Source organism: Saccopteryx bilineata, chromosome 3 (assembly GCF_036850765.1).
Source record: "Saccopteryx bilineata isolate mSacBil1 chromosome 3, mSacBil1_pri_phased_curated, whole genome shotgun sequence".
NCBI classification, from domain to species: Eukaryota; Metazoa; Chordata; class Mammalia; order Chiroptera; family Emballonuridae; genus Saccopteryx; species Saccopteryx bilineata.
Window position 1 is genome coordinate 195255589 of NC_089492.1, and position 262373 is coordinate 195517961.

General features: G+C 40.8%; 3 protein-coding genes, 1 long non-coding RNA gene and 1 pseudogene across 11 annotated transcripts; 4 read left to right on the top strand and 1 right to left on the bottom strand.

The window, feature by feature from the left end:
* Nucleotides 1-1809: 1809 nt before the first annotated feature.
* Nucleotides 1810-7389, top strand: LOC136328959 (uncharacterized). Its single transcript, XR_010730119.1, has 3 exons — nucleotides 1810-2005; nucleotides 2104-2210; nucleotides 7183-7389. It is a non-coding gene; the product is annotated as an uncharacterized lncRNA (long non-coding RNA).
* Nucleotides 7390-32261: 24872 nt separating this feature from the next.
* Nucleotides 32262-172207, top strand: GCNT2 (glucosaminyl (N-acetyl) transferase 2 (I blood group)). Of its 6 annotated transcripts, none has more exons than XM_066268471.1 (3): nucleotides 32262-33611; nucleotides 157016-157108; nucleotides 171871-172207. In XM_066268471.1, the coding sequence occupies exons 1-3, from the start codon at nucleotides 32690-32692 to the stop codon at nucleotides 172059-172061; spliced, it is 1206 nt and encodes a 401-aa protein (XP_066124568.1). In that variant the 5' UTR covers nucleotides 32262-32689; the 3' UTR covers nucleotides 172062-172207. The 6 variants fall into 6 exon arrangements, with proteins under 6 accessions (XP_066124568.1, XP_066124573.1, XP_066124574.1 ...); XM_066268476.1 differs by having other exon boundaries at nucleotides 157016-157164; nucleotides 171871-172063; XM_066268474.1 differs by lacking the exon at nucleotides 32262-33611 and adding an exon at nucleotides 82771-84057.
* LOC136328690 (kelch-like protein 5 pseudogene) lies at nucleotides 146357-148110 on the bottom strand (annotated as a pseudogene).
* Nucleotides 172208-226530: 54323 nt separating the features above from the next.
* PAK1IP1 (PAK1 interacting protein 1) lies at nucleotides 226531-240379 on the top strand. Of its 2 annotated transcripts, XM_066268479.1 has the most exons (11): nucleotides 226531-226653; nucleotides 226729-226935; nucleotides 229795-229960; nucleotides 233677-233797; nucleotides 233873-233947; nucleotides 234768-234820; nucleotides 235641-235786; nucleotides 235880-235977; nucleotides 237825-237924; nucleotides 238634-238757; nucleotides 238898-240379. In XM_066268479.1, exons 2-11 carry the CDS (start codon nucleotides 226852-226854, stop codon nucleotides 239095-239097), a joined length of 1167 nt encoding a protein of 388 aa, XP_066124576.1. In that variant the 5' UTR covers nucleotides 226531-226653; nucleotides 226729-226851; the 3' UTR covers nucleotides 239098-240379. The 2 variants fall into 2 exon arrangements, with proteins under 2 accessions (XP_066124576.1, XP_066124577.1); XM_066268480.1 differs by lacking the exon at nucleotides 226531-226653 and having other exon boundaries at nucleotides 226732-226935; nucleotides 229798-229960.
* A 12126-nt stretch (nucleotides 240380-252505) lies between these two features.
* LOC136330904 (transmembrane protein 14C) lies at nucleotides 252506-260580 on the top strand. Of its 2 annotated transcripts, none has more exons than XM_066268481.1 (6): nucleotides 252506-252633; nucleotides 253584-253667; nucleotides 253977-254053; nucleotides 255219-255320; nucleotides 259077-259164; nucleotides 260071-260580. In XM_066268481.1, the coding sequence occupies exons 2-6, from the start codon at nucleotides 253645-253647 to the stop codon at nucleotides 260126-260128; spliced, it is 348 nt and encodes a 115-aa protein (XP_066124578.1). In that variant the 5' UTR covers nucleotides 252506-252633; nucleotides 253584-253644; the 3' UTR covers nucleotides 260129-260580. The 2 variants fall into 2 exon arrangements, with proteins under 2 accessions (XP_066124578.1, XP_066124579.1); XM_066268482.1 differs by having other exon boundaries at nucleotides 252520-252633; nucleotides 253598-253667.
* Nucleotides 260581-262373: the final 1793 nt, after the last annotated feature.

The window sequence follows — 262373 nt, forward strand, 5'->3', positions numbered from 1 at the left end:
TAACACATTGGATAGAGTGTCAGACTGGGATGAGGAGGACCCAGGTTCGAGTCCCCAAGGACTCGAGTCCCCGCCAGCTTGAGTGCAGGCTCATCTGGTTTGAGCAACGCTCACCAGCTTGAGCCCAAGGTCGTTGGTTGAGCAAGGTGTCACTTGGTCTGCTGTAGCCTGCCGGTCAAGGCACATTTGAAAAAGCAATCAATGAACAACTAAGGTGCCGCAATGAAGAATTGATGCTTCTCATCTCTTTGCCTTCCTGTCTGTCCCTGTCTGTCCCTCTCTCTGTCTCTGTCACAAAAAAAAATGTCCTTGACCCTGGTCAGATGTTTCAGTTGATAGAGAGTCATCCAGCTTGCCAAGGTTGTGGGTTCAATCCCCAGTCAATGAGTGCTCAACTAAATGGAATGAGTTCATGTTTCTTGTTAATCTTAATCCAGAAGGACCCAAAACATTGAAGACATGAACAAAGTCCGTCAATTACACATCAAAGCTTTATTGTCTAGCTTGGCCAAGTGGCGGCAACTCCGTCTGAGGGAGCGTGTGCTGGCCCTTTGTTTTACTCAGTTTTTACAGTTTTGTAAGTGGGAAGTACAGAAGCAAAAATTGTAATTAGGAGCCCTTTACCACTATTGGTTATAGTCATATGTCCTTTAACATGATAGGACCATCCTCAATTTGCAAGCCACACATCATCTTGGAGAAAACAAAATTTACAAATCAACACAATGGTAGAAAGATGTCTCTTTACATATTAAAAGGCATTCCTATATTTTCTAGTGTTCATCCGCCATCTCTCTCTGTCCAGAGTCACACGTGTTAACCACACGCACTTACATAGAAGAGGTAGTTTCTGTGGAGACAAATGCCTGCAAATGGCTCATTGCTATGAGAAAAGGTTTATTTTGGCTTTTCTCTCCCTGTACCTGGCTAGCAATTCACTCCTTTCCCCACAGGTGTGGTGGAATGTCTGAGAATCCATGTCTTTCTCCCCTTTGCATTTATAATACAATGCCAAGGGCCATCCTGGTTATGCCAATCACACAGTATAGAGACTATTTCTCACAATTTCTCTGCACACCTTAACCCAAGTTAATAAAATGTTCTTCAAGCCTCCCAAAATATTAATATTAATTCTGTAGCTTTTGGTACTTTACAACACCTATGGGTGAGGTGGCGCAGTGGCTCCTCACTTCTCTTGCTTTCTCTCCCTTCCCTCTTCTCTCTCTGTCCCCTCCCAACTCTTTCTTTCCATCCCCCTTCCTTTCTCTTTCAAATTATTGAAAAAAAGAAAAATGTTCTTAGTAGTATTATGTATACTGACCTATGTTTCTAGATTTTATGGACATCCTGTAGACTGTTTTGTGTGTCTGCATCAATGGAATTTTTATAAATTATCCTTCTTACATATTAGTAAATACTTTATACTATTTGCTTGTAGAACATGTTTCTTAAATTTTTACTCATTGTATGTCACAAATATTTGAAATGACACATGAAACTTTTTTAAAGCAATTATATATAGTATGTTGTTCAGGAATTCAATTATTTTCTACATGGATTATTGATTATGGTCTCAGTTTATGTGAATTTGAATTGTGCAAGTCTAAAAAGTTTGAAATTTGTAAAATGTAAATAAAACTTCTATTAGAACATTTTGAAATGATGCAAATGTCTCCAAATTAAATTTTGTCTCAGAAAGTCAAGAATTTCACAAATTCAGCCGTGTCAGCCAGGTGAACTATGGACTATGTCCGGGCCCAGCCACATGGCAGCCTCACTGTGGCGACTCGAAACCTGGGCTTGCAAGACTTGTACTCTAGCTTGCATGACTCTTCAGGAACTCACCTTGCATGTAACATTTGAAAACTCTGTACTAGTTATCATTGATGGGAAGAAAATCAAAAAACCTTTTTTCGTATTATATAATAGTCTTGTTATAGAAAGTCTGGGAAGTAAAGAAAAGTATAAAGTAAAATTAATAAGTAGAAATTGTACGACAGTAAAAGTAAGAAAGCAAATATACATGATACAAATTGAGATGTAATTGCTGTGGATATATTTGCATTATTATTTTTTTAAAGATTTTGTTTATTGACTTTACAGTTGAAGAAGGGTAACGAGAAGTGTATGTGCCCTGACAGGGCAAGCCCAGAGTTTTGAACCGGCGACCTCAGCACTCCAGGTTGACGCCATCCACTGCACCACCACAGGTCAGGCTATATTTGTGTTATTTATCTCCTTCTCCATGTATTGCATTATGTAGTTAGGTTATATTTATTTACATAATTCTGTATCCTGCTACTTTTACTTAACTATGCCTCAGAATAATTTTATTATTTCTTGAAAATATAAAATAACTGCATTCGTTTTCATAGTGTGGATGAGCCATAATTTGCTTAGCAATTCCTCAGTTGTTGAGCATTTGTTTCCAGTTTTTTATGTGTAAAATGCTGTTGCAATCAATGCTGAATTGGAAAAAACACCTTCTCAAAAGCAACCTTTTCACATAAAGCTTAGTCACATTTCACTGTTACTGCCTTAGGGTTGAAAACTCAATGTATTGAAAGATAGGAATATTTTAAGGTTTTCACACATATTGCAGAATTGTCTAGGAAAGGAAAAAGAAAACTTTTTCCTCTATCCTCTTAGGTTCTTCAGCTGGGCTTCTGGAAATTAAATTGTCAAAAGACAAAATGACAAGAGAAAAGCAGTTTATTAACACATGCAGGGCACACACTCATAGGAGAAACTCAGTGATGAGTAAATAACTCAAAGGAGTGGTTAAAACTTGGGGCTTTCACAGCATCTTAGCAAAGAACAAAAAAACTATAGAGAAATGACAAGACAAAGGAAGAGTATAAATTTTAAGGAGTAGCAAATTGCAGGAAGGTAAATCTGTGGGGAAACTTAACAGAAGATAAGGGCTAGTTAGTAAGGTTTGTTATGTAGATTCCTCCGGTGCTTCGTCTACTTAAGGACCTAGAGTTGCCTCCCGTGATTAGAAATCACTCTGCCTTGGCTGGTAGAGAGGGGGAGGGTAGAAGAGTTTTCTTGTGGGTGCTTCTTCTCAATTGTCTTTAGCTCAAAAATAATCCTATGTCCAAGTGGCATGTTTGGGATGGCATACTCTGTACTCTTTTGATTGCTTTCCACAATATGTTCTGCCTGAGCAGTGGGTGGAGCAGTGGATAAAGTGTTGACCAGGAACATGAGGTCCCCGGGTGGAAGCCTGAAGGTCCCTGGCTCTGAGCCCCGACTTGTCAGCATGGGATCCCTGGCTTGAGCAGGAGATTGTCCACACAATTTCAAAAGCTCTCCAGCTTAAGCCCAAAGGTCATTTTTAATCAATGCACAACAAAAGTGAAAGCAACTGTGAGTTGATGCTTTATATTCTCTCTTTCTTCCTCTCTCTCTTTCTCTCTCAAAATAAACCCCTTTTCTTTAATGTTCTAATTTTCAGTCAGTCCACTAGTATACAATAGGGCTTATTTCATCACACCTCTGCTAACAGCGAGGTTATATCCTGATATACAGCAGGTCCTCAAATAACATCATTTTGTTCAACATTGTTTTCGTACAACATTGATAAGATGCCATAGGAACCTCACTTGTTTATATCAATTAGCCTGCAGTAAAATTGCTTTCATTACAGTTTGTTTTGCCAATGTTCCGAGAATCATTCACGACATTGAGGACTTACTGTATTTTTTAAAATTATTTTTTGTATTTTTCTGAAGTGAGAAACAGGGAGGCAGAGACAGACTCTCGCATGCACCTGATTGGGATCCACCCTGCATGCCCACCAAGGGGCAATGCTCTGCCCATCTGGGGCATTACTCTGTTGTAACTGGAGCCATTCTAGCATCTGAGGCAGAGGCCACGGAGCCATCCTCAGCCCCAGACCCACTTTGCTCCAATGAGACCTTGGCTGTGGGAGAGGAAGAGAGAGACAGAGAGGAAGGAGAGGGGGAGGGGTGGAGAAGCAGATGGGTGCCTCTCCTGTGTGCCTTGGCTGGGAATCAAACCCAGAACTTTCACATGCTGGGCTGACGCTCTACCACTAAGCCAACCGGCCAGGGCCAGGACTTACTATATTTTTAAAGGCTACTTGAACTAAAGAGAAAAAAAGAATTGTGTAAGGTCAGCCGAAGGAGGACACCCAAGTTCAGGCAAGAAAAGTTTATTAGGGGGTCATCTGCCCAGCTGACTTCTAAGGCAGAGGTCAGCAACTGGTTCTCTAACAGGTAGGGTGAAATAGGAGATTTGAGGGTGGGGGCTGGTAGTCGTTATGGGGCGGGGGGAGGCAGAATTAACTGTAAGTAAGCTAGGGGAACTTCCACACCCCGGTGAATCAATCTGGATGTCTGGAGGTGATCTGGAATGTCCAGTTTTTTTATGTCCCTTCACCTACTTAAGGAAGGGTGGGGTCATGGTCCCTACTGCAACCCTATCAAATTGCATTATTTCCTTTATTTGCAATTCATTGAAGGTACATACTTTTAAATTGTATGTTAGCCATTTTTCTTTGTCTTTGTGGTTGCCAGTTTTCTCCATGGTAGGTATGGAACTTAAATGCTTTACTGTTAATTATAGAGAAAAGCAGATTGGGTGGGTCAGTAGAAGAAAAGGTTAGGGTATCTAGAGAAAGAATAGAACCTGCCCATAAGGAGCAGGGATGAACTGGGGTCATTTGAATGAGCACTTTCCATTAAGAAGTACAGTGAAATATTAGGTAATTGCCAAGGAAAGGAAAATCGGCTCTAGCTGAGGTGATACGGCTTGACTTGCTTTTCCAAATGAAAGGACCCAATGCTTAATCTTCAAAACAGCTGCTTCTTCTTTCCTACCTCCATCTTCAAACTCTGGAATGGTTTGTAAATGCTAGTGTATGCAAATACAGATACTCAATGATTTTATTCCTTTGTTGGTGTAAAGCCAGTAGCCACAGCCACCACCACAGCAGCCTGGCCCATGCAGGTTTGCATTGGATTCAGATGGTCGGTAAAGAAACAATGGAGCCAAAAACTGGTGGACCATCATCTTTAATCCTAGCTTGCACCCGGCGGGCAAGTAAAAACACACACTGGGCTCCAAAACCCACTCACATTCAGTGCTCACAAAGCTACTGACTTATCCAAGTTTCCTAGAATCAAAGGTTTCTAGCTCACCAGACTTACTCACCTCTGTTCCCCATCTCCTTCCTTCTCCCTGCACAAACTCCGCACAAACTGGCTTCTCACTCAACACTCCGCCATCTTGGCTGCTTCTGGCCTCCTCCACGTGGCCTTTCTTTGCTCTGCTCTCTGCTCTCTCCTCTAATATTAATCTCAGGAACCAAAAGTGCAAGCTTCCGTTCTGCCTCCATTTTATAGTGTAGAAATCCAAACCTTTAATCCAATATACAAAATAGGGAAGTCTCTAATACAAAGTCACTTATCTGGGACATGATGGGATTGTACCACCCCACATCAAAAAGAGTGGGAAAGGCTTAGTCCCCAAACCAAGCCCCAGGCTACAAGGATCCTGCTTGCCCACAGCCCGCCCCCAATACACATTAATATCACCTGGGTGACAGCTTCCATGTGGGCAGCACCATCTTTAACAAAGTGAGCATAATATATTTTATCTGCCCAACAGTTGGTAAAAGATGTAAAATCATATAAAGTATTTTATTCACCTCTTTAGCAAAATTTCTATCAGTTGGTGTCTATTTTTTAAACTTTTGCAAATGGTAGAGAACACCAGGCCATGCAGGAATTAATAAGGAAGTAGAATTGTAGATCTAGGCCTAACACAGGCAGCAAGCATAGCATAGGATGAGGGAAAAGACAACTGATAGGGCAAACAAAAGAGTTAAAATTTTAGCTTGAGTAATGGTGGCTTTGGTTTGGTCAGTGGGTATTTATAGTTAATGCAAGTAAAAGCTTTGTTCCAAGAACTGGGATGCTTGAACAGGCCTACATGGTCTGCAGGCAATATACTTTTTTGTGCTCCAAGAGATCTGTGAGTGATTCACATTTGTGTCCCAGGGGACTGCAAGCAAAGCCTTTGTGCTCCAAGGATAGGCCACCCACTGAGTATGATCAGATTAACTTTGGCTATGATCTGATGAGCTCTCCCTTGAAATTCCAAAACTATTACCTACCCTTTTCTTCCCCTTATAAACAGGTTGGCTGGGGAAAGGGAATCTCCGCAGATTACTGGCCCTCTGAATAAGGTGCCATAAAAATTCAATCCCTGCTTCTATTTTTGGCTGAATTGGTGACAGCATGAACTACGATATTCCTAGTTTTACAACCAGTCAAGGCCATTATAAAGCCAGTATCCAGGGCCACCTGGCCCATGCAGGTTCACATTAGATTCGGACAGATGGTACTGAAACAACAGAGCCACGAACTGGTGGGCCATTATCTTTAATCCTAGCTTGCACCAGGTGGGCAAGTAAAAACACACACTGGGCTCCAAAACCCACTCATTCAGTGCTCACAAAGCTATTGACTTATCCGAGTTTCCTAGAATCAAAGGTTTCTAGCTCATCAGACTTATTCACCTGTATTTCCCATCTCCTTCCTTCTCCCTGCACAAACTGCCTTTTTACTCAGCACTCCACCATCTTGGCTGTTTCCCCTGGTCTCCTTCACGTGACCCTGCTCTGCTCTCTTCTCTAAAGCTAATCTCAGGAACTGAGAGAGCAAGGTCCCAGTCTGCCCCCATTTTATAGTGTGGAAATCAAAACCTTTAATCCAATATACAAACAAGAAAGTCTCTGATACAAAGTCACTTATCGGAGGCATGATGGGATTGCACCACCCCACATCAAAAAGGGTGGGAAAGGCTTAGTCCTAAAACCAAGCCTAAGGCTACAAGGATCCTGCTTGCCCACAGCACACCCCCAACACACATTAATATCAACTGGGTGAGGAGCTTCCAAGTGGGCAGCACCATCTTTAACAAAGTGAGCATAATATATTTTATCTGCCCAACAGGCATTAAAATGTTCTTTTCCAATTAGAAAAATAACTTATGTGCATTTAAAAAATACAGAAAATGGAAAAATATATAAAAAACAGTAATCTCATAATCCCAGCACTCAAAAGAAAACTCTTATGGATGAAAAAGGGGTTCTTACATTGATACGTAAAGACACATGCAGCCCCATGTTTATTGCAGCATTGTTCACAGTGGCCAGGACATGGAAACAACCAAAAATCCCATCAATAGATGACTGGATAAAGAAGATGTGGCACATATACACTATGAAATACTACTCAGCCATAAGAAATGATGACATCGGAACATTTACAGCAAAATGGTGGGATCTTGATAACATGATACGAAGCGAAATAAGTAAATCAGAAAAAAATAGGAACTGCATTATTCCATACGTAGGTGGGACATAAAAGTGAAACTAAGAAACATTGATAAGAGTGTGGTGGTTACAGGGGGGAGGGGGGAAAGGGAAAGGGAAAGGGGGTGGGGAGGGGCACAAAGAAAACAAGATAGAAGGTGACAGAGGACAATCTGACTTTGGGTGGTGGGTATGCAACATAATTGAACGACAAGATAACCTGGACTTGTTATCTTTGAATATATGTATCCTGATTTATTGATGTCACCCCATTAAAAAAATAAAATTATTAAAAAAAAAAAAAGAAAGAAAAAGGGGTTCTTAATTAAACTGACAAGTTCTAGTAATGGGAAGTATATGACTAAACTGGTCAGCTCCTGGTGAGTAGTCATATCCCAGGCCTGTGACTTTTTTAGTAATCTTTGCCTTAAGCAAGCCTTGTCCATTGTTCCTGTGCATCTAGGTTTACGAGTCTTTGAAATGCTAGCTTAAACCTCTATTTCAGACCTCTGAGGCTAACTATCCTCTTATAAACTATCCTATAATCTAATTCCCACCTTGATTTCTCCCACCTTTATTTACTCTCCCCTCCTTAACTTCAAATGCATCAAAGAAATTGCAACCTGTCAATCTGTGAAACACCCCCCCCCACCCCCGTCTGTTGAAATCTTGCTTCCAGGTCTATCCTCTGTTTGCCTCAAATAAACTGTAATAAATTCATTAAAAATTTCCTACAGTTTGGATGTTCTTATATTTGCACTCTGTTAAACTAGTGGGGCTTCTTTTAGTCTTTTTAGCAATAAGTAATTTTAAGAATTGTTGATTTGCTGTTCTTTTGGCTTCTCTTAGCTCTACTTCTACAAAAAAATCTTTTTAACTCCATTGAATTTTGTAAATTGCTTCAAACTGTCTATGGAAAGTGTTAGATTCAAGGAGTACTGACATGCTGGGGCTGCCAAGAGTGTACAAGGTCCCTGTGACGCTGAGAACAAAGAGTTCAGCAACATCCTGCATTGAGTCAGAGACCCTTATCAGAAGTTTATGTTTGAAATTCTCCACTGAGTAATACCCCCCCATAACTGCGCACGACCTCCCTAGCAAATGACTAACAGCCACATCAGCTTCTGTATGATGCTTGCTCATCCTAGATAGCCACCCTATAAAAAGGAGCCATTTTAGAAGCTCGAGGCTGCAGTGCTCCAGTCTCTTCGGAGGCGTGGGTTGCCTGCAGTCCCTGCGCAGGTTTGGGGGCTGCAGTGCTCCAGTCTCTTCGGAGGCATGGGCTGCCTGCAGTCCCTGCGCAGGTTTGGGGGGCTGCAGTGCTCCAGTCTCTTTGGAGGCGTGGGTTGCCTGCAGTCCCTGCGCAGGTTTGGGGGGCTGCAGTGCTCCAGTCTCTTCGGAGGTGTGGGTTGCCTGCAGTCCCTGCGCAGGTTTGGGGGGCTGCAGTGTTCCCCTGTGTGGGTTACCTGCATCCCTGTGCAGGTTTGGGGGGCTGCAGGTTTGGGGGGCTGCAGTGTTCCCCTGTGTGGATTACCTGCAGTCCCTGCGCAGGTTTGGGGGGCTGCAGTGCTCCCTTGCATGGGTTGCCTGCAGTCCCTGTGCAGGTCTGCAATAAAACTGATTCAAATTTACTTTGTGTCTGCTGTGGCCTATCTCGCCGGGATGTAACAGAAAGAGGAACCTAGAGAAATATGTGGGGGAGGGAGAAACTTCCCTTTACCTCCAAGACTCTTTTGGCTGTTCTGATACTCAAATAGACATGAAACATATTAGCAAGAGAAGATAACCAAACTTAATACATACATACGTTTGGGAACCTCACATATGTGAGAAAGTCAGAGGTCAACATTCACGAAAGGTTCAGAGACAGAAAGGGAACATGGTTATATCAGACACCTCGAGCTATGGATGAGGTAAGATGTCCTGATGCTTCAAAAAGTCACTGCAGAATAAGAAGAGCAAATGTTCAGTAAATAGAAGTTTGCCCTGCCACACAGGTGGGTCAAAAGGAGATTATTGCTCATCTTTTAGGTTGAGTAGCTCTGAACTCCCACAAACATATAATAGCCTCTAGCTTCTTCCCTGGAACAGGACTCATAATTCATTTCTGGAAGAGCATGTGAACAACACAGGGGCGTCCTGTTCTCCTGGCCTAAGAGGGACTAAAGTTCAAGGGGAAGTTGTCAGACTGAAAAATCAACAGAGTTTTTATTTTTATTTTTATTTTATTTATTTTTTATTTTTATTTTTTTGTATTTTTCTGAGGCTGGAAACGGGGAGAGACAGTCAGACAGACTCCCGCATGCACCCGACCGGGATCCACCCGGCACGCCCACCAGGGGCTACGCTCTGCCCACCAGGGGGGGATGCTCTGCCCCTCTGGGGCGTGGCTCTGCCACAACCAGAGCCACTCTAGTGCCTGGGGGCAGAGGCCAAGGAGCCATCCCCAGTGCCTGGGCCATCTTTGCTCCAATGGAGCCTTGGCTGCGGGAGGGGAAGAGAGAGACAGAGAGGAAGGGGGGGGGGGTGGAGAAGCAAATGGGCGCTTCTCCTATGTGCCTTGGCCGGGAATCGAACCCGGGTCCCCCGCACGCCAGGCCGATGCTCTACCACTGAGCCAACCGGCCAGGGCCAACAGAGTTTTTAGAGTTTGGATTTCTGGGGGACAGAGGTGTGGGGAACTGGCTTAAGCTGACAGTCTGCCCAACCCCCCAACGCTTGCCTGATTAAATTGCAAAAGACTAAGCCCTTCCTCACACCTCCATGTATTTGCTCATCCTATCTACCCCCCCCCCCCCCTTGAGAGACTGGAGGCAAGTTTCTTCTTTGTGTAAAGTTGGGATGTTAATGTACGGTGGTGGTTTTCTACACCTGGGAGAATTCTTGGGTTGCCTTTGAAACTGTAATCAGAAAAGTCATTGATTTGCTAATAGCCCACTTTGCCCTATAAATAGAGAAAGATGTGGTTTTTGAGTGCAGCCATGTTTTCTGCTAGGGCTATATGCTTCTGCTAGCAGTAATTGCAGAGCCTCCCGAACCCCATTTTTTATTCTTTAATTCTTTAAGTGTATTTTTTCTTAATTCCACACTGTTCTCGCTCAGGACCTGAATATACTAGTCGTGCAGGTTCACAACAGGAAGTGACTTGCTCAAAATATAGAACCTGCATGGAGAAGACTAGAAACTAGTCTTCTAACTCCCAGCCTAGGGCATTTCCACCTGGGATTTCCCTTCCTTTGCAGGCAGATCTAAATCCATTAAAGGTCACTCTGGATCTGGGGCTAACTCACTGGTTTGCATTATATTCCTCCATTCCCTTCAGGCAAAGAGAAAATGTTTCCAGAGTTTAACAAAGTACCTGGCCCTGTCTGGTGTTTAAAACATACTTTATTTTACTAGTCACCTTCTACAACATTCCTGTGACTTAGGAACTTCTTTCAATAATAGATAAAGCTGAAAATGAAGTCTTGGACTACCTAAAAAAGAAATGAACCAGTTTTGCAGTTCTAGTAAAATCCATCTTCCACAATGAAGGACAAATTTACCAAGTAAATTCAGGTTTTGCCAAACACAGAGCTACTTTTTCTAGTATCCCTATTTTTTTTCAATTTGGCCCTTCCCCATTATAAAGCCAGTAGCCATGGCCACCATAACAGCCACCTGGCCCATACAGGTTCGCATTTGATTCGAACAGACAGTAATGAAACAACAGAGCCAAGAACTGGTGGCCATTAGCTTTAATCCTAGCATGCACCTGGCAGGCAAGAAATACACACAGTGGGAAAACACTTTCCTTTCCATTCAGGGCTCCCAAAGCCACTGACTTACCTGAGTTTCCTAGAATCAAAGGTTTCTACCTCACCAGCCTTATTCACCTCAGTTCCCCATCTCCTCTCTGCACAAACTGCACAAATTGGCTTCTCCTTCAACACTCAGCCATTTTTGGCTGCTTCTCCTCTTCTCCAAATGGCCTTTCTCTGCTCTCCTCCAGCATGGGCTCCTCTTTCCCATTTTATAGTGTAGAAATCAAAACCTCTAATCCAATATACAAACAAGGAAGTCTCTGATACAAAGTCACTTTTCTGAGGCATAATGGGATTCCTCATGAGAGTGCACCACCTCACATCATGCAATAGTCAAGGGTGTGGGGAAAAGCTTAGTTTTGAAAGATCTTATTATCAAAAGGGAAAGGTTTAGTCATAAAACTAAGCCTTAGGCTATAAGGATCCTGCCTGCTTAATGCCTGTCCCCCACACCCAATGCAAACTATAAGCGAGCAAACATATACATCATATTTACAAACTTATTTGACCAACACCCATCCAGTGGTAGATTGGCCAAGCTAAGAAGAAGTATCAGTGAGGTCTCTTTAGACTGTAGGCTTTGGGAAGAAATGGGGACACTGCAATTCCATGGCCACGGGGCCCTTAAGACAAGGGGTTCCATTTCTCCACACTCAGTGCCGACTGAACCACATAGTGCAGCTGAAAGAAGAAAGGCTACATCCTTTCAGCATGTTCTTCTCCATGATCAGAAGCTCCAGGTCTCCCTCATAGAGCAAACACTCACTGCAGCAGTGACCTTAAACTCCTATAACTTGGCCCTGACCAGTTGGCTTAGTGATAGAAAGTCAACCTGGCATGTAGATGTCCTGGGTTAAGTTCCAGTCAGGGCACACAGGAAAAGTGACCATCTGTTTCTCTATCCCACCCCCTTCTCTCTCTCTGTCTTCCCTTCCCATAGCCATGGCTTGATTGGTTCAAGCATTGGGGCCCCAGGCGCTGAGTGCTCTGCCCAGGCACTAAAAATAGCTCAGTTGCAAGTATGGCCCCAGATGGGCAGAGCATTGGCCCCAGACAGGAGTTGCTGGGTGGATCCTGGTTGGGGCACATGCAGGAGTCTGTCTCTCTATCTCCCCTCCTCTCACTTGGAAAAGAAGAAAAAAAAAGTCCTTTAACTTTACAATCAAATTGAGGACTTTTTGAGGAAGGAAAGAACAGAAATCTAAAAAGGTAGAAAAACCAAACTGGGACTGAATCCCTCTTTTCTACTTTCTTCCTGGAACAACCAACATGTAAAACCAAGACAAAGCTCTACCTTGAGGGCTTTCTGAGCAGGGAGAGGTTCAGACTTACAATATCTGAGGTCTCTGGGCTGGACTATTCTTTTCACCTGTGGTCAGGTACCTTTCTGCTACAAACACAGCCGGAACATGTGCCTTCTGGTCACAGACTCTCCAGTCTCGAGCGGCATCCACCTTTCAGCTCTCGGCCTGTTTCACATTGCCCCAACAATACTTAATTGACTGCTTGTAAAGAACCAGCCTTTTCGTACTTTCTCCAGCTACCCTTTTTCTAGTTGTTTTCTGTGAAACTGTCACAGCCTTCTCCATTTACTTCTGGTGCTCTTTCTTTCCCCGTGGCTTTACAGTAAGGTTCTAGAATTCTGTACCTGTATGTGATTTGTACTGCTCCCAGCTCCACCATGAGATTGCCGGAAAAACCAAAACCCAGAGGTGTGGGTTGACCTGGCTAGGAAGGGAGACACCATTGGGGGCTAGAGGCCCCCAAATACCGGGGTTGTTTCCTCAAATTTACATAAGAGGAAGCTGCAAGGTTTGAGATTAAATGACTTGTTCAGAGGTTCCAAGATGTCAAGAATGGCCATGGTCTAACTGGAGACTTTCTGAGCTCTTTTGCCACATGTTTCTGTCAATTTGTGCTTCTTTATTCCTTCTACCCTTTTTCACTCACCCCCAAACTCCCTCCCATCTGGCAACCATATCAGTTTGTTCTCTGTATATATGCGGTTGTCTATTTTGCTTGTTCATCTAACTTGTTTTGTTTTAGATACCATATATAATTGAAATCATATGGCATTTTCCTTTATCTGTCTGACTTATTTTATTTAGCATAACATCCTCTAGGTCCATCCATGTTGTTGAAAATAGTAAGATTTCCTTCCTTTTTTTTTTATGGCCCAGTAATATCCCATTATATATCTATATTCCACATCTTCTTTATCCAGTTGTCTACCAATGGGCATTTAAGTTGCTTCCATGTCTTGGCTATTGATTGTAAATAATGCTACAAGAAACATAGGGATGTAGATATCTTTTCAAATTGGTGTTTTAATCATTATGTAAGGTCGGTGGATAATGAGAAAGGTCAGACCCGCGAACTTTGGCTAGGACAGCCCACAACTAAGTGTGCCAAAAGAAACTTCCCAGGAGTCCTTTGGAAAAAAACGACCGTCTGCCAGTCAGTGAGATTTCACCACGTCGTATTAACGCAATCACCCTAGGGATCCTTTAAATATCTCACACACAGGTCACTCCTTGCGACTTCCCTGGCCTCCATCTTTCCTCAGGGCCAGGTAACCTCGCTGGGTGGGATGCGCTCTGTACTCAATAAAGCCTTTTGTTATTCCACACTTTGTGGCTCCGGCCCCTTCCTTCCTTCTCGGGGGGGAAAAATACCTTACAATTATCATCTGAAAAAGGTTGCTCTAGCCCTGGCTGGTTGGCTCAGTGGTAGAGTGTCAGCCTGGCGTGCAGGAGTCCCGAGTTTGATTCCCGGCCAGGGCACACAGGAGAAGCGCCCATATGGTTCTCCACCCCTCCCTCTCTCCTTCCTCTCTGTCTCTCTCTTCCCCTCCCGCAGCCAAGGCTCCATTGGAGCAAGGTTGGCCCGGGCGCTGAGGATGGCTCTATGGCCTCTGCTTCAGGCACTAGAATGGCTCTGGTTGCAACAGAGCAATGCCCCAGATGGGCAGAGCATCGCCCCCTGATGGGCATGTTGGGTGGATCCCAGTCGGGCACATGCGGGAGTCTGTCTGACTGCCTCCCCGTTTCCAACTTCAAAAAAATACAAAAAAAAAAAAAAAAAGATTGCTCTTATATGACTATAGTAGTGGAGAAATTATTTGTTCAAGAGAATTCTAGATAGAGACATGAAAGATAGCTATATGACTATTTGGGTTGACTGAGTTACATTTTAGGTCCTATAGATAAGACTATGCACCTGAATCATGATGTAGATCCTGTTTCCTAAAACAAATGAAGACTGACTCACTTAGTTTGGGAGAATTTCCCTAGGTCCCTTCTTACGATTATTTCCTCTGCTCCTGATGTTACTGAACTCAAAGTGTTTGAGCATGAGATGTTTCACTCAGAAAACAGGAGGTGGTTATTACACTACAGTTTTATCACTTGGAGCAAGTAAAGGAGATAGGAGATTCATATCCAAACCTCTGTCTCCTCAAAAGGAAGCTTAGCTATGGCTTATATATTTATACTTTCTTTGGTCAATTGCATGTTGATTTCTTCCTGGCCATTGGTTACTTTCATTCCTTGAGTTCTTGTCAACTCATCCTGTTTTCTGCTGCCTGGCAAAATACTGTGCTACATTTTAACATTTTGCAAGAAAGAACATTTAGAACTGCCAGACCTTGAGACCCTTGGAACACTGGTGCTTACCAAACAGAGTTGGCAACCATTTCATGAATGCATTAACTTTCAGTTGGGGTGGGGAACAGCAACAAATAATAACTTCAGTCTTATGTTCCAAAGTAATGATTGTGAAGACCATGTCCAATCAAGACTGAATAACACTACAGTAAAATTATGCTATAATGTAGATTGCAAAACACATGATGTAAACTTGCATGTCCCCTGCGTTCTTGGGAAAATCAAAATGTGTATGTGTCTGCTCTGGAGGTAAACAAGAACACAGGACACAAAAACATTGTGTTTACAACTCGGTAATATTATGTTGTCTTTATAATTAAGATGCATTGGGAAAAATAGGTAGTTGAATGCACCCATATCCACAGATATAAATATAGATTATTAATTGTTGATTCTTGGACTCACACTAATGTGATCAGGGAAACACGGAAATGAAAATGTGAGCACCCAATCAATAAATATTTGGTTGTCTAGCATGCACAGTCAATTGTGGGAGCAAGAAACAGATGAGGAACAGTAAGCTCAGAACTAATGTTCCCCTTCTGGAGGCGTGCACAGCAGTCTTTCACACTCCATTGCAACTGACTTCCAAATAACACAAAACTGATCACTGCTATTCTAGATGTATAATCTCATTGGCATGGGCTCACAGAGGACCACGTAAGAGAGGAGGAAGATTTCAAAGGAGAGGTGGTAATTGTATCATTTTCTTGATATGCAGGTGTGGGGGTGAGGTTTATGTTTACCTTTCTCTGGCTGCCCCATTTATTGTTGGGTGTGGCTATGAATTCTATATATGTAATCTCATTTTTATTTATTTATTTTTTCAGAACTCCAGATGGAATCAAATTTTGGTAAACAATTATTTAAAGATAAATTGAAACTATCATCCATCAAATAAACGCATTTCTGCTGCATACAAAAACACTCCTTCTGTGGCTCCATGGCCACAACATTTCTAAATGTGTGGAAAAAACTGGAAACAAAAAATTCATATGTGAGCCTGACCTGTGGTGGCACAGTGGATAAAGCGTCGACCTGGAAATGCTGAGGTCGCCGGTTCAAAACCCTGGGCTTGCCTGGTCAAGGCACATATGGGAGTTGATGCTTCCAGCTCCTCTCCCCTTCTCTCTCACTGTCTCTCTCTCTCCTCTCTCTCTCTCCTCTCTCTCTCTCTCTCTCTCTCTCCTCTCCAAAAATGAATAAGGAGAGAGAAGATGTCAGCGGAGTAGACGGATGCACAGACACCCAGCTCTCAACACCAAACTGGAATACAAATCAATTTAGAAAAAATCAGCATGAAAAACCAACACTGAACTGCAAGAACAGCTCTCAAAAACCAAGGAGCAAAGAGGAAGCCACAATAATCCTGGTAAGGAGTGCCTGAATCTCCTCTGCTTACAGGAAGGGAAGGAGGGGGGTGAGGCTGAGAGCCCAGAGAGGATTTCACAGAGGAAAAAGAGCAGAAACTACTGCTCACAGCCACTTACCTGGCGACCAGGGAGCAAGGTGGGTTGAAAAGACCAGCTTATCTCCCAAGTGGAAAAGACAGGGAGAGGGACAGACTGTGAGGGGCTAAGGTATGCAAGAAACAAAATAAAAAAGCTGACTCATTCGTGCTGGAGGCGGCCATAGCTGGGGGAGGGACTGAACCTTTCACAAAACAGAGCTGAAGTGCTTCCGGATCAGAGATCTCCGGACAGCTATCCAGCTCCAATCAGCACAACAAGACACAGCTGAAAACAAGAAGTGGGGAGGAGGGGCAGTAACTCAGGTCTCCATGGAGATCTGAGATACACCTCCCCCTACTGAAGCTGAGAGAAAAAACCCTGCCCCCAGTGAGGTTAGTTGGAGGAAGAGACCTTCAGCGTCTCAGGTTACACCCACAGCATTCCTGGATACAGTTTCAAGGAAGCCCCCTGCTGAGATCAGTTAACAAGACTATCACCTGTTAAGAAAACAAACAAATCAAGACTTCAAAGCTGCCCAAATCCAAAAGTGGATTACAAATAATAGCTGATACCAACCCACGAAGACCTAAAAATAACACAACTGAAAACTGGAGGCAGACAACACCAAGCCTAGACTCAATCAACTCTACAAATAAAAAAAAAAGAAGAAGAAGATGAGAAAACAAAGGAGTGCAATCCAAATGAAACCACAAGAGACACTTTCGAGAGATGAACTGAGTGATATGGAAATAATCAAACTTCCAGATGCGGAGTTCAAAATAATGATTGTAAGGATGCTTAGGGATCTTAGAACAACAATGGAGGGGGAGTTTGAAAACCTAAATAAAGAAATAGCAAGTATAAAAAAGAATCAGTTGGAGACGACAAATACAATATCAGAAATAAAGACCACAATGGAAGGAATTAAAAACAGGATAGATAGAGCAGAGGATCGAATCAGCAAGTTAGAAGACAACTGGAATGAAGGCATGAAAGCAAAGAAGAAAAGAGAAAAAAGACTCAAAAAGTCAGAGGAAACTCTTAGAGAGCTCTGTGACAACATGAAGAGAAATAACATCCGCATCATAGGGGTTCCTGAAGAAGAAGAAAAAGAACAAGGGATAGAGACTTTGTTCAATCATATCATACCTGAAAACTTCCCTAAATTAATGCAAGAGAAACTCTCACAAATCCAAGAAGCACAGAGGACTCCATTAAAGAGAAACCCAAAGAAACCTACACCAAGACACATCATAATTAAAATACCAAAGCTAAGCGATAAAGAGAAAATATTAAAAGCTGCAAGAAAAAAAAAAGTTATCACCTACAAAGGAGCCCCCATAAGGATGACATCTGACTTCTCAACAGAAACACTTGAGGCCAGAAGGGAATGGCAAGAAATATTCAAAGTAATGCAGAACAAGAACCTACAACCAAGACTACTTTATCCAGCAAGGCTATCATTTAAAATTGAAGGAGAAATAAAAAGCTTCCCAGACAAAAAACAACTCAAGGAATTCATTACAACCAAACCAATGCTGCAGGAAATATTAAGGGGCCTGGTGTAAACAGATAAAGTGGGAAAAGAATACAGAAAAAAAAAAAAAGAAAAAGGAATACACCTTTAAAGAAGAAAATGGCAATAAACAACTACATATCAATAATAACCTTAAATGTAAATGGATTAAATGATCCAATCAAAAGACATAGGGTAGCTGCGTGGATAAGAAAACAGGACCCATACATATGTTGTCTACAAGAGACACACCTTAGAACAAAAGACACACACAGATTGAAGGTAAAAGGATGGAAAAAAATGTTTCATGCAAACGGAAATGAAAAAAAAGCTGGGGTAGCAATACTTATATCAGACAAATTGGACTTTAAAACAAAGGATATAGTAAGAGATAAAGAAGGCCACTACATAATGATAAAGGGATTAATCCAACAGGAAGATATAACTATTATAAATATCTATGCACCTAATATAGGAGCACCCAAATATATAAAACAGACTTTGGTGGATTTAAAGGGCGAGATCAACAGCAATACTATAATAGTAGGGGATTTCAATACCCCACTAACATCACTAGATAGATCCTCAAGAAAGAAAATTAACAAAGAAACAGCAGACTTATTGGAAACACTAGATCAACTCGATTTAATAGATATCTTCAGAACCTTTCACCCTAAAGCAGCAGAATATACATTCTTTTCAAGTGCTCATGGTACATTCTCTAGGATAGACCACATGTTAGGGCACAAAAGTGCTCTCAACAAATTTAAGAAGACTGAAATCATATCAAGCACTTTCTCCGATCACAACGGCATGAAACTAGAAATGAATCACAGCAGAAAAGCTCAAAAATTCTCAAACACATGGAAACTAAATAGCAGGGTGCTAAATAATGAATGGATTAAGAATGAGATCAAAGAAGAAATAAAGAAATTCCTAGAAACGAATGACAATGAGCATACAACAACTCAAAATTTATGGGACACAGCGAAAGCAGTGCTGAGAGGGAAGTTCATAGCACTACAGGCACACTTTCAGAAGCTAGAAAAAGCTCAAATAAACAACTTAACCCTGCATCTAAAAGAATTAGAAAAAGAACAGCAAGTAAAGCCCAAATGTAGTAGAAGGAAGGAAATAATAAAGATCAGAGCAGAAATAAATGACATAGAGGCTAAAGAAACAATACAGAGGATCAATGAAACTAGGAGCTGGTTCTTTGAAAAGGTAAACAAGATTGATGCACCTTTAAGTAGACTCACCAAGAAAAAGAGAGAGAGGACTCAAATAAATAAAATTAGAAATGAGAGAGGAGAAATAACAACTGACACAACAGAAATACAAAATATTGTAAGAAAATACTATGAAGAACTGTATGCCAAAAAACTAAACAACCTAGATGAAATGGACAAATTCCTTGAAATGTACAATCTTCCAAAAATCAATCTGGAAGAATCAGAAAACTTAAACAGACCAATTACACCAAAGGAGATCGAAACAGTTATCAAAAAACTCCCAACAAAGAAAAGTCCGGGGCCCGATGGCTTCACAACGGAATTCTACCAAATATTCAAAGAAGAACTAACTCCTATCCTTCTCAAACTATTTCAAAAAATTCAAGAGGAAGGAAGACTTCCAAACTCCTTTTATGAGGCGAGCATAATTCTGATTCCAAAACCAGGCAAAGACCACACAAAGAAAGAAAATTATAGGCCAATATCTCTGATGAATATAGATGCTAAAATCCTCAACAAAATATTAGCAAACCGGATCCAACAATATATGGAAAAAATCATACACCATGATCAAGTGGGATTTATTCTGGGGAGGCAAGGCTGGTACAATATTCGTAAATCAATCAATGTGATTCATCACATAAACAAAAAGAAGGAGAAAAACCATATGATAATTTCAATAGATGCAGAAAAAGCATTTGATAAAATCCAGCACCCATTCATGATCAAAACTCTCAGCAAAGTGGGAATACAGGGAACATACCTCAACATGATAAAAGCCATCTATGAGAAACCCACAGCCAACATCATACTCAATGGGCAAAAATTAAAAGCAATACCCTTAAGATCAGGAACAAGGCAGGGTTGCCCCCTTTCACCACTCTTATTTAACATAGTCCTGGAAGTCCTAGCCACAGCAATCAGACAAGAAGAAGAAATAAAAGGCATTCAAGTTGGAAAAGAAGAAGTAAAACTATCATTATTTGCAGATGATATGATATTGTATATAGAAAACCCTAAAGTCTCAGTCAAAAAACTACTGGACCTGATAAATAAATTCAGCAAAGTGGCAGGATATAAAATCAATACTCAGAAATCAGAAGCATTTTTATACACCAACAATGAACAGTCAGAAAGAGAAATTAAGGAAACAATCCCCTTCACAATTACAACCAAAAAAATAAAGTACCTAGGAGTAAACTTAACCAAGGAAACTAAAGACTTGTACTCGGAAAATTACAAAACATTGATAAAAGAAATCAAGGAAGATACTAACAAGTGGAAGCATATACCGTGCTCATGGTTAGGAAGAATAAACATCATTAAAATGTCTATATTACCCAAAGCAATTTATAAATTCAATGCAATACCAATTAAAATACCAATGACATACTTCAAAGATATAGAACACATATTCCAAAAATTTATATGGAACCAAAAAAGGACACGAATAGCCTCAGCAATCTTAAAAAAGAAGAATAAAGTGGGAGGTATCACACTTCCTGATATCAAGTTATACTACAAGGCCATTGTACTCAAAACAGCCTGGTACTGGCATAAGAACAGGCATATAGATCAATGGAATAGAACAGAGAACCCAGAAATAAACCCACAGTTCTATGGACAACTGATATTTGACAAAGGAGGTAAGGAAATACAATGGAGTAAAGACAGCCTCTTTAACAAATGGTGTTGGGAAAATTGGACAGCTACCTGCAAAAAAATGAAACTAGATCACCAGCTTACACCACTCACAAAAATAAACTCAAAATGGATAAAAGACTTGAATGTAGGCCATGAAACCATAAGCATCTTAGAAGAAAACATAGGCAGTAAGCTCTCCGACATCTCTCGGAGCAATATATTTGCTGATTTATCTCCACGGGGAAGTGAAATAAAAGACAGGATAAACAAATGGGACTATATCAAACTAAAAAGCTTTTGCACAGCTAAAGACAACAAGAACAGAATAAAAAGACAAACTACACAATGGGAGAACATATTTGACAATACGTCTGATAAGGGGTTAATAACCAAAATTTATAAAGAACTTGTAAAACTCAACACCAGGAAGACAAACAACCCAATCCAAAAATGGGCAAAAGAGATGAATAGACACTTCTCCAAAGAGGACATACAGATGGCCAATAGGCATATGAAAAAATGCTCAACATCACTAATCATTAGAGAAATGCAAATTAAAACCACAATGAGATATCACCTTACACCAGTCAGAATGGCGCTTATCAACAAAACAACACAGAATAAGTGCTGGCGAGGATGTGGAGAAAAGGGGACCCTCCTGCACTGCTGGTGGGAATGCAGACTGGTGCAGCCACTGTGGAAAACAGTATGGAGATTCCTCAAAAAACTGAAAATCGAACCGCCTTTTGACCCAGCTATCCCACTTTTAGGAATATACCCCAAGGACACCATAGAACGGCTCCAAAAGGAGAAATGCACCCGCATGTTTGTGGCAGCATTGTTCACAATAGCAAAGATCTGGAAACAGCCCAAGTGTCCGTCAGAGGACGAGTGGATTAAAAAACTTTGGTACATATATACTATGGAATACTACTCAGCCATAAGAAATGATGACATCGGATCATTTACAATAACATGGATGGACCTTGATAACATTATACGGAGTGAAATAAGTAAATCAGAAAAAAAACTGAGATGAATCCATACATAGAAGGGACATAAAAATGAGACTCAGAGACATGAACAAGAATGTGATGGCAACAGGGGCGGGGGGTTGGGGGAGGGGGGAGGGGGTGAAGAAGGAGAGAGGGGTTAGGGGAGGGGAGGGGCACAAAGAAAACCAGATAAAAGGTGACAGAAGACAATTTAACTTTGCGGGAGGGGTATACAGCACAATCAAATGTCAAAATAATCTAGAGATATTTTCTCTCAACATATGTACCCTGATTTATCAATGTCACTGCATTAAATTTAATAAAAAAATATTAATATTAAAAAAATGAATAAAAAAAATTAAAAATTCATATGTGAAATAATGTATCTTTGAAAGTCTCTTTCAACTTTTTCACAAGAATGAATTTTTTACTATTAATTATTATTCAATTTTTGTTAATGTGTGCAGTCTTTTCGCATATATTTAAAGTATATTAAAAGTTTACATTTTGAATTATTTTTGATAAACAAGCATGTTTTCTTTATTCAAGGACTCAAATGTTTCTACCATTTGGATGTATCTTACAATCTGAATGGACACGTAATGTAAGAGTTGTTTATGAATTGATGGTGTCTTGTTCAAATGATGGAATATCGGAATGGAAGATATGTAAAATAAGATTCTCTTTAGTCTTCCGAATACATTTCTCAGAGATGGATGATTTTAATTGACATTTTACAGCTTCTAAGTTCTCTATCCACTTTCATTTTTCTTGTCTTCTATTGGAGCTGTGGACAAGTCCTGCGGGGGGTGAGGATGACGGAGACACAAAGACCCGACTCCGGGGACCAGGTTCAGTGACACAGATTCACTTTATCCAGGAAGTAAGATAGCTTATATACATGGGTTCAGCCTATAGGGTGTTACAGCATGTTCCTCAAAGCCAACAGCTGTAAAGATCAGGGAGCTGCATGGTTGGCTCTAAGTCACTTCCTTATAGTGGGTGAGCTCCCTTCCTGGGTGTGCCCAGGAGGGTTCTGGGAGCTGGAGTATTCTCACAGTGTTGCATCAGCCACAGTTGCTAGGAATGTGCTCTGTGCTCCACCCACAGGAGCAAAATTGTTCAGGGAACAAGTAGGCAAGGCATTCTGAGAATGGGTGAGCCATGAGATATATTTGGCTTTCTGATCCTGTAAGGGGTATCCATGCATTATCCGCAAAGCAGAAACAGGAGATGTTCATTTGTCATTGATTCACCAATCCGTTTTAGGAAACTACCTTCACACCTGGCAATGTTTCCATAAGAAGTCAGACTGAAGCATTCAAACAAAACTTTTGAACAATATCAACACCAAAAAAGCTTTCTTTTGGTACCTGGCCTCACTCCCTCTCCCCAAATACAAATCTATTTGTATTAGAATCTGCCAAAGGGTTTGTCTCATTAAACTATATTCAACTGAAAGTATTTTATCAGTGATGAAAAACAGAATGTTATGTCAAAGTTACTTAAAAGGTGATGGGGGAATGAAAGTCATTTTGTGAAACAATGTGAAGAATAAAAAATCTCTCTTTGATTTTAGTTTGTAATTAAAGGTTATTTCCATTTTCTAGGTAGTTATTTTGGCAATTAAATCTACTCAAAGGATTTAATCTCTAAAAAAATTAATTGTATGTTGAAAAAGTGAATTAAGACAATGTACTCTGTAAAGGTTAAAAGAGGTTTTTGCAAATGTTATTTCAGTAACATTAGATCTGTTATATGCAGAAACGTTTAAGATATTAAAAAAGTATAAGCTGCTAAAAATGTTCTCTGTGTGGAAAATATTATTCAGTTATTTTATCAGAAATTGTTACAGGTATATGTATTTTTCAACCCTTTTTCATCTCATGACATACATAAACTAATTACTAAAATTCTGTGGCATACCAAAAATAATGTTATATTTTTTGTCAATCTTACAAAAAATAAATAGATATAGTTTTGACTTATTTACACCAGAAGGCTATTGTTGTGTTGGCTATTGTCATTTTTAAAATTTGACAAATGTAAAATTTGACAGTAAAAGGGAATAAAGATCAGTGCCTTTGACTAAATTATCAGGTATTGCATGTTTTAAAAATTTTTGCATCACCCCAGTTGAAAATCACTGCTTTAAACTGCTAATTTAAATTGATGTTTGTAAGGGTAATACCAGTCTATACTGTTATATATCATGATGTTTATAAAACTACCTTGATAGTATGACTAGATTATAAATTCTTGAGAATATTGATCATATTTCCTATTCTTAAACAGCTTTATTGAAGTATAACTGACATACAATAAATTACATATATTTTTTAATATTTTATTTATTCATTTTATTTTTTTATTGATTTTCATTTACTGAATTTACATAGATTCTAGTGTTGCCCCAAATGCATCCTCCTCCCCCATATTCTCCTCAACATCTCCCTTGCCCCCCTCCCCAATAGTGCCCTCCCCTCTTCCCTTCAGGTTTATCCCCTCTTCCCTTCAGGTTTATCCCCTCCTATCATCCCCTTTCCTCTGTTCTCTTTTCCTCTGGTCCCTTTCATCCCTCCTCTGTCTCAATTCCATTCCTCGGTTCACATTGTTCATTGGATTCCTCAAATGAGTGAGGTCATATTTTTTTTTCTGTCTGGCTTATTTCACTTAACATAATAGTTTCCATGTCCATCCATGTTGTCGCAAAAGGTAAGATTTCCTTCTTTTTCATGGCCCCATAGTATTCCATTGTATATATGTACCACTGCTTTTTAATCCACTCGTCCACTGACGGACACTTGGGCTGTTTCCAGATCTTTGCTATTGTGAACAATGCTGACATAAACATGGGGGTGCATTTTTCCTTTTGAAACAGTGCTATGGTGTTTTGGGGGTATATTCCTAAGAGTTAGATAGCTGGGTCAAAAGGCAGTTCGATTTTTAATTTTTTGAGGAACATTCATACTGTTTTCCACAGTTGCTGCACCAGTCTGCATTCCCACCAGCAGTGTAGGAGGGTTCCCTTTTCTCCACATCCTTGCCAGCACTTATTCTGTGTTGTTTTGTTGATGAGCACCATTCTGACTGGTGTGAGGTGATATAACATTGTGGTTTTAATTTGCATTTCTTTAATGATTACTGATGATACACATTTTTTCATATGCCTATTGGCCATCTGTATGTCCTCTTTGGAGAAGTGTCTATTCATTTGTTTTGCCAATTTTTTTATTGTATTGCTTATCTCCCTGATGTTGAATTTTACAAGTTTTTTATAAATTTTGGTTATTAACCCCTTATCAGACATATTATTGACTATGTTTTCTCATGGTGTAGTTTGTCCTTTTATTCAGTTCTTATTGTCATTAGCTGTGCAAAAGCTTTTTAGTTTGATATACGGTAGTCCCATTTATTTATCTTGTCTTTTATTTCCCTTGCCTGGGGAGATAAATCAGCAAATATATTGCTGTGTCAGATGTCAGAGAGCTTACTGTCTATGTTTTCTTCTAAGATGCTTATGGTTTCACGATTACATTTAAATCTTTTATCCTTTTTGAGTTTATTTTTGTGAATGGTGTAAGCTGGTGGTCTAGTTTCAGTTTTTTAAAGGTGGATGTCCAATTTTCCCAACATCACTTGTTAAAGAGGCTGTCTTTACTCCATTGTATGCTCTAACCTCCTTTGTCAAATATCAGTTGTTCATAAAGGTGTGGGTTTATTTCTGGGTTCTCTATTTTGTTCCATTGATCTATATGTCTGTTCTTATGCCAGTACCAGGCTGTTTTGAGTACAATGGCCTTGTAGTATAACTTGATATCAAGAAGTGTGATACTTCCCACTTTATTCTTCTTTTTCAAGTTTGCTCAGGCTATTCGTGTTCTTTTTTGGTTCCATACAAATTTTTGGAATATGAGTTCTATATCTTTGAAGTATGTAATTGGCATTTTAATTGCTATTGCATTGAATTTATAAATTGCTTTGGGTAATATAGACATTTTCTTTTTTCTTTTTTTTTTTTTTTTTTGCATTTTTCCGAAGCTGGAAACGAGGAAGCAGTCAGACAGACTCCCGCATGCGCCTGACCGGGATCCACCCGGAATGCCCACAAGGGGGTGATGCTCTGCCCCTCTGGGGCATCACTCTATTGCATCCAGAGCCATCCTAGCACCTGAGGCAGAAGCCACAGAGCCATCCTCAGCGCCCGGGCCATCTTTGCTCCAATGGAGCCTCGGCTGCAGGAGGGGGAGAGAGAGATAGAGAGGAAGGAGAGGGGGAGGGGTGGAGAAGCAAATGGGTGCTTCTCCTGTGTGCCCTGGCCAGGAATCAAACCTGGGACTCCTGCACGCCAGGCCGACGCTCTACCACTGAGCCAACAGGCCAGGGCCAATATAGACATTTTAATGATGTTTATTCTTCCTAACTATGAGCACAGTATATGCTCCACTTGTTTGCATCTTCCTTGATTTCTTTTATCAATGTTTTATAATTTTCCGAGTAGAAGTCTTTAGTCTCCTTGGTTAAATGTACTCCTAGGTACTTTACTTTTTTGGTTGTAATAGTGAAGGGGATTGTTTTCTTAATTTCTTTTTCTGACAGTTCATTGTTGATGTATAAAAATGCCTTTAATTTCTGAGTATTAATTTTATATCTTGCCACCTTGCTGAATTCATTTATCAGGTTCAGTAGTTTTTTGACTGAGACTTTAGGGTTTTCTATATACAATATCATATCATCTGCAAATAATGATAATTTTACTTCTTTTCCAATTTGGATGCCTTTTATTTCTTCTTCTTGGCTGATTGCTGTGGCCAGGACATTCAAGACTATGTTGAATAAGAGTGGTGAAGGGGGCACCCCTGACTTGTTCCTGATCTTAAGGAAATTGCTTTTAATTTTTGCCCATTGAGTATGATGTTCGCTGTGGGTTTGTCATAGATAGCCTTTATCATGTTGAGGTATGTTCCCTGTATTCTTACTTTGCTGAGAGTTTTGATCATGAATGGGTGCTGGATTTTATCAAATGCTTTTTCTGCATCTATTGAAATTATCATGTGGTTTTTGTTCTTCCTTTTGTTTAGTGATGAATCACGTTGATTGATTTGCAAATATAGTACCAGCCTTGCCTCCATAGAATAAATCCTACTTGATCATGGTGTAGGATTTTTTTCATATATTGCTGGATCCGGTTTGCTAATATTTTGTGGAGGATTTTAGCATCTAAGTTCATCAGGGATATTGGCCTATAATTTTCTTTCTTTGTGTTGTCTTTGTCTGATTTTGGAATCAGAATTATGCTTGCCTCATAAAAGGAGCTTGAAAGTCTTCCTTTCTCCTGAATTTTTTGAAATAGCTTGAGAATGATAGGAGTTAGTTCTTCTTTGAATATTTGGTAGAATTCACTTGTGAAGCCATCAGGCCCAGGACTTGTTTGTTGGGACTTTTTGATAACTGTTTCAATCTCATTTGTTGTAATCGGTCTGTTTAGGTTTTCTGATTTTTTAGACTGAGTTTTAAAAGATTGTGTATTTCAAGGAATTTGTCCATTTCATCTAGGTTGTCTAATTTTTTGGCATACAATTCTTCATAGTATTTTCTTACAATCCTTTGTATTTCTGTTGTGTCAGTTGTTATTTCTCCACTCTCGTTTCTAATTTTATTTATTTGAGTCCTCTCTTTTTTTCTTGGTGAGTCTGGTTAAAGGTTCACCAATCTTATTTACCTTTTCAAAGAACCAGCTCTTGGTTTCATTGATCCTCTGTATTGTTTTTTGCCTCTATGTCATTTATTTCTGCTCTGATTTTTATTATTTCCTCCCTTCTACTACCTCTGGGCTTTACTTGCTGTTCTTTTTCTAGTTCTTTTAGATGCAAGGTTAAGTGTTTATTTGAGCTTTTTCTAGCTTCTTAAGGTATGCCAGAAATGCTATGAACTTCCCTCTCAGGACTGCTTTTGCTATGTCCCATAAATTTTGAGTTGTTGTATGCTCATTTTCATTTGTTTCTAAAAATTTTTATTTCTTCTTTGATCTCATTGTTAACCCATTGATTATTTAATAACATGCTATTTAGTTCCCAAGTGTTTGAGTATTTTTCAGTTTTTCTGTAGTGGTTGATTTCTAGTTTCATGCCGTTCTGATCAGAAAACATGCTTGATATGATTTCAATCTTCTTAAATTTCTTGAGACTGCTTTTTTGCCCTAACATGTGGTCTATCCTAGAGAATGTACCATGAGAACTTGAAAAGAATGTATATTCTGCTGCTTTTGGGTGAAAGGTTCTGAAGATATCTGTTAAATCGAGTTGATCTAGTGTGTCCTTTAAGTCTGCTGTTTCTTTTTTAATTTTCTTTCTTGAGGATCTATCCATTGTGTTAGTGGGGTATTGAGATCCTGTACTATTATAGTATTGCTGTTGATCTCGCCCTTTTTTTTTTTTTTTTTACAGGGACAGAGAGAGAGAGAGTCAGAGAGAGGGATAGACAGGGACAGAGAAAGATGAGAAGCATCAGTCATCAGTTTTTTGTTGCGAGACCTTAGTTGTTCATTCACTGCTTTCTTATATGTGCCTTGACCACAGGCCTTCAGCAGATGGAGTAACCCCTTGCTCCAGCCAGCGACCTTGGGTCCAAGCTGGTGAGCTTTTGCTCAAACTAGATGAGCCTGCGCTCAAGCTGGTGACCTCAGGGTCTCGAACCTGAGTCCTCTGCATCCCAGTCTGATGCTCTATCCACTGTGCCACCGCCTGGTCAGGCTGATCTCACCCTTTATATTCATCAAAGTCTGCTTTATATATTGGGTTGGGGAATAAGTTTATAGCGTTTTACCGAAGACTTTTATTTAAACAAAAAACAATAATTATATCAATAAGACTTTTATTAATATAGTCAATTATATATTCGCCGTTGCTGTTTACAACCTCTTCCCACCTCTCGACCAATTTGTTGATGCCGTTTCGCCAAAAATCACCTGGTCTGGTGTCAAAGAAGTTGTTGAGCCAGTTTTTAAGGACCTCTTTGTTATCAAAGGTAACGCCCTTCATATGGTTTGACAGGGAGCGGAAAAGATGGTAATCGGTCGGTGCAAGGTCCGGAGAATACGGCGATGCTGAAGGACCTCCCATTCGAGCTCTTGGAGTGCGGCTTTGACGACTTGTGCAACATGGGGCCTGGCGTTGTCGTGAAGGAGTATGGTTTGACCATGTCAATCAGGTCTTTTCAGTCGAATAGCCTCATTCACATGGTGTAGCTGGGCAATGTAGAGCTCCTTTTTGACCATGGCATTCTTTTCGAGCATTTCCCAGTGCACCATGCCCTCCCAGTCTCACCAAACACATATCATGATCTTCTTTGGATGAAGGTCTGGCTTGACTCTCGGCTTTGGCATATCTCCTGGAGCCACCCACTCCTTTCTTTGCTTCATATTGATGTATAGGCACCATTTCTCATCTCCTGTGACGATTTGGTACAAAAAGCGTTGTTTATGACCGCGTGTTGCTCGATGGCAGGCGAGATGCTGAGAAGCAATTTGAAGGCGACTTTCTTTGTTTTTTTTGTTGAGCTCGTGAGGCACCCAGGCTCCCAATTTTTCGGTAAATCCCATTGAATGAAGGTGATTGAGAATTGTTTTATGATCGCAGTTCATTTTTTCTGCCAATTCATGACTGGTTTGGTGACCGTTCTCCTTCAAAAGTAATTTGAGATGTTCTTCATCGAATTCAGAAGGCTTTCCACTGTGGGACGTGTCATCGACGTCAAAGTCGCCATTTTTGAACTTTGCAAACCATTTCCGTGCTGTAGACTCACCTATGACACCTTCTCCATACACGTCTCAAATGTCCCAGGCTGCTTCGGCAGCTTTTTGACCTCGATGAAAAGCAAAGAAGAGCAGGTATCAAAAATGTTGATTTTTGCCTCCTGGGTATTCCATTTCTAAGCCTCAAAACTAATAAAAAATTAAATAACTCAAAAATACAATTAACATAGTTTTGTAGAGCAGAAAGAGTTTTATCGAATGAATACTTACCCATTGCCAAACAGCAAACAAATCGTTGTAAAATAAAAGAAAATATAAAAACGCTACAAACTTATTCCCCAACCAGGTGCATAGATATTTATAATGGTTATATCATCCTGTTGGATTGCTTCCTTTATCATTATGTACTGACCTTCTTTATCTCTTACTATAGTCTTTGTTTTAAAGTCCGTTTTGTCTGATATAAGTATTGCTACCCTTGCTTTTTTTTCATTTTCATTTGTCTGAAATAATTTTTTTCCATCCTTTTATCTTCAGTCTATGTACATCTTTTGTTTTAAGGTGTGCCTCTTGTAGACAGCATATGTATGGATCCTGTTTTATTATCCATCCAGCTACCCTGTGTCTTTTGATTGGATCATTTAATCCATTTATTTTTAAGGTTATTATTGATATATAGTTGTTTCTTGCTATTTTATTTTTTAAAGTTGTATTCCTCTTTTGCTATATTCTTTTTCCCCTCTTATCTGTTTACAACTAGCCCCTTAACATTTCTTGCAGCATTGGTTTGGTTGTAATGAATTCCTTGAGTTTGTTGTTTTTTTTTTGTCTGGGAAGCTTTTTATATTTTTCCTTCAATTTTTTTTTCTTTTCTTTTTTTGGGGGGGATTTTTTTTTTCTGAAGCTGGAAATGGGGAGAGACAGTCAGACAGACTCCTGTATGCACCCGACCAGGATCCACCTGGCATGCCCACCAGGGGGCGACGCTCTGCCCACCAGGGGGCGATGCTCTGCCCCTCCGGGGCGTCGCTCTGCTGCGACCAGAGCCACTCTAGCACCTGGGGCAGAGGCCAAGGAGCCATCCCCAGCGCCCAGGCCATCTCTGCTCCAATGGAGCCTCGCTGCGGGAGGGGAAGAGAGAGACAGAGAGGAAGGAGAGGGAGAGGGGTGGAGAAGCAGATGGGCACCTCTCCTGTGTGCCTTGGCCGGGAATCGAACCCGGGACTTCTGCACACCAGGCCGACACTCTACCACTGAGCCAACTGGCCAGGGCCTTTCCTTCAATTTTAAACAATAGCCTTGCTGGATAAAGAAGTCTTGGTTGTAGGTTCTTGTTCTGCATTACTTTGAATATTTCTTGCCATTCCCTCTGGCCTCAAGTGTTTCTGTTGAGATGTTGAATGTCATCCTTTTGGGGGCTCCTTTGTAGGTGATAGTCTTTTTTTCTCTAGCAGCTTTTAATATTTTTTCTTTAGCTTTGGTATTTTAATTATGATGTGTCTTGGTATAGATTTCTTTGGGTTTCTCTTTAATGGAGTTCTCTGTGTTTCTTGAACTTATGTGACTTTTTCATATATCAATTCAGGGAAGTTTTCAGCTATGATATGATTGAACAAAATCTCGATCCCTTGTTCTTTCTCTTCTTCAGGAACCCTTATGATGCGGATGTTATTTCTCTTCATGTTGTCACAGAGCTCACTTAGAGTTTCCTCAGACTTTTTGAGTCTCTTTTCTTTTTGCTGCTCTGCTTCTGTGGTTTCATTTATCTTGTCCTCTAACTTGCTGATTTGATCCTCAGCTTCATCCATCTTGCTTTTAATTTCTTCCATTGTGGTCTTCATTTCTAATATTGTATTTGTCATTTCTGATTGATTCTTTTTTATTATTTCAATGTCCTTTTTTATACTTATTATCTCTTTACTTAGATGTTTGTTATGTCCATCTATTATTGTTCTCTGATCTTTGAGCATCCTAACAATCAGTATTTTAAACTCTGCATCTGGTAATTTGGTTATATCTGACTCATTCAAGTCCTTCTCTGGGGATTTATCTTGATTCAATTGGGTTGCATTTCTCTGCCTTCCCATTTTGTCTGTGTATAAGAAGGGTGTGGCCTCTGGAGTCCAATGGCTGTTCCGTAAGTTTAGTCCTCTGGTCTCATTTTTAGTTTCATGACTGACTTGTAAATGTAATAAAATGACCTATTCTCTCTCTCTCTCTCTCTCTCTCTCTTTTTTAGTTAATGTAACTCCTTTGAAGGGGTTTATACATCTAAATTTAAGGACCTTCTCTCCTTCAATTCTCAGTGGTCCCAAACTGAGATGGCTCCTCTCCCCCTCTTCTGCTGGCATCAGCCATTTCCCCTGTATTCTACTTGGTCTAGAGTGAAAATAAACTTGACATTTAGCTTTATCCTCTACAAAATTTTTAGATGATAACTGGCTGTTCTGTTTTTTTGTTTTGTTTTGTTTTGCTAAGAAAAGTTAGCCTTTATTCATCAGAATGCCCCAGTCACTTTGTGGAATAAGTTAGGTGATGAGGTAAGCTTGCTAATGAGTGTTGTAATAGTCCTTACCTAAGAGCAGGGAAAATTAAGTGCTGGAAAGAATTTGGCCAAACAGCCAGTCATGTGCTTGCTTTATAGCATACCCAATCAATATGAAGACAGGTGTGTGTGTGGAAAAAGACAGAGTTAAGCATTTTATTTTTAAGTGTTAAATATTTATTGACAGAATATCTCTCCAGGCGGTGTTCACATGGTTAGAACTGACGCTTTTAACTTGGCAGTGCCGTTTAAGCAAACAAACTCAGTCAGGTGAGTGTGAGTATTACAGGAAGTTGGGGAGTTGACACAGTTGACAACCTTTGGCCAAGAGAGAGGCTTGTTGTGAAGTCTTGTCGCGATGACTTGCAGAATGGTCACCTCACCCCTTAGTGATTTTACTGTGAGGTTAGGTGGACACATTGGAAACACAACTTCCCTGGCAATTTATTTTTGTGTCGTAACAGGTTGCACATTATTGGGAGACTGAGCAAAGGAAATCCAAAGGAATTACTTCAGAAATGTGTCAAAGAAAGGTGGACATGCAACACAGTGGTAAATGAGGAGGGAAGGAAGAAAGAAAAAGGACAAGAATGGTCAACTGGAAGGGCATGAAACAACCAGTCAGAACCACACATACCAAAAGGATGATTCTGGATTCTGGAGAGAGTGTAAGTTAATTATATCTCTACTCTGATCAAATCTGAATAGACATTTTACTCATTTCCTGGTTTTGAAAAATGGGCTCTTGGAAGCACTGTGTTTTTAGTGTGTCTCTTATCACTGCCCTGATTTTTGTATTTGTTTACAATAATAAGTTATGGGAGGAGAAACGTTTTTTGAAGGCATCTCTTTACAATGCTTCACTCTTAGCAGAAACCTGTCATCAGATTGTTAAGGGGAAGGTTTTTTACTCAACAGACAATGCACTGAAAACTAGCCTCAGTGAATCTGCCTGTTATGAATACATGGTTCAAAGTCACTATATAACAGAAACACTCTCTAAAGAAGAGGCTGAGTTCCCTTTGGCTTACACAGTGACCATCCACAAAGACTTTGGCACTTTTGAGAGACTCTTCAGGGCAATTTACATGCCTCAGAATGTCTACTGTATTCATGTGGATAAAAAGGCAACAGCTGAATTTAAAGATGCAGTAGAGCAATTACTGAGCTGCTTCCCAAATGCCTTTCTGGCTTCCAAGATGGAGCCAGTTGTCTATGGTGGGATTTCCAGGCTCCAGGCTGACCTGAACTGCATCAAAGATCTTGTGGCCACAGCGATCCCATGGAAGTATGCCATCAACACCTGTGGGCAAGATTTCCCCCTGAAAACCAACAAGGAAATAGTTCAGTATCTGAAAGAATTTAAAGGGAAAAACATTACCCCAGGGGTGCTGCCTCCTGATCATGCTATTGGACGAACTAAATATGTCCACCAAGAAATATTGCACAAACAAAATTCCTATATGCTTAAAACAACACAATTGAAAACTTCGCCTCCTCACAATATGACCATTTACTTTGGCACTGCCTATGTGGCCCTCACAAGGGAATTCGCTAACTTTGTCTTCCAAGACCAGCAGGCACTTGACTTACTGTCCTGGTCCAAGGACACCTACAGTCCTGATGAACATTTCTGGGTGACACTCAATAGGATTCCTGGTAAGTATGTCTTATTTTTCTTTTTTGTTTTTATTTTAATTTATTTTAGAGAGAGAGAGTAAGGGAGAGAGAGAAAAACGTCAAATTTGTTGTTCCATTTATTCTTGCATTTGTTGGTTAATTCTTGTATGTGCCCTGACTGGGGCTTAAATCCACAACTCTGGTGTATCTGGACAGCACTCTAACCAACTGAACCACCCAGCCCAGGCCAGGTCAGTATGTTTCTTAACTTTTGTTTTTATGACTATACATTGCATGATCAATATTGAATAAAGAGCTTAAAATATAGTAAAAGAATTAATATTTCAAAGATCTTTACAGTGTCAAATGTGAATTTAAAAAATTTTTTATAGCAGCTCTGCTCATAGAACAGTTTGATATAACTCACCTCTGTTTTACAGATGAGGGAATAAGGCATAGTGATTAGGGGGGCAGTGGTAGAGTTCTACTCTCTGGTTTGATTTTCCCTTTATCCCAGGCTGCCTTTCTGAGTCCAGAGACCTACTTCAAATATGTGTTTCAGCCTTGCCCTGGCCAGATAGCTCAGTTGGTTAGAGTATCGTCCCAAAGTGTAGAGGTTCGATCCTCGGTCAGGGCACAAACAGGAACAGATCTATGTTCCTGTATGTGTGTCTCTCTTCCTCCCCTCCTCTCTCATTAAAATCAGTAAATAAAAATTTTTTTAAATATATATGTGCTTCAACCTTGAGACAGGGCAGGGGATGGAGGGAACACAAGATTAAACCCAGTCCTGCTTTAAGTGTGATGGCATTTATAATCAGAAATAAATATTATAAATTAAATTTGAATATTTTAAATGTATTTTTTTCCCCTACTGAAGCTCCTCTAGCTAAATTCACATCCTTTCAAATTAGAGCAGGGTACAATTTAAAATTTTTCATTTGCAAGTTCTTTCCTGAAATCAAATCAGAATTTAGAACACCTTAAGGATTTCTAGACCAGTGCCTTCATTTTATATACAAAGAAACTTCAGTGTGGTCACATGGTGTGCTCAAATTACCCAGCTAGAAAATGAATGTGCCAATTATAAACCAGGTCTCCTAAACCTGATGTTCTTTTTAACTTGATTTTCAATGAGTTCTCAGTTGTTACTAAATTAACTCCTTTTGGCCCAAGTTCCAAATGATTTGAACGACCTCAGGTTGTTTACAGTGAACCAATTCATTTCTGCTAGTTCAAGTCAAAATAAAAATTCAGTAACAGTTCAAGGGAAAAGTAATTTGAATCAATATGAGGATCAGGTTCATGGTTTCTTGAGATTAATGGTTCAAGCCTGGATGCATATCACAGTGACCTGGAGCTTTTAAAAATACTTCAAGCCAGGCCCCATTTTCCAGGGGGCCTGACTTCCCAGGTGGATTGGCCAGGAGAGTCTCAGGAATAACCAGGGCTATGAACCATTCATTATATCTGTTAGTTTTAGATATTAGTATACAAAACTTCAGGGACGTACCATGTGTTTTTTTCTCCCAACCACTAGAAAATAGTTTTCTTTTTTTTCCTTCCTTTCTTTTTTCTTTTTCTTTCTTTCCTTCCTCTTAATTGAAATACAATTGATGTAACATTATATTAGTTTCAGGTGTACAACATAATGATTCAATATTAGTACATAGGACAAAATGATCACCACAATAAATCTAGTTAACATCCATCACCCCACAGGGTTAGAAATATTCTTTCTTGTGATAAGAACTTGAACAAACTATTCTCTTAGCAGCTTGTAAATATACAATATAGTATTATCAACTAGGTGCACCATGCTGTACCTTACATCTCCAGGACTTATTTAGAATTGGATGTTTGTATCTTTTGACCATCTTCACCCATTTTTCCCACTCCACCCTCACTATCTAATGCCCCCATTCACCCCCCACTCTGGCAACCTCCAATATGTTCTCTGTTTCTATGAGTTCAGTTTTTGGTTTCTTTTTCTTTTTCCTAGATTCCACACTGAAGTGAGATTATACGGTATTTGTCTTTCTCTCATTTATGTCTCGTAGCATAATGGCCTAAATCCTATCATTTTGTTGTAAACGGCAAGATTTCTTTTTTATGGCTGAATAATAATCCACTGTGTGTATGTGAGTGTGTATGTGTGTGTGTGTGTATTCATATACCACATTTTCCTTTATCTATTCGTCCATGACACATAGGTAGGTTCCATATCTTGGCTATTGTAAATGCTGCTGCAGTAAACATGGAGTGAGTATATCTCCCCAAATTAGTGTTTTTGTTTTCTTTTAAATCTGTTGCTTTCACAGAGTTGGAAGGGTTAATGTTATAGCAATAAAAGAATTCAGGGCTAAAGAAAGTGAGGTGGGGGGGTTGACAGTATAGCCATTCGTAGGAAATAGCAGGGTCAAGAAAAGGGAAGTAAAAGCTCCACTTCTCTCTTATGTGTTACTTGTACCAAGAATGATGGATGCTGTTCAGGTCTGGGCACCATGCTTTCAGGGGAGACACTGACAAAGCAGGTTCCAAAAAGAGCAGCCAAGGAGGATGAAAGGCCAACCCCCACCTTTATTATTCTTTTTAAATTATCAATGACAAAAAGGATATTTAATCTGAAAAAGGCTTTACATCAAGATTGGCTTGTGAGAGAAATATTGAACCAACTTTAGTTTTGAAAGAAGCAGCTAGGAGATGAAAGAAGCCATCGACCTGGGATGAAAATGGATAGCCTGCTCCGTGGCAAACAAGCCCAAGGAATATGTGGCAGCAGAAGCTGGAGAAAGGCTGGGATAGAAAGTCCTTTATTCAGTGTTGGACATAATGGGTTATGAGTCTCTTCCTCTCCAAGGGTCCATGATCCCCAATCTCATCAGTTTTCTGAACAGAAATTTAGGAGTAACAGCCTGACTCCTCAACATTATTTATCTACTGAAACTGGATTTTTACACCCATGTTTAGCAGTTACAGGTTAGCAAAGCAATGAAAAACAAATGCATTGCTCCATGCATTTCAGACATTTAGAAGAGCAAGCCCTTGGAATACTCTTGGTGTTACACACATGAAGGACACTTGCTGGAAGCTGTGGTCCTGACTGGTGCAGCTAACTCAAGTGGGATCTGGGGTGGCCAGAGTGCAAGACTTGGTCATGAGGAGATGAGAAAATGGGAACTTAGAATGCCATCTTGTTTAACATTCCTGCTATGTGGAAATCTAGGCTATTTCTGTTTGGAGGGCCCTTCTAGTCAATATATGAGTTGTTTGTTTGGGCTGTTTTTAAGATTGTTCTAGTCAACTGCAATGAGTGGGGCTAATTAGCATTCTCAAACAAGTAATTGGCCAGGAAAAAAAAACACTTCACAATAGAAATGTAATGTGAGCCACGTATGTAATTTTAGATATTTTAGTAGTCACATTAAAAGGAACAAAAGTCAATAGGCAAAATTAATTTAAATAACGTATTGTATCTAACACAATATAGAGTAACATTTATATGTGTGTCTGGTGGCTGCTGTGATGCTCAGGCCAGTGATTAGACATTAGCAGTGCTGTCCCAGCAGTTTGAGACGTCAGCCATGCTCATGGGTCAGCATTTTCGCCTCTGCTGCTTTTGCTCTGCCTGCTGCTTTTTCCTTATCTGAAATCTCTACCTCAGCTTCACAGCTGCCACTTGCTTATGGGCCCATGAGTTCTGTGGCTTCTACTTTATATGTTTTTCCCTGTATCACAAGATTCTGTGCTGCTCTGGATGGCAGTTTCTCTCTGTATCTTCTTCAGAGAGTCTTGCTTTGGGCCATGTTGTCCCTGTTCAGTGAGTATCCTTGTTTTCAGTTCACACTATATCATAGACTGCTGCTGACCTCTCTGTAGATGACTGTCTTCCACTTAGGCCTCAAATTATTCCTGCTGGGGTGGCAAAGGTAGCAGGGTCCTATGGTTTAAAGTGCAAAGCAAAACATGGTCACCTAGGCACAGTAAGTGGCAGGTCCTCAGGAAGCCTCTCAGAAGGAAGAACTCCTGCATGGTCTACTGCAGTGAAGGCTCCCATGGGGACACACATGTTATGGAAAGGGACCTCAGATACAGCTTTAAAGAGGTTGCCATATAAACTTTATTACCTATTGTAAAATTAGGGATTTCCAGCCTCCCTTCTGCCTCCTCCCACCCATCTTTCCTCCGTTGGCCTCCAAACTCTTTCCCACTTCTTTTCCCTGATCTAGCGCACAACAAGACAGCAGCCTTGGCCCTGGCCAGTTGGCTCAGTGGTAGAGCGTCAGCCTGGCATGCGGAAGTCCCGGATTCAATCCCCGGGCAGGGCACACAGGAGAGGTGCCCATCTGCTTCTCCACCCCTCCCCCTCTCCTTCCTCTCTGTCTCTCTCTTCCCCTCCCACAGCCAAGGCTCCATTGGAGCAAAAGATGGCCCGGGCGCTGGGGATGGCTCCTTGGCCTCTGCCCCAGGCGCTAGAGTGGCTCTGGTTGCGACAGAGCGATGCCCCGGATGGGCAGAGCATCACCCCCTGGTGGGCGTGCTGGGTGGATCCCGGTCGGGTGCATGCGGGAGTCTGTCTGACCGCCTCCCCTTTTTTACAGGCTGCAGGTGCAACTACTACTTTCCTTCTGAGTTACTGGTTGCGTGCTTCTCTGGGTTCTGCTTGTAATAAGGGCTTTCAGTGGTTTTGTTTCATTGGTCTGTGTTTCTTTGAATTTAAAGATTTAAAAACTGACCCAGTGATTTCCACCTCACTTGGTACAAAGAAGTATTTCTAATATGATTCTGTGGAAGTTTACTTCTAATGTATATTAAAATGTGAATGGATGAGATATGAGCCTTTCCTGAGAGCAGGTTGTGTTGCAGATGAGAGGAAAGAGGGATTCCAAAGTGCTGAAGGGGAAGGATTAGAGAAAGGAAGAACATTGGCGATCGTGAGCCTGGAAGTCAGATTCTTTCCACTTCTCATTTTCCTTCCGGTGGAGCCAGCCTCTGTCTGGACCTGCCCTGTTAGTATTCTGTGTCACATACACACCCTTGTGCCCTTGACAGAGGAGCCTGTCTCTTTTCCATTGGCTATAGAGCCCATATTGCCATGACCTTTTGTCATGATTTGAGACTGGCTAATCACTTTAGCCTCTTTCTACATAACAATACAAAGCTGGGTGCCAAGGGCTGAAATCTTGAGAGAAGTGACTGTAGGAGGCAGGGAAGAGAAGGTCTGAATCAGGCTAGTCCTGGGAACTCATCCTCAGGGACCCAGGAATTTGGCTGGAATATCAAGTCCAGAGGGAATTTATGTTCCTCAAACACCTGCTCACAAAGCTTCCAAGGTCACTGGGCATATGGGCAGATTTGCAGGGGAGAGAATGGGGGGCGGGGTATGTTTTACTATTACCTTCACCTTTTACATAGATAGATTATCAAGGAAACAGTGGCATGAGTTTTGTAGCTTGTCCAGAAGAAATAGGTGGGAGTATAACTGTGGATGAGCGGATCTTTGCTATTCCTCTCTCTGCCTGCCTTCACGGTCAGAGTTTATTCTCTGGGCTTCCTGGGGCTCATTCTCTGTGCTTAGCTTCCTTGTTCTCCTGCCCTAGCTAAGTTAGACTATTTTTCCTGGCTCTTTTTCCTCAAGAGGATAATGCATAGCTGTGTTGTCTTGGAAGTTAAACTCTGATAGAACTCAAGGCACCTAGACATTCAGTATCTTCTGTTTTAAGTTGTAGAATAACGAGCTTAATTTCTTAGTTATGAGTCAGCCAAAAAGAGGACCATCAGAGATTTTGATACTTTTCTGAGTTTAAAAAAAGATTATAATTTCTCAAAATCAGAAATTCCCCTAAAATGTAGGTTAGTTGGTTTGTATGCTTCTTACATGTCTACATATGTTATCATCAAAAATTATTTGCATAATAATGATGATATGTATGAACATATTTGCTTTGTTAATTATACAAGCTTCTGGGATTTCTAAGGAATGAGCCGTGACCCTGTTTCAATATTATTATCAAGTTCATTAAATGAAGATATAATTAATTAATTTAATTTAATGAAGCTATTATTAATACTTAATATTTAGAAATAACATTTTTTGTTGTTGAGGTTATGGAGAAAAAGGAACCCTTGTGTATTGTTGATGGGATTGCAAATTGGTTCAGCCACTATGGAAAACAGTATGGAGGTTTCTCAAAAAATTAAAAATAGAACTACCTGATCACCCAACAATTCTACTTCTGGAATCCAAAACACTAATTTGAAAAGATATATGCATCTCTATGTTCATTATAGCATTATTTACAATAGCGTAGATATGGAAGCAGCCCATCAATAGATGATTGGATAAAGAAGTGGTGGTACATATATACAATGGAATATTACTCGGCCATAAAAAATAATGAAATCTTGCCATTTGTATCAACATGGATGGATGTTGAGGACTAAATAAAGTAAGTCAGACAAAGAAAGACAATTACCATATGATTTCATTTATATGTGCAATCTAAAAAGCAAAATAAACAGACACACAAAACAGAAACAGACTCATGGATACAGAGATCAGACTGGTGGTTACCAGATGTGGTGGGGGGGAGGCTGGATAGAGGAAGTGGGGGAAATTGAACAGTATAACTTGGCAGTCACAGAGTGGTCATGGAGAATATGAAAAATAAGGGTTAATCTCAGCTGAACTGGAGTCATCAATTATGCAACTGTGGTCATCAATTAGAATGCATTTTAGACTTTTGCAGTATGTTGAACAAAGGATATAAAGATGTGTTTACACTGTAGAGTCCGATGGTCACTCCCATTCACTAGTGGGATTTAAAACCAGGAAGTCCTGGCCCTGCTATATACAGTCTGTGTAACTTTGGGCAAGACACCTAATTTCTCTGAGCCTGATTCTGCAACTATATATTGACGATAAACTGTCTCCTTGTCAGACTGTTAGAAGGATTAGAGTATACAAATTGTACCTGGCGCATTGTAGGAACTTTCGAAATGTTCAAAGGAGAAACAGACAAACTTGTTAGACATTGATTTTTGAGGTTTTAGTGTTGTTTTAAAACTTCTGTGTGTAACTTGAAAAACTCCATGAACGTTTGGTTTTGAAGGGGCAAAGATAATTTTTTGCTAGAAGTCAAGTATGTAGCCTACAGAGGTTACCCCTCAGTTGTAGCTTTACTTAGCAATGTGATGTGTGTAAGAGTTTTAAGTAGTTGGTTTCTCTTTCCTCTTATTAGGAAGCAGCATTCTGTGACTAGTCGATTGTTTCACACACTGTCACTGTAGACTGGTTTGAAAATAAATGGTCCCCCATCCTTGCTTATGTTGTTCTAGAATACTCTTTACTTTTGCTGCTCATACTAGTCATTTCTCAAGATTCACTAGCAGAAATCACTTCCTCAGAGAAGCTTTTGTTGCCCTTTTCCTCTCCTACAGAAGCAGCCAGCCGTCCCCACCCACTTTACTCCTCCTTGGGTAATAGCATCTCCTCCATTGCATCTTAACTATTTGTGTAGGTCTTGATCCCCCTGTACCCTTCATCTCTGCCCCTCCTCCCCCACCCCACCCCCAAATGTGATCATGTGAACCAGATATTGCCTAGCCCCATCATTGTGTGTGGTTCCAATACAATGTTGAAGGAGAAGCAAATAAACAGGAAAGAAGAGTATCACTCTGCTCGTCTAATACAGTATTTTCTACAAATGCAGAAAATTCTCCTGCAGCTTTGCAGAAAGTTTATTTTCCTCTTTCTAAATTCCAGTTCAGCTTTTACATAGTGGACAGGGCAGGAGTCCTGCCCCACACCCCTACCTACTTTTCTAAAGGGCAGGGAGGATCCTCCCCTGGCTGATAGCTCAGTTGGTTAGAGCATTGTCCTGATATGCCAAGGTTGTGGGTTTGATCCCTGGTCAGGGCACATACAAGAATCAACCTATGACTGCATGAATAAGTAAAACAACAAATTGACATATATCTCTCTCTCCCTCTCTCTCTCTCTCTCTCTCTCTCTCTCTCTTTCTCTCTCTAAAGTCAATCAATAAATAAAACTAAAGGGCAAACTCCTTTGCCACCTATGCTGAATACATTAGAAAACACTTTGGGCCTGACTGATGGTGGAGCAGTGGTTAGAACATCTGTCTATCTGGGATGCTGAGGTCCCAGGTTCCAAACTCCAAGGTCACTGGCTTGAGCATGGGCTCATCATCATGATCTCATGGTCACTGGCTTGAGCCCAAAAGTTGCTAGCTTAAAGCCCAAGCTTGTTTGCTGGAGCCTAAGGTCTCTGGTTTGAGCAAAGGGTCAGTGGCTCAGCTGGAGCACCACTCCCACCCCACCCTCTGTCAAGGCACATATAAGAAGCAATCAATGAACAACTAAAGCGCCACAACTAGTATGAGTTCATGCTTCTCCTCTCCCTCCCTCTCTCCCTCTCTCCCTCTCTCTCTCTCTCTCTCTTTCTCTCTCTCTTTTTCTCTCTGTCTCATAAAAAACAAACAAAAAAAAAACACTTTGGGAATGGTGTTGGCCTGAGAGTTATTAGTCATCTGATTGCTATAATGGCATTTATGCATTTTGAAGATTGAAATTGTGCATTTTAGTTCCAGTCTAGAAAAGTAAAGTCAACAGTTAAGGAAATTCACCACTCATTTTAGCCACGAGAGGCTTTGATTTGACTATATCCAGAAAATGTTGGTTTATTTGACCTCAACTTGAAATCTCTTTAAAATTGCTAACCTCCAAACAGACTTCTTGATCTTTATGCCAGATTTCCCTGTAGGCCCCTTTTTGCCTGGAGAAATCCTGATTATCTTTAAGAAACTGTTCCCCGCCCCCTCCCCCCACCATACCATTCCCTATGAGTTGTTGGGTCAGCCCACCCAACACCCCAACACCACCACCCAGGCAGAGTTGACCTTTGTCCTCCCTGCCCCAGGTGCTCTGTTTTTACCTCACAGATGGTCCTTATCTTCTTGTTAGGGTTTGCTGTTTGGGCATCTGGGCACTGACAGAATGCAGAGACCTAGATGGTCCCATGAGCTTTATGTCTTCTCCAGCCTCAAGCAGCACTGTGATTTGCTTGACTTCAGATTGAATTGGATTCACCTTAAGCTGCTAGTATAAAATAAATATGATGTTGCTTTCATACAAATCCAGAAGTTTTCTACTGTCCAAGTCACTGACAGCTTAAAACAGACCAACAGAATTACCAGCTACTTTCAGTTGAGCCTCTAGTTTAGGTGCTACAAAGCCTTTCTAGAAGACATGTAAACCACCATCATCATCATCAATATCCAGCACTGGATGAATTGTGGCTTTTTCATCTAACTTAATAGCTTTATTGAAGTATTATTTACATACCAAAAATGTGAGGTAGGTAATTCAGGTATATCATTCAAACACTGTAAATTCACCAGATTTACCCATATCAAGTGTACAATTCAATAACTATTAGTATATTTACAGAGTCATGCAACTAAGGTCCCAATCTAATATAGAATATTTTTATTACCTCCAAAAGAAACCTTCTGTTCATCTATAGCCACTTTCCATTTCTATATCCAAACCTTACTTTCTTTTTTTTTTAATTTTATTGATTTTAATTTATTGTGTTTACATAGATTCAAGTGTCCCACCCAATATATCTCTTCCCCCACTGCCATGTTCCCCTTGATACCCCCTTTGCCCCCTCCACCAATGCCTTCCCCCTTTCCCTCCAGGATTTGCTGTCCTGCTCTCTATACCACTGTGTTATGTATATATAATTTCACCAATCTCTTTCCTTCTCTGATCCCATCCTCTCATCCCCTTTCCCTCTGTCCTCTTTTCCTCTGGTCCCTTTGATCCCTCCTCTGTCTCAATTTCGTTCCTCAGTTCTCATTATTCTTTGGATTCTTTGAATGAGTGAGGTCATATGATATTTTTCTTTCTCTGCCTGGCTTATTTCTCTCAACATAATAGTTTCCAGGTCCCTCCATATTGTTGCAAAAGGTAGTATTTCCATCTTTTTCATAGCCCCATAATATTCCATTGTATATATGTACCACTGCTTTTTAATCCACTCATCCACTGACGGACACTTGGGCTGTTTCCAGATCTTCGCCATTGTGAACAATGCTGCCATAAACATGGGGGTGCATTTCTTTTTTTCAGTCAGTGATATGGTGTCCTTGGGATATATTCCTATAAGTTGGATTGCTGGGTCCAAGGGAAGTTCCATTTCTAATTTTTTGAGGAATCTCCATACTGTTTTCCACAGTGGCTGCACCAGTCTGCATTCCCACCAGCAGCTCAGAAGGATTCCCTTTTCTTCACATCTTCGCCAGCACCTATCGTGTGTTTTGTCAATGAGTGCCATTCTGACTGGTGTGAGGTGGTATCTTATTGTGGTTTTAATTTGCATTTTCTAATGATTAGTGATGTTGAACATTTTTTCATCTGCCTATTGGCCATCTGTATGTCCTCTTTGGAGAAGTGTCTATTCATTTATTTTCCCATTTTTAATTGGATTGTTTATCTTCCTGATGCTGAGTTTTACAAGTTCTTTATAAATTTTGGTTATTAACCCCTTATCAGACATATTTTCGAATATGTTCTCCCATTGTGTGATTTGCCCTTTTATTTTGTTCATATTGTTTTTAGCTGTGCAAAAACTTTCTAGTTAGATATAGTCCCATTTATTCATCCTGTCCTTTATTTCACTTGCACATGGAGATAAATCAGCAAATATATTGCTGCGAAAGATGTTGGAGAGCTTACTGCCTATGTTTTCTTCCAAGATGATTATGGTTTCACAACTTACATTTATGTGTTTTATCCATTTGGAGTTCATGTCTATGAATGGTGTAAGTTGGTGGTCTAGTTTCATTTTTTTTGCAGGTAGCTGCCCAGTTGTTCCAAAACTATTTGTTGAAGAAGCTGTCTTTACTCCATTGTATGTTCTTACTTCCTTTGTCAAATATCAACTGTCCATAAAGGTGGGTTTATTTCTGGGTTCTCAGTTCTGTTCCATTGATCTATATTCCTGTTCTTATGCCAGTACCAAGCTGTTTTGAGTACAATGGCCTTGTAGTATAACTTGATATACGGTGCCAGGGTCCAGCCCTGGGGGGAAAGCAGGGATCCCACAGGAAGAGACAGCGTCGGCATGAATCGAGTGAGAGAGCCGAATTCTTTTCTTTCTCTTTATTCTCTAGTTAGCATTTACTGCCAGGCATCTCTCTCAAATGCTAGTACAGCTCCCTTTTTATACACACACACTGAGTTACAATTACATGGTGTTAATCATTGCTTCTGTTTCACTATGTTTACATGTTTCCAGATAACAGTTAATTTATATCTATAAATTACAAACCAGGTAGCAAATCATTCAAAGTACAACTACAAAATAACTTGAATAGCGATAACAACATTGGTAAAAGCTTTTAAAGGATTAGTACTAATAGTTAACTCAACTTTACTGCTGTTGTGAGTCAAGGGGCTGAGAGAGATTAGCAGATGAAATCATTAAGGACTAACAAAGGACTACCGCTTGCTCAGGTAAATGCAGTGTCCTACTTTTTCTCACAAGATTCTAAAAGGCTTGCCCATAAGGAAATTGACATAACATTAAGAGTAGCTTTCACCCAAAGATATACAGAGTGCACTTGCAAGATAGCCTAGTAGCAACATAATTTCAGAAGACATTAACTGTTATTACTTCTATGGATTCCCCTACATTCCTCTCATTATCAAAAAATCTTGGAAAGTACATAAATCTCATGAGTACATCTCACTGAGAAAGCCCAGCAACTGCCTTCAGTCAAAAAACAATTCTCTTAGCAAAACATTCTTTTCTTGCCGACTGCGCTCTCATCCTAGGCCACACAATGGGCCATTCTACTATACCTTACCTAAGATTCTATTGTCTAGTCAAATATTATCTATTTACTATATTTATACACTAGTTAAGTTCTAACTCTATTCTCAGAGTGTACCACTATCTGCAGATCAAATAAGCAAGAAGAAAGGAATGTTTCTCTACTCTATCACATGAAAAGGCTAAGGAGGAAAAATGTTGAATTAAGTGAAGGCCGAAAGGTGCTCTGTGCACAGCCACTGCCTCCTACCCATTCACAAGTCACAATCTATTCTTTCTAACATGATTAAGAGGAAGAAATTCTCCTACAAACTTAACCCTTTACGAGGGATATCATAGCCAGTCTCTTATGTTTATGAGCCCAGTTCAAGGGGCTTACGGCTTTTCTGTGGAACTCACACCCTCTGTCTCATTTCCAAAGAAATCACTACGAATCTACAGGGAAAGCACGGTACTATTATCCCTGTGCCACAAATAATAGCACACGCCCAGAAAAGGGAGGATATAAGGCCAGATTAATTCAAAAAGTCAAAGAGGGAAGTATCATTGTGTCTCTCCTTTGGGTGACTTTGTCAACCCGCAGCCGTTGGTCTTCTCTGCTGTGACTTTGTCAATCAGCAGTTTTTGATCTTCTTCTGCTGTGACCTTGTCAGCCAGCAGTTGTGGGTCTTCTTCTGCTGTGACCTTGTCAGCCAGCAGTTGTTAATCGGCTCTCGACAATACGGAAGTGTGATATCTCCCACTTTATTCTTCTTTTTCAAGATTGCTAAGGCTATTTGTGTTCTTTTTTGGTTCCGTATAAATTTTTGGAATATTTGTTCTATATCTTTGAAGTACATCATTGGTATTTTAATGGAATTGCATTGAATTTATAAATTGCTTTGGGTAATATAGACATTTTTTAAAATTTATTCAGTTTTAGGGGGGGGAGAGATAGAGAGAACAGAGGGAGGAGCAGGAAGCATCAACTCTTATATGTGCCTTGACCAGGCAAGCCTGGGGTTTCAAACTGGCAACCACAGCATTCCAGGTCGACGCTTTATCCACTACGCCACCACAGGTCAGGCTAATATAGACATTTTAATGATGTTTATTCTTCTTATCCATGAACACAGTACATGTTTTCACTTGTTTGTATCTTCCTTAATTTTTTTTATCAATGTTTTATAATTTTCTGAGTACAAGTATTTAACCTCTTTGGTTAAATTTTATCTCCTAGTACTTTATCTTTTTTGTTGCAATAGTGAAGGGGATTATTTTCTTAATTTCTCTTTCAGAGAGTACATTGTTGGTATATAAAAATGCCTCTGATTTCTGAATATTAATTTTATATCCTGCCACCTTGCTGAATTCATTTATCAGGTCACGTGGTTTCTTGACTGAGACTTTAGGGTTTTCTATGTACAGTATTATATCATCAGCAAATAATGATAGTTTTACTTCTTTTCCAATTTGGATGCCTTTTATTTCTTCTTCTTGTCTGATTGCTGTGGCTAAGACTTCCAGAACTATGCTGAATAAGAGTGGTGAAAGGGTATACCCATGCCTTGTTCCTGATCTTAAGGGGATTGGTTTTAATTTTTGCCCCTTGAGTATGATGTTGGCTGTGGGTTTGTCATAGATGGCCTTTATCATTTTGAGGTATGTTCTCTGTATTCCCACTTTGCTGAGAGTTTTGATCATGAATGAGTGCTGGATTTTATCAAATGCTTTTTCTGCATCTATTGATATTAATTATCATGTGATTTTTCTTCTTCCTTTTGTTATATGATGAAACACATTGATTGATTTGAGAATATTGTACCAGCTTTGGCTCCCCAGAATAAGTCCCACTTGATCATGATTTATGATTTTTTTTTTTTATGTATTGCTGGATCCAGTTGGCTAATATTTTGTTGAGAATTTTAGCATCTAAATTTATCAGGGATATTGGCCTACAGTTTTCTTTCTTTGTATTTGTTGTCTTTGCCTGGTTTTGAAATGAGGATTATGCACGCCTCATAAAAGGAGCTCGGAAGTCTTCCCTCCTCTTGAATTTTTTGAAATAGCTTAGAAGAATAGAAGTTAGTTCTTCTTTGAATATTTGGTAGAATTTGCCTGTGAAGCCATCTGGCCCAGGACTTTTGTTTGTTGGGAGGTTTTTGATAACTGTTTCAATTTCATTTGTTGTAATCAGTCTGTTTAGGTTTTCTGATTCTTCCAGATTGATTTTTGAAAGATTATATGTTTCAAAGAATTTGTCTATTTCACCTAGGTTGTCTAATTTTTTTGGCATACAGTTCTTTTTTTTAAATATTTTTTATATTTTATTTATTCATTTCTAGAAAGAGAGGAGAGAGAGAGAGAGAGAGAAGGGGGGAGGATCAGGAAGCATCAACTCCCCTATGTGCCTTGACCAGGCAAGCCCAGGGATTTGAACCGGCAACCTCAGTGTCCTAGGTTGACACTTTATCCAATGTGCCATCAGAGGTCAGGCCGGCATACAGTTCTTCATAGTATTTTCTTACAATCCTTTGTATCTCTGCTGTATCAGTTGTTACTTTTTCACTCTCATTTCTAATTTTATTTATTTGAGTCATCTCTCTTCTTTTCTTGGTGAGTCTGGTTAAAGGTTCATTGATCTTGTTTACCTTTTCAAAGAACCAGATCTTGGTATCATTGATACTCTGTATTGTTTTTCTAGCTTCTATGTCATTTACTTCTGCTCTGATCTTTATTATTTCCTTTCTTCTACTTACTCTGGGCTTTCCTTGCTGTTCTTTTTCTAGTTCTTTTATATGCAGGGTTAAGTTTTTTATTTGAGCTTTTTCTTGCTTCTTAAAGTATGCCTGTAATGTTATGGACTTCCCTCTCAGGACTGCTTTTGCTGTGTCTCATAAATTTTGAGTTGTTGTGTGTTCATTTTTATTTGTTTCAAGGAAATTTTTAATTTCATCCTTGATCTCATTGTTAACCTACTCATTATTTAATAACATGCTATTTGGTTTCCAAGTGTTTGAATGTTATTCAGTTTTTCTGTTGTAGTTGATTTCTAGTTTCATGCCATTGTGATTAGAGAAGCTGCTTGATATGATTTCAATCTTCTTGAATTTATTGAGACTCATTTTGTGTCCTAACATATAGTCTATCCTAGAGAGTGTACCATAAGCACTTGAAAAGAATGTATATTCTGCTGCTTTACAGTGAAAGGTTCTGAAGATACCTATTAAATTCAGTTGATCAAGTGTGTCCTTTAGGTCTGCTGTTTCTTTGTTAATTTTCTTTCTAGAGGATCTATCCATTGATGTTAGTGGGGTATTAAAATCCCCTACTATTATAGTATTGCTGTTGATCTCGCCCTTCATATCCATCAAAGTCTGCTTTATATATTTAGGTGCTCCTTTATTAGGTGCATAGATATTTATTATGGTTATATCTTGCTGTTGGATTGCTCCCTTTATCATTATGTAATGACCTTCTTTTTCCCTTACTATAGCCTTTGTTTTAAAGTCTAATTTGTCAGCTATAAGTATTGCTACCCCAGCTCTTTTTTCATTTCCATTTTCATGAAATATTTTTTTCCATCCTTTACTTTCAGTCTATGTGTATCTTTTGTTTTGAGGTGGGTCTCCTGTAGACAGCACATGTACAGGTCCTGTTTTCTTATCCATGCAGCTATTCTATGTCTTTTTATTTGAGCATTTAATCCATTTACATTTAAGGTTATTATTGATATGTAGTTGTTTATTGACATTTTATTCTTTAAATCTACATTCCTCTTTATTAGATAATTCTTTTCCCTTTGTTCTGTTTACAGCAGGCCCCTTAACATTTCTTGCACCATTGGTTTGGTTGTAATGAATTCCTTGAGGGGTTTTTTGTTGTTGTTGTTGTTTTGTCTGAGAAGCTTTTTATTTCTCCTTCAATTTTCACCGATATCCTTGCTGGATAAAGAAGTCTTGGTTGTAGGCTCTTGTTTTGCATTACTTTGAATATTTCTTGCCATTTCCTTCTGGCTTCAAGTGTTTCTGTTGAAAAGTTGGATGTCATCCTTATGGGAGCTCCGTTGTAAGTGATTGACTGCTTTTTTCTTGCAGCTTTTAGTAATCTTTTTTTTTATCTCTTATTTTTGGTGTTTTAATTATGATGTGTCATAGTGTAGGTGTTTTTGGGTTCCTCTTTAATGGAATTCTCTGTGCTTCTTGAACTTGTATGACTCTTTTCTTCATCAATTTATGGAAGTTTTTGGCTATTATTCCTTCAATCAGATTCTCTATTCCTTGTTCTTTCTCTTCTCCTTCAGGAATCCCTATGATGCGGATTTTGTTTCTCTTCATGTTGTCACAGAGTTCTATTAGAGTTTCCTCAGACTTTTTGATACTCTTTTCTTTTGCTGTTCTGCTTCCATGCTTTCACTTATCTTGTCCTCTCAACCTTTTTTATTTTCATGGCACAAACACACACTAATTACTAAGGTTAGTGCCCCTGACTAAATACAACCATTTTCATCTCATGGCACAAATAAATTAGTTACTAAGGAAGAAGAGGTCAGGGCCTCTTTTTATTTAGTAATTAGTTTATGAGTGTGTGAGAAATAAAGGTTGAAAATCACTGCTCTAAATTGTTTATTCAATCCTCTGCTTCATCCAGCCTGCTTTTAATTTCTTCTAATGTATGCTTTATTTCTGATATTGTTTTTTGTCATTTCTGTCTGATTCCTTTTTATGATTTCAATGTTGTTTTTGATGCTTGCTATCTCTTTATTTAGGTACTCATTTTGTTTGTCTATTGTTGCTCTAAGATACTTGAGCATCCTAACAATCATTATTCTAAACCCTGCATCTGGTATCTTGGTTATTTCCATCTCATTCAGTTTTTTTCTCGGGATTTTTCTTGTTGATTCATTTGGATTCCATTTCTCTGTCTTCCCATTTTAGCTCTGTATAGATTGCTTCTTTGGATTTGCTGTTTGTGTAGCTAGCTGAGTCTAGGGTTGGTGTTGTCTGCCTCCAGCTTTCAGTTGTGTTGTTTCTAGATCTTTTTAGGTTGGCCTCCACTGTTGTTTGTAATCCACTGTGGGCTACTTGTCTGCTGCTACTACTCTTTTTCTATTTCTGTCAGCATTTTCTATGCCTTAACTGGGTCAGGTATGATGAGCCCTTCCTTAAGATACCACTCTAACTAGGGTTGTTAGGTCCTGAGGTGATGTTCTTTATATCTGGCTGCCGGATATGACAGCCCTGGACCTCCCTGGCAGGAACCTGGAGCAGACCAGTGGGGGTCACTGCTTATGACTGGCCCTTAGCAACCTTCTGGAGCTACAGGTGATCCACAATTTGTGGCTGCCTCTGCTAGGCCCAGATGCCATTGTAAATATCAGCTGCACTCCTAGGCTGGCTTTTATCAACTCTTGGCCAGTGTGTATGGCCTCTCTATTCCTGAGGTGTGGTCTATCTGCTGGCCCCCTACTGCCACCTCATCCTTGGGTACTCAGGCACCGGCACTGCTGGAAGTATGGGCTTGTGGGCTGCAGCTCGGGCTGTGCCATGGGCATGTGGGCCGCTTCACCTGGCCCACCCCCCATGGGCATGGGGTATGCCTTGCTTTGCCAGACTCTGCCTCCCAATAGGGGCACGGGATCCCCCACCGGGCCCCACCCCCTACAGGCACATTGGACACACTGCTGAGCTCTGCCTCCTGTCACAGCACAGGCTGAACACCATGGCCACTGCCTTAGCTGGGCCCTTCAGATGGTACTCAGCCATCTGGGGGGGGAGGTGTAGCCCAGACCTCAGCACTCAAAACCTGTATCCCTGATGCGTGCCCTGCTTCTAAGTGACTCTTTGCACTGACTGGATCAGGAGAGCCTCTGGTGGGTGGGCAATTGCTTCCCTTTGCTTGAACTGTTTTTCCCGGGAAAAATGGCCACTTTAGGTTTGGGGAGTGACCCAGTACAGGGGTCAGGGTGGCTGTTCCCCAAAATCTCTCCCTGTGCCCCTGAGACTACACTCTCTTCTCACAACTCCAGTCCTCTCAGCACTCCCCATTCCCAGAGCCCCGGGTAAGTGGGTGTGAACAAGGTTTTCTGTGCAGGTCCTTTAAGACAAAGCCTGGGTCTGAGAGTTCTGTCTCCCTCTTGCAAACAGTAACCTGGCTCTTCTTTAAGCTATATACTGTCAGTAAGCCTACTCTAGTCTCTGGGGCTCCAGGCTGGGGCTCCGGTCCTGGGGCTGAGGACTCACAACTCTCCAGGCAACCTACCCTGCCATGAGAGACCCTCTGGGCCACCTCTCACTCCTGGTAGCGAGGCAGCCCTTTCCATGTCTCCGCTCTTCCACCAGTCTCAGTGTGGTTTCTTCGGTAGTGCTTGGCTATAGATTCCTCTTAGTTCAGTCCAAAGTTGGTTTTTCAAGATGATTGTTCCTAAGTTAAGTTGTAATCCACTTTGGTTCTGGAAAGTGGAAATTGTAATGTCCGCCTACTCTGTCACCATTTTCTCTCTCTCAACCTTTACTTTCTTATATAGATTTGCCCTTTCTAGACATTTCATATAATTAGAATCATATGTTTTTTCCAATTAGTGTAATATTTTTGAGTTTCATCAACAATGTAGCATCAGTATACACTCCTCTATGTGGATGACTACTATTCTATTTTATGCTTAAACATTTTTTTTTCTTCCCAATCTTCCATTGATAGACATTTGGGTTGTTTCTACTTTTTGGCCATTATGAATTATGCTGCTCTGTACAGTCCTCAAACAATCTTTCTGTAGGCAAATTTTCATTTCTCCTGAGTAGAACCCAGAAGTGAAATTGCTGGTTCATATAATAACTCTGTATTTAACATTTTAAGAAATTGCCAAGTTTGTTTCCAAAGTGAAAGTACCATTTTACATTTCCCCAGCAGTATATGAGTGTTTCAATTACACCTCATCCTCACCAACACTTGTTATTACCTTCTTTTTACTTAAGCCATTCTAATGGGTTTGAAATAATATCTCACTGTGATTTTGATTTGCATTTCTCTAATGACCAATGATGTTGAACATCTTTTCATGTGCTTGTTGGTCTTTGGTATATCTTTTTACGAGAGGATTAAGTACCTTTTAGAGGATTAGATGAAATTTTTCAACATAACGAATGAAGGACACACTGCATGGCCAAAATGTTAATTTAAGTTTCTACCTCCTGAATCCTCTAAGTTCTCAAACTTTTTGACGTCTGGCGCATTTAAAATTCTACAAATAATTGTAGGTGAACTAGATACAAATTTCTGAGAAATATGTTATAATAATTAAGTCAAATATTAAAGAAAAAAATAAAGTTCAAGCATGCTTTTATGGTAATTAAAGGAAATAAATATGACAAAATTAAATTTATTCTGACATTAAAAAACACTTTTATGTTACATTTTTTGTTATGCTTTTTAGAATTTGTAAAAAAGAGGAGTTAAAAAATAAAAAAATGACAGAAAAGTTATCTTTTTTATATAAATAGATACATTCTTAGTAAGATTTAGTAAATTCGGCAGGTCCTGGTGCAAATGTGTTAAGTTTTTTCATTCTTGTGTTTATGAGAAACATGAGCCTGATATGTCCTAGTGATTTCTTCAATGTTTGAACATATATTTGAAAGGCAAACTCTCATTTCCATGTCAATACCTGGTAAAAAGAGAAGAATTCCTCTCTTTTTACTCTTAATTGTGTTGAGGGTAGAAAATCCTAATTAACATAAATAGGGTGTTGACAATTGTAGTAAAATGTTCAAAGCTTTTTTAGATATTGCCACATATTCTTTTATAGAAAGCCAAAAGACTTCAAGAGACAATTCATTATGTTTAATCATCAATTCATAATCAGTGGATATAGCTTCCAGTTCTTCTTCTTCTGTTAATGTAAAACCAAAATCACTTGAAGTTTCCATGAATGGGTTTCTAATCCAATCGTATTGTTCAGTGTTAAATGATGAAAAATGCTATAAATTAAATTCTACCCGTCATCCTTCAAGTCCTATTTTATTTACACTTAACTTTTGCTTACTTCCAGAATCAAATTCTTTAATATCGCGCTTCCTTTTGAGAAATCTATCCATTTTATTTGGGTGTATTTATCTAAAAATAATATAATGATGTTAATAATAAATAATAATAATATTTATATTAATAATAAATATAATAATGATGTGTTAACAAAAAAGAGCAGTATTTCCATAATGAAAAGGTATAATAGAGTAACCATACAAATATTGATTGACTTACGACCTATGCAACATTACTACCATTTGACTTTACAACCACAATTGCTAGCCATGACTGCTCCGCATCTGGAGCACAAGCGTTGCCCAGCTGGATGTACGACAGTGCGGACCAGCTTCTGGAAACACTACCATCTCTGTGTGCACCATTTCAACTGTTATCCCACACTCGGTACAGCAATTTGTGTTTTGTGTCTCAGATATTTTTCATCAAACCCCTCCCAAGATGTCTACCAAGAGGAAATTGTCTTTGCAAATATTAAACCAGTTTTACTAGTAATGCAGTGTTTTACTTAAACCTGACAAATGTAAAAATAAGAAACAAAATGATGTAGAGATGATACAAATGGCATAAAATGAACAAAGAAAATTATGATATATAACAATAATGAAAGAAAATTATGATAAAATATGACTTAAAAAATTTTATAACATCATTTCACAGTACTGTACATATAGCCTACTCAACTTATGACCAAATCATGTTACGACCGGTCTGTCAGAACCAATCATGGTCGTAAGTCGAGCCCTAGCTGTATTTATTTTTATATCTGGGCATATGCCATGAACTAGTGCAGCTAGTTATTCCAGGTCCCGAGTGGGAACAGTGCGGAATTAAAAAAATATGTGAAATGAAGAAAATATGGTGTCGCACCTGACCAGGCAGTGGCAGTGTGGATAGAGCATCAGACTGGGATGTAGAGGACCCAAGTTTGAGACCCCGAGGTCATCAGTTTGAGCACCAGCTCCTCTGGTTTGAGCAAGGCTCACCAGCTTGAGCCCAAGGTCGCTGGCTCGAGCAAGGGGTCACTCGGTCTGCTGTAGCCCCCCGGTCAAGGCACATATGAAAATCAATTAACAAACAACTAAGGAGCTGCAATGAAGAATTGATGTTTCTCATCTCTCTCCCTTCCTGTCTATCTGTCCCTATCTGTCCCTCTCTCTGACTCTCTCTGTCTCTACCACACACAAAAAAAGAAAATACGGGGTCAGGAGGGCCCTGTAATTGCTGCTGGCAAGACCAAAATGTGCCCCAAAACTGCCTCTTGCTTTATTTATCGGGCAAAGTGAGGTCATTAGCAAATCAGTGGTCTCTGATCACGTTTCCAAGGCAACCCAAGAATTTTACCAAGTGCAGAAAACCCCCACCATACATATCATCTTAACTTTACACCAAATAAGGGATGGAAGAAACTTGCCTTTAGTCCAGGCATCCCCAAACTATGGTCCGCGGGCCACATGCGGCCCCCTGAGGCCATTTATCCGACCCCCCGCCATACTTCTGGAAGGGGCACATCTTTCATTGGTGGTCAGTGAGAGGAGCACTGTATGTGACGGCCCTCCAATGGTCTGAGGGACAGTGAACTGGCCCCCTGTGTAAAAAGATTGGGGACCCCTGCCGGGGAACAGAGGGGGCAGTGTAAACAATCCAGCACCACAGCTTAACAGCCTTTTGCAACCTAATCAGGCAAGTGAGGTGGGGGGTTAGGCAGACTGTCAGCTTATAGCCCATTCCCCATACCTCTGTGCCCAAAAAAATCTAAGCTCCAAAAACCCTGTAGGTTTTTTGGTCCCCAACAGGCACATATTTCTCTGCAATACCATAAGGAGCACCTGGAAATCTAAGGCACACCAGTGCACCCTGGCACACACTTTGAGAACCACTGCTCTAAGCAATTACCTAAGCTTCATTCAAAAAGTAAATAAAGTGGTCTGACCAGGTGGTGGCACTGTGGATTAGAGCATCAGACTGGGACTTAGAGCACCCAGGTTCAAAACCCGGAAGTCACTGGCTTGAGTGTGGGTTCATCCGGCTTGAGCATAGGCTCATCAGCTTGAGCATTGGATCATAGACATGACCCCATGGTTGCTAGCTTGAGCCCAAGGTCACTGACTTGAGCAAGGGGTCACTCGCTCTGCTGTAGCCCCACATCAAGTCACATATGAGAAAGCAAGCAATGAACAACTAAGAAGCCACAACAAAGAATTGATACTTCTCATTTCTCTCCCTTCCTTGCTGTCTGTCCTTATCTATCCTTCTCTCTGTCTCTCTCTCTATCTCTGTTACAAGGAATAAAACAAAAACCACAAATAAAGTCGCCCTGGCCGTTTGGCTCAGCAGTAGAGTGTCGGCCCACCATGTGAAAGTCCCAGGTTTGATTACCAGTCAGGGCACACAGGAGAAGTGATCCTTATGTAGCAATGGCTCAAATAGTTTGATCAAGGCCTAGCCGGTTGGCTCAGTGGTAGAGCGTCGGCCTGGCGTGCAGGAGTCCCGGGTTCGATTCCCAGCCAGGGCACACAGGAGAAGAGCCCATCTGCTTCTCCACCCCTCCCCCTCTCCTTCCTCTCTGTCTCTCTCTTCCCCTCCCGCAGCTGAGGCTCCATTGGAGCAAAGATGGCCCGGGTGCTGAGGATGGCTCTGTGGCCTCTGCCTCAGGTGCTAGGATGCCTCTGGATGCAACAGAGTGATGCCCCAGAGGGGCAGAGCATCGCCCCCTGGTGGGCATGCCAGGTGGATCCCGGTTGGGCTCATGAGGGAGTCTGTCTGACTGCCTCCCCCTTTCCAGCTTCGGAGAAATGCAAAAATAAAATTAAAAAAAATAGTTTGATCAAGTAGGCCCTGGGCACTGAGGATGGCTCCATGGCCTTGCCTCGGGTGCTAAAATAGCTCAGTTGCTGAGCAACGGCATTACTTTGTAGGAGACTTGATGGGTGGATTCCAGTTGGGGCACATGCAGTAGTCTGTGTCTGCCTCCCTGCCTCTCACTTAATTAAAAAAAAAAAAAAAAAAAAGTAAATAAAGCAACCCATGTAATCAAGATACTTTCCTAACATGTAGTTACTATAATCTGACCCCTTTTCTGTGGTTTTATGCAAACTGTAAGACCTGCTTTTATGAAGCAAATGGCTGCAATTGCCATTTTTCTAATAAAACTACATCAACTAATGTATCTTTAGTCAATATTCTGTAAACATGAGAAAGGTTTAAACCTGTAGAAAATTTTTGTAAGAATTTATTTGAGAAAACTGACAATTTCTGAGAGGCAAGATCTCAGATGCTCCAGGAGAATGACAGTTTACCATTTCTTTTATGTGTCTGGACTTAAGGCAGGAATGGAAAGGTTACATGAAGATAGGAAAAAGCTAGGCAGGAATTGGATTACAACAGTGGTTTTCAACCACGGGGGTGCCAGAAAATTCGTGCGGGTTTGTGAAAGAGTTAACCACTCTGATGTTGTATGAAGATTACCCAATGATCTTAGTCGAATTTGCTTACACTTGGGGTGATTGCCACTTATCAGCCTGTATCATCCATGAAAATACTACTGAGATTCTCTTAGATATCTTTGGAACTTGAAGGTTCATTCAAACAACCTTTTGCACCGTGCAGAGCATTTACAAATCATGCACTGTAGACTAAAAGCATTTTGAAAAACTTACACAGTATTCAATGCGTAGCACATGTGGAGCTCAGAAATCAAGCACCAGCTGGCATCATGTTACACTGTTATGTGCAGTAAGATAAAACTTCATCTGTTCCATGTTTCTGTTTACAGCTAGCTAGGTAACCAATCCTCAAGTGTAGAAAGGTTGAAAACTGAATTACAGGATAGTCAATAAGATTATATGCTCTCTCAGGGTGGTCACGCTTCCTAGGGATCTGATAAAGAGGCATTTTAAAGGTACGCTAACTCATGGACATGGACAACAGTGAAGTGATTGATGGTGGTGGGGGGAGGAAGGGGCATGGGCAGGTGGGGGGTCAGTGGAGGATATAAGGGGCATAAATGGTGGTGGGAAGACATTTGACTTGTGTCGCAAACCAGTGCAACTAGTAATTCCAGGTCCTGAGTGGGAACGGTGCGAAATTAAGAAAATAGGCTTAAAGAATTAAAAAGAATGGGTTCAGGAGGGCTCTACAAAGCTGATAGCTGAAACAAAGGGCCCCTTGCAAAGCCTCACCTTGCTTTATTTATAGGGTAAAGTGGGCCATTAGCAAATCAATGAGATCTTTGATTATACACTGGGGAACAAAATTTTTGTTGCATCCACAAAAACACTTGTTCTTACCTAATTCTAATGTGCTGATCTCAAATCTGACATTAGTTTTTCTCTGTAAGCTACAGTTTTTTGCAATGCAAGATTTTAGGTTTTCATCTTATTGTAAAATTTTTTTTTTCTCCTTGCTGTCCCTCTGCCAGCATTCATGCTTGTGGGCAGATGTGTTATCTCCTCCATCCTATAAACATGCTCCTTGTCATCTGACCCTCTGTGCTGTGCCTGTTGACTGTGTGTATCCTTTGACTGCTGCACTCATTACATTGTACTGTACTCTCCACCTGGTGGCTTTGAACTTGAGCTCCTTGAAAGCACAGGGACTGTGGTGTATTCCCTTTTATACTCCCAGCTCCTGCTGTAGAGCCTCACACATAGTAAGCAGTCACTGAACATTTGATGAACTGGATTTCTTGGTGTGAAATTAAAAAAAAAAAAAAAAAGGAAGAGAGAAAGAATGATAAGCAGGAATATTGAAGGGCAATTTTGAAAGTGCATCATTATGAAAAGTCAAGGGAGGGGACTGATTGGAGAAGAATGAAGGGATTAACAGTGTCTAATGTTTGTTTAAAGATCAAGCAGGGGAGGAACCAAAAAAGGGTAACAAACAGTCCTCGGTTATTCCTGTCAACTTCCCTCTAGGGGTTGCCACACAAGGGCAAGCTCTTTCATGCTGGTGGGAGAGAACTTTATGATACAAACTTTCTACAGCACAGAAATGCACGGGCCCCCTAATTAATCACCAAGCTGGGCTTCATTTGCTTTAAAGGGACCCTTAGGCTTTTAAAAGAGCTCTCCTGTGTCTACTCTTCTTCCTGATTCACTCTCAAGCTAAAGCCTTCTCTCCATGCCATTTCTGCCTAGTTTGTCCAAGTTCTGTCTGGACTTTATGTCAGACAAACCAGGCTATTTACCTATCTCCTCTCATCACAGAAATTTCTCCATGGGCTCGATTGCTTCTCTCAACAGCTTCTCACATGCAAATCCATTCTAATCTCCCATTCCTGCAACCTCCAACAAAATCACCCTATCTTCTGAGCATCGACATCCCAGCCAGCTTCTTTAACATTCATAGGCTGGCTGTATTTTTTTTTTTTTTTTTTTAACAATAACCCCTTTCTGCTGAATGCCATTCTGGCCTCTCTTTGCCTTTCTTGGATCCCTGTTCATGCCTGATCATTTCTCTTCTAGCAGTTGAAGCAGAAAATGAGTGATGTTTCCCACCCCCCTGATTTTGCCAGTGTAATTTCTCCAGGACTTCCACTTGCACGGAAGACTCCCTTCATCCTGCCAAGCTCACTCTCCTCTCTGCCCTGGAAGCCACAGCTCCAGTTGTCACCTCAATGGAATGCGATGTTTTCTCTGCCACATCCTTGTCAGTGTAATACCCTCTCCCTAAAGCTTTTAGTTAAGGGTTCCTGTAGTTATTGAATGCCAGTCTATTTTATTTTTATTTTTTTTAGCATTGGGTTTTTTTTAAACCTCTTTTTTTTTTAAGATTTTATTTATTCATTTTTTTAGAGAAGGGGGGAGAGAGAAGAAGGGGAGGAGCAGGAAGCATCAACTCCCATATGTGCCTTGACTGGGCAAGCCCAGGGTTTCAAACAGGTGACCTCAGCATTCCAGGTCGACGCTTTATCCACTGCGCCACCACAGTCAGGCCAGTCTATATTTAAAATGTATCATTTAAGCCAATCAAATGTTTAACGCAGAAATATGAAGTAATTTCTTAGGACTGACTAAAACAAACAGGTCTGTATTATGACTTATTAAGACACAGAATCATTTTTGTAAAAAAAAAAAAAAAGGAAAGGAGAGAGAGGAGAAATAACGTGTGGTAGAGATAGGGAGAAATAGAGAAAAAGAAAATGAGAGATACATTGTCAAAAAGAGATGTAAACAGACACAAGGAGGGAGAGACCAAAAGAGAAGTGTGATCTTGAAAGACAGATCCGGAAAAGTGAACCGCCTCCCCTCCCAGGCACACCCTTTAAAGACAAAACCACAGGATCCAGTGACTCAGAAATAAGGACCAGGCAGGAAAACAAGGGCAACACACACCAAGTCCAAATAAGAGACAAGCTGCAGAGATCGTACTGCGAACACTTTGAGATCCATACCGACATGCACACCTGAGAAGACCCACCCCGAAGAGAAAGATCTCCACCCTGTGGTTTGGAAAATACCGTGGTGGTGTGCATTGTCACAAAGTGCGGGCATAAATGAAAAAGAGACCCTCTGTCACTTGTCCTGTAAGTAATGTGAAACTTGAACTTGAAAACTCCTCCATGTTTACTCTACCACGCCCTGAGAAGGATACGACTGGTGCTGTTTCATAGAAAGGCGTATTAAGAAGAGGTAACTGGCATAGATGGTTATTAAATCCTTCCCAGTTCCTTTGCCTCTGTTACTGAAGCTAAAAGTTTTTTGGCAGCCTAGAGTTCCATGTTGTGCAAAAGATCAAATTCATTAAATGAGTTAGTATTTGTAAACTCAAAACACTAAGTGCTAATGGGTGTATTAAATAAATAATATGCAATGCATACTATCTCCAGCCAGTGTGACAGCTCCTGGACCCATTTCAGGGTCCCACTCGTGTGACTTCGGTCGTACTCTCTCTACCTGGAATACTCTCTAGTGCCCTCTTCTGGCACCTCCCTCACCCTGCTCACCTTCCTCACCCTCCTCACCCTTCTTCCCATCCACCTGTCAAACATTACACGTTCTTTTCAGGCTGAATTGAGGAACCCTACGTGTCACCCACATCACTCATGTTGCTCAGTCCAGAGAATGCCTCTCCACTGGATTTATCTGATGTGACCGCCCATTAGCTGCAGCACTGCTCACCACGCCTCGCTTCCCAGTTGTCTTTGCCCTGCTATGTCCAGGTACCATCCTGTCCAAATTGTCCTCCTCCTTCCCGTCCTGTCCTCCACAGGAAGTCCTTTTTCTTCTTCCCATAGATTAAGTACTGGTGCTCTTCGGGTCTCTGCCCCAGACCCCGCTCTACCTTTCCCGCTCTCACGATCTCCTTCAGTGGCATTTCACTGTTAGGTTTATAGCCTGCTCCCCCTTGACTTCAGTCACTGGAGAGAAGACAGATAGGTGTGCTCAATCTGCCAATTCATGACAAAAAAACACCCAAAAACCCATAAAAAAAACCCAAAACCCACAAAAAACCCTAAATTTATTTAAATAACACTTTCCATCTATGTGATGCCAAATATGCTAGCTCGACTGAATGTTTTCTATTGTAATGGTGCATCACACAGGTAAAACTTGAGTCACCATGGGCTGAAGAGGAGGTAGGGAAATCCTCTGGCGCCATCTTGGTTTCCTTCCATGGGACTCATCTCCATGCCCAAGGTGGTTTGTTCCTCAAGGGAAGGAGGAATGTATTCCAATGTGTTTTCAATTCACACAGTGATCTTTCTTCATTTTAATTCACCTTCCTCTGGGACGTATTAGTCTGCTGGGGCTGCCATAGCATGACAGGCTGGGTGGCTTTAACAACCGAAATTTATTTGCTCACAATTCTGGAAGCTCGGAGTCTAAGATCAGAGCGTTGGCAGAGTTGGTTTCTTCTGAAGCCTCTCCCCTTGGCTTGCAGATGGCTGTCCTCACCCTGGTTCTTCACATGGTCTCTCCTCTTATTATTGTAAAATTTTTAACATTTAGTTTAACATAATGAAGTAGAATGTCTTTTTGGGCATCATCTTTGTGAAAATATAATAATTTATATAATGCAGTAAATACACTAATACACTAAAAGATATGATTGCATCAGAATTTGTCTACAATTTTGAAATAGAACATATTAAAACACTTATTTTAATCATAAAATTTGCGCAAAACTTATTTAGATTCTATACAGGCAAAAATTTGCATTTGTAGCTCTTGCATTTGTGTACTTGTTGAGGACAATCTCATTTGATGCTCCAGCAGTAGTCTGCTCATCTCTAACAGCTCCAAGATTTTCGGGAAACTTATCAAGGTGACTGTTCAGGAAGTGAATCTTTTTTTTTTTTTTTAATTCATCCTTTTATTTATTTTATTTTTTTACAGGGACAGAGAGAGAGTCAGAGAGAGGTTATAGATAGGGACAGACAGACAGGTATGGAAAGAGATGAGAAGCATCAATCATGTTTTTCGTTGCGACACCTTAGTTGTTCATTGATTGATTTCTCATATGTGCCTTGACCATGGGCCTTTGGCAGACTGAGTAACCCCTTACTCCAGCCAGTGACCTTGGGTCCAAGCTGGTGAGCTTTTTGCTCAAGTTAGATGAGCCCATGCTCAAGCTGGCGACCTTGAGGTCTCGAACCTGAGTCCTCCACATCTCAGTCCGATGCTCTATCCACTGCACCACTGCCTGGTCAGGCCAGGAAGTGAATCTTAACACTCATGTTACATCCAATGTCGTGGAAAACCAACAGCATCCTTTGAACCAGAAGTTCATAGTTTTCTGCTTTTTGTTGCCAAGGAAGTTCTTTATAACTGCCACAAAAGACTGCCATGCTTCTTTCTTCTCCTTATTCATCTTCCTGGCAAATTCTTCGTCACGTATGAGGGTTTGAATTTGAGGTCCATCGAATACACCTGCTTTTATCTTCTTGAAAGACAAGGCAGGAAAAGCGGAAATAATATGTGAAAGCATTCACTTTCTCTATTCAAAGCCTGAACAAACTGCTTCATTAAGCCAAGTTTGATGTGAAGTGGGGGAAAAATGATCCTGTCTCGATTAACTACAGGTTCATTCACAATATTTTGCATCCCTACTTTCAGAGCTTCACGTTTCGGCCAATCCTCTGTGTCCAGTGTTTCTCCTGAACTCGGCTGTCCCACAAACACAGAAAGCAAGGATACTTCATGAAACTTCTCTGTTGCCTGAACAGGAAATTTACCATTTAAAGATCCACACAAATGATCCAGTCATGCTCCTCATACTTCAGAAAGTCGAGAACAATTTTTATGTCATTATAATCTTCTCACAGATGAGTTGAATAACCAATTGGAACCGCTGCATAAACATTACTGTTGTGTAGGAGAACAGATTTCAGACTTTGTTTAGAGCTGTTAAGAAATAGCCGCCATTCTGTTGGACTGTAAGTAGTAACATCTAGCTGACTGAGAAGACTACTGATATCATGACAATAAACAAAGTATTTGTCTTCGGAAAAAATGTCCACAAAAATTTGTTCACTTCCTGAAATGGAATACTTTAGCTGACCGGTGAAGTACATTCTTTTCTTGAAGCCTGGAAGCTAATAATTCAGCTGCTTTCTTTGATAGGACCAAATCTTTTACTAAGTCATTCAATTCGGGTTGGCTAAACTGTTGAGGGGTTAATGAGTGCTTGGCATCAGAAGAAGACCCTTCAGATTCTACAACCATTTCCTCATGCATCTTATCAAAATACACTTGATCACCATGTTCACTTTCTTTGTCCTTAGAAGAAATAAAACCATTGAAAACTGGAACTGGGAGTGTTTTAGAGTGTGGGACAGGTCGTATTGCTGAAGGAATATTAGGATATGCGATCATATGCCATTTTTTCTTGCTGATGCCCTTTGTATGGATCAGACAGAAATAACAGTCACTGCTGTGGTCCTTAGGTTCACGCCAAACTATGGGAATACCAAAAGGCATTTCTTTGCATTTTCCTTTCGTCCAGTCACAAAGCATTTCCTCACAATTATGACACACAATATGAGGAGCCCAATTCTTGTCTTGATCACCAAGGGGAACTTGAAAATAGGCAATACATGCACGTGTCACAAATGATGAAATATTGCGCCTTTGACGTTAAAGTGTGTAACAGCCACATATATAACAGAAGGTGTCAGGACTATTCTTACATTTACGCCTACTCGAAGAAGCCATGATTCAATCTTAAAACAAAATAAGAGGGTATTTTTATCAGATAATAATTTTTTACATTTAAAAACTACAATTATGTAAAAATGATGTTTGTAAAACATTAATTGCCTTGTGGTTATGTTCAGTCCAAGAGTCGTTGCCTTTTAACTCCAATTTAAAAACCAATGCATGCCATTAACCGTAACAAAAAGAAATTAAAATTGCATAAAAACTAGAGCATACATTAAAAAACGGATTTCAGGCCCTGGCCAGTTGGCTCAGCGGTAGAGCGTCGGCCTGGCGTGTGGGGGACCCGGGTTCGATTCCCAGCCAGGGCACATAGGAGAAGCACCCATTTGCTTCTCCACCCCCCCTTCCTCTCTCTCTCTCTCTCTCTCTCTCTCTCTCTCTCTCTCTCTCTCTCTTCCCCTCCCGCAGCCAAGGCTCCATTGGAGCAAAGATGGCCCGGGCGCTGGGGATGGCTCCTTGGCCTCTGTCCCAGGCGCTAGAGTGGTTCTGGTTGCGGCAGAGCGACGCCCCGGAGGGGCAGAGCATCGCCCCCTGGTGGGCAGAGCGTCAGCCCCTGGTGGGCGTGCAGGGTGGATCCTCGTCGGGCGCATGCAGGAGTCTGTCTGACTGTCTCCCCGTTTCCAGCTTCAGAAAAATACAAAAAAAAAAAATGGATTTCAGATTTGGAATCAGCAATGCAGAGATATATAGAAACAGTCCTAAAACCTCATGCAACAGAAAATGAAGAAAAAAAATTTGTTCCCCGGTGTTATGTTTCCAAGGCAACCCAAGAACACCCCCACCATACTTAACATCCTAACTTTACACAGAGAAGAAACTTGCCTCCAGTCTTTCCAGGGAACATAGGGAGTAGGATGAGCATCACAGCCAACATGGAGGTGTGGGGAAGGGCTTAGCCTTTTGCACCTTCACAGAACAAGTGAGGTGGGGGGTTGGGCAGACTGTCCGCTTACAGCCTATTCCCCAAATCTCTGTCGCCCAAAAATCCAAACTGCAAAAACTCTGTTGGTTTTTTGGTCCCCAACAGATTTGGGGTGGTGAACACACAATGCAGTGAATAGATGATGTGTTGTGGAATTGTGCACATGAAACCTGTATAATTTTATTGACTAAGTGGCACCCTAATAAAAATTTTAAAATACAATCATGTGATTGTATAAGTCCCCAAAAGTCACAAAGGTGATCTAGTTGTTATTATCTACATTAAGAAATTAATAAAAATTTAATTTTGGGAAAAAAAAAAGATGTGTTTACCTACCTGCACAAAAGCAATGGACAGGGAACATTTTACTAAAGATAAATCTTATACTAAAAATGCTATATGTCTGGGATGTGACTTACCATGACCTGTCCAGTTAAAGTATATGATGAGATCACCCTCAGAGGTTATTTTTGGTGAGATTTATTGCAGAGCCCCTTTTCTGTCCACAGCCATTGTCTCCCAGCTCTTTAGCAGTAGATAAAAGGTTCATGCTAGAGTCCTAGTTAGTATATTTATGGCTTTTACTTTTTGTTCCTTCCATTTCACAATATTTGCTCCTTGTCTGTGGCCTCTATTTGCACATGTACATTAATTGGTCTGTGCTAGCTAGGTTTGACCATCTAGAAAGGTAGGAGGGGGCTTGTTTAAATCCACATCAGTTTGTTGCTTCAGATTCTAGTTTTTGTGTTACTGAGCTTGACAGATTTAGACAATGTCTGACAGGGTTTTGCAATCATTTGTTTTTATGTCAGAAGATTAAAAAATGTGTCCTTATTTGGAGTGAACTCCAAATTCCTATCATCTTTGCAATACTAACTAACCTCTGTCTAGCTTTGGTGAAAAATCAGAACTAGCCTGACCAGGTGGTGGCGCAGTGGATAAAGCGTCAGACTGGGATGCAGAAGGACCCAGGTTCGAGACCCCGAGGTCACCAGCTTGAGCTCAGGCTCATCTGGTTTGAGCAAAGCTCACCAGCTTGGACCCAAGGTCGCTGGCTCTAGCAAGGAGTTACTCGGTCTGCTGAAGGCCCGTGGTCAAGGCACATATGAGAAAGCAATCAATGAACAACTAAGGAGTCACAACGAAAAACTGATGATTGATGCTTCTCATCTCTCTTCGTTCCTGTCTGTTGTCTGTCCCTATCTATCCCTCTCTCTGACTCTCTCTGTCCCTGTAAAAACAAACAAACAAAACAAAACAAAAATCAGAACTTTTTTTTTTAATGGAAAGTAAATCAGCCACCCTTGTAGAATTTTCCATTCAAATGCTGAAGCGTGTGCAGCTGTTTTTGAGACTTTACAGAGCTAAGTCCTGCTCTGTGAGACTCCAGCATCTTCAGTCTCATGAATCAGGCAACGGCTCAGCAAGGGACAGGGTTTGAGGCACTTTTCTTGCTTTCCAGTTTCAAAGCCATACAAGGGAAAATTTAGATAGGAGGGGAACTGTACTCAAGGACAAGGCAGGATTGAGAAGGAAGTTGATTGCAATGATAAGGCAATACTGATAAGAATGGGACCTTGGCCTGATCTGTGGTGGTGCAGTGGATAAAGCCTTGACCTGGAATGCTGAGGTTGCCGGTTCAAAACCCTGGGCTTGCCCAGTCAAAGCATATATGGGAGTTGAGGCTTCCTGCTCCTCCCCCCTTTGCTCTCTCTCTCCTCTAAAATGAATAAATAAATAAAAATAATTAAAATAAATAAATAAATGGGACCTGAGAATAGAAACCTGGGCTTGTTCTAAAGGTTGCAGGGCCCAGCACATCTACATTCATTCATAGTGGAATTACAAAGAGCTCTGTCTTTTTCCAAAGTGTATGGAGTGCTTTTAGCTAATTCCCCAGCTGTTTCCTGTAATGGAAGCTCTTTCTTTGTTATACTTTGGACTCGCTATTGACCTTCTCAGCTGTGGCTGTGCATGCTGCAGTGCTAGCAATGGCTGCAGACTGGCTACATATTGACCCCAACTGTATGTATGGCACACAAGGCTCAAAGGAGTTAGGACCCTTTGAACAGACACCTCTGCTGAAAGAGATTTGTCCATTTTTTTATATAGGTACCAGACAAATTATTGTTTTCAATATGTGCCATGGTGAGAAAACTGTTGAAAAGTACTTCTTTAATATACCATCCCAAAATGAAAACTAGATTTCAATATCTCAGAGAGGCAATGTTTCCACTTGGTCATAAAAGGCACAGAAAAGATGAATCTGGGTAGTACAGCATCTATCTTCAGGTAGAATCATATTTTAATGAATGGTTTATGTTAATTCTATAGAATGGCACTACTTCCACATCCTGGATGGCTCCAATACTGGCACTGTTGCAGAAATCCTATAACACAAGTGTTTTTTCAGGGAGATGTAAGGCCAGGAGCTGCCATCTTGGCCATTCACATGCAGGTTCCCATTGGATTCAGGCAGTTGGTAAAGAAATGGTGGAGTTAGAGGATGATGGGCCATTCTGTTTATTGGTGTCTCACCAAGACAGGCAAGCTACAAGAGAAGACAAGGGAAAAGCAGGGATCAGGAAGGCCCCTGCAATGGTGATAGCAGGAACCAAGAAAGAGCAAGCTCCCGGTCTGCCCCACTTTATAGTAATGAAATCAAAACCTTTAATCCAATATACAAACAAGGAAGTCTCTGATACAAAGTCACTTATCTGAGGCATAATGGGATTCCTCATGAGAGTGCACCACCCCATATCATGCAATCAGTCAAGAGTGTGGGGAAAGGCTTAGCCTTAGGCTATAACGACCTGGCCTGCTTACAGCCTGTCCCCCACACCCAATGCAAACTATAAGCGAGTGTTAGGTTCAAGGAAGTGTGCTGTGGCTGCCAGAGTCTATCTCTTAGAAAAACAGGAACAGGGAAGTGCTGACAAGGTCCCTGTGAGGCCAAGAACAAAGAGTTTAGCACAAAGTTGGGCGAACATCCTGCATCCTATGAGTCAGAGACCCTTATCAGAAGTTTATGTTTGAAATTCTCCACTGAGCTATACCCTTCCCCTGTTGCTATGCTGTGCGTGACCTCCCTAGCAAATAGCTAACTGCCACATCTGCTTCTATATAATGCTTGCTCACTTAGGATATATAAGGACCTAATTGTAAGCGCCAGACACGACTCTCGTTTGCAGCCCCTTGTGAGTATGGTGTCTCCAGACACCTTGAGAGTTTGTCCCTGCGCAGGTTAAACTTGGCCAATTAAGTAAGATCTAAACCCCTGAAAGTCTCTGACGTTTGTTCTCACGCTTGGTGGATGCAACAGCGAGCAAACATATATATCATATTTACAAACTTATTTGACCAACAGGAGAGAACAGACTTAACATGATGCTTCATTTGATTAAGTTATTTAAGCTTCACAGAAATCCTATGAGCAAGGTAGATGTTAACCATCTCCAATTCATAGATGAGGAAACCGGGGCCCCAGAAGGTAGAATGACTTAATATAGGTTTGCCTGACCCTTAAATTATGATCAGTTTAATCTACCGTGCTTCTTTTCAGAAGTTCCTGTGACTGAAGCAACATATTTAATAAAAGCATTACTCTTTGACTATCTTAAAAATGTTTAAAGATCTTAATGAGTTTTCAACATTCTATTTTAAAGAAATTTCAAAATTACTACACTTATAAGAAATGTATAAAGAGCTCTCCTATACCCTTTGCCCACATTTCCCAACCCATAACATTTTCCCACATTTACTTTATCTTCTTCCTGTCTCTCTCATGTCTATATTTCTCCTAAACCATTTTCCAATTACTCTTTACTATTCACAGTATATTTCCTAAGACCAGCAACAGAAATACTTTTTAAAATAATCATAGTACAATCATCAAGTGACACAGCATTTCTCTTCAGTCCACACCCCCTACTTTAGTATCAACGGTTGTACTAATTAATGTCTTTCATAAAATTAGGATCTCATTAACGATCTCAAGCTATACTCAGATGCCATATCTCTTTAGTCTCCTCTAATTTGGAACAATATCTCAGTCTATTTGTGCCTTTCAAAGTCTCATAGTTTTTGAAGAGTGATCTGATGTTTCCTCATGATCAGATTCAAGTTATGCCTTTTAGGCAAAGATGCCAGAGAAATAATGGTGTAGAAGCACATCATATTGATTTGTCCCAATAGTGGTGATGTTGACTTTTGTTAATTAGCTTAAATGGTACCTGACAAATTTGCATTTTGTAATTACCAATATTTTGTGGGGAGATAGTTTGAGATCATTACATATCCTGTTCTTCATCAAATGTTCACTCTCCAGTTCTACCATCCACTGACCTAATTATCACTGTGTGATTGCCAAATTGTGATTTTTTTTCTAACTCCATTCCTCTGCGTTTGTTAGTTAACACAGAAGGCTCTCTAAGGTAGAGCCTTCTCTTCTCCCAGGTGCTTACTTCTTTTCTTGTTTTGTTTATTTATATTTATCTCTATGGATGTGGATTCCCATTTTACTCAATGGATCACAATCCATTACTATTTATACTTATTTAGCTGCTCAAATGTTCCAGACCTGGCTGGTGGGGTGCCCTTTAAGCTGACTCCTGTGTCTTTTCAATTGCCTCCATTATTCTTTGAGTACTCCTTACTTTCTGGCATAGGAGGTTTTCTGTTAATCTTGTACTTAACCTGTCCTGGGCTGGGAGTCAATCATTTTCTTTAAGAAATCCTTTGTTCCATTTAGTAGAGAATAATATTTAGAAACCAAGGTCTGGGTATTCAAGGGTATTATTACTCCTATGACCTTTCAGGCATCAGAGCTAGAAAGAAAAATTTGTATGTGTATACATAATGTCTGCATACACAATGACACACCCTCACACATGCATCTCAAACATATACCAACTCACATATTGTTTAATCTTACACATTCACTCATGCATAGCCATCTATATTTTATGAAAACCACAATTTCACACCATCTCCAGTTCTCCAACAACACGGTGCTTGTTCCCTCTACCTCCTCCAGCAGTGAGGAAACTGGCTCCCCTTAACCTCAGTGCATTCACTTATTTTCTAAGTCCCACTGTATAACGAGTTCTTCCCATGATGCTTAGCTAAAGACATGGACCCAAGACATGCAGATCTACTTCTCAACAGCTTGGTCCCTGGGGAGAAAGAAGCTCTGGACAAATTCTGATACCTTTATAAATCTATTTGTATTAGGAGGCAGTTAAGTATATAAATATACTTAGTTCAAAGTCCTGCTCCTAGGCTGCCTGAGTTCATGACCTTGGGTAGTGAAGTCTCCCTTGCTTATCTGTAAAATAGGGATAATAATTGTGCCTATTACTTTGCAGGATTGTTGTAAGCATGAAATGGTAATCTACATGAACTGTTGACCAAATACCTGGTACCTGATAAGTATTATCTCAGTGTTGTCCGTTATTATTGTATCAGTAGGGCCCCAACAAGGATACAGATAGTGCAGGGATCGGGAACATTTTTGGCTGAGAGAGCCATGAATGCCACATATTTTTAATTTTATTTATTTATTTTTTTACAGAGACAGAGAGTGAGTCAGAGAGAGGGATAGACAGGGACAGACAGACAGGAACGGAGAGAGATGAGAAGCATCAATCATTAGTTTTTCATTGCGTGTTGCAACACCTTAGTTGTTCATTGATTGCTTTCTCACATGTGCCTTGACTGCGGGCCTTCAGCAGACCGAGCGACCCCTTGCTGGAGCCAGCAACCTTGGGTCCAAGCTGGTGAGCCTCGCTCAAACCAGATGAGCCCTCACTCCAGCTGGCGACCTCGGGGTCTCGAACCTGGGTCCTTCCGCATCCCAGTCCGACGCTCTATCTACTGCGCCAACACCAGGTCAGGCTTCACATATTTTAAAATGTAATTCTGTGAGAGCCATACAACGACCCGTGTACATTAAGCATTATACAATAAAAATTTGGTGTTGTCCCGGAGGACAGCTGTGATTGGCTCCAGCCATCCACAACCATGAACATGAGCGGTAGGAAATGAATGGATTGTAATACATGAGAACGTTTTATATTTTTAACGTTATTATTATTTTTATTAAAGATTTGTCTGCGAGCCAGATGCAGTCATCAAAAGAGCTACATCTGGCACATGAGCCATAGGTTCCCGACCCCTGAAGTGTGTCCAAATTAGGCTAATCAAGAAGGGCTTATAAAAAAGACTGTGGATGAGCCCCTTTGGAAACAACTGCAGTGAAAGGAGACAGCAATCCTGTTGTACATGGCAAGAAAGGAGCCAGGAAGTAAATGCCTTGATCCCTCTTTCTCCCCCTTCACTAACAAATCCAACCAGAGCCAGAGTCCAATGATACATTTATATAGGTCAGCTCTCCTGCAAGGGAAGCAGATGGGGAATGGATCTAAAGGGCCAAATGGAAGCTATTCAACTCAACTTTTGAACTTTTTTTGGTGGTATGTTATTGTAAAACAGGTAACCAATTCTTATGGAATTCTTGTAATAATGTAGCCAACTCTCCATATATCAGTCATCTCCATAGTCTCAGACCTAGTCTTCACAAGAAAGCACATCCTAAAAACAAACTTAGCAAAAGTGATCAGAAGAACAGGTGTTCTGAGAATTACAAAAAGCTGAGAGTATGAGGGTGGAGGCTGAGCAACTGGAATCCTGAGTCAGAACAGAAGAAGTACTTTGCTCTTGGTGAGTTAATCTCTGCAGAAAGAAAGAGATAGGATAACTCTATCTCTAGAGATTATTACTAGGTGCCTGGTTAATTAGTTCAAGGGCCAGGCCTTCTGGTGCCTGGGCCAGGTAGTCCCTGGATCACGCCTCCTGCTTGTGACAACTGGTCAGACCATACCAAAATGTGATCACATGCAGTTGGGTTTGGAGAGATGATAGTTGGAAGTCAATCACACTATGAATGGGAAGGAAAAAATGTGTTCAGTTAGTTTTCTGACCAATAAAGAAAAGATGTTGGAAGGAAAGGAAAAGGGATGTCACAGTTTTTTTTTCAGGTTTAGGTGCTTTTTCAACACACACTGGATTGGATGAAAAAGAAAGGAAGAAAGGAAGGAAGGAAAGAAGGAAGGAAGGAAGGAAGGAAGGAAGGAAGGAAGGAAGGAAGGAAGGAAGGAAGGAAGGAAGGAAGGAAGGGAGGGAAAGAAAAGAGAGAGAAAGAAAGAAAGAAAGAAAGAAAGAAAGAAAGAAAGAAAGAAAGAAAGAAAGAAAGAGGAAGGAAGGAAGGAAGGAAGGAAGGAAGGAAGGAAGGAAGGAAGGAAGGAAGGAAGGAAGGAAGGAAGGAAGGAAGGAAGGAAGGAAGGAATATGTCTTACTGAAAGTCAACACAGCTCTCCTGATTTCTCACTATCTCTCTATGAAGCAGTTCCAGGTGCTGAGACCACCACATTCCTGGGCCTGCCTGAAAGGGCATATGTTGGTCAAATAAGTTTGTAAATATGATATATATCTTTGCTTGCTTATAGTTTGCATTGGGTGTGGGGGACAGGCTGTAAGCAAGCAGGGTTGTTATAGCCTTAAGGCTTAGTTTTAAAACTAAGCTTTCTCCCACACCCTTGACTATTGCTTGATAGGGGGTGGTGCACTCTCATGAGGAATCCCATTAGGCCTCAGATAAGTGACTTTGTATCAGAGACTTTCTTGTTTGTATATTGGATTAAAGGTTTTGATTTCTACATCATAAAGTGGGGCAGACCGGGAGCTTGCTCTCTCTCGGTTTCTGAAATTAGCATTAGACGAGAGAGAAGAGAAAGGCCACGTGGGGGAGAGAAATAGCCAAGATGGCAGAGTGCTGAGGGAGAAGCCAGTTTGTGCAGAGTTTGTGTAGAGAGAAGGAGATGGGGAACAGAGGTGAATAAGGCTGGTGAGGTAGAAACTTTTGATTCTAGGAAACTCAGATAAGTCAGTGGCTTTGGGAGCCCTGAATGGAAAGGGAAGTGTTTTCTCACTGTGTGTATTTCTTGCCCGCCAGGTGCAAGCTAGGATTAAAGCTGATGACCCACCAGTTCTTGGCTCTGTTGTTTCATTACCATCTGTCTGAATCAAATGCGAACCTGCACGGGTCAGGTGGCTGTGATGGTGGCTGTAGCTACTGGCTTTACAGCATAGGACAGCATTGTGATTAAGAGCAGGGCTTCTGTAGTAAAGCTGCTCACATTCAAGTCCCAGGTCAGCCAAGTGACCCTGGCCTGGGTGGGAGGTTCCCTGGGAGACCAGTGACCTGAGTTTCAGTTTCCTCATTAGACAAATCAGGGTGACAGCACCTACTGCCAGCTCTCAGCTTTGTCATTCATCCTTCTTGGTACCCTGTTATAACACACATTCTGATTGTTAGTGCAAGTGCCTCCTCTGTCCTGATCTGATCTAGATGACAGGTCCCTTAAGGGCTGGCTCAGTTCTGTATTGATGAGCACAGAGGGTTTGGAATTAAGTGTTAATGTCCTGTTCTGTTTCCTCTTGGTTCTTTTTCTTCCCGACATTGCTCACTGGTAGGAGGGGTGGTTGTTGGGTCGGGGCTGAGGGTGGCTGGTATCATAAACCATAGTAGAAACATCCTTAGCAGTCAAGTCTGCTTACTGAAGTGATGTGGGCTTCGGTATATGGTCCTGCAGATTATCTGCTCATACATGATACCCACAAATATCACTTATTCAAGAAGGATTCCTGATCATAGCAAATTTTATAAGGAAACTCCTGGAAGAGTTTTCCTGGGAGGACCATGACTTATTCATTAATTTTGTTCGTTCATTTTGGTGAAACACTGTATAACATAGAAAAGTGCACATATCATTAGTATTCAGCTTGATGCAGTTTCATAAATGAATACACCATGTGACCCATATCTAACATAGAACATGACCAGCATCCCAGTAAATAATCCTATTACACATTTTGTGAAAGACTGGGATTATGCACAGGAGTGCTTGCTGTGTGCAGTAAATCAGAGACTGCAGGCTTGACCTCTTGTGGCACAGTGGATAAAGTGTCAACCTGGAATGCTGAGGTTGCCAGTTCAAAACCCTGGGCTTGCCTGGTGGAGGCACATATGACAGTTGAAGCTTCCTGCTCTTTCCCACTTCTCTCTCTCCTCTCTCTCCAAAAATGAATTTAAAATTTTTTAAAAAATAATAAGTAAATAAAAATAAAATTTAGAGACCACATTTGGGGCAGGGCAACTTGCAGTTACGAATTCTCTCAAATAAGGACACTAGCTCTAGCCTGGCCTGTGGTGGTGCAGTGGATAAAGCATTGACCTAGAACACTGAGGTCACCATTTTGAATCCCTGGGCTTGCACATATAAGAAGCAACTACTACGAGTAGATGCTTCCTGCTTCTCCCCTCTCTTTCTCACTTTCTCTCTCTTTCTCTCTCTCTCCCCTCTCTCCAAAAATAAATAAATAGTACTAAAAAAAAAAAAAAAGAGCACTAGCTCCTTTTGTATATTCATTTCCTTTCATTCTTCCTAGGAGTACTGACTGCTTTCCATAGTAAATTTTATAAGGAATCAGATCACCCACGATTCGAGTTTGGGTGCATTAAGCATTTCCAAATTATACAGTGTGGTTTATCCTAAAACATTAGTTGTTTTGTTTTGTTTTATTTTACAGTAAACTGTCTAGTCGTAGGAAAATAAATCAGGTGTCGTCACTGAGGAAAAAAAAGTCAAAGAATTTTGGTTTCTGATCCATTGGTTCTCAAACTTTGGTCACAATACCTTGTTAGTAAAGCACATTATTGCTTGAGCAGGTGGTGGTGCTGTGGATACAGTATCAGCCTGGGACACTGAGGACCCAGATTCAAAACCACAAGGTCGCCAGTTTGCGTGTGAGGTCTCTGGCTTGAGCATGGGATCACAGATATTACCCCGTGGTCACTGGCTTGAGCCCAAAGGTTACTGTCTTCAGCCCAAGGTTGCTGGCTTGAGCAAGGGGTTACTGGCTCTGCTGGAGCCTCCCTGGTCAAGGCACATATGAGAAGCAATCAAGGAAAAACTAAGGTGCTGCAACTATGAGTTGATGCTTCTCATCTCTCTCCCTTCCTGTCTGTCTGTCCCTGTCTCTCTCTCTCTCTCTCTCTCTTGCTCACTAAATAAATAAATAAATGAATAAATAAATAAATAAATAAATAAATAAATAAATAAATAAAATAAAGCAAATTATTAAGTTCTATCTGAAACTTACTGACCTATTGGGATCAGGGTCTGTAACCTGTATTTCTAACAACCCCTTCTGGTGATGTTAAACAGAAGTTTGCAAATTTTTAATCTAAACTATCGTTATCTCCAGCCATAGACACCCTTGGTTTGGCTGAATACTTTTGAAAACAAATGTTTTGGTAAAACAGTTGAGTCAGTTATTCCGCTAGGGTTAAGCAATTAACTTCCACATGTAAATTTAGTGGCAAGTTTCATCTTGAAATGTTCATTGGATGTGACTTATTTTGAGTAATTTATTTTTCATTTTCTAAGCCCCTAAATTTCAGGCTCTTCATTTTTCTAACTGCCACATTATGCTCCCTTTTTGTGCATGCTTTAATTTGAATCTGTGTATATTGTCTTTTGCAAGTATTTGCTTAACATCTTTTAGCATCCAGGAAGTGTTTCTATGATCCCTTTGCTACATCAAAATCAGGTGCAGATAACGTCAGCTCACATTACCATGATATGATCTAGCATGACCACCTTCAGGACCTGCTGCCTAGGCCTTTAAAATTCTACATATTAAACTTCTTCCTTTTCTCTAAGATGAGAATTTGAAATAATGCTTTGGGTTTCATAATCTGTTCTATTCAACAACTTCTTCTGTTGCTAATGAGATGAATGTGTATAGAAAGTAAAATGATTGGGCCCCAGGAGAAGGTAGATTTTCCCCAGTGGACCCCACTGGAGGGCTCTAAGTTATGGGAGAACTGTCATTGTAGTTAAAGATGTGCTTGGAAATGACTACTTTCTTTTCCTCTTCAATATCATGATCATCATCATTTAAAAAAAATATTTGAAAAGACTTCATTTACAAACTACCTGGCCAACCAGAACAGAATTACTTAGCTGTCCCAAGTGAACCAGAGGGTCACCATTCTCTCCATTCTGGTGAATTATTCTTAGTTCAAAGGGGACAAAAAATTAATCCTGATATTTTATAATTAAGAATGACTCCCTGAGCAAACCACACAGGAATGACCTTTCAAAAACCAGCCATCAGTGAGCCCAAGAATCAGTACAACCTCACCTCATTTACCTACCTTTTCTGCAAATATAACTTAGGCTCTAAATCAGGGGTCTCAAACTCGCGGCCCGTGGGCCGCATGCGGCCAGCCAAACAATTTTGTGTGGCCCGCAGACTAATCCATGAAGTTCAAAATATTTTGGATAAAATTAAGTAAGCCTAGGGGCCTACTTGTATTTTTCATTTCTCTAGCATCCTAGCTAGATATTAGCTTAGTTAACAGCAGTTGTGGTGCGAACTACAGTTTCTGGTCGTTTTGTGACACTGAATAAACTGCATGTATGATTGTGCTTGTGATTTTTTTTTTGTTTTCAACTGCAGTGAGAAAAGTGTTGCGTAACAGTTGCCTTTTGTAGACCTAGTGCGGCCCGCCAAACGCCTGTGATCTTGCTCTGCGGCCCACATGCTGAGTTGAGTTTGAGACCCCTGCTCTAAATGCTACTTCAACAAACTTTATCAGAGCCCATCCTTTATGTGCCCTTTTTGCTATTACTTACCATTCTAAATCTAGTGTTTCTGCTCAAGCCTGTGTCCCTCAATTTCCTTCCCAACTAAAGAATAGCAGTTAATTGAGAATGGAAAAACCAGTCCCAGAACAATTACGAAAGTGTAATAAAGTTTGAATTAGTATATGCAATGAAACAAGGTGAGCTGCACCGGAAGGTGTGGCTAGAATTCAGCACTGTTGTGCATTTACAGTTAGGTCTCTGTGGCCAGTGCTGAAAGAGAAGAGAGGAAAAATCCCTCCTTATACGGCAAACCCAAACCTTTGGATAACTAGAAACCAGCTTAAACAAAACAATCAGGGAGGGCTCTGCTAGCCCATGCTATTCTACTATAGAAATGAAAGCATTGTGTAAACATGCTTTACCCATGTTGAAAGAAGGGTTTCAACACTGCTTTTTTTTTTCTCTCATAGCTGAAAATTGCACTTTTCAAATGCCCAGATAATTCTGACTCAGTGTGTGCCAGGCCCTTATCTAGTTGCTGGGCTAAAATAGAAAGAGGAGACAAAAGTTCTGACTTTCCTAGAGTTTACCTTGTCACCCTGATGGGTCCTTTGAGATGATGGTTTACTGATTTGAATATTTTTCTCAGCTATCATGAAAGAGAAGTTCTAGGTTCACCACTCTTCCTAGAAGTTTCTTGCCAATGGCTTTCCCTTTTTGTGTGTGCTCTTGCTCTCATTTATAACTTCTCCAACTGGAATGCCTCCTCCATGCTCAAAAGGTCAGAATCAAACCACTGGAAGCCGTTTCTAACCATTCAAGTTCCAAGGGAATATTTTTGTCCTCTGAGCTCCCATGACATTTAGTAGATAACTAACTTCTGATCAGCCATAGTCTTCCCTGTTTCCTGGGTTATATTTTGTGTGGTGTGTATTTTAAATCCTATATAATTTCCTACAGGACAGGGACCATACTCACACTTGAACTCTGTCACTGTGCTCAGAGGATTCACCTCACATGCACTGAATTATAGCTTATTTAAGCTAGAAGGGACCACAGAGAACATCCAGTTTAAAGACAAAGTGCAGAGCATAGTCCTGAAGCGCAAAGGTTGCCAGTTTGATCCCCAGGCAGGGCACATACAGGAACACACTCTCTCGCTTGCTCTTTCTCACACACTCACATTTTCTCTTTCACTAAAATCAATAAATTAAAAAAAATGAAACAAGTGGGGATCTTAGATCACACAACCAGTCAGAAGTAGAAGAGTGATTTGCACCCTTCCCTGTGAGTAATACTGTACAGTAATGGACCACCCTTTCTTGACACAAAAGAAGAAACATATTTTTCAGGGTTCCCACAGAAATTTGATTAAAAGTTGTGGTGTTTTTCATGTACCATATTTTTTGCTCCATAAAACACACTTTTCCCCCCTAAAAGTGGAGGGGGAAACGCCCATGCATCTTATGGAGTGAAAAATACAGTATTTTATTAAATATTTTAACACACCATTTGGTTCAGAATAATTTTTTTTCTTAAAACCCTAGGTGTGTCTTATGGTCAGGTGCATATTACGGAGCGAAAAATACAGTAATCTATATGGTTAGTCTGGTCAAAGGTTTTGTTTATCAAAATGAAAGATACCAGGCCCTGGCCGGTTGGCTCAGTGGTAGAGTGTCAGCCTGGCGTGCGGGGGACCCGGGTTCAATTCCCGGCCAGGGCACATAGGAGAAGCGCCCATTTGCTTCTCCACCCACCCACCCCCCTTCCTCTCTGTCTCTCTCTTCCCCTCCCGCAGCCAAGGCTCCATTGGAGCAAAGATGGCCCGGGCGCTGGGGATAGCTCCTTGGCCTCTGCCCCAGGCGCTAGAGTGACTCTGGTCGCGACAGAGTGACGCCCTGGAGGGGCAGAGCATCGCCCCTGGCGGGCATGCCAGGTGGATCCTGGTTGGGCGCATGCAGGAGTCTGTCTGACTGTCTCTCCCCGTTTCCAGCTTCGGAAAAATACAAAAAAAAAAAAAAAAAAAAAGAAAAAGAAAAAGAAAAAAAAAATGAAAGATACCAGTTGCTCTGTTTTTAATTCTAATTAAGAATGCATTTACCCATGGTCCTTTGAACCATAGAGGATGTGGACTCTAGTCAGTCATTCACTCATTCATTCAGCACATATAAACAGGTATGTATATAGCATAAATAAGATACTGTGCACACTTCTACATGACAAGGTTGAGGAGATGAAAAAACAAGTCTGGACTTCCCTCTAGTTACCAATCATGAATTCATTAGTGACCCTGGGACTTTAAATCCTTCTCCTATCTTCACTTATTTAAGAAAATCCTCTAACCATCTATAGTAGCTGATGTTCTGTGAGTAGCTACGGACCTAAATGCCTGTGAGAGCCTTGGAATTGTTTCTAGGAAATACTCTTATTGAGGAGTAGTTAGCACTTCTACATCATAGCTTAAGAGGCTGTACTTATGTATAATCCTTTTATTATTATGAATGTGTGCATTATGCGTCTATTGGCTGATGTATACTTTCCTCTATGATTTGTTTGGCTCCTGTTTCTTCTCTAGCTGGCATACATTGCCTGGGAGCACCCCTCCACCTAAAGTCCTTGGTGGTGCTCCTTTGGCAGCAAGATGAAGCCCAAGTTTTCCAGCATAGCAGGTAAGGTGTTGTTTTTTTTTTACAGGGACAGAAAGAGAATCAGGGAGAGGGATAGACAGGGACAGACAGACAGGAACAGAGAGAGATGAGAAGCATCAATAATCAGTTTTTCACTGCGACACCTTAGTTGTTCAATGATTGCTTTCTCATATGTGCCTTGACCATGGGCCTTCAGCAGATTGAGAAACCCCTTGCTCGAGCCAGCGACCTTGGGTCCAAGCTGGTGAGCTTTTGCTCAAACCAGATGAGCCCGCGCTCAAGCTGGCTACCTCAGGGTCTTGATCCTGCATCCTCCGCATCCCAGTCCAACGCTCTATCCACTGCGCCACCACCTGGTCAGGCCAGGTAAGGTCTTTTACCACCGCCTGCCACTTCCATCACAGATGTGAGAGCCTAGCAAGCAGCAAACTCTGTGGTACAGCTCCCTTTATCTCCTTCTTCTCTAGGTCTTGCAACAACAGGCAAGTTTCCCTTTGACCCTTCCCACTCAAAGCCTAACGTACCAAGGTGTCCAAGGACATTCTTTCTCCCTTTGATTATCTCTTTACTTCAGAGATTCTGAGTCTCCTATCATTTCAAAGAAAGGATACCCTCTTCATTTGGGAGCTGTGCTCTAGATAGTATCACAACTGGAAAAATATTTTTAAATGTGTAAAAAATAAAGACTTCTAAATGGAATAGAGGGGAAGCTTCTAAGGTGGCCCTAAGGGAGGATAAACATGTCTAGCCAGAATAATTGGCTAGTTTGGGAGTAATTGCTTACAAAGTGAGCCACAGACATGGTTACTAAGGCTACAAGAATCAACTTTGTCTTTGTCTGCAGCCGGAGGCAGGTCAGGAAGGCTGAGCTGTTCAGTCTCCATAAAAAAAATGCATGGGGCCCTGGCCGGTTGGCTCAGTGGTAGAGCGTCGGCCTGGTGTGCAGGAGTCCCAGGTTCGATTCCTGGCCAGGGCACACAGGGGAGGCGCCCATCTGCTTCTCCACCCCTCCCCCTCTCCTTCCTCTCTGTCTCTCTCTTCCCCTCCCGCAGCCGAGGCTCCACTGGAGCAAAGTTTGCCCAGGCGCTGAGGATGGCTCTGTGGCCTCTGCCTCAGGTGCTAGAATGGCTCTGATTGCGGCAGAGCGACGCCCCAGATGGGCAGAGCATCGCCCCCTGGTGGGCATGCCAGGTGGATCCCGGTTGGGCGCATGCGGGAGTCTGTCTGACTGCCTCCCCGTTTCCAACTTTGGAAAAATACAAAAAAAAATAAATGCATGGTATCTGTTCTGGATAAGCAGGTCAGATGCTTATGAGGAAGGAAAGGTAACAGGCAACAGCCTTGCTCTATTGCAACAGGGGTTTTTAGAAAAGTTCTCCCAATGGGATTTCTTAAAAATAAAACCCAAGAGTAGGGAAGGTTGGCCTAAAGACAGCCAAAAGGGCAGAGAGGAAAAACAGCTATATTTTCAGTACACAAACAATGCCACTTGAAGTAATGGATTAAATACAAAGGTATTATGAAAGTTCTCAATTTAGCTAGTGTAAGGCCAGTAGCCACGGCCACCATCACAGCCGCCTGGCCAATCGATGCAGGTTCGCATTTGATTCGGACAGTTGGTAATGAAACAACAGAGCCAAGAACTGGTGGGCCATTAGCTTTAATTCTAGCTTGCACCTGGCAGGCAAGAAATACACACAGTGAGAAAACACTTCCCTTTCCATTCAGGTCTCCCAAAGCCACTGACTTACCTGAGTTTCCTAGAATCAAAAGTTTCTACCTCACCAGCCTTATTCACCTCTGTTCCCCATCTGCTTCTCTCTGCACAAACTCTGCACAAACTGGCTTCTCCTTCAGCACTCCTTCATGTTGACTGCTTCTTCTCTCCTCCACGTGCCCTTTCTCTGCTCTCCTCCAGCATGGGTTCCTCTGCCCCATTTTTATAGTGTAGAAATCAAAACCTTTAATCCAATACACAAACCGGGAAGTCTCTGATACAAAGTCACTTAGGGTGGGAAAGGCTTAGTCTTAAAACTAAGCCTTAGGCTATAACAACCCTGCCTGCTTACAGCCTGTCCCCCAAACCCAATGCAAACTATAAGCGAGCAAATATATACACTGTATATCATATTTACAAACTTATTTAATCAACAGCTAATGTCTCTATTTCTTAATATAGAAACATTATTAATGCCTGTCCCCTAAGCCTGTGTATACTGAACCTCTGTGTCATTGGCCAGTTGGAAATAATAATGTAAACAGCCTGGTTGGCCTAATTAACTTAGGTACCTATATACTGAACACTTGGTCAAACCGTACATATTTTAACATTCTTCCTAAGTCAACAGGCTTTGAAATTACTGTCTGTTGTTTTGAAATAAAATATACAATAACCAAATATTTAAAGATAGTATTTAGAAAAAGAAAAACTTGGGACTGAATTTTCCATTATCACAAACTTTCAGTAATTTCCTTTGCTTTACTCCATAGAAACACTAAGAATGAAATTGATCTGCTTTACCCATGTAATGACTGCATTTTCTTTTGCCTACACATCCGAAGGTGGCACTTATGTAGAGTTTATTTGTGATGAGTCTTAAAGAATGAGAATTTAGTAAGGCAGAGAGGAAAACAATGTCCAAGCTGGAAGAGTGAGCAATGGGAACAATGACAGTGAGAGGAATGAAATACTACAGTGTCCTCAGGAAGCCATGTGTCATTCAGTGGGAATGCTCTGTCCCTTGAATACTGGGGTATAGCATTACTCTTCCTATCCATACTGAGAGCAAAGCATCAGCATACCACTACAGTTCTATTCCTTCCATAGCAGGGCAAAACGGAAAGAGAAAAATTGCAGTTTAAAGGACATTATTTCTTCATGGGGTGCCGGGGAAGCTCTGAGGTGTTATGTTTAGATAAATAGTAGAGATGGGAAGGCATTCAGTAGCTGAACTGGTGTTTCAGAGTAATTTTAAATAAGATATATTTACCTACATTTAAAAATAGCTGGTGAAAAAGATCAGGAGCATTGGGGATCGTATGGCCATAAAATAAAAATAGCTGGTAGGAAAGGGAAAGTTTGAAGAAGAGGACCTTTGGCATGCAAGAGCTTGGTTACTCCTTAACCCAAAACTATCATTTACACATAGGGGGAAAACATGCATTTCCTAGGTGATTGATAAGTGGGAAGGTGTAAAGCACTTCCCTGAGCATTTGATGATGTACTTTGGGTGGGTAAGTCCTAAATATCTCTGTACTCCCCTAATCTGAACTTCATTTGTGGTCAGGATTCAAGTTCTTTGCAGTGAAGCTTTAAAATCTCATCTAAATTGGGAGGATATAGCTTGCAACTTGTTTTTTGGACCCCAACACTCTATGATAGGCCCTATAGTGGATGCTGAAAGTAGGAAGAGAGGGGAGCCGTCACCTGATCTCAAAGTCCAGGGACCAGGATCCTTGCCGTTTCAGATCCCCTAGGACTAGAACTCTTGCAATCTCTTGTTTTAGAACACGGTAGGGTGGGGCTGAGAAGCTTTACAAAGGAGCCAGGGTGGATGAGGTTTATTTTACTTGTCACCCAGTCATTTTTTTTTTTTCTCATGGAAGCAGCAGCATATTTGAGAGTGGAGGCTACATTATATTCCATGGGTCTCCTGGGAGAGTGGAGGGACCAGGTTACATGGATCATTGCCATGAGCAGCAGGAGGGGTGTGAGTGCTGTAGCCTGCTGGATGACTAGCAGAAAACTGTTTGCCTGCCAGAACACATCATTTCAACTTTGGCTTTCCCTGTGCTAAATCCCTGAATGGCAACAACAAGGGGCGGGAGTGGAGGTGTGGTGGGGGAGGGTGCGGAGGCCAATAGGAAACGAAAGAAAAGAGATCTGAGAAACTAAGTCTGCAGAGGAAAGCAGTTACCAAGAGTTTTCATGAAACAGCTCGCAGACGCAAGCCTGGAGGCAGAGGGAGGGAACAAGGCTGAGCTTAAGCAACCTGCTACTGGGATTTAGACAAAGGCAGTTTGAGAGAGGCAGAGAACGAGGCGGGGTCAGTTGCTAATGTCAGCATGGGGACAAAGCCAGCAGCTGGACTCCCGGCACGAAGCTGAATAAATTCACAGCATCTTCTTCAGGGTAGAAATTACTGGATTATGTACCAAAATAAGAACTCAGAGAAAAAAGTAAGTTTGTGGAAGGGCTTACAGATTTTCACTGTCTTTGAAATCTCCTCCTCTTTGAGGCATGTCTTCATTGATGCGCTACCTCTTTATAGTTTCTGTCTCTTGTGTGATCATTTTTATTGTGTTCTATGTGCTCAGTTTTGGGGGAGAGCCAAGCTTCCAGAAGCCGAATAACTCGGACACTTTGATGCTGACTCAAGTTTGCACGTCCTTTATCAGAGGCAAAGCCCCTTTCCTGTGGAGACACAAACTCATGATATATGAAAAGTCTTCTTGCAAAAAATACCTGACCCAGAGCCACTATATCACGGCCCCATTATCCAAAGAAGAGGCTGAATTTCCCTTGGCATATACAATGGTCATCCATCACAATTTTGATACATTTGCAAGACTCTTCAGAGCTATTTACATGCCTCAGAATGTCTACTGCGTTCACGTGGATGAAAAGGCAACAGCTGAATTTAAAGATGCAGTAGAGCAATTACTGAGCTGCTTCCCAAATGCCTTTCTGGCTTCCAAGATGGAGCCAGTTGTCTATGGTGGGATTTCCAGGCTCCAGGCTGACCTAAACTGCATCAGAGATCTTGTGGCCACAGCAATCCCATGGAAGTATGCCATCAACACCTGTGGGCAAGATTTCCCCCTGAAAACCAACAAGGAAATAGTTCAGTATCTAAAAGGATTTAAAGGGAAAAACATTACCCCAGGGGTGCTGCCTCCAGCTCACGCTATTGGCCGGACTAAATATGTCCACCGAGAACACCTGGACAGAGAGCTTTCCTTCGTGATAAGAACCAGAGCTCTGAAACCTCCTCCTCCCCATAATCTCACTATTTACTTTGGCTCTGCCTATGTTGCCCTGTCAAGAGAATTTTCCAACTTTGTTCTCCACGACCCACGGGCTGTTGATTTACTCCAGTGGTCCAAAGACACTTTCAGTCCTGATGAACATTTCTGGGTGACACTCAATAGAATTCCAGGTATGTGAGATTTCATATTTTACATGCTGGCAATGTGCCATACTTTAATAGGGCTTTCGTTTGGGTAGAAGATGAAAACTGAAACAGGATTCTCACTCTAATCCTTTCTAAATACAGAAGGATTTTTTTATGTGATAATGCAATATTCTAGCACAGCCAAAGAATACTTTTCAGTAGTATTGCTTTGCAGTTCATCATGTTCTTTTGCATTTATCATCTCACAAAATCTTTACCACAATAGCTATTATTGTTCTCAATCCCCTCTGGAGTTCTTTCTTTCTCTCAAATTTGTCAAACTTGCTCTTACCACAGGGCCTTCGCCTTGGCCATTCTCCTGCCTACATCCCTAGACCTGCACAGGCATCTTATCAGCCAGGTGTCACCTGAGCTGACCACCACACCCTGTTTTTTTTTCCAAAGAGTTTATCACCATTTAGAATTATCATACTAACTTATTTACATGGGTTTGTTCTTAGCTTCCTCTGCCTTAACTCCAGGAAGCCTGGTCATTTTCTATTTTGTTAACTGCTATACCCTCAATGCTTAGAACGCATAGTAAACATAAATTACATGAGTGCCTGAATGAATGAGTGGCAAAGTATAAGGCTTTCTACAGGTGTCTCCCTAAGACCCAGCCAACTGAGAACTATGTGGACTCATGCATGTACCCTACTTAAAAAAAAAAAGTAGTTTTTTTTTAACTTCAGATAAATAATGAGATTCTAAAAGAAGTGTTTTTCTTTTTCATGAAAACGTTTCTACCTTTACTAATGGAGCAGATCAACTGTTTTTAAAACCATATAAAACAAGATAGGATTTCTCCCAAAGGAAACAGCATGCTTTGGACTCAATGAAAAAAATACAAAATGGATCTCTGATGAACTACACAGCATTCTTATGGCAAGAGAAAAGCGGTCATTGTTCTTGTCATTGTGGGCCTGCCAAGTTGGAAACAGGGTAGGTGCGCTCAGGCTGCAGGGCAGGGCCTGCTGGGTGTGAAACATGCTAGCGTTCTCTGGAAAATACTGTGTTTGGGCTCTGAAACCCAGGATGACTGGCCTGGGGAAAGGGCTGGCTCTTCTCCTGTAAGTTTTCTTTACACACACACACACACACACACACACACACACACACACACACACGCTGTCTCCCTATAACCACCATCTTTTCACCTTTTATCAGTTATCCCCATCATGGACATATAATCTGACACTGTTAGGTAGAAGCTGATTTTCATAATCAAATATTTATTCCCTTTCTATTTTCACTATCACCTTTAGATTTACAAAAGTTTGATTCAAGCCATGGGATGCCTTAGATATCACACCGAGATAAAGGCATTTCATAACTGAACAAAAGCCCGAACTGTTACTTTTTAAGAAAAGAAAAACATAGATTTTGATTTGTATTAAATGTCTGTGGTTACTTATGGCAGAAGGACGGTCAGTCTTATCAGTGTCCAATCAGTGTAAGAAAATCAAAGGAAAAGAAATGTTCCCCACCCCTTTTTCCCTTGGCCCCCTTTTCCTTTCCCAGCCCTAATCAAATAGACAAGTTGGGAGACCAAGAATGATATGTAGCAAGGCGAGGAGAGAAAGCTGTTTTTGCTATAAGTCTTCGGTGTGGCACTGTGGCTTCTGCCCCCGTCACAGCGACAATGTGACTCAATGTAAATCAGATAACCTCTTGGAAAATCATTTCTCCCAGCTACAAAATTGAGGACTCAGGTAGAAAGCCCACTTTTGTGTCTTACACGTGCTTTTCTCTGCAGAATGCACAATGCCCAAAACAACGTAAATACCCAACACGAGGATATCTATCGGGGATTTTTAGAAAGGTGAAAAATGCCGGGAAGTGTAGACTCCGAGGTGCCCATTAGCTCAGACAAACCCATTCTACTTCCTTTATTGGAATCAGGCTGAGAGCTCTGCCGAGAAAGCACTTCTGGGTGTAGGCAGGTGAGCCTGTTAGTGCGCTGCGGGGTCTGATTCTGCAAGGCAGGCTTCTCAGGATAATGTGACATTTCCTGTAGCTCTGCCTCCTTCCTTTTTTAGACTCTGGGTGTCATCCTGGTTCAGGGAGACAGCAAAAGAATATCCTGCTTGTGGTTGGGTGGGGCCTTCTTGAATTACTAGTGATTAATGAAAACAAATCGTCAGGTGCTCTAGCCCTGTTGTTGGCTACTTCATCTTCAAAGGAATGTGAAATTCACAATAGAAAAGCATGCTTTTATGCTCCAGCTTTCTTTGTGATTTATGACTTGCTGTGTGATTCTGCTTTATTGCCAGACAAGCATTAACCATAACAGTTCTTTCTATTTTCAGTATCATGCTTTAAGGGTAAAGTTCGTCAGTAAATACAGCATACACATCCTTTTTTGCAAATGCGAGAAAGGAAGGGCAGTGCCTTCCCTTTCGCAAGGTTTCCTTCTCTCTTTCTCCTAAACATTCTAAATTAAAGCGTCTGTGTGAGAGAGACCCTGCACAGGCAAATCTGGCTACCCCAAACACCCACAGGAGTAATATGGCTAAGAAAATGATCAGTATCCTATGATAAGATATCAGGGAAAAAAGTGAAAGTGGTTTAAAATTGGTGGAACTCAATAGAAAGAATATTCATAGAGGTAGCACTAAATCGTACCTCTTCGCATTACTCCTTTTATTGTCGTCTTCCTATTGAAAAAATGACTTCCCCCTTCGTTTTCAACCCTTGGGCTTTTCTCATACTTGATTAGAAATAGAAATGATGAGGCCAGAAAAAGTTCCTTGGGAGCCCCAGTCTCACATCTTAGACATCTTGTCTAGACCTTTTTCTCTGGTCATATTTGCAAAGGTAACTGTCCTGGAGCACAGATTTCTTTGACTCCCTCTATCTGGCTCTGCCATAGTGCCTCCTGGAATTCTGGTACACACTTATATTTTCTAACTCCCCAGATCTTAGTAATCATTGCTACCATGTCACCTTAAGAAAAGCCCATTTTCTCTAGCTTTTCTGGTTATTCCTCTAGCTTTTTTTTTTTCTGCCTACCTATCCCAGGGCCATGTCAGAGGCCATTTAGATTTTGCCTCAAGTTTGTAAAGTTATTTAGCTTCTGCAGAAGCTGATAGTTTTTTCGTTGGTTCCAGTAACTAAACTGGCCTCTTCATCTATAATGAAAAGGCAGAGCTGCTAGGATTTGGCTTCAGCTGATGTTTTTTTTCCTCTCGCTGCATGCTTATCCTTTTGAATTTTTGCTCATGCATTACTATGACCTTTCTCATGCCATGATGTTTTTCTTGCATAAGACTATCTTTATTAGCTTCTTTTCCTTTTTCCATTTTGTATACATTATTTTTCAGAGCGCCTTTGTCAAAGAAATGATCTCAACCTCAGAAGTGACCACATGATCACATTTCCACATTTTTTCAATTCTAAAAATAGTGTATTTTCTACTTTGATTTATTTTGCTTTTTAAACTTTGAGTTTAATTTTATGTGCACATTCTTTGGGAATGTGTTATGGCAGTTTAAGTTGCAAGTGACAAAAATGCAATTCAACGTTACTTAAACAGACACCAGAACATACTGAGTCACAGAATTAAGATGTTCGAGGATGGGCTATTTGGCTCAAAAGCTAGAACAGTATATTCAGGATGCTTTCTTGACAGTTCACCTCTCTATGAGGAGACCAGCCATCCCTGTTTTGCCCAGATCTGTGGGTGGGTCCTGGGAATAGATCTTTCAATGCTAAAACCAGGAATGCCCAGGCAAACTAGGATAAGTTGGTCACCCTATCTCTCGGCCGCGGTCCCTGTATCTCTCAGTCTCTGTCTCATTGAGGCCCTGTAGGTCCCTTTATTTATGGTATCAGAGATGGCCGGAAGTAGCTCCAGGTTTTTGGTTCTGACAGCTGGTACTTGTAAGGGAAAGGAAAGTCTTTTGCCTGATAGTTCCAGCAACAGCTCAGAAGAATCCTAAGATTGATCTCACATGGTCCAGATCCCTATCCGTAAATAAATCAGAGGGATGAAGAATGCTAGCCAGCCTTTCTTGCATCACTTTTCAACACTGGAGCTAGAGGTTAGGGGTAGGTTCCAGTGGAGAATGGTTACTTAGAGTGATACTGGGCAGACAGAAGCATAGGCCCACTGTAGAATGGTTCCTTGTCCTGTAAGCAGAGTTGTTTTGACCATCTGCATATATCAGAGGGGTAAAATTTAATGCAGCGATCTTCAATCTTTTTCATCTCATGGCACATACACACTAATTACTAAAATTCTGTGGCACATTGTCCCTGGCCGGTTAGCTCAGCAATAAAGCATAAGCCCAGCATGTGGAAGTCCTGGGTTCGATTCCCAGACAGGGCACACTGGAGAAGTGACTATCTGCTTCTCCACCCCTCCCCCTTCTTCTTTCTCTCTCTCTCTCCCCCCTAACCCACACCTCACACCTCCTGCAGCCATGGCTCATTTGAGCAAGTTGGCCCTGAGCACTGAGGCTGGCAGCATGGCCTGGCCTCAGGTGCTAAAATAGCTTGGTTGCTGAGCAGTGGAGCAATGGGCCCCAGATAGGCAGAGCATCTCCCCCTAGTGGGCTTGCCAGGTGGATCCCAGTCGGGCAGCATGTGGGAGTCTGTCTTTCTGCCTCCCCACCTCTCACTTAATAATATATTAAAAAGAAATATTCTATGGCACACCAAAAATATATTTTTTGCTGCTCTGACTAAAAAAAAAAGTTATAATTTTGATTCATTCACACTGGACAGTTATTGTGGTGTCGGCTGTTGTCAGTTTTTTATTTGACAATCTAAGGGAAAAGATCTTGGTCAGGCTCATGACTAAATATTCAGGTATTGCATGTTTTAAAAATTCTTACAGCACACCAGTTGAAAATCACTAATTTAATAAGATGCACAGCTATAATCACTTGAACTGTTTAAATTGAAGAATACTAATTAATTGCTTTTGTGAAAGTGGCATGAGTGCAGTATGCATACCGCTTTTCCCTCATAAAGATGTTTTTAATAATGTTCCTTTATTATATTTGGGTAGTACTTACTTTGCATGGAGATTTCTTATTTCTGTAAGAACTCTGTAAGAGAACTATTGTTTCCATTTTGCAGATGAGAAAATTTAAAATTAAAATATGTGACTTGTTTAAAGACAAATATTACAAATACCTAGCAAGAAATAAGAAGAAAAGGAAACATCTAGGGAAGGAGAGGTAGGACTAACATTATGCACTTACATTAAATCGAACCTAGTTTTACAAATTCTTCATTTGATTATTGCAAAGCAAGTGTTAGAAGATGAAACTTGGCTAATTTTAAGTCTTATTAAGCTTATGAAATGATTATATAATTGGACCCATCCAAGACTTTTCTCTCTTACTCCTTATATCATCTTGGTATTTAGCCCATTTTCCCAGATCGTGGCTTTTCCATATGAGCAGAAGGTGTAAAAATGTTACAGTAATATAATGTTACAGTAATTAAATATATAGAAATATAGAAAAATATGGAAGATATATAGAAATAATTAGGATATAATATTAAAAACCATTAAGGCAAGTGAATAAGGCTATGCTATCTGGACAGGAGCTAATCCAGCGTGTACAGATATGATAGGCAGACTCTGCCTTTCACGCAGGGCCCAGTTAGTGTGTGTGTGAAGTTCTCTATAGATAAAAAGTGGCTTAATGTGATAACTCTGTAGGTTAACATAAACAAGACGCTTCCCTAGGAACACCTTAAAAGTGGCTTGATGTGACATTTCGGTAGATTAATATATAAAGGACTCCCTGCAGGAACTCCCCAAAAGGTGGTTTGAGGTGACAATCCTGTAGATTGACACCTGTTAGAAGGCTTGGCCAGAAAAGGTACTAAAGCCAAGGGGCCCCTGCTGCAGTAGTCGCCGGACTCCAACGTTGAACGTGGACTGCCTCCACGCCTGACCAAGAACAACCGAGAGGAGCACTCTGACAGGCCCCCCGTAAACTGTACTGAGGCACACCAAAAGGATTTGTGAGTAATAAACTGCCTGTGTGATTCTTACAACTAACTTGTATGTTGGTTGTCTTTCCTCCGGGGCAATTGGTCTCAGCACTGATAAGTAGAATTCTCATAGCTGCCTCAAGAGTAGTCTGGCCCTGGCCGGTTGGCTCAGCGGTAGAGCGTCGGCCTGGTGTGCGGGGGACCCGGGTTCGATTCCCGGCCAGGGCACATAGGAGAAGCGTCCATTTGCTTCTCCACCCCCCCTCCTTCCTCTCTGTCTCTCTCTTCCCCTCCCGCAGCGAAGGCTCCATTGGAGCAAAGATGGCCCAGGTGCTGGGGATGGCTCCTTGGCCTCTGCCCCAGGTGCTAGAGTGGCTCTGGTCTCGGCAGAGCGACGCCCCAGAGGGGCAGAGCATCGCCCCCTGGTGGGCAGAGCGTCGCCCCCTGGTGGGCGTGCCGGGTGGATCCCAGTCGGGCGCATGCGGGAGTCTGTCTGTCTCTCCCCATTTCCAGCTTCAGAAAAATACAAAAAAAAAAAAAAAAGAGTAGTCTGGAAGAGGCTGCCAGCCTGCTGATAAGCAGGAATGTCCCATCGTGTGGGCAAGTCAAATTGAGGATGCCTGATTGACATAGAGTTTAGACTCTACTGGGACAGGAAGGATGAGGAAGTTAATGTTTACTGAGCATCTGCATTACCTCCATTTAATCTTTTCAAGAATTTTGCCCAGTCGACACTTACCGTATTTCTCCATGTATAAGATGCTCCCATGTATAAGACGCACCTTAACTTTGGAGCCCAAACTTTGAAAAAGAGACAACAAGCATGAAAAAGCGGGAAATGCAAGTTAAAAAATCTACAACTATTGTAAAAAACACACCCAGTTTTTAGACACCAAAAATTTTGAAAAAAAGCGTGTCTTATATGTGGGGAAAAATGGTAAATAGACATTTCACAAATGTGAAGATGGAATCACAAAGGTTGAGTACATTCCCTGGCTGATATGCTTTTCTTTTATGATGCTTGCTCTTGTGGACTCACTCCTCCTGTACAAATCTTAGTCTTGCCATGCTATTGTGTTCCTAATGACCTTCTAGACCAGGGGTCTCAAACTCAACTCAGCATGTGGGCCGCAGAGCAAGATCACAGGCACTAGGTCTACAAAAGGCAACTGTTACGCAACACTTTTCTCACTGCAATTGAAAACAAAAAAAAAATCACAAGCACAATCGTACATGCAGTTTACTCAGTGTCACAAAACGACCAGAAACTGTAGTTCGCACCACAACTGCTGTTAACTAAGCTAATATCTAGCTAGGATGCTAGAGAAATGAAAAATACAAGTAGGCCCGTAGGCTTACTTAATTTTATCCAAAATATTTTGAACTTCGTGGATTAGTCTGCGGGCTGCACAAAATTGTTTGGTGGGCCGTGAGTTTGAGACCCCTGTTCTAGACTGAGCTTCAAGGGTAGCACCTACATCTGCTAATTTTTATTTTCCTTATACAAAGCACAACTCCTGGCACATGAGTAATGCTCAGTACAATGGAGTCTTGGCGTATGTTCATTTAACTTGCACAAACTCAACTTTACATACATACACACACATACACTTACACTTGTATGTAAGTTTAGACGAGATTGGGCGCGTTCAGGGTGGTATGGCCGTAGACTGTATGAAAGTTTAAATGGTTTCAGCCATCCCACCCTACCCTACATTCCATCCAATGAGTTTGGAGTCCAGAGTGAGTGCCAAAGTGGATTCTGCTGGTTCCTGTGCTAAGTCTTGGCTCCCATGGCTCACTAATTGTAAGGACGCAGAGTTCATCTTAGAACATACCTCCTCAGCTTGAGCCAGTGCTTCCTTCATCTGTTGCTTGTTAGAAGAAACCACTCTGGACCAAGATTAAAGGAAATATTTGCCATGTTGGAAATTTGGGGAATCTGTCATTTTAATGTGACATATTCCCAAGGGATTTCTCCAGAGGAATTTTGACTGTATGTTGTTTTCCTTTACATAGTGACTTTGCAACCTAGTCTCTCAACATGTTGAACTTCTAGAACAGTTAGTAACTAACAAAGTCAGTTCACAAATTTCAGTGTCCTTATCCACAAGGCAATGTGTAGAATTGCTCTTGTCTAAAAGTTGTTTTTACCTAGAAAGGCATATGGGGTCAAAATGCTACCAAGGGATAATTATCAGACTGATGTCTTTGAACAACACTTTGTCAGAAATGTGACTTGTCATAGAACTTTGAGCTAAGACTTCCAGCATTATTAAAAGGTTTTCATGTTGCCAAATGTGCTAGAAGGCATTGCTTTTATCATCTCTGTTTGAGAAACTTGTCTTTCAATGGGTAATTCTGTTCTTTTTGTATTCTTGCTTTACCAACTATATCATTGAGACTTGAATGAAGGTTGATTTTAGAGCCACTGTTCTCAGTGAAATTCAGAATTAGGGAAATTTAGGCTTTCAGTAAACACCCCCCCCCACCTCAATCTTTCCTCAGTTTGCTTTTTGGCTCTTACTGTCTTTTCTCCCTTGGTAATCTCATTTATGTCCACAGCTCAGGACCATTTCTGTACTGATGAGTCACCTGGCACCCTGTCCCACATTGCTCCCTGTCTTTTGGATATCTCTTCCTGTGGCTCCCTTTGAAACCTGCGGATATGCCCCCTTCCTCTGCTCCACTCTCCACTAACACACTTCTCCAGAGTCCTCGTGACTGGCGGCACCATTCTCCAAGTGAGTCAGCTTCTCGTGCAGGCTCCCATATCTAATCAGCACATTCTGCACATTCTGTCTGTGATAGGCCTCTAGTATCACCCTCCCTATTCCCATCACTACTGCTCTAACTCCAGCCCATCATGCTTGTCAAGTAGATTGTTTTAGACCAGGGGTCCCCAAACTTTTTACACAGGGGGCCAGTTCACTGTCCCTCAGACCGTTGGAGGGCTGGACTATAAAAAAAAAAACTATGAACAAATCCCTATGCACACTGCCCATATCTTATTTTAAAGTAAAAAAACAAAACAGGAACAAATACAATATTTAAAATAAAGAACAAGTAAATTTAAATCAACAAACTGACCAGTATTTCAATGGAAACTATGGGCCTGCTTTTGGCTAATGAGATGGTCAATGTCCGGTTCCATATTTATCACTGCTAGCTGTAACAAGTGATATGACGCACTTCCAGAGCCGTGACGCATGCGTCCCACGTCACTGGAAGTAGTACTTACTGTACGTGAGTGACGCCGCCACATACAGTGCTCCTCTCACTGACCACCAGTGAAAGAGGTGCCCCTTCCAGAAGTGCTGTGGGGGCCGAATAAATGGCCTCAGGGGGCCATATGCGGCCCGCGGGCCGTAGTTTGGGGACCCCTGTTTTAGACCCTTCCAAGTGTTCTCTCTGGCCCAGGCCTCTCTCTTCAAGGGTCTCTCTGGCCCGGGTCTCCCTCTTCAAACCATTCTGACACTCTTGAAATATTTATTTTTTCTTAAGGCATAGCTCTAAGAATAACTTCTCAATCCCAATAGCTTCGGTGAGTTTTAACAGCTTCTTAAATTTTTCGGTATAAACATCTCAACATGGCATGTTGGATATCAATATATCCCTATTGGATATCACCTCAATGTCACCAACATCACTCCCACTATCAATTCCCACTGCTGCTTTCCCTGAAAGGGACACTTCAGAAAAACCACTGTGCCTTTGATACTTTTCTGCATGTCATTATCTTTACTTGGGCCAATCTCTTCCACCTCTTCCATTTAAATAATAATCTTAATAGGTCTGCATTCAGCAGTTTGTCATTTAGGGAACTCTTCCTGAAAATTTTTTTTAAGTTTTTTACTTACTGATTTTAGAGAGAGAGAAAAAAAGTGGGGGGAAGACAGCGAAACATCAGCTTGTTGCTTCTCACTTATGCCCTGACTGAGCAAGCCCAGGACCTTGAACCAGTGACCTCAGCATTTCAGGTCAAATGCTTTCGCCACTGTGCCACCACAGGTCAGGTCTGCCAGTTTATTTTTCCATCTTGAAGTTGTATAAATTTGGAAATGGAGAGTCAAAGAGATCAAACAGCTGGTTGATTTTATTGCTCCATAAAATGAATTCACATTTTCTGACTTCACTGCCCACTTATTATAGATGTTAAAATAAGCAGTTTCACTCATAAGACTATATATTTTTCTATTAGCCTTTGCTTTAAGAAAGTCTCTCAAGTCACATGTAGAGTGGAGAGATGGGATTTGAGATACAGTTAACACTGTAATAACACATTTATTTTCCTTTTAGGGCAGTGGTTCTCAACCTGTGGGTCGCGACCCCAGCGGGGGTCGAACGACCAAAACACAGGGGTCGCTGATGCTTAGGCGGCATTAGTAAGGCATTGTTGTATCCACTGGGGAACATCTGGTATTTAGAATAGTTTAAGTGCATTCCTTTAGGTTCACTGTAGAGCTACTCCATAAATGTTAATCATTTTGTCCTCATCCTCAGAGGTCTGGGAAAGGGTCATGGAGAGTTTTAAATTCACAGTTTTCAGACTTTTGATAATCTGCATGGTCCCCCCACACTGATGAATAGTTTAAACATTTCTTTTCTTGCCACACTGAATAGTTATTGAATCCCCTCTAATGGTATATCTTTCAGCAGTGATTGAGTAGGACTGATGATGTCTAGGGTAACCAATTTGTCCTGGTTTTCCCAGGACTTTCCCATGTTTAGCACTGACAATTCCATGGCTTGAGAATGCATCAGTTCTGGGTACACTGAAACAGTTGGTCACCCTGAGTCCAGTTGCCACACATTCCTGTTCATCTTTCCAATGCCCAGAGTACCTCAGGATCAAGAATTAATACCCTAGATAGTTTTATTCCACAGAATAGCACTGATCTATAAACTGGAAAAAGTTATAATCAAAACCATTCAGTTAAGACCCTGGTCAGTTGCCTCAGCAGTAGAGTGTAGGCCTGGCATGTGGAAGTCCCAGGTTCAATTCCTGCCAGGGCACACAGGAGAAGCACTCATCTGCTTCTCCACCCTTCCCCCTCTCCTTTCTCTCTATCTCTCCCTTCCCCTCCTGCAGCCAAGGCTCCATTTGAGCAAAGTTGGCTGGGGTACTGAGGACGGCTCCATGGCCTCCGCCTCAGGTGCTAGAATGGCTCTGTTTGCAATGGAGCAATGCCCCAGCTGGGAAGAGCATCACCCCCTAGTGGGCATGCCGAGTGGATCCCGGTGGGGCAGATACGGGAGTCTGTCTCTCTGCCTCCCTGCTTCTCACTTCAGAAAAATACAAAAACACAAAACAAACAAACAAAACCACTCAGTTAAATAGGTCACAACACATTGACAACACATTAAAGGGTAATGCTCAAAATTACACTATCAACAGTTGTGGGATTCAATAATTTAACAACCAGTTCTCTGCCCCTAATAACTGTTTTAAATATAAAAAAAGATATACCAAAAACTAATTTATTATTTTATGTATTTAATACTTAAATAAGAACAATAAAAGAGCTACACAAAAGTAGGTTGATATAAGAAAGAATTTTAAAATATTAATGAAAAAATATTAAATAATACCTCAAAAAAAACAATGAAACTATTATTTAAGATATTTCCAATGACAGCTTATCACCCCCTGGTTGCTTGGCACTTTTTCTCTTTATGTTATATGTTTGTTTACTGAAGTAACAAACGTGAAGGAATTAAAATGTAATATTTCATCAAAGGTATGAGTTTTATGAAATAAATAAATAAATATTACAAGCATAGTTTCATCAAATTTTTTTCACCTGTGGACAGAATGAACATTACTATGGGTGCTTAGAATACACTGTTGCACAGATGAATGTTAAAAAAGAGTAAGGAATGTAAATTTGTGATTCCCACATTGGGCAGCTTCCCAGGCACCCACCCTAGGGAACCCTGATTACAAGTGCTATTTTAACAACTGGTTCACTGACCTCAATAAAAAATTAGTTAGCAGATTTGCTGAACCATTGTGAACCAGCTGAATTCCACTACTGATGATCAACCATGAGGGTCCTAACCAAAACAGACCAAGACTGAGCCTATTCTATTTATAACAATGTTTCCATTGTTTTTGTAGAGAAAGGACAGAGTTTAAGGATGTCATCTAAAAGAATAGATTGGTAAACATAAAATTTGAATCTAAAGCCACTTTTTCCCACCCAGTGGTAAAATCAAGTCTAAATGTTTTTTTCAACTAAGTAAAAAACAGGACACACCTTGGTGGCACACTTGTTTGGACTTTAATTTCTAAGAAAGCAGAAGAAACATCTGCTTTGGGAGATTTAGCCAAGCATTCTGCCCTAACAAACTATCTAAACTCGAATAAATGACAGTTTCATAGAGAAAGAAGCTAGTATGACAGTGGTTTGAATTAGCTGTAAATGAGTCAAGAATTTAATAGAGCTAATGAGAGTAGAAGTTGGAGGAAACCACTGCCTATCTCTATTTTAAGACTATTCTATTTTCATTTATTTGAAAATGTTGAGAAGATAAATAGTATCTTCAAGATCCCCATCTCTGGCAGCAGCTGAATTTTAAAATACTATCTCTTAGTACAAATACCACACCATTCCCTTGCATCTTCAATTCAACATTCAAGAATATGGGGTGAAGGACTTTGGAGGTAGCTGATATGAGAAGCATATAAGAAGACTGAGGCTTGACAGACCTTGAGTATGCAAGCTGTTCTAATGAATTTGCAGTCTTTTTTTCTCAGAGGAGACATCTGGAAACAGAAAAGTTTCATAGAAAGACAAAGAGTCACCTATACCTATTCTTTTCCTGGAAAGTTAACAATACAGAGAGCCAAAGATAAAATTTTTGTTTGTGGGTTTTTTTAATTTGTTTGTTTTGTTTTGGACAATTAGAGTTAAATCTGGGCAAGTTAACCCCAGAAGGGAAAAAAATATGCTATCCCAAGGAGGCTGCTAGGGAAGTGGGGAAAAGCAGTGTGACCATGAAGAATGAGAAAGCTGGGGTCGTAGCATGTGGAATAGGAGAGGAGAGAACTCAGAGGGTTTCTTCTCCAGATTTACTTTCCACTTCTTGGGTATACTAGAACCTACCGTGTGTGTGTGTGTGTGTGTGTGTGTGTGTGTGTGTGTGTGTGTGTATTTTTAAACTTACAAATGAAAGATGAAACTACTCCCTTTTTTAAAAATGGAAAACTAAGGCACAGAGATCCTAAGAAATGTTCTCAGGGTCACATAGGAAACATCAGAGCCAGATTTTATATCCTGCATCAACCCCTTTGTCTTTACACCATACTATATATTTGTGTTCAACATCAGCTCTCCTTGGGGTGCGCCTGCAGAATGGCTGTCTGAAGAGGAAACCAAGTCAATGCAGTTTGAGTCTGCAGTTGGGAATGAAGGGCAGGTCCCTACTCTGGGGAAGAGGTAGAAGCAGCCCTCAAACACAGCCCTCAAACACAGCTGTTCCTCACTAAACATACTGAGGAGGGTGGACGGGGTCACTAGGGTCCCAGATAAGCCAAGCGTGGCTATAGAGAGAAGGAGGGTGATGCCTTAAGATTTGTTTGTACTTTTTTTTCTTTTTTTACAGAGACAGAGAGAAAGTCAGAAAGAGGGATAGACAGGGATAGACAGGAACAGAGAGAGATGAGAAGCATCAATCATCAGTTTTTCGTTGCAACACGTTAGTTGTTCATTGATTGCTTTCTCATATGTGCCTTGACCGTGGGGCTACAGTAGATTGAGTAACCCCTCACTCAAGCCATCGACCTTGGATCCAAGCTGGTGAGCTTTGCTCAAACCAGATGAGCCCACGCTCAAGCTGGCGACCTCAGGGTCTCGAACCTGGGTCCTCCGCATCCCAGTCCGATGCTCTATCCACTGTGCCACCACCTGGTCAGGCTGTTTGTACTTTTTATGTGAAAGGCATTGTTCTAAGCTCTTTTTATGTACTAACATATTTAAATCTCTCAAGAACCCTACGAGGTCACTGTTCTTAACATCATCACTTCATAGAAGAACAGAAACCCAGGTCTATAGTCCAGTGCTCTGCACTATAAGCCAGGCAGTTGTATAGGGGGAGTCAGCACTACTTTTTCCCCTCATTTCACATTTGTTCATCAGGACAGATACAGAAATGATAGATGATTGCGAAGACTGATAAGGCAGAATTTAGACCTGGAGGAACAAGATTATAATCTAGACCAGAGATCAGCAAAAAATATACAGCCCATGGGCTCAATCTGGCCAATTTTTATACTGTCCACAAGCTAAGAATGGTTTTACATTTTTAAATGGTTGAGGAGAAATTTTTTAAAAAGACTTCCTTTGTAATAAAGTCTTTTAAAAAAGACTGTTTCAGGGCGTGAGAACTAATATGGCAATGAGACATCAGTGTCCATAAACAGTGCCAGCAGGAACACGGGTACTGAGTGCTATGCTGACTTTTGTGATACAGTAGCAGATTTGAGTGGTTGCCTCAGAGCCAGAGATGGAATTAATGGCGGATGCACTGAGTGCCCGCCCTGGGCCCCAACTTCAGAAGAGCCCCACAAAACCCCAACTTTACACTATTTTATAATGACACTGTTTGGTTTCATATGTGCAATTTTAACATTAATAGTACAATAATATTTTTTATTTGTTTAAAAATATGGTTGGCATGTATTTTTATCTTCCCTCCCTCTCTTTGTTTTTTAAGGGGCCTAATATTTTCTTCTGCGTCCGGGTCCTCAACCGACCTTAGTCCACCTCTGCTCAGAAACCAAATGGTCCACAAGCCTAAAATATCTACTCCTAGCCTTCTGTAGAAAAAGTACTGACCCCTGAGGTAGAATCATGTGGTATTCATGTTTGCCTAACATTTTTTCAGGAATAATTTTTATCATAATTGTGAATTTTCTAGATAACCAAAAGCCTACTCTTTTATGTACCACATGGTTAATTAAAAAAAAAAACTATCTTGAAGAAACATTTCAGAAATGCCTTTTTAAATAGAATATGCAGGCCCTAGCCCAGGGTGTGGAAGTCCCAGGTTCAATTCCCAGTCAGGGTACACAGGAGAAGCACCCATCTGCTTCTCCATCCCTCCCCTCCATCTCTCTCTCTCTCTTCTCCTCCTGTAGCCATGGTTCCAATGGTTTGAGCAAAGTTGGCCTTGGTTGCTGAGGATGGCTCCATGGCCTCACCTCAGGCGCTAAAATAACTCAGTTGCCAAGCAACAGAGCAGCGGCTCAGAGAAGCAGAGAATCACCTGGTAAGAGGCTTGCCGAGTGGATCCTGGTCAGGATGCATGTGGGAGTCTGTCTCTGCCTCTCTGCCTCTCACTTTAATAATACTAATACTACTAATAATAATATTAATAATAATAAACAACATAAACTAGTTTGAAGAAACATTTCAGAAATGCCTTTTAAAATAGAATATACACAGCCCTGGCCGGTTGACTCAGTGGTAGAGCGTCAGCCTGGTGTGCAGAAGTCCCGGGTTCGATTCCCGGCCAGGGCACACAGGAGAAGCACCCATCTGCTTCTCCACACCCCCCCTTCCTCTCTGTCTCTTCCCCTCCCGCAGCCGAGGCTCCATTGGAGCAAAGATGGCCCGGGCGCTGAGGATGGTTCCTTGGCCTCTGCCCCAGGTGCTAGAGTGGCTCTGGTCGTGACAGAGCGATGCCCCGGAGGGGCAGAGCATCGCCCCCTGGTGGGCAGAGCGTGGCCCCTGGTGGGCGTGCCGGGTGGATCCCGGTCGGGCGCATGTGGGAGTCTGTCTGACTGTCTCTCCCTGTTTCCAGCTTCAGAAAAATACAAAAAAAAAAAAAAAAAAAAAAAGAATATGCAGAATAATATGCAGAAGTTATCTAGGAACACATTTGTATTTCTATTTCACTAAATGTTAGGACTCTGTTGTTTTTTTTTTTTTCTTTTTTGTGGCAGAGACAGAGAGACAGAGAGAGGGACAGATAGGGACAGACAGATAGGAAGGGAGAGAGATGAGAAACCTCAATTCTTTGTTGCGGCTCCTTAGTTGTTCATTGATTGATTTCTCATATGTGCCTTGAGGGGGGGGGGGGCTATAGCAGACTGAGTGACCTCTTGCTCGAGCCAGCGACCTTGGATTCAAGCTGGTGTCTCAAACCTGGGTCCTCCACATCCCAGTCCAACGCTCTATCCACTACACCACCACCTGGTCAGGCAGGACTCTGTTGTTTTCAAGGAAGGTCTGGTTGGCTCAATGTTTGTACTGATCATCAGAGTCTTCAACCCTTGCATAGATGTTAACTTATTTGATACTTACAAATGCTAGAGTTTTAACCAACAGTAATAAAATGGTCTGTTAGCTGTACAAAAGAATGATGGTTATTCTGTCATTGAATGATCTTGCACTGATCTGCTTGTGGAGTTTTTTTGAGCCCACTTCATTCTCTGTCCATCATCACCTATCGCTGACAATAGTGTGCCCAATCTTCCAGTTCTAACTCCCTCTTCTAATCCGTGACTTTAAAGTTGCGTTTAAACTAAGAGTTTAGACCAAGCCTCATGAGGTTTAAGGCTTAGGTGCTTAAACCAAATATGATAAATTGGCATCTTGAGGGCCAATCGTGCATGTATGTGCATGCACTTGTGTTTTAAAATTTTGTTAATTACTTGGTAACTTTTAAAGAATTGGAATTTTTAAAATATTAAAATTCAGCCCTGGCTGGATAGCTCAGTTGGTTAGTGTGTCATCCTCAAGTACAGAGGTAAACAGTTACATCCCCAGTCAGGGCACATACAGGAACAGCTGGATGTTCCTGTCTCTCTCGCTCTCTCTTCCTTTCTCTTTTGGTGAAATCAATCAATCAAAATAAATTTTAAAAAGAAAATAAAATTCAGATTTCTCACTTCTCTGAAGAGCTGGCAGCATTGGCCCCATGATCCAGCACAGACTCACTGTTAAGGAGCTGCCTGCATTAGGTGGGGCCCAGTGACTTCACCAGGGTCCCCACCCTTTCTTCATGTCCATGACACCATGGCCAAGTGTTAGCTGCCACTTGTGAACTCACTAGCCCTGTTTTTCCTTCCCTCCAACCAGCTTCACTGACAGTTTTTTTCCATACCTGCCTGTGCACATTCAAGTATGTGAATCCAGCCCACAACACGTGATCATTGTTTTGGTTGCTGGGAGATCTCTCTTTATTTACTTTTTGTATCTTGCTTGTGGCCAAAGTGTTTGAGGTTGCCAGAGGATGCAACCAGCTCCTTAGATGGGGAGTAGAATGGTAGAGATGAGAGGACCAATCAAAAGTGTTGCCTTGATTCTGTAGCAATAATTATACCAACAGAAACAGCCTATGGTAGAAAACTGTAAGGGACTTGGGAACAAGTTAGGCCAGGATCACAACCCTGACCCTGTGATAGTTCATCTGAGGTTAATGAGGAGTAAATGACTGTGACGGAAAAAAGATTCCTAGCCTTTTGTTTTAATGTTGAGCTGAGCTGGCTATGTGTTGTCAGTGGCTGTCCTTGTCCTTGTCTGTGATGATAAAAGTTATCCTGGGGTACAGTGAGGTAGGGAATGATACAAAATGTCCACTTGATGAAAGTTTTCAATATGGTAAACAACTAAATTGAAAGAAGCAGGAATAATGTCCTGATCAGAAGTTAATAGCTGAGCCCACCCAATTATTTGCTAGAAAACAATGCCTGTTGGGTGACCACAGATATTAGGCAAAACAAAACCCCTGCCAACCCAATCACTAAACAGGCATCCCAAACTCATCTCAAGGCTATTCATCTCAACAGGATAAACTAGAGATTTCTTTTCTTTCTTTCGTTTTTTTGTTGTGTTTTTTTTTTGGATACTGCTATCTTGAATTTTAAGTCAGGTTACACTCCCACCTGCAAGCTACTTTGACTAAATTGTGATTAAAGATTTGTTGAGTTTGCTTTGCATTGGAATTCCATGAGAGATCCCTATTGTAGGATCAAGGCTCCAGGCAAAGAAAGGGGGAAAAAAACTCATACAACTGAATCTGCTTTGAAAGCCCTTTGCCTTACTTTCTCCCCTCCTGCACCCTTCACCTTCTGTTCTCCACAAGTCTTGCCAACGGTGTATTTATCAGAAAAGGGCGTAGCTCTAGTAAGAATGAAGAAAAGTGAAGGATCAAAATGGACTATTAAGTTCTTCCCTTTATCTAGCCACATTCCTACTATCTCCCTCCTCCCTCTGTCCTCCCCTGGGGAGTGCTCAGAAGGAGGGGGATAATGGTGAGGAAGGAAAAGAATGAAATTTAACCTTAATGCTTTTTAAGTGGGCATACCCATTTGAATCCATTTGGAAGCCTTAAGAAAGTATTTGTTTTTCTTTTCTATTAGCAAGAACAGAAGTCAAAATATCTGTTCATTAACAGGGCCAGAAAGGTTGGATATTTTTGAAAAGAAAAATGACAACAACAAAAACTGCTAATGCTTATTGAACATGTGTGAACATAGACATAAACACTGAACAAGAGTTATCTCATTTAATGTTCTTAACCATGTGAAATAACAACCATTGTTATTTTCCATCTCTCAGACAAAGAAACTGGTGCTTAGAGAGGCTAAATAGCTTTACCCTGGTCACACAGCTGGTCAGTGACCAGCTGAGATTTGAAGCTAATTAGGCTGGCTCCAGCACCTGGACTAGGGAACGGCAAAATTAAGGTGCTGGCTGCTATCTAACTGGAAAAAAAAGAAACTATTTGTATTGGCCTTAGTTTCCTCTTCTGTAAAATAAATGGATGTGTCTGGTGGTTTTTAAGATCCCTGCTAAATCTTTGGGTCTATCTCCAAATCAATATCCATTACATCCATTTTGCTGTGGTCATTCATTCATCCAGGGAATTACAAGAAGTTAAGGGGAGATGTGGAAAAGGAAGGGGCAAAGAAATTGTTTCATTGTACACCAGATGTTTCTTTTGTTGTTGTTGTTGTTTTTACAGGGACAGAGAGAGAGTCAGAGAGAGGGATAGACAGACAGGAACGGAGAGAGATGAGAAGCATCAATCATCAGTTTTTCGTTGCGACACGTTAGTTGCTCATTGATTGCCTTCTCATACGTGCCTTGACTGCGGGCCTTCAGCAGACCGAGTAACCCCTTGCTCGAGCCAGTGACCTTGAGTCCAAGCTGGTGAGCTTTTTGCTCAAACCAGATGAGCCCGCGCTCAAGCTGGTGACATCGAGGTCTCAAACCTGGGTCCTTCCTCATCCCAGTCCTGTGCTCTATCCACTGTGCCACTGCCTGGTCAGGCTCCAGATGTTTTCTTAACAGGACAGCAGCTTCAACTGCCACACTATACCCACACAAGTAGGATGGCTGGTGACAGTGGGAATGAGATGAGAACACACCCACTGTGACTGCCATAGTTTATCTTTTAGTTAGACCTGTTTTCTTTCCCCCAGAAGCATCTTTACCACCTGAATCAATCCACAACTGCTGGCTTTGCATTTGCTGAGCGCTCAGAGAAACGTGTGAGCTTTGAGAACCCCTCTGTAATGTAACCAGACCTGCTGGGCGGCTCTTCCTGGCACCCCTGAATTTCCCTGACAGATACTTCCAGGAATTTTGCCATAGACCAGAAGCCTTTGTTCTTTTCTCAGAATAAGGAAATGACAGATGGCTTGGGTGGGAAGCAGAATCCTTTGAGTTCTATGGAATGCCAGTACATCTCAAGATTGTCAGGCTTCTAAAGAGACCTGGTGGCTAAGACACACTACATATTGTAGATAATGTGTCAACAACACAAGTTATCTGAAGCTCTTTGTGAAATGGGAACCGACTTTTACTCTCTGTGAACAATGACTATCACCTTTCTCTCTGGCAGGCAAACTAAGGTGTGTTTATTTTATTTATGTCATCCACACTGACCCTTTTAATGCTTCAAGTCACTCCCAGGTTCCTTCTGCCCTCACCCCCTGCCAGTAAGAGTGTAATCCTTAGTTACCATAGCCTTCACATACTCACATACATATATATGCTAGGTGACACCATCAAAAACATCTGATTTAATCCAGCAAAGAACACCCACCTCTCCACCAGACTTTTTTTTTTTGCTGCTGATAAGACATATTGCAAGTGCATTTTTCCTTATCTGTGTCCATCTGTATGTGCTCAGAGGCAGAGATAACACTAAAATGACAAGAAGGTGACCTAGAGAAACGTGAAGATACAAACTGGAGGGAGGATTAGAAGTGCTGTGGTTTCCAAGGGCTGCTCTGCTAGCAGGTTGCATGCAGGGCTGACCCGAAAAAGGAGAACCACTTATTCTACAAGGCAAGAGGAAAGTGTGAGAAGAGAAGGGAGATAAAATCTGAATAGATTGGATGGAAGAGGGGTGGGAGGAGGGAGGTGTGGGGAGCAGTGAAGCCAGAGCAGCTCAGCCCAGCGAAAAGGACCCGTCATTCCATTCCCGAGCGTAATTTGCTGTCATCCGCCACTTGCGTTTCATATGCAAATGAGGAGGGCTTCCTGGAGGCTGGGCTGGGCCAGGCTGGGCCGGGCCGGGCTGGGCTGGGCCTGGCTCAGCGCTGCTTTGCAATCTGCGCTCTGCTGGCTCCCGGGATCCAGCGCCCAGGGCCCGAGACTAGTGCTTGTTGGAGAAGCAGTGTCCTCTCCCGCCATTGCCAGAGGATGGACGCAATTCTGAAGCAAAGAATACATGAGGATTAAAGGACTCGGGCAAAGGAAGCCCTCGTGAGAAGCGGTCGAAATTCAAGACTGCCAAAGGAAGTCCATTCAGCCTCTTCACACTTGTGGTTTCAGGGACTGATCTTTTCTCAAGCTCTAAGGAGAGAGATTCCTTCCTCCAAGGAAGAGAAAATAATGAACTTTTGGAAGTACTACCTTTTTGCTTTCACTGTGTTTGGTGTGGTTATCTTTGTGATACGTTACAATAGCCAGTTAAGCCTGCCAAAAAGGAAGCTGAATGGTTCCAGTGAAAGGTATTCTGTAATAAATGCCTGTAAGGATGCCTTAGAAGATAAGTCAACTTTTTTCTGGGAGAAGACATTGACATCACCTTTGAGAAGTGTCCCTTGCAAGGACTACCTGATCCAGAATCACTACATTACAAGCCCCCTGTCGAAAGAAGAAGTGGCATTCCCTTTGGCATATGTCATGGTCATCCATAAAGACTTTGATACTTTTGAAAGGCTCTTCAGGGCTGTCTACATGCCCCAAAATGTCTACTGTGTTCATGTGGATGAAAAGGCCACCACAGAGTTCAAGAAATCTGTGCAGCAGTTATTGAGCTGCTTCCAAAATGCTTTTATTGCTTCAAAGATCGAGCCTGTGGTCTATGCAGGAATTTCCAGGCTCCAGGCTGACCTGAACTGCCTGAGAGACCTCTTAGCCTCAGCCGTTCCATGGAAGTACTCCATCAACACCTGTGGGCAAGATTTCCCCCTGAAAACCAACAAGGAAATAGTTCAGTATCTGAAAGGATTTAAAGGGAAAAATATTACCCCAGGAGTGCTGCCTCCAGCTCATGCTGTTGGCCGCACTAAATATGTTCACCAAGAGCACATAGGCAAAGATGGATCTTTTGTGAAAAATACTAATATTTTGAAAACCTCACCTCCACATCAACTGACCATCTACTTTGGCACTGCCTACGTGGCCCTTACCAGGGAGTTTGTCAATTTCATCTTTCGTGACAAAAGGGCTGTTGATCTACTACATTGGTCAAAAGATACCTATAGTCCCGATGAACATTTCTGGGTGACGCTTAATAGGATTCCAAGTAGGTACCAATTTCCATTACCATTTTTTCTTACTTATGGATTGAGTTTGCTGCCATTCAACTCCTCTAGAGAAGTGACTTATTTGAAAAAATTTAACTGCTTAGAAAACTATCAGTCTGGTTGTTTTTAGTGACAGTTTAAGGCCAGCTCTGTTGTCTTATAACTGTGTACAATATAGTGATGTGAGGAATATACTGAGCTACAGGAGCTCTGATTATTACATAGTTGCTGACTTTTAGCTCAGTCTTTTTTTTTTTAAAGCTTTTATTTATTGATTTTAGAGAGAAGATAGAGAGAGAGAAAGGTCGGGGGAGGAACAGAAGCATCAACTCATAGTAGTTGCTTCTTGTATGTGCCTTGACTGGGCAAGCCCAGGGTTTTGAACCTACAACCTTAGTGTCCCAGGTTGACACTTTATCTACTGCGCCACCACAGTTCAGGCTAGCTCAGTCTTTTGAGTGAATATTTTTGTAGTGCTCAATAAGCATTGCTATAGCATAATATATATGTGACATTTTTCATACACATTCTAGAATTGATGAGTTGAAATAGATAGCGTTTTCTTCAGAGGATGTCACACAGTATTACATGGATGCTGGAAGTCATTGCTCAAAGTTCATGGGCTGTTTTCAGAATCTTTGAATTCTCTTAGGATAGTTCTCAACTCACCACTCGGGCTTAAATGTCTAAGACCTAGGCAGACACCCAGGTCTCAACCAACTTGGTTCAATAAGTGTAGTTTGAATAATTATTGCCTAGAAAAATGGGTAACAATGAGGTGAAACCTACAGTGATTCTAGCTGAAGTTGATCCAAAGTAAATTACCAATTTTTAAGGCACATATTTTTATTAGAAATTCCAGCCTGGCCTGTGGTAGCGCAGTGGATAAAGCATCGACCTGGAACGTCGAGGTTACCGGTTTGAAACCCTGCACTTGCCTGGTCAAGGCACAAGTGGGAGTTGATGCTTCCTGCTGCTCCCCCTTTCTCTCTCTCTCTCTCTCTCCTTCCTCTCTAAAATGAATAAATAAAAATTTTTTTTAAAAGAAATTTCAATTTGCAGCCTCTTGTGTTTATATGTACTGTGAAGTCTTTCCTGTTGTTTTTTAATACAGTAATTTGGAAAGGGGTACAATGTATGCCAGCTAACAGAAAGTAAAACAGCACCAAACTCTGATTCAGGCCTGGGTTTCTTTTCAAAATTCTGTTTCCCATATGTTACCTAGGATTACCGGAGTGACCTGCATACTTCTCTTCTCAGTGCTGTTCCAACATAGTATTTTCCACTATTATGCCAACAGGGCTCTGGATGTCAGCCCTGTGTGGGAGTGGCCCTGTGCCTGTCATGCTTGAAATAACTCCCTGTTCTTGTGTGTAGTATCGTTATTGTTGAGGCATTTGAGTGCTTTTTTGAAACTACCTTCATATCTGAAAATACACTCACAGCAGATATTAGGTGCCCAATAACTCTGCATTCCTAAGAGCTAAACTAGAATGGTGGTCACAATAATCTACTTAGAGCAGCGGTTCTCAACCTGTGGGTCGCGACCCTGGCGGGGTCGCCTAAAGCCATCGGAAAATACATAATGCATATTAGGTATTTACATTCCGAATCATAACTGTAGCAAAATTACAGTTATGAAGTAGCCACCAAAATTATTTTTTGGTTTGGGGTGACCGCAACATGAGGAACTGTATTGCGGGGTCACGGCATTAGAAAGGTTGAGAACCACTGACTTAGAGAAAGAGGCAGAAATAGGTCTAGCGAAGTGACTGGTTGGATACAGAGACATATGCTACCTTCTGAGAAGTGTATTTTCAGAGATACTGAATTGTCAGATCATGAAGACTTGTAGGAGGGGAAGTGAACCAACATTTACTATAGTGCAGTGAGTGTTCATCCTTATTATTTATGAGCAACTATTTAAAACACATGTAAATATTATATATGTGGCATCTAATATTGTTTTTATTGGTACAATTTGTGCCAGATATATGATGTGCTACATCATTTTTTTCAACTGTAAGAAATAATCATTATTATGAAGAAAAAAAGGCTTAGAAAGATTGAAGTACACTGCTCACAAAAATTAGGGGATATTTTATCATTTTACATTCTTTTTGAAATATCCCCTAATCTTTGTGAGCAGTATATTGTTCTCATCTTCATATATCTTGTTTAAGGCAAAGCAGAGATCTGATCCTGGATTTGTGTGGCTTGAAATTTGAACTGTTTTTCTTGCACCAAGAAGAGAAGGAATAATGCTGTATTCTTTCCTGTATATCTAAAGCAGAGTATCTCTAGAACCCCAGAATGCAGAAAGGCTAAGGGTGGGGGAGAATGAGGAGGGCAGTGGAAGGAAGCCCCACCTCACCACTTTAAGCTGGAAATAAGGTTAACTGGGGTGTGTGTGTGTTGAAAGACAACAGGCTTAGTGGGCTACTGTGGTAGCTTGAGCCCTGGGAGGGTTGTCCTTGCTTTAACTGGTCACCACACCTGACACAGGCTTCTTTGCCAGCTTCCTGAGTCCATTTTGGTCTGGCTCATGAAGTGTATTGAGGATTTTGTCTTCACATTGTATAGAAAAGAAATCTTCAGAAGATAATAAAATACTTTGATATTTTTTATTTTTGACAAATATTTATTTAGCCTTTCATGTTACCAACCACTATTCTGTGTACTGAGGGTACCTCTATAAATAGGCAGACAAGATTCATGGAATTTAAGTTTCAGGATTTGAACGGTTGAGCATTAAATTTAGTGACTATTTAGTGTATTGGGCCAATTTCAGTATTATTTTAGTAATTGGCTAATTTTCCCCCATTCCGGCCCTTTAAAAAATGTTTTTCCCCCTGAATATCTGTCCCTATTTTTAAAACAATTTTTGAAATTAGTTTAAAAAAACCAGAAAATATATTCACAAGGTTCAAAATTTTTAAGTTTTGCATTCTATCAGCAACTAATATAATTGCTTTCTTATATATCCTTACAGAGATATTTTATTAAGTTTATAGGCAATAAAACTAATTAAACAGGTTTGAAAAATAGTATATATATGTAGGGCCAGTGGCCGTTGCCATCGCGGCCATTCACATGCAGGCTCTCATTGAATTTGGACAGATGGTAAAGAAACAGTGGAACCAAAAAATGGTGGGCCATTCCTTTATTAAAGTCTCGCACTGGCCAAGATGAGCAAACACACAGGGCCTCCAAAGCCATTGACACATTCTCCGGTTCCACACCAGGAGAATCTTCTCCAGTTTCTCCTAGAAGCAAAGACCCTACCAGTCTCAGCGGAGCTCACAAAGCCCTCAGCTCTGATTCCCCATCTGCACACCTTCTCTTTCCCGCCAACATGGCTTCTTCCTCAGCACTCTGCATTCTCTCCTCTCTCACTCTACAACATGGCTTTCTTTTTGCTTCTTCTCCTTCTTTTCTCTTGCTCTCTCTTCTCAAAACTTTCTGGTGCAAAAACCTCTCCTCCAGCAAACATTAGCAAAATAATGGCCCTTCCCAAGCAGGAAGGTAATTTGCAATTTCACAAACTACATATACTTGGCACTGCCCAGCCCCCAATTCAAACTATAAGCGAGCAAACATGAAAATCATATTTTACAAACTTATTTGACCAACAGTATACTTTTTCAAAGTTCACCACAAAATTAGATAGAAAAAGGAAAATGCTCCTTATTTAAGTCACTCTACTGTCTGTGAGAAACAAAATACCATGTGTTTTTCTTTTAAAAATTTTTTTAATTTCATTTTTTAGAGGAAGGAAGACACAGGAACATCAATCTGCTCCTGTATGTGCCATGACTAGAGATTGAACCCACAACTTCTGTGTACTGAGACGATGCTCCAACCACCCAAGCCATCGAGCCAGGGCAAGATGTGTTTTTTCCTTAAGTAGATCATATACAGAGATTTAGGGAGCTACTTTTAAAAACTAGATTTTTTTTCTCTTTGATTGGTTGATGTTAGGGAGACAGAGAGAGAGAGAGAAGCATTCATTTGTTGTTCCACTTAGTTGTGCATTCATTGGTCACTTCCTATACGTGCTCTGACTGGGAATTTAATTTACAACCTTGGTGTTTCCAGACCACACTTTAACCAATTAAGCTAACCAGCCAGGGCCCTAAACTTTATTTTGACAGATTTTTCAATCTATGTCCTAGGAATTATGTGGGACAAAGGCACCAGAGACCTTTGCTTCCCAGAGTCCAACAGTGGAGAACTCTCGATAGGTTGGTAGAACACCTATTGTTCCTTTGTTTAAAACTTTACTGGCCCCTGGCCAGTTGGCTCAGTGGTAAAGTATCGGCCTGGTGTATGGAAGTCCTGGGTTCAATTTCCAGCCAGGGCACACAGGAGAAGCACCCATCTGCTTCTCCACCCTTCCCCCTCTCCTTCCTTTCTGTCTCTCTCTTTCCCTCCTGCAGCCAAGGCTCCACTGGAGCAAAGTTGGCCTGGGTGCTGAGGATGGCTCCATGGCCTCCACCTCAGGTGCTAGAATGGCTCCGGCTACAATGTAGCAATGCCCCAGATGGGCAGAGCATTGCCCCTTGGAGGGCATGCTGGGTGGATACTGATTGGGTGCATGCGGGAGTCTGTTTCTCTGCCTCTCCACTTCTAACTTTGGAAAAATACAAACAAAAAAAACAAACAAAAAACTTTACAGTGGTTTCTCATTATCTTGGGGATCATGTTGAAGCTGTTATTGTGGCATGACCTCCTTGATCTGACTCCCTCCCACTTCCCCACCCCATCTCTCTACCCTGGTTTCTTTTTACTTGGTGCCGGTAAAGCCAGTAGCTGAGGCCACCATCACAGCCGCCTGGCCAATCAATGCAGGTTCGAATTTGATTCAGACAGACAGTAATGAAACAACGGAGCAAAGAACTGGTCGGTCGGTACCTATAATCCTAGCTTGCACCTGGTGGGCAAGAAATACACACGGTGGGAAAACACTTCTCTTTCCATTCAGGGCTCCCAAAGCCACTGACTTATCTGAGTTATCTAGAATCAAAGGTTTCTACCTCACCAGTCTTATTCACTTCTGTTTCCCATCTCCTTCTCTGCACAAACTGGCTTCTCCTTCAGCACTGCGCCACTGTAAAGCCAGAAGCCATGGCCAGGGCCACCACTATCAAAGCAGCCCGGCCCATGCAGGTTTGCATTGGATTCGGACAGTCGGTAAAGAAACAACGGAGCCAAAAACTGATGGGCCATAGTCTTTAATTCTAGCTTGCACCCGGCGGGCAAGTAAAAACACTCACTGGGCTTGTAAAGCCAGGAGGCACGGCCAGGGCCAGCATCAGAGCAGCCCAGCCCATGCAGGTTCGCATTGGATTCGGACAGTCGGTAAAGAAACCATGGAGCAAAAAACTGGTGGGCCATAGCCTTTAATCCTAGCTTGCACCCGGCGGGCAAGTAAAAACATACACTGGGCTCCAAAACCCAGTCACATTCAGTGCTCACAAAGCTACTGACTTATCCGAGTTTCCTAGAATCAAAGGTTTCTAGCTCACAAGCCTTATTCTCCTCAGTTCCCCATCTCCTTCCTTATCCCAGATACAAACTCTGTACAAACTGGCATCTCACTCAGCTCTCCGCCATCTTGGCTGCTTTTCCTGGCCTCCTCCACGTGGCCTCCTTCCGCTGCTGGCTCTATTCTCTCTGCTCTCTCATGCTAACCTCAGGAACCAAGAGGGCAAACTCCCGTTTTGCCCCCATTTTATATTGTAGCTTCACAGCCTCTAATCCAACATACATAACAGGGAAGTCTCTAATACAAAGTCACTTCTTTGAGGCATGATTGGATTGTACCACCCCACATCAAAAAGGGTGGGACAGGCTTAATCCCAAAATCCAGCCCCAGGCTACAATGATCCTCAACACACATTAATATCACCTGGGCGACGGCCTCCATCTTTAACAAAGTGAGCATAATACATTTTATCTGCCCAACAGGGCTCCAAAACCCACTCACATTCAGTGCTCACAAAGCCACTGACTTATCCGAGTTTCCTAGAATCAAAGGTTTCTAGCTCACCAGCCTTATTCTCCTCAGTTCCCCATCTCCTTCCTTCTCCAGCGTCAAACTGCACAAACTGGCATCTCACTCAGCACTCCGCCATCTTGGCTGCTTCTCCTGGCCTACTCCACGTGGCCTCCTTCTGCTGCTGGCTCTACTTTCTCTGCTCTCTCATGCTAATCTCAGGAACCAAGAGAGGGCAAGCCCCCGTTCTGCCCTATTTTATAGTGTAGCTTCACAACCTGTAATCCAGTATACAAAATAGGGAAGTCTCTAATACAAAGTCACTTCTCTGAGGCATGATTGGATTGTACCGCCCCACATCAAAAAGGGTGGGAAAGGCTTAATCCCAAAACCAAGCCCCAGGCTACAAGGATTCTCAACACACATTAATATCACCTGGGTGACGCCTCCTCGTGGGCAACATAATCTTTAACAAAGTGAGCATAATACATTTTATCTGCCCAACAGCCACCTTGGCTGCTTCTTTTCTCTTCCATGTGGCCTTTCTCTGCTCTCTTCCAGCATAGGCTCCTCTGCCTCATTTTATAGTGTAGAAATCAAAACCTTTAATCCAATATACAAACCAGGAAGTCTCTGATATAAAGTCACTTATCTGAGGCATAATGGGATTCCTCATAAGAGTGCACCACCTCCTATCATGCAACAGTCAAGGGTGTGGGGAAAAGCTTAGTTTTAAAACTAAGCCTTAGGCTATAAGGACCCTGCCTGCTTACAGCCTGCCCCCCACACCCAGTGCAAACTGTGAGCAAACATATTCATATTTGCAAAGTTATTTGACCAACAGTGCCTCATACTTTATGTTTCAACAACTCCTTGCCTCTACATACTTCTGCAATTTTCACCTGAATATTTGTTTTTTGGTGGCTTTTTATGATGATCTGTTTGAGATACCCTTCCTACCATCTCTAACTTCCCCAGAAGCCATCTCTGATAACCTACCTCCCAGATAGTTGGTACTCCATCCCTAGGTTCTCAATACCATTGTTACTAGCATTGAATTATAATAACCTGCTATGTGAATAATCTCTGCTCTATCTCCTTAGCTTTTGGGTTTTTTTAAGGTTAAGACATGTGACATCCACCTACCACCTTACCTATTGAAAGGCAGAAACCGTGGGCTGAATCGAAAACATGAGGCTAGTGTGTTCCAAAAGGAAAATTTATTTTAAAACACCTGGGTGCAAGCAGGCTGAGGCCAACACAGGGTGTCAGCCCTGAGCTGCAGGAGAGAGCATTAGCTATAGGAGTTGCTGCAGGCTTTTGCTGGCATGTGGTTGGGTGCACCTGGACATGCTCAGAACAGCATATCTTGGTTTGTTGCCTTGATCACTGAATTGACAAAGAGCAGGAAAAGGGAGATTCAGCTGCAGAAACATCTTATTTGCAAGTTTTTTTCTGATGTAGCACAGGCCTAATCAGAGTGGTCCTATCTGGTGTCCTTGGTAAATCTTCAAGACAGATAGAGGTCGGGTATCTCCCAGGAATAGCTGGGTCCTGGCCCCTCTGGGCCTGTGGCTAGGCTTTCACAAACAACTACTGTGATTTAAATTTCCCTAATTGTCAGGTCCTTCCCCAATGTAAGCTTTTCCTGGCATTCCTACAAAGGTAAACTTTTTGCTACATTTCAAAGTAAAGGCCAGGAAGCCATTAAGAGAGAGAATAGCAAGCAAATTAACTACAACCTCACAGTGGGGGATGAGAATGTTCTGTTTTGAGCCCTTCCTCCCCTTCTGGCCTACACTGTTCTCAGGATAGCAACTGAGTAGTCATTTTATTTGTCACCTATCACTGTGCCTGATTTGAGTATATATAGAGTGCTGCATGGTTGTAGGTTGGATCTGGGAGTGGCTGGATAACTGTGAGATTGGAAGGATAGATAAAAGCTGGGTGGAGGTAATTTTCTATAGAAAGGAGTAGAGAAACAGTGAGTAAGATACTGCTTGAGGGTACAATTCCACAATAGCTAAGCCAATAAATATTAGTAAAGAAAAAGATTATCAGAAAGACCTTATAAAATTGGTAAACTCTAGAGTTCCAGTTGGCATGCTAATAGGGCAGTCCTTCCTCAGAAAATCTAGCTCTCAGTTAGGCAACTGGGGCACATCCTGCAGTTGCGCCTGATGCCAAGAGAAAGCCCCGGCATTCTATGTGGAGCCTACAGTTTCCCTTTACTTGTGCATGGTTTGAGTTTCTTCCACACCTTGACACTCTGCCAGCCCTGCAGTTAGTACCGTTCCTGGCCTACTCTCGCTTTATGCAGTGGCTTTTTCTGTCTTAATTTGATCTAGACTGCTCGTCAGCTACTGGTTTAGGAAGAAACATGAGTATAAGGAAATGAAAGGTTAAGATAATACAACAATAGAAGGAAACTTGAAACCTCCAGGTGTAGCGCTCAGCAAACATAAACATTGAGCTAGTATTTAGAAGGTAGGTGTCCTCTACAGAAAGGTTACTAGGGCCTTAAGATTGGGTGTGGCTGGATCAGTCCCAGTCTCTTTTTTTTAATTGATTTGGGGAGAGAGACAGAAACAGCGACTTGTTACAATAATTTATGCATTCATTGGTTGATTCTTGTTTGTAACCTGTACCAGGAATGAACCCATAATCTTGGTGTATCAGGATGGTGCTCTACCAATTGATCTACCTGGATAAGGCTAGTTCCAGTCTTTTTTTTTAAGTGCAGTCATTAACTATTGGGATACATTCTGAAAAAATGTGTCATTAGGCAATTTTGTAGTTTTGTCAACACCTTAGAGTGTACTTACACAAACCTCGATGGCACAGTCTAAGCTATAGTCTATAGCTCCCAGGCTACAAGCCTGTACAACCCGTTACTGTACCGAATACCACAGACAACTGTAACCCAATGATACTTGTGTATTTAAGCATATCTGAACAAAAAAGGTACAGTAAAATATGGTATAAAAGATTGAAAATGGTTCATCTGCATACCGTGAATGAAGCGTGCAGGACTGGAAGTTGCTCTGGGTGAATTCAGGGAGCGAGTGGTGAGTGATTGTGAAGGTATAGGACATTACTGTATAACTTTATAAACATTGTACACTTGAGGTACGTTAAATTTATTACAAATATTTTTCTTTCTTCAATAACAAATTAACTGTAGTTTTCTGTAACATTTTACTTTATAATCTTTAAAATTATTTTTAACTTTTTACTCTTGTAATAACATTTACTTAAAACTCAAACATATTATACAGCTGTACAAAAATGTTTTCTTTATATCCTTATTCTGTAAGCTCCTTCCTATTTTTATTTTTAATTTATTTTATAGAGAGACAGGGAGAGAGAGAGAGGAATATCAAGCTGTTTCTGTATGTGCCCAGACAGGGGATCAAACCAGCAACCTCTGTGCTTCAGGACAATGCACCAACTGCTAAGCTATTCAACCAGGGCTTTAAAAATTTTTATTTTATTTTATGAATTGATCAATTTTTAGAGATACAGAGAGAGGAAGGAAAAGAGAACAGAAGGGGAAAAGAAGCATTCATTCCACTCAGCCGTGCATTCATTGGTTTCTTCCCTGTGTGTTCCCTGATCGGGGATCAAACCCACAACTTTATTGTTTCTGGACGACTCTTTAACTGAATGAGCTAACCAACCAGGGACTTTTCTATTTTTAAATTTTTAAAAATTTGTTAAAACTTTTTAAATGTTTTTGTTAAGAGCTAAGACCCACACAGGGTCAGAATCATCTATATCAATCTTCTACCTCCACATCTGGTCTCACTGGAAGGTCCTCAGGGCATAGTATACAAAGAGCTGTTGTTTCCTGGGACAGCAAGGCCTTCTTTGGGAAAACCATCTGAAGCCCCTGCCTGAGGCTCTTCTTGAAGAAGTGTCCTCTTTTCAGAAATACATTCCTGGTGTGCTTGGTTTGTTTCTTTTTGTCATCATAGATCTGCTTAAAGATTTAAAGACATAATGCACCATGAACATTCCTCTCCATTAATGAAAACCTTTTGGTTTGGGGTCCATGTTTTCAAACTTTTTAAGGAGCTTTCTGGGGTCTATAGCAGCTCTGTTAAATTCTTCTCTGTGAATTTTCTTGGAGTTTCTTCTTTTCTTCTGCAGTTTCCTTTGTTAATGCCTTCTGTTCCAGTTCCAACAACTACTCATTAGTCAATTCCTCAGGAACTACCTCTAGGAGCCCCTCAGTGACATCCTCATCTACCCCCAAGTTAGACAAGTTCACCATCTCAGCAGCAGCCTGCTTGATTTTTGCAATCTTTGTGCTAGAACATCAGGACGGCTACTGTGTCACTAGGTGTCATTGACCAAAACATTGTTATGGGGCACATGACTGCATGTATTGTGGTCTCTGGACATCAGCCTAAATTTATAATTCAGTTTGTAAAATTAAATGTACGAAAGGTGCATTTAATTGTACCAATTAAACTAACAACCTAGAATGATAAACATTGTTGGATTGTAGAATCAGGTCTTAATGCATGTCATTAGAACACTCAGGCCTACAATAAAGCTATTTTTTGTGTGGTTGTATGACAATCCATACTGGTACTTATTTTGTCAACATGGAAATAAATTCTGATTGAGAGAGAAATTATACAAAACAGATATATTCATGGGTTCTACCTATGACATCATTTTTGTATAGCTAGATAATATTAAGTGCACATAATAAATTTGGACATAATTTTCAAAGTACAGTATTATTAATTTTGACCTGTGTGATTTGTTTTTCCTTATTGGTAAAGGGCTCTAGGCTCTTCTGGGCCAGTAATTTTTTTTTTTTTTTTGTATTTTTCTGAAGCTGGAAACGGGGAGAGACAGTCAGACAGACTCCTGCATGCACCCGACCGGGATCCACCCGGCTCTGGGCCAGTAATTTGAGGAAGATTTATTATGTACAATATTTTCTGGCTCTTGAGTAGTACCTAGACTGATAATCTACATCATAAAATGCTGAGTTCTTGATAGAGAAAACTAAGGTTACAAGGTATTGACATATTAGATACTGAAGCTATAGGCATCTGAGGGATCATTTATGATGCCTCCAGCTATTGGCTGTGCTGTAATATTTGGATCATCATTTTCGTTGGGTAATCTGTGAACACTTCCCCCCCCCACACACAGTAATCAGGAAATGCTCTTAACTAGCTTTTAATCCCTAATCCCTAGAAGAACATTATGCAAGATTTTAAAAAATGGATTGAAGTATATTTGAACATTTAACTAAGTATACATACCATTATGATTAATAAACATTCTCTAAGCTGCATTAATGTGAATTTAACTTGAGCAGAAAGGATTAATGTAGTTACCACTTCAGAACAGGCAAGACTGTTTCTCCAGTTTTCATTCAACATCCCATAATTCTGTACCTACTGCATAAGGCATATCTTTTCTGGAAGCCACAGTTGTTTAAAAAACAATAAAATAAGATGCTAATTGTGTATCAAGGTCCTATTAGATCTATAATCAATGTCTAGATAACCTCTTTAATATGAATATCTCTACTGTGCTTCTTTGAACCACTAGACAGCATCTCTATCCATCCCACTTTGAGTCCACGTGCTCCTAGGAAAAGGGACAAGACAAGCATAGTTTTTAAGTACTGGTTCCTATTATTCTTTTATGTGATACCAGCCCTAATTTATACTGTACCTCGGTTTACCCATCTGTGGTGATGGGAATAACAAATAGTACTTACTTAGTTCCCAGAGAACTTATGAATATTAACTAATATAATGTATATTGTGTGGTAGTTCTCAGACAGAGCATGCCTCAGAATCTGCTGTTAAGACACAGATTGCTGGGCCCTATCTGCAGAGTTTCTGTTCAGCAGGTCTGGAACACATCCAGAATATGTATTTCTAACAAGCTTCCAGCTAACACTGCTGCTTCTGTTTAAAAAGCACGCCTTGAGAACTGCTGATGCAGACCAACTGTTACAGAGACTGGCATGTTTATAGACTTGTAACAAATATTGGTTCTGTTCATCTCCCTCAGATACTGTCCTTGACTGAGAATAAAGGCAGCCACCAGTAAAAATGAAAGTGAGTTTATACGAGGATAAGCTTTCTGGTGTTGATTGCATAAAGTGGATATTATGCAAGTGGTATACAAGCCCTGGCCTGTTGGCTCAGCAGTAGAGCCTCAGTCGGCATGTGGATGTTCCAGGTTTGATCCCGGTCAGGGCACACAGGAGAGTGATCATCTGCTTCTCTACCCTTCCCTCCCTTCCTCCTTCTCTCTATCTCTCTGTCTCTCTTTCTTTCCCTCCTCCCACAGCCATGGCTCGAAAGATTTGAGCAAGTTGGCCCCAGGCACTGAGGATGACTCCATGGCCTTGCCTTAGCACTAAAAATAGCTTGGTGTGGAGCAACAGAGCAATGGCCCCAGATGGGTAGAACATTGCCCTATAGGGGGCTTGCCGGTAGATTCTGGTTGGAGTGCATGTGGGAGTCTGTCTGCCTCCCTGCCTCTCACTTAATAAAAGGAAAGGAGGGGAGGGGAGGGGAAGAGAAAGGAAGGGAAGGGAGAGATGGAGGGAGTGTAGAAAAGGAAGAGAGGGAGGGAGTGTGGGAGAGAGGGAGGGAGAAAAGAAAAAGAAAGTGGTATACAAGTGACTGATATTTCAGAAGTACTCATATTGAGGAAGTATCCTGCCTGGGCTTTGGTGTGAGACAACCCTGATAGTGAATTTTAGTTTTGCCCTCATTAGCTTCATGACTTTGGATACCTCTGAACCTGACTCCTCACCTCTCAAGTCACAATAATGCTACTTGATATGGTTGTTTCAAAAATTAAATTCTAAAAAAAGGAACAAAAACATGGGTTTTTTTGTATGTGTGTGTGTGTGACAGAGAGACAGAGAAAGGGACAAAACAGACAGGAAGGGAAAGAGATGAGAAGCATCAATTCTTTGTTGTGGTATCTTAGTTGCTCATTGATTGCTTTCTCAAATGTCCCTTGGGAAGGGGGGACTATAGCAAACCGAGTGACCCCTTGCTGAAGCCAGTGACTTTGGGCTTAAGCTGGTGAGCCTTGCTCAAACCGGATGAGCCCGTGCTCAAGCTGGTGACCTTGGGGTTTCTAACCTGGGTCCTCCGCATCCCAGTCTCATGCTGTTTCCACTGCACCACTGCCCGGTTAAATGGAAAAAAACCCAGGTTTTAAAGTGAAAGGTTAACTGTTTATTCACTCATTAATATGAATAAATATTAAGAAAACCCAATTGTAACCTTGTATTCCTAAACTAATGAGATCCTCAAGGTGTTAAAGTATTTTACATCTTTTTTCACTACAAAAGGATGTCTACTGTGGTTTTCCAGCCATGTAAAACTAGATGTAGATATACCCAAAAAGGAATAGGGGGTAATAGAAGAAAATTTAAGCAGTTTAACATGTTAGGATGGGTACTTACTCTTTGTCATTTTGATTTCCCTTAATGTTACTGGTGTAATTTTTGAAACTACTAAAAAGTCTCACATAGTCCTCAAAATAATACTGTGAAATACATATTCTATTATAAGAGTGTTCTTTAAAAACACGAAGAACATCAATAGTGTCTCAGGACTCTTATTTGTGAGATCACAGGGAACAGGAACTGGGATTTTTTTGTTAAAGGGAACAGGATACTGAGATTAACTTATTGTTTTATTTTTTTAAACCCTAGCATATAATAGAAAGGACTTAAGATGTCTGTTCAGAACATAATATAATTTCTTGGTAAAGGAAATCAAAATAGCCAAGACCGAAAAGAAAGCAGGACCTTCTCACGAGCATGACATAAAGTTTTTTGCAGGCTCAGCCACATCCTTCCCATTTCAGGTGTTCAGCTTCTTCAATGTTAAAACAAATGTGCCTCTTAGCTATTTTTTTTTTTTTTTTTTTTTTTTTTAGCTATTGACACAGATAATTGTTAAACTCTATTAGGCAATTTACAAATATACAACAGCACTGAAAATAGTTAAATAATCTCTTGTGCCCATTAGCCAGTTTCAACAACCATCAACATACGAAAACAAACTCAGAGCAAGAAAACTTAAAATTTATAACAAATCATTAAGTTGATTCTAATTTTCAGAAGCGGGCAGCTTCTTCTCTTCAGAGGAAGCATAAAAATCCAGTATTTCCGACTGAGTCCTTCCACATGTCTTGTAATAATGACTTTCTGAAGAGTGAAGATCTCGTCACCCTGCTTACACTTCTAGGATATAGTTCATTGACGAGAGGGAGTTTTCTTTCTTCTTTTTTCTCTTTAATGGACAAGGCTGAATCTACCAGCTCATGCTCTTGAGGCATTAGAGTCAAGAGTCAGAACTCTGTTTGTGAGGATTTCCATTCTCTTGGCCTTCCTCTTCCTGTATGGGGAGTGGACAGAGTATATTACTAAGAGCAGTAAATTGATTAGTGATAAATTATTTCATGTGCAGTGTTTAGAGGTACCTTTTAAAATCTTTTCTCACTACTGAACATCCTGCTTCCTCTATTTTTTTAAAAAAAGGACAGTTGGCAGTCTTACTATTTTATGAATCCCCTCTGAGTTTGACTTTAAAATTGACATGAAGATATTTTACCTTCAGCTAAATCTTAATGTATTTTCCATTTCCTCATGTTCTCATAGAGGCTTCTTTGTTGGGTCAATTATTTTGTTAATTTTTCACATATGTAATTTAATCTGAGATCCCCGAGTGTAAGGCCGCTGGCTGTGGCCATGCAGGTTCCCATTGATTTGGGCAGACAGTAAAGGGACTAGAGCTGGAGGATGGGGGATCATTCCGTTTATCAGAGTCTCGCAGGGAAAACTGCTTCTCTCTCTTTCAGTACTCACAAGCAAAAACAGGCCAGGAGGCAGGGGGAACCCCTTTTCTGGCAAACAGTGGCCCCTCCCAATGGTGGCAGGCCATCTGCAATCTACATTCTGCTTCCCTGAGGGTAAGCACCAATCAGGCAAAGTACAAGGCTAGCAAGCCTAACACACTTGTTTGCCTGACACTGGGCATCAAGCTTTGCAGGAGGCTTCTCTGATTTTTCAGGGAAGGATGGAATAATATGGACTTGGCATCCCAGCCTTGTCACTTAAGGGTTTATTTGACACTGAACAAATTATGTAACCAAGTTAAACCCTCAATTAATTTTGGTTTTAGGACACAAGAGAGAGTTTGAAAGGTATTTAAGAATTTATTGGCCCTGGCCGGTTGGCTCAGCGGTAGAGCGTCGGCCTGGCGTGCGTGGACCCGGGTTCGATTCCCGGCCAGGGCACATAGGAGAAGCGCCCATTTGCTTCTCCACCCCCCCCTCCTTCCTCTCTATCTCTCTCTTCCCCTCCCGTAGCCAAGGCTCCATTGGAGCAAAGATGGCCCAGGCGCTGGGGATAGCTCCTTGGCCTCTGCCCCAGGCGCTAGAGTAGCTCTGGTCGCGGCAGAGCGACGCCCGGGAGGGGCAGAGCATCGCCCCCTGGTGGGCAGAGCGTCGCCCCCTGGTGGGCGTGCCGGGTGGATCCCGGTCGGGCGCATGCGGGAGTCTGTCTGACTGTCTCTCCCCGTTTCCAGCTTCGGAAAAATACAAAAAAAAAAAAAAAAAAAAAGAATTTATTAAAGCCTGTCCAGGTGGTAGCACAGTGGATAGAGTGACAGACTGGGACGCAGAGGACCCAGGTTCTAATCCCCGAGGTCACCAACTTGAGTGTGGTATCACTGGCTTGAGCGTGGGATCATAGACATGACTCCATAGTTGCTGGCGTGAGCCCAAAAGTTGCTGGCTTGAAGCCCAAGGTTGCTAGCTTGAGCAAGGGGTCCTTTGCTCTGCTGTAGCCCCCAACCCCCATCAAGGCACATATGAGAAAGCAATCAATAAACAACTAAAGTGCTGCAATAAAGAATTGATGCTTCTCATCTCTCTCCCTTCCTGCCAGTCTCTACCTATCTGTCTGTCTGTCTCTCTCTCTGTCCCTGTCTCTTTTGCTAAAAAAATTAAAAAAAAATAAAAAAGAATATAGTAAAAAGTAAGATTGTATATTAGGCAGTTTTGATTCAACTTCACCCCCTATCTGGGAATAATATGCTTCACAGCAGTTCCTATGACTTGCTATTATTGCTTTTCAAAGATGTTTGTAGAAGAGCCAGAAGAATCTCTGGCTCTAAGGATGCAAGTTTCAGATTATCCCAAAAGGCTGTCAGGAATTGGAACAGTAGTTTATGAACTTTGGTATTTTAAACGCTTCATAGCACACAACTAAGAACAGTAGAATATTAAGCAAATGGACAGTAAGTGCTATAAGCCATTTGTGAATGTTTTGTTTTTCTTTTTATAAGTAGTTCAAATTCCAGCTACTGTGTATCATGTAAAAGGGGCCACTGGCAAAGTTATTTTCTAGGTTCTAGCCTTTGTTTTTAACTAGCTGTTTGATCTTGGCCATGTCACCTAAATCTTTTTGGGTCTCAGTTCCCTCTGTAAAATGAGGAAGTTGGGTTAGGTGATCTTAAAAGAGCTTCCTGCATTATTTGGCTTTAACTCAGGAGCACACAGTGGGGCATCTTGCCCGTCTCCCTGTCAGCTTCCATTCATTATGTCCTAACAGGGACATGCACAGCAAGGGTGTGCCAAATGAAATAGACGTGGCCTAATTTACCTTTTAGCTCTCCATTTAATGGAGAGCTGTTGTAGAATGAAGAGTATGAGTCCTTTCCCTCAAAGAGTGGGGGGGCTCAAATCATGGCTTCTGCTAGCTTGTCATCTTGGGCAATCCCTTCAACCCTTCAAACTTAGTTTCCTCAGCCAAGGATTGAAAATCTCTTGGTGCAGGATGGGAGGTGGTGGTAGAGGGAAGCATCTGTTGTGAGAAATGAGTGAAGTAATATCTCGATAACTATGCTATAACTCTATAACTAGTAACTTAAAACTCTAGACCCATAACTTGCATGCCTATGGTACCACTCCATTAACATAGAAGGTGCCCACTGAATGTGCTAATTAATAGTTTTTGATGGGTTTCAAAAAAATTTTTTTATAAGTTGAAGATACTGAGGATTAGAAACTTGGAATGGTTACTTCAAGAATAACAAAATAATTTTGTGATATGGAATGGACAATTTCAAAATGGAATGGAAGGATTCCATTAAGATTAGACAAACCAAGCCTATGAAGGTGAAACGATTTATTGGGGTTACATGATTTTGCAACTGAAACTAGGTCCCAAAAACGGAACTTCCTAGTTGTAATACAGTAGTCTTTGTTTAAGTACTTCTCACAGTTTAATTTAATGCTTCTCACAATTTCTCTCTGAAATACCTTAGATATTGGAGCAAAAGAGCAGTAACAACATTTGGTTTGTATGTTGCCTAATACTGAAAAATGGGTTTTAATGACAAGAGTCTATAAAAAGTATTCATGGTTTTTTTGTTGTTGTTGTTTTGTTTTTTTGTGTGTTTTTTTTAGTGAAAGAGACAGACTGACAGAAGGAAAGGAAAGATATGAGAAGCATCTACTCATAGTTAGTTGCAGCACCTTAGTTGTTCACTGATTGCTTTCTCATATGTGCTTTGATCAGGGGCTCCAGCCAAGCCAGTAACCTCTTGCTCAAGCCAGTGACCATAGGGTCATGTCTGTGATCCCACACTCAAGTTGGATGAGCCTGCACTCAAGCTGACGACCTTTGAGGTTTCAAACCTGGGTCCTAAGCGTCTCAGGCTGACACTGTTCACTGTGCCGCTACCTGGTCAGGCCAGAATTCACTTTTTAAAAGATAGTGAATATTAATGTTTCTCAAATGAAAAACTTTTTAGGTATACAACATGATAGGATTCAAGTTTATCCATTTATCATGAAGGTGATCTACTCTGTTGTTAAATTTGAAGTAGCTTCCCATTTTAATTTTAAATTTTTTATTTTTTTTATTTTTTTTTATTTTTTACAGAGACAGAGAGTGAGTCAGAGAGAGGGATAGACAGGGACAGACAGACAGTAACAGAGAGAGATGAGAAGCATCAATCATTAGTTTTTCATTGCGCGGTGCAACACCTTAGTTGTTCATTGATTGCTTTCTCACATGTGCCTTGACCGCGGGCCTTCAGCAGGCTGAGCAACCCCCTGCTGGAGCCAGCGACCTTGGGTCCAAGCTGGTGAGCCTCGCTCAAACCAGATGAGCCCGCGCTCAAGCTGGCGACCTCGGGGTCTCGAACCTGGGTCCTTCCGCATCCCAGCCCGACGCTCCATCCACTACGCCACCACCAGGTCAGGCTAATTTTAAATTTATTTAGAGTAAAGTTTATTCTATTTGGTGCCCAGGCCCATGTGTTTTGACAGTTGTATAGAGTCATGTATCCACTACCACAATCAAGAACAATTCCATTGCCTGACCAGGCGGTGGTGCAGTGGATAGAGTGTCGGACTGGGATGTGGAGGACCCAGGTTCGAGACCCCAAGGTCGCCAGCTTGAGCACGGGCTCATCTGGGTTGAGCAAAGCTCACCAGCTTGGACCCAAGGTCACTAGAATGAACAAGGGTTTACTCGGTCTGCTGAAGGCCTGCGGTCAAGGCACATATGAGAAAGCAATCAATGAACAACTAAAGTGTCACAACAAAAAACTGATGATTGATGCTTCTCATCTCTCTCCGTTCCTGTCTGCCTGTCCCTATCTATCCCGCTCTCTGGCTCTCTGTCTGTCTCTGTAAACAAACAAACAAAAACAAAAGAACAATTCCATTGCCTCCAAAAATTCTCTCATTCCACTCCCAGTCCAAACCGTGGCCTGTTCCTCATTCCTATGGTTTTTACCTTTGCTGTAATGTCATGACATGGATTCATAGATCATGCAGCCTTTGGGATTTGGAATAACATCTTCCTATTCTGCCTTTCTTTTAATGACTTCATTTGTTTTTCCCCAGCTGTAGATAATGGCTTCATATTGATTTCCTGGAAGCTTTCATAAACTGTTGGGTATTGGTTCCATTTGGCTCACTTCTCTTTTCCCATATTATTTATTTATTAATCTCCATAAGTAATAAATCAGTTGAGCCTCTATTATTTTTTTTAAGTAGGGTCATTTTTAGTAATACTCATTTGGGGTAATAAACTAAAGTCAATACAGCATATAATAAAGTCATGATTAAGCTTGAATCTGGTATGCTTTTGTTACCTTGGATTTGACAGTATCTATGATTCAGAATAAATAGTAAGAACGTCATGAACTTAATTATTATTCCAGAAACACATGTGACAGACTCACAAAATTTCTCATAATGAGTTCTTCCAATCAGTCAGGTCCTATGAGAGCATCATAATGAGCATGCCACAACACCCCAATGGGATATCTTATCTGGAGTCCTACAGAAAAGGATCTGTCTATGTGGTAGATGGCTCAAGGGTTTATCTTATTCTATAATGTGAATATATAGTCAGTGCTCTGGATTGAAAGATGCCCATAATTCAGAACTTTGAAATATTGAAATAACTATTGCACAACTGAAAACACCAGTATTCAAGTGCTTAAAAGTCAAGCCTTCAAAACCAGAAAACTGTGTACTCAAAAATGACACTGCAATCCCTGACATGACCCTGAGCAAAGGGAGAGGGGGTAAGGGTAAGAAACTGAAGGGCCAGCATTTCATTTTTTGTGTGTTTTTTTTTAAATATTTTGTGACAGAGACAGAGAGAGTGACAGAGAGAGGAACAGATAGGAACAGACAGATAGGAAGGGAGGGAGATGAGAAGCATAAATTCTTCATTGCAGCTCCTTAGTTGTTCATTGATAGCTTTCTCATATATGCCTTGACCAGGGGTCTACAGCAGAGCTAGTGACCCTTTGCTCAAGCCAGCAACCTTTGGACTCAAGCAAGCAACCTTGGGCTTCAAACCAGCGACCTTTAGGCTCAAGCCAGTGACCATGGGGTCCTATCTATGAACCCATGCTCAAGCCAAAGACCTGTACTCAAGCTTGTGAGCCCGTGCTCAAACCAACAACCTCAGGGTTTTAAACCTGGGTCCTCTGCATCCCAGTCCAATGCTCTATCCACTGTGTCACCGCCTGGTCAGGCAGGGCTAGCATTTCTTGAAGTCTTGAGTTTCATTTTATAAATTTATGTAAATATTGCACTTCTGTACACTGTAATTTCCTAAACTTTGTATTGAAATAAAAAATACATCCAGAAAACGGCACATACAAGAATTGAAGAGACCACTGAATTTTCAAACTGATCCTTACCTGAGTAACCAGCATAAGAAACCATGTTAGCACTGGTACTCTAGAAACCCCCTGTGCTCCCTTCCAGTCACTTCCAAAAATGACAATCATCCCACCCCATACATTAGTTTGCCTCTTTTTGTGTAACTTAAATTTTTTTTTGTATTTTTCAATTATAGTTACCATACAATAATACTATATTAGTTTTAAGTGTACAGCATAACAATTAGACATTTATATAACTTGCAGTGATCATCTCGATAAGTCTAGCACCCTCCTGACACCATACATAGTGATTAAGATATCATTGATTATATCCCCTATTGATCATATCTTCATAAATATTCTGTAACTGTCAGTTTATACTTTGTAATCCAGTGGTTCTCAGCAAGATTCCAGGTGTGCCCTCCCTATGGTATTCCAGAGAAATATGTGCCTGTTGGGGACCAAAAAACCAACAGGGTTTTTGGAGTTTAGATTTTGGGGGACAGAGGTGTGGGGCATTGGCTATAAACTGACAGTCTGCCCAACCCCCCACCTCACTTGCCTGATTAGGTTGCAAAAGGCTGTTAAGCTGTGGTGCTGGATTGTTTACACTGCCCCCCTATGTTCCCCAGAAAGACTGGAGGCAAGTTTCTTCTATCCTTTGTTTGGTGTAAAGTTAAGATGGGGATATTCTGCACTCAACACAATTAAGACTAAAAAGAGAGGAATTCTTCAATATATTGATGAGGAAATGAGAGTTTGCCTTTCAAATATATACCTAAACATTGAAGAAATTGCTAGGACACATCAGGCTCATGTTTCTCATAAACACAAGAATGAAGAAACTTAACACATTCATGCTGGGACCTGCTGAATTTACTAAATCTTACTAAGAGTGTATCTATAATGGCCCGGAAGCTGAGGATGGCTCTGTGGCCTCTGCCTCAGGCGCTAGAATGGCCCCAGAGGGGCAGAACATCGCCCCCTGGTGGGCATGCTGGGTGGATCCCGGTCAGGCGCATGTGGGAGTCTGTCTGACTGCCTCCCCGTTTCCAGCTTCAGAAAAATGAAAAAAAAAAAAAAAAAAAAAGAGTGTATCTATATATATAAAAAGATAACTTTTTGTTTTTTTATTTTTTAACCCCTCTTTTTTATGAATTCTAAAAAGCATAACCCAAAAATGTAACATAAAATGTTTGGGGTTTTTTTGTGTGTTTTTTTGTTCTTTTTTTTATTTTTATGAAGTTGGAAACACGGAGGCAGTCAGACTCCCACATGCACTTGACCGGGATCCACCTGGTATGCCCACCAGGGGGCGATGCTCTGCCCATCTGGGGTGTTGCTCTGTTGCAACCAGAGCCATTCTAGTGCCTGAGGCAGAGGCCACAAAGCTATCCCCAGCGCCTGGGCCAGCTTTGCTCCAATGGAGCCTTGGCTGCGGGAGGGGAAGAGAGAGACAGAGAGGAAGGAGAGGGGAGGGGTGGAGAAGCAGATGGGTGCTTCTCCTGTGTGCCATGGCCGGGAATCGAACCTGGGACTTCTGCACACCGGGCCGACGCTCTACCACTGAGCCAACTGGTCAGGGCCATAAAATGTTTTTTAATGTCAGAATAAATTTAATTTTGTCATACAGCTAGTGCTCGACTTACGACCATGATTGGTTCCGACGGACCGGTCATAACACGATTTGGTTGTAAGTTGAGTAGGCTATATGTACAGTACTGTGAAATGATGTTATAAAAATCTTTAAGTCATATTTTATCATAATTTTCTTTCATTGTTGTTATCTATTATAACTTTCTTTGTTCATTTTATGCCATTTGTATCATCTCTACACCATTTTGTTTCTTATTTTTACATTCATCAGGTTTAAGTAAAACACTGCATTATCAGTACCACTGGTTTAATATTTGCAAAGACAATTTCCTTTGATAGACATCTTGGGAGGGGTTTGATGAAAAATATCTGAGACACAAAACACAAATTGCTGTACCGAGTCTGGGATAACAGTTGAAATGGTGCACGCAGAGATGGTAGTGCTGCCAGAACCTGGTCCACACTGTCGTACGCCCAGCTGGGCAATGCTTGTGCTGCCAGACGCGGAGCAGTTGTGGCTAGCGATTGTGGTCATTAAGTCGAATGGTCATAAGTTGCATAGGTCGTAAGTCAATCAATATTTGTAATTATTTTGTTTAACTACCATAAAAACACACTTGGACTTTATATTTTTTTCTTTACTATTTGACTTAATTATTATAACATATTTCTCAGAAATTTGTATATAGTGCGCCTACAATTATTTGTAGGATTTTAAATCTGCCCTGACTTCAAAAAGTTTGAGAACCACTGTTGTAATCTCTTCACCTTTTTCTCCCAGTTCCCCATTCCCCTCCCATCTAGCAACCATCAGTTTGTTCTCTGTATGAGTTTATTTCTGTTTTGTTTGTTTATTTTGTTTTTTAGATTACACTTATACATAAAATAATGATACTTATATTTTTCTGACTTACTTCACTTAGCATAACATCCTTTAAGTCCATCCATGTTGTTGCAAATGGCAAGATTTTATTATTTTTTTATAGCTTAGTAATATTCCATTGTATATATGTCACTTCGTCTTTATCCAGTTGTCTGTCAATAGATACTTCAGTTGCTTCCATAGCTTGACAATTGTAAATAAATAATGATGCAATGAACAAAAAAGTACATGTATATTTTTAAATTGGCATTTCTGTTTTCTTTCAAAAAATACCCAGAAGCAGAATTGCTGAGTTCTGTGGTAGTCCTATTTTTAATTTTTCTAGGGACCTCCGTACTGTTTTCCATAATGGCTACAACCAATTAGCAATCCATCAACAGTGCATGAGGGGTTCCTTTTTCTCTACATCCTTGCCAACATTTGTTTGTTGATTTATTGATGATAGTCATTCTGACAGGAATGAAGTGATATCTCATTGTGGTTTTAATTTTTATTTCCCTGTTGATTAGGAGCGTCTTTATGTCCATTGGCCATTTTTATGGCCTTTTTGGAGAAATGTCTGTTTAGGTCCTCTGCCTATTTTTTCATTGGATTGTTTGGTGCCTTTTTGTTCATTTGTTTAGTGTGAGTGTGTGTGTGTGTGTTGTGTGTGTTAAGTTGTCTGAGTTCCTTATATATTTTGGATATTAACTCATTATCAGATGTATTATTGGCAAAAATCTTCTTCCATTCAGTAGGATGTCTTTTTGGTATGCTGATGTTTTCTTTTTTTTTTTTTTTTTTCTTCATTTTTCTGAAGCTGGAAACAGGGAGAGACAGTCAGACAGACTCCCGCATGCGCCCGACCGGGATCCACCCGGCACGCCCACCAGGGGCGACGCTCTGCCCACCAGGGGGCGATGCTCTGCTCATCCTGGGCGTTGCCATGTTGCGACCAGAGCCACTCTAGCGCCTGGGGCAGAGGCCAAGGAGCCATCCCCAGTGCCCGGGCCATCTTTGCTCCAATGGAGCCTTGGCTGCGGGAGGGGAAGAGAGAAACAGAGAGGAAAGCGTGGCAGAGGGGTGGAGAAGCAAATGGGCGCTTCTCCTGTGTGCCCTGGCCGGGAATCGAACCCGGGTCCTCCGCACGCTAGGCCGACGCTCTACCACTGAGCCAACCGGCCAGGGCGCTGATGGTTTTCTTATGTAACTTCTAATTGTAGCCCAGTGCTTTCCATACAAATGTGCAAGTTAAATGGATGTTTCAGGAAGAAATTCTAGGCCAACCTGGTGACTTCCCATATTTCTTTTCTTTTTTTTTTTAAGTGAGAGATGGGGAGGCAGAGACAGACTCCCTCCCGTGCCTGGAATGGGATGCTCCTGGACTGGTACCCACCCAGCAAGCCTGCTAAGGGTGATGGTCTGCCAATCTGGATTGCTGCTCCATTGCTTGGCAATGAGCTATTTTAGCACCTGAGGTGAGGCCACAGAGCCATCCTCAGTGGCCAACTTGCTCAAACCAAGTCATGGCTGTGGGAGAGGAAAAGAGAGAGGGGAGGGGCTGGTAGAGAAGCAGATGGTTGCCTCTCCTGTGTGCCCTGACCAGGAATTAAACCCAGGACTTCCACATGCCGGGCCCACAGTCTACCACTGAGCTAAATGGCCAGGGCCTCCTATATTTCTAAAAAATACTATAAACTCTATGGGGTCAGGTGTAGGACGGTTGGGAGAGGGGGAGATATGCACATTTTTCAGTCACGCCAAAAGTCTTTCTCCCATGTTTCTTCTCTCTTTAAAGTTTATTTAGCTGTGTCTCATATTTGCAGAAGAGAAGTGTAAACCAGGGGTCCCCAAACTTTTTACACAGGGGGCCAGTTCACTGTCCCTCAGACCGTTGGAGGGCCGCCACATACAGTGCTCCTCTCACTGACCACCAATGAAAGAGGTGCCCCTTCCGGAAGTATGGCGGCCGGGGCGGGGGTGCGGATAAATGGCCTCAGGGGGCCGCATGTGGCCTGTGGGCTGTAGTTTGGGGATGCCTGGTGTAAACAGAACCTCTTCTGCTATTCTGTATAAAAGATTGGGTTTACTATAGATAGACACTTAGTTCCCAGAATTAGCAGTCTATATATATCTCAGTGCATGCAGCAACAAATGAAATTTACTGCTGACCTCCAATTCTTTTAGACCTGCCTTGTATTGTAAACAGGAGATAAAATTAGATGAGTCCTAAATGGTTTTTCTTTGGCTACTTTTACATGAAATTGAATAGAATGTTTTACAACATTTTACAACTTGGGAGTAAATTCTTGATTTATATTCATCTGAGTGTAGCCTGGTGCCTTGTTTATTAAGATGAAGAAGGCACTGTGTAGGAAAGAATGAAAATTTGTATAATGGACTCATTAAGGACCTTGCTCCAGACAACAGACAAAGCAGTGCAGGGCATGCTATGTTTTATGGATGCCAGCAAGGAAGGACCAGCCATGAAATCCTTTCCCATGTAATAGAGTGAGAAAGCAAATCAATACTGTAAATGTTTTTTTTCTTCCCCTCCCTCCCTCCCTCCCTCCCTGCCTCCCTTCTTCCTTTCTTCCTTCCTCCCTCTCTCTCTCTCTCTCTCTCTCTTAATTTCTTTTTACAGAGAGAGAGAGGAAGGGAGAGAGATGAGAAGCAGCAACTCATAGTAGTGTGATCTTAGTTGTTCATTGATTGCCTCTCACACATGCCTTGGGGTGGAGCTCCGGTGACCCTGGGCTCAAAGCAAGTGACCTTGAACTTCAAGCCAGTGACCTTTGGGCTCAAAACAGCAACCGTGGTGTCATGTTGATCATCCCACGCTCAAGCTGGCAAACCTGTGCTCAAGTTAGATGAGCCAACACTCAAGCTGGCAACCCTGGAGTCTCGAACCTGGGACCATAGCCTCCCAGGTCAATGTTCCATCCACTGCACCACCTAATTCAAACTGTGAAAGCTTGACCTGTGGTGGATAAAGAATTGACCTGGAACACTGAGGTTGCTGGTTTGAAACCCTGGGCTTGCCTGGACAAGGTACATATGGGAGTTGATGCTTCTTGCTCCTCCCCCTTCTTTCTCTCTCCTCTCTAAAAATGAATAAATTTTAAAAACCTGAAAACCATATCTGAACAAGTAGATCACAGAGAAAACTTACTACTTGATGTTGATGTGGTGCAAATAACAGAATCTCCCAAGTTTCTCTAATCTAATAAAACTTAAGTTGTAAGGAAACAGTTTTTTGAACTGATAAACCCATCAAAATGTTCATAAGCCTTACCCAAACTCATTCAGTTTAAGGAAACCAATGTAAGGCCAGTAGCCACAGCCACCATCACAGCCGCCTGGCCCATGCAGGTTTGCATTTGATTTGGACAGACGGTAATGAAACAACAGAGCCAAGAACTGGTGGGCCATTAGCTTTAATCCTAGTTTGTACCCGGCAGGCAAGAAATACACACAGTGGGAAAACACTTTCCTTTCCAGTCAGGGCTCCCAAAGCCACTGACTTATCTGAGTTTCCTAGAATAAAAGGTTTCTACCTCACCAGCCTTATTCACATCTGTTCCACATCTCCTCCTCTCTGCACAAACTGGCCTCTCCTTCATCACTCCGCCATCTTGGCTGCTTCTCCTCTCCTCCACATGGCCTTTTTCTGCTCTCCTCTCTAACACTAATCTCAGGAACTGAGAGAGAGCAAGCTCCCAGTCTCCCATTTTACAGTGTAGAAATCAAAACCTTTAATCCAATATACAAATAAGGAAGTCTCTGATACAAAGTCACTTAGGGTGGGAAAGGCTTAGTCTTAAAACTAAGCCTTAGGGCAGGGGTCCCCAAACTACCGCCCGCAGGCCACATGCGGCCCCCTGAGGCCATCTATCCGGCCCCCGCCGCACTTCAGAAGGGGCACCTCTTTCATTGGTGGTTAGTGAGAGGAGTCTAGTTCCTGTTGAAATATTGGTCAGTTTGTTGATTTAAATTTACTTGGTCTTTATTTTAAATATTGTATTTGTTCCTTTTTTTTTTTTTTTTTTTTTTTTTACTTTAAAATAAGATATGTGCAGTGTGCATAGGGATTTATTCATAGTTTTTTTTTTTATAGTCCGGCCCTCCAACGGTCTGAGGGACAGTGAACTGGCCCCCTGTGTAAAAAGTTTGGGGACCCCTGCCTTAGGGTATAACAACCCTGCCTGCTTACAGCCTGTCCCCCACACCTAATGCAAACTATAAGCGAGCAAACATATATATCATATTTACAAACTTATTTGACCAACAATACCCAACCCATATATATCAATGGTAAGGGCCACTTGTGAAAGGTTACTTGCAATCTACATTTAACATAGGTTAGTCAACTGGTAATAGCTATGTTGTAGTTTAAAGGTAACAGAAGAATTATTTTGTACAAAAAGATGCTTTAGTGAAATAATGTTTCTTTAAAAAAAAATATTTTATTGAGCCCTGGCCGGTTGGCTCAGTGGTAGAGCGTCGGCCTGGCGTGCAGGAGTCCCAGGTTTGATTCCCGGCCAGGGCACACAGGAGAAGCACCCATCTGCTTCTCCACTCCCCCCCTCCTTCCTCTCTGTCTCTCTCTTCCCCTCCCGCAGCCGAGGCTCCATTGGAGCAAAAAGATGGCCCGGGCGCTGTTGATGGCTCCTTGGCCTCTGCCCCAGGTGCTAGAGTGGCTCTGGTCACAACAGAGCGACGCCCCGGATGGGCAGTGCATCGCCCCCTGGTGGGTGTGCCGGGTGGATCCTGGTCGGGCGCATGCAGGAGTTTGTCTGACTGCCTCCCCGTTTCCAGCTTTGGAAAAGTAAAAAAAAAAAAAAAAAAAAAAAAAATATATATATATATATATAATTTATTGATTTTCGTAGAGAGGAGAGAGAGAAATAGAAAAAGAGGAAGTAAGGAGGAGCAGGAAACATCAGCTCCTACTTGCGTCTCATATGTGCCTTGACCAGGCAAGCCCAGGGTTTTGAACCAGCGACCTCAGCATTACAAGTTGATGCTTTATTCACTGCATTACCACAGGACAGGCAAAATAATGTTTTCTTAGTGATTATTACTAGTAGGTATAAAATTTTATAGTGCTTTTGCTTTTTTTAAATTTTCATTTTTGTTCTTTGTACTTTTATGCATTGTTTGATTTCATCCTAAGAACAATATTTTTAAGAGGAAGAAAGTAAAGATTCACAAGATAAATATGCTAAGATGCTTAACACTAGCTAATTTGGGGAAGTTGGAAAATAAACAATTGGTTTCTTCTTGACCTTTTGTACTTTTAAAATCTTCAAAGCTGAAAAATAACATTGCTTTATTTGGTGAAGAATGAAATCTTTCCTTACAAAGGCACAATATTTGGTGTTTTAAAAGCTAAAAAGTATTATCCCTCTGTTGGGTAAACAAATCTTTTTAGAGTTTGCTCCCTTTTATTGGAGCAGCGCCCTGTGTGTATAGTCCCTGGAAGAAGGCTGCGGGGGCTTGCCCTCTGGGTGGCACATTGCAGATTGCCTTCCTGCTTGGGAGGAGTAATTGTTTGCTATTGTTTGCTGGAGATGCGTTTTTTTTTTTTTCCCTCAGCCTGTTTTGTTGGGGAGTACAGAGGGAAAGTGCAGAGAGAGAGAGAGAGAGAGAGAGAGAGAGTTCTGAGGGGTTTAGAAGCCCTGCTGAGGCTTGTGGGGTCCTGTATGTCTGGTGCAGCCAGAGGGAGTAGGGGCTTTGGGAGCCCTGAGTGAGAGGGAAGCAGTCTTCCCTGCCTGCTTACTCGTCCTCCATTACAAGACTTTAAATTTATTTATTTATGTATTTATTCATTTTTTTAGAGAGGAGAGGGAGAGACAGAGAGAGAGAGAGAGGAGAGACAGAGAGAGAGAAGGGAGGGAGGAGCTGGAAGCATCAACTCCCATGTGTGCCTTGACCAGGCAAGCCCAGGGTTTCGAACTGGCGACCTCAGCATTTCCAGGTCGACGCTTTATCCACTGCGCCACCACAGGTCAGGCTTTAATTAACGGAATGGCCCACCATTTTCTGGCTCCACCAAACCCTTACCGTCTATCCAAACCCATTGAGAACCTGCATGGCCACGATGGTGGTGACCCCTGGCCTTACACCCTATTAAGGGATGTACAATAAGATATTCTGTGAAGAAGAGGTGCTCTCAACTCTGGCTACACATGGTGGAGGACATTTTTTACCAACGCCTGGGCCTCACTGCTGAGGCATTAATTCAGAATACCTGGGGCCTTGGCAGATTTGTTCAGTGGTAAAATGTTGGCCCAGTGTGTGGATGTCCCAGGTTCAATTCCTTGTCAGGGTACACAGGAGAAGCTGCCATCTGCTTCTCCAAGCCTCCCCTCTTGCTTCTCTCTCTCTCTTTCTCTTCCCCTCCTGCAGCCATTGCTGGATTGGAGTGAGTTGGCCCAGGGTGCTGAGGATGGCTCCATGGCCTCTGCCTCAGACGCTAGGAAGAGCTCAGTAGTTGAACAACAGAGCAATGCCCCAGATGGGTAGAGCATCACCCCCTAGTGGGCTTGCTGGGTGGATACTGGTCAAGGCACGTGCAGGAGTCTGTCTCTGTCTCCCCTCCTCGCACTGAATAGAAAAGAAAGAATATTTGGAAGATGAGGGGCACAGGTACTAGTACTTTTTTGAGTTCCACAGATGATTCTGCCTTGTGGCCAGAGTGGGGAACACTAATATATGTGGAGTCTTGAGTTGAAGATAAAAACTAAAGAATGAAATTGATTATTTTGTTGACTCGGTCCTCATTCATTACCTAATATTTCAATTAAGGTTTTGCTGTGAGGTAAAAAAACAAAACAAAAACAAATAAACATGAAACTTAGTGACTTGAAGAAAGTTTTTCCTGATTGTCTGAGTTCTTCTGGCCAGGGCCAGCTCCACTAGGGCTGGATGAGCTGGATGGCATCAATTGCCAGACCTAGGCTTCCTAGTGGACTCACCAAGGCTGCTTCACTCAGTAGTGTCAGGGGAGGGCAAACCCTAATCTGTGAATGTTTTCAAGTCTCTGCTGTGTCACATTTGCTAATATCCCATAGGCCAAAGCAAGTCACAAGGCCAAAGCCAGATTCAAGGTAGAGAAGAAACTTTCTCTACCTCTTGATAGAAAAGCTGCAAAGTCTTATTTAGTTATTTATTTTTGGTTAATTTTAATGAAGTGACATTGATAAATCAGGGTACATATGTTCAGAGAAAATATCTCTAGGTTATTTTGACATTTGATTATGCTGCATTCCCATCACCCAAAGTTCAATGTCTTCCGTCACCTTCTAACTGGTTTTCTTTGTGCCCCACCCCTCTCCCAACTCCCTCTATCTCCTCCCTTCCACCCTGTAACCCCCACACTCTTGTACATGTTTCTGAGTCTCATTTTTATGTCCCACCATTCCCTATGTATGGAATCATATAGTCCTTAGTTTTTTCTGATTTACTTATTTCGCTCAGTATAATGTTATCAAGGTCCATCCATGTTGTTGTAAATGATCCGATGTCATCATTTCTTATGGCTGAGTAGTATTCCATAGTATATATGTACCAATGCTTTTTAATTCACTCGTCCACTGACGGACACTTGGGCTGTTTCCAGATCTTCGCTATTGTGAACAATGCTTCCATAAACATGGGGGTACATTTCTTCTTTTCAAACAGTGCTATGGTGTTCTTGGGGTATATTCCTAACAGTGGTATAGCTGGGTCAAAAGGCATTTCAATTTTTAAGTTCTTGAGGAATCTCCATATTGTTTTCCACAGTGGCTGCACCAGTCTGCATTTCCACCAGCAGTGTAGGAGGGTTCCCTTTTCTCCACATGCTCGCCAGCACTTATTCTGTGTTGTTTTGTTGATGAAAGCCATTCTGACTGGTGTGAGGTGATATCTCATTGTGGTTTTAATTTGCATTTCGCTAATGATTAGTGATGTTGAGCATTTTTTCATATGCCTATTGGCCATCTGTATGTCCTCTTTGGAGAAGTGTCTATTTCTTTTGCCCATTTTTGGATTGGATTGTTTGTCTTCCTAGTATTAAGTTTTACATGTTCTTTATAAATTTTTTTATTAATCCCTTATCAAACGCATTGTCAAATATATTCTCCCATTGTGTAGTTTGTCTTTTTGTTCTGTTCTTATTGTCGTTAGCTGTGCAGAAGCTTTTTAGTTTGATAAAGTCCCATTTGTTTATCCTGTCTTTTATTTCACTTGCCTGTGGAGACAAATCGGCAAATATTGATATATTGCTGCGAGAAATGTCAGAGAGCTTACTGCCTATGTTTTCTTCTAAGATGCTTATGGTTTTACAGCTTACATTTAAGTCTTTTATCCATTTTGAGTTTATTTTTGTGAATGGTGTAAGTTGGTGGTCTAGTTTCATTTATTTGCAGGTAGCTGTCCAGTTTTCCCAACACCATTTGTTGAAGAGGCTGTCTTTACTCCAATGTATGCTCTTACCTCCTTTGTCAAATATCAGTTGTCCATAAAAGTGTGGGTTTATTTATGGGTTCTCAGTTCTGTTCCATTGATCTATATGTCTGTTCCTATGCCAGTACCAGGCTGTTTTGAGTACAATGGCTTTATAATATAACTTGATATCTGGAAGTATGATACCTCCCACTTTATTCTTCCTTTCTAAGATTGCTGAGGCTATTCGTGTTCTCTTTTGTTTCCATATAAATTTTTGGAATATGTGTTCTATATCTTTGAAGTAAGTCATTGGTATTTTAATCAATATTTCATTGAATTTATAAATTGCTTTGGGTAATATAGATATTTAATGATGTTTATTCTTCCTAACCATGAGCACGGTATATGCTTCCACTTGTTTGTATCTCCCCTGATTTCTTTTATCAATGTTTTATAATTTTCTGAGTACAGGTCTTTAATCTCCCTGGTTATATTGATTCCTAGGTACTTTATTTTTTTGGTTGCAATGGTAAAGGGGATTGATTCCTTAATTTTTCTTTCTGACAATTTATTGTTAGTGTATAAAAATGCCTCTGATTTCTGAGTATTTTTATATCCTGCCACCTTGCTGAATTCATTTATCAGGTCTAGTAGTTTTTTGACTGTGACATTAGGGTTTTCTATATACAATATCATATCATCTACAAATAATGATAGTTTTACTTCTTCTTTTCCAATTTGGATGCCTTTTATTTCTTTTTCTTGTCTGATTGCTGTGGCTAGGACTTCCAAAACTATGTTGAATAAGAGTGGTGAAAGGGGGCACCCCTGCCTTGTTCCTGATCTTAAGGGGATTGCTTTTAAATTTTGCCCATTGAGTATGATGTTGGCTGTGGGTTTGTCATAGATGGCCTTTATCATGTTGGGGTATGTTTTCTGTATTCCCACTTTGCTGAGAGTTTTGATCATGAAATGGTGCTGGATTTTATCAAATGCTTTTTCTGCATCTATTGAAATTATCATGTGTTTTTTCTCCTTTCTTTTGTTTATGTGATGAATCACATTGATTGATTTGCGAATTTTGTACCAGCCTTGCCTCCCAAGAATAAATCCCACTTGATCATGGTGTATGATTTTTTTCATATATTGCTGGATCCGGTTTGCTAATATTTTGTTGAGGATTTTAGCATCTATATTCATCAGGGATATTGGTCTATAATTTTCTTTCTTTGTATTGTCTTTGCCGGGTTTTGGAATCAGAATTATGCTTGCCTCATAAAAGAGCTTGGAAGTCTTCCTTCCTCCTGAATTTTTTGAAATAGCTTGAGAAGTATAAAAGTTAGTTCTTTGAATATTTGGTAGAATTCACTTATGAAGCCATCAGGCCCAGGACTTTTCTTTTTTGGGAGTTTTTTGATAAATGTTTAAATCTTACTTGTTGTAATTGGTCTGTTTAGGTTTTCTGATTCTTCCAGGTTAATTTTTGGAAGATTATATGTTTCAAAGAATTTGTCCATTTCATCTAGGTTGTCTAGTTTTTTGGCATACAGTTCTTCATAGTATTTTCTTACAGTATTTTGTATTTCTGTTGTGTCAGTGGTTATTTCTCCACTCTCATTTCTAATTTTATTTGAGTCCTTTCTCTTTTTTTCTTAGTGAGTCTCATTAAAGGTTCATCGATCTTGTTTACCTTTTCAAAGAACCAGCTCCTGGTTTCATTGATTCTCTGTATTGTTTCTTTAGCCTCTGTGTCATTTATTTCTGCTCTGATCTTTATTATTTCCTTTCTTTGACTAGCTCTGGGCTTTACTTCCTATTCTTTTTCTAGTTCTTTTAGATGTAGGGTCAGGTTTTTTATTTGAGCTTTTTCTAGCTCTTGAGGTATGCCTGTCATGCTATGAACTTCCCTCTCAGGACTGCTTTTGCTGTGTACCATTAATTTTGAGTTGATATATGCTCATTATCGTTCGTTTCTAGGAATTTTTAAATTTCTTCTTTGATCTCATTGTTTACCCATTCTTTATTTAATAACATGCTATTCAGTTTCCAAGTGTTTGAGTATTTTTCAGTTTTTCTGTTGTGGTTGATTTCTAGTTTCATGCCATTGTGATCAGAGAAAGTGCTCAATATGATTTCAACCTTCTTAACTTTGTTGAGACTGCTTTTGTGCCCTAACATGTGGTCTATTCTAGAGAATGTACCATGAACACTTGAAAAGAATGTATAGTCTGCTGTTTTAGGGTGAAAGGTTCTGAAGATATCTATTAAATCAAGTTGATCTAGTATGTCCGTTAAGTCTGCTGTTTCTTTGTTAATTTTCTTTCTTGAGGATCTATCTAGTGATGTTAGTGGGGTATTGAAATCCCCTACTATTATAGTATTGCTGTTGATCTCGCCCTTTAAATCCATCAAAGTCTGCTTTATATATTTAGGTGCTCCTATATTAGGTGCATAGATATTTATAACGATTATATATAATTCCTGTTGGATTGCTCCCTTTATCATTATGTAGTGACCTTCTTTATGTCTTACTATAGTCTTTGTTTTAAAGTACATTTTGTCTGATATAAGTATTGCTACCCCAGCTTTTTTTTTTCATTTCCATTTGTGTGAAATATTTTTTCCATCCTTTTATCTTCAGTCTATGAGCATCTTTTGTTTTAAGGTGTGTCTCTTGTAGATAGCATATGTATGGGTCCTGTTTTCTTATCCACTCAACTACCCTATGTTTTTTGATTGGATCATTTAATCCATTTACATTTAAGGTTATTATTGATATGTAATTGTTTATTGCCATTTTATTCTTTAAAACTGTATTCCTCTTTTGCTATATTCTTTTTCTCCTTTGATCTGTTTACAACAGGCCCCTTACTCTTTCTTGCAGCCTTGGTTTGGTTGTAGTGAATTCCTTGAGTTTTTTTATTGTCTGGAAAGCTTTTAATTTCTTCTTCAATTTTAAATGATAGCTTTGCTGGATAAAATAGTCTTGGTTGTAGGCTCTTGTTCTGCATTACTTTGAATATTTCTTGCCATTCCCTTCTGGCCTCAAGTGTTTCTGTTGAGAAGTCGGAAGTCATCTTTATGGGGCTCCTTTGTAGGTGATAGTCTTTTTTTCTCTAGCAACTTTTAATATTTTCTCTTTATCACTTAGCTTTGGTATTTTAATTATGATGTGTCTTGGTGTTGATTTCTTTGAGTTTCTCCTTAATGGAGTTCTCTGTGCTTCTTGAACATGTGAGATGTTTTCCTGCCTTAATTGAGGGAAGTTTTCAGCTATGATATGCTTGATCAAAGTCTCTATCCCTTGTTCTTTCTCTTCTTCTTCAGGAACCCCTATGATGAGGATGTTTTTTCTCTTCATGTTGTCACAGAGCTCTTTTAGAGTTTCCTCAGACTTTTTGAGTCTCTTTTCTTTTTTCTGCTCTGCTTCCATGCCTTTATTTATCTTGTCCTTTAACTCGCTCATTTGATTCTCAGCTTCATCCATCCTGCTTTTAATTCCTTTTATTGTGTTCTTCATTTCTGATAATGTATTTGTCATTTCTGACTGATTCTTTTTTATTATTTCAATGTCCTTTTTTATATTTGTTATCTCTTTATTTAGGTGTTTGTAATGATCATCTATTGTTGTTCTAATATCTTTGAGCATCCTAACAATCGTTCTTTTAAAATCTGCATCTGGTAAATTGGTTATATCTGATTCATTCAGGTCCTTTTCTGGGGATTTCTCTTGATTCATTTGTTTTGCATTTCTCTGCCTTCTCATTTTGTCTTTGTAAAGGAAGGTTTTGGCTACTGGAGTCCACTGGGTGTGGCCTCTGTTCCCTAGGTATGGTCTGTCTGCAGGCCTGCCACCCCCTCTGCTGTTGCTGCCTAGGGCATTTGGGTATGGGCGTTGGTGGTGCCTGCCCACTGGAGCTGTTGCTGTGGTTTCCGCCTCTTCTTCATGGGAGTGGCTGTGATCACTTGCTTGGGTGTACAAGACTTGGTGGCCTTAGCCTTTGCCCCACCCCCGTGGGTGGCATTATGCTTGGCCCTGAGGGCAGTGGCAAACACCTTTGAGCTGCGGGTCTCCACCTGTTTCCGGGTTTTCACCCCACTCTTGCAGGAGGAGCCCACTCGTGGGACGGCCGCAAGCCTTGGCTCCACCGGCCAGTTGGGACTGCATGCCCATGCTCAGTAGCAGGACTCTGCCTGTTTTGGGTTTTTGGCTCCACCCCCGTGGGAGGAGCCAGCTCTCAATTCAGGCCACAAGCCTTGGTTCCTCAGGCGGGGCAAGGCTGTGCTCCTGCGCCCTTGTTCAAGGGCTGGTCTCCACCCCTTCCGGGGTTCCCACCCTCTCCCACAGCTGGACTTGGCCACTTTTGCACGCTCCCTCCTCCCCAGCCGGGCAAGACTGAGCTCACACCTGGGGCTAGTGGTGGCCAGCCCGCTTCCGCCCTTGCCGACAGAACCGCGCTTCTGGGTCCCGCTGCCGGCCGCCTTCAGCCATATGGGGTGCGGGCGCTGCAGCTCAGACCCTAACATTCACTACTGTAGTTCAGAAAGCTCCTTCCTTCTAAGCGATTCTGCAATTAGTGCTGCATGAGAGCTTGTTTGGCTGGTGTCCTGCTTTCCTTTGCTGGTATTGCTGTTTCCAGGGGAAATATTCACTTCAGATTTGGGGAGTGACTCGTCCCAGTGAATAGGGTGGTTGTCTCTCAAAATGTTTCTCCCTATGCCTCCTAGATTACACTCTCTTCCTGCTACTCTAGTCCTCTCCTCTCTCCCTGTACCCCAGAACCCTGGGTGAGTGGTTGTGAGAGAGGTGTTCTGCGTGGTTTCTTTAAGAAGTGTCCTGGGTCTGAGAAATCAGTCTCTTTCTTACAAATAATATCCTGTCTTGTTTCCAGCTAAATACTGTCTATATGCCTCTTCTAGGCTCTGGGGCTGCAGGCTGAGGCTTTGTTCCTGGGACTCAGGACCCTCCCCTCTCTGCTAAACTCACTTCCCACCACGTGAGTCTCTCCCAGCTGTTGTTCGCTGTGGGGAGCTGGGCAACACTCTCCGCGTTTCCCCTTTTCCTACCAGTCTCGGTGTGGCTTCTTCAGTGTTCCTTGGTTGAAGAGTCCTCTTAGTTTAGTCCAAAGTTGGTTTTTCCAGATGATAGTTCTTAAAATTAGTTTGTAATCCACTTTGTTTCTGAGAGGTGGATGTTGGTATGTCCGCCTACTCCAGCGCTATATTGTCTTCTGCAAAGTCTTATTGAATGAAGGTTGTATATAGCAGTGGGATAAATTCATTAGTATCTTTTGTATCTATGTTCTTTTTTTTTAGCAAAAACAGTTGATTAAAGCAAGATAGTTACTGGGATATTTTCTAAAAGAACATTTTTGTATTTAATTTTGGGAATGTGCATTTAACTTACATTATAAAAGAAATATACAGTAGTTAAGCAATTTATGTAATTTACTTACCCTCAGCAGTTATAAAATTAACATTTAAAAAATGAGTAAAATACAGAAAATGACAAAGGCTAAAATAAAAGTCAAAAATAAACTCAATTCTCAGGTAATATTTTTGTATATTTCTTTCCTTCTTTATTTTCATGTAAAAGCATATATTTTTACATGCTTTTTACTGTTTTTATAATTGGTTCTCCCCATGTAACAGTATGTTATGGTTTTTCCATGTCACGAAGAATTTAATTCTTCACCACAATTTATAATAGCTCTGTAGTTTGCCATCATTTGAATATGCTATCATTTATTTGGCAAAGTCTCAAATGAAGGGCATTTACAATATCTTACCAGTAATAGTTCTTTGTTTTATGAATAAAATTAAGAATTAGTGATGACTGATGCTTTTATAGCACTTCCTATGAGCCCAAGCACCATTCGGACTGTTTTAGGTATCTTGTGCGTTTACCAACAACTCCATGAGGTACGTTGTCACCCTCCTTGATCAACAGGGAAAGTGAGGAACAGAGAGATGAAATTGCCTGTCAATGGTCTCTCTGCTAATAATGGAGAGTAGGCACTGAACCTGGGCAATTTAGTAACAGTCTCTCCTTCTAATTGCCCTATTACATGGCTTCTTCAATAATAATTTACAAATAACTTTCTTAGGACAAATTCCAGTCTTAACACCTGAAATGCTGCATCAGAGCAGTGGTTCCCAACCTTTTTTGGGCCATGGACCGTTTTTTTTTGTTTTTGTTTTTTTTTTTTCTGTATTTTTCTTGAAGCCGGAAACAAGGAGAGACAGACAGTCAGACAGACTCCCGCATGCGCCCCGACCGGGATCCACCCAGCACGCCCACCAGGGGGCGATGCTCTGCCCACCAGGGGGCGATGCTCTGCCCCTCTGGGGCGTCGCTCCGTTGCTACCAGAGCCACTCCAGCGCCTGGGGCAGAGGCCGAGGAGCCATCCCCAGCGCCTGGGCCATCTTTGTTCCAGTGGAGCCTCGGCTGCAGGAGAGGAAGAGAGAGACAGAGAGGAAGGAGAGGGGGAGGGGTGGAGAAGCAGATGGGTGCCTCTCCTGAGTGCCCTGGCCGGGAATCGAACTCGGGACCTCTGCACGCCAGGCCGACGCTCTACCACTGAGCCAACCAGCCAGGGACCATGGACCGGTTTAATGTCAGAAAATATTTTCACGGACCGGCCTTTAGGGTGGGATGGATAAATGTATCACGTGACTGAGACAAGCATCAAGAGTGAGTCTTAGATGGATGTAAGAGGGAATCTGGTCATTTTTTAAAAATAAAACATCATTCAGACTTAAATATAAATAAAACAGAAATAATGTAAGTTATTTATTCTTTCTCTGTGGACTGGTACCAAATGGCCCATGGACCGGTACCGGTCTGCACCCCCGGGGGTTGGGGACCACTGTGTCAGAGGATACACACATATTTAAGGTTTTTGATGCAAAGTGTCATATTTGCTCTTTCCAAAATTGCACCTGTTTATACTTCAACTGACAGATCTGAAACTCATGTTTCCCCTTCCCCTCTCCACTAGCCAGTGTTATCATTTTCTAAGCCTTGGCCAGCTGATAGGTATAAAGAGAGGAGCAGGGCAGGGGATATATGGGAAATCTCTGTGCCTCCTGCACAATTTTTCTGTAAACAGCTCTAAACAAAACAATTAAATAGGAGAAGAATTTTAGAATTTAAACGTTGGTGATTATAGATCTTAACAAGTTTGAGCTTGTTTTCTTTAACATTCACATGTATAATTAGAGTTTACAAATGTATTTTGGATAATAAACACTTGAAACTTGTTTTTTCAAACAGTCAATTAAGCCCATTTCCCTCAAACTGTTTACAAAGAAGCATAAAGGGTTACTAACTTTGGCAAAACATAAGAAACAAGTCAGGGAGGCAAATACAGATTTGAGAATATAAGATTATTCAACCAGTTTTGCAAATATTAAAGCACAAAATTAAAACATCTTTTATTTTAAAAACTCATATAATTAAATACTTGTTAAGCAAAAAACACATAAGGTATATAACATTATTTCCTCTACATAAATTTGTGTATCTTAAATTTAATGCAAAACACCAGGTTTCAACTGCAATGTGATAATATCATAACATACTTGGTGAATATATCAATAGATGTAATGGGATGAATATTTAAATAGACCTTATAGATCATATCAAGTTTTTATTTGGTCATTATTGTTATAACTTTTAGTGTTTTCCTTTATTCATTGGACTAACCCAATTTTAAAAATAATATCCACAACCAAGGCACATATAGTACAGCTTTTTCTGAGAAAATGAAATAGCATAGTCTTTTTTTTTTAAGACTTTATTTATTGATTTGAGAGAGAGAGAGAGAAAAGAGCAGGCGAGGAGTAGTTGTTTCTCATATGTGTCTTGACCGGGCAAGCCTGGGGTTTTGAACCAGTGACCTCAGCATTTGAGGTCAACATTCTATCCACTGTGCCACCACAGGTCTTTATTGTGTCATTAAAAGAGTTGTTGTCTCCTGATTGGTGGTGGCATAATGGATACAGCATCGACATGGAATGCTGAGGTCCCAGGTTCGAAACCCCAAAGCTGCCAGCTTGAGTGTGGGATCATCAACATGATCCCATGGTTGCTGGCTTGAAGCCCAAGGTCACTGGATTGAAGCCCAAGGTCACTGGCTTGAGCAAGGGGTCATTGGCTCAGCTGGAGCCGCTGGTCAAACCACGTATGAGAAGTAATCAATGAACCACTAAAAGTGCCACAACTACAAGTAGATGCTTCTCATCTCTCTCCCTTCCTGTCTCTGTCTCTCAAAAGAAAGAAAAAAAAAGAGTTGTGGTTAAACAAGCAAACACTTAAAATTACTACAACTCATATATGATAAAGTTACAAAGGACAGTTTTATCTGGTGCATTTGCACTGTAATTAAAGAAATCTAGATAATGTGAATAAAATGTGCTTGATTATTAAGACGTGAAATTCCCAATTAACACTTGGCTGTGGTTAGGAGCAGTGCATTTGTTCTCATATTTTATATCATCCTGATATAAACAGTGGTTCCTTGAGATACGAGCAGACCAACATACGAATTTTTTAAGATATGAGCTGCAACTCAGTTCATATTTTTGTTCGAGATCTGAGCGAAATTCCGAGATATGAGTTGTGATTCGGGAAGCTGCCGCTAGTTGGCGCGTTGGTGCACAGGTCCAGTATCAGCGGCATAGCACCAGCATCTCATTGTTTCTCATGTGTTACCCACAGAATCAAGTCGAGTCTAGTGCACTGTACTCGTTCTTGCATCATTTTTGCATTTTTTACTAACTTTTTTTATATGCTATCATGAGGCCAAAGAAAGTGAGTATAAAGGACAGTGGTGAGAAGAAGAAAAGAATGATGTCGATAGAAATAAAGCAAGAAATAATAGAAAAACGTGAGTGTGGTGTACAGTGATTGAATTGTCAAGGCTGTACGTCACAGGCATCCCCAAACTACAGCCTGCAGGCCGCATGCGGCCCCCTGAGGTCATTTATCCGGCCCCCCGCTGCACTTCCAGAAGGGGCACCTCTTTCATTGGTGGTCAGTGAGAGAAACACTGTATGTGGTGGCCCTCCAACGGTCTGAGGGACAGTGAACTGGCCCCCTGTGTAAAAAGTTTGGGGACCCCTGCTACGACCACAATACATCTACAATTTGTACCATCCTTAAGCAAAAGGATGCAATCAAAAGCGCAAATCCAGTGAAAGGAACTACAATTCTGTCCCAATTAAGGACAAAAATCCATGAAGAAATGAAGAAGCTTCTGCTGGTGTGGGTGAAAGAGAAAGAGCTGCAGGAGATACAGTGACAAAGACTGTAATATGTGAAAAGGCACGTATTATTTATGGCGACTTGAAGAAGAAAGAACTATCAACCTCAAAAAAGGCAGCAGAAGATACGTTTAAGGCAAGTCAAGGTTGGTTTGAAAATTTCAAGAAGAGATCTGGCATCCACTCAGTGGTGAGGCATGGTGAAGCTGTGAGTGCTGACGTTAAGGCAGATGAGGAGTACGTTGCATGTTTTGCTGCGCTTATCACAAAGGAAGGCTACATGGGATTTCAGACCATGCCTATATATGGACATAGGAGGCTTCAAGCTCCAAGTTTTTGTTTGGAAATTGTAGCATTCTACAGTTTTCAAAGTCATCAGTCCATCTCTTCCTCCACCCACATACAGTTTGTCATCTAACACTGAGAACTGAACTGTGGCCTCCTCCCAGGAGTCCACATATTTATACGGAGATCATACTTTTCAATGTTTGTTGCTCCTTCAGTTGAATCCATTCCTCCAGTAGCACATAATGTACCAACAGTTGACCTCCTAGGTTTTGTCCAAGGACTCTGTAACATGGGTCATTTCTCTGGTAATAAATGATAGTTCATCTGCTTCCATAAGGAGTATCTGGCATTCTATATCATCCCAAAAAAGTGCATTATTTTCCACATCTGACAGAACTGTGGTGCAAGAAGGGTTAGCCTAACATAAGCCAAAAATTTATTGAGCTCTGTCTCTGGTCTAAATCATGAATGACCCAAGTAAGAAGCATGTTCATTATTGTCTCCTCATTAGAAATGTTCATGTCATCCCTGACCAAGAGCTTTGCAGTTTCAAATTACTCCATGAAATGTTCCATTGTGTAATTGTGAGCCACTTGATGCAAATATGTACAATCTCAGACATCAGCAAAAGAACGGATTCCAAGATAGTTGGATGGGTAAAGCTATTTCATTAAAAACTTACAGCTTGCTTCCCCAACCTGGGAAAGCTGAAGAAGACACAGAAAATAGGCACTCAGTATTACCTTCTTTTAATTATGGTGGCCTGTAAGCACAGGCATACTGAATCAGGGATCACAGGGAATTCTGTTCCACACCTCCCCCCCCCCTTTTTTTTTTTACCTTCTTGTCTTGCTTCCCCGACACCATGAGTAAACAGCAGTAAAATAATCTGAGACAGAGGGGAGTGCGCTGATTTTTTTGTTGTTGTTGTATTTTTCTGAAGCTGTAAACGGGGGAGGCAGGCAGTCAGACAGACTCCCGCATGCGCCCAACCGGGATCCACCTGGCACGCCCACCAGGGGGCGATGCTCTGCCCATCCGGGGCGTTGCTCTGTCTCGACCAGAGCCACTCTAATGCCTGGGGCAGAGGCCAAGGAGCCATCCCCAGCGCCCGGGCCATCTTTTTGCTTCAGTGGAGCTTCGGCTGCAGGAGGGGGAGTGAGAGAGAGGAAGGAGAAGGGGAGGGGTGGAGAAGCAGACAGGTGCCTCTCCTCTGTGCTCCGGCCGAGAATTGAACCCGGGACTTCTGCACGCCAGGCCGACACTCTACCACTGAGCCAACCGGCCAGGGCCTAGTGTGCTGATTTTTGAGCTGGAATTCTGTGATCACCAGCCACGAGAATTACATCCCATAATTGTTTATGTCTCAGATAGTTTTCCACCTTGCTAATTGTTTGCTCAGCATGGACCAGGGCTCGGAAAAATTCATCTCATGAACACAGCTCCACAGTGTGGCAGATGGTCATGTCTGACCCACGTGGGACTCCCAAAGCAGTCGCAGCAGCCTCTGGGTGAGAGATGGGAGCCAGTGGAGAGGTGGAGGATGCCTCCAACATCTTCCTGGAAGCCTCCCCCTCCATCAAGCTGCACCAGGACCAGGACCAGTGAGGACGGAGGCAGAGTAAACTCTTCCATCTATCGGGAGGGGCTCGAAGGCGAGTGCCTTAATTAGATAATAGGTCAGCAACAACATTTGGTCAAAGAATAACTGAAAGAAATATATATCAATAGTATATTCTCCTGGTGAATTCAAATGATAATGGCATTTCTTGCTAGTTTCTGCTTTCTTATTGTTTATATCTCTTTCTGTTCCTTTTGAGAGTGTAGCTATTAGGCGAGGAATGTGGTAAGTGTGCGCCAAAGCTCAAAATCTATTGCTTGAAATGGACAATTCATCATCTTCATTGAGGGATCAGGAATGATGCGTGCTTTCTTTCTGTCCCCAGGTCCCAGAACAGTGTTTATTAATACCAAATGCTCAAGAATTATTTTAACAAATAAAAAGTATAATATGTTAAAGGATTTGTTTATGAGTTCCATATGTGGTGAACAAGAGGTCTTCCTTCTTTTTTTCTTTTTTTTTTAATAAATTTTTATTAATGGTAATGGGATGACATTAATAAATCAGGGTACATATATTCAAAGAAAATATGTCTAGGTTATTTTGTCATTAAATTATGTTGCATACCCCTCGCCCAAAGTCAGATTGTCCTCCGCCACCCTCTATCTAGTTCTCTGTGCCCCTCCCCCTCCCCCTAACTCTCTCCCTCCCTCCCTCCCATGCCCTCCCTCCCCCCACCCCTGGTAACCACCACACTCTTGTCCATGTCTCTTAGTCTCATTTTTATGTTCCACCAATGTATGGAATCATGTAGTTCTTGTTTTTTTTCTGATTTACTTATTTCACTCCTTATAATGTTATCAAGATCCCACCATTTTGCTGTAAATGATCTGATGTCATCATTTCTTATGGCTGAGTAGTATTCCATAGTGTATATGTGCCACATCTTCTTTATCCAGTCTTCTATTGAAGGGCTTTTTGGTTGTTTCCATGTCTTGGCCACTGTGAACAGTGCTGCAATGAACATGGGACTACATGTGTCTTCACGTATCAATGTTTCTGAGGTTTTGGGGTATATACCCAGTAGAGGGATTGCTGGGTCATAAGGTAGTTCTATTTGCAGTTTTTTGAGGAACCACCATACTTTCCTCCATAATGGTTGTACTACTTTACAGTCCCACCAACAGTGAATGAGGGTTCCTTTTTCTCCACAGCCTCTCCAACATTTGCTATTACCCGTCTTGTTGATAATAGCTAATCTAACAGGAGTGAGGTGGTATCTCATTGTAGTTTTGATTTGCATTTCTCTAATAACTAATGAAGCTGAGCATCTTTTCATATATCTGTTGGCCATTTGTATCTCTTCCTGGGAGAAGTGTCTGTTCATGTCTTCTTCCCATTTTTTTATTGGATTGTTTGTTTGTTTGTTGTTGAGTTTGATGAGTTCTTTGTAAATTTTGGATATTAGGCCCTTATCTGAGCTGTTGTTTGAAAATATCATTTCCCATTTAGTTGGCTGTCTGTTTATTTTTTTTTATTTTTATTTTTTTTAAATGTCTATTTTTTTTAATTTTTTTTTTATTCCTTTTTAGAGAGGACAGAGAGAGGGAGACAGAGACAGAGAGAGAGAGAGAGAAGGGGGGAGGAGCTGGAAGCATCAACTCCCATATGTGCCTTGACCAGGCAAGCCCAGGGTTTCGAACCAGCGACCTCAGCATTTCCAGGTCGACATTTTATCCACTGCGCCACCACAGGTCAGGCTGTCTGTTTATTTTGATATCAGTTTCTCTTGCTGAGCAAAAACTTTTAATTCTGATGTAGTCCCATTCATTTATCTTTGCCTTCACTTCTCTTGCCATTGGAGTCAAGTTCATAAAATGTTCTTTAAAACCCAGGTCCATGATTTTAGTACCTATGTCTTCTTCTATGTACTTTATTGTTTCAGGTCTTATATTTAGGTCTTTGATCCATTTTGAATTAATTTTAGTACACGGGGACAGGCTGTAGTCGAGTTTCATTCTTTTGCATGTGGCTTTCCAGTTTTCCCAACACCATTTGTTGAAGAGGCTTTCTTTTCTCCATTGTGTGTTGTTGGCCCCTTTATCAAAGATTATTTGACCATATATATGTGGTTTTATTTCTGGGCTTTCTATTCTGTTCCATTGGTCTGAGTGTCTATTTTTCTGCCAATACCATGCTGTTTTGATTATCGTGGCCCTATAATATAGTTTAAAGTCAGGTATTGTAATGCCCCCAGCTTCATTCTTTTTCCTTAGGATTGTTTTGGCTATTCGGGGTTTTTTATAGTTCCATATAAATCTGATGATTTTTTGTTCCATTTCTTTAAAAAATCTCATAGGGATTTTGATGGGAATTGCATTAAATTTGTATATTGCTTTGGGTAATATGGCCATTTTGATTATATTTATTCTTCCTATCCAAGAACAAGGAATATTTTTCCATCTCATTGTATCTTTTTCGATTTCCCTTAACAATGCTTTGTAATTTTCATTATATAGGTCCTTTACATTCTTTGTTATGTTTATTCCTAGGTATTTTATTTTTTTTGTTGCAATCGTGAAGGGGATTATTTTTTTGAGTTCGTTTTCTAATATTTCATTGTTGGCATATAGAAAGGCTATGGAATTTTGTATGTTAATTTTGTATCCTGTGACCTTACTGTATTGGTTTATTGTTTCTAATAATCTTTTTGTGGAGTCCTTCGGGTTTTCGATGTATAGGATCATATCATCAGCAAAAAGTGATACCTTTACTTCTTCTTTTCCGATATGGATGCCTTTTATTTCTTTGTCTTGTCTGATTGCTCTGGCCAGAACTTCTAGCACCACGTTAAATAAGAGTGGAGAGAGTGGACAACCCTGTCTTGTTCCTGATTTAAGGTAGAAAGTCCTCAGTTTTATGCCGTTTAATAGGATGTTGGCTGATGGTTTATCATATATGGCCTTTATCATGTTGAGATATTTTCCTTCTATACCCATTTTGTTGAGAGTCTTAAACAAAAAATTGTGTTGTATTTTATCAAAAGCCTTTTCTGCATCTATTGATAAGATCATGTGGTTTTTGTTCTTTGTTTTGTTGATATGGTGTATTACGTTAACCGTTTTGCATATGTTGAACCATCCTTGAGATTCTGGGATGAATCCCACTTGATCATGATGTATTATTTTTTTAATATGTTGTTGTATTCGGTTTGCCAGTATTTTGTTTAGTATTTTAGCATCTGTATTCATTAGAGATATTGGTCTGTAGTTTTCTTTCTTTGTGCCATCCTTACCAGGTTTTGGTATGAGGGTTATGTTGGCCTCATAAAATGTGTTTGGAAGTATTGCTTCTTCTTCAATTTTTTGGAAGACTTTGGGTAGAATAGGAACCAAGTCTTCTTTGAATGTTTGATAGAATTCACTAGTATAACCGTCTGGGCCTGGACTTTTATTTTTGGGGAGGTTTTTAATAGTTTTTTCTATTTCCTCCCTGCTGATTGGTCTGTTTAGGCTTTCTGCTTCTTCATGACTCAGTCTAGGAAGGTTGTATTGTTCTAGGAATTTATCCATTTCTTCTAGATTGTTGTATTTGGTGGCATATAATTTTTCATAGTATTCTACAATAATTCTTTCTATATCTATGATGTCTGTGGTGATCTCTCCTCTTTCATTTTGGATTTTATTTATTTGAGTCCTGTGTCTTTTTTCCTTGGTGAGTCTTGCCAAGGGTTTGTCAATTTTGTTAATCTTTTCAAAGAACCAGCTCCTTGTTTTATTGATTTTTTCTATAGTTTTTCTGTTCTCTATTTCATTTATTTCTGCTCTGATTTTTATTATCTCCTTTCTTCGGCTGGTTTTGGGTTGTCTTTGTTCTTCTTTTTCTAGTTCCTTAAGGTGTGAAGTTAAGTGGTTTATTTCGGCTCTCTCTTGTTTGTTCATATAGGCCTGAAGTGATATGAACTTTCCTCTTATTACTGCTTTTGCTGCATCCCAGAGATTCTGATATGTCGTATTTTCATTTTCATTTGTCTGTATATATCTTTTGATCTCTGCGCTTATTTCTTCTTTGACCCATTCATTTTTTAGAAGCATGTTGTTTAGTTTCCACATTTTTGTGTTTTTTTCCCCCTCTTTTTTGCAGTTGAATTCTAGTTTCAAGGCTTTATGATCAGAAAATATGCTTGGTACAATTTCAATTTTTCTAAATTTGCTGATATTGTCTTTGTGGCCCAACATATGGTCAATTCTTGAGAATGTTCCATGTACACTAGAGAAAAATGTATACTCTGTCGCTTTGGGATGAAGTGTCCTGTAGATGTCTATCATATCCAGGTGTTCTAGTATTTCGTTTAAGGCCACTATATCTTTATTGATTCTCTGTTTGGATGACCGATCTAGAGCCATCAGCGGTGTATTGAGGTCTCCAAGTATGATTGTATTTTTGTTAGTTTTTGTTTTAAGGTCAATAAGTAGCTGTCTTATATATTTTGGTGCTCCTTGGTTTGGTGCATATATATTAAGGATTGTTATATCTTCTTGATTCAACTTCCCCTTAATCATTATGAAATGACCATTTTTGTCTCTGAGTACTTTTTCTGTCTTGTAGTCAGCATTATTAGATATGAGTATTGCTACACCTGCTTTTTTTTGGGTGTTGTTTGCTTGGAGTATTGTTTTCCAGGCTTTCACTTTGAATTTGTTTTTATCCTTGTTGCTTAGATGTGTTTCTTGTAGGCAGCATATAGTTGGATTTTCTTTTTTAATCCATTCTGCTACTCTGTGTCTTTTTATTGGTAAGTTTAATCCATTTACATTCAGTGTAATTATTGACACTTGTGGGTTCCCTACTGCCATTTTATAAATTGCTTTCTGTTAGTTTTGTATCTAGTTTGATTCTTCTCTTTTGTTTTTCTATCATTTGTTTTTGTTTGTTTGTGTTCCATACTTCTTTCCTCTGTTGCTACCTTTTTTAAGTCAAGTGTTTTTGTGGTGGTTTTTTTAAGGGTGGTTACCATTAAGTAATGAAAAGGGTACCTACCATATTCATTGTAGTACCCTATCTTATAAGTATTTCTGCACTTCATCATCCTTTGCTACTGTTAATCTCCATCCTCTCCCCCCTTTTTTTCCTTTGTTGTCACAGTTTAAGTTTGGTTTTATTGTGTTCTTGGTGGAGCTGTTACTTGTGGTGTTGTTTTCTTTTGTTCTTTGAATCTGGTTGGAAAACCCCCCTTAGTATTTCCTGGAGTGGGGGCTTTCTGTTGATAAATTCTCTCATCTTTTCTGTATTTGTGAATGTTTTTATATCTCCTTCATACTTGAAGGATAGCTTTGATGGGTATAGTATTCTTGGCTGAAAGTTCCTCTCTTTCAGGGCTTTAAATATTGGGGTCCACTCTCTTCTAGCTTGTAGTTTCTGCTGAGAAATCTGATGATAATCTAATAGGCCTTCCTTTATATGTTGTACTCTTCTTTTCCCTGGCTGCCTTGAGAATTTTTTCTTTGTCATTGGTTTGTGTCATCTTTATTATGATGTGCCTTGGAGTGGGTTTGTTGGGGTTAAGAAAACTTGGTGTTCTGTTTGCTTCTTGAATTTGAGGCTTTAGTTCCTTCCACAGGCTTGGGAAGTTCTCGTCTATTATTTGTTTGAGTATATTCTCCATTCCATTTTCTTTCTCTTCTCCCTCTGATATACCTATTATTCTTATGTTATTCTTTCTGATGGAGTCAGACAATTCCTGTAGGGCTTTCTCGTTTTTTATTATTTTTGAGTCTCTTTCTTCTTCTCTCTGTTGTGCCTCAAGTTGTTTGTTTTCTGTTTCACTAATCCTATCTTCAATCTGGGCTGTTCTGTTAGCTAAGCTTGTTACCTCGTTTTTCAGCTCGTGAATTGAGTTTTTCATTTCTGTTTGATTTGTTTTAATAGTTTCAATTTCCTTGGTAATATATTCTTTGTGTTCATTGAGCTGTTTTCTGATCTCCCTATATTGCCTTTCTGTGTTTTCTTGTATATCTCTGAGTATTTTTAAGATTTCTATTTTAAATTCTCTGTCATTTAGCTCCAAGGCTTCCAATATGTTAAGTCTTTTCTCCATAGATTTTTCCACATCTATTTGTGTTACCTCTCTTTCTTTTGTATCCATAATATTCGATTTCCTCTTTCTTATCGGCATCTGAGGGTGGTCTTGTTGATAGCACTAATTAGAATTAATAAAGAATAAAAAGTAAAAAAAAAAAAAAAAGGTAAAACACCCCACAAAAAAAAATTTATTATTTCCCCTTTTTTCTTTCTTCTCTTTCCCTCCTCTCCCCTCCTCAGGGAAATATCGTGCCTATAATGGAGGGCCTGATTTGGGGTGAAGAGTTCAAGGGGCAAAAAAAAGGGAGTAGGGACCTATTAAATGCAAAAAAAAAAAAAAAAAAAAAAAAAGGAAGAAAATCTTAAAAAAGCATAAGATGATTTGCTTGTAAGTGATGGTCAACTAAGAGATATAATGAGAGGGATAAGAGGGAACCAGAAAAAAGGACCAAAAAAGAATAATAATGAAGAGAAAAATAAAAATAATAAGTAAAAATCTGTTGTATTAAGTGGAGCGAAGACTAAATACAATGGAGACCTTGGGTTGGGAGGACCCAAAATGCCACAAAAATAAACAAACAAGAAAAAAACAAAAACAAAAGCAAAAAAGAAAAATAAAGCCAAAAAAAGCCTTGAGTCCCAAATTAACTAATTTGTTCGTGATTGAGGATTAAATGAGAGGAAAGTAAAATGAGAGAAGAAAAAATGAATAGAAAGGAAAAAATAAGAAAAAGAGAAAAACGAAGGAAGAAATAAAAAAGGAAAAGAAAAAAAAAACAAAATAAAGCAAAACAAACAAACAAAAAAAAACAAAAGAGGAGAGAGTGAGAGTTAAGTGTTTTGGAGTATAACCTTAAAGGAGGGTGAAGATGAAGAAGAGAAATAAAATGTAACACTCATGGGTAGTGTAGTTCAAGAAAAGGGAAGCATAAGATTGGCAGAGAATAGAAGGACCGAGGTGGAGGAAATAAAGGCATTAAGATAGAAGAAACAAACAACAACAACAAAAAAATTAGTGGAACAAGTTGTAAAGTCTGTGGATTTTTCTTGATTTTGAGAGGTTAACTTCTTCCTTTTTCTTTTCTCTCCCTCTTCCTGGTCGGTGACTCTGTACCCCAGGCTCTGCCCCTGTGTCACACCCAGGCAGGGATTTGCAGTTGATGGGATTCTATGGCAATGTCCTATAATTGGCTTTAGTCTTGCTGGTTGTCAAGGCCTGTTGGAGTTTGCAGGGTCCAACGATGAGAAAGTTTGCTTTCCTGGATTCTCTCTCCTAGTCCCCCCTTTCTGAATTAGCAGCCTGGTGATCCAGCTATAAGGCTGCAACTTCTTCTGCCTGGGGAGCAAGAGGCTCAAAGAGCTGGGAAATCCCCACTCTATCCCCACTCAGTGCAAGGCTTTGGGAAAGGCTCTGGCAGTCAGGGCCTCCAGTGTAATCAGGCGGGGGTGGGAGTCAATTGTTGTCAAGGTGACTGTTCAGCGCCTATCATTTAGTTGGACCTCTCAACCCAGGCTTTCCACACTTTGTAGCCTGTTTTGGCTGGGAAGAAGAGGCACTAGTCTCTGCTTGCGACTAGTGTAGTATAGATCTTATTATCTGCCAAGTCCTTCTTGTTAGCGTTTATCCCTGAATATGGAGGCTCTATCAATCAGAAGTTGCCCCCGCCCCTTTAGCGAGAGGCACTAAAAAATATCACGCCTCTTGTCTTGGGTCGCTGAACTGAGAGAGATCTTATCAATTAGAACCGAGGGTGCACAGATTTCATGGGTTAAGCTAATTTCAGTGATTGGGTCGCAGCTGTGCTCCCGAAGGTATTTTAGGCTGCCTGCGCGCGCCCCTCCCCCAACGCTTGATTGTTAGCTTGAATGGCTGGGTGAGGTGCCCCGCCCACGGAGAGAATCTCCCAAATAGAAGACCACCCTGGTGCCTCTCCCGCTCGCCCTGCCGCTGGCGGCTGGATCGCACCAGGTGCAGGATAATGGGGCACCCTTGGTGTGCGGGCCAGTAGGGCACTCTGGGCGCGTGGAATGCCCAGGGCACGCGCGCTAATGGGGTGCTCCGGGCACCGGTGGCTGGCGACTCTCACTCGCAGTGCGGGGGCCGCTGGGAACGTTAGCAGTGCTCGCTCTGCAACCATAGGGGGCGGCCGCTCGCGGCGGCGACTCCCGAGTGTGGGCTGACTCACCACAGGCGCACAACCTCGCGGCTTGAATGAATGTCCCTGCGGTAGCTTCCTCCACACCCTCGTCTCTCAGATTCAAGTGATAACAGTCCTTTCGCTATCAGTTTGTGTGGAACTCCGGAATGCTCCGAGGATAAATTTTTCTGTTTCTAGTTGATAAATTTGTTGTGATTTAGGGGAGAGCTGTCGGACGCACTGCTCACGCGCCATTTCCGTGACGTCACTCCGAGGTCTTCCTTCTAATGTGCTTAATATTACAACTTCATATGAAAGCAACCCTGGAATTGCCCGTACTTCCTTAGTAGCATAGCACTAGAACCGAGCGTAGCCTGTTTCCTGTGCTTTCACCTTAAGAAAGAAGTCATCTGAAAAATACTAAAAAATTAACCTTAGGTTTGAAAGTAAATTTCACTAAAGGACATTGAGAGACCAAAACTCCCCAACTTTCTCTTCTGCACTATGGTTTTGCACTATGGTATTTCTTAAATTTTACTTTTCAGGCTTGGTCACACAGGAAAAAAATCAATAGATTGCTTTTACTGGTGGCAAGACCAGGCTCATACCACCAGATGTTCACGTTGTAAGGCTTTCAGGGTCTTGCATCAACAATGAAAAATCTAATGTGAAAGATTATATACTTAAAGAAAACGAGTTGGAGGGTTAATTGATGAAATTGACACCTTTCTCTCTTGGTTCTCATTTATGCTTTTCTTCTTTATTAACATTGCAGGTGTCCCTGGCTCCATGCCTAATGCATCCTGGACAGGTGACCTCAGAGCTATAAAGTGGATTGACATGGAAAATAAACACGGAGGCTGCCATGGTGAGACATTCATTCCACACTTGGAGACCATACTGCTTGTTGGTGTTGGCATGAAGGTAGTTGCGTAATACAGGGTTCTCATGGAGAGAACTGCTGGCATTTTCAGACCAATCTGTGAGTTATTAAAAGAGTAGCTAGAGGCTTTAAGACACAGTCCTTGAAAAGTAAATTTAAGCATTTCACAGATATTTTCCTTGTGGAATCAAATGCTAATGGCACTTCTTGCTAGTTTCTGTTTTCTTATTCTTTATGTCTCTTTCTGTTCCTTTTGAGAGTGCAGCTGTTAGGCGGGGAATGTGGCCAGGGTAAGTAGTGATATCATGCGCTCCCCGCAGAGCAAGCTGCACCCCCATCCCTCATGTCAGCCTCTGCTCCCTCCACAGACAGGCTTCCAGTTAGGGAGTGTTGGCTGCAGCTCTGGCCTGATGGCAGGTGCCACTAATGAAAGAGTTCCCTTCCAGTGGACAAGAACTTGAAATCCTGAATTTAATTTCTGTAGACACTTAGGAAGAAGGGTTTTTATCAGTCCCATCTACATGTCATTCAGACTATTGCCCAGTACACAGTGGGCATGAATATTTGTTGGCTAGGGCTAACAGGGCAAAGTTGTTTCACACATAACCACACACTGGGTTGCTTACACAAAGGAGATTTCTTTGCTTGCTGTCTTGGAAGCTGGCAGTCTAAGATCCAGGTGTCATCAGGCTTGTTTTCTTTGGAGGCCTCTCTATTTGGCTGATAGAGGGCCATCTTCTCCCTGTGTCCTCCCATGGTCTTCCTTCTGTGTGAATCTGTGTCCTCATCTCTTCTTAGGAGGACACCAGTCATAATAGACCTCATTTTAACTTAATTAATTCTTCAAATATAGTCACAGTCTGAAGTCTGAGGTATAGAGGGTTAGGAATTCAACACGTGAATTTGGGCTGGGACACAATTCAGCCCATAATAGCACACAATTGATATCTATTCAGTGAGTGAGTAAGTGAATGAAGGAATGAGTGATTACGGCCATATGACCTTTTTTCCCTGTGATAACAAATTTTGCCTCCTCCACTCTTCAATTCATGACTTCACCTGTCGGTCCCTTTTATCTACACCTTATTGTAGACTGTTGCTTTTGTATACCTCTCCATCACATTCAAACTCCTTCTTGTGTCTTTCTCTTATGAGTCCCCTCCCACAGTCAATGGCAACATCCTCACATCAGTTTACAGAAATTTCAGTCTATACTTCAGCACATCTATATTTTTACTCTAATCACCCCACATTTTCTCCAGCGGACAGCTCATACCACCTGCCTGCATTGTCATCAAAGCCTGTCCTTCTACCGGAAGGAGGAGAATGGAGAGGAGGTTACTTTGCTCTTTGAGCTCCGGAGTCTTCTTTAGAAAATGGACCATCACCATCAGTCAGGGTCCCAATATTTGGGATATGTTGTCTTCTCCACATCCTTCTATCACCTTTATCATCCTCCCTCTAGGACCGGCATGGTCTTCCTCTGATCTGCTTCTTCACTTCCTCTCCAGCTGCAACACTTGAGAATGTCAACATACACAATAGGGACCCATGTGACATCATTCCTTTGCAGCTCTAGCCCTCCCCTACTACAGAAGCTCCCACTTCCACTGCATCGTAATCACTCCCACCCTCTAAGCTGAGCCTTATCACAGTCTCCTTGTCATCACCTCAATCCAGGCCCTATCCCAGTAGAGAGGTACAGCTACTCAGGTCTGTATTTTAACCCTTTACTGATCACATGACAGGTGGGGTCCATGAGAATAGCCGCTAGCCGGGAACCTACATTGGGTACAAAGCTGGGGCAGACCAAGCCCTTGTCAGACAAATGTCTCATTTTTCTTCTCTTTGTACTTGCTATGCCAGTGAACATCTGAAAATCTTAGCAGGTTCAGAGCATAAACATTATTTGTCCCCCAAACCACTCTAGAGGAAAAATAAAAAGACATAATCCACAGGAGGTAGAACATTGCATGTCAAATCAGCAAGTCAGTAATACAATCTGGACCTTTCCCTTTGGCTGTAATAGGATTTGTTCTAAGCCTGCCTTATATGTGTGTGTACCTGCTTTATAAACCCTCTTACCACTTACATTACAGAACTTAAAATACTTGAACTTGATCTCCCATCTCTGATTACAATCTCTTTGTCACCCTACTACATTCCTTCATGAATTTACATACTATATACAGTGTGTCGGTAAAGTCATGGTGCACTTTTGACCGGTCACAGGAAAGCAACAAAAGACGATAGAAATGTGAAATCTGCACCAAATAAAAGGAAAACTCTCCCAGTTTCATACCTATTCAGTGCAGTTCGATGTGAGCTCACACACAGATTTTTTAGGGCTCCTTAGGTAGCTATCCTGTATAGCCTCTACAGACTCGTCACTGACTGATGGCCTACCAGAACGGGGTTTCTCCACCAAACTGCCCGTTTCCTTCAACTGCTTATCCCACCGAGTAACGTTATTCCTATGTGCTTTGTTATAAATGCACCGATATTCACATTGCACTTTGGTCACAGATTCGAATTTAGTGAGCCATAGAACACACTGAACTTTCCTCTGTACCGTCTACATCTCAGCTGGCATGGCTGTGGGCTGCTCTGCTGTATACTTGGTGTAATGTCATCATCTGCTCATGCGCACATGCTGCCACATCATCCTACAGAAACTGGGGAGGGTTTTCCTTTTATTTGGTGCAGATTTCACATTTCTATCATCGTTTGTTGCTTTCCCGTGACCGGTCAAAAGTGCACCATGACTTTATGGACACACTGTTTATTTACTTTCTCTCCAGAACAGAATACAAACTCCGAGAAGGTTAGGATATTTTACCAAATTGTTCATTGCTGTATCCCCATACCTAAAATATGTTGTTGTTGTTTTAAATGTGTTTTTTTTAATTCATTTTAGAGAGGAGAGGGAGAGAGACAAAGAGAGAGAGAGAGAGAGAGAGAGAGGAGAGACAGAGAGAGAGAAGGGGGGGAGGAGCTGGAAGCATCAACTCCCATATGTGCCTTGACCAGGCAAGCCCAGGGTTTCGAACCGGCAACCTCAGCATTTCCAGGTCGATGCTTTATCCACTGCGCCACCACAGGTCAGGCTGTGTTAGTTTTTTTAAAATTGGAATTTCCAGAGGTTCAGCTTGTCCAGCTTCTTCCTTTCAGGAGTTTCCTTCTGAGGACTCCTTGTCCAATCTGTGTACTCTGTCAGCCATCCCAGGCTGTTTTCACTAGCATTTTAGATTCCCTTGCCATTTGACCTAGGGTCAAGGCTAATTCCTACCTACACTTAATCATTACTATCATCTGCTTTTTGACACTTATATCTCCCTAAACAGACATTGCTGGAGAATGATTAAGGGGCTCCTGGCTGTCTACTCATTCTTTTATTTACCTCATTATTTTCCTGGCACCCTTTCTATCATATAACATTTTATCTTTCCTGCTCACCTTTAAGCCCTCAATATTATGCTAAATAGCCTATCAGCTCTCAAAAAATGAAAACTTCAAGTCTAAGAAGAACTTTCAAGACATATAATCAAAATTCCCTATCAATTCCTTTTTTTCCACATCATCCCTTTCTTGGAGTTTGTTGGACACATTCTCTCAATGTTCCTGTTTCTAGAGGAAAAGTTACCCATCCTCATGACCATCATCACTATCTGTAGTCTCAATTATCCAAGGTCACCATCTGTGGTCTCAGTTATGTGTGGGTTCCTCTAAGTTATCCCCTTGGTCTCTTAAATTCTCAGTCTTCTCCTCTGCTGATTCCTTTTCTTTCTCTCTGCAAGTATGTGTTTATTACCTCTGTCCCAAAGACCAAGTTGTCTATGCAGCCTATTTGATAACCTGAAGTATTCTCTCCTGTTCACTTCCATTTTCTCTTTTTTTAATTATTATTAATTTTAATGGGGTAACATTGATAAATCAAAGTACATATGTTCAGTGACTACATCTCCAGGTTATTTTGACATTTGATTATGTTGCATACCCCTCACCCAAAGTTAAATTGTCTTCTGTCACCTTCTATTGGTTTTCTTGTGCCCCTCCCCTCCCCCCACTCCTCCCCTCCTCCAGTAACCACCACACTCTTGTCCATGTCTCTGAGTCTCATTTTTATGTCCCACCTATGTATGAAACCATATAATTCTTAGTTTTTTCTGATTTACTTATTTCACTCAGTATAATGTTATCAAGGTCCATCCATGTTGTTGTAAATGATCCGATGTTATCATTTCTTATGGCTGAGTAGTATTCCATAGTATATATGTACCAAAGCTTTTTAATCCACTCACCTACTGACAGACACTTGGGCTGTTTCCAGATCTCCACTATTGTGAACAATGCTGCCATAAACATGCGGGTGCATTTCTCCATTTCAAACAGTGCTATGGTATTGGAGTATATTCCTAAAAGTGGGATAGCTGGGTCAAAAGGCTATTCGATTTTAAATTTTTTTAGGAATCTCCATACTGTTTTCCACAGTGGCTGCACCATTCTGCCTTCCCACCAGCAGTGCAGGAGGGTTCCCTATTCTCCACATCCTTGCCAGCACTTATTCTGTGTTGTTTTGTTGATGAACGCCATTCTGACTGGTGTGAAGTGATATCTCATTGTGGTTTTGATTTGCATTTCTCTAGTGATTAGTGATGTTGAGCAGTTTTTTATCTGCCTATTGCCATCTGTATGTCCTCTTTGGAGAAGTGTCTCTTCATTTCTTTTGCGCATTTTTTATTGGATTGCTTGTCTTCCTGGTGTTGTTTTACAAATTCTTTATAAATTTTGATTATTAACCCCTTATCAGATATATTGTTGAATATGTTCTCCCATTGTGTAGTTTGTCCTTTATTCTGTTCTTATTGTCTTTAGCTGTGCAAAAGCTTTTTAGTTTGATATAGTCCCATTTGTTTATCTTGTCTTTTATTTCACTTACCTGTGGAGATAAATCGACAAATATATTGCTGTGAGAGAAGTCGGAGAGCTTACTGCCTATGTTTTCTTCTAAGAAGCTTATGGTTTCACGGCTTACATTTAAGTCTTTTATCCATTTTGAGTTTATTTTTGTGAATGGTGTAAGTTGGTGGTCTATTTTCATTTTTTTGCAGGTAGCTGTCCAATTTTCCCAACACCATTTGTTAAAGAGGCTGTTTTTACTCCATTGTATGCTCTTACCTCCTTTGTCAAATGTCAGTTATCCATAAAGGTGTGGGTTTATTTCTGGGTTTTCTGTTCTGTTCCATTGATCTATATGCCTATTCTTAAACCAGTAACAAATTGTTTTGAGTACAATGGCCTTGTAGTATAACTTGATATCAGGAAGTGTGATTCCTCCCACTTCTTTTTTTTCAAGATTGCTGAGGCTATTTGTGTTCTTTTGGTTCCATATAAATTTTTAGAATATGAGTTCTATATCTTTGAAGTATGTCATTGATATTTTAATTGATATTGCATTGAATTTTTAAATTGTTTTGGGTAATATAGAAAAATTTTTTTTTGTATTTTTCTGAAGTTGGAAACAGGGAGGCAGTCAGAGACTCCCGCATGCGCCCAACCGGGATCTACCCGGCTTGCCCACCAGGGGGCGATGCTCCACCCATCTGGGGTGTTGCTCTGTTGCAACCAGAGCCATTCTAGCACTTGAGCAGAGGCCATGGAGCCATCCTCAGCGCCCGGGCCAACTTCGTTCCAGTGGAGCCCTGGCTGCAGGAGGGGAAGAGAGAGATAGAAAGGAAGGAGAGGGGGAGGGGCGGAGAAGCAGATGGGCGCTTCTCCTCTTCGCCCTGGCCGGGAATCGAACCTGGGACTCCTGCACGCCAGGCCGATGCTCTACCACTGAACCAACTGGCCAAGGCCGAATATAGAAATTTTAATGATGTTTATTCTTCCTAACCGTGAAATGGTATATGCTTCCACTTGTTTGTATCTTCCCTGATTTCTTTTATCAATGTTTTATAATTTTCCGAGTACAAGTCTTTAATCTCCTTGGTTAAATGTACTCCCAGGTACTTTATTTTTTGTTGTTGCAATAGTGAAGGGGATTGTTTCCTTAATTTCTCTTTCTGACAGTTCATTGTTCATGTATAAAAATGCCTCTGACTTCTGAGTATTAATTTTATATCCTGCCACCTTGCTAAATTCATTTAGCAGGTCCAGTAGTTTTTTGACTGAGACTTTAGGGTTTTCTATATACAATATCATATCATCTGCAAATAATGATAGTTTTACTTCTTCTTTTCCAATTTGAATGCCTTTTATTTCTTCTTCTTATCTAATTGCTGTGGCTAGGACTTCCAGGACTATGTTGAATAAGAGTGGTGAAAGGCGGCACCCCTGCCTTGTTCCTGATCTTAAGGGGATTGCTTTTAAATTTTGCCCATTGAGTATGATGTTGGCTGTGGGTTTGTCATAGATGGCCTTTATCATGTTGAAGTATGTTCCCTGTATTCCCACTTTGCTGGAGAATTTTGATCATAAATGGGTGCTGGATTTTATCAAATGCTTTTTCTGCATCTATTGAAATTATCATGTCGTTTTCCTCCTTTCTTTTGTTTATGTGATGATCACATTGATTGATTTGCAAATATTGTACCAGCTTTGCCTCCCCAGAATAAATTCCACTTGATCATGATGTTTGATTTTTTTCATATATTACTGGATCCAGTTTGCTAATATTTTGTTGAAGATTTTAGCATCTAAATTCATCAGGGATATTGGCCTATAATTTTCTTTCTTTGTGTGGTCTTTGCCTGGTTTTGGAATCAGAATTATGCTCGCCTCATAAAAGGAGCTTGGAAGTCCTCCTTCTTCTTGAATTTTTTGAAATGGCTTGAGAAGGACAGGAGTTAGTTCTTCTTTGAATATTTGGTAAAATTCACTTGTGAAGCCATCAGGCCCAGGACTTTTCTTTTTTGGGAGTTTTTTTTTTTTTTTTTTTTTTTTTTTTTTTACAGAGGCAGAGATAGACAGGGACAGACAGACAGGAACGGAGAGAGATGAGAAGCATCAATCATCAGTTTCTCGTTGCGCGTTGCAACTTCTTAGTTGTTCATTGATTGCTTTCTCACATGTGCCTTGACCGTGGGCCTTCAGCAGACCGGGCAACCCCCTGCTGGAGCCAGCGATCTTAGGTCCAAGCTGGTGAGCTCTTTGCTCAAGCCAGATGAGCCCACGCTCAAGCTGGCGACGTCGGGGTCTCGAACCTGGGTCCTTCCGCATCCCAGTCTGACGCTCTATCCACTGCGCCACCACCTGGTCAGGCTTTTGGGAGTTTTTTGATAACTGTTTCAATCTCATTTGTTTTAATCCACTTGTTTAGGTTTACTGATTCTTCCAGATTGATTTTTGGAAGATTATATGTTTCAAGAAATTTGTCCATTTCATCTAGATTGTATAATTTTTTGGCATGCAGTTCTTCATAGTATTTTCTTACAATATTTTTTATTTCTGTTGTGTCAGTTATTTCTACACTCTCATTTCTAATTTTATTTATTTGAGTCCTCCCTCTTTTTTCTTAGTGAGTCTGGTAAAAGGTTCATTGATCTTGTTTACCTTTTCAAAGAACCAGCTCCTGGTTTTATTGATCCTCTGTATTGTTTCTTTAGCCTTTATGTCATTTATTTCCACTCTGATCTTTATTATTTCCTTCCTTCTATTACTCTGGGCTTTACTTGCTATTCTTTTTCTAGTTCTTATAGATGCGGGGTCAAGTTGTTTATTTGAGCTTTTTCTAGCTTCTTGAGGTATGCCTGTAATGCTATGAACTTCCCTTTCAGGACTGCTTTTGCTGTGTCCCATAAATTTTGAGTTGATGTATGCTCATTATCGTTTGTTTCTAGGAATTTTTTAATTTCACTTTTGATCTTATTGTTAACCCATTCTTTATTTAATATGCTATTTAGTTCCCAAGTGTTTGAGTATTTTTCAGTTTTTTTGTAGTGGTGGATTCTATTTTCATGCCATTGTGATCAGAGAAGATGCTTGATATGATTTCAGTCTTCTTAAATTTGTTGAGACCGCTTTTGTGCCCTAATATGTGGTCTATCCTAGAGAATGTACCATAAGCACTTGAAAAGAATGTATATTCTGCTGCTTTAGGGTGAAAGGTTCTGAAGATATCTAGTAAATCCAGTTGATCTAGTGTGTCCTTTAAGTCTGCTGTTTCTTTGTTAATTTTCTTTCTTGAGGATCTATCTAGTGATGTTAGTGGGGTATTTAAATCTCCTACTATTATAGTATTGCTATTGATCTTGCCGCTTTCTATCCATCAAAGTCTGTTTTATATATTTAGGTGCTCCTAGGTGCCTAAATATTCATAATGGTTATATCTTCCTGTTGGATTGCTCCCTTTATCATTATGTAGTGACCTTCTTTATCTCTTACTATAGCCTTTGTTTTAAAGTCCATTTTGTCTGATGTAAGTATTGCTACCTCAGCTTTTTTTTCATTCCATTTGCATGAAATATCTTTTTCCGTCCTTTTACCTTCAGTCTATGTGCATCTTTTGTTTAAGGTGTTTCTCTTGTAGACAGCATATGTATGGGTCCTGTTTTCTTATCTAAGCAGCTACCCTATATCTTTTGATCAGATCATTTAATCCATTTACAGTTAAGGTTATTATTTATATGTAGTTGTTTATTGCCATTTTATTCTTTAAAGCTGTATTCCTCTTTTGCTATATTCTTTTTCCCCTTTGATCTGTTTACAACAGACCCCTTAACATTTCTTGCATCATTGGTTTGGTTGTAGTGAATTCCTTGAGTTTTTTTTGTCTGGGAAGCTTTTAATTTCTCCTTCAATTTTAAACGATAGCCTCGCTGGATAAAGTAGTCTTGGTTGTAGGCTCTTGTTCTGCATTACTTTGAATATTTCTTGCCATTCCCTTCTGGCCTCAACTGTTTCTGTTGAGAAGTCAGATGTCATCCTTATGGGTGCTCCTTTGTATTTGATAGCCATTTTTTCTCTAGCAGCTTTTAATATTTTCTCTTTATCACTTAGCTTTGGTATTTTAATTATGTGTCTTGGTATAGATTTCCTTGGGTTTTTCTTTAATGGAATTCTCTGTGCTTCTTGAACTTGTGAGACGTTTTTCTGAATTAATTTAGGGATGTTTTCAGCTATGATATGATTGAACAAAGTCTCTATCCCTTGTTCTTTCTCTTCTTCTTCGGGAACCCATATGGTGCAAATGTTCTTTCTCTTCATGTTGTCACAGAGCTCTCTTAGAGTTTCCTCAGACTTTCTGAGTCCCTTTTCTTTTTTCTGCTCTGCTTCCATGCCTTCATTTATCATGTCCTCTAACTCGCTGATTTGATCCTCAGCTTTATCCATCCTGCTTTTTTTTTTTTTTTTAAATCTTTTTTTTTTAATTTTCTTTTTTTTTTTTAATATTTTATTTATTGATTTTTAAGATACATTTATTTATTTATTTATCCATTTTTAGAGAGGAGAGAGAGAGAGAGAGAGAGAGACAGAGAGAGAGGAGAGAGAGACAGAGAGAGAGAGAAAGGGAAGGAGCTGGAAGCATCAACTCCCATATGTGCCTTGACCAGGCAAGCCCAGGGTTTCGAACCGGCGACCTCAGCATTTCCAGGTCGACGCTTTATCCACTGCGCCACCACAGGTCTCCATCCTGCTTTTAATTCCTTCCATTGTGTTCTTCATTTCTAATATTGTATTTGTCATTTCTGACTGATTCTTTTTTATTATTTCAATGTCTTTTTTTATATTTTCTATGTCTTTATTTAAGTGTTCATAATGACCATCTATTGTTGTTTTAAGATCTTTGAGCATCCTAACAATCGTTATTTTAAACTCTGCATCTGGTAATTTGGTTATATCTGACTCATTGAGTTCCTTTTCTGGAGATTTCTTTTGATTCATTTCTGGTGCATTTCTCTGCCTCCCCATTTTGTCTGTGTATAAGAAGGTTTTGGCCTCTGGAGTCCAATGGGTGTAGCCTCTATGTTTTCTATGTGCAGTCTATCTGCAGGCCCACCACCCCCTCTGCCTTTGTTGCCTAGGGTATTCGGGTATGGGCGTTGCCGGTGCCAGCCTGCTGGGCTGTCACTGCAGTTTCTGCCTCTCCTCCATTGGTGGTGCTGTGATCATGTGCCTGGGTCCACAAGCCTTGGCCCCACCCCCACTGGTGGGGTGATACACTGTGTCCAGGCCACAAGCCTCCGCACCACAGGCAGGGGTGAGCACCTTTGCTCAGTAGCAGGTCTCCACCTGTTTCCGGGCTTTCTCCCCTCCCCTGCGGGAGGAGCCCACTCAGGTCAACTGCAAACCTTGGCTCCACTGCCGGGTGAGGCTGCGCACCCACACTCAGTCATGGGACTCCACCTGTTCTGAGCCTTTGCCCCATCCCCACGGGAGGAGCCGGCTCATGTGTCAGACAGCAAGCCTGGGTTCTGCAGGCTGGGCGAGGCTGTGCACAGGCACTTTTGCTCAGCGGTGGGTCTCTGCCCTTTCCAGGGCTCCTGCCCTTCCCCCACAGGCAGAATCGCAGGCGGGCCCACAGCTGGGCCTGACCACTTTCACGTGTCCCCTCCGCCTCCGCCGGGCAGGACTGAGCTCACATCCAGGCCTCAGCTGTGGCCAGCCAGCTTCTGCCCTTGCCGGCGGAACCGCACTTCCGCATCCCACTGCCACCCGCCCTCTGTCAGCCCTCAGCCGTGTGGGCGGGGGCACTGCAGCTCAGACCTTAACGCTCCATACTGTAGTCCCAAAAGCTCCTTCCTTCTAAGTGACTCTGCTCTGAGTGCCGCGGGAGAGCTTGTTTGGCTGGTGTCCTGTTTCCCTTTGCTGGTATTGCTGTTTCCAGGGGAAATATTCTTTTCAGATTTAGGGAATGACTCAATCCAGGTGTTAGGGTGGCTGTCCCTCAAATTGTTTCTCCCTATACCTCCTAGACTGCACTCTCTGCCTGCTGCTCTGGTCCTCTCCTCTTTCCCGTCCCCCGGATCCCCAGATGGGTGGTTGTGAGAGAAGTTTTTTGTGCAGTCCCTTTAAGAAGAATCCTGGGTCTGAGAAATCTCTTTCTCACAAACAATATCCTGACTTCTTTCCAGCTAAATACTGTCCATACACTTCTTCTAGGCTCTAGGGCTACAGGCTGAGGCTTTGTTCCTGGGGCCCAGGACCCTCCTCTCTCTGCTAAACTCACTTCCCACCACGTGAGTCTCTCCAGCTGCCCTTCGCTCTGGGGAGCTGGACAGCCCTCTCCACATTTCTGCTTTTCCTACCAGTCTCAGTGTGACTTCTTCAGTGTTCCTTGGTTGAAGAGCCCTTTTAGTTTAGTCCAAAGTTGGTTTTTCCAAATGATGGTTCTTAAAATTAAGTTGTAATCCACTTTGGTTTTAAGAGGTGGAAGTTGGTACGTCTGCCTACTCCATCGCCATCTTGCTGCCCTTCCTCACACTTCCATTTTCTTGCAACACCTTAGATGTTCATTGATTGCTTTCTCATATGTGCCTTGACCGTGGGCCTTCAGCAGACCGAGTAACCCCTTGCTCGAGCCAGTGACCTTGGGTCCAAGCTGGTGAGCTTTGCTCAAACCAAATGAGCCTGCGCTCAAGCTGGCGACCTTGGGATCTCAAACCTGGGTCCTCAGCATCCCAGTCCGACACTCTGTCCACTGCACCAACGCCTAGTCAGGCGCACTTCCATTTTCTTAAGCATGGGTATGCTGCCTACACATTCCATTCTTCTCATCACCAACTTGTTCTTAAAATTCTCACCTAGTTTCTTTTTCTTTTAAATTTTTTCATTGATTTGAGAGAAAGAGAGAGAGAGAAGCATCAACTCACTGTTCCACTTAGTTGTTCCATTTAGTTGTGCACTCCTGGTTGATTCTCCTATGTTGAACTGGTGGCCTTGGCACTCTGGGCTGATACACTATCCACTGAACCACCTTGCCAAGGTCTCACTCAGTTATTCTTTAACTTCCCACAACTCTGACATTGTTCCCCAGTGATTTCACACTCTCTGTTGTGTACTCTTTGTCACATTGAATTAATCATCAAGATCTGTCAGTCCTTTTGTACTCTGTCTCTAATACCCTTTCCCACTCATGGCACTGGTTAACTTTGAATGAGCTTTCTGGTTTACATTGTTATTACTGTAATCTCTTGATTGATTTTTATGTACCCCACCAAAGTTCTACAAAATTAATCTTGCGAAAATGAATTTTGTCATTTGATTCTTCTATTCAAAAATCTTCAAAGGCTCTCCATAACTATAGGATTAAAAGAAAAATTCCAAGCCATTAGTCTGTTTTAAGTCAGTCATCCAGAGTAGTTCTACCATATACCAAGCTACCTCTGAAAGAGCTCCAACTTCCTACAATTCTTGTTTCTAAATTCCCTATTTGAGCAGAAAATTCCCATCTTTATCGTTTCAGGGGCATTTTTCCCAACTGAAACCACCACCCATCCCCCTGATACCCATCAACTAACTCTCAACTTCTTCTCCATCCTTTTATTAAAAAAATATTAATTAAACACCTAATATTTATCAGCCCCATTCCAGATGCAGAGGACACAGAAGTAAACAATCTGGTCTCAAATTCTAGCTTTTCTGGAGCTTATATTCTAATCTAGGGAGTAAGGCAATAAACAATTCGCTGTTAAGAAAGATAATAAAATATTATTTTCCTTCATGGCACTGATATATTTTTATATATGTATATGTTTTATATATGCATGTTATATATATATATAGCATATATGTTACATATGTATATATCAGTTGGCAATAAGTGTGGAAAGAAAAATTAGTCAGGAAAGGAGGTCAAAAAAGGCCTCACTGAGAAGATGGTCTTGAAGCAGAGATCTGGTGGCTCACCAAGCCTTAAGGATGTCTGGTGAGAGGGGGTGTCCAGGGGGGGATTAAAAATAGGTATTCTCAGGTAGAACAATGCCTGGTGTGCTTGCGACCAGTAAGGAGTCCATGTGTTTTAAATGAATGAGCAAGGGTTATTAAGGATTATAAGTGGTTGAGCAAGTGGTGGGAGGTAAGTCCAGGATACAAGGGGCTAGACTCTGAGAAGTCTTGAACACCATTGCTAGGATTTTGGCTTTTATATTACATGAGATGAGAAGCTGTTTGAGCAGAGGAGACATGGTCTGTTTACATTTAAAACAATCATTGTGACTGTTGCACTGGGAATATAGTAACAGGCAGAGGTAGAGGCAGTGTAAACCAGGAGTCTCAAACTCGCGGCCCGCCGAACAATTTTGTGCAGCCCGCAGACTAATCCACGAAGTTCAAAATATTTTGGATAAAATTAAGTAAGCCTAAGGGCCTACTTGTATTTTTCATTTCTCTAGCATCCTAGCTAGATATTAGCTTAGTTAACAGCAGTTGTGATGCGAACTACAGTTTCTGGTCGTTTTGTGACACTGAGTAAACTGCATGTACGATTGTGCTTGTTGTACTGATTTTTTTTTGTTTTCAACTGCAGTGAGAAAAGTGTTGCGTAACAGTTGCCTTTTGTAGACCTAGTGCGGTGACGAACGGCTGTGACCTTGCTCTGTGGCCCACATGCTGAGTTGAGTTTGAGACCCCTGGTGTAAACCAATTGTTATTGCAACAACTCAAGACAGAAAGATGGAGGTGGCTTGGACCAGGATGGTAGTCGTAGAAGTGGTGAAAAGTTGAATTCTATTAATATTTTGAAAGTTGAGCTGACAGAATTGCTGACAGATTGGGTGTGAGGTGTGAGAGAGGGGAGAAGTAGTACCCAAGGCCCCAAAGAATATATTTGTGGATTTTGATGGGAAAACTTAGGGAAGATTAGTCCTGACCTGTTACATTAGTTAGGTTTATTACTTATTTAAGTGAGGATATAAAGTAGGCACTTGGAGAGACAAAGCCAGAGCTCAAGGAAGAGGTCTGACCCAGTGATGGGATTCAAATAATTTAACAACTGGTTCTCTGCCCTAATGACCATTTTAAGTATAAAGAAACAATATACCGAAAAGTAGTTTATTGTTTCATGCATTTAATATTTAAATAAGAACAATAAAAGAGGTACACAAAACTAGATTGTTATTGGAAAGAGTTTTAAATTTTTAATGAAAATCTATTAAGTAATACCTGACAAAACTGTTATTTAAGATATTTCTATATTGCTTCTCTCTCTCTCTCTCTCTCTCTCTCTTGCTTCTTGATTGCCGTCCTCACTTGCAGTTTTCTTCACTTTCATTCAAGCATCATCAGCTGCATGATTTATCCTTAACCATCATTTCCCTATAGGAGTAGGATCCCATTCCTTTAGAGGTAGGCCTATTAGACTAATAGTCATTGTGTTTGATGTCTTGGAAACAGACAACTTCTCTTCTCTGAACATATTATTTTCATCTTTGAAAAACCCCTTTCCACTTCTGCTAAACTTACAGCAGTTGTTCTGACAATATTTTTAGCTCTTTGAGCACTTTCAGTAATTGCATAGTTCATCAATATTTTTTCACTTATGGATGGAATGAACATTAGTACAGGTGCTTAGAATACGCTGTTGTGCAGATGAATGTTAAAAAAGGGTAAGGAATGTAAATTTGTGATTTCCACACTGGGCAGCTGCCCAGGCACCCACTTTAGTTAGAACCTTGATTATAAGTGCCATTTTAACAACAGATTCGATACTTGGTGGCCAGGCAGTAACTCTACTACGGTGCAAATTCACTACCCTTGACTTCTGAAAGCAAGCATGTTGTGACTGTTTCTTGTTCTTTCCTTTGCAGGCCACTACGTACATGGCATTTGTATCTATGGGAATGGAGACTTAAAGTGGTTGGTTAATTCGCCAAGTCTTTTTGCTAACAAGTTTGAGCTTACAACATACCCCCTTACTGTGGAATGCCTAGAACTGAGACTCCGAGAAAGAACCCTAAATCAAAGTGAAACTGCAGTGCAACCCAGTTGGTATTTTTGATATATACTACAACTTTTGATGGAAAGGAAATGACAGTTGGGAAGAAGAACCTTTGTGAGACATTTGTTTTTGCATTGGTTAACAGTTTCAGTACTAAGTTTATGGCTCCAGGACCTGGCTACCCTATTGTATGTTAAAATATCCACTGGACACTGCAAAATACACTAACAGGATGGCTGCACAGAGAGATCCTGGCACTTTGGCCACTGGCTGTTTCTGGATGCCCACCTATATATGTCAGTTTGTATTCTGATCAATGGTCATTTTAACTGTCGTCAGATCTTTTCACCAGATACTTATCATCTATATAAAGTTCTCATCAAAAAGTCCTAATCAAAAGAATTGTAGGTAATACGACTTAGGAAAATAAGAACTGGGTTCCTTTGAAAAGGGAACCTTGTATAGCCACATATTAATAGACACCACTCTTCTTTGCTTAACTGCATATAGACATACAAGCAGCTTTTCGGGAACTCACTGGTCTCCTTTAAAACTTGAGCTACTAGAACTGAGAACTAGATCCTGTTCCTGAGTTTTAACACTAGCATTTTTAGTTAATTTGTCTGAAGTTCTATAGTATATAGACTATGAATTCACTAACAGGAGGCAGGATGTGCTTTAAGACAGAGGTCACTGCCTACTGTTTCAGTATAAAGGCCCTGGGAAAACAGAACATTTCTCAGTTACATCAGAATGTGCTCTGACCCCTATTTCCTCACTTTTTTATTGAGACTACTGCAAAGTTCTCACAGAATAAAGATACTCCTAGAAGTAGAAGAGAGGTGGAACTGCATGGACCCAGTCTCAAGTCTCTTATACTCAGAATGAATCACTTCCCTTCTCTGTTGCCACTCTCTACCCTCTGCCAAAGTTACCTTACTTGCAAAATAGAGACCCAGTTATATCCTATGAGGCTTTAACAACTCCATAGTGTTCTCTGAGCAGCTTTACAATGCCCAGTGCTGATAAGAATGCCTAGATTTCTAAGAGCTTTCAACTGTGGGTAAGACCTCTGCCATCTATCTTTTGTCTTCATCTATTGCATTCAGTATGCAGTCAGTAAATATTTCTTGAGTGTCTGTTATATACCAGACACATGCTGAGACAAAGCACAAAAAGGAAGACAGAAGCTTTTTCACTGTAAAAACTTTGGCAATAATGCTAATGTTGGGAAGACTGCTCTAGAGAACCTCAGATAACCGTTGTATTTTAATACATTCATATGCCGGATTGTCAATTGTGATACCAAACCAGGATCTTAGTAATTACAAATTGAGGTTTAAATCAGAGATAATTTAAAAAGGAGAAGGGAAAGAGGAGAACAAAGCTAAAAAAGCCTATTGCGTTCAAGGCAGTCTCCAGCTTGCCCCATTCAAACCTCACAACATCTCGTGAGGCCCTCATTATTACCCCAGCTTTACAGATGAAATAAGTGAGGTGGTTACTAAGCTTAGGAAGCAAGTTCTCTGTCTGACATTTGTGATTTTTCTACTGGCCTTTTAAGTTCATTTCCTGAGGGTGAATATTAGAGAAGGTAAAATAGCGCCATAGTTAGTATACCAGAAAATATAGGTTTTAAGAATACTCTCAGTATTAATATTGAGAAAAAGTCCTGTCACCTCAGAAAAATGTGAAGTCTATTTTGATTTCCTCTAACCCATGGAGTTCCGTAATATTTATTTATTCTGATGAAAAATAGTTACCACAACTAACGATGCATGTAATTAACATTTTTTTTCTTTCTGTAATTGTGCCTATTGAATGTTCATCATATTTAAAGGGAATGACTTTGAAATAAAGCCTTCTTTGTTTCTGCTGCTTAAAAACATGGAACTGTATTGGGCGGTAAAGGGCTGAGGGGTAAGGAGCACACCAAGAGCTAATGGCGAAGTCATTTTTCAACTTATTTCAATGACACCACCTGAGAAGAAGAAATGTTTTACACTGGATCTTTCTCACGTAGGACAAAAAAATCATTTGTTTACATGTTTATTGCTGGTAATCTCTCCTGTGTTTTTAATACCTTAATTTTGGAAGAATGTAGTGTTGGGCTAGCGGGTGTCTCACCAACATGGAGATGCCCCAAAACTACTGAATATGTCTTTGTTTTTAATGATGTTTCATGTTGTTTTTTTGGAAATAAATTAATATATTTTTTCCACCTTTGGGCCTGTTGTGTATTTTTATTTGATGGTTTGTTAATATCCACTAAAGTATGTTTAACAAGGTAATTCTCCTAACGTTAAAATATATATATAAATAAGCACATTTGGGCCCAGGCCGGTTTGCTCAGTGGATAGAGCCTCGGCCCATGTGCAGACGCCTCAGGTTTGATTCCCAGTCAGGGCACACATGAGAAGTGACTATCTGCTTCTCTCCTCTTCCTTCTCCAACTTCTCTCTCTCTTTCTCTCTCTCTTCCTCTCTTACAGCCAGTGGCTCAACTGGCTCAAGCATTAGCCCTCGGCACTGAGGATAGCTTAGTTAATTCGAGCATCAGCCCTAGACAGGGGTTGCCAGGCGGGTCCCAGCCAGGGTTCATGCAGGAGTCTCTCTCTATCTCCTCTCCTCTCACTTAAAAAAAAAGAAAGAAAAAAAAAGCACATTTAAATATATACATCTACCTGTCAAAAAAAATGTCCATCTACTGAAAAATAAACTTTCCCTTTTGGGGGTATTAAGGAGAGTTTTGAGACTATTAGGGAAGAGAATATAACGGAAGATAAATTTCATTTAAATTGGGTAAAACTTTTAAAATTTGAGGCAGGAATAGTTATCTTTCAATATTTACCTGCTTTGTTCATTTTTTTAAAATCAAGATATAATTTAGGAAAAAGACTGAAATTACTAATCATAATTACTTGATTATCAAATGGCCTGTCCTTCTCAAACTACTCCAAAAAATTCAAGAGGAGGAAAGACTCCCAAGTTCATTGTATAAGGCCAGTGTTATTCTAGTTCCAAAACCAAATAAAGACAATACAAAAGACTAAATTGAGCCTGACCTGCGGTGGCGCAGTAGATAAAAGTGTCGACTTGGAACGCTGAGGTCACTGGTTCAAAACCCTGGGCTTGCCTGGTCAAGGCACATATGGGAGTTGATGTTTCCTGCTCCTCCCCCTCTTCTCTCTCTCTGTCTCTCTCCTCTCTTTAAAATGAATAAATAAAATCTAAAAAAAACCGCACTAAATTGAAAAATATGCATCTATATGTTCATTTCAGCATTATTTATAATAGGTAAGGTACAGAAGAAACCTAAGTGTCCATCAATAGATGAATGGATAAAGAAGAACTGGTACATACATACAATGGAATAGGACTCGGCCATAAAAAAAGACTAAAATCTGCAACCACATGGCTGGACCTAGAGCAGGCATGGCCAACATACGGCCCGCGAGCTGGATCCGGCCCGTGTAATAAGTTTATGCGTCCCACAACTAAATTTTTAATATTCTCTGCTACTTTAAAATCTCAACTACTGCCTGACCAGGTGGTGGCGCAGTGGATAAAGCATTGGAATGGGATGCAGAGGACCCAGGTTCGAGACTCCGAGGTCGCCAGCTTGAGCGCAGGCTCGTCTGGTTTGAGCAAAAGCCCACCAGCTTGGACCCAAAGTCGTTGCTTCAAACAAGGGGTTACTCAGTCTGCTGAAGGCCCACAGTCAAGGCACATATGAGAAAGCAATCAATGAACAACTAAGGTGTTGCAACACACAATGAAAAACTAATGATTGATGCTTCTCATCTCTCTCTGTTCCTGTCTGTCTGTCCCTGTCTATCCCTCTCTCTGACTCACCCTCTGTCTCTGTAAAAAATTAAAAATTAAAAAAAAAATTTTAAATCTCAATTACTCAGAAGCGGAAGCGTCTTTGATTATTGGAAATTGAGATATTTAAGAAGATAGTGATATGCAGAAAAGAATTCTGCCTGTGACTAATCTAGGGTTAACTTCCAATAATTGGTCGAATTGATTCGTGATACTTCTTTTTTAAAAAAATTCCATTATAAAGATTTACAACTTTTGTACTCATCTGTACTCAATATGAACTGTTTGATGTTTAGCGGCAATGTGAAACCCACATTCTTTTAGGCGGAGTTTGCCAGTGCGCACCTAAGGTCAAACAATTCGTTATTTTTGTGGTCAAGTATGCTGAATCAAGGGGCATTGTAGCATAGACAATAGCTGCAGTTGGTAACTGAAAACGTGTCCAGGCTATTTGTAAAAGGAAATAATTGTTTTATTTGTGATATAACCCCTTCAAGCTCATTCTATTAAATATTGTTTTGATTGATTGCGATACAGTTTGGATATTTATATGGCATGTAATTATATTTTTATTAATATTGTATATTAATTTTTTTCACTCACATTTATTCATAAACAAATTACATAATAAAATTTTGTTTACTTAAACTAATCATTTTTGTATTTAACATTTTTTTACTTTAATATTTCGTCCAGCCCGTGAAAAAAGTTTTCTTTCTAATAAAAACTGTTGGCCACACCTGACATAGAGGGTAGTGTGCTGACTAAAATAAGCCAGGCAGAAGAAGACAAATGCCATATGATTTCACTTATATGAAGAATCTTAAAAACAAAATAAAACAAATAAGCAGAACAGAAACAGACTCATAGATAGAGAGAACATTGTGACAGTTGCCAGATGGAAGGGGTATTGGGGGGTGGGTGCAAAAGGTGAAGGGATTAAGAAGTAAAAATTGGTACCCTGGCTGGATAGCTTGGTTGGTTAGAGCACTGTCCCAAAGTGCAAAGGCTGTCAATTTGATCCCCAGTCAGGGCACATATAGGAACAGTGCAATATTCTCATCTCTCTTTCTCTCCCTTGTCTCTCACTGAAACCAATAAATAAAAATTAAATTAAATAAAAAATAAGTAGAAATTGGTACTTACAGAATAGTCACAGGGATGTAAAGTACAGCATAGGGGATATAGTCAATATTGTAACAATTATGTATGATGTCAGACAGGTACTAGATTTATTCATGAGGTGATCACTTAGTAAGTTATATAATGTCTAATCACTGGGTTATACACCTAAAACTAATATAATATTGTATGCCAACTGTAATTGAAAAATAAAAAATTATTTTAAAAATAAACTTTTTTTAATTTTAAATTTTTTTATTTTTTAAGAAACAGCGACAGAGAGAGAGTCAGAGAGAGGGATAGATAGGGACAGACAGACAGGAATGGAGAGAGATGAGAAGCATCAATCATCAGTTTTTCGTTGTGACACCTTAGTTGTTCATTGATTGCTTTCTCATAGGTGCCTTGACCATGGGGCTACAGCAGACCAAGTAACCCCTTGCTCAAGCCAGCGACCTTGGGTCCAAGCTGGCGACCTCGGGTTCTCGAACCTCAGTCCTCCCCATGCCAGTCCGATGCTCTATCCACTGCGCCACTGCCTGGTCAGGCTAAACTTTTAATTTTAGAATAGCTTTTGTTTTACATGAAGATTGCAGATAGTACTGATTACTCTCAAGTGCTCCACACTCATATGTAATATGTTATAATCAACATATTACATTAGTATGGTATGTTTGTACAATTAATAATCCAATACTGATACATCATTATTATTATCTACTTGTCATACTTTAGTTGGATTTTCTTAATTTTACCTGAACATGTTCTCTTTTTCTAGGATCCCTTTCAGGATACCATATTACATTTATTCAGTGACTATTTCTTAGACTTTTCATTGTTTTTGATGATCTTGATAATTTTGAGGAGTACTAATCAGGTATTTTATAAAGTGCCCCCTAATTGGTTTTGTATGATGTTTTTCTCAAAATTAGATTGGATTGGGGTTGGAGGAGGAAGACCATGGAGGTAAAGTACTATTTTCATCCCATCACATCAAGAGCACATACTGTATGGTTAACGTGACTTACCACAGTCAATGTTGACCTTGATTACCTGTCTTAAGCAGTGTTAGTCAAGGTTCTACACTGTGAAGTTACTCTTTCTTTCCCCTGTATAGTACTCTGGAAAGAAGTCACTATTCACAGAGCACACATAAGGAGTGAGGGATTATTTTTCCCTCCTTATGTATGCCAAATACATAAATGTGTAATTTGTTTTTCCCCAATTCATTTATTCAATCATATCAATATGGATTCATAGATATTTATTTTATGCTTTGGGCTTATAATCCAAAACTATTTTTTCTCAAAGTGTTCCAGCTTTGACCTTGGGTAGCTTTCAGTTGGCTCCTCAGTCTCTTTGGCATACTCCAATTGCTGTAGGTTTTTTTCTTGAACAATTTCTTACTTTCTGGCATTACAAGATGCTCCACTTGAGCAGTTCTTGCTGCTCCCCTATTCGGTTTTGAGGCTCAATGACAAGTATAGTAGCCACGGCCTAAGACATATATGGTGATCAGATGCCCAGATCACCTCTGATGAGGGTCCAGGTCACCTCATCAAATGAGCCATCAGACTAGCAGAGGTGCTAGTGAAGGATAAAAGGAATCTGAAATGGGAAAGAGAAGGAGACACTAGGTATCAGTTGTAGCTTCAGGACCACCTGCAATGGTAAAAGCTGTAGATCACTCCAATAATCTCTTCATAAATTTTCCCTTGGAGAAACTGCTTCCTAAATTTATATGAAGAAACTGATCCAAGCTCCTCAAGTGTGTATGCCACACTACACATATGGCTGCTCTGGAAATTACTTTCAGCCAGTGAGCATGGCCTCACCCAAGGTCAAAACCCTGTCCCCAGTGCCTGGATGATGTGGGACTCTAAAAGCCCAATGTGCTCACTTTAACTTGAGCCCATTGCAGTTCATGAGCTCTCTGTGGGCTGGACTGAGATTGGGATTGCACTGCGGCACAGTTCTATACTCAATCCTGATTCCTTCTCTTCCTGCATAAATATTTAATCTGAAGTGCTTCCTTGCATATAACCTCTATTTTTTAAAGAATTGAATTTATTGGGGTGACACTGGTTAACAAAACTATACAAATTTCAGCTGCACAATTCTACAACATATCTTCTATACACTGTATTGTGTGTTCACCACCCCATGTCAAGCCTCCATTCTAATCTTCACTTCAGAGACTGATTTTTGAGAACGTTTCCCACCCAATGATGATACAAAAATTTACCTATATTTTCTTCTTTAACTTTCTTAGTTTTTCCCCCTATTTTTCCCCTTTTCAGCATTCATACCATCTATAACTTATTTTGTCATATGACTTTAGGTAGGGATCTAAAATTTTAACTCTGTTAAGGAAAGACCACTATCCCAATACTATCTTTGCCTTATTGATTTCAAATTCCAACACAATCGTCCTAAATTCACATATATTTATGAATCTTTTCCTGGATTCTGTTCTGTACTGTTGATCTTTTGATCTATTCATGCACCAAAACCATATTTTTAAAAAATTATTATAGATCTCTGATATGTGCAAGATGAAGATTCTCTTACTGTTCTTTTTTCAAAATTTTCTTGGCTAGTTTTGTTCATTTAACTTTAGGCAACTATTAGAAACAGCTTATTAAATTCTTTCAAAAATCCTGCTGGGGTGTTGATGGAATTTTCACAAAATTCATATTGATTAATTTTGTGGTAATTAAACCTTACATTGGAGAGAGAAGATGGCAGCGGAGTAGGCGGATGCACAGACACCCAGCTCTCAACACCAAACTGGAACACAAATCAATTTAGAAAAAATCAGCATGAAAAACCAACACTGAACTGCAAGAACAGCTCTCAAAAACCAAGGAGCAAAGAGGAAGCCACAATAATCCTGGTAAGGAGTGCCTGAATCTCCTCTGCTTACAGGAAGGGAAGGAGGGGGGTGAGGCTGAGAGCCCAGAGAGGATTTCACAGAGGAAAAAGAGCAGAAACTACTGCTCACAGCCACTTACCTGGCGACCAGGGAGCAAGGTGGGTTGAAAAGACCAGCTTATCTCCCAAGTGGAAAAGACAGGGAGAGGGACAGACTGTGAGGGGCTAAGGTATGCAAGAAACAAAATAAAAAAGCTGACTCATTCGTGCTGGAGGCGGCCATAGCTGGGGGAGGGACTGAACCTTTCACAAAACAGAGCTGAAGTGCTTCCGGATCAGAGATCTCCGGACAGCTATCCAGCTCCAATCAGCACAACAAGACACAGCTGAAAACAAGAAGTGGGGAGGAGGGGCAGTAACTCAGGTCTCCATGGAGATCTGAGATACACCTCCCCCTACTGAAGCTGAGAGAAAAAACCCTGCCCCCAGTGAGATTAGTTGGAGGAAGAGACCTTCAGCGTCTCAGGTTACACCCACAGCATTCCTGGATACAGTTTCAAGGAAGCCCCCTGCTGAGATCAGTTAACAAGACTATCACCTGTTAAGAAAACAAACAAATCAAGACTTCAAAGCTGCCCAAATCCGAAAGTGGATTACAAATAATAGCTGATACCAACCCACGAAGACCTAAAAATAACACAACTGAAAACTGGAGGCAGACAACACCAAGCCTAGACTCAATCAACTCTACAAATAAAAAAAAAAAAAGAAGAAGATGAGAAAACAAAGGAGTGCAATCCAAATGAAACCACAAGAGACACTTTCGAGAGATAAACTGAGTGATATGGAAATAATCAAACTTCCAGATGCGGAGTTCAAAATAATGATTGTAAGGATGCTTAGGGATCTTAGAACAACAATGGAGGGGGAGTTTGAAAACCTAAATAAAGAAATAGCAAGTATAAAAAAGAATCAGTTGGAGACGACAAATACAATATCAGAAATAAAGACCACAATGGAAGGAATTAAAAACAGGATAGATAGAGCAGAGGATCGAATCAGCGAGTTAGAAGACAACTGGAATGAAGGCATGAAAGCAGAGAAGAAAAGAGAAAAAAGACTCAAAAAGTCAGAGGAAACTCTTAGAGAGCTCTGTGACAACATGAAGAGAAATAACATCCGCATCATAGGGGTTCCTGAAGAAGAAGAAAAAGAACAAGGGATAGAGACTTTGTTCAATCATATCATAGCTGAAAACTTCCCTAAATTAATGCAAGAGAAACTCTCACAAATCCAAGAAAAGCACAGAGGACTCCATTAAAGAGAAACCCAAAGAAACCTACACCAAGACACATCATAATTAAAATACCAAAGCTAAGTGATAAAGAGAAAATATTAAAAGCTGCAAGAGAAAAAAAAGTTATCACCTACAAAGGAGCCCCCATAAGGATGACATCTGACTTCTCAACAGAAACACTTGAGGCCAGAAGGGAATGGCAAGAAATATTCAAAGTAATGCAGAACAAGAACCTACAACCAAGACTACTTTATCCAGCAAGGCTATCGTTTAAAATTGAAGGAGAAATAAAAAGCTTCCCAGACAAAAAACAACTCAAGGAATTCATTACAACCAAACCAATGCTGCAGGAAATATTAAGGAGCCTGGTGTAAACAGATAAAGTGGGAAAAGAATACAGAAAAAAAAAAAAGAAAAAGGAATACACCTTTAAAGAAGAAAATGGCAATAAACAACTACATATCAATAATAACCTTAAATGTAAATGGATTAAATGATCCAATCAAAAGACATAGGGTAGCTGCGTGGATAAGAAAACAGGACCCATACATATGTTGTCTATAAGAGACACACCTTAGAACAAAAGACACACACAGATTGAAGGTAAAAGGATGGAAAAAAATGTTTCATGCAAACGGAAATGAAAAAAAAGCTGGGGTAGCAATACTTATATCAGACAAATTGGACTTTAAAACAAAGGATATAGTAAGAGATAAAGAAGGCCACTACATAATGATAAAGGGAGTAATCCAACAGGAAGATATAACTATTATAAATATCTATGCACCTAATATAGGAGCACCCAAATATATAAAACAGATTTTGATGGATTTAAAGGGCGAGATCAACAGCAATACTATAATAGTAGAGGATTTCAATACCCCACTAACATCACTAGATAGATCCTCAAGAAAGAAAATTAACAAAGAAACAGCAGACTTATTAGAAACACTAGATCAACTCGATTTAATAGATATCTTCAGAACCTTTCACCCTAAAGCAGCAGAATATACATTCTTTTCAAGTGCTCATGGTACATTCTCTAGGATAGACCACATGTTAGGGCACAAAAGTGCTCTCAACAAATTTAAGAAGACTGAAATCATATCAAGCACTTTCTCCGATCACAACGGCATGAAACTAGAAATGAATCACAGCAGAAAAGCTCAAAAATTCTCAAACACATGGAAACTAAATAGCAGGGTGTTAAATAATGAATGGATTAAGAATGAGATCAAAGAAGAAATAAAGAAATTCCTAGAAACGAATGACAATGAGCATACAACAACTCAAAATTTATGGGACACAGCGAAAGCAGTGCTGAGAGGGAAGTTCATAGCACTACAGGCACACTTTCAGAAGCTAGAAAAAGCTCAAATAAACAACTTAACCCTGCATCTAAAAGAATTAGAAAAAGAACAGCAAGTAAAGCCCAAATGTAGTAGAAGGAAGGAAATAATAAAGATCAGAGCAGAAATAAATGACATAGAGGCTAAAGAAACAATACAGAGGATCAATGAAACTAGGAGCTGGTTCTTTGAAAAGGTAAACAAGATTGATGCACCTTTAAGTAGACTCACCAAGAAAAAGAGAGAGAGGACTCAAATAAATAAAATTAGAAATGAGAGAGGAGAAATAACAACTGACACAACAGAAATACAAAATATTGTAAGAAAATACTATGAAGAACTGTATGCCAAAAAACTAGACAACCTAGATGAAATGGACAAATTCCTTGAAACGTACAATCTTCCAAAAATCAATCTGGAAGAATCAGAAAACTTAAACAGACCAATTACACCAAAGGAGATCGAAACAGTTATCAAAAAACTCCCAACAAAGAAAAGTCCGGGGCCCGATGGCTTCACAACGGAATTCTACCAAATATTCAAAGAAGAACTAACTCCTATCCTTCTCAAACTATTTCAAAAAATTCAAGAGGAAGGAAGACTTCCAAACTCCTTTTATGAGGCGAGCATAATTCTGATTCCAAAACCAGGCAAAGACCACACAAAGAAAGAAAATTATAGGCCAATATCTCTGATGAATATAGATGCTAAAATCCTCAACAAAATATTAGCAAACCGGATCCAACAATATATGGAAAAAATCATACACCATGATCAAGTGGGATTTATTCTGGGGAGGCAAGGCTGGTACAATATTCGTAAATCAATCAATGTGATTCATCACATAAACAAAAAGAAGGAGAAAAACCATATGATAATTTCAATAGATGCAGAAAAAGCATTTGATAAAATCCAGCACCCATTCATGATCAAAACTCTCAGCAAAGTGGGAATACAGGGAACATACCTCAACATGATAAAAGCCATCTATGAGAAACCCACAGCCAACATCATACTCAATGGGCAAAAATTAAAAGCAATACCCTTAAGATCAGGAACAAGGCAGGGTTGCCCCCTTTCACCACTCTTATTTAACATAGTCCTGGAAGTCCTAGCCACAGCAATCAGACAACAAGAAGAAATAAAAGGCATTCAAGTTGGAAAAGAAGAAGTAAAACTATCATTATTTGCAGATGATATGATATTGTATATAGAAAACCCTAAAGTCTCAGTCAAAAAACTACTGGACCTGATAAATAAATTCAGCAAAGTGGCAGGATATAAAATCAATACTCAGAAATCAGAAGCATTTTTATACACCAACAATGAACAGTCAGAAAGAGAAATTAAGGAAACAATCCCCTTCACAATTACAACCAAAAAAATAAAGTACCTAAGAGTAAACTTAACCAAGGAAACTAAAGACTTGTACTCGGAAAATTACAAAACATTGATAAAAGAAATCAAGGAAGATACTAACAAGTGGAAGCATATACCGTGCTCATGGTTAGGAAGAATAAACAGCATTAAAATGTCTATATTACCCAAAGCAATTTATAAATTCAATGCAATACCAATTAAAATACCAATGACATACTTCAAAGATATAGAACACATATTCCAAAAATTTATATGGAACCAAAAAAGGACACGAATAGCCTCAGCAATCTTAAAAAAAGAAGAATAAAGTGGGAGGTATCACACTTCCTGATATCAAGTTATACTACAAGGCCATTGTACTCAAAACAGCCTGGTACTGGCATAAGAACAGGCATATAGATCAATGGAATAGAACAGAGAACCCAGAAATAAACCCACAGTTCTATGGACAACTGATATTTGACAAAGGAGGTAAGGAAATACAATGGAGTAAAGACAGCCTCTTTAACAAATGGTTTTGGGAAAATTGGACAGCTACCTGCAAAAAAATGAAACTAGATCACCAGCTTACACCACTCACAAAAATAAACTCAAAATGGATAAAAGACTTGAATGTAGGCCGTGAAACCATAAGCATCTTAGAAGAAAACATAGGCAGTAAGCTCTCCGACATCTCTCGGAGCAATATATTTGCTGATTTATCTCCACGGGGAAGTGAAATAAAAGACAGGATAAACAAATGGGACTATATCAAACTAAAAAGCTTTTGCACAGCTAAAGACAACAAGAACAGAATAAAAAGACAAACTACACAATGGGAGAACATATTTGACAATACGTCTGATAAGGGGTTAATAACCAAAATTTATAAAGAACTTGTAAAACTCAACACCAGGAAGACAAACAAAATCCAAAATGGGCAAAAGAGATGAATAGACACTTCTCCAAAGAGGACATACAGATGGCCAATAGGCATATGAAAAAATGCTCAACATCACTAATCATTAGAGAAATGCAAATTAAAACCACAATGAGATATCACCTTACACCAGTCAGAATGGCGCTTATCAACAAAACAACACAGAATAAGTGCTGGCGAGGATGTGGAGAAAAGGGGACCCTCCTGCACTGCTGGTGGGAATGCAGACTGGTGCAGCCACTGTGGAAAACAGTATGGAAATTCCTCAAAAAACTGAAAATCGAACCGCCTTTTGACCCAGCTATCCCACTTTTAGGAATATACCCCAAGGACACCATAGAACGGCTCCAAAAGGAGAAATGCACCCGCATGTTTGTGGCAGCATTGTTCACAATAGCGAAGATCTGGAAACAGCCCAAGTGTCCGTCAGAGGACGAGTGGATTAAAAAACTTTGGTACATATATACTATGGAATACTACTCAGCCATAAGAAATGATGACATCGGATCATTTACAATAACATGGATGGACCTTGATAACATTATACGGAGTGAAATAAGTAAATCAGAGAAAAAACTGAGATGAATCCATACATAGAAGGGACATAAAAATGAGACTCAGAGACATGAACAAGAATGTGATGGCAACAGGGGCGGGGGGTTGGGGGAGGGGGGAGAGGGTGAAGAAGGAGAGAGGGGTTAGGGGAGGGGAGGGGCACAAAGAAAACCAGATAGAAGGTGACAGAAGACAATTTAACTTTGCGGGAGGGGTATACAGCACAATCAAATGTCAAAATAATCTAGAGATATTTTCTCTCAACATATGTACCCTGATTTATCAATGTCACTGCATTAAATTTAATAAAAAAATATTAATATTAAAAAACAAAACAAAACAAAAAAAAACCCTTACATTGAGTTTTCAATATGTCTACTTACCCAGGACTTCTTTTATGTCCTTCACTAATAGTTTTTCTTATGTAAGGTTAGCACATGTCATGTCATATTGATTGGGATTATTTAATGGAGTTCCTTGTGCTTATTGGGAATGTAGTTTTTAAAAACTGTTTCTATTTTGCTATCAATAGTGTCAATGAAAACAATGATTTTGATCCCGTGTGTGCACTTAATTAAACTTTCTCATGATTTCTAATAATTTCTCTGTGTTACATCTCATATTTTCTGGTACTTATCTTTAAAGAACAGTTCTGCCTTTTCCTTCTCAATATAAGTCATCTTATTTCTTTCTCTTGTTTTCTTACATTGGCATAAACTTATTATTATTTTAAATGGTAGCAGGGGTAGCAGCTATCCTTGAGTTGTTCCCAACATTAAAGGGAATGTTTAAAACTCTTGTGCATGCCCTGGCCGGTTGGCTCAGCGGTAGAGCGTCGGCCTAGCGTGCGGAGGACCCGGGTTCGATTCCCGGCCAGGGCACACAGGAGAAGCGCCCATTTGCTTCTCCACCCCTCCGCCGCGCTTTCCTCTCTGTCTCTCTCTTCCCCTCCCACAGCCAAGGCTCCATTGGAGCAGAGATGGCCCGGGCGCTGGGGATGGCTCTGTGGCCTCTGCCTCAGGCGCTAGAGTGGCTCTGGTCGCAATATGGCAACCCCCAGGATGGGCAGAGCATCGCCCCCTGGTGGGCAGAGCGTCGCCCCTGGTGGGCGTGCCGGGTGGATCCCGGTCGGGCGCATGCGGGAGTCTGTCTGACTGTCTCTCCCCGTTTCCAGCTTCAGAAAAATGAAAAAAAAAAAAGAAAGGAAAAAAAAAAAAACTCTTGTGCATGATGTTGATGTTTGATGTAGGCTTCTAGTCGATACCTTTTATTGAGTTAAGAATCAGAATACCAGCCTGACCAGTGGTGGCACAGATAGAGAGCTGACCTGGGATGCTGAGGTCCCAGGTTCAAAACTCCAAGGTTGCTGACTTGAGCACAGGCTCATTGGCCTAAGCGCAAGTTTACCAGCTTGAGTGTGGGACCATAGTTGCTGGCTCGAGCTCAAAGGCCATTGGCTTTCAGCTCAAGGTGCTGGTCTGAGCCCAAGGTCACTGGCTTGAGCAAGGGGTTCACTGGCTCTGCTGGAGCCCCTCGGTCAAGGCATGTATGAGAAGCAATCACTGAACAACAAAAGTGCTGCAACTACGAGTTGATGATTTTCATCTCACTTCCTCAATAAATAAATAAATAAATATTTTTAAAATAAAAAAAGAATCAGAATACCAGAAAATAAATATAAGTAAAATACATTTTTTAAAAATCCCAGTTGCTATTTCTTTTTTGTTGCTTCTTGGAATTATGGGTGATTTGGGGTTTTTAATTTTTCTTTGAACATATAACTTCAAAGGTAAAAAGAAAGATTACTATTATTTTTTGTTTTAAACAGTAATAATGTAGTATAGCAGTCTATGTCAAGTGAGAAAGGATCCATTTGAACAGCTTAGATAAACAATTGGGATTGTGGAAGGACTAATGCCAGAGGTGGAAGATTCCTATTTGTAGCTACTCCTTCTGCTTGCTGGTCAGGATGACTTAGGGATTATATTGGAGGTCAGCCTTCTCCCAAGACCAAGTTCTGACCTTGGAAAGAAGACTATCAGTGATGTCTCTGAGAGGAAGAGAGTAAAAGGTGAAGCTGACCATGCTCATTTTTCCTTAAAAATCACCTACAAGCTTTTAAAGTAGTAGGCATCTATGGTGGCTGTCTGGAAGATTAACTTTGGTTAGTCCTGTTGTGAGCTGTGGAGGCCTGATCTACATCTTGGAAAGGAGGATCCTGGGGGCTGTGTTAGATGGGTGGACTGAGTAATCTAAAACTAAAGGATTCTAAAGAAGACAAAGTTCAGAAACTGATGGCCAGCATCAAGTATTATTAAACTGTAGAAATGAACTTTAGGCATTTTGTGATCAGAAGCTGAAAATATTAGGAAAAATAGTTGAAAAAGTTAATTCAAGAATTTACAAACTTCAGGCCATTTATTTTCATTAATATGAATTATGAGTGAAATTACAGCCATCAGCTGTATACAGGACAAAAATATAGGGTTCTAGAGGGCTTTACAGAGGAGTTTTATTTTGAAATAACTTTAAAGTCACAAAAACAGATAATTCTTGTAGATTTTTTAATGGTTAACATCTTTTTTTTTTTTGTATTTTTTTTTTTTTTTGTATTTTTCTGAAGCTGGAAACGGGGAGAGACAGTCAGACAGACTCCCGCACGCACCCAACCAGGATCCACCCGGCACACCCACCAGGGGCGATGCTCTGCCCACCAGGGGGCGATGCTCTGCCCCTCTGGGGCGTCGCTCTGCCGCAACCAGAGCCACTCTAGCGCCTGAGGCAGAGGCCAAGGAGCCATCCCCAGCGCCCGGGCCATCTTTGCTCCAATGGAGCCTCGGCTGCGGGAGGAGAAGAGAGAGACAGAGAAGAAGGAGGGGAGGGGGTGGAGAAGCAAATGGGCACTTCTCCTGTGTGCCCTGGCCGGGAATCGAACCCGGGTCCCCCGCACGCCAGGCCGACGCTCTACCACTGAGCTAACCAGCCAGGGCCTTTAATGGTTAACATCTTATACAACCAAAGTTTAATTTTCAAGACCAGATTTTTTGTTTGTAATTCTGTGTTGGCCATGTGTTGAGAGTTGAGGCCAGCTGACTTTTGACCTTTGTATAAGACAGAGCAGATGGGTAAAGAGAGTCCCAATAACATGTTGTGCTATCACATTAGACCAAATGACAAAAAGAGACTGGCTTCAAACTGTACTTCCTGATGAAAATTGTACTATGGAAAGGGAAATTATGTACATTCTCTATGCCAGTCTATGGAAATGAGATAAAAGAAAAGTGTGAGAGAGAAGAAGAGATTCATTGTCATCTCTTTGAGAAAATGCAGGAGGAAAAGCAGGTGTGTAGCAGTTAAGATGTGTCTTGCACCTTATGAATCTCCAATTGGAAAACTAATTCATATTCATTTTCTCAGGATTTTACTAAATAGATTAATGGGTTCCAAAGAGCTAGGAGGAAAAGCACTGATGACTGTGATGTCTACACATTTAAACTCTAGAGCTTAACACCTTCGGTGAACCCCTTCCACATACCTCCAAGCAAGTGAGGCATGGTAACTCCATGACTAGCATTTAACATGATGACTTTCACAGGTGACTCAGCTGGAGGTACTTGAATTGGCTTTTCCAGTTGCACCATGGTCAGAGATGACCCAGCGAAAAAAGAATGGCTTAAAGAATAACCACAGTAATAGCTTGATATTCTTTTGGGATAACAGCTACAAAAAGCAACAGAGTGACTTAAATACGCAATAGACCTAGAGAAATATTTGAAAATGTAAAAATTTACTAAACTACTGACATTGCAGTTATTACTGCACATGAAAATTTTCCTATCTGGATATGGGATTAAGAAATTTTACTAAGGAGTGGAAATCTATGTAGATGTCATTTGAAAATCTTGCACAAATAAAAATTGGGTAAAGAAATGTGTTTTCACGGGATTTTTGAGCAGAAAGATTCTATTCATTCATTGGTATTTTGGGGTTCTTTGTTTTAGAGAGAAAGAGTAAGGAAGGGAAAGAGAAGAGAGTGGAAGGCAGAGAGAGAGAGAGATAGACAAAGAAAGAAGCATCAACTCGCTGCTCCATTTAGTTGTGTTGTTAATTGCTCTCATATGTGCCCTGACTGGGGCTGGAACTGCCAACCTCAGTGCCCTCCAGCTCTAACCCGTGACCCCAGCATTCTGGACTATGCTTTATTCACTGCACCACTGGCTGGGGCTTGTCTATTTAACAATCTGTGCCAGGGTCAAGTTCTGGGTATATAGCTATGCATTAGAACTGACAGATCTTTTATATTCTAGTCAAAGAAATAGAAAAATTACAAAACTATTCTAACAAACAAGATAATTTTAGGTAGTGATTTAATGTTGTGAAGAAAATTAACCAGGTTCAGGTGGTAGATAGAGGTCAACAGTTGTGGAGGCAGCAGCGCTCCTTAAGATTAGGCTTCCAAGCACAGCCTCTCTGCAGAGAGGGCAACTGATATGACAGTTTTTTACCTGTAATTGATCATAAAGGCTGTAGTCAGAGGTTAGGACCCGCCTTTACCAATGTATCCCTGGGCTTTGTTAAAAATTCAGCCACTCCAAGCTTCTTGGAGACAGAGAGCTGGCTCCAGAGGTTGGGAACGGATAGCACAAGATGAGTCATAAATACACATATGGAGAAGAAAAGACTCTTACAGTGCAAGGTCAACTGATAAATTCAGAAGGAATGATGGAGTTAGGAAATCATTAATGGTTGCTAAAGCTAGTGGGTGAAAGTTTGTTGAGAACAGAATGTTTCTGTAGTTTCAAAATATCTCCCCACTAATGACTTACTGACTCTTCAATTCTGTCGTTGCAGTACAAAAGCAGTTATAGCAGAAATATTTGCACATCCATGTGAATAGCAGCACTGTTGATAATAGCCAACGACGTGGAAGCAATCCATATATTTATTGGCAGATAATTGGATAAAATATGTTATATGTTATTATATGTTATACAATAATATTTTATACATATTACATATAATATATATACATATGTGTGTGTGAGTGCATGTGTATAAAATTCAGCCTTAAAAAGGAAGGAAATTCAGAAACATGCTACAACATGGATGAAACCTGAGAACATTATGCTAAATGAAATGTCGGTAACAAAAAAGACAAATACTCCATAATTCCACTTATAGGAGGTATCCAAACTAGGCAAATTCATAGAAATAGAAAGTAGAATGGTGGCCCCTAGGGGTTGAGGGAGGGGGAAAAAGTAAGTTATTATTTAATGGATATAGAAGTTTAGACTTGTAAGATAAAAAAGGTTCTGGATATTTGTTTCACAACAATGTGAACATACTGAACACTACTAAACTATGCACTTAAAAATGATTAAGATGAACCTAACCTGTGGTGGCGCAGTGGATAAAGCATCAACCTGGAACGCAGAAGTCGCCAGTTCAAAACCCTGGGCTTGCCTGGTCAAGGCACATACAGGAGTTGATGCCTTCTGCTCCTCCCCCTGTTCTTTCTATCTCTTTCCTCTCTCTCTCTCTCTCTCTCTCTCTCTCTCTCTCTCTCTCCCCCCCTGTCCTTTCTCTCTAATAAAAATAAAAATAAATTATTAATATGGTAAATTTTAAGTTATTTTTCTTAACCACAATAAAAAAATATGCAACAACAAAAAAAGAGTATCAATGAGGATGTTAATAGAGCAATCTTCTGGTTGAAACAAAATTTTAGGAATCAATAAAACATTCAAAAAATTTTTAATCAGTCATATAAAATATATAAACAAATGAGTGTGACTGTGTTTTAATACAACTTTTATGTACAAAAGTAGGCAGTCATCCTGTGAACCATAGTTTGCTAACCTGAGCTGAGCAACAAAAGTCAGAGTCCAAAGCAACTGGTATGGAGACCCTGAAGTCACCCAAGCTTAACCATGACCTTGTTTGCTCATGGACAGTGTCTGGTTCCCAGAAATAATTCAATGAATTTGATGTTGTTATCATTGACATGATCAATATCACAGAAGGATCAGGAGGCAAAGAAAAATGGCTGCAAACGAGAAGGACAGGTAGAGAGCAAACTTCTAACAATATGATAAAAATAATATTCCTTATGCGATGCTGGGGGATCATCAAAAACATATATTATATTTAAGTTTATTAAAGGAGGGAGAGAGAGCCTACTACTACTTTTTAGGAAAAGTTTTAATAAAAGAGAGTTGGAAATGTGCTTCAATTATCTAGAAAATTCACTGATGAGTAGTAAATGATGATATATATAAATCTGCCTGTGAATACAATTATTTGAAAATATATGAATATTTTCCCTGGCTGGCTAGCTCAGTGGTAGAGCATCAGCCTGGTGTGTGGAAGTCCCAGGTTTGATTCCCAACGAGGACACACAGGAGAAGAGCCCATCTGCTTCTCCACCCTTCCACTTCTCCTTTCTCTCTATCTCTCTCTTCCCCTCCTGCAGCCAAGACACCATTGGAGCAAAGTTGGCCTGGGCACTGAGGATGGCTCCATGGCCTTTGCCTCAGATGCTAGAATGGCTCCAGTTGCAATGGAGCAACAGCCCAGATGGGCAGAGCATCACCCCCTAGTGGGCATGCCAGGTGGCTCCCAGTGGGGCACATGTGGGAATCTGTCTGCCTCCCTGCTTTTCACTTCAGAAAAATACAAAAAAAAAAAGAATATTCAAAATTATTAATGTACGTATATGAGTAATGTATCAATGTTCAAACTTAGTTCTCAATCCTCCAAAATCCACATCAAGTTATGGGGAGATTTTGCCATCTAAAGTTGCCAAGGACCCTTCAAAGCTAAATGAATGAATAGAATGAGTGAACTCATTCAATTTTTCATTAGAAGAACTTCTGAGTGTCCAAATGTGCCAGGTATTATGCCAAGGGCTTTAGATAAAAACTCTTAAGACCAGGCTCTGCTTAATGGCAAACTCTTAATTTGAAAGCACAGAAACCTGGAAGGATCCACTCACTTAAAGGGGTGGAAGTGATAAAGTAGGTGGAAAATTGCTAGAATGTATCCAGATGGGCACACTCAAGGAGGAGTTAGCCAAAAAGGAAAAGAGGATACAACAAGTTGGCTGATTCCGCAATAAAAACAAGAAATGGAAATTCATCCTCTATCTGCCCCAGTTAGAGCCAGATAAGATAGAAAGGAAGGCAGGAAGGTGTTGTGGCACTGTGTGGCCTTGGTAACTCAGCCTGTATAAGGATCAGAATATGCAGTTAAAAGTTGGAAATATCAAAAACTGATGTTTGGCCTGACCTGTGGTGGCGCAGTGGGATAAAGCGTCGACCTGGAACACTGAGGTCGCCGGTTCAAAACCTTGGGCTTGCCTGGTCAAGGCACATATGGGAGTTGATGCTTCCTGTTCCTCCCCCTTCTCTCTCTCTCTGTCTCTCTCTCTCATTCCTCTCTCTCTAAAAAAATCAATAAATAAAATATTAAAAAAAAAAACAAAAAAAAAAACTGATGTTCAACCAAAGAATGACCTGGAATCCAAATACAAGAGAGAAATAGGCAAATTGGAACTAGAAAAGTGAGTGCAACTGATTGAGTAGCTAAGCTTAGAGACTTCTGGAGAACTAAAATGTCTTAGAAATTAATTTTTATTTTTTAAGTGAGAGGAGAGGAGACAGAGAGAAAGATTCCTGCATATGCCCCTATGGGGATTGACCAGGCAAGCTCCCTATGAGCCAGTGTTCTGCCCATCTGGGGCTATTACTTGGCAACTGTGTTATTTTTAGCACCTGAGGCTGGAAGCTCCAGGGAGCCATCCTCAGAACCCATGGCAACTGTGGTTAAATCAGTGGAGCCATGGCTGTGGGAGGAGGAGAGAGAGAGAAAGAGAAGGGGAGGGGGAGGGTTGGAGAAGTGACAGTCACTTCTCCTGTGTGCCCTGATAGGGAATCGAACCTGGGACTTCTACACACTGGGTCGAGGTTCTACCACTAAGCCAACTGGCCAGGGCCTGAAATCTTTTTTAGAAGAGACTTTTATCCAATGCCTAAATTCCTTATACATGATAAAGTTAAATGTTTATTGTTGAATGAATGTTTATTTTATAGGCAATACTAAACATTTGAATAAACTATGAATAAGTAGTACCTTTTCTAGCTCTTCTTTATTAATTATTAAATTATATTTAAATGTTTAAAATATTAAATTTAGTTTAGTGCTAATAATCTCCATCTTATGTGAAACATAAGAAAAATTTGCAATTCATTATTTCACAGACTGGAGCAATGATGCTCCGGAGGCTTTGGGGCCACATTTGTAGGGTTACTGTTGTGTCCCTCCCAGCCTATATTGATTGAGATGTTATCAGCTAGTGATGCCCAACTATACTCCTCATAGGGCCAGTGTTGTGACTGGACTGGCCCTTCCAGTTCTTACTATGATTGCAGGAGGCACTTCAGGAAAAACTATGAGGAAACTCTGAGGAACAGGATTTATTACTCACAGGTCATGGATGGTATGTGGCAGGCCCAAAGGCCACACAGAGAGGTCACTCTTTATTGGCTAATTTAAAATATAAGAGCAGAATTAGGGCACAGGAAGAAAGAAGAGGGTCACGCAAGAGGTCAGTTATCTAGTTTACCCAAAGCTTTATTTTTTAAAAAATTCTTTTTCAATTAGTTTCAGGTGTACAACCCAGTGATTAGACATTATATAACACTAAGTGATCACGCCATAAATAAATCTAGTAACTGACACCATACAATAATACATAATTGTTACAATATTATTGACTATATTCCCTTTGCTGTACTTTACATTCCTGTGACTATTCTGTAACTACCAATTTGTACTTCTTAATTCCCTGTTTTACCCATCCCTCATTTCTCCTTCTATCTGGCAACTGTCACAATGTTCTCTGCATCTTTGAATCTCTTTCTGTATTATTTGTTCATTTTGCTTTTTAGATTCCACATATAAGCAAAATCACGTTATTTGTCTTTCTCTATCTGACTTACTTCATTCAGCACAATACCCTCTAGGTCCATCCACATTGTTGCAGATGGCAAAATTTCATTCCTTTTTATGGCTGAGTCATATTTTATTGTATCTATGAACCACTGTTTCTTTATCCACTCATCTATTGATGAACACTTAGGTTGCTGCCATATTTTGGCTATTGTAAATACTGCTGCAGTGAATATATGGATGCATATGTCTTTTCAATTTAGTGTTTTCGGTTTCTTCAGATAAATATCCAGAAGTGGAATTGTTGTATCCTTCATTGTCTCTTGTGATAGCTTTTGTTTTAAAGTCTATCTTGTCTGATATAAGTATTACTAACCCAGCTTATTTTTTCATAAAATATTTTTTATCTATACCTTTAGTTTCAGTTGGTGTATATATTTTAATCTGAAGTATTTTTTGAAATTGAATTTATTGGCATGACATTGGTTAATAAAAGTATTTAGATTTCATATGTACAACTCATCACATATACAGTACATCATCTGTATATTGTATTGTTTGTTCATTACTTCATGTTGAACTGAGTATCTTGCACATAGTATGTAATATCTGAAAGATTTTTAAAAGAAGGAACGTCATGAATGGGGGTGGCCTGATTCCTTATCTGGTTGTTGTACTAGTAGCTGTGTCACTCAGCTGTGTTCATTCAAGATGAATGTCTTCTGAAATGGAGGCTTTGGCAATCAAAAGCTTAATGTCAGGCACTTACACTACAATTAGAAACTTTAATATTAGGCCTTTACACTGCAGTTAACTACAAGGTCCATATGACTCCATAGAGTTGATGGTCATAATTAGAAAGAAACTAGAGCTGCTCAAAATCAGATTTTGGGGATATATATATATATCTTGTGAGGCCCAAGATTGTTGCTAGATTAGAGGGACTTGAGCTACTGATTTGGATCCATGGAATAACATCAGCAAAAACATCAATAATTAACATTTATTGAATTCTTAGTATGTGTCAGGCACTGTGCTAAGAGCCTTTTATGGATCATCTCATTTAGTCACCAGAACAATTTCATGCAATTGGGCCAATTGTGATTTTCCTTTTATGATGCAGGCATTGTCACAAATAATGAGCAATGAAGAGTCAAACTAGATAACTTGACATTGTGAGGGAGGAAGAAAATTTCTTCTACCCTTCTAGGTTCTTTAATTTGGTCTAATAATTAAATCAGTATGAGACATTAATAAGAGAAAAGAATCAAATTTAATTAAATATGTGGGAACCCCACATACATGAGAGAGTCAGAGACCCCAGATACTTGTGAGGCTCAGAGACAGAAAGGAGAAACTGGGTACATATGCATTCTGAGCTGAGGATGGGGTAGATTGTCTCAGGGCTTCAGAGAGGAGGAAGGTCATTCATAGGATGATAAAAAGATCAGATGTTCAGTAATTAGATGTTTGCGTGCCCTATAGATGGGTCAAAAGAATTTATATCTGATAATCTTTTATGGGCTAGGTTCCTAATTTAAATTCTTTCAGGGAGAGGTAAAAGCTTCTCTTGAGCCAGCACGGTCTTGTGAGTGAGGAAGAAATTTTCCTCTACCCTCATGGTTCTTTCAGCTGGGCTAATTATCAAATAGACAGGAGACAGATTCACAAAAGAGAATAACCAAATTTAATTACATACATATGTATGGGAATTCCCCATACATGAGAGTCAGAGATCCCACATATAGAGAGGTTTAGAGACAGAAAGGGAAGAAGAGGTATACAAGACATTCTGAGCTAGGGATGAAGTAAGGTATCTCGGGGCTTCAGAAGGTAATTGCAGGAAGAGAACATGTTCAGTAAGCAGTAGTTTGTCCTGCCATATTGGCAGGTTATATCTCATAGTCTGTCATTAAGAGCAAGGCCCCTAATTCAAATCTTCTAAGTAAAGCAGGGAGAGGTCAGATGTTTATCTTGACCCTGCAGGGCCTTGGTCGTCTTTAGCTCAAAACAATCCACATACCACAGAGATACATCTTGAGGTGACTCATTCTGAACCCCTACAATTGCCTTCAGCTCAAAAAAATTCACATGCCAAAATGGCACATCTTAGGGAAACCTGTCTGAATCTCTTTAACATGAGGCAATTATTTCTTGCCCAGCTCATAGCAAAATTTTCCATTTCTAAGACAATCTTACATTTCTTTTCTATTGTAAGGTTGCTCTTATATTAAAGGAGAGGTTCACAAATGTGCTCCAACTCTTCCTAACCTCCAACTACCTTAAAAAAATAGTAACTAGGCCCTGGCTGGTTAGCTCAGTGGTAGAGCATCAGCCCTGCATGTGGATGTCTTGCATTCAATTCCAAGTGAGGGCTCAGAGGAGAAGTGACCATCTGCTTCTCCACCCTCTCCCTTCTTTCTCTCTCGCTCTCTCTCTTTCCCTCCCACAGTCATGACTCTGTTGGTTCAAGCACATGGCCTGGGTGCTGAGGATGGCTCCATGGAGCCTCTACTTCAGGTGCTAAAAATAGCATGGTTGTGAGCATGGCCCCAGATCAGAGCATCAGCTCCAGACAGGGTTTGTCAGGTGGATTCCAGCTGGGACCCATGCAGGAGTTTGTCTCTCTATCTCCCCTCCTCTCATGTGGAAAAGAAGAGGAAAAAAAGGTACAGTATCTCAATCCAACCACTTTTTCTCCCTTTGTGGCTTGTCTAATTCACCACTACAACTGCACCTGTTTTACATATTTTCTTTTTACTCCCTCTAATTTCCCCTTCTCCATCCATCTCCTACCTTCATCGTCCCAGCCACGCTGATACCACCTTTCAACCTCCCTTGCCAACATGTTAAGACTTTGGACCCTTTGTCTTTTGGTTACATCTATCCTAGGGGTTGGGAACCTAAGGCTCGTGAGCCAGATGTGGTTCTTTTAATGGCTGCATCTGGCACGCAGACAAATCTTTTATTTATTTATTTAATTTTACTAGAGTGACATCAATAAATCAGGGTACATATGTTCAAAGAAAACCTGTCCAGGTTATCTTGTCAATCAATTATGTTGCATACCCATCACCCAAAGTCAGATTGTCCTCCGTCACCTTCTATCTAGTTTTCTTTGTGCCCCTCCCCCTCCCCCTTTTTCTCCCCCCCCCCCCCCCCGTAACCACCACACTCTTATCAATGTCTCTTAGTCTCGTTTTTATGTCCCACCTACATATGGAATAATGCAATTCTTGGTTTTTTCTGATTTACTTATTTCACTTTGTATAATGTTATCAAGATCCCACCATTTTGTTGTAAATGATCTGATGTCATCACTTCTTATGGCTGAGTAGTATTCCATAGTGTTTATGTGCCAAATCTTTATCCAGTCTTCTATTAAAGGGCTTTTTGGTTGTTTCTATGTCTTGGCCACTGTGAACAATGCTGCAATGAACATGATGCTGAATGTATCTTTACATATCAATGTTTCTGAGTTTTGGGGGTATATACCAAGTAGAGGGATTGCTGGGTCATAAGGTAATTCTATTTTCAGTTTTTTGAGGAACCACCATACTTTCTTCTATAATGGTTGTACTACTTTACATTCCCACCAACAGTGAATGAGGGTTCCTTTTTCTCTACAGCCTCTCCAACATTTGCTATTACCTGTCTTGTTAATAATAGCTAATCTAACAGGTGTGAGGTGGTATCTCATTGCAGTTTTGATTTGCATTTCTCTAATAACTAATGAAGATGAGCATCTTTTCATATATCTGTTGGCCATTTGTATTTCTTCCTAAGAGAAGTGTCTGTTCATGTCCTCTTCCCATTTTTTTATTGGATTGTTTGTTTGTTGTTGAGTTTGATGAGTTCTTTGTATATTTTGGATATTAGGCCCTTATCTGAGCTGTTGTTTGAAAATATCATTTCCCATTTAGTTGGCTGTCTGTTTATTTTGTTGTCAGTTTCTCTTGCTGAGCCAAAACTTCTTAGTCTGATGTAGTCCCATTCATTTATTTTTCCCTTCACTTCCCTTGCCTTTGGAGTCAAATTCATAAAATACTCTTTAAAACCAAGGTCCATGAGTTTAGAACCTATGTCTTCTTCTATGTACTTTATTGTTTCAGGTCTTATATTTAGGTCTTTGATCCATTTTGAATTAATTTTAGTACAAGGGGACAAACTGTAGTCGAGTTTCATTCTTTTGCATGTGGCTTTTCAGTTTTCCCAGCACCATTTGTTGAAGAGGCTTTCTTTTCTCTATTGTGTGTTGTTGGACCCTTTATCAAAAATTATTTGATCATATATACATGGTTTTATTTCTGGACTTTCTATTCTGTTCCATTGGTCTGAGTGTCTATTTTTATGCCACTACCATGCTGTTTTGATTGTCATATCTCTTTAATATAGTTTGAAGTCTTGTATTGTAATGCCCCAGCTTCGTTCTTTTTCTTTAGGATTGCTTTGGCTATTCGGGGTTTTTTATAGTTCCATATAAATCTGATGATTTTTTGTTCCATTTCTTTAAAAAATGTCATTGGAATTTTGATGGTAATTGCATTAAATTTGTATATTGCTTTGGGTAATATGGCCATCTTTATTATATTTATTCTTCCTATCCAAGAACAAGGAATATTCTTCCATCTCATTGTATCTTTTTCGATTTCCCTTAACAATGGTTTGTAGTTTTCATTATATAAGTCCTTTACATTCTTTGTTATGTTTATTCCTAGGTATTTTATTTTTTTTTGTTGCAATCCTGAAGGGGATTATTTTTTTGAGTTCATTCTCAAATGTTTTATTGTTGGCATATAGAAAGGCTATGGACTTTTGTATGTTAATTTTGTATCCTGTGACCTTACTGTATTGGCTTATTGTTTCTAGTAGTCTTTTTGTAGATTCTTTGGGGTTTTCGATGTATGGTATCATATCAGCAGATAAGTCTTTAATAAAAAAATAATAACGTTAAAAATATAAAACATTCTCATGTATTATAATCCATTCATTTCCTACTGCTCATGTTCATGGTTGCAGGTGGCTGGAGCCAATCACAGCTATCCTCTGGGACAACACCAAATTTTTATTGGATCATGTGTAATGTACACGGGTTGTTGTGAGGTCAGGAAGTAAACTTTCCTCCTTTTAATCAAGTAGTCAGCTAGCTAATTGCAGAAACCCTTTTGACGAAGAAGATGGCTAAAAGAAAAAAAGATGAGGAGTATAGTACTTTTCAGCAGGAATGGACAGAGGAATTTGCCTTTGTGGAGAGAGCAGGTTCTGCAGTGTGTCTAATATGCAATGATAAAATTGCATCGATGAAATGGTCAAATATAAAGCGGCACTTTGACACATGCCATACTACATTTGCATCAAAATATCCAGCGGGGACAGCAGGAAGAAAGCACGTCAAGAGCTACTGTGCAGAGTGCAAGCTAGTCAGCAGCAACTCTGTGTTTGGACCCAACAAGGTGACTGGAATTTGGCTAGCTTTGCTGGTGCTTTAGCAATTGTGAGAAACGGAAAGCTGTTCACAGATGGGGAGTATGCCAAAACATTCATGCTTGATGTTGCCGATGAAGTTTTTGACAACTTTTCGGATAAAGACAAGATAATCAAATGAATAAAAGACGTGCCTCTGTTGGCAAGAACTGTTCACGGTTGTACCATCATGATGGCAAATCAAATTAAGGCAACACAAGTGAAGGACATAAATACAGCACCATTCTTTTCTCTCGCTTAGGATGAGTCAACAGACGTAAGCCATTTATCCCAGTTCAGCTTGATTGCCAGGTATTCTGTCGTTGACACACTATGTGAGGAAAGTCTTGCTGTTTTGCCTATGAAAGAGACAACAAGAGGGGAGGACTTATTCAAGTCTTTCACTGAATTTGCTAAAGAAAAAAATCTACCGATAGATAAACTTATTTCGGTGTGTACTGATGGTGCTCCATGCATGGTGGGGAAAAACAGAGGATTTGTAGCGCTTCTTCGTGAACATGAAAAGAGACCCATCCTAAGTTTTCACTGCATCCTACATCAGGAGGCGCTTTGTGCTCAGATGTGTGGCAAGCAGCTTGGTGAGGTGATGTTGCTGGTCAATCAGGTGGCCAACTTTATTGTTGCCCAAGTTTTAAATGATCTCCATTTTAAAACACTGCTGGATGAATTTGGGAATAATTATCCTGGTCTGCTTCTGCACAGCAATGTGAATTGGTTGTCAAGAGGGAAGGTGCTCAGCTGTTTCACGGCTTGTCTGAGCGAAACCTGGACTTTTCTTAAAATGAAAAATGTCGAGCATCCTGAGTTAGCTAACACTGAGTGGCTCCTGAAGTTCTACTATCTTGGGAACATGACTGAACATCTGAAACAGCTCAATGTGAAAATGCAAGCTGTCTTATCCCTTCAACAAGCAGTGTTTGCATTTGAAAACAAGCTGGAACTCTTCATCGCCAACAGTGAAACAGGTCGTTTATTACACTTTGAAAAACTGGGAGAGTTTAAAGATGCATGCACAGCATGTGACCCTGCTCAACATCTTGATCTCCAGCAGCTAGCAGGCTTCACATCTAATCTCCTGCAGTCATTCAAAGCATGCTTTGGAGAATTTTGTGAGTGCACTCATCTTTTTAAGTTCATCACCCATCCACACAAGTGTGCAGTGGACAGCGCCGACCTGAATTACATCCCCAGTGTCTCCGTCAGAGATTTTGAGCTACAGGTTGCTGACCTGAAAGCCTCAGACATGTGGGTAAATAAATTCAAGTCACTGAATGATGATTTGGAAAGACTTGCACGACTGCAAGCAGAGTTGGTGAGCAAACACAACTGGGGAGAAATGAAAAAACTTCAACCCGCGGACCAGCTGATTGTCAAAACTTGGAACATGCTTCCCATCACATACCACACACTGCAGCGTGTGAGTATTGCTGTACTGACAATGTTTGGCTCTATGTATGCAGTCTTTCTCACATCTAAAGAACGTTAAGACCAACCTATGATCATGTTTAACGGTGGAAGTCTCAACGCCTGCATGAAGCTTAACCTCACCATGTATTAACCAGACTACAAAGCCATCAGCAAAACCATGCAGCACCAGAAGTTGCATTAATGGTAAGAAGTACTGTATTTATCATTGGTTAACAACAGCATAACAATGTTATTAAAAAGAACTCAGAGACTCATTGTACTTTAAAAGTGTTGGTCTTACATAAAATGTACACATTTACTTGTATTTACTGTTAAACATATTGTATGGCTCTCACGGAATTACATTTTAAAATATGTGGTGTTCATGGCTTTCTCAGCCAAAAAGGTTCCCGACCCCTGATCTAGTGTGTACCTTAATTATGCTGTTTCTTTGTTAATTTTCTTTCTTGAGGATCTATCCAGTGATGTTAGTGGGGTATTGAAATCCCCTACTATTATAGTATTGCTTTTCATCTCTCCTTTTATGTCCATCAAAATCTGCTCTATATATTTAGGTATTCCTATATTAGGTGCATAGATATTTATAATTGTTATATCTTCCTGTTGGATTGCTCCCTTTATCATTTTGTAGTGACCTTCTTTATCCCTAACTATAGCCTTTGTTTTAAAGTCTATTTTGTCAGATATAAGTATTGCTACTCCAGCTTTTTTAAATTTCCATTTGCATGAAATTATTTTTTTTTTAATTTTCTGAAGCTGGAAACGGGGAGGCAGTCAGACAGACTCCTGCATGCGCCCAACCGGGATCCACGCGGCACGCCCACCAGGGAGCTATGCTCTGCCCATCTGGGGCGTCGCTCTGTCATGACCAGGACACTCTAGCAGGCGTCCCCAAACTACGGCCCGCGCGGGCCGCATGCAGCCCCCTAAGGCCATTTATCCAGGCCCCCTCTGCACTTCTGGAAGGGGCACCTCTTTCATTGGTGGTCAGTGGGAGGAGCACTGTATGTGGCAGCCCTCCAGTGGTCTGAGAGACAGTGAACTGGCCCCCTGTGTAAAAAGTTTGGGGAGGCCAAGAAGCCATCCCCAGCGCCCGGGCCATGTTTTTGCTCCAATGGAGCCTCAGCTGTGGGAGGGGAAGAGAGAGACAGAGAGGAAGGAGGGGGGATGGAGAAGCAGATGGGCACTTCTCCTGTGTGCCTTGGCCAGGAATCGAACCGGGGACTTCCGCACACCAGGCCGACGCTCTACCACTGAGCCAACCGGCCAGGGCTGCATGAAATATTTTTTTCCATTCTTTTACTTTCAGTCTATGTGTATTTTTTGTTTTGAGGTGAGTCTCCTGTAGACAGCAAATGTACGGGTCCTGTTTTCTTATTCATTCAGCTACCCTACGTCTTTTGATTGGAGCATTTAATCCATTTACATTTAAGGTTATTGATATGTAGTTGTTTATTGCCATTTTTTTCTTTAAATCTATGTTTCTCCTTTAATATATACATATATATTTCCCCCCACTTTGTTCTGTCTACAGCAGGCCCCTTAATATTTCTTGCAGTGTTGGTTTGGTTGTGATGAATTCCTTAAGTTTGTTTGTTTGTTTGTTTGTTTTTTGTCTGGAAAGCTTTCCATTTCTTCTTTAATTTTAAATGATAGTCTTGCTGGATAGAGAAGTCTGGTTGTAGGTTCTTGTTCTGCATTACTTTGAATATTTCTTGACAATTCCTTATGGCCTCTAGTGTCTCTGCTGAGTAGAATGTCATCCTTATGGGTGTTCCTTTGTAGATAATTGACTGTTTTCTCTTATAACTTTTAATATTTTTTCTTTATTTCTTAGCTTTACTATTTTGATTATGATATGTATTGTGTGGGTCTCTTTGGGTTCTTTTTTAAATGGGGTTCTCTCTGCTTCTTGAACTTGTGTGACTCTTTCCTACATCAATTTAGGGAAATTTTCAGCTAAAATTTCTTCAAAGAACTTCTCTAGTCCTTGTTCTTTCTCTTCTCCTTCAGGAATCCCTATTATGCAGATATTGTTTCTCTTCATGTTGTCACAGAGCTCTCTTAAGAGTTTCCTCAGACTTTTTAATCCTCTTTTCTTTTTGCTTTTCTGCTTCCGTGCTTTCACTTATCTTGTCCTCCAAGTCGCTGATTCGATCCTCTGCTTCCTCCAGCCTGCTTTTAATTCCTTCCAGTGTAGTCTTCATTTCTGATATTGTGTTTGTCATTTCTGTCTGGTTCTTCTTTATGATTTCTGTGGTTGGTTTTTTTTGATGCTTATAATTTCTTTATTGAGATTTCATTAAGTCCATCCATTGTAGCTTTGAGATCCTTAAGCATTCTAACAATCATTATTTTATACTCTGCATCCTGTAATTTGATTACATCCAATTCATCCAGGACTTTTTCTGAGGATTTTTTTTGTTGAAGCATATGACTTATGCTTCTCTGCTTTCCCATTTTTTACTGTTTCCAGTTGTGGACTCCTTGCCTAGTAGAGCCACTTTGAAGTCTTTGGCAGTAAACTTCTTGACATTACTCTTAGCAATATCTTTTGGATAAGTTTCCTGGCCCCAGTCCAGGTGTGGGCCAGCAGGGCATGGAGAAGCTCAGGCAGCAGCAGCATCTCCAGCGGCTGGTGCAGTGGCCCATTTACACTCTTAATGCAGTACCATCTGCTCTGTTTTCCAAAGGACCTTCTAATATTACATTTTATTGTTTTCCAGTGTTGCAAATTATTCTGTCTAAAATATATATACAGTCATTCTTTGCCATATTGCAGTTCACTTTTTTGCAGTCTCACTGTATTGCAGTTTTTAATTGCATATATCTAATTTTGTATTGTAGATTTTTTACTATATTGTAGGATTTTATAGTATATAGATATTTTTATATATTTGTTATTTTAATTATTTTTGTGATAAAATAAGCATTTTCTAGCCTAAAAAATTTAAAACAATATTAAAATATTAATTAAAACATATTAAAAGAATATTACAGTATATTCACTGGTGAGTACCCATATATAATTTTATATGTTGTTAAAGTTACATAGGTTTAAGAGTCCAGAAAGTGTTTAAGAGCATAGGCAGAGTTTATAAGAGTGTGGGGAAGGTTAATAACAGTGTGGGAAAGATTTATAAGAGTGTGGGGAGGGTTTATAAAGCCTTAAAAAATATATAAATAATAAAATAAACATAAGGTCGCTACTTCGTGGATTTTCACCTATCACAGGTGGTTCTGGAACCTAACCCCCACGATAGACAAGGGACCACTGTATCTTCTCTAAGACAGAGATAGTTTCTCTCAAAGTGAGAAATTAGGGCAGAAGAGAGAATAGAATATCTCTGTATTTTTAAGGGAAATTTTTTATACAATTATCATGTCTCAAATCAGTGTAATCAACAAATATTTAAGAATTATTTATGAGTTTAACTTGCTATCTTTTTTGTTTGTTTGTTTGTTTTTAGCAGGAGAGAGAGGGAGACAGACAGGGATAGACAGACAAGAAGGGAGAGAGATGAGAAACATCAACCATAGTTGCCTCACTTTAGTTGTCCGTTGATGGCTTCTCATACATGCCTTGGTAAGGGGACTCAAGCTTAGTTAGTGACCCCTTGCTCAAGTCAGCAACCTTGAGCTCAAGTCAGTGGCCTTTGGGTTCATACCAGTGGCCCCACCTTCTAGCTGGTGAGCCAGCAATCAACCCAGCAACCTCGGGGTTTCAAACTAGGACCTCAGCATCCCAGGTCAACACTCTATGAACTGTGCCACCACTGGTCAGGCAAAAAAAAAAATCCACACTATTTTGATACTTTGAACTTAAAGAATAAAGACACAAAGCCCATCCTGTCATTTGTTCAATTTCTGCATAAGTTCTTTCTTTAGCCTGTTTCCTCCTAATAGAGGTTACTCCAGTTAAACAACACATGTATATAACAAGTTGCTCTCAGTAGGTCCGCCAATACAGTTATCTCAATAATGGTCCACATTTGGCTGAGAAGGCAGAAAGGGATGGATTCCTTACTTTTTCAAGCTTCAAGTTGAGAGGAAAGCAACACTGGTGGAGTAGATACATTTCAAAGGGTTCAAGCAGTTTCTGCCTAATGTTTAACAGGCATCTCAATTCTGAAATATTCTCGTTTTTTTTCCCCCCCAAGTGAGAGGAGGGGAGATAGAGAGAGAGAGACTCCCGCATGTGCCCTGACCAGGACCCACCCAGCAACCCCCTCTGGGGCCAATGCTCTGCCCATCTGGAGCCATGCTCATAACTGAGCTATGTTTTCTAGTGCCTGATGGCTACACAGCACCCATCTAGTGCCTGATGGCTGCCATCCTCAGCACCCAGCACTGATGCACTTAAACCAATCGAGCCATGGCTGCAGGAGGAGAAGAGAGAGAGAGAGAGAAGGGGGGATGGGTGGAGAAGCAGATGGTCACTTTTCCTATGTGCCCAGACCAGGAATCAGACCTGGGGCATCCACATGCCGGTCAGATGCTTTACCACTGAGCCAACCTGCCAGAGCTAAAATATTTTTAAGTGAAGTTTTGAAAACAACAGCCCTTCCCCACCCTACTGCTCTCCCAGTTTTCTCCATTTTAAATGGAACCACTCTCCTTGCAATCACTCAAGCCAGAATCTGAGGGATAATTCTGGTTTCCTCCCATCTCCCTCACTACAATCAACAAGATCTTCAGAAAGTACCTCAAATGTCTCCACCTCTCTCCAAATACACAGCTACTACCCCAGAATAAACCTCCACCCTCTCTTCCAGGGCGGCTGACAGTTTCCTTCCTGTGCTCCCCACCTCTGCTCCTGTCTCTCTCTAAGCTGTGCTCTATAAAGCAGCCCAGTGATATTCTAAAGACATAAAACAGACTTCATGAAGCCCCTCCCTAAAACTTTTAGTTGCTTCCCAATACGATTTTAATAAAATTCAACTTCTTTATGGTGACTTAAAATTCCTGCCTGACCTTATTCATGACTAACACAGTAACTCACACATTCTCAGCAGGGGACAGCATTGCCCCAAAAGAGATAAATATTGGTTCTTGAGAGTGGAGGAGGGGAGTTTTTTAAAAAAAATATTACTCTCTTCAATGTACAAAGCACAGATATACAGTATATATAATATCAATGGAATTAACATTTCATGGGGGAGATGATTAGGAAAAAAATGTCTAAAAAGGCCCCTGAAGAAGGCTAAAATAATAATGGTTGAAAAACACTGCTCTAACTTCATGCCAGGCCCCTCTTCCCCTTATCTACTAGACCAGTGTTGTACCATAAATGTTTGTGCAGTGATATAAATGTTCTATAATCTGTACTGCCTAGTACTATAACCCCCAGCCACATGTGGCTCTTGAATATTTGAACTGTAGCTACTAAAACACAGGAACTAAAATTTTAACTTTCATCAATTAAATTTCAATAGCCACATGGTGCTACCCTATTAGACTGTGCAGCTCTAGACACAATAATAATTAGTCTTCTTTTGATTCAAGGGCACCAAGTTATGTACATGCCAGCTGTATCTGTTAGGATGCTTTGCTACAATAACAAATATTCAGAGTGAACCATATATAAGAAAATATGTTATCATATACATTAAGGCCAGATGTTGAGAGATTCCAGGGTTGCCTAATTCAACAGCTCAATGCCATTGTCATGGACCAAGGTTCTTTGCATCTTCCTTCGCTGTCATTTGTGGATCAGCACTGCCTTCAGCTTGTTCCCCTAATGGTCATAATGTGGTTGCATCAGTGCCAGGCAGCACATCTAAACCTAATGTCCAGGGAAGGAGAAGACAGCTGTCTTTTGTTTCTCCATTTTAAAGTGAGGAAAACTCCTTACATCTCCTTAACCAGAATATTTTCGTGTCTCTGTATAAACAAATCAACTAGCAAGAGGGACCATTACACATGGCTCAGATCATAAAAGAGCCATTCCCTGGGGTCAGACATGGTGCTGGTCCCCAAAACACATAGCTTTAGAAGAAGAGTAGATGCCTAAACAGGTAGAGGCTTTATAGGAAAGTGGGGACTTGCACACCTTGTGTTGGGGAGGGAAACATGGAAGGAAAACCTCACCCTTTTTACTACATATAACTAAACTGAACCAGTTGGGAATTTCTCAGAGTCAGTGGTTCTCCAAGTGTTGTATCTGCACCTGCAGCATCAGCACGACCTAGAAACCTTTTAGAAATGAAAGTCTTTAGGTTGTACCCAGACCTATTGAATCAAACCCTGGGGTAGGGGAGAGTACTCAGAAATCTAGTTTTTTAACAAGCCTTCTAGGCAATTCTGATGTACCCTAAAGTTTGGGAACCACTGCTCTTTTGCAGTGATTCTCAGTTGGGGTCAATTTTGTCCCCAAGGCACATTTGGAAATGTCTAGAGACATTTTGGTTGTCACAGCTGGAGTGTGAAGTGCTACTGGCATGTGCTCGTGGAGGTGAAGACAATGTACAGACAGCCTTCACAACAAAGAAGTGTCTGGCCCAAAATGTCAATAGTGCCAAAGTTGAGAAGCCCTGTCCTGTGCTACGAGGCACACCAATCTCCTTTAAAGGGGCTGCAGCCATCTAGCTCTCCATATTGGATTTAGCACTTTGAGCCTAACTGGGAGAAGGTTTAGCATGTCTCAACCACTCTCAGTGCAGAAGAGACTGATCAACTCTTCTGAGCAACAAGTCTTTAGGGCTTCCAGTCATGCAGATCAGTCTCAGGGGACTCACATAAGTATCCACCTCTGACAAATCAGTAAACAGGACAGTGTCTATTTCAGGACAAAACAAACAAACAAAAAACAAAAACAAAACCCCACCATAGTTTATAAGGGGTATGGTCAATACATGTACTAAAGTTTCAGAACTGGCTTTTATGGGGTCCCAGTTGTTTTCTTAGAAGGCTGATAGGCAAACTTTCTTCATGCATAGGAATTTTTCTATTCAAATGAGATGAGTGCGTCTCTACTGACTAAAAGAGACACAGCTAGCTCTCCCACAAAAGAGCCTGGGGGTCAGGAAATAGAGCTCAAACATCAAGTTCTAATCTACATTGCCTATATAAGATGCAGGTAAAAAACCTAGCATCTCTGAATAGGATTTCTGTCTATGAGAGTTTAGTATTAGAGAGTGTAGCAAATCATATCAGAGTAGCTAAGGCCACAATAAGTTCAGGTCAGACCCATCTCACAATAAATCTGTTTTCAAATGGCTTACAGTGCAACTGGTTCTATCATGACCTCTACTGGCTTTTATCTAATACAATATACTTTCAGAAATGGATGTGCTAGTTCAGTTTATTTACATTATGTTCTACTATTTCAATCATATTTAATTCCTGGTTATTTGTATTTACATAAAGAATTCAGTATATTCCTGGGAGAATATTTTTTAAAAAACAAAAACAAAACAGGATACAATTAATATAATAATTAGGCAGTTTAAAGAATATCTGGCTTCTGTAGGGTCTCATCTGGGATATTAGAGTGAACTGTATCCAGACGCTGCCAGTGACAATTCATAAGAGAGTTGTAGAGTTCTTCACTTTTCACCATAAACTCTCTGTTTAAGTCCTCAATATTCTCATGAAGATTTAGATCTGCAGAAGCCAATAATGCATATGAATAAAAAATAGAGTTTGGCAAGACATATATTAGAAATGGCTTACAGTTTTTAAAAAACATTAGCAGGAAATATTCAATACAATTAATGTTAAAACTTTTAAATTGTGTTGCCTTTAAATAAGATTGAAAATAGAAAATGAAGTTAAAAAAAGAAGTAGCACTACCAGACTCAAAGACCATCAAGAAAATGGATGGAATCAAGAGATATTTGGGAGATGATTAGACAATATTTGGATTAGATTCAATTTGGGGTAAAAGGGAGGGTCGAGGATGACTCCTGAGCTTCTGGCATGAGCACTTGGAGAGTAGCTATGGTGCCAAACAGTGAGCCAGGATCAAGTCCTTGACAAGGCTTTCAAAAAATAACCATGCTGCTTTATCTGTTAACAGATTGATATGTGAATAAATTATATATAGCAACTTATTTAGAAAAAAAAAAAAAAAGAGGAACCTGGCCTTTCTTCTCTGAAACCTGAAACCCTATGATGAGGAGGTAGTGTTATGTGATCATCAAAGCATCAGACCTAGATATTCATTTAAAAGTGCCATGTTTTCAAGATCACTGACTTCTTCAATGTAGTCCATTTTTTCCCTTCCTTGTGTTGAATGTAACTGAAGAAGTCCCTTTCTGTTTTCCTTTATAGGTTTTGCAAGCCTTAGCTCACTTAGGGCCATAATTTACTTCCTAATACTTACATGTTCATATTATTTATTCATATTTATTTATATGCCTGTTATAGACAATTTGTGCCCCCCCCCACACACATACACACACACAAAAAATTCATATGTTGAAACTCTAATTTCCGATTTAATGGTGTTTGGAAAGGGGTTCTTTGGGTGGGAAATAATCAGGAGGAGATGAGATCATGAGGGCAGGGCCCTAGTTCCACAGGATTAGTGCCCTTAAAATAAGGACACCAGAGCTCAAGATCTCTGTTCCCCTTCCACTTGGGGATATGAGAAGGTGGTCATCTACAAGCCAGGAAGAGAGCTCTCACCAGAAACCAAATCAGTTGACACCAATCTTGGACTTTCCATGACCAGAACTATGAGAAATAAATTGCTGTTGTTCAAGCTACCCAGCCTGTGCTATGGCAGCTGAACTGACTAATACAATGTCATTCTGTAGCTATCATTTTAGAACCAAGATCATCAAATAGCTCCTGAGCTTTATGTAAGTTTCATGAGCTACTTCTTATTTTTCTTCACTGGAGTCATTTGTGCCTAATTCTTGTTCCTTAGAGCTTCCCATTCCTTTTGAAACACGTTTCCTTTGAAAGCTAGGAGGGTCATAAAATTATATACTTCTAGTTTTCCCCTGAACTTTCTGAAATTTTCTTCCCTAAAGTCATGCCCCAGGTCCTTTCCTTCATTGTCACTGCAGTTGTTTGTTAAAAGACTCCTGACTCTGCATGTTCCTGATTGTGGAAAAACTGTCAGGACCACACACCTGTAACCACTCTATCTGCTAAAACCTGTGGCCTAGAAGATAAACTGTCAGCTAGGAACTGCAGACTAATGCTCCAGGAATTTCCAGTGATGTTGGCCATGGGATAATAGAGGACTATAAAAGACAAACTAATGACAGCTTTCCTGAACCTGTCGGCCCTCTAGACTTAATGCTGTGCAATAAATATGTAGCTACTAGCCACATGTGGCCATCGCGCACTTGAAGTGTGCTAATCCTAGTTGAGGTGTGATGTAAATATACATTGCATTTTAAAAATTTGGTATTAAAATGTTTTAATCTCACTAAATTTTTATATTGATTACATGTGGAAATAATATTCTGAATATATTAAATTAAGTTTAAAATATTTAAATTCATTTTTCCTCTCTTTTTGGTTTTTTGAATTTCGCTACTAGAAAATTTCAAACTACTTAGTGGTTGGATTTGTGTTTTGCATTACATTTCTACTGGACAGAGCTGCTCCAGACCTATGAATAGCTAATACTTGAGTGGCTATTAGGTGCTAGACCTTGTTAAAACTCTTAAAAGTACTTTAGAGCTATTGTTCTCACACTTTCTATGAGGTTAGGTTTTAAATCCCATTTTACTGGTGGGGAAACCAATGCACTGGAGATTAGTTTTTCTGGAATTACAGAGCTAGTAAGAGAGATCTGAGCCCTGTCATTCTGGACCCAGAAAGCACAATCTCATTGTATGTCTGCCTCTGTTATTTTTCCAGACTGTGTGAAGAACTGATAAAAGCAGGGAGAACAGACTTACACTTGAACCAGAATGAAACCCCCTGAGAGTTGGAATAAACACCGTTACTCACGTTTCAATCCAAGTACTAAAAACTAGAACTGCCCCATAGCATCTGAAGATTTATTGTAAACATCAGTTTCATTTCATTTAAACAGTGAATACCAGCTAACATGCAGACTTTGTATTGGTTACTGGGACTACAAAGAAGGATGTGCCCATCTTTGATAAAATCACAAAGGCAGTGGGTAGGTTTGTCTTGTTGGGGTCGGGAGGAAGTAAGGGAAGAGACCTGATAGATATGTGATAAGACAGACATTTGATAAGAAAGAGGCAGAAGAATTCTCTGAATTTCTCCTCTATTTCTCTTTCCCATAACTTAAATAAAAGAAGCATTTTCTTCTCTTTCTCCATAAGACACATTCAGAAACAGAGTTCTCTCTCTGGGCAGATACACTTTGGTCTTTTCCAAACAGATTAAAAACTACATGAAGAGACACCTGATACTACAGAGGGGGCCTGTTGGGTCCTCCAGGAACCAATAACCCTGAGGGAAGCTAGGAAGCCAAGGCCACAGTGATTGCTTTTCTCCTTAAAAAAGAAAAAAATCAAAATTAAAGAATAATTAACTGCAAAGTCTAAACTTATGGAGGAAATGGATCTTAAAATCAACTATCGTCTTATTTTTTGGAAATGTCCCCGGTCCTTCAAAAAGACCCAGAGAGGAGGCTTAGCTAAAGCTGTTCCCACAGAAGCAATTTCCAAAAATTGGATGAATTGCTAGAGAGAACAGTTTAGGGAACCTACATTGGTATTTTCCAGTGGGCTCTCTCAGTTTCTAGCCAGCTGAGTGAATGAGGAACCTGGAAATTGGGTTAGCTTTGTTCTTAATTATTGCAACACATGGTTTATGTTACCTTCTAGTAGGTCTTAATTTTGGTTTTCTGCCAGAGCTGTGGTTTCCTACAATGAAAATCAGTATTGTAAGAAAAAATAATTTTACTTAATGGTTTACTATCACACGTGCTTTCTTAGAAAATATAGCTCTCCGATAAAGTCTAAAACACTAAATTCCCTTTCGATCAATCTTTGAATTTTGATTAGAAGAATCTTTAAGTGATATAATATTATAATTATGAAATAAGTGAACTGAGTTCACAGAAAATAACTCACAAAGGAGGAACAAGCCCGACAAAGGCCTCTGGCCTCTCTGAAGCTTCTGAGAACTAACTAGCATCCTAGGGCCTGGATAATAACCAGACACCAGACTCCACAGTCCCTGTATTATATGCCCAACTTTCTCCCTGGAGTTCTGCCCTTCCTTCCAGATGACAATCTGCAAAGTCCCCACAAGCATAACCCTCCTGTGGCCTTCTAATCTCACCCCCAACTCCACGCCTCAGCTAAGGACCAGGGTAGTAGGAAATGCAGAGGCTACAGAAAAGCAAACCAATCAGCCATTGTCTTCCATAATGAGCGAAGTAAATTCCAGAAGTACTCCCAAAATAAATCACAGAAGATTGGTTCATTGAGACTGTGCTGGCTCTACTAGGGCAAATATTTATGACTCCTCTTTATAGGCACCCGTGGAAAACTGTCTTTGTTAAGGATGCATAGCTGTTCAAGGAATCATCCCATCCAGGAAGGGCTGAGTTAGGTCCTGTCACCAATGATCTTAATTAAGCCTTCCCTGCTGATAAAACAGAGCATTCTTTCTGGACTGAGGTTCAGTTGGACAGTGTATGCTGCTGATTGTCCTTAAAGAAGGGGACATCTCTATAAATGGTTTTCCTCTGTCAGTAGTTTGGGCAAGTTGTGCCAATGGATCCCCAAAGACCTGAGAATCATTTTGAAAACCTCCACTTCTTGTAATCCTAAGCAAGACACAATGTCAAAATGGTAAGGCTAATCCCTTAACTTAGAAAGATAGAGGTTAGGAACACAGGGGTGCTACAGTGTGGGGAGGGAGTGGCAGTAAATCCTTGATATCTCAAAGAGGGCACAATTTATTAGGGAAGAGTCAAGTGAGAATGTGTGAGTGAAAAAACCTACCAAACAGCACTACTGTCTTGTGTGTGTGTGTGTGTGTGTGTGTGTGTGTGTGTGTGTGTGTGTGTGAAAGAGACAGAGAGAAGGACAGATAGGGACAGACAGGAAGGGAGAGAGATGAGAAGCACCAATTCTTTGTTGCAGCACCTTAGTTGTTCACTGCTTTTTCATTTGTGCCTTGACCAGTGGGTTCCAGATGAGCCAGTGATGCCTTGATCAAGCCAGCAACGTTGGGCTTCAAGCCAGTGACATTTGGGCTCAAGCCAGCGACCTTTAGGCTCAAGCCAGTGACCTTTGGGCTCAAGCCAGCAACCATGGGGTCATGTCTATGATCCCACGCTCAAGCCAGTGACCCTGCACTCAAGCTGATACCCCTGCGCTCAAGCTGGTGAGCCCACCCTCAAGCCGAAGGAGCCCGTGCTCAAGCCGGCAACCTCAGGGTTTCGAACTTGGGTCTTCTGCATCCCAGTCTGATGCTCTATCCACTGCACCACCACCTGGTCAGGTGAGCCTTACTGTCTTGAGTTTTGCTGACCAGCTTCATAATAGGAACTCCCACCAAGAGAGCAAACAGGTGGCACAGTATGGTAACCACAGCCACCAAAGAGAACATATTTATAATTCTTGAATGAAAAACTGCATGTTATAGTTATAATTTGACTAAAGAGTAAAATATTAAAATACCAAAATGTGTCAACAAAAATGAGGAGAAGAAAGGAGGGGGAAGGGATGACAAGGTGAGGGAAAAGTGTTAGTTTTTTAATTTTTCATGCATGGAGAGATAAAGAAGTACTTTCATTTCTTGTGTTGGTAATATACTCAAACCTATAATTCTCCATTTAAAGATATAAAGGTAACCACTAAAAGTCAGATCGACTATGCTGCCCCCCAAAAACTGGGAGTGGGAAAAGAAAAAATGTGCCAAAACCTCAGGTACTGTAGCAAAAGATTTTTTCAAAGATGTACTATTAAGCATCTGCTAAACCCAGACTGGGTTTAAAAGAAAAATGAAAAGCTGAGAAGTCTAATAAGATATTTTCTCTAAGAGACACACCTGAAACAAACTTGAAAAACTGAAAATCAAAGTTTGGGCCAAAAACACCAAGCAAATGTAAGTTTTAAAACCAGGGTTTAGCTGTTAAATTCAACTCTGAGGTTAAGGTCAAGGCCATCACAGAGTTTGTAACACTTTGACTGAAAAGCACTAATTTCAGCCCTGGCCAGCTGCTCAGTGGATAAAACATTAGCCTGGCATATGGACATCCTGGGTTCAATTCCTGGTCAGGGCATGCAGGAGAAGCGAGCATCTGCTTTTCTCCCCATTCCTATCCCCCTTCTCCCCCTCTTCCCCTTCCAGAGCCAATGACTCAACTGGTTCTAGCATGGCCCTGGGCACTGAGGATACCTCAGCTAGTCTAAGCACATCAGCCTCAAGTGCTAAAAATAGCTTGGTACTCGAGCACCAGCTCCAGACAAGGTGCTAGGTGGTCCTGGTTGGGACACATGCAGGAGTCTGCCTTACTATCTCCCCTCCTCTCACCTAAAACATATATATAAAAGAAAAAAGAGAAAAAATAAAAGCACTAATTTCCCTAATTTGTAAATATGTCACACAGTCAAGAAAAACGGGTACAACACAACAGAAGGTAGACAAAAACATCAACTAAGTCACAGAATACAGACACACCAATAACATTTGAAAAGGTATTTGCCCACAAGAATATACAACTGCTTTCTTCACTTGTACAACTGGCTAATCACATAGAAAAAGAAAGAGAGAGAGAAGCCAGTACAGCTACAACAGCAGTGGAAAGAGTAATCTCAGACAGGCATTTTGGTAAGTTGCTGTTTAAAATTTTATATGTATCAATTTAGGGAAGTTTTCAGCTATGATTTGATTGAATAAAATTTCTATCCCTTGTTCTTTCTCTTCTTTTTCAGGAACCCTTATGATGCGGATATTATTTCCTTCATGTTGTCACAGAGCTCTCTCAGAGTTTCCTCAGACTTTTTGAGTCTCTTTTCTTTTTTTCAGCTCTGCTTTCGTGCCTTTGTTCATCTTGTCCTCCAACTCGCTGATTTGATCCTCAGCTTCATCCTGCTTTTAATTCCTTCCATTGTGGTCTTCATTTCTGATATTGTATTTGTCATTTCTGACTGATTCTTTTTTAATATTTCAATGTCATTTTTTATATCCTTGCTATCTCTTTATTTAGGTGTTCGTAATGACCATCCATTGTTGTTCTAAGGTCCCTAAGCATCCTAATAATCATTATTCTAAACTCTGCTTCTGGCAGTTTGGTTATTTCCATATCACTCAGTTCCTTTTCTGGAGATTTCTCTTGTGGTTTCATTTGGATTGCACTTCTCTGTCTTCTCATCATGTCTGTGTGTTTGGGTGTATTGTTTGTAGGGCTGGTTGAGTCTAGGTTTGGTGTTGTTTGCCTCCAATTTTCAGTTGTGTTATTTCTAGGTCTTCTTGGGTTGGCATCAGCTATTATTTGTAATCCACTTTCGGATTTGGGCTGCTTTGAAGTCTTGATTTGTTTGTTTTCTTCTCACTTGTAGTATTGTTTACTGATCTCAGCAGGAGGCTTATTTGAAACTGTATCTAGGAATGCGGTGGGTGTAACCTGAGACTCTGAAGGCTTTATCTGCCAGTTACTCTCTCTGGGGTGCCTTCTCTGCTTCAGTAGGGGGAGGTGTATCTCAGATATCAATAGAGACCTGAATTATTGACCCTCCTCCCCAGTTCTTGTTTTCAGCTGTGTCTTGTTGCACTGATTGGAGCTGGAGAGATGTCAGGCTCAGTGTGGCTTCTTCTTTGCTCCTTGGTTTTTGAGAGCTGGTCTTGTAGTCCAGAGTTGGTTTTTCACGCTGATTGTTCCTAAATTAATTTGTCATCTAGTTTGGTGGTGTGAGCTGGGAGTCTGTGCATCTGCCTACTCCGCTGCCATCTTCAGGTGAGGAGGGGTCTCAAAAGTTCAAGAGGCACAGAGAACTCCATTAAAGAGAAACCCAAAAAGACCTATACCAAGACACATCATAATTAAAATACCAAAGCTAAGCGATAAATAGAAAATATTAAAGCTGCTAGAGAAAAAAAGACTATCACCTACAAAGGAGCCCCCATAAGGATGACTTCTGACTTCTCAACAGAAACACTTGAGGCCAGAAGGAAATTGCAAGAAATATTCAGAGTAATGCAGAACAAGAGCCTATAACCAAGACTACCTTATCCAGCAAGGCTATCATTTAAAATTGAAGGAGAAATAAAAAACTTCCCAGAGAAAAAAAAACTCAAAGAATTCATTACAACCAAACCAATGCTGCAGGAAATGTTAAGGGGCCTGTTGTAAACAGATCAAAGTGGGAAAAGAATATAGCAAAAGAGGAATACAGCTTTAAAGAATAAAATGGCAATAAACAACTATATATCAATAATAACCTTAAATGTAAATGGATTAAATGATCCAATCAAAAGACATAGGGTAGCTGCTTGGATAAGAAAACAGGACCCATACATATGCTCTCTACAAGAGACACACCTTAAAACAAAAGATACACATAGACTGAAGGTAAAAGGATGGAAAAAAATATTTCATGCAAATAGAAATGAAAAAAAAGCTGGGGTAGCAATACTTATATCAGATAGAATGGACTTTAAAACAAAGACTATAGTAAGAGATAAAGAAGGCCACTACATAATAATAAAGGGAGCAATCCAACAGGAAGATATAACCATCATAAATATCTACACACCTAATATAGAAGCACCTAAATATATGAAGCAGACTTTGATGGATATAAAGGGTGAGATCAACAGCAATACTATAATAGTAGGAGATTTCAATACTCCACTAACATCACTAGATAGATCCTCAAGAAAGAAAATTAACATAAAAAAACAGCAGACTTAAAGGATACACTAGATCAACTTGATTTACTAGATATCTTCAGAACCTTTCACCCTAAGGCAGCAGAATATACATTCTTTTCAAGTGCTCATGGTACATTCTCTAAGATAGACCACATGTTAGGACACAAAAGCAGTCTCAACAAATTTAAGAAGATTGGAATCATCAAGCATTTTCTCTGATCACAATGGCATGAAACTAGAAATCAACCACAACAGAAAAAATGAAAAATACTAAAACACATGGAAACTAAATAGCATGTCATTAAATAACGAATGGGTTAACAATGAAATCAAAGAAGAAATAAAAAAATTCCTAGAAATAAATGATAATGAGCAAAAAACAACTCAAAATTTATGGGACACAGTGAAAGCAGTCCTGAGAGGGAAGTTCATAGCATTACAGGCATTCCTTAAGAAGCTTGAAAAAGCTCAAATAAACAACCTAACCCTTCATCTAAAAGAATTAGAAAAATAACAGCAAGTAAGGCCCAGAGGTAGTAGAAGGAAGGAAATAATAAAGATCAGAGCATAAATAAATGACATAGAAGCTAAAGAAACAATACAGAGGGTCAATGAAACCAAGAGCTGGTTCTGTGAAAGGGTAAACAAGATCGATGAACCTTTAACAAGATTCACCAAGAAAAAAAGAGAGAAGACTCAAATAAATAAAATCTGAAATGAGAGTGGAGAAATAACAACCAACACAACGGAAATACAAAATATTGTAAGAAAATACTATGAAGAACTGTATGCCAAAAAACTAGACAACCTAGATGAAATGGACAAATTCCTTGAAACATATCATCTTCCAAAAATCAATCTGGAAGAATCAGAAAACCTAAACAGACTGATTACAACAAAAAAGATTGAAACAGTTATCATAAAGCTCCCCCAAAACAAAACTCCTGGGCCCGATGGCTTCACTAGTGAATTCTACCAAACATTCAAAGAACTAACTCCTATCCTTCTCAAGCTATTTCAAAAAATTCAGGAGGAAGGAACACTTCCAAGTTCCTTTTATGAGGCAAGCATAATTCTGATTCCAAAACCAGGCAAAGACAACACAAACAAAGAAAATTATAGGCCAATATCCCTGATGAACTTATATGCTAAAATCCTCCACAAAATATTAGCAAACTGGATCCAGCAATATATGAAAAAAATCATACATCATGATCAAGTGGGATTTATTCTGGGGAGGCAAGGGTGGTACCATATTCGTAAATCAATTAATGTGATTCACCACATAAACAAAAGGAAGGAGAAAAATCCCATGATAATTTCAATAGATGCAGAAAAAGCATTTGATAAAATCCAGCACCCATTTATGATCAAAACTCTTAGCAAAGTGGGAATACAGGAAACATACCTCAACATGATAAAGGCCATCTATGACAAACCCAGAGCCAACATTATAATTAATGGACAAAAATTAAAAGCAATTCCCCTAAAATCAGGAACAAGGCAAGGGTGCCCCCTTTCACACTCTTATTCAAAATAGTACTGGAAATCCTAGCTACAGCAATCAGACAAGAAGAAGAAATAAAAGGCATCTAAATTGGAAAAGAAGAAGTAAAACTATCATTATTTGCAGATGACATGATATTGTATATAGAAAACCCTAAAGTCTCAGTCAAAAAACTACTGGACCTAATAAACGAATTCAGCAAGGTGGCAGGATGTAAAATTAATACTCAGAAATCAGAGGCATTTTTATACATGAACAATGAACTGTCAGAAAGAGAAATTAAGGAAACAATCCCCTTCACTATAGCAACAAAAAAATTAAGTACCTAGGAGTAAATTTAACCAAGGAGGTTAAAGACTTGTACTCAGAAAATTATAAAACATTAACTTTAAGACAAATATCAAAACTTGATGTCCCTTCTCAGTTGAGTTATCTACAAACAGAACCAGTACCTAGTGGGTTTTATATTCTTCTTTTTAAAAAAATATTTTCTGCAAGTTGAAATCATCCCAATCAGCTGGTGGGAAGAACTGGTACATCATACACATACACACACACACACACACACACACACACACACACACACCACACACACCCCTTAATGAGAGTACTAAAAAACTGTTGAAAACAAAATTGTGGTTCAGTATTTTTTAAAAAGGCACAATAAAGCTTTCCAAACTTCAAAGCACACATTTGCATTACCTGGGCATGTTGCTTAAAATGTAGGTTCTGATTCAATAGATTTAGAAAGGAACCTCAGGTTTTTGCCTTTCTAGTCAGCTCCCATGCACTTTGAGCAGCAAGGCTACACAAAGTGTCAAAATTTAAGAAGATTGCCTTACCAGGTGGTGGCGCAGTGGATAGAGCGTTGGACTGGGATGCGGAAGACTCAGGTTCGAAACCCGAGGTTGCCAGCCTGAGCGCGGGCTCATCTGGTTTGAGCAAAGCTCACCAGCTTGAACCCAAGGTCGCTGGCTGGAGCAATGGGTTACTTGGTCTGCTGAAGGCCCGCGGTCAAGGCACATATGAGAAAGCAATCAATGAACAACTAAGGTGTCGCAATGAAAAACTGATGACTGATGCTTCTCATCTCTCTCAGTTCCTGTCTGTCTGTCCCTGTCTATCCTTCTCTCTGACTCTCTCTCTGTCTCTGTAAAAAAAAAAATTAAGAAGATTACTTTTGAGTCTTAGAAACAGGGTTTGGCAATTTCCCCCACTATTAATGAACTGTTCCACTATTCAAGTGCTTGATGTATTCTATACATACCTGTAATGAGAAAAATAATAACCATGATGAATTTAAATCATTCATCCATTATTTACTGAGCCCCTACTGTATACACATGGCAGGGTAAGTGGCGCTGGTGATGTAGTGGGCTTTCCCATGTCTTCAAGAGAGATGTCATTGTTAGCAGCTGGGGCACACACTGCTAGGTGCCACCCAACATTGTTTCCTTTTCTTCTTAATAACAGACCTCTGATTTAATTTGGGGGCATCAACAGGCCTCCCTAAAGGACAACATTTCCTAGCTTCCCCCTTACAGGGAGATGTGGTAGGTGGCCAAAGTCTGGCTAGTGAGATGTAAATAAAAACTATTATAAGGGGATTGAGGAGAGCTGTGTAGACAAAGGGGATTGGCTTGGCTGGAAGTCCTTTCTTGTCATCCATCTTCTCCCCAAGCCTAGTGCTGAGATTACAGTTATGATGGCTGGAGTCAAAATAACTCTGTACTTATCTTGGCCTGTGAGATGATATCAAGGGATAAGTCATGCACACAAATACAGAATTTGAAATAGAAAATGGATCTGGATCTCAATGACTATGGACTGACTTCCTGTACCAGCACTCGAGTAGCCTACCTCCAGATATCTTTTAACAAATAAATGCCTTGTTTAAACCACTATTGTTTTAAGTTATATAAAGTTAAACACAATTCTTAACTACTTTAACTGCTTAGACATCAAATAAAACATAAGTTAAGGACTCTCTTTTTGTAAAATCATTAATGTCAGGATTTGTTGTTATTTTTCCTTTTTTTATTTTAGGACTTTTTTTTTTGGAAAAAGAAAATCAGAATTTTGGGTATGACTGGGTGAGAGATGAAACAGTAGTTAGAAAGTAGTGTGGATGCTGAATTGATAAGGTGGTAAGGAGGCTGAGGAAGGCAGAGGCTGGCGCAGCATGTTGAAAACACCCGGGAAAATGGCAGGAGCGGAGGCACAGAGAACGCGAGCAAAGCTCCAGAGATAAAGTCAGGGTTTGTAGATGTGCTTGACAAGGAAGTGTTCACAAATATTGCTTTGCTTTCTAAAAGCCTCAAAGGCAAACCTCAGATTTCACCTGGATTAGTCCCACGAAGCAGGTGAAGCAAATTTATATTAGGGTAGACCTGGGGCCAGTCCCAGGTTAAGTGACCCACTCTCTGCTTCCCTCTGTTCTGTGCAAAGGAGAGACCAAAGTCCTCTGGGAATACAAGAACATGCAAACTTTGTAGTCCTAAAAGTTAACAGAATTTTACCTGTTATATTGAGAAAGGATAATTGGACAGAAATATTAGACTCACTTATTTCTAACATGGGTGGTTCTTCCTCCACTGTATCCTGCTTTTAGCCCAGTATTTCCACTTCACCACCACGCCTACCCCCAAAAGAGAAAAACTAGCTGTTTTTTCTTTAGCAGACCAATGCCAGACACTTGATAAGCATCCGTTGAAAGAATGAAAAAGTGCATGGGTTAAAGGTAAAAAGCTTTCAATCAGTAACTGAGAAGCAAAACTACAACCCCTGTTGTATTTTAGGGTTAATGAACAAGTGGTTGTTTATTGGTAATTGCAATTTTCACAAGAATGAGATTAAATGGTGTAAAGCCAGTAGCCACGGCCACCATCACAGCCGCCTGGACCATGCAGGTTCACATTTGATTTGGACAGACAGTAATGAAACAACAGAGCCAAGAACTGGTGGGCTATTAGCTTTAATCCTAGCTTGCACCCAACAGGCAAGAAATACACACAGTGGGAAAACACTTCCCTTTCCATTCAGGGCTTCCAAAGCCACTGACTTTTCCGAGTTTCCTAGAATCAAAGGTTTGTACCTCACCAGCCTTATTCACCTCTGTTCCCCATCTCCTTCTCTCTGCACAAACTCTGCACAAACTGGCTTCTCCCTCAGCACTCTGCCATCTTGGCTGCTTCTCCTCTCCTCCACGTGGCCTTTCTCTGCTCTCCCCTAACATGGCCTCCTCTGCCCCATATTATAGTGTAGAAATCAAAACCTTTAATCCAATATACAAACAAGGAAGTCTCTGATACAAAGTCACTTATCTGAGACATAATGGGATTCCTCATGAGAGTGCACCACCCCATATCATAGATCAGTCAAGGGTGTGGGGAAAAGCTTAGTTTTAAAACTACACCCTATGCTATAATGACTTTACCAGCTTACAGCCTGTCTCCCACACCCAATGCAAACTATAAGTGAGCAAACATATACATCATATTTACAAACTTATTTGACCCACATTCCACCCCTTTTGCTTGCTTCAAGCACAGTTATTCCTGCACAAAAAAATTAGGCACATTACACAAATTGCAACAACAGCACAAATCATACAGTTCAACAATTACAAAGGTACATTTTACCAGTCTCTGAGCACTTTGCCAAAAGTGCAAAATGTCCTCGGCTTTCTTTCTAGCCATGGGAAAAGCTTCCTGGGACAGGGGAAGGGCCTCCAGCAAAGCTGTCCCCCATCCTCATCAGGGTATTTCACATTGTCCAAAATCCGTAAGTCCGTCCAACAAAGGAGCTAATGCCCACTCCGGTCATAGTCCAGGAATCAGTCCAAGCACATGGGGCCTCAGCCACCCTCCTTATCCCTGCTGTCCTGGCAGGTCTTACACCATCTCAAGGAGGAGCTTGTGGCAATCAGCGTTTCCATCTCTGCTCTGGAGAGCATGATGACAGCCACCCCTATGTCCCAAAATTGCAGACCTACCAGGGGCATAGTAGGTACTCCTTGCTGCTGGGCTCTCACCTTCTGGAGACTGCAGATTGCAACTCCAGCCTGATTCTCCTCATCCTCCAAAGAGGAACTGAAAACACCAGCTCCCACTGACGGGCTCAAGTCCCTGGCCACTGCCACCTTCTTCTCTGTGGGCCTTGCAGCCCCAGCTCCGGCCTCCTGCCGCTGCTGGCTCTCCACAATGTCCAGGGCAATCTGCAACTCACAAACCTGTGATTCCTTCTCCAGCAGCTGCTCCATTGCCAAGTAAATCTCACAAACCTGGTCAGCCTCCTCCAGTGCTTGCTCCAGCTCCAGGGTCGGCATCTCCTTCTCCCATGTTTGCTCCAGCTCCTTCCACTGCTTGGTTTGCAGGTCCCAGGCAGCCTCTTCCCCAGAGCTCTCGGTTCCCTCACACATGGCTGTAAAAGTCAGCCAGCCTACGGCCTCCAAAAGACAGCCATGGGAAACCATAACAGCAGCCAGTCCTCTACTCCACTGCTCAAAGGTGGTGGTGGCTCCATACCAATCTGTATCAAATCCTGCCACAGACTACACCAAATGTAAAGCCAGTAGCCACGGCCACCATCACAGCTGCCTGGCCCATGCAGGTTCGCATTAGATTCGGACAGACAGTAATGAAACAATGGAGCCAAGAACTGCTGAGTCATTAGCTTTAATCCTAGCTTGCACCCAGTGGGCAAGTAAAAACACACACTGGGCTCCAAAACCCACTCATTCAGTGCTCACAAAGCTATTGACTTATCCGAGTTTCCTAGAATCAAAGGTTTCTAGCTCACCAGCCTTATTCACCTCTATTCCTCATCTCCTTCTCTCTGAACAAACTCTGCACAAACTGGCTTCTCCTTCAGCATTCTGCCATCTTTGCTGCATCTCCTGGCCTCCTCCACATGGCCTTTCTCTGCTCTCCTTTATCTGCTCTCCTACAGCATGGGCTTCTCCTAGAACATAATCACTCTTCTCCTGGAATAATGTGATCTCTCTTCCTTTTAAAACCTTTTGGTGCGAAAGTCCTCCCTCAACACACATTAATATAATCACGCCCATCCCAAGCAAGAAGGGCAACTAACATTATCACCTGGATGACAGGCTTCCACATGGGCAGCGCCATCTTTAACAAAGTGAACATAATATATTTTATCTGCCCAACAAATGGCTTCTCACATCTTGTGTTTGGAAAAAGGAATGAGGCTTTTGGAGGAAGTACATTCAGTTTGAATCCAGTAGAATAGGTATGTGATTTTGTATTCTGTTTTTCTTCAGATAGTGAAAAACCACTGTTCTGTTAAAGAGCATGTTCAAGCCCAAGGACATAGAAAAGGCAGCAGCACTACAGCTACTGTTACTTAGCTGTGTGGTTTTAAAAGAATTTCTTTTCTGGACCCATTTCAACATTTATAACCTTAGACTCCTTTAGTGTATTTTAACCTTAATGAGGCCCTAATCTTTTTGAAAAATGAACAGAATTTTGTCAGTGCTCTTATCCAAAAATGTTTGTAAGGGTCAGTGGCCATGCCATGGCCATGTGGATTTTCACTGGATTCGGGCAGATGGTAAAGGAACTGTGGAGCCAGAAAATGGTGGACCATTCCATTTATTAAAGTCTTGTAACGGCAGATGAACAAACAGGCAGGGAAGACCGCTTCCCTTTCTTCCATCTCAGGACCCCACCAGTCTCAGCACTCCCCAGCCAAACAGGCCAGGCAGAAATCAGGGCTCCCAAGCCAGGACTGGGTCTCCCATTCCACAACCTGGACTCATTCTCCAGACTCACCCTCTGGACTCTGCTCCCTCAGCAATACAGGCTGGGGGGGAAAAGCCCTTCCCTAACAAACCATAGCAAACAACTGCCCCTCCCAAGCAGGAAGGCAATCTGCAATTTGCAATCTGCCACCCTAAGGGCAAGCACCTGCAGCCTTCTATAGACTCTACACACAAGGCACTGCCCAAATACAAGGGAGCAAACTTAAAAAACATTTATTTACCCAACAATGTTCATACACAATTTTGCATATAATTTTACAGGGCTCAAAACCCTAAACCAATCCATGAACTCCCTAAGAGTAGAAACAACTGAACTGGATACTAAGGTCGTCTGAGCTCTGTAATTGGTTCCACTAACTCCTCACAGGAAAAAAAAAAGTAATAAACCACTTTGAGTTATGTTTTTGTTGCTTACACTATGGTTTTCATTCTAGAACCAAGTATACTGCTTAAAAAAATTAGGGGATATTTCAAAATGAATATGAAGCAAGTAAATAAGCATTCAATTTTTTTTTTATTAAACAAGAACATCAGAAAAGCAAACGACAAATCAAAGAAAGTTCAAGTATGCAAATAAGAAGCAAAACGAACTTTTATTTCATTGGTGAAAATGCACTTTACAAAAGGCTAAAAGTACTGCAGTATCTGCACTTTCCCTGATCCCCTAATTTTTGTGAGCAGTGTATATTCTAAAAAACTGGAGCAAGACTTCAAGCCACAAGGTTCTTCTCTAAAATGTGTCACATACTTAAGCAGCTCAAAGTGTGGCAATCTGGTAATAGATGCAGAATATACTAATTATCCTATTACAGTGATATGTTAAAATTGATTTTTAAAAATATTAAGTGAGTACTAATTCTTCACAGGCGGGGAACCCAGAACATTCCAAAAGCAACAGAATATACAAAGCACAAGATTTTTAAAAAGTTTTATTCAAAGTTTTTTCTTTTTGAATTAGAGAATATTACTTTCACATTAAAATAAATAGGTATGTCATGGAATAAAATGCAAAAGGTTGTATTTTTTAAGATAGAATACAAGCCATGGCTGGCTGGTTCAGTGGTAGAGAGGCGGCCCCGAGTGTGGAAGTCCCGGGTTCAATTCCTGGTCAGGGCACACAGGAGAAGCACCCATCTGCTTCTCTACCCTTCCTCCTCTCCTTTCTCTCTGTCTCTCTCTTCCTCTCTCGCAGCCAAGGCTCCACTGGAGCAAAGTTGGCCTGGGCGCTGAGGATGGCTCCATGGCCTCCTCTTCAGGTGCTAGAATGGCTCTGGTTGCAATGGAGCAACATCCCAGATGGGCATGCAGGGTGGCTCCTGGGCGGGAGCATGCTCCAATCTATCTCTTTGTCTCTCTGCCTGCTGGCTTCTCACTTCAGGGAGAGAAAGGGAAAAAAAAAGATAAAATACGAAACTTCAAAGAAATGTCCCACTTACTCATTCTTTGTCCCATGACTAGGGGACACCCACTCAAGCAACTTATATTCCTCTGACCTCAGTGCTTCTCGGGAGGTAATACTTAAAAAACAGTAAATAGGAAATAATTTATAATAAAATAATTTCTTTTTGTTAACATAGATAACGCACAAAGCAAAGGAGTTACTACTATATAGAATAGTGAAACACCTGTTTCTCAGAGACTGAGAATTAATTTAAATACAGCATTTCAGTGCCCTGGAAGTGTTTATCTGAGTCGCAAAAATGTGCAGAAGGCCTTCTTTGTGCTAAAATGACAACCAAAGCATACCAAGTGAAATCATTCCTATAAGACCCAGCATCAATGAAAACAAACGCGAGTTAAATGCAAATATGTACTAACAATTCACAACACTGGAGAACAAATGTTATTGGAAACAAAAGGGTTTAAGTGTTACAGAATTAGCACTAACTGGATTTTGAAGAAATGGGCCATGACTGTGCAGCTATCTGCCTGCTGCGTGTAAACCTGCAGTTTATGAGCCGAATTACACATTCCATCATTTACTCCATTGGAAGTCTGTGCTAAGATGTCATCTCTTAAAACATCCGCGAGTCTAAACCTCAGGAAAACCTCAAACATACGTAAATTAAGGCCCTCTTGCTTTTGTTAACTTTGGACTTTGCACCTAAGCTAGGGAGGCTGTAAAAGTCAATGAGAATTCCTTCCGGAATGCTCAGCCAGGATGATTGCGCTTTTCTTCCACACGTCCCCCAGCCTCTACAGGATATGCCACAACCGGCCAATGGGACCCCAGGGTTAGGCAAGCGAACCACCCCGGAAACTGCCCTGCCCCTTCCTTGACGTCACGGAAATGAGGGGCTTCCGCCGAGAATGTCCCGGCCACTCCCGGACGCGCCAAGCTTACAGCTTCTTAGAAGATGACCGCTTACCCCCAATTTTTATTTTCATAGCAATGAGATCTTCCTCAGGTAGCGTCCTTTCTTATATTCCGCTCGAAAATTTCGCGTGATTTTCAAGCGCTAAGATCTTTTCCACCGATACAGGCACCTAAAAGGCAGTCCTGCAGCCGTGACGTCATTAGGGCGCCGACGGAGGAAGGACCCCCCCTTTCGTCTTAATCTCCGCCCCCGACGCTGAGCTTTGCTCACAGAAGAGACACGTGCCGAATGGAGCTAGTTGCTGGTTGCTATGAGCAGGTCATTTTTGGGTTCGCTGTACAGCCGCAGCCCAAGGCGAGCGACGACCACGAGGTAATAGCCAGCGCGTCTAGGGACCGCCGGAGATGTGGGCGGGGTAGGGTCGGTCTGGCTCCTACTTGGCCGACATAAACGCAGAACCGGGGGTCAGCACACCGTCTGATCTCTTAAGAATTATTAAGTTCAAGAGATATAACAGTAAATAAGCTTTTTAAAACACGGAGTAGGCTTTTTATTAAACGAGATAATGTCTGTCACGGTAGACATTTTTTAACCACGGTGCACAAAGTAAGCTGGCATTTCTACGAACGGGCAAAGGAATCGTAGATTATGGATATAAGGGTCGCTCCGCTAAATTGATAACCAGTTTAGGTGTTCGCTCTTCCACCTAATTCCTGTCCTGGAGTTTCACCAAATACTAGAGCTGGATCAGGATGACACCTACTCATTATTACTGGATCCTTACTGGGGAGGGGCGGGTCATGACTTGCAGTGAAGGTAAAGGTGCGGAGAACCCAAAGGTGTAGATCCTGCGCTGGAGTAGTTCCCGACAAAACGGGCAGAGGACTGGGAGGCAAATGTAAGGAGAGAAATTACAACGAAGTGTCAGTATTTTCATAGACGTATGACGAAAAAGTTAAGAAAATTGCCAATAACGAAACAGGTAATGAGGACAAACACAAGACTAGAAGATTTTGTAGCCCAGAACTGTACCTAAGCCATCCTAGGTATCTCTTTAAAACCTGTTTCATTGAGTGTTTCTTTTTTTTTTTTTCTTCTTTTTTTTTTTCATTTTTCTGAAGCTGGAAACAGGGAGAGACAGTCAGACAGACTCCCGCATGCGCCCGACCGGGATCCACCCGGCACGCCCACCAGGGGCGACGCTCTGCCCACCAGGGGGCGATGCTCTGCCCATCCTGGGCTTCGCCATGTTGCGACCAGAGCCACTCTAGCGCCTGGGGCAGAGGCCACAGAGCCATCCCCAGCGCCCGGGCCATCTTTGCTCCAATGGAGCCTTGGCTGCGGGAGGGGAAGAGAGAGACAGAGAGGAAAGCGCGGTGGAGGGGTGGAGAAGCAAATGTGCGCTTCTCCTGTGTGCCCTGGCCGGGAATCGAACCCGGGTCCTCCGCACGCTAGGCCGACGCTCATTGAGTGTTTCTTAAAGGAGAAGTCAAGGTATCAGTCTTGAATTTACCAGAAAATTAGGAGTATTTGGCTTGACTGTTTTTGTTTACTTTGGTTTCTGCTCTGATTATTAAACTGCCTTTGGTTGAAAGATGACACGTTTTCAATATTTAAAAAAGATGCTACTGATTGTGTTCTCTGTGTAATAATGTTGCTTACCAAGTTGAAGACACATGTAGTTTCACAGCAATCCTCTGAGGCAGTTACGGTTATACCCATGGCACAGATGAAGAACCTGACATTGAGATAGGTTAACTGACCTGCTCAAGGCCACACAGCTAATACTACTTGCAAAAATTAGAGGATATTTCAAAAATGAATATGAAGCAATAAAATATCCCCTAATTTTGGTGAACAGTATATTTGGTAGATCTGGGACTCAAATCCCTAGGTGTCTCTGACACTTTAAGCTCTTTTTTTTCGTATTTTACTTAAATGAGAAGCGGGGGAGGCAGAGAGACAGACTTCTGCATGCGCCAGACTGGGATCCACCCGGCATGCCCACCAGGGGGCAATGCTCTGTCAATCTAGGCTCTTGCTCAATTGCAACCAGAGCCATTCTAGCGCCTGAGGCAGAGGTCATAGAGCTATCCTCAGCGCCCGGGCCAACTTTGCTCCAATGGAGCCTTGGCTGCCGGAGTGGGGGAGGGGGAGAAAACCAGATGTTCACTTCTGTGTGCCCTGACAGGGAATTGAACTCGGACATCCACACTCCCGGCCGACACCCTACCACTGAGCACATTGGCCAGGGCCGACACTTTAAGCTCTTAACCAAGTACCCAATATTGCTTCTACATCTAGACAGACATTAGCCCAGATAACCAACATTTCCTTTTCTATTATGGACGAGCAAAGCTTATTCTTGGACTTATGACCACAGTAGCCCGCCACAAATGTTGTGTCTTTACTTAAAAGAGGTTCCCTAGGTTTTTCTTCACAGAAGGACTATCAGTTGCTCTAGTTATTAGAGAATTAATTTGCAATAATATATTATAAATGTGTTTAAAGAAATTTGGTGGCTTTTCTTCTATTTTGGTTTGTTTTACTAATTCTTTAGGCATCTTCTTCCATTTGAGAGATGTATGCGTGTATTCCTTGCGCTCAACCAGTCACACATATCCAGCCCAAAAATTACATTCAGTAAGTGTAAAGTTCTTGAAACCTCATCATTGGTCAGTCTTCATGGCTTATTTTGGTACTAATAAGAACATACTATTAATTCTGTTTAATTTTCTCTCTAGGACTTGTCATTATAGTTTTCTCTATGACATTGTCTCCCACAGGAATGACAGCTCCATTAGAAAAAGGACTTTCAATTCATGTGTTCACTGCTGTGTATTAGCTGTCTAAAATGACACCAGAAACATAGTAGTCACTTAGTTTTTGAATGAATAAATTCAAATTAAACTTGACCGTTTGAATGAATGAACAGTATACAAGCATCACATATAAGTAACTGCAAGAAGGAGTTAAGGATTTGGATGGGAACTTCAAGTCCCTGTAGTGTGTTCTTCGTGACTGTTTTGGAATTTTGATACTCAGCATCATAATCCCACCTTCTTGCTTTACCTTCTTTATTCAATCATTGGGTTCTTTGTTTTAACCTACCTGTATTGCATAGTTTTTTTCTTCTATTGTAAGATACATTGGTAGTTTTCATGTATTGTGGAGTTACCTGTTTCTAGAAAACTGTGATACAATGGTGACATTGTATTTTTTTCTCTTCAGCAGAAATGGACTCCCGTGGCTGACTTCACTCATCATGCCCACACGGCCTCCTTGTCAGCAGTGGCTGCAAATAGTCGTTTCGTAGTTACTGGGAGCAAAGATGAAACAATTCACATTTATGACATGAAACAGAAGATAGACCATGGGGCTCTAGTACATCACAATGGTGAGGAATTATATCCTTTAAGATAACGTTGAAGTATTATTGCTTCATAATTGGAATTAAGTTGCACAGTTCATTAAGCAGATTCTGTGCTAGGAAATACAAAAATGAAAAAAAGTTTAGCTCTTTGTCCTTAAGTTGTTCAGTCTGTTTTGGGAGACAGAAGGGAAGCACTTAACTCAGGTTGGAAGGAAAGTGGAAGAAATTAATTTTAACTGAACACTTTTTCTTTAAGATTTTGTTTATTCATTTTAGAGAGGAGAGAGAGAAAGAGGGAGAGAGAGAGAGAGAGAGACAAGGAAGAGCAGAAAGCATCAACTTCCATATGTGCCTTGACCAGGCAAGCCCAAGGTTTCGAACTGGAGACCTGTGTTCCAGATTGATGCTTTATCCACTGCGCCACCACAGGTCAGGCTGAAGACTTTCTTAAAATGACGTCTGAATTACTTTAAAAGAGAAATCAGTGGTTAGGCGGGTGAAATTTGCAAACAGGAAGAGGGCATTCCGGCAGAGTGGGCAGCATGAGGAGCACAAGCAGCACCAGCGTATTGACAGCTGACTCTTGTGAGGAAGTAGCTGATACCCAGCAATGTGCCCCCCCCAAAAGTAAAACTGTATTTTCAGTTTATAGAAGAGAAAACCTTGGTTCAAGGATGTTACATGGCTTGCCTAAGGCCACAAAGCAGTGTGGAACTGGAAGTTGAACCTAGGTCTAGAGCCCACGTTTTTAATCACTGGTGTACGTGGTGAACCGTAGCAGTTTAGTATTGCTAGAAAGTGGAAATGAAGGATGGGGTTGCTGGATCTTAGTGGTCCTTGAGAGGAGGAGGTTAGGGTTTGAATGGAAGGGAGGGAAGAATCGACCAGCCCGGGTTTGAGGAAAGTGCTGACAGGACATGAAAGAGATGCTGACTGAGAACAAGCCAGAGGACTGAGGAGAGCCACCCAATTGATTTAGAGGCTATGGGTTCAGTTACGTCAGTTTGCAGTAAGCTGCAGACATTTCTGTAGAGCAAGGAAAGTTATTTGGTGTGCACAATTGGAGGATTAAATTAAAGGGGAATTGAGTTTGGTGAAAGAATAGTTTTGGTTTCAGCCTAGAGAAGGGTTATAAAGGGTCTACAGATCTTTGAAATAAGAAGGCAGGCAGAGCCTTGGCCTGATAGCTTGGTTGGTTAGAGCATCATCCTGAAGCACAGAGGTTGCCAGTTTGATCCCTGGTCAGGGTACATATGGGAACAGATGTCTCTCTTCTGTTCTCTCCCTACCTCTCTAAAATCAATAAAATAAATATTTTTAAAAATGAAGGAAAGGAAAAAAAAGAGTGATGGAAGGCACGAAAGGGCTGGAAAGATGTGAGATTGTAGCCAGAGATAGAGTTTTAGAGTTCAGGAGTTCTATGTGGAACAGCTCTGGATGGTAACAGTGTCTAGGCTGTGAGGGTGAGGGGCTAAAATACAGAGAAGGCACAGGTCACTGGACTTGAGGAAGTCAAGAAAGAGGGATTCTCAGGTCATGGTTGGCTTTTCTGCACAGATGGTACAGTTGCCCAGGATAATGGCAGGATCAAGAAATAGAAGGACTGAACAGATCATTTTTTCCTCAATGTTGAACATTATATGCTGTTTCATTGTGTTTTTCCAGGAGACAAAGAAGGAGGGGTGAAACATGTATTTAAGAAAAGAGGAAATGGGAAGGAAGAACTCAAATTAGTAGAATCAATTATATACTGGGTTTAGGGAAACTCACCCAAGGAAGTTGGTTTCCTTCAATTAAAGGCAAATAAGACAGGTACCCTTTTTCCTATCCTGTCTTTATATACTGCTCACAAAAATGAGGGGATATTTCTAAATGAATATGACGCTATAAAATATCCCCTCATTTTTGTGAGCAGTATACATTTCAGAAGCTCCACCCTAAGCATTGGTGGCTAGCAGTAAATTTGGATAGTCTTATTGGGTGGTCTTATTGGGTGGTCTTTAGCAGCTCTGTCAAATGTCTTGGTTTCCAGCAGATACTAGGCTTTGAGTCATTTCAATATGCATTTCTTTTCTGTCTTCAAATCCCAATTTATATAAGGAAAGCTTCAAAGAGGTCATTTGAACAAAACTGGTCTTTCCAAATCCATTTGTACAGGTGTTCAACAATAAGAAAAGGACTTAGAAGGAGTTTGGGTGGGGGGTGAATGAAGTGGGGTCCCTGATTTCCTTTATTCCTCATATAAATTCTGGTTTCTCTTAGTTGGTAACAGATAAACTCTTTTCTGTGGAGCAGATGGTGTCATGGGTAGAAGGAGGGGAGGATGTGGGAAAGCAGAATACCCAGGGTAAGCAGTGGGATAGGAGGGAAACAGGAAAACATGGGCAAAGCCAGCTGAAGCCTCCTACTTTGCGAGGAGGCGGTGTGGAAGCCCACGTAGTGTCCGTGTGGGCAGCGGGGTGGTGATACAAAGTTGTTCATCAAAGACTTCAGGCGCTTTCATTTATGGAGGGCAATGTAAAGGGTTGACCAGGAGGTGTGCAGATGAACAAAGAGACACGGGGGTTCACACTCTTCATCTGTAAATGACAAAATATTTAATATTTTGTAACCAAAATATTTCAGTTTTGTGGCTATGTGGTCTCTGTTAGGATCACTCACCCCTGCCGTTGTAGTGCTAAAGCAGCCATAGGTGTCTTGTAACTGAATGAGTAAGGCCGTGTTCTGGTAACAGTGCCTTTATAAACGAAGACCAGATATGGCCTGCAGGCAGTGTTCGCTGCCCCCTGACCTTATAGTGCAGTTCAGCTGGCTGACACAGCTTCAGAGGATAGGGAATTTTACTTGTGGGCAAACGTATAAGGATAGCTTTTGGGAGCTAGAGGAATGCTAGGTTCTTCCATCAACTCACCTCCCTTCAGCCTATTAATATTTTAACTCTGGGAAGGAGATGGAAGAGTAACATTTTAAGGTCTGATGACAGTGAATGAGAACTATGTAGAGGTCAAATCAAAAAACATCTCTGGAATGGTAATTGAACTGTGGATGATTGGGTAGCTGACTGTTTAGGAAGTAGAAGTTGTGGCAGTGCATCTCAGCCTTTTCTTCCTGGTTAGCTGTTAGCTGGTTGGTTTTGTTGGATTTCTCAATCTTACTATCTCCTAAATTTTGATTATGGGAATGTTGAGCAAGAAAGTGAACTGGTCTGGGCTGACCAGGTGGTAGGCAGTGGATAGAGCATCGGACTGGGATGCAGAGGACCCAGGTTTGAGACCCTGAGGTCACCAGCTTGAGCACAGGCTCATCTGGTTTGAACAAGATTGACCAACTTGAACTCAAGATTACTGGCGCAAGCAAGGGGTTACTCACTCTGTTGTAGCCCCATGGTCAAGGCACATATGAGAAAGCAATCAATGAACAACTAAGGTGTTGCAACGAAGAATTGATGCTTCTCATCTCTCTGTTTCTTCCTGTCTGTCCCTCTCTCTGACTGTCTCTGTCACACACACAAAAAAAAAATTATAAGAAAGTAAACTGATCAGTTCAAATCTATAACTGCAACTAGAGAAACTTTGCTGAAAATATTTACATAGGCTTGAAACTACAATACTATATTAAAAAATTAATTTTCCACTCAGTAATACTTACATTGGATGTCTTACTTACCACAATATATAGCCTTCAAATCAGAAATGGATGTTGCATTCAGAATATTAATTTTGAATATTAATTTCCTGTAGGCACAATAACTTGCCTGAAATTTCATGGCAACAGGCACTTAATCAGTGGGGCAGAAGATGGACTCATTTGTGTCTGGGATGCAAAGAAATGGGAGTGTCTAAAGTCGATTAAGGCACACAGGTGAGTCCTGCCCTTTCTCATTGGCAATCTCCAGGTGCCGGTCAAGTTGGGGGCTAACTGTTGGTTTTCTTTTAGAGGACATGTGACCTTTCTTTCTATTCACCCATCTGGCAAGTTGGCGCTGTCTGTGGGTACAGATAAGACATTGAGGTAGGTCGTTAATGCATAAGAGCATCTTTATTTAGTTTTGGTCTTTGTTCCTCAAGTACAACAGGAATCCCAAAAATATTGTGATACAAGGAAAGATTGAAAGCTAGTGAACCTTTGCACAATGGTAGGAAAAAAATGACACGCTTTAGTCCCCGGCGGGGTGGCTTAGTTGGTCGTTAGAGCATTGTCCCAACATGCTGAGGTTGAGGATTCAAACTCCATTCAGGCACATAGTCAGTGTAAGCCATGAAGAGGTGCATGGTCTGAAAAAGAAATGTTTTCAGAAGTAAAACCTTTTGAATATATATTAAATATGTCAAAGGGATATGGGAATACCCCTTTAATGAGTTAATCTTGATAATATTTCTTATATTGCTATAGGAAAGATGGTTGTTCTTCTGAATAGCCATATATTTAGTAACTTGTTATATGAGAAGTCTTCATTTAGACCAGGGGTCAGGAACCTATGGTTCGCGAGCCAGATGTGGCTCTTTTGATGACTGCATCTGGCTCACAGACAAATCTTTAATAAAAAAAATAATATTAAAAATATAAAACATTCTCATATATTATAATCCATTCATCTCCTGCTGCTCATGTTCATGGTTGCAGGTAGCTGGAACCAATCACAGCTGGGACAACACCAAATTTTTATTGGATAATGTGTAACGTACACGGGTCATTGTATGGCTCTCACGGAATTACATTTTAAAATATGTGGCATTCATGGCTCTCTCAGCCAAAAAGGTTCCTGACCCCTGATTTATAACTTTATACCTAGTAAACGTTAGTGTCATGCCATGAGTTTCTTGTTTTACAGAACATGGAATCTTGTAGAAGGAAGATCAGCATTCATAAAAAATATAAAACAAAGTGAGTATACTTGTTTGGAATGTATCTGTTGGTAACTTGATGGAATATGAATATTTATATGCACGTGTGCATGCACATAATGCATTTATTTGCCTGCATGATATTGGTTACCTATGAAAGCAGATGCTTTTCAGTGGCTTTCTATCTTTTTACACTTGGGGACCAGTGAAAATAGGATCATTTTGAGGACTGCTAAGGCAGAAATCTTCCTGAGCATAAGTGAATTCAACTAAGATCATTGGGTCAGTGATCTTCACATGACATCCGGGTGGTTAACTCTTCTGCGGACGGGCATGAAATTTCTGGTGGACCAGTCTGTGGACCAGTGAATGAAAAACACTACTTTGGCTTACTTTGCTTTTTCATTTTAATTTTTTTTTATTAATTTTTTTTTTAGAGAGGAGAGAGAGAGACAGAGAGAGAGAGAGGAGAGAGAGACAGAGAGAAGGGGGGGAGGAGCTGGAAGCATCAACTCCCATATGTGCCTTACCAGGCAAGCCCAGGGTTTCGAACCGGCGACCTCAGCATTTCCAGGTCGACGCTTTATCCACTGCGCCACCACAGGTCAGGCGCTTTTTCATTTTAGATTGGGATTCTTGTGGCTTTATTACTACCAACTCTGTAACCTTTAATGATTCTTTGAACCTAGTTTATTGTCTAAAATTCAACTTGCAAAATATGTTTATAAGTTATTTGAGGGTAGCATAAGGGATGTGAAAACGTGCTGTATAAGTATTTGCTATGTTGTTTTGTTATTACTCTGATCATTTTATTTTTTATTTATGAAATGAAAAGGTTCTTTCTGTGTTTTAACTTACAGATGCTCACATAGTGGAATGGTCCCCAACAGGAGAGAAATACATAGTAGTTGTACTGAATAAAATAGATGTCTACCATCTTGACACAGCATCTGTTAGCGGCAGCATTGCAAATGAAAAGCGAGTATCTTCTGTTGCATTTCTTTCAGTAAGTGAACAGAAATCAAGGGGTGGAGTTTTAGTGTGTGTGTGATGGTCAGAATCGTTTGACATTCTGGATATTGTTGTTTTTCTCTCATAGGAGTCTGTCCTTGCAGTGGCCGGAGATGAAGAAGTTGTAAGGTTTTGTGACATCGGTTCATTAACGTGCCTCTGTGAATTTAAAGCTCATGAAAACAGGTGGTTGGTTTGTTCACCAATTTATTGTGTGTATGTGTATAGTCTCAATGTTATATGCAATAGTTTCATAAGGCAGGAAGTGTGTGTGTGTGTGTGTGTGTGTGTGTGTGTGTGTGTGTGTGTGTGTGTATTAATGATTTTAGAGAGAGAGCAGGGAGGAACAGGAAGCATCAACTCATAGTTGCTTCTTGTATGTGCCTTGACCAAGCCAGCCTGGGGTTTCTAACTGACGACCTCAGCATTCCAGGGTTGACACTTTCTCTACTGTGCCACCACAGGTCAGGCTGGGGTATCCATTTTTTATGAACAATTGCAGAGCTAGACATACCTGCATATATATGATATGTATTATAGAGTCTGGAGTCTTAAGAGGATGGTGGAAATGTCTTGGCCTTAGTAAATGCAAAAGTGAAGTCCTCGAGACAAGTCATTTTTACACATGGTGCTTTTCCAATAATTTTATTAGGGCCTGAAATCAACCATATTTGAACCGGAAAAGAAAAGGAAACAATCTTGAGTGTTGCCCCTGACCACTCTTGCGTTTTTACTTCCTTCCGCTTGGCCACTTCTTCCCCCGTTATATCTCGCTTGTTCTTCCTGCAGAAGAAATACAGCATTACAGACTTCTGTTACCTCTTCCTGTGTGTATGTTTCCAGGGACGGACACTGAGTCTCAGAGTAAATAGTTAAGTGGCTTTGCCAGGTTATCCCACTCTTAGCCAGTGGAGCTGGGATCCAGTGACTGCCTCTGCTTTTTCTACTGTCATTTTGAGAAAGGTGATAAAGAGTTATACTTTAACATGTTTCATTTGCATGTTCTACATCTTAAGTAAGCCTTAGTTATTTTCTAAATAGTTAGGTTTTAAGAAACCTCTCTCTGTAAATACTCAGAATACTGCAATCACTATAATGGCCTAGTTAAGATGAACAGTGGAAGAGAAATGAGACCTTATGGATAAAAAGGAACTTTTTTTTTTTTTTAATAAGTGAGAGGAGGGGAGATAGACTCCTGCGTGCTAAAAGGAGAAAACCGTAGGAGCACTGGCTCTGAAGGAGGAAAGAGCTGGGTGCATATCAAGACGACATAGAAGATCTGTGTTACTACTAGGTCAGGGTGAGCCTACATGTCCCTGCAGGCTGTTCTGCAGAACGTCCCTGTAGGCTATTGTGCAGAGTTTGGATTTTATGTTAAATGTTTGTAGATTTTGTTGTGTTTATTTCTTCTTTTGGAAAAACTTCATGGCAGATAGACCAGTTTGAGGAAGCAGCCCTTGTAGACCCACAACCCAGCTTCAGCTGTTGTCAGTTTATAGTCGGTCTTGCTTCATAAATATCCCTACCCACTTCCTCCTCTCCCTGTTATTCACATGCAGATCCTAGCTTTGTAGAATTTTAAGCCTGGGAGTAACATGATTTGATTTGCATTTTTAAAAATTGTTAGGAGTCAGAAATGGAAGCAGAGAGGCCAGTCTACTTCACAAAGCAAGAGAAAAATGATCATAGTTAGACTACGGGTGCTGGCCCCAGAGTGGTAGGAATGGATATATGGGAGGAAGCCTTGATTCATTTCTTAACATTTCTGTCTGTACTGAACTTGTAGTTTCTGGGGGTGAGGGCTTTGTTTTAACTTTTTATTTTCTTTGTGATAACCTATTTATAGTTATCATTTTTTCATAAAAGATAATAGTTAACAGTTTTATCTTAGAATTTAGACCCTGAAAAATGACTTGGTGACTCATGGGAAGTGAAACTAGTTACTGAAAAAGGAAGAATGTGCATAGAAGCCAATAACAGTATCATACTATTTGAAGAAAGGATCTTTCATGGTGTTAATATTTTTATTTCAGGGTAAAAGACATGCTCAGTTTTGAAATTCCAGAGCATTGTGTTATTGTCACAGCGTCGAGTGATGGTTTCATCAAAGTGTGGGAGCTCCAAGATGATAAGGTCAGTGTCTTAGCACACTGTGAATACGCTTTCGTGCAAGTCTTACTCTCAGATGCCTGGGCTTAAGTGAGAGGGAATTTTTCTTAAGGGTCATAGAGATCTTTAAATAAGCTTTTTAAAATCTCTTCCAGGAGTGATTGATAGTCATAATTGTAAAGTTAGGGTTCCACAAAGCTGCCTCGGGTTGGCATTGGGGTCTGAGCTGGCGGGATCCCAGAAGTGCAGCTTTCTTCTTTTTTGTATAGTGATATTCTCTGTAGATTGCTTTTTCTTTTTTTCCTGTAAAATTTTGTTAGATAAAATATTGCCATTACTAAAAAAAGAAAAAATAGAAGTTTGAAAATTCCTGATCAATTATGGAATCAACAGTAGTCTTGAACTAGATCATTGGAAAATTCCCTTTGATGGTCTCCCTCTCCTAGAGTCTTGGTTTATTCTGCAAAAATGGTTTGGTAAGTGCCTACTTTATGCAGAGTTAGAAATGAACAAGGCATGGGCCCTTTCCTTAGTGAATTTACAATTTCTGAATAGTCAGAAATAGGCTCTGTGAACAATGTATTCAAGCCAGTCATGAATCTGAATAATAGATTTCTTCTAAACAGTGGATTCTCAAGAAAATAACAGTGTTTTAAATTAAGGAGTTTATTATAGAAACATCATAATTTTTAAAATTTCTCTGTGTTGTTCTGATTTTTCTTGCTTGTTTTAGAAAGTTCCCCCATCTTTACTCTGTGAAATAAATACTCATGCCAGGCTGACCTGTATAGGAGTGTGGCTGGACAGCATGACAGACACGAAAGAAAGCCTTCCCCCAGCTGCAGAGCCTTCTCCTGGTAAATGAAATAGTCATTAAAAAAAATACCTCTTGAATTATTAAAGTGAAGGCAATGCAGATAACTTCACTCTATTGTCAGCCTGTGATATTTTTCAAAAGGGATTAGCAATAGTAAATGCACTGTCTTTTGTATTCTAGTAAGTAAAGAACAGTCCAGAAGCATCAAGAAGAAATCTGGAGTTCTAGTTCAGGAAGAAGAAATGCAGTTGAAACCTGACATGGAGGAATGGGGCTCACCTGGTGTCAGTAAGAATTCAACAAAAGGAAGTGGCCTGGTGTCAGTCAAGAAGAGGAAGATGGCAGAAAAGTTGGGAAAGAAGAAGAAAAAAAGAGAATAGAAATAATTTTGTGAATCCCAAACTTCTTCTAAGAGAAAACTTAAGATGGAATCATGTACCTAATTATTCCACTCCAGGGACAAATTCCTAGGAATTCCTCTTTTGGAGAAAATGTACAGCTTTAAAAAAAAAAAAAATCACCAAACAACTTTGTTTTTTGGGGTTTTTTTAAACAATGGCAAAAATTTTATTTTTAAATTTTTTTCTAATGGCAAAAATTTAATGAACAATATATATCATATATATTATGTTAATGTGTAATATAATTTCTACTGTGTGTAAAGCAAATAAAGATCTTTCTCAAAATAATGTCATTTAAGATAATACGAAGTCTTGAACACATTCTTTACCAGAGGTAGAGTTGTTTTTCACATTGTTCTTAATGGGGGAAGAATGAAAAAAAACTGCCTTACTTGAGCTTCAAATGGTTTTAGTAATTTTAATGGAGATTTTGTTTATTTTGGTATAAAATGAAGGTTTTTGTTGGAAAAGTATAAAAATATTTTCATCCCAAGATGTTAGGGCAAAGTTAAAATGACAGACATATATAAAACATGAATGTATAAAGCATATGTTTAAGATTAGGGTTTACATACATAAGATTATTAGGGGATTTGCCAAACTTCATTAAACTATTTTGTTTTGAAGGACAGAATTTAAGAGCAGGAAAATGACATTTCCATTACCACACACACACACCCACTTTCAGGCCATCAAAAATTCACTTAACTGGTCCAACAGGTAGTTTTAAATTCTGCCTGTTGATTATAATACTTTCTTCTTAGATTACTGGATGTTTTCAAGACACATTCATAGGGCATGTATAGATTTTAGTTAGCTGGGCAGATGTCAAATACCTGAGGCCACCAGAGGAATCCCTCCAGATTTGGCAAAGTAAAGTATCTGACACTTGGACACTGGAGATGCCACTCACTACATAAAAGGAAATCATGTAGCCTGACCAGGCGTTGGTGCAGTAGATAGAGCGTCGGACTGGGATGCGGAGGACCCAGGTTCGAGATTCCGAGGTCGCCAACTTGAGCGCAGGTTCATCTGGTTTGAGCAAAAGCTCACCAGCTTGGATCCAAGGTCGCTGGTTTGAGCAAGGGGTTACTCGGTCTGCTGTAGCCCCTGGGTCAAGGCACATGAGAAAGCAATCAATGAACAACTAACTTGTCGCAACGAAAAACTAATGATTGATGCTTCTCATTTCTCTCCGTTCCTGTCTGTCTGTCCCTACCTATCCCTCTGACTCTCTGTAAAAAAAAAAAAAAAAAAAGAATGTAGACTGTGTCTGACATTGAAGTCTAAGTCTTTGTTAATTCAGGTCTATAAACAAAGATGAAGATAGGTTTGGTTTTGTGTTTTTAAGACATTTTCTTAAGAGCGGTTTTAGGGCTATAAAAATTTCCAATATCCCTGTCTCCACACATGCATAGCCCCCACCATTATCAGCATCATTCACAAGAAGGGTACATGTTTTACAAAGGATAAACCCATGTTGACACGTAAGTTGATCTTGGTGTACATTCTATGGGTGTGGACAAGGACGTAATGACATCTTAAAGTTTACAGACTATTCACTGACCTAAAACAACTGTTCTGCCTATTCATCTTTTTCACCCGGGATAATCATTGATCTTTATGTCTCCATAGTTTTGCTTTCTCCATAATGTCATACAGTTAGAACCATCCAGTGTTGTAGCCTTTTCAAATTGGCTTCTTTTATTTCATAATAGACATTTAAGTTTCCTCCATCTCACAGTTTACCATTCACCTAATGGAGGACATCTTGAGGTTGCTTCCAAGTTTTGGCAATTCTGAGTGAAACTGCTATATGTAGCATGCACTGGGTACGAGAACAGACGCCAGAAACTTTCAGGAGTATAGATGTTTCTTTATTGGCCAGTTTAACCTGCGCAGGGGCAAATTCCCAGATGTCCGGAGACACCATACCCACAAGGAGCTACAAACGGGAATCGCGCCTGGCACTTACAGCTAGGTCCTTATGTATCCTAAGTAAGCAAGCATTATACAGAAGCAGATGTGGCAGTTACCTATTCGCTAAGGGGGTCGCACACAGCATAGCAACAGGGACTGGGTCTAGCTCATTGGCGAATTTCAAACATAAACTTCTGATAAGAGTCTCTGACCAATGGAATGCAAACGTTTGTCTTCCTTTGTTCTCAGCCTTACAGGGTCCCTATCATTACCTCCCTGTCTCTGCTCCTACACTCTGGCAATCCCAGCACACTTTCCTGAATCTAACATTTTGATCTTTTCTTGGTACTTACATTATAGACATTCAGTGCAGGCCTATATTAAGGAACATGACTGCTGGATTATGTGTTAAGAGTGTGTTTAGTTTCTGTAAGACTGCCAAACTGTCTTCCAGAGCAGCTGTAACATTTTTGACTCCCACCAGCAATGTGAGAGTACTGTTGCTCCATATCCTCACCAGTGTTGTCAGTGTTCTGGATTTTGGCCAATCTAATATATAGGTGTGTGGTAGTGGTATCTCATTGTAATTTGCATTTCCTGTAATTTGCATGTGTAGTTTGATAACATGATGTGGAACATGCCCCCCCTCCCCGGTTTCAAGTGTGCCAAGAGTTTTATTAAAACACCAATCTCAAGGAAATATTTTGACAAATCTATTTTTTAATTGAATTTATTGTGGTGACATAAAATTACATGGGTTTCAGGTGTACCATTTTATACTACATCATCAGTACACTGCACCACGCCTTCACCACCCTACGTCTCCATTTTATATTACATCATCAGTACACTGCACCACGCCTTCACCACCCTACGTCTCCTTCCATCACCATTTAATCCCCCTTTACCTTCTTTTACCTTCCTCCGCCCTTTTCTCTCCTGTAATCACACTTGTCTGTATCTTGGAAACTTTTTTTCCCCACTGATTTGAGAGGGGGGAGGAAAATCTCATTCCATTCAGCTGTTTAGTTGTTTCCTTGTATGTACTCTGATGGGGGATTGGCCCCATCCACTGGACCATTCAGGCAGGGCCTATGAACTCTTTTTTGCTCAATCTCTTCACTTTTTTTACTCAGCCCCCAACTGGAACATTTTTTTACATGCTTACTTGCCATCTGTATGTCTTCCTTGGTGTAGTGTCTGAAGGTTTTTGGCCCATTTTTAGTACAACGTTTTCTAACCAAGTTTTAAAAGTTTTATGTGTTTAGGATAACAATCTTTTATCAGATGTACCTTGCAAATATTTTCTCCCCATCTGTGGCTTGTCTTCTTCATAATATCTTGCAGAGCAAAAGTTTCTTTTTTTTTCTTTACAGGGACAGAGAGTCATTAAGGAATGGAGAGAGATGAGAAGCATCAATCATCAGTTTTTCATAGCGACACCTTAGTTGTTCATTGATTGCTTTCTCATATGTGCCTTGACCATGGGCCTCGGGCCTTCAGCAGACCGAGGAACCCCCTTGCTGGAGCCAGCGACCTTGGGTCCAAGCTGGTGAGCTTTTTTTTTTTTTTTTTTTGCTCAAGCCAGATGAGCCCGTGCTCAAGCTGGCAACCTTGGGGTCTCGAACCTGGGTCCTCCGCATCCCAGTCTGACACTCTATCCACTGCGCCACTGCCTGGTCAGGCAGAGCAGAAGCTTTAAACTTTAATGAACTTTAGCTTGCCAATTATTTCTTTCATGAATCATATCTTCGATGTATTTAAAAAATAGCTTCATACCCAAGGTTATCTAGGTTTTCTCCTATATTACCTTCTAGGAGTTTTACAGCTTTGCATTTTACATTGAGATCTACAATTTATTTTGAGTTAATTTTTGTGAAAGGTTTAAAGTTTGTGTATAGATACATTTTTTGCACTATTTGTCAAAGGGATTCATGGCTTCATTGTGTTGCCTTTGTCCAAGATCAGTTGACATTTGTGGTATTCTATTTATGTGCTAATATAATATTCTGCCACTAATCTATTGGTCTATTATTTTGCAAATACTACACTGTCTTGATTACTATAACTTAGTCTTGATGTCAGGTAGAATTTTTCTCCAACTTTGTTCTTCAGTGTTATGTTTGCTATTCTGGGTGTTTTGCCTCTTCATATAAACTTTACCATCAGATTGTCAATATACATAAAATAACGGGATTTCGATTGGGATTGCTTTGAATCTATATATTAACTTGGAAAGAACTGACATTTTGACAATATTTAGTGTTCCTATCTATGAATATAGAGTATCCATTTATTTAATTCTTTGATTTCATTTATCAGGGTCTTGTAGTTTTCCTCATACAGATCTTGACAAATTTTATTGGATACCTAAGTATTTAATTTTAGGTGCTAATGTAAATAGTATTGTGTTTATAATCTCAAATTCCACTTGTTCATTGTTGGTATATAGAAAAGCAATTGAGCCCTGGGCAGTTGGCTCAGTGATAGAGCATCAGCCCAGCATGTGGAAGTCCCAGGTTTGATTCCCGGTCAGGGCACACAGGAGAAGTGACCATCTGCTTCTCCACCCTTCCCCTCTTACTTTTTTTCTCTCTCTCTCTCTTCACCTCCTGCAGCTATGGCTCGATTGTAGCAAGTTGGCCCTGGGCGCTGAGGATGGCTCCATGGCCTCTGCCTCAGGCACCAAGAAGAGCTGGGTTCAGATGGGCAGGGCACATGCAGGAGTCTGTTTCTGCCTCCCCTCCTCTCACTAAATAAAAAGAAGAGAAAGAAAAGCAACTGACTTGCATATAACCTTGTATCCTGAAACTTGGCTGAAATCTTAATTCCAGTTTTTTATAGATTCTTTCTATCATGTCCTATGTGAACAAAGACAGTTTTGTCTTCCTTCCCAATATGTATTTTATTTCTTGCTTTTTTTCCCTTTGCATTAACAAGGACTCTTTGAAAAGAAGTATTGGAACCTGACCAGGCTGTGATGCAGTGAATAGGTTGTCAGCTTGTGAAGCAGAGGACCCTGGTTCAAAATCCCAAGGTTGCTGGCTTGAGCGTGGGTTCACCAGCTTGAGTGTGGGGTTGCCAGCTTGCACATAGGATCATAGACATTACTCTATGGTTGCAGGCTTGAGCAAGGGGTCACTGACTCAGCTGGAGCCTCCTGGTCACGTGTGAGAAAGCAATCAATAAACAACTAAGGTGCTGCAGCTATGAGTTGATGCTTCTCATCACTCTTCCTTCTTGTCTGTCCTTCTCTTTAAAAAAGAAAAAAAAGGATTCTTAGCTGCAAAAAACTATGGCTATGCAGAGGGGTTGGATTTATGACAAGAACACAGATGTTTGACAGACTCTGGGGCAGGAAGAGAACCAGAACATGGAAATGGGCAGGATGTAGCCATGGCAACCTCTACCTTTTTGTCTCTAACTCTCTGCATGTTGTGTTATTCTTTCTTCTGCGGACCAGCCTCTCCCTTCTGACCTTACATCTTGTGCTTGCAGGAGGTGTGGTACAGAGTTGCAATTACTCACGGATGGATTTTAGGGGGAAATATATTATGATTAATAACAAAAATAAGGCAAAATCAAAAGGGGTTTGAACTTATGTAACCTAAAGTAGAATAAAGAAAGAATCAACACAACAATAAGCTACACAACATCACCAGTCAGAGAAACATTAGCCTAGGTTCTAGAGTAATAGCTAGTTAAAGCAACAGACTAAGAAAAAGAGAATTATGAGTATGTACAAATCTCACCAAACCATGGAGGAACACATCACCAGACCAGGAAGCCTCAGCCTGGGCTCCAGAGTCAGCCACAACTGTGCCCATTGACAAGGAAAAATTCTCTAGATTTTCAGGAGCAGTCTAAGACCCTTCCTATTTTATAGAAAAATTTTTTCTGGAGTCTATTACACGAGTGCCCTTTGTGCATAGCCTCTAGGAACAAAGAAAGGTCACCATATTCTGGAATAATTAACAAGGCTGGCAAATCATACAAAAATCCTCCCTGGCTTCAGGGGAAACTGCAGCAGGACGCCTCATCCCACCCTGAGTAAATGAGTCAGTCATTCCTGCAGCCATTTTTTTGTGACCCTTATTGTTCATGTTCAATTGAGTTCAAATTCATATTTTTCTTATATACAGTTCCTCTGCATCTACAATACTCATCCATTTAGCTACTCTCCCATTATGTGCCAAATACTGCTCTAAGTGCAACATAAAAATGCCCACTCTCAGGAGATTTACATGCTAGAGTAGGTTGGGGACTATACATTAAGTTACATCACATATTAAGTAAGTGCCATAGAGAAAAATAAGCCCTGGAGGGAAATGCAGATGAGTTGCATTTTTAAATAAGATGATTCAGGAAGGCCTGGTTGAGATGACATTTGAATAAAGACCTAAAGTCTATGATGGAGTAGGGGAGGGATTATCCTGAGGAGATCCTTCCCAGCAGAGGAAGCAGCACATGTGAGTGCTCAAAGGTGGGAACAAGGAGGCTGGAATGTTGTTGGGTAAACAAATGTATTTTTTTTAGGTATGCTTGTTTGTTTTGGGGCAGTGCCTAGCATGTAGAGTCCAGTGGTTCTCAAAGTGTGTGCCAGGGCACACTGGTGCATGTAGCACTCGCCGGGTAAAACAAACACTGGAGACGTTTGGAGAGTTTCAGACAAATCTTTATGGCCAAAAGAATTAGAGAACAAAACAAAGGAAAATAAACCTGCGCAGGGGTGGACTCTAGTGGTAGTAACAAGAGCCACACCGAGCGCCTACAGTCTAGGGGTTTTTATAGCGTAGCAAGCAAGCAGTTCATACAGAAGCAAATTTGGCATTTAGCAATTGGCTCCCCCAAATTAAATTCTAGTCACGTGCCTTAGTAACCAGTCATACAGTTGAAAGCCCCAGCTGGAAATATCCCTATCTATCCCCTAGGATGTGGTTACATTTACTGTCTTAGGAGTTCTTTGTGACTTCCTTATCTCAAGGACTCCTTAGCTCCTAACCATCCTGGGAGTCTAACGACTTCTCTATCTCAAGGACTCTTCAGCTCCTAGCCATCCTGGGAGTCTGGGCTCACCTGTTTACTGGACTAGTTCCTTTGAAGTTATTTCTAAAGCCTATTAATATATTTTATAGCTTTTATTCGAATGTCACAGTGCACCCTAGAAGATCTCCAGGTGCGCCCTGTGGTATTCCAGAGACATATATGCCTGTTGGGGACCAAAAAACCAACAGGGTTTTTGGAGTTTAGATTTTTGGGGGAATGCGGTGTGGGAAATTGGCTATAAACTGACTGACAGTCTGCCCGACCTCCCACCTCACTTGCCTGATTAGGTTGTAAAAGGCTGTTAAGCTGTGGTGCTGGATTGTTTACACTACCCCCCATGTTCTTGGGAAAGACTGGAGGCAAGTTTTTTCTATCCTTTGTTTGTTATGAAGTTAAGATGGTGTGTATGGTTTGCAGCATGTGCCCAGATATAAAAATAAATATAGTTACTCTATTATACCATTTCATTATGGAAATACCACTCTTTTTGTTAACACATCATTACTATATTTATTATTAACACATCATTATATTATTTTTAGATAAATCCACCAAAATAAAATGGATAGATTTCTCAAAAAGAAGTGTGATATTGAAAAATCTGATTCTGGAAGTGAGCAAAAGTTAAGTGTAAATAAAATAGGATTTGAAGGCTGATGGGCAGAATTTAATTTATAGCATTTTTTATCACTTAACACTGAACAATATGATTGGATTAAAAACCCATTCATGGAAGCTTCAAGTGATTTTGGTTTAACATTAACAGAAGAAAAACTGGCAGCTATATCCACTGATCATGGATTGATGATTAAACATAAGGAATTGTCTCTTGAAGCCTTTTGGATTTCTATAAAAGAAGAATATGTGGCAATATCTAAAAAAGCTTTGAATATTTTACTACAATTTTCAACATTCTATTTATGTGAATTAGGATTTTATATCCTCAAAACAAGAGTAAAAAGAAAAGAATTCTTCAATGTATTGACGAGGAAAGGAGAGTTTGCCTTTCAAATATATGCCCAAACATTGAAGAAATTGCTAGGACACATCCGGCTCATATTTCTCATAAACACAAGAATGAAAAAACATATTTGCACTAGTATCTGCTGAATTTACTGAATCTTACTAAGAATGTATCTATATACATAAAAAGATAACTTTTTTGTAGTTTTTGAATTTTTTAACCCCTCTTTTTTACAAATTCTAAAAAGAATAACTCAAAAAATGTAACATAAAAATGTTTTTTAATGTCAGAATGAATTTAATTATGTCATATTTATTTTGTTTAATTGCCATAAAAGCACGCTGGGACTTTATATATTTTTTCTTTAATATTTGACTTAATTATTATAACATATTTCTCAGAAATTTGTGTATAGTGTGCCTACAATTATTTGTAGGATTTTAAATGCGCCGACTTCAAAAAGTTTAAGAACCACTGCTCTAGTCTATGGAAGGCTGTGGGTGCTTGCCCTTCGAGTGGCAGATTACAAATTGCAGATTGCCTTCCTGCTTGGGAGGGGCGATTGTTTGCTGGAGAAAGGGTTTTTGCCCCCAGCTTGTTTTGCTGAGAGAGCAAAAAGAGAGAGAGAGAGTCCGGAAGGTGAGTCAGGGGAAGGAGTCCGGGTTGTGGAACCAGAGAAGAGAGTGTAGAGGCAAAGAGAGCTGAGGGGCTTGGAAGCCTGCTGAGGCTGGTGGAGGCCTATGAGTCCCACTGAGTCTGGAATGCTGAGGGGCTTGGGAGACCTAAGAGAAAGGGAAGCGGTCTTCCCTGCCTGTTTGCTCATCTACCATTACGAGACTTTAATAAATAGAATGGCTCACCATCCTCCAGCTCCACCATTCCTTTACCATCTGCTCTGCCTGAATCCAATGAGAACCTGCATCTGCATGGCCATGTGGTGGCTGCTGGCCTTACAGGTGTCATGAGCAAAGGGGAGAGGAACAGGAGCTGAAGGCAAGGAGGTAGGTGTGTAGGGCTTTGCAGGCCGTTAAAGGAGATAAGGGAGCCCCACTGGAAAGCTTTGAGCAGAGGAAAGACACAATGGGTCTTGTAACAGGACTGTTCTGGTCACTTTATCGAGAAAACACTAAAGGAGTTAGGGCAGTTCTGCCATGTACTAACTTTATACTAGTTAGATTGAGGAAGGAGGGGTAGGCCCCCTTTTACCTGAGAAGGAAGAAACAAAAAGAATACAAGGGAAAGGAGCCAGCAGGGGTAACCGAGTCAGCCAGTGATAAATTAACTATATCCCATAGTTACAATACAAAGCAAGAATAACAGGATCTGTATGTAACTATGACCAGTGATCTAGAAACCCCTTCACCCTTGCTGACCCCACCAAAACTTTCCCTTCCCTCTCCTTGAGTCCTGGGAAACCTTAAACAAAGAAATCACATGCCCATTACTTAGATATTGTAAAGGTATAAAACCTGTAAGAGAGTCAACTTCAGGGAGCCCGTGTTTTAGAGCTACAAATCTCACGTGCTTCACCAGCTTTAATAAATCCTACTTTCTTCATCAAGTTGTCTGGGCATTTTTGTCCTCCTTTGGTTCCTGCAATAAGATAACCTCTTTCTCCTTTAAAAGCAGGAGATAATAATAGTCTCTATTGATAGGGTTGGTATGAAGATTAAATTAGTTCATCTATGTAAATCAGTTTGAACAGTGTCTGGCATGTAATAAGCACACTATGTTTTTGCTGATATTATATCTCTGACGTGAAGTCCTAGAAACATGTTGCATATAGATTAGAAAAAATAAGCATTTCTCCCCATAGCTTGGTTATTAATTTCTTGGAGAAAGGTTTATGAATGGATAGCACTCTTTAAACAAAGCAATAATATACTTTTAAAAATTTAGAAACTGGAAACAAAACTCATTTGTTACACAATCTTTTTTTTCTTTTTTAATTCAGTGAGAGGAGGGGAGGCAGAGAGACAAACTCTCACATGCACCCCAACTGGGATCCACCCGGCAAGCCCACTAGGGAGCAATGCTCTGCCCATCTGGGGTGTTGCTTTGTTGCTCAGTAATCAAACTCTTCATAGCACCTGAGGCAGAGGCGGTGGAGCCATCCTCAGCACCTGGGCCAACTTGCTCCAATTGAGCCATGGCTGCAGGAGGGGAAGAGAGAGAGAGAGAGAGAGAGAGAGAGAGAGAGAGAGAGGAGAGAAGTGAGAGGGAGAGGGGTGGAGAAGCAGAAGCTTGCTTCTCCTGTATGCCCTGACTGGGAATCAAACCTGAGACATCCACTGGCTGGGCTGATGCTCTACCACTAAGCCAACCGGCCAGGGCCCACACAATCTTGGTCACACCCCACTGAGACATTTGTGGTTCAGGGTTCTAGTAATTCAGTGGGCTCCTAAAGAGATTACATCACACCAAAACATTTTTGCGCAACGAAGGAAACCTTCAACAAAACAAAAAGACAACCTATTGAATGGGAGAAGACACAAATGGTATAAGCAATAAGGGGTTATATCCAAATTAGATAAGGAAATCCTACAATTTAACAACCCCCCCCCAAAAAAAACCCCAATCCAATTTCAAAATGGGCAGAGGACCTGAATAGACATTTCTTTTTTATTTATTTATTTATTTATTTATTTTACAAAGAGCGAGAGTCAGAGAGAGGGACGGATAGGGACAGACAGACAGGAACACAGAGAGATGAGAAGCATCAATCATCAGTTTTTCGTTGTGACACCTTAGTTGTTCATTGATTGCTTTCTCTTATGTGCCTTGACCGTGGGCCTTCAGCAGACCGAGTAACCCCTTGCTCGAGCCAGCGACCTCGGGACCAAGCTGGTGAGCTTTGGTCAAACCAGATGAGCCTGTGTTCAAGCTGGCGACCTCGGGGTCTCGAACTTGGGTCCTCCGCATCCCAGTCCGACGCTCTATCCACTGCGCCACCACCCAGTCAGAGGACCTGAATAGACATTTTTTTAAAAAAAATTTCATTGTTGATTTGAGAGAAATGGAGAGAGAGAAATAGCCATTTCTTTTCCCACTTATTTCTGCCTTTATTGGTTGATTCTTGTATGGGCCCTGACTGGGAATCAAACCTGCAACCTTGGTGTATTGGGAAGATGCACTAACCAACTGAGGTACCCAGCCAGGGCTGTGAATAGACAGTTCTTCAAAGAGAACATACAGATGGCCAACAGACTTATGAAAAGGTACTCAACATCATTAATCATCAGAGAAATGCAAATCAAAACACCATGAGAGACTGCTTCATAGCAGTCAGAACGGCTATCATAAAAAAAAAAAAATCAACAAGTTCTGATAAAAATGTGGACAGGCCTGACCTGTGGTGGCGCAGTGGATAAAGCGTCGACCTGGAAATGCTGAGGTCGCCGGTTCGAAACCCTGGGCTTGCCTGGTCAAAGCACATATGGGAGTTGATGCTTCCAGCTCCTCCCCCCTTCTCTCTCTCTGTCTCTCTCTCCATCTTTCTCCCTAAAAAAAAAAAAAAGAAAAAAAAAGTGGACAAAAGGGAGTCCTTGTGCACTTTTGGTGGATTGTAAATTGGTGCAGCCATTGTGGGAAATGGTACGGAGATTCCTTAAAAACAGTAGAAATAGAGCTGCCATTTGACATAGCAATACCACTTCTGGGTAATTATTTGAAGAAAACAAAAACACTAATTTGAAAAGATATATGTACCCCTATGTTCATTGCAGCATTATTTACAATCACCACAATATGGGAGCAACCTAGATGTCCACTGGTAAATGAATGGATAAAGAAGATATGATATATATTCAATGGAATATTACTTGGCAATAAAAAGAATGAAATTTCGGCATTTGTGACAACATCAATAAACTTAAGGGTATTAAGCCAAGTGAAATAAGCCAGACAGAAGACAAATACCATAGGATTTCACTTATATGTGGTACCTGAACAAACAAAACAAACAAAACCAAGCAGAAACAGACCCACAGATACAGAGAACAAGCTAACGATTGCCAAAGGGAAAGGGGAAATGCCGAGCTTCACCTCAAAAATTTTAATGCTATTTAGAAGCATTACTAAACACAAGTCATTACATGGAACTAACCAAAATAGAGCAGTAACCAGTTCCTTTCTTCATGATTTTTAAAAAATTTGTGATGGTGGGATATGGAATAAGTTATATGGTAAGGTGAGTATAAATGTGATTAGTCCAAATTGAACACATGAACAAGTTGCGGGAGACATCTTACACAGTTCTTTTGGTCACAAGTCAGATACTCTGACATTGTGACATGTATTTTATGACTGCACACACACAAGAGCTGTGCGTTTTGGTTGAAGAATGATACTATGAGAAGCAGCATAATATAGAATTAGCGGTATATGACAGACCTTATTCTAAATAACAGTTCTACCAAGGACTAGGACTGTAGGAAACTTACTTAATTTTCTGCAGTTCAATTTCTTTACATTTAAAGGGCAGGAGGATGAATCACGGAGGATACAACTTAAGGTGTGAAGCTTGCGCTTGCATAAAGAGAAATGAATCCCAAATCTACCTAGCTGGTTAAAACAAGTCCCATCTTTGATTTGAGACAGCATGGATGGACCTAGAGGGCATTAAGCTTTTCAGGACTTACATTAAATTGATAAGGGTATGGCAGTTCCAGTAGAAATTACTAAACTGTGGGTGTTTAGAATCAGCTACAGTAAATAAACACTGGTATCTAGAAGCTAGGTAGGAGTTGCTGCAAGTGGGAAGTTTGTTTTTTTTTACAGTATGTATGTGCTTCAATTTTCTTTTCACTGAAATATTGCATTTATAAGATTTATCCATATTGATTCTCATAGGGGATGAAGAAGAACATAAAGGATGACACCCAAATTTTGGCGTACAGCAACAGTGAATGGTGTGGGACCAAAATAAGCAGATCTGGAGTAGGAATGGAGATGATGTCTTCTGGGCACTGGGCATCGCGGAGGAAGTTGTTCGTTCTCCGCTTTTAAGGTGCTTCTCAAGTAGCTTCTTTCTCTAAAACAATTGTCTAGCCTGTGACCACTATGTTCTCTGCAGGTAGCAAGGTGAACTAGACAACCTCCCCAGACGACCTGCATCTAGTTAACACCTAGTACTGTGTCCCTCCGTTAGTGGGGTCCTTCCGAATCCAGCCTCATATGTCCTCCTCCCGCTTCGAAGGCCTCCACCACCACTCTGGTGTGGCTCATTCGGCCACTTGCAGGACCCAATTTGAACTCTCCGAGCCAGGTCTGGATGGGACCGAGGACCGAGACCCCTGCATGCCCCCACCCGCAGCCCGACACCGGACTCAAGTCCCGGCCCCGCCCCCAAGTCCCGGGCCCGCCCCCAAGTCCCCGCCCCGCCCCCAAGCCCCGGGCCCGCCCCCAAGTCCCCGCCCCGCCCCCAAGCCCCCGCCCCACCCCCAAGTCCCCGCCCCGGCCCTGGCCGCGCCTCTCGTTCTACTCTTCTCCACGCCCGCATTGCTTCCGGGACGCGGAGCGCGCGTTGCGGCATTTCCGGCGCGGATTCCCGTGCGGCGTTGCGGATCTTTGGGAAGTTGGTTCGGGTACGTAGAAATGGCTATTCTGTGCCCGTTTTTGACTTTTTGGAATTGTGTAAGAGGCTTTGCAGCTGCGTGCTCTTCGTCCCCGGGGCCCAGGGCGGGGGCTTCAGGCCGCACTGTAGTTGCTTTTCCTCACAATAAGTTTTGGATCTTGCGGAAGCCTACAGCACTTGAGGCGGAGCACCTAGTTGCTGTTCAGACTCCCAGAACTTTTATTGCTTTATTTACCTAAAAACCTCAGTAACTCAAATGCAGCTTTGAATGATGGGTCGGGATTCCAGGCCCCTTCTTTTTATACACATTAAATAGTTGAAATCAGTGTTGCCTTCTGTCATGGCCTCACTGGATATCACATATACTTCTTTAAGAAATGAAGGATTGCTTTAACAAGGACGTGTGTAGTGTTGTAATTATGACATATTTTACTCTGCGTTTCCCCTCCCAAGAGCTGTGAGTTGGGTGCAAAAGTAGATAACCGCTTTCAAGTTTTACAAACGCTAGGTATTGAAGTAGTTTGATTCTTTGAGCAAAGGCGGAAATCGGCACCCTTCTCCCCTAAAAGAGGCAATTAAAATAGGTGAATTAAGGGCGCAAAGGATACTGCTTTCGATTCAGTAATACTTGTTTAACTGTTGAAAAGGTTAGCTCACAACCTTTGCATAGGTGGTCAGTGAGGTTTGCCGTTTCCTGGAGGCCTCCGTTATTAGACTTTAAGTTATTACAAAAATAATTGGTTCAGCACCTTTCTGTATTATTCCAGTTAATGCATACGACAGCCCCCAGCAGTGTGTACCATTGTTCTTCTCATGGTACAATGAAGGAAACCGAGGCTTGGGGAGGCTGGATAAAGGGCCATTACTTTTTAGCTACGAAGGGGGGGGGGGTACAGCTGGGACTTGGACACACTTCTTTCTGACGTTGAACAGTTGTGCTACTAATCACCTGTGATTCAGCCTCTCCTCTGCAGGCACCCACCTGGTGTAGGCTGCTGTCTGGACAGAGTGAGAAAGAGCAATGCAGAAGGACTCCGGCCCACTGTAAGTGCACGGTGAATGGGAGTGCAGCAGCCAGGATTTTCTCAAGACCATAGTTGTCCCCCATCTGAGAAGGGCTCTAAGAGTGGACTGCTGGGCAGTACTGGGTGCAGGAGGATGGATATGCAGGTCAGGGTTTGAGTGCCAGCTCTGCCTCTCACTGGGTAGGCAGGGCATCTCACCTCTGGGCTTTATTTTCATTTCTGCCGTGCTAGAATTTTTCTGTAATGATGACCTTTAAGTTTTATGACTGTGGGGTTTTGTTTGTTTTCTTAAACATGGTTGGTACTGATTCCTTACTTTTGTTTTCAGAGTGCCTTTACATTGGATTGGCTTTGGCTATGCAGCACTGGTTGCCTCTGGTGGGATCTTTGGCTATGCAAAAGCAGGTATAGTTTGTAGTTCCTTATCCTCTTAAGATCTTCACATTATTCCTGGTGAGCATGAGTCCCCAGGGTCCCCAAAGTGCTATCTTTTTTGAAGGAAGTGTGCTGTAGACCCTCTGGTTTGAGTTCAGGCTTATTATCAGTCCTGTGGCAATTCCTGTAGTAACTCCTCCTACAGTGGCTCTCCCTGCACTTGCCTTTGGGTTATCTGGCAAAGCTAAGCCAGGCTTCTTAGCAAATCATTTGTTTTTGCTTCTTTATCTAAACATACTGGGCAGGGGTGGTAGTAGATTGTTACTATATATCATCAACTGCCACACCTCAAACTTGGCCCCAGAGGGTCATCTCTGTGCTCTTTTCTCTAAGTAGTAGGAAACCTCTAGTCTTTACATACTAATTTTTTGTCTCCTCTTTCAATTAGGCAGGGGGTGTCAAGAAAGCCTGCCTGTTTCTGCTGCTGTCCTTTTTATCTGCACACCAGAATTCATAGTAGTCTTTATATCTTTTTTTTAACTTACCCAATTTCCCTTCCTTTTGGGATTTGCCTAAGGCCTGTCCATATTAACAGGTAAATCAGGCATGTTTAAGAGCTCTATTTCTTCTTCTCTCTCTTTTTTTTAACATCAATATGTTTTTTATTTGAGATACAAAAATGAAAATTGCTGAGTTAGCAAACATTTTCCAGTCTGCTGCAATACTGCCACCGTGTACAAAAGATCTGAAGATGTGTGCACACATAAAAATACAATATGCGTTACCTGTGTGTAGTACATATGTGTAAAACATGGCACTCAGATGTGATATGGAATTGATTTCAGGGGTGCAGACAGCAAATACAAAGGCATGGTTTTTCTTTTAAAAAAACAACATAAAAGCAATGCGTGAATTGACCCCAAATTGCCATAATTTTTTGTTCTTAGGTGAAAGTACCCTCCTGATTAGAGGAGAAAGGAATGGTGTGGTATGACCCTACTTCTCTGAGAATTCTACCAGAGCTATTTAGCAAACTCCTCAAAACATTTTTTTTTTTTTAATTTAGACCTTGGTTGTGAATTGTGTTGAGAGTGCTCTTTGCTATTTTCCTCTGTCGGAAGGGAAATCTGGTGGATTCTGTTAAGGAAATGAGTGTCTGAAATTACAATACAGGCGTGTGTTTGCTTTCCTCCAGGTAGTGTCCCATCCCTGGTTGCTGGGCTCCTCTTTGGTGGTTTTGCAGGCCTGGGTGCTTATCAGCTGTCTCAGGACCCGAAGAACATTTGGGTTTTCCTAGGTATGTCAGCTGCACTCTCTCCCTAGGCGATTGTCTATCCAGCATGCTCCACCAGAGGTCTTTTGGTTGGTGGGATGTGTCAGGTTCTTCACATTGAGACAGTTTTGTTGCCTCTGCCAAGTCCTGGGGGCGGGGCTGGGGGGGGGGGGCTCCGTTGTGCTGGTTTCTGCTGATTTTTTTTGTATAGAGTATGTAAAGATTTTCATACCTCATAAATTTTCTTTTTTTTCTTTTTAATGTGAGAAGAGGGAAGATAGACAGATTACCACATGTGCTGTGACCGGGATCCACCTGGCTACCCCCGTCTGGGGTCAATTCTCGAATCAGCGTAGCTATCCTCAGCAACCAGTGCCAACGCTCGAACCAGTCGACTGCGGGAGGGGTGGAGAAGCAGATGGGTGCTTCTCCTGTGTGCCCTGACTGGGGATTCAACCTGGGACATCTGCATTCTGGGCCAATGCTCTATCCCTGAGCCAACTGGCCAGGGCCACATACCTTGTGAATTTAGATTTACCCAGTGAAATTAGTATTAAACTTGTATAGGGCAAATGTATATCTCTTAACCATTGTGATTGCCTACTAAAGACTGTCTGCTTGAGCAGCACTAAAGGACTGTGTGTTAGGTTTTCATCAATATTGCATTTTCCCTATTTTTCAAGTCATTAGCCCTTTAATAGTAAGCTAAACATGTAAGACATAGGCCTTGTCTTTAAGGAGCCTATACTTTAATTGGGGACATAAAAAGTGACTTTGTGGGACTGTTGAAGCACCCTGTGAGCGGCACAGGTAGTGAGGAGTGCAGGGTAGGGAAGGTTACTTCTTAACAGGGTGGCTTTTGGTATGTTTTTATTGAGCCCTCCGCATGTGTCATCCTGCTAGGAGTGTGGGTTCCTCATTGTCTCCACAAACCCCCAGAGTGAGGGAAGGTGCAGTTCTGGCCCTTACACATATGCTGGGAGAACACGAATGGTACCAGAGTAGTTTGTACAAGAGTGCCTGGGCTGGGAAGGGGAATCAGCGGCTGACTTGGGGTGTGCCTAGGAAGGAGGAGGTGCCAGCTGTATGCTCTGCCTAACAGCTCCCTCTCTTAAGCTCCAGAGTGACTTTCAGACCTATTTCCCATTTGTGATCTGGTTTCTTCACTCCAGCAAATGACCCTCATTGCCTTAAAGGAAAAACAGCACCGTCACATGGGAACTCCCAAGTTTCATTTCATTGACCTCCAGTTCTTCCTTGTTCTACCTTTCTCCTCTCCAAGGCCAGTCCTTTCATCCTGGCTTAGTGTCTCCTCCCATACCTTCTGGGAGCTTTATAATGTTACTGATCTCCTGTCTTACTTGTTGTAGTCCACCTCTGACATGGATTCCTCTTAATGATGTTCAAATATGTTCATCTCGCCCACTAAAAAAAAGGATATGTTGTGACCCTACTTCCTTCTCCTGTTGTTGCTATTTTTCCCTTTCAGAAGCTGCTTTTGAAAAAAATTCATTATGGCCAGAGCTGGGTTGCTCAGTGGATAGAGGGCTGGCCCAGCGTGCAGATATTCCATGTTCGATCCCTAGTCAGAACACACATGAAAAGCGACCATCTGCTTCTCTCCCCCACTTCTCTCTCTTCCCCTCGCAGCCAATGGCTCGATTGGTTTAAGCATCAGCCCCAGCACTAAGGATAGCTCAGCTGATCAGAGCGTTGGCCTCAGGCACTGAGGATAGCTTGGTTGATTTGAGTATCAGTCATAGACAAGGGTTGCTGGGTAGATTCTAGTCGGGGCACATGCAAGAGTCTGTATATTTCCTTCTCTCACTTAAAAGAAAAAAAAAATCATTGTACTCATTTCCATACCTCTCATACATTTTTTTCCTTTTTTTATCTCATACATTTTTGACACACACACTTCACTCTCCTTTTCTGTCCCCTTTGTCATGGAAATACATAGCTCTCCTAAGGCTACCAATGACCTGCATTTTTCACAATCCATTGTACAGTTATTAGTTTTAATTTTATTTGGCCTGTTAGCTGCTGTCAGCACAGTACACCAATCCATTCCTGGTTTTCCTTTTTATTTTCTCATTCTCTTTTGTTGACTTTTTTCTTTTCTTCTTTTTTCTTTTTTTCTTTTTTTGCCATTAGCTATTAAAATGCTTAAGGCCTAGCTTGTATTTTTTATGTTCTTTATACTTTCTCACTTGGCAATGTCATTGAAGTTCAGGCTTAAATTTATCAATACACAAATGACTCGCAAATTTATCTCTCCTACAAGCTTTACTCTTATATATATAGTTGTCTGCTTGAAATCTGTATGTCTCAAAACCTGACTTCCTGTCCTCACACACTGTGTGTCTTCTGGTATGCTCCATCCATTCAGGTCTTGATTGCAATCGTCCCTCCAGCTTACTAACTCAGCAGCAAGTCCTATCAAACTACTTCCAGCATGTACCCTAAATTGTCTCCTTCCCTATCTCACCCCAGTCGTTCCTCTTTTCCCTGCATTCCTTAGGAAGGTTCTTAATTGGCGTCCCTACATACTCCAGTTTCCTCACAGTTCTCCATGGCACAGATTGAATATTTTCAGAATGCAGCTCAGTTTAATATCCTTTAATGTCTTTTCATTGCTCTTAGGATGAAAAGCACTGTCCCTAACATGGTCTTCAAGGCTCTGTATGATCTGGCCTCTCTTCCTCACTAGCCCTGTCTTGATTTATGCACTGTTCTGGTCTTTCACCCACGGGCCTCCTGCCACAAGGCCTTGCTCTACAGGGCCCTGCATATGGTGTTCCCTCTGCTTGGAATGTGCTTTCCTTGCCCTTTAGCCCGTTAGCTTTCAGGTCTCCACGTCCTCAGCAAAGCCTTTCATTATCTCCCTGAATAGGCTAGATCTGTATTTATTGTTACTTATACTGCATTAATTGTTCCTGTAACACAAGTTATACTTTTAAGTTTTTGTGTGATCCTTTCAACTGTTCCATCAAACTTGAAACTTTGTCAGGATAGAGTCCTTTTTAGTGACTGTTGATTTCTGTAGCACCTAGTGCAGTGCATGGCATATAGTTGGGATCTTAACAGATGTTGAATGGGGCCTGACCAGGCAGTGGCACAGTGGATGGAGCGTTGGTCCAGGATCTGAGGACCCAGGTTCAAAACCTGAGGTCACCAACTTGAGTGCAGGCTCACCCCGCTTGAGCGTGGGATCACAGGCATGACCCCATGGTTGCTGGCTTGAAGCCCAAGGTCGCTGGCTTGAGCAAGGCGTTACTCACTCTGCTGGAGTCCCCCGGTCAAAGCACATATGAAAAAGCAATCAATGAACAACTAATGTACGGCAGTTTTGGAGAAAATTAAGAAATTTGTGTGTGAAGAGTGGTAGGAGATGAGGCAGGAAAGGCCACCTGGGCCCTGGGAGGGCCTTACATTCTAGTGTTTGTGCTTAGTCTTACAGAGGGTGTGGTCATGAAGGACCCCGAACTTGGGAGGTATGGGTGGGACTTTCTTTTCTTTTTTTTTTTAGATTTTTATTTATTCATTTTAGAGAGAGGAGACAGAGAGAGAGAGAGACAGAGAAAGAAGGGAGGGAGGAGCAGAAAGCATCAACTCCCATATGTGCCTTGAAAAGGGAAGCCCGGGGTTTCAAACCGGCAACCTCAGTGTTCCAGGTCGATGCTTTTACCCACTGCGCCACCGCAGGTTAGGTCGGGACTTTCTTCACTTTAGTTCGCAGTATAAAATGTCATGATCTTTGCCTCTTTTTCCCTCTATCAGTTACATCTGGAACCCTGGCTGGCATTATGGGAATGAGATTCTACCACTCTGGAAAATTTATGCCTGCGGGCTTAATTGCAGGTGCCAGGTACTCTGTTTTATTGTATTACTGTTCTTCACCGGTTTCTATTTTAGTTTAATACACCCACAGATGAACTTGGCTCAGTATACCTGATGCTGGGTATCAACTCAGGTGATTAAATTATACACAATTAGGCTGCAAAATAGCTGATTTAATGTCAGGGGAAATAAGTATTTACTCATTGTGGCAATAGTTGTGCCCTCACATTTGCTCTCTGGTCCATCCTGGCTCCCTCCTACAGGAAGAAGCCTCAGGGCAGAGCCAATGACTGCAGCTCACTCGGCATGGGTTTCTCTTTCTTTCTCAGTGGTGTGGGTGCCCATTACTGAAAAATTTTGCTGGAGAGGAATTCCATTGAGTCCTGTTTAATTAATATATTTAAATGATTATAACATCCAAACCAGATTTTTTAAAATGTAGTCCTTAAGCATAATAAAGAGACCCTGAAAATAGGGGAAGTTTTAAAGATCAGTTTTGGGAAAGGATTACTTACAACTATGACTTTGGTAATAGTTATGATACTGTCATACAAAATGTTTTATTGTCATTGTAGACCGAGGTCAAGAGCAGTGAAATGGGAGGCTGTAGGCCTGCCATTAGCTAGCCCTGTGACCTTGGGGAAGCCTTGGTCTCTCCAGCTTTCTTTGTTCTCATCTCTGAATTATTGGCAGTTGGATTCGGAGCTCCAGCTCACCTGGACTGTTTGAAGGCCTCAGCACCAGACTGCCCCTTCTCATGTTTTTCCTTTGGTGCTTTCAGGGGTGGAAGTTCCATCATGGCCTACTCTGCCTTGGTACCTGCTCACTATGTAGTGAGGAACCCGCAGAGTCCTAATACTTAAGAAAAAAAAATAATGCCTATTCTGTCTTTACCTGATGTTTTTGTTTATGTGTGTGTATGTTTTTTTAACAGTTTGCTGATGGTCGCCAAAGTTGGAATTAGTGTGTTCAACAGACCCCATCAGTCATAGTCATGACCCAGCTTGGATTCATGAAGAATTTTAAAACTTCTACAATTTTTAGAATATTAAGAGAAATAAATGCAGCATTTTCACACGTTATACTGACATTTTACTTAAAAAAGAAAGATACTAAACTTTGCAGAGAAGAGAAAAGTATAAGTTGTTATTACAACACTATAAGAGGTGGGTAGACTATAAGAGCTTATTATAATACCCTCATATAACTAGATTCCTATATATCAATGTTATTTCTTCTGTGTCTTTACATAAAGTCTCAAGGGGTAAAATGTTAGTATCTATATTGGGGACCCTGAAAACCCACACCCTATTTTAGAGGAACAGTGTGAAAAAAAAAATCTCTTAGATTTAGGATATCTATTCTTTTGCTCATCTTAGAGCATGGACCTATTTTGAATTATGTTAAGTGAATTATCATTGAAAATAAAGTTTACTATAAATAATATTTTCTTTGGTGTCTTTGTTGCTAGAGCTGATCTGGAACATAGAATGAGATGTGAATAGTAGGAAGATAGAGGAAAATGAAAGTTTAAAAAAAATGTTTTATTTAGGGCCTGACCAGGTGGTGTGGATAACGAGTTGGCCTGGGATGGAGAGGACCTAGGTTTGAAACTCCAAGGTTGCTGGCTTGAGCGTAGGCTCATCGGGCTTGAGCACAGGCTCACCAGCTTGAGCACAGGGTCATAGACATGACCCCATGGTCACTGGTTTGAGCAAGGGGTTGCTCACTCTGCTGTAGCCCCCAGGTCAAGGCACATATGAGAAAGCAATCAATGAACAACTAATGAGCTGCAACGAAGAACTGATGCTTCTCATCTCTTTTCCTTCCTGTTTATTTGTCTCTGTTTGTCCCTCCCTCTGACTGTCAAAAAAAAAATTTAGCCTGATCTGTGTGTGGTATAGTAGATAAAGTATCAACTTGGAACACTGACATTGCTGGTTTGAAACCTCAGGCTTGCCTGATAAAGGCATATATGGGAGTTGATGCTTCCTGCTCCTACCCCCTTCTCTTTCTCCTAAAATGAATAAATAAAATTAAAAAAAAAATTATTTAGGGATTATCCATTTTGAAAAATTAATAAGGACCAAGGGAAGTAAATTATTTGATTATACATTGCATTGAAGCTGGTTTTAAAAATAAACTTTAGTGAGAATTTCTAAATTGGGATTGTGTAATCAAAAGAAAATATGGAGCATTGGCCGGTGTATGGAAGTCCCGGGTTCAGTTCCCAGCCAGGGCACACAGGAGAAGCGCCCATCTGCTTCTCCACCCTTCCCCCTCTCCTTTCTATCTCTCTCTTCCCCTCTGGCAGCCAAGGCTCCATTGGAGCAAAGTTGGACTGGGTGCTGAGGATGGCTCCATGGCCTCCACTTCAGGCACTAGAATGACTCCGGCCGCAACGGAGCAAAAGCCCCAGATGGTCAGAGCATCACCCTTTGGTGAGCATGCCGGGTGGATCCCGGTTGGGCGCATGCAGGAGTCTGTCTGACTGCCTCCCGCTTCTAACTATGGAAAAATACAAAAAGAAAAAAAAAGGAAATTTTGGTTAACTAGTTTATCCATAAATGTTAAACTAAAAGATATATCTGGATCTTGAATTAGCCAGGTGTCTCTAGTTTGGACATGTTAACTGTATACTGATACATTTTCAGTTCACTTTTTTTCAGCACTGAGAACACATTCAGGACTCCTTGCTTTAGTTTCCCATTCTTTAAGAAGGAAGGGATGTTTGCTACTTATCTCCAGCCTAACTGGTATTAGAGTATAATTTAGTCAGTCGCCTGTTAATTTTATGTATTTGCTTAAGTTCCTTGAAAGGAGTCTTAGTTTTCTCATACTCATTTTATAGGATATGTCTGCCAGGCCCATTCTTAAAGTATAATGCCCAGTGTCCAGCGCTCTATATAGGGGGTATGACCACAGCACTGTATTCTAGACCACGCATTTCTGTTAATGCAGCCAGGATCAAAAAAAGATTTTTGGACATCCTCATTACTGCAATGATTGATTAAGCTTTTGGTCTACTGAGACTGCAGTTTTTTCCTCATATACTGGCAGTTAGTAATTACTCAAAGGTTGTAAAAGGGGTAGTGCTTGATATCACATACTTGTAAATAAATAAAAAATTATTCCATAGTTCCTGGCCTACTCAGTGATTGTGTTTTATCATAGTTATACCAAACTCATGGTTTAAGTAATAAGACATTTACAAACACTTCATTGATACATGGTATG

Bases quoted from the DNA above. Each gene is read 5' to 3' on its own strand.
- LOC136330904 (XM_066268481.1), top strand. From the start codon at position 253,645: ATGCAGAAGGACTCCGGCCCACT. The intron at 253,668-253,976 runs GTAAGTGCACGG...TTTTGTTTTCAG, and splicing joins CAGAAGGACTCCGGCCCACT to AGTGCCTTTACATTGGATTG. The intron at 254,054-255,218 runs GTATAGTTTGTA...GCTTTCCTCCAG, and splicing joins CTTTGGCTATGCAAAAGCAG to GTAGTGTCCCATCCCTGGTT.
- GCNT2 (XM_066268471.1), top strand. From the start codon at position 32,690: ATGGGCTCTTGGAAGCACTGTGTTTTTAGTGTGTCTCTTATCACTGCC. The intron at 33,612-157,015 runs GTAAGTATGTCT...TTAACATTGCAG, and splicing joins GACACTCAATAGGATTCCTG to GTGTCCCTGGCTCCATGCCT. The intron at 157,109-171,870 runs GTGAGACATTCA...TTTCCTTTGCAG, and splicing joins TAAACACGGAGGCTGCCATG to GCCACTACGTACATGGCATT.
- PAK1IP1 (XM_066268479.1), top strand. From the start codon at position 226,852: ATGGAGCTAGTTGCTGGTTGCTATGAGCAGGTCATTTTTGGGTTCGCT. The intron at 233,948-234,767 runs GTAGGTCGTTAA...CTTGTTTTACAG, and splicing joins GGTACAGATAAGACATTGAG to AACATGGAATCTTGTAGAAG. The intron at 235,978-237,824 runs GTGGTTGGTTTG...TTTTTATTTCAG, and splicing joins TTTAAAGCTCATGAAAACAG to GGTAAAAGACATGCTCAGTT.